We start from the raw sequence: 288,358 nt of genomic DNA on the forward strand, positions 1-288,358 counted from the left end.
CTGATCTACTTTAATTCCCTCTCTGTGGAGTTTTTTCTTTCCCACCAGAGGGCATATAATGTGAACAGACAACTATCATTCAGTTGTTGGTCTGGGTGTGAGTGGGTTAGGTTGTTTTTTGTTTATTTTTGCATCAGGAAATTGAACTAGTAGGAGTTCAAGGTTTTTAATACTGAAGTCTGGTCAAAAGGGCTGTAAACTGATCCTACAACTCTGTTGATAAATTATTTCTCTTATCACAAAGGCAAGATGGTTTGGTATATTTTTGGCCTGATTTTCTATAGTGCTGGATGCTCAGCACTTTGGTAATTTAGTTATGTATTTAACCTGTAAGTGGTAGTCTACTGATATCTTGTTTGGTTTACTTACTTATCTAAATATGAATTTGGAAGTCTAACTTTAGGCTCCTGCTTCTGAAAATGCTGACCGTAAGATTTTTAACTTAACAGTATCCCTTTAAAATTTCTAAAGTTACATGTATGTACACTGGCAGTTTGGGATAATAAATGTGTGTGAAGTTAATCAGTGATCCAGTGCATGTGTGTGTGAGAAGGCAAGCAGTTAAACAGACTGAGTGCATCTGGGGGATCTATGTAAGGCAACCAAGGTATTTTGTGTGTATCTCAAGGAAGCAAAGGCTGGGCACCATAGGAGGAAAAGAAAGTAAGAAGGAAAGCAAAGGGGAAAACTAGGTAAGATAACAGGTTTGGGAGAGGGGAGAAAATTGTTTCCTCAGCCCATGTAATCTTATTGCTATCTTATTGCTTGAACCATTTAACATGATCAGCATTTCAGATGCTCCATGTTTGAACCTCCAATTTAAATCATTACTGTTCAGAATAGGCTTGGAAAAATAATTGAAATTACAATATTATCAATCCAGAGATAAAATAATATAGTAAATAAATCTACTACTTGTTCTAAACTAGGGTGTGTGTATCAAGTGCTGCTGTGTCCTGCCTCACACTTTAAGCATTCACTGATGGTACAGGCAGTGAAGTGAGCCCTCTGTGTACCTGAGATATGAGCTGGTTGTGTTTTTAAAGGGCTTTGTGATTCTCTGGGACCGAAAGGTGCTCTCTATATCATCATCATCATTCGTGTCACGGAGAGTCTGAAAGGTACCATCAGTTCATTCCCTGAGGCCGGAATGTTCCTGTTCTCTTCCAGAGAGCCTCCGGGGTCGTCAGACCAGGCCGCCAGCTGCTGCTTGTGCCTGTGAGACCACAACACACAGGCAGGGTTACCGCCCACAGCAAGGCCCCAGACCGGAAGTGGAGCAGCAGCGTGGACTACATTTCCCAGAATGCCTCGGGGCGGAGGCCACCCCGAAGGCTGACTTGAGGGCCGCTGCTGGGAGACATTACAGGAGGGCCTGATCCCTGGGCAAAGGTAGGTGCCCATGTAGCGTGACAAACGGCTCGCTCTGTGTTTGCTACGGGGAGCAGGACCAGCTGCCACTGCCTTGGCTACCGTGTTTGCTCTTGACAGCTGGGGAAAGGGGTGACTATTTATCGTGGGCCTTTTCAACGGCCAGGCTGTGGCGGGGGGCGAGCTCCGAGGGGCAATGCGGCGGGGGGGGCTGTTTCGGGGCGGTGGATGAGCTCACAGGGGCATGCGGGGGGGGGCTGTTTCGGGGCAGTGGGGGGGGGGTGGAGGACGGTGTAATACAGGGTGTGTGTGTGTCGGGGGGGGGGGTTAGTTAGGGGACATGACCTGAGGGGCAGATGTTGGAAGTTGGGGAGGCGTTTTCGGACGGGGTTTGGCAGGAGATGGGGCGATGAAGGGGCAGCTGGGACGGGCAGGGAGGAAGCGAGGGGTGCGTGTTGGGGGGGGCTGGTTGGGTGATGCGTGGAAGCGATTCAGTGGACAGGTGGGAGGTCACAGGGGGTTGCGGGTGTGTGTTTGTGTGTGTGGGGAGGAGGATGAGCAGTGTTGGGTTATGGAAGGGCGTCGGGCGGCCGGGGCGGGGTGGCGGGAATGAGGGGCTGAGATGTGGGGGGAGTGTTGGACCCTCATGCCCTTTGCCCCAGTCTCTGAGTGCCGAGCGGGGCTGCTCCTGCCGTGGGCGGCGGCCCGGGAGGCGGCGGAGCAGTCGCCCATTCCTCTCCCCCTGTCTCCGGTCAGTTGGATGCAGGCGCCGCGGGGAGGGGGAGCTGCTGCTGCTGCTGCCGCTGCGCGCGCGGTTCCAGCTGACACATCTCGGGCCCGGCTGTGGCCGAGGGGAAGGCAGGGGGCATGGCGGACACCGGCTCGGTGCATGAGACCAGGTTTGAGGCGGCCGTGAAGGTGATTCAGAGCTTGCCCAAAAATGGTAAGTGAGCGGGGCCAGGGGGCTTGTGTCCGTGCAGGGCCTGTGGGGCTGCAGCCGGCCGGAGGAGAGGAGACCTGCGGACTCGGACGCTCGCCTGCTCTTTTGCCATCTGGAGCGCAGGCCGATTACAGCCTTGCCACCGATGAAGCGAGCTGTAGCTCACGAAAGCTTATGGTCAAATAAATTTGTTAGTCTCTAAGGTGCCACAAGTCCTCCTTTTCTTTCTTGGGGGGAGGGATCTCTCAGTGGTTTGAGCATTGGCCTGATAAACCCAGGGTTGTAAGTTCAATCCTTGAGGGGGCCATTTAGGGATGGGGCAAAAATTGGGGATTGGTCCTGCTTTGAGCAGGGGGTTGGACTAGATGACCTCCTGAGGTCCCTTCCAACCCTGATATTCTTTTTCTAGGAGAGCAATCCTTGGCTCTTCCCTTGCACCGCCTCTCCCCGCCAGGACAAGATAAACCTGATTTCTCTTCCCCATCCCCTGCAGCTCTGCCAAGGCAGCCACATCCTCCCCATAAGTCCCCTCTAGAGCTCTAAACGAGGGTACCTGGCAGGCAGCCGGAATGCCAGGGAGTCCCCCAGAGGGGCTAGGGAATTGCTGACAGATGATGAGGGGACTGTCTGAGTGACACCAGCCATTAAACATGGTGACAGAGCTGTTCCTTACGCTGGCCTTCTGGGCCAAAAGCTTATTCATAACTTATTTGTTCAGCCACTTAGACATGGTATCGTCTGAAATTTTTTCATATTTGCAATCAGTGGTTCAATAAATACTGTACAGTAAGGGTTTGCAGGGGCCCAGCAGATCAAGTTTTAAAATTTGCTTTTAATATGTTTTCCTGAGCAGTTCAAAATATGTTTGATCATTCCTGATGCCACAGAACAAATTTCTTTGTCTCTCCAGAGAATGTTAAGCATGCATTTTGTTCACATAGGAGGTGTTTTGTTGATGTAAACAATGTAGCTTTTACTATCCTACTCGTTCCCATTCCACCTTTGTTGCAAAAGTAGGCGAAAGTACTTGCCTCCTTGGAATCCCTAATATGATTTTATGACTTCACAGCAATCACCGTGAATTTGTTAGTTTGAAGAGTAAACAAAGTTATTAAATGTGTTTTGAAGAATTGCAAAAATTGAGGACAAGACTTTTTTTTCCCCTAGAGTTTTTATTTGTTGCTATTATCAAACAGACACTGATCTTACATTAACAGAGAAGCCAAAAAATTCACCACAAACTGGTTTAAACTATAATTGATTTTGTGAGGGCAAAAATTAAAGGATCATTGTCAGCTTTTTAAAAAAACTGAATAGATTTCAACTTAAAAGTTGTTTCAGGAGAAATGCCTGAGCGTGAATTCCCTCTGCCAAAAAATCCGATTTTCCTGTCTGTACACATGTTTTCTGTTGAGAAAACAGTGACTGTACAGAAAGTGCTGTCAAATGCCTAAAGTAAACAAACTGAAGAAATAGTGAAACATTTTGATCTCAAATCTGTCAATTATGTTATTTGCTATAGGTAAAAATAGTTTTTCAAAATCCAGACAAATGTGGTGAAGTTGATTGTGTCCTTTTAAAGTGGTCAGGGTGACTTATTTTGCAGTCCCTCTGTCTGAACGTGGAGCTTAAAGTCCAAAGTCATTGATCATGCAGCCCCTTAAACTAGGTCTGAAATTTTCTCTCAATCAGTAAAATATTCACGCTGGTGTAATCCAGAAATGTATTAACCCCCACCATCTCCATTGACTTCAGGGGGAATCGTGCCTTTGAGGAGCAGACTCTTTATCATGCTGTGAGTTATAAGAAGTGCAGGTTAATTTCCCACAGAAATATTAACAATGCATAAAAGAGACTAAATGTCTTTAATGTCAATTTCCACTGATTTTAAAATGTTTTCACTAGGTTCATTCCAGCCAACGAATGAAATGATGCTCAAGTTCTATAGCTTTTATAAGCAAGCAACCCAAGGACCCTGTAACAGTCCAAGACCTGGATTCTGGGATCCTATTGGTAGATATAAATGGTAATTGTGTGTGAGAGATTGTTTGGTTATTTGTACTGAAACTTTGTCTAAGAGCGTCTTCTCTCTTTTTAAAGACTTCAATGAACAAAACTGTAGTGTGTGGGGGTGTGTGTGTGTGTGTGTGTTTTCAAAAAGTCCCTTCGCTTGATAATGAAATTGGTATGTATATTGTGGATTTTCCTCCTGTGCCCCAGCCTTTACGTTAGGGGAGAGGACATTCCCTTTGCTTCTAAAATTGAGGATGCTGTAGCTTGGACAGATCTCATTGTAGTACCTCTGCAGTATTTCCTCCTCTGCCCAGAATTTAGGGGAGCCCAAATCAGTTTACACCAGTAGGGGGGCAGTGCTCTTAGGCTGTGGCAACAAGTTCCTTCCCATCTGACTGCCTGTACCTGAGATGGCTCCATTACAGAACAGACAATCTGGGCTTTTACTACAAGTTGGATGGAGAATTTAATAGTAGGAAAGAAAGGATCAAATGAACTAAGCACAGGACTGAGAGTAAGGGAATCTTGTGTTCTAATCCCAGTTCTGACATAGATTCCCTCTGTGGCTTTAGTCAAATCACTCCATGTTTGTACCTTACAGTTTTCCAGTGTGTAAAATAAAGATAATACTGCTTGCCTAGTTCACAGGCAATCATGATGATGATTAATGTAAGTACTGTAAAGCACTTTACAAATCCTAAAGTTAATCCAGTGAGCACACCAAGCTCTTCAGCATTTGGGGAGAGGGAAACTATGACCTCCAGACCTACGTTTATACAATCATCTCTTGAAAAGCTTTTCAAAAAATATTGGTAACTATATATGGACGCCAGCTCAAGCATCTGAGCTCCACTTCTACAGCATGAGTCCTAAAAATCAACCACTCACTGGCTTGCTTTTTATTTAAAATTAGTTAGTTAACATTGAAATGCCTCTGAATAACTTTGCTGATCCTCCCTGCGTACAGTGACATGTATGCCCCCTGCCCCCCCGCCCCCAAAATGCTAAGGCCAGCTCTGCGTAGGATGGGATTTCTCCTCCTGTATCTCAGGGATCCATGGAGGTAGGAGACTCCTCCTTGTCCTCTGCTGTAATAATTGAATCTACAAATTTACTCTAATTATGAGCTTAAGTGCATAAAATGTCACTAATTTATAACAAATGTTAACCTGGAAAAGTTATGAAAGGGAACTAGCCAGCCAGACTGTATTAGTCCAAGCAACAAGGCATACTGATCTAACTGAAGGACTGTGTTAAGATCCTGCTGGATAAATAAGAAAAGTGTAGAACCAGAAATCAGTGAACCAAAACTGATATGTCAAAAATTAGGCCTCTGTTGGTGGACAAAATAATTTCACCCATCACTCCTATTTTGGGTCCTTAAGGAAAGAGACTTTGGGTAAAAAAAAAAAAAAAAAATTGGCTACTGGAGTGAACTTCATCATCCTCACTGCCACTCCCACCATCTCCTGTGACTCTTGGCCTCCATTATCCTGATCCTGAGAGAGATCCTGATCAGGCCAGAGAGGGGGACCCAGATGACATCACCACTGGCTCCCGCTGAGATGAACACCACCTGGGATGAAATGGGATTGGACTGTAACTACAACAGCTCCAATCTGTCTAAACTAACTTCTTTTCTTTTCCCCCAAAGGACAGTTATTACCATCTTTGATACTATCTAAGACAGGCAAACAAGGGTGTGTGTTTTTTCTCTTCTAAAAACTCTCTCCAGCTAAAGGGAAAAAGAACAATGGATGTTGTTAAAATAAAAGCCTTATTCAATACGTTACATTTCAAATATTTTTACCATTTTTCCTTTTCTTCTTTACCTTTCTTTTAAACTTTTTTATTAATTTTTAATAATGTGTTTGCCATAGTACTAAGCAGATTAAAGTCTTTGTATTAAAATCTTGTTCAGCACTGTTTAATGTTAAACAGTAACTAAATTAAGCTAATTAGGTTAGACCATCTATTCCATTTAAATTTAATACAACACTCCGCAAACCTCTTCTCATCCCCCAGGGAAGACTTGCAAGGAAATGGACATTGGAATCTCAAAGTTTCCTGGGACACCTGTGGTTTTTTATGAATGGATACAATATGGCCCCAAACCCATAATGTATATTGTGTTAGAGATAAGTAAGCAATTTTATTTTTAGGCTGCTACTTTCCTGTTGGAGTAAGTCTTAATAGAAAAGATTAAATAGGCCTGTACATAATTCTGGTTGTGTTTATACATCAGCTTATATGTATAAATATGTATATGGCTAATATTAAAAATACCTTTCTGAAGGTCCCATCTCTTTCAAAACTGATCTTGTCCAATGCTAAACAGTTGGTCAGAATCTGGAATAGAACTTGTCTCCTGACTCACTGTCCAGTCCCCTATCCACTGGATCATGCTGCCTCTCAGTAGATGTCCAGTTACCTGATTATGCTCCCAGATCAGGTAACTGGGAGAAATAAGGCCATTGCGGAGAAACTAAATGAATTCTTTGCATCGGTCTTCACAGCTGAGGATGTGAGGGAGATTCCCAGATCTGAGCTATTCTTTTTAGGTGAGAGGTCTGAGGAACTGTCCCAAATTGAGGTATCATTAGAGGAGATTTTGGAACAAATTGATAAATTAAACAGCAGTAAGTCACCAGGACCAGATGGTATTCACCCAAGAGTTCTGAAGGAACTCAAATCTGAAATTGCAGAACTACTAACTAGTCTGTAACCTATCATTTAAATCCGCTTTTGTACCAGATGACTGGAGGATAGTTAATGTAATGCCAATTTTTAAAAAGGGCTCCATAGGTGATCCTGGCAATTACAGGCCTGTAAGCTTGACTTCAGTACCGGGCAAACTGGTTGAAACTGTAATAAAGAACAATATTATCAGACATATAGATGAACATAATGCGTTGAGGAAGAGTCAACATGGTTTTAGTAAAGGGAAATCATGCCTCATCAATCTACTAGAATTCTTTGAGGGGGTCAACAAGCATGTGGACCAAGGGGATCCAGTGGATATAGTGTATTTAGATTTTCAGAAAGCCTTTGACAAGGTCCCCCACCAAACACTCTTCTGCAAAGTAAGCTGCCACGGGATAAGAGGGAGGGTGGTCTCATGGATTGGTAACTGGTTAAAAGATAGGAAACAATGGGTAGGTATAAATGGTCAGTTTTCAGAATGGAGAGAGGTAAATAGTGGTGTCCCCCAGAGGTCTGTTCTGGGACCAGTCCTATTCAACATATTTATAAATGATCTGGAAAAAGGGGTAAAGTATGAGGTGGCAAAATTTGCAGATGATACAAGATTACTAAAGATAGGTAAGACCTAGGCAGACTGCGAAGAGCTACAAAAGGATCTCTCAAAACTGGGTGACTGGGCAACAAAATGGCAGATGAAATTTCATGTTGATAAATGTAAAGTGATGCACATTGGAAAGCATAATCCCAACTATACATATAAAATGATGGGGTCTAAATTAGCTGTTACCACTCAAGAAAGAGATCTTGGAGTCATTGTGGATAGTTCTCTGAAAACATCCACTCAATGTGCAGTGGCAGTCAAAAAAGTGAACAGAATGCTGGAAATAATTAAGAAAGGGATAGATAATCTGACAGAAAATATCATGTTGCTGCTATATAAATCTATGGTATGCCCACATCTTGAATAACTGTGTGCAGATGTGGTTGCCCCATCTCAGAAAAGATATATTGGAATTGGAAAAGGTTCAGAAAAGGGCAACAAAAATTATTAGGGGTATGGAATGGCTTATGTATGAGGAGAGATTAATAAGACTGGGACTTTTCAGCTTGGAAAAGAGACGGCTAAGGGGAGATATGATTGAGGTCTATAAAATCATGACTGGTGTAGAGAAAGTAGATAAGGAAGTGTTGTTTACTACTTCTCATAACACAAGAACTAGGGGTCACAAAATTAAATTAATAGGCAGCAGGTTTAAAACAAATAAAAGGAAGTATTTCTTCACACAGCGCATAGTCAACCTGTGAAACTCCTTGCTGGAGGATGTTGTGAAGGCCAAGACCATAACAATGTTTAAAAAAGAACTAGATAAATGCATGGAGGATAGGTCCATCAGTGGCTATTGGGCAGGAATGGTGTCCCTAGCCTCTGTTTGCCAGAAGCTGGAAATAAGTGACAGGGGATGGATCACTTGATGATTACCTGTTCTGTTCATTCCCCCTGGGGCACCTGGCACTGCCCACTGTCAGAAGACAAGATACTGAGCTAGATGGACCTTTGGTCTGACCCGGTAGGGCCATTCTTGTGTTTGAACCAGCTAGTTAGATTATTATTATTATTGTATTTTTACACACAAAATTGCAGACACAATAAGAAACACTTTTTACTTAAGGCTGGACTGAAAAATACAGGCAGACCATGGGTGTTCTGAAGATATCCATGGTTTTCATTCCTAGGGATGCTTGGAGTGCTTTGGGGGATATGCCCAAAGAAGAAGCCATGATAGCATATGTTGAAGAAATGAAAAAGGTAAGAGTAATTCAAATCTATGTATCTTCAAAAGTAACTTTATATTTAGAAGATTAAAAAAAATAAAGAAAATATTTCACTAGCTGCGAGCAAAGCTTTCATTCGTGTTGTGAGTTTGCTGAATTAACTTAACTCTAAACTGTCTGGTGGTGATAGTTTTGAAGTTTAAGAGCTCTAGGGAACCTGTTGACAATGTTTTAAATGAGAGGCCCAAATACAATGCAGCTCTTGCAAGTGAGCTGTAGTGAAACGCTGGAACTGAAACGGCAGCTGATTCAGAACAAACTAGGGAAGGAGAGAGAGAGAGAGATCTCAAAGGAAAAAAGCTGAATGTGCAGTAAATTTTGCATCTGAATTCTAGTTTGAGATCTGATGGGACCCTTACATGGAAGAGTCTTGGGAAGTAGTTAATTAACAAAATGGGCTGAACCAAAACTCTGGATCTGAACATCTTTGAACTTTGGAGGACAATGAGTTAGAACCTAGATTTGAAACCGCCTCTAGTATTTAATATCAGGAGTCTGATTTAGACCCAAACAAATGTTTCTGGTCTATTGTTGGGAATAGAGATTTTTAAAATTCTTATAACTGTTCCTAGTTCTCTTAATGAGCATAATATAAATCCTTAAATAAAGTAGCTAGACAAATTCAGAGTTAAGACTGCTGCTCTGTCCTTAACTCATCCTGTCTTTTGACTACAGCCCTTTTAGTAGGTCTCTGAAACAGTGAATGATCTTACATACTTTGAGCTGCAGCAAGGACAAGTATGTAATTTAACATAACTATAGCCAGGTTAGTATTAAGGACAGAGCGTGCAGTTTTCATTCAGAATATGCTATCTTTTTTTCTAAGTCAGGCTATTAACCTCCTTTAAAGGGTTTTTATAACATTTTATTTCTGTTCTACCAACCACCATGTTATTCTTACTCTTTAATGATGACTTTTTTTTTTTTAAATTAGGACAGTTGTCCAAATTCTGTAGTCTTCACTCAAGCAAAACTCTCATTGATTTTAATGGGAGTTTTAATTGAATGAATAATGCAGAATTTGGCCATTCATTACTCCATAATCTTAATTGTCAAAAGAGCCATTGAAATAACTAATAGAAGTAGCCTGTTCTCTTCAAAATAACTATCATTGAACAGTACTGTAGATAGTAAAATTAAATGAAAGTATGCCCTCTGAATGTTATCATAAGATAAACTGATAGCAAACAATGTCACAGGGTGAAATCCCCTCTACCCACATAAAGCCCATGTATTCTGGCCAAGCGTGCTGCTGGGGGTGGGGGTTTGCGGGGCTATAGCCACCCCAAAATTTGCCAGTCTCCATTTCTTTGGGAAGCTGGTTCATGGCTGGCATGGTGCTGGGCGAACTCACCCACTGCTAGAGGTGGCTGGGCTGAGTGGGAGTCTGCTGAACTAGGGTGGGGGGACAAGGAGCCTATCGGTGCTGGTTCTTGTGGGTCAGGAGTGGGAGCTGTGGCTGCTGCTGAACAAGCATTCAGGCTCCTGGGTGCTCGGCTTAAAGAGACAGCACGCTGGCACACACACAGTTTCACACACACTCTCCCAGTCTCTCAGACACCGTCTCCCACTTTCTCGCCTCTGCAGTCTCTCACACTTGTAATATTATTATTATTATTGTTTGTAATTTCTTGGTACTTCCTACTGAAATATGTATTCTCTGTAATTTTATTCTTTTCAAAGTTAAATTTAATTTTTTGAGTAGTAATTTCTAAAATGCCTAACCTGTCCTGGCTGGAGTAATTATCATTATTACTTTTATTGCCATATTGTGCTTTGTCATTCATTATTTAAAGTGGTACAATCAAATAATAGTATCCTTCTAGAATGTAAATTTGGCTTGTACTCACCTTAACAATGCCAGTTTAAAAAAGAAAAAAACATTATCTAAAAACACAATTTTAGACACTGTAAAGTAACTTAAAATTTGTACAAAAATAAATGCAGTTCCAAGTCTGACACTAATAGTGATGATGGAGTTAAATGTTAGAGAGTCACATACATGATTGTGACTGGCAAACATAAATGCAAAAATAAGTGGAAAAATAAATTCCTGTCTTAATAAAAGAGAAAAACTTTAATCATGTATGTGAAAATTAAAATAGTTTTTAGTGGAGTGAAAAACAGTTGATGATATTGGAGGCAATAATGGCAGTAATACAGTGTGTCTGTTAGAGAAAGTAGTCAGATTTGATTTCTTTTTATTTAGCTCCACTAAAGATAGTGTACAAAGTATCAAACTTGTCTTTCTGATATCTGTGTTAAGGCTCCAAAACTGATACCTCAAGGCTTACGATTGGGAATATTTTGCTGTATTATCTCCTGATTGTTCTAAATTTTACATATAAACTTAAAATATGGCTTTAATTGGTATTTGTGTATATTTTTTTCTTTCCTTATATAGGAATGAGATGCAGTGCTCTTGTCAGCTAATTTCTAAGTTATTATCTGCAAAAACCCTAGACTTTTCAGGTGCCTTACTAGCCTCTGGAATCACAGTTAAAGTAAACATGGGCAGCAGGTATAATGGGGGAGAGCGAGGGTCTGTGGTGGAGCGGGGGTGGAGTGTGTGTGGGGGCCATGGCAGAAGAGGCAGGACAGGAAGTTAGCCTCCCCCAGGGGAAGCTTCATCGCCATAGACTAAACATCCATCCCCCTTCCTGCTCACAGCCTCCTGCAGCTGCTGCTAAGGATGGAAGACCGAGCCAAAGTAGGGTTGCCAGGTGTCCTTTTCGACTGGGTGTTCTGGTCGAAAACCGGGACCCTGGCGGCTCTGGTCAGCACCACTGACTGGGCCGTTAAAATTCCGGTCGGTGGTGAAGCAGTGCTAAGGCAGGCTCCCTGCCTGCCCTGGCTCCGCGTGGCTCCCAGAAGTGGCTGGCATGTCCCAACAGCCCCTATGTGCAGGGTTGGCCAAGGAGGCTCCGCGCGCTGCCCCCGAGCTCTGGCTCCACAGTTCCCATTGGCCGGGAATTGCAGCCAATGGGAGCTGCGGGCGAGGGCAACACATGGAACCTCCCTGGCCTCCCTTGCACCTAGGGGCTGCAGGGATATGCCGGACGCTTCCCGGAGCCACCTGAGGTAAGTGCTACCCAGAGCCCACACCACCTCCTGCACCCCAGCCCTGAGCCCCCTCCCACTTCCAAACTCCCTCCTAGAACCCGCACCCATCCCACACTCTGAACCCCTCGGCCCCAGCCTGGGGCCCCCTCCTGCATGCCAAACCTCTCATCCCCGGCCTCACCCTAGAGCCCACAGCCCTGGCCGGAACCCTCCTGCGCTCCAACCTCCTGCCCCAGCTCAGTGAAAATGAGTGAGTGAGGGTGGGGAAGAGCGAGTGACAGAGGGAGGGGGGGGATGGAGTGAGTGGGGGCAGGGCCTCAGAGAAGGGGTGGGGCCTTGGGGCAGGACAAGGGTGTTTGTTTTTCTGCACTCAGAAAGTTAGCAACCCTAAGCCGAAGGTATCCCAGTAATGCCTCCTATAGTACCTGTGCTCATTTAACCCTCTCTAGCACTGAGGCCCTCTGCTCCAGAATGACCGCAGTGTGAGTTGTAGTATTATGGCTCTGAGTCTCCAAATCTTCCAGATATCATACTTTGCTGTGTGCAAACGGTTATTTTAAAAATAACAGTATGTTCTCCAATTTAAAGTAATTAGCTATTAATATTATTTAACCAGTAATTTTTTTCCCAGAAGTTTGCATTTGTTGGTGGTGGTTGTTATTAGTTTATTTATTTATTGGCTTAGTTTTGTTTTCTATTGATTTTCTGTGAATAAATGTTGCACCAGTGAGCTGCCATAGCTGAAGTTTAAAATGGATCTGTCTGTATATATTTTTGTTCTCCCATTTGAGGATAATATAGATAAAACACACATGTATGTGTGCCAGCAAAATATATAGGGCAGCCCACCCAATTTTTTGTTTAGCCCACATTAGCTCCTCCCCCCCTCCGCCCCCCTCCCCGGTAGAGCCTTTGATTCTGGCTCTGTGCAGAAAGGGTATGGAGTGGCGGGGCAGGTGAAAGTCGCCCACCTTACCCAAACACAAGATTAGTGATCAGGTTTACTTTGCAGCTTCCCTACCGCCAAGGCTGAAATAAGACTGAGACAAGAGCCATAGTCCTTCCCCCCCCCCCAGTAGTGCTCACCTGTAGACATACATTTTCAAAAGGACTTTCACCACACAACTTCTATTAAAATTTGTTGTGGCTAAAGCCCAGAATGATTCTGAGAATTGTCCAGATTATGTGGGTAGTTTTTGTGAGGTGTGTGGAGGAGCAGCAGTGACATTTATATTTAAGTTTTGATGCAGTTTTTTCAGTTGAGTTGAAAGCACAGCATGTAGATGTAAATGCACTGCAAACCAAGTTAGGCTGTGACAAAGTTTTAATTTTCTACAGCTGTATAAAAGAAAAGGTGGTAAAATCTCTTTCGCTAATTTCCAGCAGTGTATCTGAGCAGTTCACTTGTTTCCCCCTTTAGAATTTAGAATAATTTGTTCTGTTTATGCACAAAATGGATTGGAAACTCACTGAAGCTACTCTTTAATGGGAGTTTTGCTTTTTTGATAACTTGTGATTGGTTTGCAAAACTAGCTTTGATTGCTATTGTTGCCACCTCCAGTCAGCCTGGAGTTTTGCATAGCCAGGGTTTGTCATGGCTACTGTTTCCTGCTGATCTGTGTGGGGCTTTTGCTTGCAGATGGTTTGCTGTAGCTTCTTTTGCAACTACTTGCTACCTTGCCTGGTGCTTTGTCTGGGAAGGGCTTACCATAGCTATTGCTGCTGTCTTACAGGAAGAGGGTTTGCTGCCACTGCTGCCTGCATCTTTTCCTGGAATTATTGTTTAAAAGGGGGAATCAGCAAAAGCCACCCAAGTGGATTAGAAAACTGCAGACTTATTACTTTTTGTTGCCAGTTTCAGTATCTTCTCTGCCATCTCTGTTCTGCCGAATGTCTGTTTGACTGCACACCTTGCTGTGATATGAATGCCTGTTCTGGTGCTAGGGTGTGTTGGATTAGTAAACTGAAAACCTGATCCAGCTGCTACTGACTTCAAGGGAGCAGGGTTGGCCCCTAATTTTCTGTCTTGATCATGTGATTTTTGGAATGTCCTTACTTTGATTCTGTCCCTCTGATTTGGGGGGATTTTTGCTGTGGACAGTGGCAGCTGGTATATGCAGCTGGTAAATTAGAAGGGCACAATGGGCACCTCATAACATGGTGCTTGCACCCAGCCAAAAGAGGATAGGATATGTCAAATAAAAAGAAAAATATGTTGGAAAGGAGTTCCCTCAGTTTCATTTTCCTCAAGGAAAAACTGATTAAAAAGCACATTGCACGTGATCACACCCCCGTCTGTCAAACTTCTACCTGATTTAGTTTGAAATTGCTGAGGTAATAAACGTTGGAATTTGTAATTGATATGCTGATGGACTCCCTTAACTACAATAAACAGTTTATTCAATGTGAGCCTGAGAAGGAGCCAGAATTTACCAATGTACGTTGTCAAAGAGCCACAGTAATATGTCAGCAGTCCCCCATCAGCTCCCCCCCGGCTCCCAGCGCCTGCCGCCCAATGGCAGCCCTGCTGATCAGTGCCTCTCCATCCCTCCCTGTACCTCCTGATCAGCTGTTTCAAGGCGTGCAGAAGGCTGGGAGGGGGAGGGGGAGGAGCGAGGGCATAGCAGGCTCAGGGGAGGGGGCGGGAAGGGATGGAGTGGGGGCAGAGCCAGGGGTTGAGCAGTGAGCACTCCCCAGCACATTGGAAAGTTAGCGCCTGTAGCTCCAGCCCCGGAGACTGTGCCTATACAAGGAGCCGCATATTAACTTCTGAAGAGCCACATGTGGCTCCGGAGCCACAGGTTGGCCATCCCTGCTATATAATGTTAAAATGCAGAGTTGAACAGAGTGTTATAAAATTTATTTTGTGACACGTTATTGCTATATAAGTATTGCAGTGAACATAAGGAAATTTGGCACTAAGTTAAATAAAATGAATCGTTAATGTATTGTTTCACAAGACATTTTGTATTTTGGACTCGTACAGATTCTTGAGAGTATGCCAATGACGGAGAAAGTTGAAGAATTACTACAAGTGATAGGCCCATTCTATGAAATAGTAGAGGATAAAAAGAACAGAGCATCTGGCCTAACATCAGGTTTGAATAAATACCTCCTCCTTATTTTGTACTGTAAATAATAATAAAAATTTAGACTCTCTTAACTAACTTACTTACATTTCATTCTCAGTTTAAATTCTATAAATAGTTTCTTAAAGCTAAATGTTGCATCTTTCTATTTCATTCCTTTATCATATGCCAGTCCGACTGGAGAAAGTCTCTAAATATTTAGAAGGTAGGAATGATAAATTTATGTGTAAATCCATTTGTTTCATTGTTTTATGTGCTGTAATTCACTGCAACACTTGAGACTTCTGGGTTTGTCACCTTTAATTTTTATTTAAAAATAAAAACACTACAGGAAGGTCCAACAGCATGTTTGTAATTTAACCAAATGTTTTCAGTGCTGGAGAGGAAAACTTCACTGCAGAGCCTCTGGTTGCTGAGAGAGAATTTAAAAAAATCCAGTTTCTGCCTCTCTATTGATAAGAACAGCCTTTTAAATTCTGCCTTTCTTCTGCATCCTGCATGTGGGTATGTGCAGGCAAGCTGTGTACTGTAGTTGGCAGTCTATTTATTCTCTGTCATCCAGCTTGAGAAACTTTTTTTGCTCTCCTGCAATTTTTTAAATTATTATTTATACCTCAGCACAAGTATGCATGGGAGTCCACAGACAAATAATAAAGGACCTGTAATCTCCTCCCCTGTACTTGCAGTCCGCATTGCCCAGTGCTAGAGTTCAAGGGAGAAGGGATTAGTCTAACAGTCTGTGAATATCTGACAGGTGGCAAACCTAGTAATTTCATAGTTATGTAAAAAGGCACTGTGGCAACTATTATTTTACAACGTTGTTGTATTTCATAGTTGATTCTGTGAAAATGTTTTGATAATTAGACCGTTGAAACGTTACAGGTAAGGTTGTCTGTCTACATCTTGGTTTAAGAGTCTAAAACCTAGCTAAAGCTTTAAGATAAAGTTGGATATATGTAGCCTATGTTTGGAACAATTTTTTAAAAATTGATCTGTTCTACATTTAATTTTTATATAATTTTTAAAATAATGTGACAAACTGGTTTAAAGTGCTTTTCACATTTTTACAACTCAAAAATGGCTTTGATTAATTGTCAGGGTTTAAACTAATCAGTTATATGTTCAAATAGTTTTTTCATATTTTAGAGAAAATAATAATGGCTGAATTTTTAAATGGCCACTTTAAAAGCAGGGTCACTTTTTTCAACTAAAACTGCATATGCTTCAGGTCTGGTATTTAATTAGCCTGCTTGGCAGCTCGATTGGCAGGCAAGATTGTAACAGAGTATCTGCAGATTCAGGTCAGTGATCTGCATGATAAGGATTGACTCACTTGGAATCTATGGTACAGAGTGCCAAAAGCCACTTTTAAAAAGTAGCTAAATCTAAACTAACAGAATCATAGAAACTAAAGACAAAAAAGACCAGTTGGATGACCCAGACCGAAATACAATGGATCCTGAATTTGTTACTCCAACAAGTATATTTTGTTAACATCAGAAAATTTATATCCTAATTTAAATAACATTAGTGAGACAAACTAACCATATCAAGAAACTTCAAAGTTGAAATTCAAGTTTCAGCCTTATCTGGCTCTATCAATATTGTAACAGATGTGGTACATAGCATTCACAAATCTGAAACTCTGTGACATCTAATTACTTTAGCATAGGTTTAGATAGATTCAGAATCTTAATAGTGAGTTTCTTTTCAATTTTGTCACAACATTATTACATTGGGGATGTGAAGAAATCCTTCCCTCACTCCCACCCCAGTCCACTGAAGAAATTAATATTTTAGTAATAAGCTATAAATACCAATTAGTACTTACAATACTATTCTTCTAATAATCCTAATCCAGTGTCTTATCCTTTGGGCCACTCTGCCTTCTTTGAGTCCCCCCCACTCCATTTTTCCTCCATATTAATTTTTGTACTATTCCCCTTTGAGGAAAACTCAGGAAGCTTGATAACAGCAAAGGTGAGGTTTATTCCCCTCACTCTTTCACCAATCTCACATTCTTTCTGTCTTTCCATCTTCTTCCACTTCTCACTCTCCTCCCATGCATCCTGGGAGTTGTAGTTCCTGGACTCAAGCTTATAGGACCCACCTAGGAACAAAATTTACACACACAATTTGGGGTTGCTATGTGCACCTAGATAGCTACAATACACAATCCCCTTTAGAATAATCATTGTAAAACTTTCAACAGTCGCATCCAAACCATCACTTAAGTCCAGTAACAAAGTTTTCCAATCTTTTTGGCAGTCTTCTTTGTCTCACACCTCTAATACCCGGAGAGGCAGGAATGAGACTAGGTGAGGGAGCAATTCCTACTAGTACAGATTATCCATCATCGCTATCGGTGTCATTGATGCTCTCTGGTCCAAGGTGGAAATTGTGATTCTCTTCGTCAGCGGCTAGCTGATGAGCTGTGGATAATCTTGAAATATTCCATTTTTTTATACAGCGGAATCTCCTCAGATTTCTGTTAGCTGCAGATGACATGAATGTCTTGAATGCCCTTTTTTGACTCTGCATGGCAGCTTCACATGAACAGAATTTTCAATTTAAAGCTTGTGAGGTTTAGCACCTTTCTTATGATCTACATACTGTCTGTATTTCTCCTTTTTGTTCTTAAAACATTCATGAATAGTTTCACCTGAATGTTTGGTTGAAAAAGGAGACTGTATAAGCATTTGACAGATAGTAAGTCACGTATTGGCCTTACATCCTCTAACAGTTTGAAGGGTGATACTCCTGTTGAGTGTGTAGTGGTCCTGTAAGCAAACAGTGTTTCACATAAAGTTTTTTTCCATGGTCTCATTTGCAAACTGGTAAATTAAAGACTTTCTTTAACCAGTCTGTTCATTCTCTCAACTACACCATTAATTCTCCACTGGTATAAAAAAACTATTTTGCGCTTGATACTATTGCTACTGAAGTAGTGTTGCATTTCAGCAGGTTAATTGTATTCTATTGTCAATTATCAATTCCTTGGGAAATCCTTCTTGGCTAAAGACTGATCACATGAACTTAACCGCTGTTTCAGCAGTAACCATTCCAGTGAATGTAACTTCCAGCTGCTTTGAATTATAGTCTACCATTACTATGGCAAACCTTTGCATAACAGGGTAATCTTCAGATGATCCCATTATATCGAGCTGGTTTCTCCCATGGACAGTTAGGATAGTCAACTGGTGTGAGAGGGATGCTGAAGGTTTCTGTGACTTATCACTACTAGCACAAGCCATGCAATTCTTGATTATTTCCTCAAGCTGCTCATCCATCCCTGGCCACCAGAAGTTGTGTTGCAGTTGTCTTTTGGTTGCACTCATTCCCAGGTTTCCTTCATGTGTCGGGAGAATCAGTCATTCTTTCAGAAGTGTAGGCACAAAAGATGGTAAATTCTCAAAATCTGTTAATTTATAAGGGGCAGCTCATGTGATATGTTTCTACATGGTTGTAAGTGTTCTGATGTCATCCTCCTGTAAGGCCATCCATTGACTATGGAAGTCTTTAGGTCCTAAAGTGCCTTGTCTTCTCTCATGGCTGTTGCTCACTCTGAGACTGTGATCATTCCTTGAGATTTGTGCAGTGACAATCCATTCATCTTTCTCTATTGCATCCTCATGATAAGATGTGGCTCAAGACCATACTCACAAGCATCTGTTGTGACAGTCGTTTACTTCTCAGAATCAAAGGGTCTTGGAGTTGGCCTGATTGAAATTGCATGTTTGATCTTGTTTAAAGCTGTTCTTGCACACTTCATCCCATTCAAACATAACATCCTTTTTTAGGAGATGATGCAAAGGAACTACTTTCATAGCAAACTGCTGTATAGACTTTGAATAGTATTTACACAATCTAAGACGGATTAAAGTTTGTCCTTATTGTTTGGTTCTGTTATATCACAGATGGCTTTCACATGGTGTGGTTTTGGTTGTATGTCCTAGTTATGTCACTGAGTTGGTACGGAATTGACTTTTCTTCTTGTTGATGGTAAGTCCATGTCATTGAAGTTTTTCTATAACCTTGTTTAGGATGAGATCCTGTTTGGATTCATCTTTGCCATACATCACAATATCATCTGCATTCTCTGGAATACAGATGCTGCAGAGGCTAATCCAAGTGGCATCTTTTTGAATTGGAACGGGCCTTCTGGAGTGATGAAAGATGTGTACATGTGGGATTCTTCCGTTAAGGGGATCTGGTGGTAAGCTAAGAATAAATCAAGGGTCACAAAGACTCCTGCCTCCTTTAAGTTGAGCAGCATTTCACCAAGGTTGGGCAGAGGATGACAATCTGGAACAGTGATGAAGTTTAGATCTATCAAATCCACAAATATGCAGATAGCACCATTAGGTTTCCTCTTGAGAATGAAGAGAAACCCATTCTGATAAATCAACTAGTTCAGTGATATCTGCTTTACATAGTTTTGAAATTTCCTCTTTGGTTGTCTCTGTGCAATTGGTATGTTTAGCACTTTATGCTGCGTAGACATTGCATTGTTTTTTAGCAGGATCTTGTGCTTGAGCTTTTTGGGAACATTTTTGGTATCGGTGAAAACTTCTAGAAAGTCAGAGATGATTTCTGGTTGTAGCCTATCCTCAGTTTGCAGGAGAGGTTCTCTACTATTCTATCGAATATAATCTGAAGATCCCTTTGATTACATCCTAAAATAGAAACTCCCTTTTGGGGTACATAGTTTTTTTTCCCCTTGTGCATTATGGCTTTTGTACTCAAGGATAGTTGTAAAATAGCCATTGATGTGGATGGGAGATCCACCATACCCTCTGGGGTATGTGTCTGGAGAATGCAGCATGGGTTGGGAGCTGGCACAAAGCACATTGCAGAATTGGTTGGGAACTACAGTAAAAGGCAAACCAGAATCCACTAACGTCATCATTACATGGCCAGCAACTCAATGTGGATTGGTGTGATGATCTCCTGTCACATTCAAAACATCCTTGGGATTCAGTTTGCCGTCATCTTCATCTGTGAGAACTCTAAATACAACATAGTCAGCAGACTTTAGAAAAATGTCTTTTTGTTGTTGTTGCACTTCTTGCATCCTGACTTCTTGGCAGAATAGCCTTGAAAATCTGCCTCTGACCAGGGTCACCGCACCTGTAGCCCTGGTAGCAATGTGGTGTGTGCAAGGGCAAAAGGCACTGAGAGTGTAGACTAAGGAGCTTTCCATACTGTCATCTTGGACTGCATTAACCTCTGCAGGCTGGAAGATATCTGGCGTCATGGAAAGTGATTTAGCATGATGTATGGTGCTCTTCGCTTGTCAGGCAATTTCTATGGTTCCCTTTTATCATGGGGAGTTGTTCCTGAATTTGGAACTGTTCATCTTCATGACAATTTGGTCTCTGATTATTTCATCTGTAAAACTGGCAAATTCACAGGTTGCATTCAGCTCATGTAATGCAGTTACATAGTTGTTGATGGGCTCGTGAGGTATCTGTACTCGGGAATAGAACTTGAAGCATTCAACCACATTTAGTAGAAGATTAAAATGATCATCCAGGGCTCAGAGAGCAGCATCATATAGAGTCACATCTTGCAGTATGTCAGTAAGAGGAGGGAGATGCTTGAAGATTTGTTGCCCATCAGAACCAAGGCAATAAAGCAGTAAGCCTTTCCGCTTTTCTGGAATGTAAGTAGAAGTTGCTTGCTGAAATAAGACTTCCATTGTTTCCATGGGAGCAGAGGATCTTTTGGGATATGCATGAAGAATGGTTGAGGTGAAACTTGTGTCATGGTAATACGTGTGGTGGAGGCAAGTTGGAGACGTCAAGTGATTTGAGCAAGGAACATGGAGAAGAATTTGTTGGTAAGAAATGCTGGTCACAGAAATGGTTGACTGGACCTGTACTTGTTCTTGGTGCAGCTGGGGTATTCAGAACTGCAGAGGAATGCTTTAGCTGTGAAAAATGAGGACTATGGAAAAATAGACATTGCCCCTTTAAATTTGTCTTTTCAGCAAGTTGCAGACAGTAGCAGGCTACAAGCCGGTGGAGTTTCCCTGGGAGCAGCAACAGCAAATCAGAGCAGCAGGGAATCATAGGCATTTGGATAAATTAGAGCAGGGGTTGGCAACCTATCAGAAGTGGTGTGCCAAGTCTTCATTTATTCACTCTAATTTAAGGTTTCGAGTGCCAGTAATACATTTTAATGTTTTTAGAAGGGGTCTCTCTATAATATATAACTAAACTATTGTTGGATCTAAAGTAAATAAGGTTTTTTAAATGTTTAAGAAGCTTCATTTAAAATTAAATTAAAATGCAGATCTTATCAGTTTAGTATGATCCTTGCCCTTGCTTTTCCTTGCTGAGTTTTCCAATGTCTGGCACGTATTTGGATAGTTTAAGCTAAACACAGGCTTTTGCGTGATCAGTTGTTAACCAGCTCCAAGAGGGACAGAGGACAGATTTCATGTGTGAAAATACCTGTTCACACAGGTATATGGATGCAAATGCTGAAAGCATTGCAAACGCAATTTTCTTCAAATAGTTAAATTTCACTGTCAGGGACGTCCAGCAGGTCAGAGTAGAGGCCCCATGATCTCCCTCAGTAGCTTTAAGTGCACTCTGCAGATCTCCAAACTTTGATGCCCACAATTCTGAGCTTTTTAACTGAATGAGCTTCATTTCAAAATCTTCAATACCCATCCACTGAAATACAGACAAATCCGAGTCGCTTTCATTGAACTTTTCAGGTTTAATTGGAAACAAAAGCATTGGGCCAAATTGCTGGAAATCTTGAAATCTGTCAGAAAATTCTGATTCCAGTTCTTGCATGTACATTCCAATCTCATTGACACTGACAGTGCAACGTGTCGATAGCTCTTTTATGTGTTGGAAGTAGCAGAAAGTTGACGTTCGAATATCCCGAGAAAAAACTTCTAGTTTTACAACAAATGCCTTCCAGGATTTCGTAAAGATCCAGAACCGTTTGCCCTGCACCCTGGAGATGGAGGTTGAGTTCGATTAGGTGAGTGGTGATGTCAGTTAGAAACATGAGCTTACACAGCCATTTGTCGTCATCCAGTTCAGGGTAGTTTTGTCCTTTTTCTGACAAAAAGGCCTTAATTGCATCAAAACAGTATACAAAGTGCACCAAAACCTTGCCACGACTTAGCCACCAAATGTTCTGTGAAGTGAAATGAAAGGACGTCTAACTTTGCTTTCTTAGGAGCTGACATTTTGTCAGATGTGCACCTCAACAAACAGTGGGGAGAAAAGTCACGACAGATGGCACACACAACGTCAAATGCAGTGTGCTGTTCCATGTGACATGATAATGATGTAAGCAGCAAATCAGGACTTAAAAATATCCCAGTACAGTGGCGCTGGAACAATTTTTAAGGTGGGCATGCTGAGCTGCGCCTCCTCTTGCCCCTGTCTGCACCCCTCACTGCCCCAGGCTGGGGCCAGTGGGCCACAGCTGGGGGTGGCTGCAGAGCCCCAGGCTGGCGACTGGGACCCGAGGATGGCAGCAGATCGGCCGGGACCTGGGACCGGCAGCTGGCTGAACGGGGGCTGGCAGATGGAACTCCGGGTGGCAGGGGGCCAGCAGTAGGATCCCGGGCTGGCAGCAGAGCCCCCGGGATCGTTGGCCGGGAGCCGGGCAGTGTGAGTGCCACTCAGAATAATCTTGCGTGCCGCAAGTTGCTGACCCCTGAATTAGAGTTCTGTTTATCTGTGGTTCTTCTATGCTCATCGCCAGTTTCTTTTGTACTTGAACCTCTTTGAGGAAAACTCAGGAAGCTCAATACATAATTGGTTAAACAATTGCAAACAAAGAGTAACTGTTAACGGAATGATGTCCGATTAGAGCGAGGTTTCAAGTGGGATTCCATAGGGATCTATTCTGGGCCCAGTGTTGTTTAACATCTTTATTAATGACCTGAATGTAGGAATACAGAGCATACTGATAAATTTGCAGATGACACACAGCTTAGGGGGGGTTTGCCGACACTTAGAAGGGACCGAATGGCTAGGCAGCAGTTCTGCAGAAAAGGACCTAGGGGTTACAGTGGACGAGAAGCTCGATATGAGTCAACAGTATGCCGTTGTTGCCAAGAAGGCCAATGGCATTTTGGGATGTATAAGTAGGGGCATTGCCAGCAGATCGAGGGACGTGATCGTTCCCCTCTATTTGACATTGGTGAGGCCTCATCTGGAGTACTGTGTCCAGTTTTGGGCCCCACACTACAAGAAGGATGTGAAAAAATTGGAAAGAGTCCAGCGGAGGGCAACAAAAATGATTAGGGGACTGGAACACATGACTTATGAGGAGAGGCTGAAGGAACTGGGATTGTTTAGTCTGCGGAAGAGAAGAATGAGGGGGGATTTGATAGCTGCTTTCAACTACCTGAAAGTTGAAAGGGGGTTCCAGAGAGGATGGCTCTAGACTGTTCTCAGTGGTAGCAGATGACAGAACAAGGAGTAATGGTCTCAAGTTGCAGTGGGGGAGGTTTAGGTTGGATATTAGGAAAAACTTTTTCACTAGGAGGGTGGTGAAGCACTGGAATGTGTTACCTAGGGAGGTGGTGGAATCTCCTTCCTTTGAGGTTTTTAAGGTCAGGCTTGACAAAGCCCTGGCTGGGATGATTTAGTTGGTCCTGCTTTGAGCAGGGGGTTGGACTAGATGACCTCCTGAGGTCCCTTCCAACCCTGATATTCTATGATTCTACGATAGAGCTAAAATTCAGAGGGATCTTGATAAATTGAAGAACAGGGTTATAGTCAACAAAATGAAATTCAGTAAAGACAAATATAAGTTCTACACTCAGGGAAGAAAAACCAAATGCACACATACAAAATGGGGGATAACTGGTTTGGCAGTAGCACTGCTGAGAAGGATCTGGGAATTGTGATAGATCACAACCTCAACATGAATCAGCAATGTGATGCTGTTGCAAAAAAAGCAAATGCAATTTTAGGCATTAGCAAGGAATAGCATGCAAGTCATTGGAGGCAATAGTACTGCTCTACTTGGCACTGGTCAGGCCTCAACTGGAGTACTGTGTCCAGTTTTGGTCACCATTGTATAGAAAGGATTTGGAGAAACTGGAAAGGATCCAGAGGCAAGTGACAAAAATGATCAAAGGGATGGAATGTAAGCCGTATGAGCAAAGGCTGAAGGAACTGGGTACGTTTCGTTTGGAAAAGAGGAGATGGAGAGGGGGACATGGTAGCAATCTTCAAATACTTGAAAGGCTGCCATAAAAAAAAGACGGAAAAAAGTCGTTCTCTCTTGCCACAAGAGGCAATGGGTTCAAACTACAGCATCACAGTTTTAGATTAAATGTCAGGGAAAAACTTTCTAACTGTAAGAACAGAAGGACAGTGGCACAGACTGCCTAAGGAGGTTGTGGAAGCTCCTTTGCTGGAGGTTTTCAAAAGGAAGCTGGATAGCCATCTGTCTTCAATGGTTTAGACTCAACAAATCCAGCATCTTGGCAGGGAGTTAGATTAGATGACCCTTGCTGTCCCTTCTAACCCTGTGGTTCTAAGATAACAGCAAAAGTAAGGTTTATTCCCCTCATTCTTTCACAGAGCTCACATTCTTCCTTTCTTCTCCTCTTTCTCCTTCTGTTCCTCCCTGTCCCCAATGCATCCTGGGAATTGTAGTTCCTGTACTCAAAGCTACAGGAACTACCTAGAAATAAATTTAGAAATACAAACTGGGGTAGTTATCTTCACCTAGCTAGATGCAACATTTAATCTCAGTACTAAGGCAGTTATCTTTACCTAAAAAGTGGACATGTCTCCGTCAAAGGCCCATCAATGTAACTCTTGAATTAGTGAAAGATTGCAGCAGAATCATGGTCCACAACTTTGGCTTGCCAGGGTGTTTCCTGCAGCTCATTGATGGCCCCTGTTACTGCAGAGTTTAAGCTTTTGACTTTTTTTTTCCATCGAAGTTTCTGCTCCCTGTACTTGCAAAGGAAACTTTCCAAATGTGAACTGCTGCAGTACCGTCTTACTGTACAGAGGATTCTGAACTGTGTGAACTCCCTCCTCACATCTAACTGAAGAGTTAACTCTGAAGCCTGAAACTAGCTATTTGTTTAAATGACCAGTAGTAGTATAGTTAATCAACATTTACTAATATATTTAGACAGACCACACAGAGGATAGTCTATTAGGTCTGTGGGATACAATCCACAGCCTTGGGCTAGTACCCTTTAGCTCTGGAGAAGTGGAATACCAGCCAGAGTGGGTAGTGGGAGGTGAGTAGACAATCAGACTTTGAGGTAGAGAGTATCTACCTCTGCGGTAGATAGTCTGAACAGATCAAGGAGTCAAAGGAACATTTATCCTGGGAAGTTTGTTTATGTTGAAGGCTCATTCTGCCGCAAACTCTGCAGGGCTCTGAGTATTCCTTCCTCTGCAAGTATTAAGTCACTTCTTGACTATCAACAGTCCACAAAAATATTTTCAGTTATATAAAAACGCTAAACTTCAAAGAAGAATGTAAATCCTTTGCTTGCAGCTGTTAGGGTTTTAAAAGAGAGTGAGCAACTAGCTTGCAGCTGCTGTAGCAGCAGAGGGCAGAACATTGGTGAAGGACCTCTTTGTTTTTAGCTGCAATATTGCTACTTCACATAAATGACTTTTTCTATTTTCTGACTTCCGAACAAATGCTCAAAAAATGTGACAGTAAGCCCTATGCTGAATAGATCAAGAAGTTTCTATAAAATCATGCATGGTGTGGAGAAAGTGGATAAGGAAGTACCCCTTCACATAACACAAGAACAAGGGGTCACCCAATGAAATTAATAGGCAGCAGGTTTAAAACAAAGAAAAGGAAGCACTTCTTCATACAATGCACTGTCAACTTGTGGAACTTGTTGCCAGGGGATGTTATGAAGGACAAAAGTATAACTGAGTGCAAAGAAGAATTAGGTAAGTTCATGGAGGGGTAGGGCCATCAATGGCTATTGGCCAAGATGGTCAGGAATGCAACCCCAGGCTCCGGGTGTCCCTAAGCCTCTGACTGCCAGATGCTGGGACTGGACAGCGGGATGGATCATGCAATAATTGGCCTGTTCTGTTAGTTCCGTCTGAAGCATCTGGCATTGGCCACTGTCGGAAGACAGGATGCTGGGCTAGAAGGACCATTGATTGTGACCCAATATGGCCATTATTATGTTCTAGTGTTAAAATAACATTGATCAATGGTTCAGAGACTTTCAGAAGGACAAAAGAGATCAAGTTTTTTGAAGATTCACTTCCACCCGAGGCTGAAGAAACTGAAGTCAAAGATTAGCTAGGATTGATTCAATTACAGTGATCTGATCCAGGTTTCATGAAAGAATTTTTTTTTCAATTTTCTGTAAATTCTGGGCAAGTGACAGATGTCCAGAGTTACAAAGCTAACTCATTACTATAACCTTCTTTGAGACTACTTATTTGTGAACAAGACTTCATATTGTTAATCTGAATAAATCCAAACAGCAGTCACCTAATCAGCACAATTTCATAATGTTCATAGCCACCTCAAAGATTTAGCCAGACCCTCAAGAAATTAGCTTCAGTGAAGCAGTCTCCTGATTGATAGAATTTTCCCTGTACCCTGCAACACACTGTCTGTTTAAAATGCTATTTTTGTACACTTACAGTGCTTTATAAATTAAAAATAACTGTGTGCCTTTACATTAATTAAAATGCCTTATAAACCTATATGAAAATTAGGTGTGGACTTCAGTGCTGCTAGAGGTTGTGCACCACATGGTTGTATAAGATCATGAAGCGCACTCACCTTTATGCTCCCCTTAGAAGCAGAACATGGTACCACTGTACTACCGTTCGGCCCTGTCAACGTGAAGAGTACTTGTCTTTGTGGGAATTTGTCCAGATTCCAACCATTGACATAGCTGCACCAATACAAGCTCCTACTGTAGGTAAGGGAAGTCATGATCTGAACTGTTGCAATATACCCAAGTTTCTGGGAACACTGGTGTAAATCACAGCTACCCTTGCCTGTACCAGAAATTTGCATTGATGTAACTACAGTGGTGGCTGTAAAGCTATTTTCTCAGCTGTCTTCCTACATTTCATTCAGTATTTAGGCTTTAAAGATCCTAGGTGCTGTAATAATAATAGTATTCACTGAAGTCCTGGATATGCTTGGAGACCATATCTCTGGCTGGAAGACAGCTGTTGGTGCAGAAATGTGTAGGTAGGCAAGCCTGGAAGAGAAATCCCACTTGAAAAAAATAATTTTCTTCTCATAACATTTATTTACCTTTTTTCTAACGAAACTTGCTTTCAGAAGGTAGTAATAATTGTTTGCTTTCAAGTAGTTGCATTTTTCAGAAAGCCTTTCATGTCAGTTGCACCAGTCTTTATTTGTATTTGTGCTTTCAGTGTCACACTTTCCCCAGCTTGCTTTATTGTGAAACATCCTCTTCTTTGTTTTATGTTTGATTTATTTCTGCAGTGTTTGCCATCAAACATGCTTGTTTATAATTGTTTTCTTCGGATTTTTATGATAACCCTATGTCATAAATATAAAGGGAAGGGGTTAAGAAGCTGTGATACAGTACTATAAAATCCTCTTACCTGTAAAGGGTTAAGAAGCTCAGGTAACCTGGCTATCACCTACCCAAGAAATGACCAATGGGGGGACAAGATACTTTCAAATGGGTGGGGGGAGGCTTTTGTCTGTCTGTGTGATACCTTTTCCGGGAACAGATCAGGGATGCAAGCCCTCCAACTCCTGTAAGGTTAGTAAGTAATCTAGCTAGAAAATACGTTAGGTTTTCTTTGTTTTGGCTTGTGAAATTCGCTGTGCTGGAGGAAATGTGTATTCCTGTTTTTGTGTCTTTTTGTAATTTAAGGTTTTGCCTAGAAGGATTCTCTATGTTTTGAATCTGACTGCCTGTAAGATTATCTTCCATTCTGATCTTACAGAGTTGTTCTCTTATCTTTTTTTGTTCTTCCAATAAAGTTCTGTTTTTTAAGAATCTGATTGGGTTTTTTGGGTCTTAAAAATCCGAGGCTGGTTTGTGCGCATGTTTATTCTCAAGCCTCCCCAGGAAAGGGGGGCGTAAGGGCTTGGGGGGGATATTTTGGGAGATGTCTCCAAGTGGTCTCTTCCCTGATTCTTTGTTAAATCGCTTAGTGGTGGCAGCATACCAGATTTTAACCTAAGCTGGTAAAAATAAGCTTAGGGGGTTTTTCATACGGGTCCCCACATCTGTACCCTAGAGTTCAGAGTGGGGAAGGAACCCTGACACTATAACCCAAGAAAGAAGTATTTATAGGCTTTACCTCTAAGGCTTTACCAGCAGATGAGAGAAATAGCAACCTATGTTACCATGGAGTTTATAGATGCTTTAGCAGAGTGGTTTGGATGGGAAACTGCACCAAAGCAGAGTAACACATTCAGAGGGGGAATAAAAATTTAGGATTGGTGGGTGAGGGATGTCTTTAAACCTCAGTTTCCTCTTACTATTTAGAGTTGTATTCAGTATGTTTTGTAAGGGGTAGTAGTAGGAAGGCAGTTAGCATTTAATATGTGAATTAAAACCTTCCAGTATTAAACTGTTACTCTCTGCAGGATGAGCTTATTACAAAACAAAGGATTAAAGGCATGATTAGTGGAAGTCAGAAGGGTATATCCCAGTTTTGGGCACCAGTGGTGCAAATCTCAGCTTGCCTTGTCTGCACTTGGAGGTTGCACTGATGTAGCTTCAACCACAATGGCTCCAGCGTAGTAAGACCTGAGAAACTGAGCCTGCCACTCCCTCACACACTCTCCAATTCTCTTGTGCAGTATTAGAGAATATTTCACTGCTCACACTGTGTTGGTGCTATAACAATATGTTAAAATATAAAAATAAACCGTTTTGGAGAAAGTGCGAAGAGGAAAATTTCATTCCTCCTCCTTTCTCTTGCCTTATTTAAATGTTTAAAACAAAAGCCTAATATTTTCCTCTTTCTTGCCTCAGTTGCCTGGCTGTTTTCTGCTTCAGGGTGTGCTGAGTAAACAATTAGTGTCATTGTTAATAATCAGTCACTGGCCCAAGATTCTCTGTCTAGAACCAGCTGTTCAATCCACTACCAGAAAGGCTGAGAGTCAGAAGCCCCTTCATCTAACATTAATAAAGGAGGTTTAGTGAACCTGTGCATATGCTGTATAATATATGTGCAGAGCATTACAGTTTACAGATCAGGTTTGTACTTAATTAGTTCTGGTATCATGATGTGAAAGCATAGGTTTCTCTAAAGGCTGTGCTTATGAAGGACAGCAAAAAAGACAAAATAGTAAAATGATCTATATAGAATAGGCAATAGAAAAGAACAGATGTAGGTAGTTCTCTCTTTGATTGGTGTTGGAAATGTATCCAGTCAGCATGGGGTAAAGTGCTTCATGCACATAAGCCTTATTGTAGAAGCAAAAACATGACTCTAATCGGGGCCTCAAATATGTATGGAAAAGAAATCATCTGTGTAACCCATGAGGCTGTGATTAATCTAGGCATTTTAAAAAGCCCTTTAGCTAGTAAGCCTGGGATAGCTTTGTTCACCTAGTGCAGGGGGAGCAACCTTTGATACAGGCTACTCAGTCATTGTAGATCGAAGTGCCTGGGGTATAGGTGACCCAGGGATCCAGTTTTCTGTTGCTTTAAAACAGACACTCTCTCTCTCTCTCTCCCTCCCCTCATTCCTTAGTTTTTCTGGTGCAAAACATGGAGTGCAATTGTGGCTCCCCCTCTCCCGCCCATCTGGGTGCAGTGGACCTTCCAGACACAGATCACATCTTTCCCACCCAGAAGGGATTTTAGGTACCTACTTGGTGCTAGTCTGCCCTCCATGGGATTGGGGGAGGGGGACATTTCTGAAAGTCCAAGTGCCTTTCTGTGAGGAGGGAATGGCACAGGTAAGGCAGGAGTGGGTGTCCCTGTTCTCAGCACTTGGTGAGACTAAAAGCACAAAGGTGATACAGACTCAGCTATTGCCTCTGAATAGCTTTGTTGCATATCCGTACAGGTATTTGTATAACAAACAGCCATTCCTACAGCATTCATACCAACAAAAAGCTGTTTGTTGATGCTCAAAACCAGTGACTAAAAAGACATCAATGTGATTGACCAAATAGCTGTTTGGAATTCCGATAAGAATGTCTTTTTTTTTTTTTTTTTTTTGTAGTATAAGAACAGCTCTGGATGTGCCTCAGGTGCAGGAGGAGTGTGGACAGAATTAGTCTCCAAAGATTTCAAGGGTATAAACACCAAGGAGGGAGAGTGATTATTTACTATATTATACGGCAGTGGTTTTCCAACTTTTTTTTTCTGGCGACCCAGTTGAAGAAAATTGTTGATGCCTATGACCCAACAGACCTGGGGATGAGGGGTTTGGGGTGTGGGAGGGGCTTAGGGCTGGAGTGTGGGGGGTGAGGGCTGTGGCATGGGGCTGGGAATGAGGGGTTCAGGGTGTGGGAGGGGGCTCTGGGCTGGGGCAGGGGGTTAGAGTGCAGAAGGGGGTCAGGGCTCTGAGGTGGGGCTGGGGATGAGGGGTTTGGGGTGCAGGAAGGGGCTTGGGCTGGGGCAGGGGATTGGGGCATGGGGTGGGGCATGGGGTTACCTTGGGTGGCTCCCAGTCAGTGGTGGTGCAGAGGCAGGCTTCCTGCCTGTCCTGGCACCGCGGACCATGCTGCGCCCCGGAAATGGCCAGCAGCAGGTCTGGCTCCTAAGCGAAGGTGCGCAAGCGGCTCTGTGCGACTCTCATCTGCTGGCACTGCCCTCCCAGCTCCCAGGATTGCGGAGCCGGTGCTTGGGGCGGGGGCAGCGGCTGGAGCCCTGTGACACCCTCCCCCCACCTAGGAGCCAAACGTGCTGCTGGCCGCTTCCAGGGCGCAGCGCAGTGTCAGAACAGGTAGGGACTAGCCTGCCTCAGCCAGGCAGCACCTCTGACAGGACTTTTAATAGTCTGGTTGGTGGTGCTGACCAGAGTCACCGTCACCCAGTGCCTTACATTCCATGACCCAGTACTGGGTCGTGACCCGCAGTTTGAAAACCACTGTTATAAGGTATAACTAAGATTAGGAAGAATAAATTAGAAAAGGGAAAAATTAGGGTGAATACTGGGGAAATCTTACTGTCAAGAAGATCCAGCAGCCTTTGGGATAAATTCTACAGGGGAAGTGTTGAAGGCACTTCTGGTTAATGTAAAGCCACATCTAAAACGAGTGGATAAAACACTGGTAAGTGTAAAAATAGAGGTCCAAATGGTTTGTTCCGTCTCTGTTTGATAGAATCCTCTCTTGGTCTCTCATTTATTTGTGGTGACAATTGCAATAAGTAGAGGAGATGATTGCACAGCCAGCTGCTACACTGCGCATGTGTTGGGCAAAGAGCACAACCATGAAAATTTCCTTTGCAGCAGTAAGTTGCACTTTGTATTAGGAGAGCTTGAAGGAGATTGAGTTGCATTCTGACAACATGCTGAGGTACCACTCTGACACCATCATCTATTATATCAAATTTTCAATTGTTCCTGTCCCATGGACCGCACAAATAATACTACCTTGACCTTTTTATATGCTTTTCATCCAAAGATCAATGGGCCTTACAAAGATTATCTAAGCTTCACAACATCTCATGAGAAGTGATAGACACTGTAATCACTCCACCCTTCATTGAAAGACAGTAGAAGGATGCAGCTGTTCATGAAAGGAAGCAAACAATTCTGTAGGCAATGCAGAGAGAATTTAAGTTGGCAAAATGTAATTGTGTAGTTTGGAAGTGAACCAGGACACTACCATTAAGCATTCATTTTCAGAAGCAAATTGCTATGTGATCTGTAATGATTGCAAAAGGTCAGAAAAAAATACCACATACTCAATTACCAAGATCACATCCTGCAGCATTTGGGTGTTTGTCTGAGGTCTGCCATCTAAGAATTGAGCTGGCCTGAACCTGCTTAGCTTAGGAGAGCAGAGGGAGTTACTTCACAAGGTGGTATGACTGCAGGCCACTTAACTTAGCATATCAAAGATTATTTAACATCCCGGTGCTATAGTATGAGGAAGCATAAGATATTTTATGGCCTCTCCCAAGGGGATAAAATAACCACTGTCATCTAAGGTGTGGGGTCTACACAGCCAGTTATTAGTGAAGGTAATGATAATGAGATGAAGATAATGAGCACGTGCAAGATTACACAAACTGCCATTGATGGGTTTCCAACAATCTTTATGACTGTTATAGTTTCATGAGAGAAACTTGTACCAATCTAGAAGACAAAAGATTTTATTTAAGCTTTTTGAAATGATGCGTGGAAAAACCCAGAGGATGGGATGTGAACAGAGGTATACCAGGTCCTCTTGATAAAAGGACACTGCCCATGCTAAGCCAGAATCCTGGCATGTGTCACCATCCCAAAACAGCAGCATAATGGGGTTCCCGTTAGGAATGTGCCTACTGTGTTACTCTTCCAGAATTGCTTTAGTGATTTGTATAGCTGACAGAAGAATGTATAGGGCTCAGGAAGTTTGGCAAGACGTGCCTTTTTCTTTCCTCCATTTCAGTCCTGCAGTCTGATTGGGGTAATGAGAATGGAAAAGTGGGGGGGATTCAAAATTAGCACAAAGTGACCTACAAGTTTAAAAAGCTTTCTGCCACTCCCGCCTCTACTATAAAAGCACATTCCTCAAAAGGTAGCCAGAACCCTCTTATGGCATGTGAGCCCCGGATACTGTCCAGTGGTTCTGACTAGTGGTACTGAATAGCATTATATTCATCAATCTATCATGTACAAAGTTAGTAGTGTTACATTGGTGCTGGTACAGGATAAGGAGGAGGATGCTAGCAGCCATGCTACTTTGGGCTCTGATCTTGTGAGATATATTAAGTTAAATAGTGTTGAACCTGGTCAGGACATTGGTGGGACACCTGTGATGAAAAGCATGCAAAGCAAGGGTACCACAGAAGTATTGGTGATGACCAGCTATCACGTGTGGTGCTCTTCCTCTGGTTCAGCATTGAATGGATGCCTCAGCATGATCTTAGGGAGCACTATGCTGCTGGACGTGACCTTTTGGGTGAGAAGTAAACAAAGGTCCTGATCATTCAGATATTCCATAGCACTTTTCATAAGAGTAGAGCTATTACCCCTGGTGCCCTTCCCTAATTCCAACTTTGATAACATACTGCCCAAATTAACCTCATCCCAAATGGTTACGGTCTCCTTAGTATTTGTTCTGGCTGGGGTTAGAGCTCAGTGAGGAGAGTGTATGCTTAATTACGGAAAGCCTCTACAGTACAAAAAGAAAAGAGTAAATACCATAGAATGCACTTATGGTGAGGTTGTGGCTTACAGCAATCTGGGTATAGTTCAAAGGTTCCAGATTTTAGTTCTCCCTCTCCTGCTCTCATCAAAAACATGGTGCATGGAGCCACCTCCTTTCCTTGTATTCCCTGTTTAGATCCCACATGACTGGGCAGGGTACTTGGTTGCACCTTTTTATTTCACGGGGAAAGGTGGTAGCAGGAAAGCTTCCCTGCCTTTTGCTCCTGTTCATATTGCCGGGAACCTGAGAAATGTCATCATTAGCCTCCCCATCTCCCCTGCCCCAAAATAAAATATCCTCAGTTGTACTTCACTGTAAATGGGGCACAATTCCTCAATAATATATTGGGAAAATGCTGGGAGGTTTCCTTACAAGCAAGTTTTGTTGAATAGGAATATGGGGAGCAAGAGATCATATGTTCGCTCATACTCTTGACAGTGATCAAATTAGGCCATGGTTTCTTGAAACTAGAGGAGTGTGGCTAGCCAGCCTGCCTGCCTCCCTCCTCACCCGAAGGTTAGTTTATGTAGAAAACTCTGAATGCTAAATTACATTGCAGCAAAGAAAATATTAGAGCAGGTTTAATATGTCTAATATGATTGTATATTATTATGCAACCCAAATTTAAGAATTAATCCTTCATTGTTCGGACAAAGTTAATGTAAAAACTGTGCTAATACAGTGATAAGGCTGACAGTTAAAACAGACAAAAATTCAGCCTTGATATTAAGTTCAAAAGTTTAAGGGTTGCACTGTAACTCTGTCCCCTTATTATTTTGTACTTTTATTGCCCGACATCAATGTATGTCTTAATATATATGTCCAGTGTGGTAGAATTGAGAGAATATTCTCAATTGACTTTCCTGTTGTTTTTAAAAGAGAATACCCAATTGATTGCACATTAAAATAAACATGTTTATTTTAATATATGATCCTTCAAATGATGGGAGGTTTGGAGATCATTTTTATATCCATAGCCTTGGTCCTATTGAAATGTTTATTTCGGTGAGGTTTGCTTTTTAAAATCTGTGTTTAATTCGACATCCAGACAAGTGCACTGTATGTTTGTTTCAGCATCTAATCATAGAAATCAGTGTACCTCTATTTATTTTCATGTACACTTCTCCAGATAGATGTTAGCATGTGAATGCAAGTCTAAAGACCACAACTAGTGTCTGTTTAAATCATTAAAGAAAAATAATGCCTACTATATCATCTTTCAAAGAGAATACTTCCTTAAGTGAATTTTCTTCAAACAATTCAAAGGCACTTGATTTCACTGATGTCTCACTTTATTGTATAGTAGAGCTGAAGTAGTAAAATAAGCCATTTGTGTTAGAATGCCAAAATAAATGTTAAAAACTGTATCCTCTTCACATTTATACTACTCACAGGAGTGAATGGGATTTTACAAAACTTTTTTTCAAAATTCACTTTTGAGCTGAGAGAAAACTTGAGACATTTAAACCCAACGGGAACTTTTAGAGAAATATAGACGCATAGGCTTAGAACAGAATGGTCATCTCAGTCTTCCCTATAGTGTTACTACTGTAGTGCTATAAATGGGGTAATATTTTCCACGTCTTTGATGTTAGCAGCATAGCAAGAATAGTGTTTTTTGCTAGTTAGTTCCTATACTATTTTTGATCTGATTCAGAGGAAGCAATTCATCTGCAGTTACACACAGATGTTGTGTGGTGAGTGACAGTAAGGAGGATGATAATTTAAAAAATGAAATAAGATAGAATTAAATTGAGCATATTGGAGAAATGTTCTAGTCTGAAAATTCTATAAATAGCTATTAAATAACACTTCTAAATTGTGGCTTTAAAATAAATACTAAAATTCTTGTCTTTTTAACATTTGTCTTTAGACCTTGGTAATGTTATGACTTCCACACCAAATTCAAAGGCTGTGAATGGTAAAGCTGAGAGCAGTGACAGTGGAGCAGAATCAGAAGAGGAAGAGGGTCCTGAAGAGGAAGAAGAGGAAAAAGAAATACAACAAAGTGAAAAAGGTGTAGTTTCTTGTCCTGAACTATTATACCTTTTCCAACACAAAGGGCTGTATTGCTCCCCTAAATGGCTGTAAATCTTGAATGTCATGTGTGAGATACATCAGTAAATTTATTTTGTTTTATACAAAGTGCACAGAAAAATACATATGAAGAATGGGATCACCTTTCAACCTGAATTACCAGGTGAAGGACTAAGGACAACAACCCTAAAACCTGTTTCATACAAGCAGAGCCCTGCATATATAGAGAGCCTCATTAATTTCATTAGGGGTGTCTGTGCACATAACAGCTTACAAGATCAAGGTGTGCTGTGTATAGTTATTCTGTTTTATGTTTAGGACCTGTTTATCTTGTGGGTGGCTGTGAGTGCATGTAGGCGCATGGGATACAACCACAGAATTAAAAATCCTATTTCTTCCTTTTCTTCAACGAAAGATAAAAGGAAAGTTTTTCAGTGAGGACTTTGTCTGTGTTTATGGGGATTTTAGGAAAATACAGGTCTCAGATGAAAACTAAGAAAAACTATGCATTTAGAACTTAGCCGTTAATATTTTTTTCTATGAGAAAACTAATAATCCTCTTAGTTTTACTAACTGATGAGGGCTACAGTGGATTTGCTACTTTTATATTTAAAAGTAATTTTAAAGTGTTTTGCTTGCTATGTAGAGTGAAAGTTTAGGATTTTTTTTGCATTTAAGCTTATTTTATTTAAAGGTGCAGAACTAACCCTGTGAACCTAACTCCAAGTAAAAATGTAATCTAAATCTGATTCAGACCATATAAGATATACACAGCAGATTGGAAAGTCAACTGTCTGGAGAAATGTGTTTTGCACCATAAGTCACATGGCTTTTTATTTGCAAGGTTTCCTTGTTCTTTCACAGACTATAAGAATGTAAAGCAGGACTCAGCAGCAGCTAAGGATTTGGAAAGTATTGTCACTAATGGCTGTTATAAGGACAACTTTATTCCAGAAATGCAGAATGGCATCCAGACTAAATCTGCCCTGAATGGCTTAAATGTGGAGGAAGAAATAAAGAAAGTGGAGCAAAGCCTAGAACTAACGGGAAAAACTAATAACAGTGTTCACCAAGGTATTGTCCTCACATGAGTACATTGTTATTTGCATATTCTCTGAGCAAAGCTTACTTTAGGGATTTGGAGAGCTGCAGCTGGTGCCCTTTAACCACAGAATTTTTAAGAAAGAAAATTAAGTGTGATTAAAATTAGAATACAGATTTATATACACTTTTTCCCCTCAAGATCTGTAATAGAAAAAGAGATGAATCCAGAGACTGGGAGGCCCAAAACTATTTTTACTTTCAGAAACTTGATTAGTTCTGTTTTTGTTTTAAAATTTCATAAATGTTGAAATGCTATTTGAATTTGAACCTAAGAAGTAACAGGATGAAAATCACTGAGATCTATATTATAACGTCCAAAGACTGTGTCTATGAACTCAAATGTTTAAATGGCTAACTTAAACTTTACCCTGGAGACAAATCAACAACTTCAGACTGAAATACTGCTCTACAATGTGTTTGGGAAAGGGAGTGAAGTAAACTACAAAGAATTAAACCCTTTGTTCTAGAACAGGAATGAAATGGTTAATAACTGTAACTGTGGTTCTTCGAGATGTGATGCATACGTGTATTCCACTTAGGTGTGTGCGGGCTGGAGCCAGAGAATTTATGTAACTGGAGCTGTAGAGGAGTAGCACTTGCACCTTGTGACCAGTAGACCCTCCCCTAGCTATATGAGTTGGTGCTGCCCCAAGCCCCACTCAGTTCCTTCACACTGAACATCTGGAGATGAGACTCTGATGCAGCGGGGATGGAGGGTGGGTTATAGAATATACACAGTAGTGGATTAGCCACTGGGTCAATGGGACCCATGCCCAGGGGCCCTGGCCAATTGGGGGACTCCCAGAAAAATGGGCACTCTGACCCGCTCCACCTGCCCGGCACTCCTGCCAAGGAGCAGGGTTGGGGCGCAAAGGCTTGCCCCTGTCTGCCTGCCCACCTGGCGCTCCTGCCGGAGAGTGGGGTTGAGGTGTGGAGGCTTGCCTCCCTGCATGCCCGGTACTCCAGTTGGGGGGTCAGGGCGTGGGAGCTTGTCCCCCTTCACCCACCTGGCGCTCTGGAAGCCCCTGCACCCCGACCCCGCTCTGCGGCAGGAGTGCTGGGTGGGCGGAGTGGGGCAAGCCCCCATACCCCAATCCCATTTCCCTTGCAAGAGGGTTGGAGGGACTGCAAGCGGAAGAGGTGGGGAGGGGTCCCCACTTTCTCTGGCCCAGGGCCCCATAAAAGCTTAATGTGCTTCTCCATTTACATCTGCATCACATCTTGGAGAATCATGGTTACAGTTTCTTTAAGTAGATGCAAATTTTTCATGTTTCTTCTTCTTTGAGTAGATGCAACCGCATATTCCACTTAGGTGACTCACAAGCAGTACGACCTTTCTTCCTCCCGCCCCAGAGGCAGGGCACAGAGTCTACCTGAACAAGGATTGTAGGACCACCCCTCCGAATGTTGCATCCACCCTGGAAGAATCAGTAATGGCATAACGGTTTATAAATGAATGGATGACCAGGTAGTAGCCTTACAAATGTCCAATATGGAAAAGTCACTGAGGAATGCTATTGACATTGCTTGTGCTCTCACTGAATAAGCTTGCGCCTGCTGAGGGGAAGAAGTTGAAGCTATTTCATATGCAGTCATCTAGAGTTTGTCTGTGAGGAGACCACTTGACACTTCATATGATCTGCATATGACACAAACAGGTGAGGCAAAGCACAAAATAGTTTAGTTCTGTCCAGATAGAAGGCTAGACATCACCTGATATCTAATGTATGGAGATGCTGCTCCTCCAGAGGTGAATGCAGCTTAAGAAAGAACAAAGGTAATTATACCGCCTGGCTCAAATGAAATTGAGAAACCATGTTAGACAAAAATTGTGGATATATCGTAAAGTCACCTTGTCTTTGGAGAATTGTGTGTAAGGGGGCCCTGCCACCAGAACCTGCAACTTTCACACTTTCCTTGTGAATGTTATTTCTACCAGGAATGCAGCTTTTTGACACAAGAGCGGAAAGGGACAAGATGCTAGGGGCTCAAATGGAGGTCCTCTCAGTGCCGCTAGGACCGTGTTCAGGTCCCACAGAGGAACTGGCTCTTGGACCGGAGAATACAGGCAAAGAAGCTCCATTAAGAATTTTACTACCATGGGACTGGAGCAGACTGATCTCCCCTGAATAGGGGAATAAAATGGCAATATTACTGCCAGATACACTTTCAATGAATGAAGCACAAGTCCCGACAATTGAGGGTGCAGCAGGTACTTCAAGATGTCCTGGATGGAAGCCAGCTTTGGTTGAATTCTGCATGTCAGTGACCACATGGAAAACTGTTTCCATTTTGCCGAATAGAGTATCCTAGTAGAGGGCTTCCTACTGTTGAGTAGAACCTGCTGAACAGTTGCTAAACACTGCTCTTCATCCTCATTCAGCCATGCAGCAGCTAGGCTGTGAGATGCAGGGAGCTGAGTATGGGGTGCAACGTGGGCTCTGATTCTGAGTGAGTAGGTTGGGATAGAGAGAAAGGGATGGGAGACTGAACTGATAGCACAAGAAAGTTGGAGAACCAGCACTGCCTTGGACATGCCAGGGCAATGAGGATGAGCTTAGAGATGGAAGGCATAGGACAGGGAGGCTCCTGTCCACCTTCCGCTTTAGGATGACCTGTGGGATGATTGGGATCAAGGGAAAGGCATAGAAGGGAGCCGCTTGCCAGCTTAGAGATGGAAGGCGTAGGACAGGGAGCTTGGACTGAGGCCTCCTCAAGAGCAGAACAGGTGACATTTCCTGTTGTCCCTTTTAGCATATAGGTTGATCATTGGAATGCTCCTGGTTAGGAAGATAGTCTGGAGGATGCTTGTCTTGAGGGACCACACGTGACTCAGGGAAAAATTCCTGCTGAGATGGTCTGCAAGATGATTCTGAACTCCAGGCAAGTGGTTGGCTATCGGCATGATACTCTCCTTGATGCAAAACTGCCACATCTTGACTGTGTTAACGGTGCCAGAGCCGATCCTGCTTCAGGACTGAGCCTGGGTGGGATGATTCTCGAGGCTCCTTGAGGGGAAGGTTCGCCAAACCTGAACCTGTGGCAGATCACCAGTCACAACTACAGACCTGACCAGCGATCTTGGCATTGAGCTGGATAAGGAGTAGGACCTCCATGACTGAGGAGTGGCCCACGGATTCCATGAAGGCCACTGTTATGAATAAGGTATTGGTGGCCTGTAGGTGCCAGGCCAGGGCCTCTGTCCCAACCACGAGAGGAGCACCAGTCCTGGTACCCATAGTGTTTCATGAACAGCCCTCGCTCAGCCGGTGGAAAGTGGGAGGAGTAAGATCCTGGCTCGGACGCCAAGGAGTCCCAGCCTTCGGCAGATTATGGTGGGGCCAGCCCAAAGGATGCGAGTAGCTGGTCTGACTTTTCTGTAGCCCAGAACGAGGGGGCTGGTGCTGATGGTGGAAACAGTAATGCTGGCACTGAGTATGCCTCTATTGTTTCCAGTGCTGGGAGCAATGTTGACCCCAAAGTCAGCATCGGTACCGATGCTAACTGACGGTGGCAAAGTGGAGGGCGGTGACTGCCGCCACAGCAACTTTGGCAGTGCCAGCCATGGGGGTACTGAAGAAGTACCCTGGTGCTGAGGAGGTCCCTTGTGCGAACTCCAGTACTGGCCCCATTTCCATTGAGTGTGTTAGGGAAACATCGGGGTGCATCGCTGACAGACCCATAGGTTCAGCAGCCTGCCCAGCCAACAGGGCTATAAAGGACACAGCTCTGAAAAAGTTCTGGACCAAGAGAGAAGTTGGGACAGAAAGGCAGAGGACACCCACTTCTGCCTGATATGCCACCGGAGGGGAAGCAGCCGGTGCTGGCATCACCCTCGTCAGTACTGGACTCAGCAGATGCTTGAGGGCCAGAACTGGAGTCAAGGTACAGGATCTCTGACCGACTGCTGGGGCGTGGCTGATGCTCCATCCCGTGCACCACCATTCAACCTGTGCCGATCCATGCTCCTTCTGGAGGAGGGAGACTTGTCCTCATGGGACCTGGAGTGGACTTGGACAGTCTTATGTGACTTTGTCCTTGGCAAACTCGATGGGGAATGACTCCTATCTCTTCAGAGAGGTGCCAGCTCCAGGACGCAGTGGCAGCATTCTCCAAACTAGAGGGCAACCTGTGATCCAACGAGGGGCTCAGTGCCAAAGCAGGTTGCATGGCCTGTTCGAGCAGGTGCTGCTTCAGATGAAGATTCCTCACCACTTGAGTCTGCTTCGTGAACAATGTGCAAATTGAACACCACTCCTTGATGTGGGTTTCGCCTAGGCACAGCAAGCATCACTGACTCATTACTGGGGATTGCCCACACACACACAACAGACCATGGTGAGGGTATCATGAGGGAACACTAGAACTACAAGTAACACTAAATCTAATCCTATACTAGGATTACTAATAAACTATATACTACTAGTAAAAGAAGTCACTGAACAGAGGATTGTGAGGTTGAAAACCTCACAGCCTTGACTCCAGCCACGGGCAGTAAGAAGGAAATGAGGGGGGTGTGGGGGTCAGGGAAGAGCCACCTCATCTAGTCAGGGGAGGGGCTATGGCCACGAGAAGCTAGCACCACCCATCTACGGGTACTGCTGTGTAAAATTCTCCAGCCCCAATGTGCACACACCTAAGTGGAATACACAGCTGCATCTACTCAAAGAAGCAGCATCCAGTTATTGAACTTATCTTTTTCTCCTCAATAAAAGTAGTTTTATAACTTGTAACTATGTAACTCCTATTCTTAATCTTTAATCTATGGTGCAAGATTATCACATTCAAAATGGTGTCAAGTGTAGCTCACTTGAATATTGTCATTTCCTTATTCTTTGTCAGAATTGGCCTTATTGTATTTATTGTTTGGGTGTGTATCAATTATGTATAGGTGCAAATGAAGACAGTGTTGAAGAGGTCTCAGGAATTCAGCACTTGACGAGTGATTCAGATAGTGAAGTTTTCTGTGATTCTATGGAACAATTTGGACAAGAAGAGGTAAAAAAAAAACCCTGAAGTTTCATGCTAACGGGCAAATTTTTAAAGTGGAATGTAATGAGTTTCACAACTCCTGTTTATATAAACAGGAACAACAGAAGATGTGCCTGGATTACTTAATGCTCTACTGTGAAAATGTGAGAGCTTCCTCTTTGATTACAAATGAATAATTAAATAAATGTTCTAGTCTTTCCTTACCTAAATTAAATGACCCCCATTTACCATACTATCTGAGTGCCTCACAATACCCTGTGAGGTAGGGAAGCACTATTATCTGAATTTTATAAATGGGGAATTGAGATACAGAGAAACTTGCCCAAGCTCATACAGTGAGACTGTAGTAGAACAAGAAATTGAACCAGGGTCTTCCAAATTTCAGGCTAGTACTCTACTGCACCACATTCCTCTCTAATTGGTTCTTACGGATCCCACAGGATTCCTTTAATCTTGTTAGAAGCATCACCCAATAGTAAAACTTGCTGGAGAAGGTGGTGTGGCAGAACTGTTGCAAGCTCCCTTCTACATATATACAGATAACTTTCTGATATGTGGTTTGAGCTTGCTGGGGCTCTTTAATTGAGGTGGGTGGATAACTGGCAAACTATATGGAGAAATCCAAACTTGCATGAAAACACTGACAATTAGAAGTGCTTTGATCATCCTAGTTGAAAACTAAAAAGCTCTTTTGGAGCAATTGGAGGGTATTATCTGAAAAAACCAAGTATAACTTTTTGCTGTTGTGAAAGATTTATCAAACACTATTGTGTAAGCTCTGAAGGCATGAGGTTTATGAATTACATCCAGTGAATTTTCAGATGTAGTTGTGGATATGTAAATAGAGGTTGCGTGTAGGTCAGTGGTTCTTAACCTGTTTACCATTGTGGGCCACATATATGCAGCTCTCTGTGTTATGTGGGCCACATCCACACAATATATATACTACCTGTATGGCTCTGAGAATGTCACATGGGCTGCACCTGTGTGCTGATTGGGCTGTGGGTTGAGAACCACTAGTGTAGATGGTAGTGGGTTATTGCATTAACTTTACATTTTTGGAAAAGTTAGTTTGCTGGTTTACGTTGAAGGTGATGACAGGTTTAGTTGCCTCATTCTGTTCTCCATTTGTGATCCTAGAGCCAGCACTTACTTTGTCTTGAGTGGCAGCTATTTATGGGACACCAAGGGATAGCATGGGTTTTGGTTGGGAGGATTTAGATGTATTGGTGGATCTGACTGAGCTTCTACAGCATCTTTTTGCTTTGTGCCTGGCCTAAACCAAGACTGTTATTAACTTGTGCTGTGAAGAGTGGGGAAAGTTCCTGCATTTTTTAAAAAGTGAACTTGAAGGGGAAGTGCTGAATATGGGAAAAGAGTCTACCTATAAATACTATTTTGGGAATAATGTTCTTCTGATGCATGAGAGGTTATATGGCTAAATCCCAGCAACTAGTGATGAATGCAGTTGCAGGTGGCTCAATTATATGTATTTTTCTTCCTGGAAGAATTTTTTGTTAAGTCTTTTGTTAACTTGTATTATGCAGCCCCTTTAGGTTTAAGTGTCCTAACCCTGAGATTTAATTTTTTGAAAGCTACACGAACAAACAGTCTCTCAAGCATTTCACATTACATAAAATGTTTTATATTTTGGTCCAGAACATATATATTTCACATACTAATGAAAAAGGCTCTTTAGTTTAAGAGTGTTACATCTGAATTTTATGACTACTTTAAAAAAAAAAAAATTAACTTCATCATGTTTTCTTTGTCAGTTATCCCAGGTATATCCTATTTTTATCCTCTCCTCACCCCTTAAGATCATACACATTTTAGTGTGCCATATCATTCTTTAGAAAATCAATAGGTTGAGACACACATTTGCATAGCTAAAATGTTTAACAACAAATTGTATTTAGTTTGTCCTCAGTATCCATAAGGTTTCTTTTTTAAGTGAATAAAAAGTAGCTGAAGCTTCATTTCAAGTTGATCATCTATTCCTGTTTGTTCCTGTAGGGAAAGTAACATGGGCTATGGGATGAATGGCACCCTGAGTTCAGTTTAAAAAAAATTCCAGCCAATTTTTTTTGGTAATATCACACTGCATTGGCCTTTTCGTTTGACCTATAGAAGCACATGAGCCAAAGGGCTCGACTGCAGATTAGTGAAACATTCCCCTCAAACTGGACAGGGTACGTTACATGTCTAAAGAGAAATCTGTACAAACTGCCGTGTGAACTTGGGAATGAGTTCATATCTGGTATCCATTTCTCTGGCCTTTATCATGGTTTGCCTTTCAGCTGGTGTACATGTGTATAGTCTAAATCCTACACTATTGCAAATTTAGAGAGGATAGTTGATGAAAGGATATTAGCAATGATTGTTTTGTGAAAGGTGTAAGCTGATGGCCAAATACTCCTAAACAGAATGACAGTGTGTGATGGTTGGATCACAGAAACCCCCTCGGGGCTGCCAGCTGATGTGCCGAGACTACATCTGCCCCTGCTTTCCTGCCCTCCCAGCGTGGGACTTCAGTTCCCTGCCTGGTTTGAACCAGACCCGCTAGCCTGCTGCAAACCCAGACTCAGGTCTGAACCACGTCCCCTAACAGCTGTAGGCTTAAACTGAAAGCAGCTTAAGAAGTATTCCTGTCTTTAACACTCAGATGCCCAATTCTCAGGGTCCAAACCCCAAATAAATCCATTTTACCCTGTATAAAGCTTATACAGGATAAACTCATAAATTGTTCGCCCTCTATAACACTGACAGAGAGAGATGCACAGCTGTTTGCCCCCCCAGGTATTAATACATACTCTGGGTTAAATAATAAGTAAAAAGTTATTTTATTAAATACAGAAAGTAGGATTTAAGTGGTTCCAAGTAGTAACAGATAGAACAAAGTGAATTACCAAGCAAAATAAAATAGAACACACAAGTCTATATCTAGTACAGTAATAAAACTGAATACAGATAAAATCTCACCCTCAGAGATGTTTCAATAAGTTTTCTTTCACAGACAGGATGCCTTCCTACTCTGGGCACAATCCTTTCCCCTGGTACAGCCCTTGTTCCAGCTCAAGTGGTACCTAGGAAATTTCTCATGATGGCCACCCCATTTGTTCTGTTCCACCCACTTATATCTTTTGCATAAGGCAGGAATCCTTTGTCCCTCTAGGTTCCCACCCCTCCTTCTCAATGGAAAAGCACCAGGTTGAAGATGGATTCCAGTTCAGGTGACATGATCACATGTCACTGTAAGACTTCATAACCCACTTGCCAGCACACACACATACAGGAAGACTTACAAGTAAAACAGAGCCATCTACAGTCAATTGTCCTGGTTAATGGGAGCCATTAAGATTCTAAACCACCATTAATGGCCCACATTTTGCATAACTACAATAGAACCTCAGAGTTATATTTCATATTTCTAGTTTCAGATACAAGAGTGATACATTTATACAAATAGAATGACCATACTCAGTAGATTATAAGCTTTGTAATGATACCTTACAAGAGACCTTTTGCATGAAGAATATTCCAGTTACATTATATTCACACTCATTAGCATATTTTTATAAAATAATATAGACTGCAACGTCACACAGTGCATGTCCTGATAAATCTTATATTTAATTGCTGCCTATTCAAGCTGGCTCATGTGATTTGCATTCTGACAAGATGGTCAGCCAACTGAAGTCAGGGCACTTTTTCATATCAGAATTCCCTAGTCTTAAAAGGAGAAACTGAATAGTGTTCAGTTTTTTTTTTTTTTTTTGAAGCTTAGTTTTTAGTAATTACAAAGATATAATATTTAATAATGTAATATCTAAAAATAACTCCCCTTGCAATTTATAGCTTGAGCAGTGTTTTGAAGATAACTGTTACAATAGTCATCAATTTTTAAAAACTAATCCTAACTAAAAGAAGGCACATAGGTTTTGTTTTATTTCCAAATGGAATGTTTTGGAATTATAATAATTCTTACAATTTAATTAGAATGCTTTAAATATTTAAAGTTTTTTACAAATTACAAACACTCAATCTCAATACCTCTGAGATGCTAGGTAAACAAGTAATCCCCATTTTACAGACAGGTATATTAAGGTAAATCTTCTCTTATTTCTAAAGTAGTCTTTCTAACCTGGAAAGAACATCTAGAAAATACTAAAAACATCCTGTAGGGTGATAATTGCTTCTGTTGAAAGCAAAACCTTAACAATGGGGAAGCTCAAAAAAAAAAAAAAATTAAAAAGTGGATAGAGGACACTTCATCTTTTATTTGATAACTGTCAGATTTTACAGAACACATACTTTAAAATTAACTAGATGCTGCTGTTAATTTGTAGCCCTTGGAAATGATTACATCAGCCAAAGGACCTTTACAGCATTCATCCCATTCCTTGGAAGTAGATCACAGTCCTCTATTGGAAAATGCTGGTTTTCATGAGCATGCTCACCTGCCCTCTGAGAATTTTAGAGTTGAGGATATAACAGAGGCAGCAGTTGAAGGAAAAGGTGAAGTCAAGTGTGGGGGAGAAGATGGCAAAAGCAGTGATGGAGGCCCTGACAAAGAGAAGAAAGGTGGAGAAAAGGTGGATTTCCATGGAGTCAGAAGAGGGAGAGGTACTGTGTGTGCATCACTTCTATTTTTCTCACTATACTTCCACATATAGATCAGCTGAGTAATTAGTCAAGATTGAACATTAGGGCAGCAATACTGTATAATGTTTTCATCCCACCTTCTTTCATAACTGGATAAATAAATATTGCACCCCTAAATTCCAGTGGTAACTATTAACCTTTGCATTAAGAGTACTTTTTATTTTATTCATAATAAGAGTCGGAAAAGAGTGTTCTTGTACTGGACAGTGCTTCAGTCAGCCTCATGAGCTTAATAGTGGACTGTTCTGGTTTGGCTTACCTTGAATTCTAAGTATCACTTAAAGCACCCTTCTGTTTTATTAGTGTAATCTTCCACTTCCTCTTCAAACCAGATTTATATATGTAGAGAAAGGAGAGTTTCTCTGCAAGTTACAAGGTATATTTTAAGCATCAAAGTATTTTTACTTTTACCGTATCCGAATCGAGCACTTCATTAAAATATTCATTTTTGGTATTGTATTTAATTTGGTCAGTCTTTGGCCATAGCTGTTTGCCTTATACTAATACAATGCCTAAATAACTAAGATATGAGGCAGTCATTTAGTAGTCAAAATCTTCAATATATGAGGGACTGCCCCCACACTTCTTACTACCCGTGTTGATTTTCAACAATATTGAGAACTATGATATGGAAGTAGCACTCTTTTCCTCTTTAAAAACTTGTATTTCTACACAATCAAATATCTGCCATTGGTTTAAATGTGTCCAATGTTAAAGCCAGTTTGTTCATCGGAAACTTGGAAAAATGTCTATGAATGATAATTACAGGTTTTTAGAAAACACTGTGAAATGAGCAAATGATCCGATATGTGAAAATTCCTTGCTGAGGTTTGCTGCTAGTATAATAGAGTTGTGTTTTATTTAAAAAAAAAAACAACACACAACAGCTGGCTCTCTCCTTTTTTCCAACTGGCACTACAGACTATCATTAGCAGAGATTTTTAAGAAGAATCCTAACACAATCTCTAGATTGAAAAACTAGAATGGACAGGGTATGTGATTATTTATCCTACCCCCTTTCTTGATTGCTACTTCCTAACAGAACCTCAGTAGCCTAAGCACAAAAAATTTAAAGAGAAAATTAAGTTTGACGCAAATGTCTTTTTTTTTTTTCATCCCATTTCTGCCTTCCTCACTGTCCCAACGTGTCTTCTACATTCCATTTGGATACATGAAAGACCTCCCTAGTTTTTCCTCACCTACCCTTCATGACAGGACAGGCCTCACTGTCTCTGTTAAACTGGGCAGAGGGATCACTGCTTAGCTTAGGGAACCTTGCTGAAACCTGTATGGAGTTTTCATACCCAGCATTTTACTGTATGGTTTCTTCATACACTAGTCTGCAAATCATGGAAGCATGAATATAAGTCATCTGGATGACTGTAAATGTGTATCCTTATTTCACTCCATTCCCAGATTTGTTAAACTTAGTATTGGAAGCAGTAAAGGCTGTAGCACTGAGCGATTAAACTAGAGGAGTCATGTTATGTGGGAGGACAGTGAATAACCCTAGATTTGCAGCTGATATTGACTAAGGAGAATTTATCAAGAATAACTGACAAGGTAAATGGGGAAAGCAGAAAATTCAAATTGAAGATAAGCATGGAGAAGACAAACTATGGAAATTGGAAGATAAGAAGAGGTAAAGATCAAAATCAGAGACAAAGAACTAGAAAAGTGGAAACATTTGTGTATCTTGGAGGACTAGTATCGGAGAATGGAAATCACGAAGATGCCATGAAAAGAAGAATCAGACTAGCCACTACTGCATTTAGAAAATTCTGCAAGATCTGGAAGGCTAAAGACATTTAGATAAAAATTATATGACCGCATATATGAGGCAGCTGTCATGCCGATACCACTGTATCGGTCAGAATGTTGGAGTATAAGGAAAGCCGATGATCATAATGAACTGGCTGAGAGGAATACTGTATGTGTCAAGACTGCAGAAAAAGAAAAATGAAGTGATAAGAAAATGACTTAGGCAAGAAATAACTGTTATGGAAAATTCAAGAAAGACCACTGTGGTCTTAGATGTGTCAAGAATAGACCTGGAAAGGATACCACATGTGGTGATACATACCCGAATGCAAGGAACTAGAAATAGAAGAAGATTAAGGAGGCACTGGATAGACAAGGTGAAGAATGACATAGAATAAAAAGAAAAGGAGTACTTGTGGCATCCGATGAAGTGCGCTGTAGCTCACGAAAGCTTATGCTCAAATAAATTGGTTAGTCTCTAAGGTGCCACAAATACTCCTTTTCTTTTTGCGAATACAGACTAACACGGCTGTTACTCTGAAACCTGTCATTATAGAATAAAAAGGTTTAAAGATAAACAAAGCCATGAGGCTGGTAAAAGACAAAGTGGTTGAAAGATTTCATTTGGCCTCCTCATAGCTGTTGAGCTGACTATGGGAATCAAAGAAGATCCTGCAAATGACATTTATAGTTCTAGACCCTTTACTATAGCATCACAAATACTGCTGTAATAACATCCTGGTTCTTTTATACAAGAATTTAGAGTTAAATAGAGGATACAAGTGTTACCCTTGGTTGGGGAAGTGGGAAATGATAAAGCAGTATAACCAAACATTTTCAGTAGAGGCAATAGCTTCTCTCTGTTTTGTTTTGTTTCCTCAAAAACTTAGGGCATAGGATGCAGCCTCTGGGTGATGGTGCTCAAGGTGGACAGATGGGCAGTGGAGGGGATGGAGAACGCTGGGGGTCAGACAGGGCACCGAGGGGCAGCCTCAACGAACAAATTGCAGTAGTGCTCATGAGGTTACAAGAAGACATGCAGAACGTCCTTCAGAGACTGAATACACTGGAGGCACTGACAGCCTCCCAGGTAAAAATTTGTCCAGATTAAATATAACTTTCCAAGAAAAAAATAGATAAAGAAATGTTGCTTAACTAGCTATGCCTTGAAAAGCTCTCTCAAGGGGATATTTTGGATAGTTTCTATGCTTTTTAAGATAAGAAAGCAAGAATTAGGTCTATAATCTAAGTTATTAAAGACATTTTCAAATCTTTTATTTTGCAGCTGTGAAGTCTAGTTGTATGTAGTCTCCACCATAATAGAGTTTGTGTCACTTCTACACATTAAGTCAACTATATTAGTTGGTCCTTCCATTGCAAGTCAGTGCATTCCTATAGAAATTTGTATTAATTTCCATCTGAGGTCAGAGTGTACCATTTTGATACTTACTAGCTTTGGTTTGTATTTAAAGGCAAGATCTGTGATGCTACAGTCAAATGTACAACCTGCCTCATCTGCTAAGGTAAGATTTTTTTCATATTTGTAAAAGGCAATGTTTGGAACAAGATAAAATGGCTTTAGATATCTTACATGTTTCAACTTTTGCCTGGCTCTTGAACTAGAAGGAGTAAAATAGAGGTCTTATAATCCAGTCTCTGAAGAAATGATTGAATAAATCACTTTTAAAATGAAGTGTAAACTATTTCCTTCTGCTATGCGAGTTTCTATTTTTTTGCACTTTGACCCAGTAGTATTTAAAGTGTGTTTATGTACTAGCATCTAATGTACTGGTACAAATTTCTGACCACAATTTGTATTTTGTTTTGCTTAGGGACCATCATGGTGGCCCTTTGATATTTCTCCCGGCACTTTAGCCTTTGCTGTTGTATGGCCCTTTGTTGCCCAGTGGTTGGTGCATGTATACTTTCAAAGAAGGCGAAGGTGAAGATTTATTTGTATTCTTTTACTCAACAGAGCATGTGCTTGTATATTTGTTTTCATTTGTTAGACATTACAGTACTCTACTCATAGGGATGAGCACAAACGAAGATTCTGCATTCATAAACAATGACAAGCATATTCTTACATTGCATGAGGCTTGTATAACATGAATAGAGGACGTGGGCGGTGTCAAAACATTAAGTAGATTGATACCTAGTGCCCCTAAAGAATCCTACATTTCCTTGAGCTTTCACTATTCAGAATGTAAGCTGCTGAAAGTTCCACTCTAAGTACCAGTGAAACTCCCAGTGCTAAGGATGGGGTGCTCAACCTAACTGTTACCAGAGCCTTTGGAAGAGACTGGAATAGGAAGATATGGGATCTTGCTCCCAAAGAGGAACAGAATGGATGTTCAGCAAGAAATTCAAAATTAGCTACCACAGCTTCTCCCTTGCAGTAGGCAATTTAAGGGCATTTTCAGGAAGTGACCTATATGGCTTTACTCCCCTGCAAATTTCTTCATCATAGGAAATTATCTGCTAACTTGACTGCATGGGCAATATGAACTTAACCTGACTAACCGTAAGCCTTGTGCAAAATGAAACACCATACTAATTCCAGTGAGTATTATCCCTATATGTCTGAGGCTGGCTGGCTCCCTTCTGCTTGACATCCTTAGGTTCTGTGGCCCACAATATCCTCCTGAACCACATCCATTGTTGTGCAGGAGTCTCTGGTATCCTCTTGTTCTGCTCTTGTCTAGCAAACAGATTTCTCCCTGTAAATGGAGATGGTTCCGTTACAGAATTCCAGAGTGTTCAATGTTCAGCTTCTTATTCTAGCTACTTTCTCTCACTGTCCTCTCATCTGCACCTGGATTACTACTTTTATTCTGATAACAGTACATATTTTTCAATGTTTTGAATACCTTCCTTGATACACTGTCTTGATCAAGTGATCTTGGGCTTCTTTTCTGCTTCCTTTAGCTAAATGACAGTAGCGCTGCTTTAATTAAGAGGAGCACCCTTCAAACCCTACTTAATCTCCTCTATTTCCCTTCTCTATCTAAGCATGGAAAGCTCAAGTTAGTGTTTTCTAAACACTAGATCCAGACTCAGACCTCACTGCTGACTCCATTGTCTTAGGATGGTGTTATCCTTTATCCCAAACTCTTCTTATTCCACATCTTTCTGCAGATCTCTCTCACTAGATTTGTGTTAAATTATTCTTTGATCAAACTACATCTGTACTTTGAAAAATGGCCATTGCTCACACGTTTTAGTACAAACTTGGAATGGATGCTGCCAGTTAAGGGTTCTCTTATCCCATTTCCTCAAATATAAGTATACTACACTTGCATTACACTGCCCTAACATCACTGACAACAGGTTTTATTCTATTATTTTTATACTAATTTAAAAAAAACAAAACAAAACAAATGAAGTAAAGGGGCCAGCCTACCTGTTCAGTACAAGTGCAGTGTGCTGCCATGTGGAAGATCTGTGCTGAGGATCGTAGCTACGGAGTGGTGAGGGGATGGACGTGCTGCATAATGGTATAATTTTTATACTCCAGAGGATTTGGAATTCAGAAGTCACCTGAATCTCTTGATCTTCCCGATATGCTGCAAAGCCGATCTATTTGGGGAGCACAGAGGTGGCTGGGATTTTGAAAGGGATTTTTTTTTTTTTTTTTTTTTACTTTTGATTAGTGGCAATGTAGTGGGGGGGGGGGGGGGGTGAGCTATGTGGTAATGGAGGAGAAAAGGTGCTGCTATTGTGCCTCATATTATTTTTGTATTTTGTTTTAATTTAATGGAGAGATCTCCTAGAGTGTCAGATTCCTTTAAGGTATAGTTACAGCCAAATATAATAAATGTATGGATTATGATTTAAAAAAAAACCTACTTACGTTTTTTATTTAAAAAGCACCCAGGCTGACTACCAGTAAATGAAGATAAACTTTTGACCTGTAGCACCTGTGCACCATTCTTAAACTTGATCATCTTTTTCTGTTCAATATACAAATGTATACTGTAAAGAAATATATGGTGTATGCTAAAAGAATAAAGGGAGGATATTATACCTAATTTCAAGTAATTGTGGGGTTTAATGTGTAATTAGTTTCATAATGTGAATTGCTTATATTCACAACCTGTCTGTTGTAAGTAAAAAGTCGTCACATAAGTAAGTTTTAAGTGGCTCTACTATGATTTTTTTTTTCTTCAAAAGCTAAGGAAGTGGGGTTAAACTAATTACATGTTTGGTTCCCTTTAGAAAACTGATCTGAGAACTTAATTTTTGATTTCGCTTAAAGACTACTAGGACTGGGACAGCCTGGAGAGAGAAGGAATTCAGAATTCACATGAGAACCTCAGGATCTGTGATGGCTAAATCTTCCTTCGATTGTAGTAATTTTTTGCACTACATGTGAGCTAACTACTTAAGGACTAACATTACTGATACTTGAATGATCCACTGCTTCTAGATTACAAGTAAAATAAATAATTATCCCACCCTTAAACCACATGAACATTAAATTATTAATTATGCTTTTGGAATGGATTTCTGGCTGGGCATTCTGTAGAGATGACTGATCTTTCTTATGGTAATTAATAATGAGGGGGATGTTAGCTTTGTAAAAAGAAACCCCGTTGTATTTATGGAATAGAAAATTGTAAAACTGTCACTTTAACATGAGGATGATTTTGCAATTGCAGTAACTCAGATTTCTTTCATGTTACATACTGTGAGATAGAAGTAGTGACTGGGAAGACAGTATAAGTCCTGTGTGTACATTACATGGTGGCTAAAAGGCTGCATGTAGTAATGTAGCTCTGAAGGCCTCAACTGGTCTGTTTTGCTGCTAGACAGATGTGGGGTACATTTCTTTGTGCATCAGCCATGGGTGGAATCAAATATTTGACTCTGCATAATCCTGCCATTCATTGCACTTCCATATGTACCCACTCCCAAACCGCGTTAGTTTTAGCAGCCAAGCATCTTGCATGTTAGAGACGTGGTGGTAAGATGGGATAGATTATAGAGCAGTGTATGCTGAAAAGGAGCCATAGAGAGAAGCTGCACTGAATAATACTTTAAATTCATGTCTCTTTCTTTACTGCTAACCGGTTTCATTTTAATTGAGACATGAAGTTTATGCACATAGTGCTTTAAAATACAAGATGAAAACTAGCTACACCCAATATTTGTAAGATTTTACAAAGTTTAGTCCAGTGTAAGCTATTATTTTATGTAGTAGTCAATTTAAAGGATAGATGAATTAATCTAGACTCAACATCTATGTGGCCTTTTCCCACCCCAAAACCTACTTGAGAGAAAACATCTGTTTCCATATTTTCCTTGTATCCTTCCACTGCATCCAAATATTTTCCAAAATATTTATCCTAATTTTGATTTTCCTTTCCAGTGGTATTTATTCATACATAGAAATTTTATTGATTAGTATAAAGGTAAATATATTACAATCTTGTGAGGTTTGCTTGGTCGAAGTATGCTTTGCAGTTTGATTTTAAAATATGTATCTAAGTTACATAGCCTAGATCTATGAGAAGGTGAGCAGTATATTAAGATATTTTCTGTACCAAGTAAGAAATCAGACCTAGATAGTAAAATGGTTGCTTTGCATTTGCAATGAAGAGAAGAAAAATTCCATTATGTCATAACCTACATTTAAGACCTGAATCTTAAAAACTACACTGTTGTTTATGCTGTCTCATTCTTCAGTCAGAGTGATACATTATGAATAATTCATGGGAAATGTCTTTTGGGATAAGGCATGCTTTCTGCCCTGTAAAGTTTTTTATTTTATAGTTTTGGAAAGCACTTTTCATACAAGTTATACTGTATAAAACAGATGTAATTATAGGATTTAATGTTTCTGCCTTGTTTAACAGAACATGATTTTACCCTTGTCTCGAAATACTTTTAAAAAAAAATTTCTCCCTCTTCTGATCTTCATCTTTGATGTAAAACTGAGTTACTAAATAAAGAGTGACAAGAGAACATCTCTGATAGCATGTCCTCACAAGCAGCTGTTTTGGTGTAACATATAAACAAACCTAGCATGACTGGAGATGCTGAAAGCTTAAATTTGAATTAAACCAATCCTCCAATAGAAATTTTGCTATGGTTGAGATCTAGGCCTCCATGAAGCTATTCTGCCTGTCCTTTAAATAGTTGATTGTCATATTGTAGACAGTGCAAGAATTAAGATTACTGAACAAGGAGGGTCTGCATTAAAGCCTAATTACGCTATCATATTTTTTCAAAAATGTGTGTGACTGCACCCTCAGTTACTGCAAATATTGGTGCAAATGACCACACCCATCGTACCCTGCTTGCGTCTCCCTGGCTATGAGTGCATGCACAAAGTAACTCAGTTCATCTTTTTTTAAAAAGGCCTTAACAAATGTAGAAACATTCCTCACGCAGAATATCTGCTTTACTACTGCATCATTTTGTACTCAGTATATAAGTGTCCACCAAGCCTCCCACCATGCCATTTCATGGAAAGAAATAAGTTCCTGTAAGTTTTAATTCCATTGGTGCTGCTTCTCTGTGCTCTTGCAGCACTAGCAGCCTCAGTAGATATCCCACACTAGATATGGCTCTGGAGCTCATTGAGGGTCTAGGTCTAAGTGACTGGGTTAAAGTGAGAGTCTGAGACTGGACCTCCCAACCCAGCAAGCAGCTATAATGAGGAACTACAAGACCCATCACAGATCATTCTCTTGCCTCTTTCCAACTCAGCTGCAGTGTTTTCTTTTCCATAAAGACCTGTAACAGACTCCTTTCTGCTGCTTTACAGGGCCAGAGATATTGGTTTATGAGACAAATGACAGAAAGGCATCATAGCCTTAACTCCTGAAAGCCTCTCTAAATGAATCAGAGTGGTTGCGTGCATTGAGTATGCTACTCCAACTGGTGCTGTCTAAATCTTAGCTGCTGGCAGCCAGAGTTGGGTTTGGGGATAGTGAAGGTTGTTTTCATTTACTCAGATCTCACCACAGTAACTACGAAGTCATGTAGAGGTGTGGTACTTCCAGCACAGATTGCAAAGTAGGAGCCAAATGGAGAGATGGCTCCTAGGAACAGTGGCAGCTTGCATACTGATGTCAGGGAAGGAGACAGTTGCAGTGGGAAGAGGTCAGCAGAAGATGATAAATACAAACAAGCAACCCTTAGCACCAAACCCAGCTCCTGTGACCAGGAGATTAGCCTGCTATCTCAGAAAGGTAGTCACAGAAGGCAAAAGACTTGGAGACCCTGTAATCAAGGCAGCAGCAGTGCTTCTCTCCCCTGTCCAGAGCAGAAGGCAGAACATAAATGAAAGCCTAGGCCCTACTCACTGTATAGAATGGGCTCATGGAGGGAAGGGGAGGGGTGCCACATGATTGGCCAATGGCCCAGTGCCTACAAGTGAAGAGGGCTGAAAAATATTAAAAATAAACTAGTACTGCATGGGGCAGAGTAATTTATTAAAGTATTTGCAGAATGTCTTATCACTTAGATAAAACATTACAAATTGATTCTTCCTCCTCAGTGACATTACTGACCCGCTCTGTTCTAGGGAGTTATTTAAATCTGGGGGGAGAGAAGAGGTTGGAGGTGGAAGCAAAGCATGCAGCAACAAACAACTTCTCTCAACTATGTACCCTATATAAAATGTTCACAGACTGGTCCGTCACTTGAACCCCAGTGTGGTACTTGCTTATTAGCACATGTAAATGGTGCACCTGCTGAGAACTTTAAAAGGTTTATTTTTATTATACAGGTTTCAAAAAAGTTTATGGGAGGGGAAGCATCAAAATGAAATCTAAGGCTGTATGTAGAAGAGGTATTTATCAAAAATACCTTACTATGAAACAAACAAGTACAGTGTAGTGCTAGCTGGCAGGTCACACAATTTCATAAAGGACAGGTTCCAGCATTCAATAGAAAACAGAGTAGAATGTGTTGTTTTACCAACCTGGGTAAATTCAGCCCATGAGCAGTCAGAGTTTGAACAAACGTCAGCTGCTTAAAAGATTCCACTGAGCTCATTTGTAAGTGATGGTAAGTGAGTTCCAGAACTGACTAGAGGCACAGGGGTTAGTTTCTCTCAGGTACAGCAGTGGTTCTAACAGTTGTGTCTGGGGTTTCAAGGCTACTAAAGCCTGGGCTTAATCAGCAAAAAGGTAGTCAATATTCCAAAGCTTCTTGGCCCCAACTGTCTGTGCCATATATAGATGAAATGTTTCTCAGTCTGATTAGTAGTAATAGTAGTGACTTTGGCTACAGAGCTAAGTGTCTGAGAGCCATGACCCTTTAAATACAGAGATTTCAGTGGACTTGACATTTCTTGAGCTTTTTAGTCTAGCACCTCTTAACCCTCAGTCCAGTTGACATGAACTAGATGACTCTGAGGTCAGGTGGTAGCTTTGGAATTATGTATAGATTAACAAACAAATATGGAGTGCATGGAAACCTAGGGGCCTTAAAAGAAACTGCTGGCCTAACAACTGCACAACAGACCACAGAGGCAGCATTCCACAGCATCCAGGGACCAAAAGCCTGTTCTAATGCACTTGTTATGATTGAGATAACTAGTTAAGGGAAGATTAAATTTGTCCAAGGCCTCCAAACCTCTTATTTTATGCCTCCGTCATGTGAAATTGGGAGGTGGTAAATAGGTAACAATAAATCTTTGAAACAATACATGATAAAAGGATAAAGCTAAAATAGTTTTGAAGAAAGCATTTTTTGGATCAGCTTGCTTAGTCAACATGTAGTCTTAATTCCATGATGTCTGCACAGTAACACAAAAAAAAAATCAAGATATTCAATAGAATTAGATGAGAATTTCATATTCAGCTGTACAGACCAAGAAAAATATGACCCTGTGCAGCAATGTTTTATAAGGAATGCATACCATTCATATTAATACACTCTGCTCTCTGACTTGTCTACAAAACTTACATACAGTGTAATGAAAAAATCCCATTTCTGTCATTTTGACTTGCAAGACTTTATTATGGTAAAATATCTAAACATCTAAACTGGGTTCCTTGAGATAGTTTTTGAAACAGAATGGATGGATATTACGGTTCTTGTTTATACATGTTTTACAGTGGTTTGATTTCTAGTTTTATATTAATGCATTAGACTATGTAAAAATGATTAAACACTTCAAATAGTTCTGTAGTTCATGATGCACATTGTAATTAATTTGAAAAATCTTTAAATAAAAGCTCATATCAGTTTGTGATCCTTTATAAATTAGGCAATCTTGGTATTTTTTGTTAAATATTTTCTTGATGAATATAAGCTGGTACATTCAACAGAACATCCTAACAAAACCAAAACCCTCACTAATAGCATGAACTAATTATGCTAATAGATAGTTACAGCCTATTTCAATTTCTGTTAATAGCGGAACACTAAAAACTTAGTTTTGGTGTTCAACTTGAACAGTTTGCTAATAGACTTTTATGGAAAGATAATATAGTGCCCCACAAAGCTGTATTTCTCATTAAAAGACTAGTTTTCTAACTCCTAACTTCTGCAAAAAACAAAACTAATCCCGTGACATTTTCAGATGCTGTACTTCGTCTCAGGTTAAGATTTTTTGGAGAGTTTGGGATATTTGGATATAAATGCTACATTTCTCTTACAATAAAGGACCTGTTATGATCTGCAGCTTTATCTCACTGACAGAAAAATAGTCCTCTGTTAATAATGTGCAGTAATAAATACCTATTATATTCAACATTTAGAAAACCATCACTATTTAAACTGCTGCTCCATGCACAAACTAGATTCAGTGATCTGCAAGTATGCAGAAATTGGGAGACATTTTAGTCAATGCGACGAACTATAGTGTGGCTTCTGACATCCCAACATTCCAAGGTGTTCATCATACCATGTTTTCACAAGTCCCCAGTAAGTTACAATGCAAACATGTCGCGACAATTCTGATTTTGTGACATTTTGCAACTGTTTGATCTCTTGTGCGGCTTCTGTGACAAAACATAGGGTGATTCTTCTCTCCTCATACCCTTCTTGGCTATTTGGAGCAGGAAATCTGGCAACTCTGGATTAGTTCACGCTCCATTCACTAGCCTTGTGTGCCAGGAAGCATGGGAAATGAATGGTCATCAATCCACTTACTTGGTCTGAAATGTCAATTCCACGCAACGCCCTGAAAAGCCACCTGATGATTGCTAGCATAGTGATCAGTTCTGGGATACAGCAGCTCGATTACACCATGGTACAGCATGAACGTTCCGTCCCACCCCCACTGCAGCAGGCATTGAAGCAGGAAACGAAAAACCTTATCATTAATTGAATGAAATTGTAAGCACTAAAAGACACAAATTTTGTTTAATGGTGATTCCCATCTAAGATAAAGGAAAACAGTTTTAACAGAGACAAAAATCAGGCATTATCAGAAACAATCTCCACAATGCAGTAGATAATCTCTATGTATTTTCCCAATCTATTAAAATATAGCTTAGATTCTTCATTAAAATGCTTAGTACTGAAAGTCCTAATTTTAACTCAAGTTTTATTGAAATTGAACTTATGATGTTCTCAAATTAACCAATTTGCAATACATTATATAGACTTTAATATACATACTTCGTGTTTTCATTAGCAAACAGATTTTTTTTTTTTTTTAAACATCTGGCAGAGTGACACAGGAAAGAAGCCGAATAGATCTCCTCAGATCTTCTAAATTTAAAATAAACGGGTCACTAAAATAAATACTGTTCAGTCTATCATCCCATAACTCATTCAAAGTCTTTTCAGTATGACAATTTAAACAAAGTCTATTTGGTTTTTTAAATTTGCTATAAGATTCCTTTACTCTGTGCATTTGCCAGGGAAAAAACGTTGGCAGTAAAAATACAGTTAAGTTTTACAACACTGATCTCATCAGCCGAGCAGGCAGCGTATGTGACCTAAGGATGCCAAAAACATCTCTTTTCTCATCCCACTAAGGAGTAATTCAGAGGGATAAGATGTTTTTACACTGCCCTGAGACCTAAAAAACTTCCATTTTCACTATGGATGCAGCTGAAAGTTGGTCTGAAAGCTCCTATCACAAATGTGACTATGAACATATTGAACCCCAGATAAATAACGCACTGAATGCCCCCACTCAGTTGTGTTTAATTGCAAAATAGCCCCAACAAATTGGAAGTACTCCACAGCAGCAGGAGAAATATTTTGCCAAGTGTGAAAGTGACATTACTAACTTTACAAATACATACTCAGGCTCTCAATAAGGTGCAGAAAGTAGGATAAATAAGAAGAACAAGAAGCCATTTGGAATTAACGAACATTTTGTATAGTGGCTTTGTTTTAGAACAAAGGATACACAAATTAAAAGCAGACTGACCAATTGTTTTAAAAAACTACGTTTGGTAAGAAAACCAAGACCAAACTAGTGTTAAAGGGTAGTTTACAAATGTGCAAAACCATGGACAAAGTTCCATTTTCTCAATACTATAAGCTAAATCCAGACACAGTCAGATGCTGAGCATTATTTCTAGCTTCAAAGTAGGAGGTATCTGTTTCATCAACCGGCTGAGGTACGAAAGGCATAGTTTGATTCTGAAGATTATCCCAGTCTACACCATGAAAGAGGGGATGATGTTTCAGCTCTAAAACAAAAGTTTACATAAAATATTAAGAATGTTCTCCTCTGAACAACTAGTTTAGCCACCTCACTGACATGATGCCAGTTAGCTGTTTGGGTGTGTTTTACCTTTCTGGACATTCAAAAGCCTACATTACAAACAGTCCGTGACAGAACAAACGGCGTTAGTTAAGGAGACGTATTTGCACAACTGACAAAGATGATGGTGAAACACAGTCACTTCACTTTTAAGACCGACTGAAAGAGTGGTGGTTTATCGGATACTACTGTGTGGGAAAGTCAGCCAACAACTCCCAGTGGGATCAGACTACTCCCATGCAAGCTAACCTTTTCCTCAGTTATAGAGAGAGCAATTTTACATTTGGCACAGATGCTGGATCAAAGGAGGTTGTAAGAAATATGATAGAATGGCCATCATACAAGAAATGGAAAAAATCTCTTCCCAAGATAGGGCATCTGCAGAGACAAATTTTAATTCCACTTATTTGAAAGCCTACTCTAGTTTGATCAAGAGACCACAGACAATGGAGTTCCTCCTCCCCAGCTGCTGGAGGCAGGATAATCAGAAAATCCTGTAATCTGATTGGTGATTCACTAGCAGGGCTCCCTCCTCCAATCTGATTCCTCTGATTTGAAAGAACATCTGTTAGCCTACTCTACCTTCATCATGTGAGATGTCTTGAGTCACCCTAGAAGAAACTTTCGAACTCTTCCTCTACACACATATTGTCAAGAACTAGCCAGGTTACCAAATGTATAACAAAATACAATGTGTGAAATGTGAGCAAGTTGATGTCAGAGAAATAGAACTTTTATATGTCAAAAATTTGAGGACTCTGCTTTAAAGCTAAAAGGCTGGGAGAATGCCTGGGCCCTTTATTAGAGGATTGTTAATGTCTCCCTTAAAAGGGAGAGATACTGGCAATAAGCTGCAGTCCAACCCTTTATCAAGGAACAAAAACTTTGGACACTAGTGTTCTTGAAACTAAAGCCTTTACTTTAACTTCTCATCTGAAAATATCACTGAAGTGACTGTGGCAGGCCACCAGCACCACATGAGGCAGTCAAGTTCCTTGGATTCCTCAATCAGTCAGGCTTCTGACTATGTTATGACAGGGAATGTATTATTAATTGCAATGGCAGCTGATCTCAGGAAAACGACATAACAGTAGACATCTTGGCCTGTCTTTGAATGGCGTTCAGTGCAGCTAAAGAGGTACAACTGCAAGTCTCAATAGAGTTTAAGGCCAGAAGGAACCATTAGATCTTTTAGTCTACGTTCCTATAGATCACAGGCCATTATATTTCATCCAGCTATCCCTGTAATTAATCCAATAATTTGTGTTTGGCTAAAGCTTATTTTCCAGAAAGCATCCAGTCTTGATTTAAAGACATCAAGAGATGGAGAATCCACCACTTCCTTCAGTAATTTGTTCTAATGTTAAATCACCATCATTGTGTAAAAACTTATTTCTAGTTTGAATTTGTCTGCCTTCAGCTTCCAGCCATTGGTTCTTGTTATGGATCATCACTTTAATTTGACTCTACTTAATCCTTCCAGAGGTCTCAAAGGCAATTGCTCCTCTCCAAGGATTTCTCCCCCTTTTTCCAAGATCGATGTAAAGCAATTGGGTTATAATGCCAGGCAATACACTAACAAGAGCTCAACAATCTTTTGTTGGGAGGACAGACAAATTGGACACTAAATATCTGTTTTCAGTAAGAGTTGGATAGATTGCACTTTGGAAAGTTACACATGAATGATGTTAAACATTAATTACAAGTAGCGTGAATATATAACAAAGTAAAAAATCGTTATTTGCTTTCCTTATTCAACAGCATAAAACCTTTTATTAGCACAAAGTCTACCCCAGTAGCATAGTGGATACCATAATTTGCACCATATTCCAGCACTCAAGCCCAGTGCCAAAGCAGGGACGGTGACATTTTGAAATATGCAATTTATCACAAAGGTAAAACGAAAAAAGTTTAATAAATACTGACCCTTCAGTCCAGCTCGCTTTGTAGTGTCAATGGTTAAAAGAATATCTATTGCATTTTGGGCATTACTGGACAACTTTTCTTCACCCTCAGGCCAAGGAATATCTACAAACAGAAAGACACAGATTTGTCAGCAGTTCAAATAGCACAGCCAACTTTCAATTCATCAGTTTTGATGAGAAAATCAATTACCTCTTTTCAAAATATTCTGGAAGACTTGTTGTGGTGTTTCATCATTAAAGGGTGGAATTCCAGTTAAAAACTCAAACAAACTAACTCCGAGAGCCCACCAATCTACTGCAGGACCTGAATAAGTGAGAAAGCCAGGCAGTTAGCATAAGAAGGAAGTTGCTGAATAAGCTGTACTATAACTTATGCATGAAGGATCAACAACACTTGCAAACAAAATCATTTAAAGCCTAAAAGTGGCAGAATTTTGAAAACATCATAAATCCTGAAAAGCTTTTTGGAAAGGAAGTTTATAATGAGATACTGAGAAACAGACAAAACACAAGTTGTACTCTGATAATTGTGGCAGGAGATTTAAAATTGTTTACTATAGGAGGATTTTTATTTTAAAAAGTCACTATGTTCGTAGCTTCATGTTAATATTCAGAGTAACATTTATTGTGGGCAGAAGAGTGTAGGAATAGCAGAATTGCAAACTCCTGTACAAGTTAGTCTGACAGTGTCTATAGCCTCTCTCATATAAAGTGTTTTCTTGTGGTAGGAGACAGTCACTGGTAATTTCTCAGCTCCTCTGGAATGCAAGACTGAGTGAACCTTGTAATTCCACATATTACGTTATCACTTCAGTTGCTTGATGCGACTCCACAGGCGCAAAATACTGACATTTTATTTTCAATAACCTAAACCCATTTCTGCCAATATTGAGCACAGCCTGCAGAGATGAGCCAGCATGCAAGAAAATGGATTAATGTTCTACTGTGCTAAAGTTCATTACAGCAATGCAAAGTTACTTATCTGCTCTCATGTGTTTCTAAACAGTTTTTTCTGGGACGCGTACAGCCTTTGCCGAACATATGCAATCAACCCACTTAAACAAGCAGGCAAAGCAGTTCAGACACCACTAGTCAAAGAGCTACATGCATTCTGTTTTCTGCATCTTTAAGCCATGCCCAATCCACCTTATAAAGAATACAGGATTCACTTGGTGCAAAAACTGGTTTACACAGAAATCCAGGCTTGTAAAAAAGAGTTTTTTCAAAAGATCACCTCCATGGTAGAAAGGAAATGCTTTTGATAATTTTAACTTTCCTATGTTTCTAACCTACTGTAGTCTTACTAAACCAGATAGGTCAATTATAAAGTTCCCCTGCTGGACACAGCAATCCGAGCACCTCTCCCAGCTCAGCACACTAAAGCAATGAGATCCCATCCACTACATCCAGTATACTTGGATGTTGGGGAAAAATTACAAACATAAGTCAAAGTCTAATAAGATCACAACTCTGGACAAAATACTAAGGAAAATGTTTCATGGTCTAGAGACATTTTAATAGTCTTATCATAACCCTTTAAGTAGAAATGAATTCCTATCATCTATTTTTGTGGCAAGAAAGCCAAATGCAGTTCTTTGGCGTCTCTACCTTTTTAACCACATAAATGAACAGACACTATGAGCTGTCCCAGAAAGGCTGAGAATTTTAACCCAACCAATCATCCTGAATGATCATTTTTCACCATCATCTCCTCCAATTTTATTTAACTTTTGTGGCTTACTTCCAGATAGCGAGAAGGTGTTTAGAAGTGGTGTGCAGTGACTTTCATCTGAAGGGTGTAAGCATAGCCTCCAATGGCCTGTAACAGGGAGACTAAAGTTTCTCTATAACTTGAGTCTCTTGTAGCATCATGCATTATTATGTGGTTCTCTTATTGCTATATAGAGTTTCAGGTGCAATTTATTTAGCCACATAACTTTCACTCAAAAAATGTGATCTAGTTATACTTTGACTGTTCATAGTTTAGTTGAACACTCCTTTATAGTCAAACTCACCAGACATCAGAATCCCTGCATGTAAAAAAAACAATTAGTTAACCATAGTAAGATTATTGCAATAAATTATTTATTATTGTACACATTCATTTAAATATTATCAATTATGTTTGACACTGGAGAAGTATTTTAATTCTTGCTCATTGCTTTAATATACCGTGGTACTTTTTTAAGTCACTAACTACAAACACTGTTTTTTAAAAGAGTTAACCTAAATACGCTTTAGGAAATTTGGAGAGGAGCAAAAAAAAAAAAAAAAAAAGGTTACCTACCTTCTCATAACTGTTGTTCTTTGAGATGTGTTGCTCGGGTCCATTCCAAGTAGGTGTGTGTGCGCCGCATGCACAGGCATTGGAAGGTTTTTCCCCTAGAGCAGGGGTCTCAAACACGTGGCCCGCGGGGTTATTTTCTGCAGCCTGCCAGCTTCCCGCGGCACCCCCGCCCCCCCCCCAGCATTTACCAAGAGCGGCTCCGGTCCGGAGCTTGGGAGCTTCTGGGGAGGTACCTGGAGGAGCGGCCAGGGCAACACACAGACCCCTGTGCCCCCCAACCCAGGTCCCAGCCACTTCCCGGAGCGGTGTGGGAGCAGAGCAGAGCAGAGCAGAGCAGAGCAGAGCAGGGCACCTGCCCTGCCCCTGGTGCGCGCTGGGCAGAGCGGGCAGGCGGCCAGGCAGGGAGCCTGCCCTTCCCCCGGTGCACGCAGGGCTGGACCCACCCCCTGAACCCCTCCTGCAGCCGACCCCCGTGCCCGGAGCCCCCTGCTGCACCCCACATCCCTCCTGCAACCGACCCCCGTGCCCTGAGCCCCCTGCCACACTCCACACCCCTCCTGCACCCCAACACCCTGCCCTGAGCCCCCTGCCACACCCCGGACACACCCTGCACCCCAAACTCTTACCCTGAGCCGCCTGCCGCACCCCGTCTGTACCCCGATCCCCTGCCGCACCCCTCCCGGGGGCAGAGTTGGGGTGGGAATTTCAGGGAAGGGGTTGGAATGGGGATTTCAGGGAAGGGGTGGGAAGAGGCGGGGAAGGGATGGGGCCTCACGGAAGGGGTGGAGTGGGGATGGGGCCAGGGAACCGGTTGGGGGGTGGTCAGTGGTGCGGCCACCGGGCCAATGTACTCGTCCTCATGTGGCCCTCGTGGTCATTTGCGTTTGAGACCCCCTGCCCTAGAGGTACCTGTTGGGTTGGCTGTGGAGCCCCCTGGAATCGTGCCTTCATAGTGGTGTATATAGGTCCCTGCCAACCCACCGCCTCTTCAGTTCCTTCTTGCCAGTCTGTTCCGACAGAGAGGTAGGCAGGTGGGTCTTGGAATGGACATGAGCAACACATTTCGAAGAACAGTTAGAAGAAGGTAGGTACCCATTTTTCTTTGAGTGCTTCTCATGTCAATTTCAAGTAGGTGACTCCCAAGCATCTCCTAGGAGGAGGGGGTCAGAGTTCAGCGAGTCGCAGACTGCAGCACCACTCTGCCAAATGCAGCATCGTCTCTAGCCCGCTGTGTAATGGAGTAATGCGACGTAAAGGTGTGGAATGACGACCACGTTGCTGCCCTGCAGATGTCTTTAATGGGAACCTGCGCTAGGAACGCTGCCAAGGATGCTTGTGCCCTTGTGGAGTATGCTGTCAGTGAAGGGACAGGGATCTTTGCTGGGTCGTAGCATGCCCTGATACAAGCCGTGATCTATGTAGAAATTCTTTGGGACGACGCTGGAAGTCCCTTAATCCACTCCACAATTGTAACGAAGAGTTGTGTTGATTTTCAAAATGTCTTCACTCTTTCAATGTAAAAGGCTAGTACTCGCCTGACATCCAGGGCGTGAAGCATTCGCTCCCGGTTGCTGGCGTGAAGTTTAGGAAAGAAAACTGGGAAAAATATGTCCTGGTTTGCATGGAATTGGGAAACCACCTTTGAGAGAAAGGTCAGGTGGAGTCGTAACTGCACCTTGTCCTTATAGAAGACAGTATATGGAGGCTCAGAAGTCAGGGTCTTAAGCTCAGACCCTCTCCTGGCTGAAGTGATAGCCACCAGGAACACTATTTTCCAGGAAAGGTAAAGGAGTGAGCATGTTGTTAGGAACTCAAAGGGAGGCCCCATCAGTTTTAATAGCACTAGGTTGAGATCCCACATGGGCATCGGTTGCCTTACTTGAGGGTACAGTCTATCCAGTCCTTTGAAGAAGCGGCCGACCATGGGGTTAGCAAAAACTGATCAGCCAGCTGAACCTGGATGGAAAGCCAAGATGGTGGCCAGGTGCATAGAGGAAAGGAGTGAGCACCCTGTCTGTTTATATAAAACATCATTTTTGTATTGTTGGTCAATACTGACACACATCTGCCCTCCAGATGGGTTTGGAGCCTCTGGCAAGCAAGGCGAACTGCTCTTAGCTCCCTGATGTTGATGTGCAGCTAAACTTCTGTTTGGGATCAGAGGCCTTGAGTCCTGAGTCTCCCTAGGTGTGCCCCCCCCCCATCCCATTGCTGACTCATCCGTGACTAGACACGGCGAGAGTTAGGGCCTGGAAAAGGGTACTCCTATGGACACTACTTGTGAGTTGAGCCACCATAGGAGGGACTCGATAACTAATGGAGGAAGTGTGATTATCTTTTCTAGGTGGTCTCTGTTTGGTCTGTACACTGAAGCGAGCCAGGCCTGAAGAGGCCAGAGCTGTAGTCTCGCATGCTGTACTACACGCATACAAGCGGCCATATGACTGAGCAACTTCAGGCAATTTCGCACCAGGGCAGTGGGGTATCATCTTAAGTCCTTTATGATGGCACCCAGTGCCAGAAAATGCGATTCCAGGAGGAATGCGTTGGCTTTACCGGAGTCTAGAAGAGCTTGCATGAACTCTATCCTCCAAGAGGGTTAGAGTTGACTTTGTCACATTCAGTATTAGGCCGAGCCTGTCAAAAGTCAACTTTATCAGGCTCACGTGCTCCTCCACCTGACCCCTAGTATGGCCCTTGATTAGCGAGTCATCTAGGTATGGGAATACTTGTACTGTCACCTCCTCAGGAAGGCAGCTACGACCGACATGCACTTGGTGAACATGCAAGGGGCCACCAATAGGCCAAAGGGGAGAACCGTAAACTGATGATGAGTGTTGTTGACCACGAACTGGAGGAACTGCCTGTGGAACAGGACTATGGACACGTGAAAGTATGCATCCTTCAAATTGAGGGTGGTGTCCTAATCGGCTGGATGAAGGGAAGGGATAATGGAAGTCAGGGAGACCATGCAGAACTTCAACTTCTTCATGAATCTGTTGAGGTCTTGCAGGTCTAAAATAGGCTGGAGACCACCCTTGGCTTTTGGGATTAGGAAATACCGTGATTAAAACCCCTTAACCACGAACTCCTGAGGAACCTCCTTTACCACTCCGACTTCTAGGAGCATTTGTGCCTCCCATATAAGAAGATACTAGTGAGAAGGGTCGCTGAAGAGGGATGGAGAAGGGGGGTTGGGAGGGAGGAAGGGATCAGAATTGAAGAGACTATCCAATTCTACCATGCGCAAGACCCATTGCTCTGAGGTGATGCAGGCCCAGGTAGAAATGGGACAGATGGTTCACAAAACAGGGGGAAGGATCCGGGATCTGGTCTGGTGCACCTTCAAAAGTTTTGCTTGGGGGCCAAAAACTGCATCACCAAGCCCTGGTCTTGGTTAGAAAAGGGCTGAGGTGGCCTTTGCCTATTATTCCTGCCACACTTCCTGCTGTAATTCTGCCTATGATGAGCAAGATAGAAGTGTGGGGGAGGTTGCAGTCTGAAACATTTCCTTTGTGGATGTATGAAGCCACAAAGATTTTAGCGTTGCTCACAAGTCTTTGAGACTTTGGAGCTTGGAGTCCGTTTGCTCCGAGAGCAACCCTGATCCTTTGAAGGGCAAGTCCTGAATTGTTTTCTGGACCTTGTGCAGGAGGCCCAACGCCTGCAATTAACATAGTACAAGTTGCTGAGTTCACTGAGTCTAGAGAGGCTTGCAAAGAGGTTCTTGCTAGGACCTTGCCCTCGTCGAGGATGTCCCTGAACTCTGACCTCGAATCAGTTGGAAGCAACTCTTTAAACTTGGTCAGAATGTTCCAAAAATTAAAATGGTAGCGGATGAGGACCGCTTGCTGATTTGCAATGCGAAGTTGGAGCCCTCAGTAGAATAGACCTTATGGCTGAAGATATCCAGCTTCTTTGCATCTTTACATTTGGGCGTTGGTCCCTACTGCCCTGACCTCTTTTTTTTATTTGCGGCCGCCACAACTAATGTGTCCGGCTGAGGGGGAGTAAATAGGTATCCATACCCCTCAGATACAAAGTACTCTCTTTCAACCTCTTTGGCTGGGACGGGGAGAGACGGAGAGGTGGGTGTCTGCCATTGAGTATTGGTGGAGTTTTGGATGGTCTTAATCAGGGGTAAAGGCCATCACTGAAGGACCTTCAGGGGTCAGGATATCCACCATAGGGTCCATTTCCTCCGACACCACCTCTGCCTGGAGGCCCAAGTTCTGAGCCACTCTCCTGAGTAGTTCCTGGTGGGCTCTGTTGTCCATAGATGGCAATGCGGCAGATGAGCCCACCACTGCCTCGTCAGGGGAAGATGCTCTTAGTGGAACCGGGTCCTCTTGTCCCTGCAGTTCGTGGAAATCATCTTACGCTGATGCCTCTTGCATGGTGCCAACGATGGCACCAGCCTCCATGCTGCCTTCTCAGCCCTGTGGTGGTTCTTGAACTATCGACAGGGTGGATAAAAATCAATGATTTAAAAGAAAAAAAAAGATTTTTAATTTAAAATCATTTTTTTGATGAAAGCTTTTTGAAAAAAACCTATCTAAAGATAGTTTTAATTAAGATACATTATAGCTCAAAGATCTCATCATGGAATAGGGATTATAAATTCTAATTCTATAGTATGAGACAATATATTCATGTAATGTTTAAGAAAAGTTTTGTAAATGAGTTCCAATAGTCCATAGATTAAGGACCCAATCTTATGGGGTTCCAAAGGCTTCTGTATAGATTATTTAGGTTAATCTTTCTATCTACCCAATGGGACTCAGTGCTCAGTCTAGAACAGTGGTTCTCAAAGCCGGTCAGCCACTTGTTCAAGGAAGGGCCCTGGCGGGCCAGTTTGTTTACCTGCCGCGTCCGCAGGTTCGGCCGATCGCGGTTCCCACTGGCCGCGGTTCGCTGCTCCAGGCCAATGGGGGCTGCGGGAAGCGGCGCGGGCCAAGGGATGTGCTGGCTGCCCTTCCCGCAGCCCCCATTGGCCTGGAGCAGCGAACCGCGGCCAGTGGGAGCCGCGATCGGCCGAACCTGCGGACGCGGCAGGTAAACAAACCGGTCCGGCCCGCCAGGGCCTTTCCCTGAACAAGCTGCGGACCAGCTTTGAGAACCACTGGTCTAGAAGATACCATCACAGATGCTTAGTTTTGCAGTTCTCAAACTGTGGATTTGTGTCTCCAGAGATACATGCTTGTTAACAGCAAAAATGTTTTAAAATAAATAATATGTAGAGGTGAGAAATAACAGACCTGAACCCTATTGTCCCTCTGCAAATTTGTATACACAGAGTCAACCCCTTACCTCTCTCTAAAAGTGCAAAGTTTCAAAAAGTTCAATGAATAGAAGATTGTTGGGGGTGGAATAGATCTGGACAAGGAGAAGTCATCTGGAGATAAGTGTGAGAAGCGAGGGACAGGCAATAGAAATAAAAGTGAAACTGTTTGAGCAGCATATTCCAGAAGTCTAGAGGTCTTTGAGTGTAGCCTTGATTGATTTGAGATCTGCCATACTATTCTCTCACTAAAAGGGAAAACCTATAATGGCAGCAGACTGTAAAAGAGACCCAGTTTGAGAATATTTTAATGAAGTTCCTCTACCTGAGGGTAAGAAAGGCATGCGTGCAAAATGCAAACCATGCAAGAAAGAAATGCAAGAGCTGCTTGCCCGAATGAAACATCATAAGAAGTGTTCCTTCTCAGCAGGAGGGAGCTGCACTGAAGATGATGAAAGGAACATGTCTGAACATGCAGGATCTTCAGATTGGTAAACTTTTTTATTTCATACTTCTTTAAGGACTGCCTGTCTTCCTTCTGGACTATTCTTGAATTCTCATGTACTATAATTTTAGATGCAGTTGTGATAAAAAATAAATAGCTGAAATAGGTAGATCTTCCTTTTACAATTTCACCTTTAAAGTAGTACTGAGTGTCAGTGAATGCAATGAGTAATACTAAATGAGCAGTATGGTAATAGTAATTAAATAACTGCATTGACATATTTTGTTTAGAGAATCGATCCTCAACATACAGGATTCTGAAGACTATCCACCTTCAAGATCACCATCATTTTCTATAGTTTCAGAGTTATCTCCAATGATAGTGTTTCAGTCACATCATGTATGTCACATAGCCACAGTATATCACCTGTAGCAGAAAGAAAAAAAAATCTCCATCATCCAGAAACAACCATAGATAAATTTGTGATAAGAACCAGCAGATTACAAAGAGGTAATTGATGAAAAAATTGCCCGGTTTGTTTATGCAACAAACTCTCCTTTCCATTTGATTGAGAAACCACACTTCATTAACATGGTTTAGTCAGTAACACCAGGATACAGTCCACCCAACAGAGCAGATGTTACAGGCAAATTGCTGGATAAAGCGTATGAAAGAGAAATTGAGCAGTGTGCTAAAGGTCTAGAGGGTGCAATTGTTAACCTGAGTCTTGATGGGTGGAGCAATGTCCACAATGACCCTGTTGTATGTGCTTGTGTGACAACAGAAGAAAGGAATGTCTTCCTTGCAGAAACAATTGATACATCAGGAAATGTGCACACAGCAGAATACTTACAAGTAGCAGCAGTAAAAGCTATAGCAAACTTTGGGGGGAAAAAAATGCAAATGTCCAGTACACAACTTGGTCACAGACAATGCTGCAAATGTATCCAGGATGAGAAGAAATTATTTTGAAGAGAGTGAAGAGAGTCCCAAGTTAATAACATACGGTTGCAGTGCTCATTTTATGCACCTCCTAGCCAAAGATTTTGGTGTTCCAGAAATAAAGGCTAATGTTGTTGAAATTGCAAAATACTTCCATAACAACCACTTTGCAGCAGCTGCTCTGAAAAAAGTGGGAGGAACCAAGCTAACTCTCCCACAAGACGTGCGCTGGAACTCAGTAGTGGACTGTTTTGAGCACTATATCAAGAACTGGCCTAATCTGATGACAGTTTGTGAACAAAATCGTGAGAAAAAAATAGATGGCACTGTCACAGCCAAAGTTCTCAACATTGGGCGCAAGAGAAATGCTGAACGCATGCTGAGTACTCTGAAGCCTATTTCTGTAGCCTTGAATAAAATGCGGGGAAATAGCTGTTTTATTGCTGACGCTGTTGAAATTTGGAAGATACTGAGTGAGATCTTAAAAAGAGAAATATGCAATGACAAGAGTTAAATTACAAGCATTAAAAAAAAAAAAAAAAAACGGGACAAGCACTATCTGCAGCTCATTTTCTTGCAAATATTCTCAATACTCGGTACCCGGATGAAACCTTAACTGCTGAAGAAGGGGAGTTGGCTAGGACATGGACATCAAGCAATCATCCCTCCATAATGCCAACTATAATAAACTTCAGAGCTAAGAGTGAACCATTCAAGAAATATATGTTTGATGATGATGTTTTAAAGCAGGGGTCGGCAACCTTTCAGAAAGGTGTGTCAAGTCTTCATTTATTCACTTTAATTTAAGGTTTCGCGTGCCAATAATACATTTTAACGTTTTTAAAAGGTCTCTTTCTATAAGTCTATAACATATAACTAAACTATTGTTGTATGTAAAGTAAATAAGGTTTTTAAAATGTTTAAGAAGCTTCATTTAAAATTAAATTAAAATGCAGAGCCCCCCAGACTGGTGGCCAGGACCTGGGCAGTGTGAATGCCACTGAAAATCAGGTCGCGTTGCCACCTTTTAACAGCAGTAGCTTCTTCTGCCGGTGTAGAAAGAATATTTTCTTCCTTTGGACTAATTCATTCCAAATTGAGAAATAGTTTGGGACCTGAAAAAGCAAGAAAGCTTTTTTCTTTTCCAGATTATGAACAAACAGGAAAATGAAAGGTGAAGACGACTGAGTTAGCTGCAGAAGCCAATATTTTAAGTTTCTCACATTGACCTGGCTGACACAGTTGATTAATATATATATTTATACGTTGACCTGGCTGACACAGTTGATTTTTATATTATATATATTTTAAATATTTCATTTAACTATTTTAGTTAAAAACAATTTTAACAAAAAACAAACCTGATTTTAAAAAACTTGAATGTTTAAACTAAATTCAAAAATTCATATGCTTGTTTTGTTAAAATATTATATGTTTGCTGTTGAAGAAAAAAAAGCCAGAATACATAACATTGTTTTAATTAAATAAAACAATTTAAATATCTGTCTGGTGATGTTCTCCTCCTAATACAGCATGGCAAGAAAATCCTCCAAATATTAATGATTAACCTGTTGAATTGGAGCTATTTATGAAGTCATTGGGAGATGAACTATCTGCTTCAATTATCTTTGGTAAATGAAATAACTAAACAATAATTCATTTTCTGATATAGCTGTAAAACTAATCTGAAAACTTTTCAAAATAAGTCACTTAAAAAAAAAAATGTAGTGTACCTTCTAAAAATGAAACTTACATCTATCTCCGAGTTGTGAAGAATATGTATTAAGGTTATAACCACCACCAAGAACGCACTTTTATGTAGAAATCCATGATTAAATCGAGTCTTCCTGACTAGTCATTTAAATCAATTGGATTTAAATCAAATCTACCCTGGCTATTGATGATGTCGGAGGAGCCCACCTTTCCAAGGTGACCAACAGAGAGCCTGGTCCCTGGGCTTGGTGGTATGTCCACAGGGTCTATTGCGGTGGCCAGGGCATCATAGGGAACTGGTGCCCCTTCTCCTGTCTCAATTGTTGCTGGCTCTGTTTCGACACATATGATTCCGCCTCTGAATCTGAAGATGACTCTGTTCTCGGTGACCATGGCAGTGCCAAATGAGGCAGTGGCGGAGAGTGGTGCCGAGGGGAAGGTGACTGGTGCTGCATCATGGCCAGTTTTCCCTTGGAAGGCACAGTATTTCTCTGCCGTGCCGGGGACTGTGAAGCTGTCATAGCTATGAGGTCCCTGGCTGCTTCGAATGTGTCTAGGGTAGAACGAAGATCCAACTCCTCCACCTGGCTCTCCCGTGCAGGGGAGTCCAGCAGCACCGGAGTCGATGGACTTCCCTGCGAGGCCAGAGAGTTGATGGTGCCGGTTAACTGGAGTAGGGGCTGAATGTCCCAGCGCAGGATGTATTCCACTAAACGCTTTCACGCTCCACTGCTCTAGTTGTGAGCAAATGTCCTCTATTGGATTTCTTCTGCTTCTTGTGCGTCACCAGCGAATGCAAGTGGTGCTGAGTAACTGCACTGGAGGTCTTTGGTGCCAGAGAGTGGCGGTGTTGAGGATCTCTAGACCCCAAGTCCCTCTTCAGTACCCCAGGCTCTCTCATGGAGGCCGGTGTGCTCTGCATCAAAGTGCTTTGTTTCGGGTCTGACACAGGCTGAGCCAGCTGAGGATGGAGAGCTGACTCCAGGAGGAGCAATTTTTATCTAAAGTCCCTCTCCTTTTGGGTTCTTGGGTGGAAGCCTTTACAGATTTTGCACCTGTTGGTCTGGTGGGCTTCTCCCAAGCACTTTAAACAAGAGTTGTGGGGTTGCCTCTGGGCATAGGCTTCCGGCAGGACCAGCATCCTTGAACCCTTGAGACCAAGGCATGCCTTGGTCCCTGGGAGGGGAAGAACATGGTGGTGGGGGACCCTAAACAGGAACTTATCTAACTTACTATAATACTATTTTTACAACACTAATTATTTACAGGATACAAAGAAAATCACTTGTCATAGGAGAGAGAGAAGTAGCTCCAATGACCATCACGGGTGTTAAGAAGGAACTGAGGAGGTGGTGGGTCGGTAGGGACCTATATACGCCGCCATAAAGGTGCAACTCCAGGGGGCTCCACAGCCAACCCAATAGGTACCACTAGGGGAAAAACCTTCTGATGACTGTGCATGCAGCACACACACACACACACCCCAACTTGGAATCGACATAAGAAGCACTCAAAGAAGAATATATCTTTCTTAGTTTCTGCTTGTTAACTCATTTCACCCTCTAACTTGGAGAACTCTACAAATACCAGTAGCAGAAGCCAGACAGAATTTTATTGGGTCTCCAAGTATATGGGATAAAAGTAAACAAACAATGAAGATGCCTCATTGATACTATGTATTGGAAAGCTAATCTTTACATTTTTAAAGAAACAATTTTATAGGTCAGTACCTTTAAAAAAAAATGCCAGTGTAAAATATACTTGAATTACAAAGAGTAAATCACACTAAATGTTTTAAGTAAAAAGAATAACTGAACAGGAAGCTCCCCCTTCTTGTCAATTTTATTATGTAAAGTTGGGCTGGAATTTTGCTTTACCACTAGAAAAATGGAAATCAGGACTGCTTCAAATTGCTCAGAAATATATCAAGAAACTGAAGTTCCACATGGTATCCCTAATCTCCATCATTCCCTCCCTGGATCCAGGAGACTGGTATGCTGTTCTCAATTTGAAGGATGGTTATTTCCACATTTCCATTGTCTCCTAGAGGAGAAGCTGTTTGTGAGAACGGTGTCTGAAGAAGGACGGGGGTGGGAGGGAGGGGTGGACGAAAATTGGAGGGTGTAACCGACTGTTACAGTGCTGATCACTCAGCGGTGTGATGTTATGTAAGACCACACTGGGTGGAAGGAGGCATAGATTTGGAGCCGAGTCTGATATACCATCCTCGGGTGTACCTTCGAAAGGTCTGCCTCACCCCGCTGCAGTACCTACGTGAGCCCGACTGAAGCTGAGGCAGAAGGTAGGGGTTGATGACATTATAGCCCTTTGCCTTTATTTTGTAGGGCTCTTGCCTTGGAGGTGCTGGAAACCTAGGAGGCTGCTGAGGTCTGAAATACTTCCTTGAGGGGGTGTGTGTGTGTGTGTGTGAGTGTGCGCGCGCGCGCGTAAAGGCCAAGGGAACAAAGCATGGCCCTCAAGTCTTTGAGGTCATGAAGGTTGGAGTCAGTCTGTTTGGAGAACAGGGAGGTATCCTTGAAGGAGAGGTCCTGGATGGACTGCTGCACTTCATGATGCCCAATGATTGGAGCCACAAGTAGCACCTCATGGTGACCGCTGACACCATTGTTCTGGCCGCTGAGTCAGCCATATCCTGAGCTGCCTGGAGGGAGGTCCTGGCCACCATCTTGCCTTCCTCCAGGATGGCCATGAACTCCTGCCTTGATTCCTGTGGCAGGGAGTCCTTGAACTTGGCCATTGAGTCCCACAGGTTAAAATCGTACCTCCCCAGCAATGCCTGCTGGTTAGAGATATTTAGCTGGAGGCTGCCAGTTGAAGAAACCTTGCATCCGAACAGGTCCAATTTTTTGAGGTAGTGCTCAACTGCCCTGTTTGTCCCGCTCGTTTGCAGCCAACACCATCAAGGACCCTGGGGGGGTGATGGGAGCGAGTACAGGGACTTGAACCCGCTGGCCGGTACGTAGTATTTCTCTGCCCTTTTTGAGATGGGGGCAGAGATGAAGGGGTCTGCCATAGTACTCTGACAGATTCCAATGCCACCTCATTAACAGAGGGAGCCGCTGCAGCCAGGCTATCACTTAAGCTGTACACCGACTCCTTCAGCTCCTCAGCTTTCAGTCCCAAGTTTGCGGCAACCTGTTTCAGGAGCTCTTGATGGGCCTTGAAGTCATCTGGTGGAAGGAGGTTACTAGGGCCTGCGATCGCCTCATATGGGGATGACTAGGAAGAGGCTAGTACTGGAGGAGGGGCTGCTTCTTCCTCCTCCACCTGCAACACTTCTATTGGGGCCATTTCTGGGACCTTGGTACAGTAACTCCTTGCTTAAAGTTGTAGTTATGTTCCTGAAAAATGCGACTTTAAGTGAAACAACGTTAAGCGAATCCAATTTTCCCTAAGAATTAATGTAAATGGGGGGGGATTAGCTTCCCTGGAACCTAACACCCCACCATACAAAGTTTTAAACAAACAATTTAATACTGTGCACAGCAATGATGATTGTGAAGCTTGGTTGAGGTGGTGAAGTTAGAGGGTGGAAGAGGGAGGGGCATTTCCTAGGGAATGCCTTACTGCTAAACAATGAACTAACATTCGGCTGAGCCCTCAAGGGTTAACACATTGTTGTTAATGTAGCCTCACACTCTACAAGGCAGCACGAATGGAGGGAGGGGAGACTGCATGGCAGACAGATACAGAGACACACACCCTGTGTGAGTGAGAGAGAGATGCGCATTGCCCCTTTAAGTATGCTGACACCACACTCTAAGTACGTTGCCTTTAAAAAGATTAGGAAGTTGAGACAGCAGCTGCGGCCAGCTCTCTCTATCCTGAACCCTGTTGTGTCTCCCCCGTTCTGTATGGAGAAGGGGGTAAGTGGGGGGCAAGAATAGGGGGGAGGGAGACACCCTGACATTAGTCCCCCTCTTCCTCCCTCCCCTGCACAGCAAGCAAGAGGCTCCCGGGAGCAGCTCCAAGGTAGAGGGCAGGAGCAGCACATGGCAGTGGGGGGAAGGACAGCTGAACTGCTGGCAATTGGTAGCTTGCTGGGCAGCTGCTGCACAGGGAACTTAGGGGAGCAGGGAGCTGATAGGGGGGCTGCTGGTCCACCCTGGTTCCAAGCCCCCACCAGCTAGCTGCAATGGGCTGCTCTTCCTGCAAGCAGTGGACAAAGCGGGCAGCTGCCAAACAATGTTATAAGGGAGAACTGCACAACTTTAAACGAGCATGTTCCCTAATCAGCAACGTAACAACGAAACAACGTTAACCGGGATGACTTTAAGTGAGGAGTTACTGTATGGGGTTGGTAGTGGAGTCAGGGTCCAGTGCCAGGTGGGACGAAACAGTGGCTCACCTCTTGGACACCATGGAGTATGAACGATAGGAAGGGGGCCCCGGTACCAGGGAAACTCCCACGGGTTCCAATACTGCCACTGCATTGGCCAGTGGCCTGGTGGTCAAGCGCCAGCTGCGGGGCCGTACCGAAGTCTGATGCGTAGGTTGCGTACTGGTACTTCTTCGGCAGGGTGAAGGATTCCCCCTCAGACTCTGAAGAGGATTATTCTCTCAGCGACAATGGCGGCGTCATACCCGCTTCCGCCTCCAGGCGGTGCTGGGAAACCAGTGACAGACGACGGGTTGGAGACCGTTGCAGCAGGATCATGGAAGGTTTTCCTCTGGACAGTTCCATGATGGTCAGTGCTCCAATGGAGCGCACCGACTCTTGATCCCTTATATCCCCAGTAGCCCTGGCTGGCAGGGGGCTTTGAGGGGTGGGCGGGATTGGGAGGGACATCATATCCTTTGCTCTCTGGAAAGCCACAAGAGTCGAAGGGGCCTGTAGGCTCAAGGTTCCATGACTGCTCCCTGGAGTCAGAAGTGGGACCCAGACTGGACATAGTGCTCTAGGTGGAGTTGCCAGAGCCGATTATGGCTCTGGGGAGGTTGAGCAGACCGGCATGGGTCTCACTGTGTCAGCCACTCCCACTTGTCCCTCTTCAGCACTGCAGAGCACCCTCTCTTATACTTCTTCCTTCGAACCAGGGGTGGAGAATGGTCCCGGGAAGAGCATGGTGCTGGTGCAGCACTTCACATGGAAGCCAAAGGGCTAAGCACTGATTCAGAGCGACTTGGCTCCAAGGCTGATCTGAGGGCTGCCTCCATGAGTGCGTGGTTTGAAGCCTCTGCAAATCTGGCACTTCTCTTTAACACAAGTTTCCCCGTGGCACTTTAGACAGTGAGAGTGCAGGTCACTGACTGGCATGGGCTTGCTGCAGGACGTACATAACTTGAAGCCTGGGGACCGGGGCATGCCCAGACATTGGGACGAGAGTCCCTCAACGACAGGGACCACTATTCACACTATACACACTAATACTGACCAATAACTATATACTACTATACAATAGACTACAAAGTCCAAACCACTGGGAAAGCATTGCAAGAGCGTGAGGGATCATTCCAAGCAACCATCACGGGCGGCAAGAAGGAACTCAAGAGGGTGTGGAGCTGGCGGCGTCCCTTATACTGGTGCATACACATGCGACTCCAGGGGCACTACAGCTGGTCCTACAGATACCCCTAAGGTAAAAATTTCCAGCAATTGTGTACGTGGCACGCATGCACACCTATCATGGAATGGACATGAGCAAGCACTCAAAGAAGAATCTCAGTTTCCCCTTCATTAAATGTGTAGATTATGCCGCATAATAAGGATGTTGAGATTTAATGTTTGTAAGGTGTTCTGAGATCCGGAGATGGAAGACTGTGTGAAAGTAGAAGTGCAAAGTATTACATCATATTCTTATTTAGGAAATATTTGTTTAGCTATTTAAGTTATAATGTTAAAAGAATAACGAGTATTTTAATTGTACTGAAACAATGTAGTTTAGTTGTATAGAAGAACTTCACTATCATTTATGTATGAACTGGTGATTCACAAATTAATGGTCTCCCTATTTCTCAATACAGATTTAATAGCAGAGTTCCATATGAGGTCTGAAATCACTAATAATTCATTAATTTTACAAAATATACTACAGAAAATCTACGAGTGTACAATTCAATAGCAAATAAAAGTACAATCATCAAATGAATTCAACACATTTTGTGATGCACGAGCCTTGTTTTTTTGTTTTTAATTGTGCTTGTTTGCTTCCTTGCTAATTTGCAAGATTAATTTGCAATTTGTCTGAGGCACTCTTTCCATTGACTTGGATCAGACCCCAATTAGTCCAGATTAGTAAGGTGATATTTTGTTTCCTTTAAGAAGTCTTCAAATCTGTTACCATTTTTCACTCAAAATAAAGATGGTGACACAATCAGCCCACCTGAATATTCAATGGAAATACTGCACTGAATCAGTGTGTATTTTTATGATTTTCATTAAATCCACAAGTTGGCTCTCTTTGATATAAATGGAATGAAACTTATTTTATGAGAAAATATGATTGTAATAGCCACTTTTCAACATCCCTCTAATTCTGGACTAGATTTTGAAAATATCCAAATGCCTAATCCAAAATTAAGGAGCAAGGGCGAGGTTTTCAAAGGTATTTATGCATGTAAAGATGCATATAGGTGCACACCTAGGTGCCAGGAGCTCTTGAAAATATACCTAACTCCCTTTGAAATCAATGGAAGTTACGCATTTTTGAAGATCCGCCTAAACACCTATCTGTATCTTTAGGCACCTTAATACCTTTACAAATCCAGCCCCAAGTGTCTAAAAAAATGTGTTTTAAACATTAGTCACATTCTTGCATTTATAAAAATATTTCTTACCATGAGGCTTTGCTAATAGCAACTCAGGTGCCAGGTAGTCTGGGGTTCCTAAAATGCGTTCACCTTCCACTGGGGCAGCCCCTCTTCTTACACTCTTTGGAGTCCTATATGGTGTGTCAGCATTTCCCTGATTAGGTGTCTTATGCCAAAGAACAGAGAAAAGATTTCATATACAAATGTTATACAAAGAGCCAATAGTCTATTTCCCCTCCCAGTAAAAATACTGGCTAGGACTGCAATTAATTTAAGATTTAAATAATTCATATGAATCAAAGATACGTCTTACAACTTATATATTAGTAGTATTTTATTTCCAAGTTCCAAAAAGTGTGCTTATTGCGCAGTCTTCACACAACAAATTGCAGTCAGAACTGCAACAGGTTTTGCATCTTTTTTTGCTGAATGAATTTCAACTATCCCAAAGCATAAGAATGAGTGAGTCCCATTCCTTCACTATAAATGAGAATTCTAACTGAACAACTGCTCTAGTGTCATGGAGTCATAGAAAGCAATTTTCCTTAAATAAATGAAAGAATATCAGTCTTCTTACAGCCACTAAAATTACTCCTCCCACTATGAATCTCAAAGGTAATTTATACTGGGGATTGTCCAGATAGCCTCAGCTTTTAGCAATGTGTGTTCAATAACCAGCCTAAAGTCGATATATATGCGTATGTACTCAATATATCTTAAATTGTAACGCTCATCTAAAAACTGGAATTTGGCATCATGGGATTCCAGGGCTATTACATCCCAGATTTACTCTGTTTACTTGTAATATGGCTTTTGTTGTTTTTAAGTTGTCTGCCCTGTTGACAGCCTGGGATCTGGAAGTCAAGCTGGGTTCTTTGAGCTATATATTAATCTTCAGTAATAAAGATTCTGCAGGTGAAATTCTGCCCAGTGTTAAACCTATGTGAGTCTTACTTCCAGTGCAGCTGCACAGTGCATTATTTGAAGACAACTGGATTTCAACTAATTGCCTTAAAACGGTACTTCATTAACAACCGTTGACATGAGCTTGAAGATAATCCAATACGTTCTCCATAGTTATTCTGGCACTTAACGATTGACAGAGTAAAATCTTACTTTTTTCCACTAAAACAAGCAGATGCTACTGAATAAACACAGTGTATGTTACATAATCACTTTTCAGAATAGAGATTCCCGTAAGCCCCAGATATGTAGACCTCACTTGATCCCTAACTTTATCTTTGATGCAATAGTCCAATGTACACTATGTTTACTGTCATATTAGCAACAGAACCTGCCCACAGAAAGGCACATAGGTCCCATTTTAATACTAGGTTGACTTTACAGGATTCAGTTTTACTACATAAAAATTCTATACCTAAATGTATAGTCTAAAATTATATAAAAAAATAAAAATCTGTAAGACCACCTTGTATAGAAGATAAAGCAGTTGCTGCCCTAACTCTGCGCAGGCTGAACTCCATGCTACAGCTAAGTTTCATGGTTGATGTGATTTCACAGTAAAGCAGGAGCTAGCAATCCAAAAAAGGTCAGATATTCACAGGAAAGAAAAAGTGGGTTTTTAAAAGTTAATACACTGCATACTCTCCTTTAGTCTGCCAGGGACATTCAGCACAAACTGCTAACACTGAGAACATTTTAACAATTCCCTCTCTCCTAGATCAGCTCCCCCTTCCTAGCAACAGTTACAGTTACTATTACTAGATTAAGCTTTCATAACACCCAATAATAATACAATAGCAGCCACTGGGGACTGAAACACAGTCTTACCATTCCTTCCTCCTATGGGCTACTTAATATAACAGTGATTTCTCTAAAGTCCAGACAGCAGGGCTATACATATTTCAACAACAGTAAACTTATGTATTTATATAATTGTGAATATAATTAGGATTACTGCAGTCAAAATGAAAACTTCACACCCTGCATACAGAAGTTTTTCTTTGCATCAGTCATAGTGATATGCTCTTAAATCGAAACGGACAGAATGCATCACAGCATCAACAACACAGGGAGACAAAACATGAAGCAGAACAGCAACTGCCAAACACTCAGCAGCATTCATACTGCACTAGGAAAAGAAGAGTCAAGAAAGAAACACAGGCCAACAGAAAACCTAAAGACTCCCACAATAAATGGCCCAAAGGAAATGTCTCACTGCTCCAAGAGTGTGTAGTGAGACAAAAGTAAAGGAGTACATCCCTTTTTAATTGTCCTTGCCTAGTTCTGAGCAAAGGATCTTCCCTTGCAGAAGGGCAGACTGAGACAGCATTTTTCAGAGGCCAAATTGTGGGTGATAAGTGAGTGTCGCTACACTCTTGCTGAAAGGCAATAATTTTGGCAATGAATGTGCATCCACTCGAAGTCTGACCTTTTGAAAAGCTCTCTCTGCTTGCCTTTGTTCGATTCTTTCATACTATAATATTAAATAATTTAATCAATGACCACATGTACATACTAGTTACCACTACAACACTTGGACACATACCTGATAAACCCTATAAGATCTTCCCTTTTGTGCTGGGGTAATAGCCATGGGGTAAGAGCCACTACAAGCAGGAGAGAGATCCATCACATCTAAAGAAGCCAGGCTAATTCTTGATGGCTCAGATGCATTGGACACATTAATTGGACTGTTATAACTTCGAAAAGCTACAACATTTTTTTTAAGGAGGTTCAATGTTTTCATCATCTCCTCTGACGGAGAAGAGATTATGTCAGTATGAGTTTCAACCAAACATTTCAGGACATTATCCTGTTCATGGCACAAAGGCTTGCTGTCCTGGACAATATTCTCTTCCTCACCTCTTGGTGAGGCATCTTTACAACAGGACGACATTACTGACATGTCCTCAGTTTTTGACTCCTCAAAGGAAAGTTCTTTAATACTCTTATCCAGGTCTGAAAGCTGCTTTTCTAAATGGCTCTCTGTAACAGACATCTCAGGGAGGGATAAATCAGAGTCTGCACTCAAGATTCCAAGAGGTTTTTCATCATCAATGCATAAGAAACTAGAGTTAATATATTCCTTTTTACTTTCTTTTTCACAATCTGCATTTAGCTCATGCATAAGATTCTTAGCTATTATTGGAGTGGCTGACTTTTCTGATGTTTGCTTCCTATAGATGGAGTCCTTAGCTTTTTCTTCATTTTTATGGGTCTCCTGTAGACCTCCACCACCAGAAAGCATTAAACACTGGATTTCCGTTGTTAAACCTGTGCTTTGGTTTGCCTGAAATTCTGAGATTTGACAGCCGCGTTTATATTCTGCATTGCTTTTTTTGACATAGTTAAGTTCTTGAAAAGGACTAGTGTCAACTAGTTCAAAGCTTCTTTTTACACCTGGCTTTTCAAGAATGTCCTCCTCTTTGATGCATTTGGAAGGGTCAACCAACCATGTGCATGACTGCTGGCGATTGGAAGATTTTCCTGTCTCATTAGCCACACCAGTTCTTTCCACAACAAGTTTTTCTTCCCAAGCCTTATTTTCAGAAAGACATTTTCTGACTAGATCTTTCACATCTGATGCAGTCACAGGAGTGTCCCCTCCATCAAAATGCTCAATTTTTGCATCATGCCTGCAGCCAGAGTCATTGCTACCAATGGGAGAGATGGCAAACTCAAGTTCCTTCTTCTTTAAGGCTGTAATGTCTTTTGCATTCAGTAATTGTGTAGTAGAAAGCTTTTCTGATGCATTATTACTTCCTTTGCCTGTTCCAGAACACAGTATATCTTCAGTTTCCTGGAAATAAGCACATTAATTTTTTTTTAAATACTAGGAATTATAGAATTACAGCATTACAGAAATATGCCCTTTCATGACCTGGGTTGAAAATACTTTATTTCCACCTTAATGGAAAACTGCAATTTAACATGAAACATTTATTATGACATCGGATTACAAAGAGTCACTACAAACGTATTCTAAAAAACAAGTAACTGAAAAAATCAAACAGGAATCAGCCATTGTGACAGTCTGATTTTGTTTAGAAAACAAGAAATGAAGCCTGCCCACAATACTGGCCATCTATGCCCCCAGAACTGTTAGCCTCATTGATTATAAAGCTGAGTCAGGATCAGGCTAAGGTCTCCTATCAGCAGGCTTTCTTCCATTCCCATTGCTGCAGGGCAGTAGGGAGGTGGAGTCTAATTTCCTTTCCCATTGTGCTGCTCAGGATGAGCATTTGGCTGAAAAAGAGAACACAAGCAGAGCTACTCAAAGTCTATCTAACCCATTCTACCTAAGCCTTTGGAGTAATTGGGGGGAGGGAGAAAAGGAGGGGGCAGAGGGAAAGTGCTTTGAAAAGCTGTATGGTCAGTGTATGGGAACCCTTACATTTGTTATACGAGTTATCTTGGAGAAATAAAGTAGTCCTGACCTGTACATCTTTCTCCCACCTGGGGCTGCTACAGCATTCTGATTCCATACTGGACATGTGCGTACGTGAGTGGCTACTGGCACTGGAGGTACCAAATCTCTTCCTAGATTGAAGGAGAGTTGGAGTTAAACTCCTCACTGGCATCCCAGGATTTAAGGCAGCAACATCAAGACCTTTGAAAGGAAAAATAATGAATAATAGTTCAAATTTTGACTAAAATATGTAGTGTACATTAACCAGCTTCATACCAAATCTGAGCACTACTCTGAAGATAATCATCCATAATTTCAAGTGATGTAGAAATTGTTCTCAGCACCTCTCCTGTACAATAAGTTTCTTCATTTTTGAAAAGGTATGATTTACCAACACTAGCTTTGCAGTGACCATCTTTTGCATTTCTGTTTTGGAATATCAAGACACCAAAGACTATTCAAATTTTAAGGCACTCAAAGCAACACTAACTTAGTTGCACTGCAAATGTGACGTAACATTTCTGGATTAGTGTTTGTTTCTTGATTTAAATATGTCATTTGTGTACTGTCATATGTACTGGCTTGTACATTCAGATTCAAAACCTGGCATTAGTGATCCAGTAGGAAAAACACTTCAGTTGGAGTCAGCACTGAACAAACAACCCAGACTAGTTATTTCTGGGGGAATTCTGTGCCACTGTGCACATGCAGAATTCACATCTGCTGCAGATTTCTTTGCTTCTCCGCAGAAAATTTACTTTCTGATGGGGAAACAAAAGGAAGCTGCAAGAGCGGTCATGCGCCTCCTCAACAGCAATGCAGGTGCACAGTTTTGGGCACCCAGAGCAGCCAACAGAGAGGTATATCACTGTGTGTGACGGTGGGGGGAGGAGGTGCATGGGTCAGACTCCTCCCCCATGCATCCAGATCCCTCTGCCCCCAAACAACCCCCACCCATGAACCTCCCCTGCTGCTGGGGATGCCCCAGCTGCTGACTCCTACCCAGCACTGGGCTCAGCTGCTAGTCCCAGCGGGAGCACAGAGCGGCCGTGGCCAGGTCAGACCCACCCCCAGAAACTTCCCCAGGCTCCACATCCCCTCCCCTCGCTTCCTGCTCCTATCACTCCTCAGCCATGGGTTGAGGGCTCCCTGTACAGGGAGCTGTTATCCCATCTACCCATTCCCTGTGCATCCGGACCTCCTAACAATCCTCACCCTCTCCCACCCAAACCACCACCCCGCTAAGCCTCCACCCTGCACCCAGCCCTACCCCTCCTGCATCCAGACCCCTACCGAGTCCCTCTCCCCTGCATCCAGACCTCTACCCCTGCACCCAGACCACCTCCAACTGAAGCTCCCTGCACTCAACCCCTCACCCCAATGAGCCCCACCCCTATACACCTGGACCACCCCGATGACCCCCCCACACCACTGAGCCCCAACCAACTGCACTCAGACCCCCTCGTTGAACCCCATACCCAGATTCCCCCCTGCTGAGCCCCAACCACCTTCACCTGGATCCCCCCATATGAAACCCATCCATGTACTTGGATCCTGCCCAGCTAAGTCTACCTGACAATAGCTGGTGCACCCGCGGAGGGACAGGGCCCCGGCGTGTTTCTGGCACAGGTCTGGGCCTTGCACTGTAGTGTCAGGGTCGGGTGCAGCCTCACCACCGAGCCTGAGTGTCTGGGGGTGTGGGCAGGCTTGCAGTGCGATCTCTCACCTCTGTGCACCTAGTGGCCTGGGCTCCCCACTGCCACACTGGAGCCTCCACATTATTTGACCAATAAAATTTGAAGAATTTGCAAATATTATGCACAGAACATTTTTTGGCACATAATTCCCCCAGGAGTAACCAGTGTTAGAGGGCATCATGTTGTTGAAGGTATTGTCTTTTGGAAGAGATGTAAGCCCCATGACTGGATCCATTCAAGCAGTTGGTCAAGTTAAAAACCTGCAAGTTGATGGCATTGCTTATTACATGACTTGTTATACTTACATATTTTCAGTACTTACATGACTTCAATAGTTTATTCGAAACAGGAGTATAATCTTTTTGGCCAACAGACATGGGAGAAACCAATTCTCGAGAAAGTTGCAAAGCATCAGCAGACATGGGACTTGAACTAGGTCCTTGCATTTTCCCGCCGATTGGAGTGTACTATCAAAATGATAGAAACTTTATTAAAAGATAAATGGATTAAAGTTTGTACAGAACATCTATAGCTGAAAATGTAGTCTTAAATTTACTCAAAGTTAAATTATAATTGGAACTCAGCTGAAATCACACCCCAAATCTGTCAATTCACTTATCTGGAGTAAGGTCAAAAGTAGCCTCTAGAACACTCAAGTCAAAGGCACGAACAGTCCAATCATAAAACATGCTACTGGCTGTGGTCAGTTGAGACACGGAAAAGCCTCATTACTCCAACTTAAGTTCTTCTCATTACCTTAAATGCAAGCAGTTTGAAGAAAACTAACAAATAACTAGATTACTTACAAAACCCAGAGAGCTGATGAGAGACAACACTTGTCCTGGAGTGCGCGAATAATCTTGCTTAGGCTTAGCCATTGATGGTGTAGTAAGGATATCCATCATATTTATCTCTAAAGTTTACAAGTTAATGCAGTGTCAGTTTTTTACTGGATTAATCAATAAATGAAAAATTTCAGTCATTAACAGTATTTAAATTCAGTGAAAAGAAAAGCTTAGCCATGTAAACCAAATTAGAGGACATCTCACTTAATTCTGAATTTTACACAAGCTATTTCTTTACCTATACCATTCATCACATTTATATTATTAAACCCAAAAGATTTTTCAAAGTTCAATTAGATTTCACTATGTTGTTTATTTTTTGCATTTCTCACCATAAAAACCATTGAAGTCAGTTTCATTTTCAGGTTTTCAATACCATATTGCAAAGGTTCAAAACGGAGGCAAATGTTTGTAAGAACTTTCCACTGACTTGTTTAAAATGATGAAATAATTTAGAGACCCCAGCAATTTTGAGGTAAGATGGTGCTGAGTGTACCTTCTGGGGCATACTCAGTTCTCTCTAACTATTGTATAGAGCTAAGATGCACTGTGACAGACACCTGCTACAGTAATTTTAATATGGCAAAACTATGATCTGTTTTTGTGGTAGGGCAGGGGGAGATGGGCTAAAAAAAAAAATCATCACACTGGCATATGTGCAGTATATGTTTAATAAGGTTTTCCCACTAAGCTTACAAAGTGCACATCTATAAAAGGGAAGGCTATAGAAACATTTTGTTTTCATTATTATTTATTTATTTAAGAAAAGGCAGTCTGGAAAGGAAGGTAAGAATTTCCATACATTAAAAGATTAGGGTTGTACAGTTAACATATCATAATTAGTCACATACTATTTCATAAGTATAGTATATGTATTTTTCCTACAACCAAAGATATATATAGTTTCTAAATATTTTTTCATTCCTGTAGATTTACACGAATTTCACTTTTGTTTGCAGGGTTGTAACTATACTAGTCCAGGATACAAGACTCAAAGAAGAGTTCTGTGGAGCTCAAAAGCGTGTCTCTTTCACCAACAGACAGTCCAATAAAAGGCATTACCTCACCCATCCTGTCTCACTAATTTTGCTGCCATAATGGTTCAGTAATGTATAATTTTAACGGACTGTCCAGTCAGTGCTCTTCTCTCTAAATCACATATTTTAATCATTTAGTCAGCATCCATATATGGCACATTCTCTTTTCAAAGAGTGGTACATTCTGCTATTCAGGGAATGAGGCTATTAACTATTAAGTTAAATTAACTACCAACATGGTGACGAGGCCATTAACTATTAAGTAAAAATAGCTACCAACAGAGGTGATCTGTATACACCAGCAAGTTTATACTATTGTGCTATGTTGCATACAGAATATAACATGTTGTGTAACAGTTTACTTTGAAGCTTCTAAAAAACACAACTGTCTGGCATACACAGTGTATTACACAGTATCTAAGATTGTAGAATTGTATATATTCTGTTTGAGAAATAGTACTGGATCACGTACTACAGGATAAATTATAATGCATACATTATGAATAAGGCTACATGTTAGTTATGGGTATTTTCAGTAAAAATCATGGACAGGTCATGGGCAGTAAACAAAAATTCATGGCCCATGACCTGTCCATGACTTTTACTATATACCTCCTCCTCCAAAAGCTTACTATTTACTTAAATATGAATGCTTTTATAAAAGCAAGTAACATTAGTTAAGAAACTGAACTAGTCATATGTGGTAGCAATACAGTAGAACCTCTGAGTTACAAACAACCTCCATTCCTGCGGTGTTTGTAACTCTGAACAAGACATTATGGTTGTTCTTTCAAAAATTTACAGCTGAACATTGACTTAATACAGATTTGAAACATTACTATGCAGCAGAAAAATGCCACTTTCCTTTTTAAAAAATAGTTTAGATTTAACAGTACTGTAATGAATTGGCGCTTTTTTCTTTTTTTTTAAATCTCTGCTGTTGCCTGATTGCGTACTTCTGGTTCCAAATGAGGTGTGTGGTTGACTGGTAAATTCATAACTCTGGTGTGCATAACTCTGAGGTTCTACTGTACTGGTTACTGATTAGAAATATCAGTTAGGTATATTTGTACAGTACCTGGCTCACGGGACCCTGATTCTGATTGGGCCCCCTACATGCCACTGGAATGTAAAATATCAAGAATATTAAAACATGATATTTAGAAACCACTGAGGAACCAGAGACTCATTGATCCACATCTCACCTCTGTTCAAAGTAACTCTGGAGAGCCCGAAGTCTGTCAATTTAACATGGCCCTCATTAGAAATTAGCATGTTGTCTGGCTTCAGGTCCCTGCAGATATAAAGGTACTGAAATAAGATTGGAGTATAGACAATTTAGCATAAGAAAGAAGGGAGGAGAAAGCATTAAGTAGAAAGAAGAAAAGGAAATGGCCCACCTTGATTATCATACACATTGTAAGGAGAGTGATCACTTTAGATAAGCTATTACCAGCAGGAGAGTGGGGTGGGGGGAGAGAAAACCTTTTGAAGTGATAAACACCCATTTTTTCATGGTCTGTGTGTATAAAAATATCCTCACTGCATTTTCCACTTTTATGCATCCGATGAAGTGAGCTATAGCTCACGAAAGCTTATGCTCAAATAAATTGGTTACTCTCTAAGGTGCCACAAGTACTCCTTTTCTTTTTGCGAATACAGACTAACATGGCTGCTACTCTGAAAGTAGAAAGAAGTTACTCAACCAACAATGGGGGCATTTATAGTTCTCCAGGATCAATATTAGAGCCCATTTCCCATTACAAAACCAATTTTAAGTTCAGATTCTAGAGCTGTGTTAGAAAATTGAATGTTTCTTCGCATTAAACATGCAAAGAACATCATGTAGCCTGAAATATATGCCACAAGATTTGTGTGTCGCATAATTTTAATTTCTTGGGGAGCATGTCAAACTGTCTCACTGAGGACTACCAAATTATTAGTACTTACTAGCATTTGACATTAAGCATTACTAGCAATTGGCTATAGATTTCAAAATACATTTCTTGAAGTGCTGTAGTAATATAAATTGAAGAGAATATTTCATCACTGGGGGAGAAGAGGAGTCTCTCCCTTCTTCTCCCCAATCTTCCCACAGACTTGGGAGCCTTCAGGGGGCACTGGGGACAGAGTAGGCAAGTTCCTCTTCTTATTCTCTTTGAGGGACGAATAAAAAAAAAAAAAGACTAAAAGTTCCCTCTCCCTTCAAAAACTATGCTAGGGATGGATATTCACAAATAGACACTCAGTAGTCAGAGGCTGATGACGTGAGAACTGGACTCCACAAGGATTACATGCTCATACCATAAAATGAGCTTTAACAACAAACAATTTATTGATTTGCAGTCATAAAACTGCATATTAGATTTTTACCTGTGGATTATCCCATGCCTGTGAAGATAATCAAGAGCCAATGCTGCTTCAGAAATATACTTCACTGCCATTTCTTCATCAAAATAGCCATATATGTGGAGAAGAGATTTGACATCTCCACCAATAAGATATTCCATCACCTGCCATTGAAAGATTTCACGTTTAAAATCAATCTTTATTTTTGTTTGAGATATTTAAGAATACACAATTATGAGCTACCTTTTTTCTTTTCAAGAAAGGAGCATTTCACATGGGGTAAAAGCAGATAAAAGAATTCTTGTGGTAGTTTAACTCATTTCCCAGGCAAGTCATGGAAGCAATGTTTAATTATATTGCTTTCTGTTTAGAAGACTTAATCCAAATGACCTGGCCAATAAAACATTGCTCTGATGGACATAGAAGCTTTTTATTGCTTCTTTTTGTAACTCTGGTCAGCTTTTCAATAGGTTAGACTGATTACAAATAACACTTCCCATGACAGGAAGTATAATTTGATTACACAAAATTCAGTGTCAGTCAAGGATAATTGATCCCAAGTTTCACAAAATATCTGTCTTATCAAGTTTAAAGTATCTTAATGATTGTATTTTGAAAATGTAAGTACAGAATACAAAATCCAGGCCCAAATTTTCAGAGATGAGTAAATCCCAAGATTATGTACATGATTAGAGTAATTGTGCATTCAAGAAACTAGAGAGTCTGTAATTATGAGCATGCTTAAAGGCCCAAATGTAAAAAATTGAGCTCTGTTTTTCCTTGACATAATCGGGGCAATAACAAATGGTCTGAATATGATCCTGCATTAAATGTATTTTAAAAGGTTAACTTTTTAAATTGTAATTTATTTGGGCTGCCCAAACCAATATTCATGCTATTGCAGCGTCTAAAGACATTCAATACATCTTGCATTTAATTTCGCATTAAATTTAATCAATACTACAGACATTAAGAGAATAGCATGTTTCACAAAAGCAAGATTTCACAAATCCACTCACCAATAGTAAGAAGGAAGCTTTTTGTGTCAAAGTGTCTTCCTCATCACTTCTGGCAGAATCTAGGCTTTCATTTAAAAAATTATGGGTCCAAAACCCTTCTGCATAGCTGGGGCACCTCTTGTATGGACCCTGCTCAAATCCTACTCCAAGTTTTGGGGAGGGAGTGTTAAATTGCTGGTTCTACCACAGAGGAAGACTTGGCCTATATTTATCTCAACAGCATGTCAGAAGCCTGTGCTAGTCTTTATTTTATCCTTCAATCATCCTGTTCCCACCTACCCCAATTAACTCTGCCCTTTAAGTACTGGCAGCAAGAGCATACATTTTACTGTTAGCGATTTACTGGATATTTTTCAAGGCACACACACAGTCACTCTGAACCCACAGTCTTCTTAAATATGTGGCTCATTTTTATTTTGGACCCAAAATTGTGCTAGGCATTCTTGACCAGGTTAGCTACATGGAAGGACTGTGTTAGAAAGAAAGGGGGGTTAAAAGGAGTCCGGGAGAAGGAAGATATTAATCCCACATAACTACTCTAGTTAAGACCTCATATTGGATGAGAAGTGAAATGAAATTACCCAAATACCCAATCCTCATTATTGCAAGATATTTTCAAACATTACAATTCTTCTAATGAACTTCATTCTCCACTATGTTTTCAAAGCTGTCTTAAAGCACTGTAAACCATTTACTCACCAAGTAGACATTGTTAGCTGACTGAAGTGAGTAGTATAAGTGTACAATGAAAGGACTTTTGCTGAGAGCCAATGCATCTCTCTCTGCCTGGACCTGGTGAACCATGTTTTTATTTATCAGGTCTGCTTTTTTGACCACCTGTAAAACAATTCATGTAGAAATGAATTCACAGTAATAATTTGCCATACTCATTTATTTTCAAGAATACACATGCTGATAAGGATAAGCTACATCTACACTAGAGGACTCTGCCAGTATAGCTATATCTGCAAAGCATTTGTAATAAAAATAAAGCTTTACTAAGGTTATTGAGGTTTTAGGTCTAGGGGTGGAGTAGAGGGGACTTTATAGAGCTCCTAAGCACTGCATTAGTCCCCCTATTTTTAGAAAAAGGAAATTAAAATATACAAAACTTAACTAGTAACTGGAATTTAAAAGTAACAATAAGGTTTAATTATTTGCGAATGTGTACCAAGGACTATTACAGACAAAAATATGCACTTAAAATATGCAAATAATAGTTAAAGGAAGAAGAAACCTCAGATACACTCACAGTTCACACCACTTCAAATGAAAAAGTATAAAATATTACACTGCACATTCCAAAACAACCTTAAATCTGCCAGCCAAGACCCACCCACTATTCAACAGGAATATGCTTATCACAAATAATGGATGTTTTAAAATCATTGACCACAAATGAATTACAACATTTGCAGAAATGCTGACCCTGCTCCCACTTCCCGGTAAACAACACACCAGCCTGGTATGATGAACAGGATGTTCTTAAGCGTGTAGCCTAGATGTGATGTGTATCTGGCAGTTGTGCTTTTCTCATATTGGAAGGATGCATAGGGAAAGAGCAGTGACATTTTTGTACAAGAAAGCTGGAGGAGGAATGAGCTTTCTGCTTCATTAACATACTAGTCAGGGAAGGACTGATTGCCTTTAAATGGAGGGCAAGGGGCAATATAAATATCCCTATCTCTTAAACATAAGCCACTGAACTAGAAGACAGCAACAAAGCCAGTGATGGTTAGTGAGGACCTGTAGCCTAAAGTGTACAGTAGAACCTCAGTTACAAACACCTCAGGAATGGAGGTTATTTGTAATTGTTCTCTCAAAAGTTTACAACTGAATATTGACTTAATATAGCTTTGACACTTTACTATGCAGAAGAAAAATGCTTTTAACCATCTTAATTTAAATGAAACAAGCACAGAAACAGTTTACTTATCTTGTCAAAAAATTTTTTTTTAAATATCCCCCTTTTTAAAGTAATTTACATTTAACACAGTACTATACTGTATTTGCTTTTTTTTGGGAGGCGTGGGGTGTGTCATCTCTGCTGCTGCCTGATTGCATACTTTCAGTTCCAAATGAGGTGTGTGGTTGACTGGTCAGTTTGTAACTCTGGTGTTCGTAACTCTGAGTGTATCATTTACATTGGGTGGGTTTAACACGGTTTCTAATCAATATGTTGAAGTTGGACACGGATACAAGGATGGCTAAGGTTGATTTTAAAATGTGATATTTAATGAGTATGTTACTTAAGGGATTATATGAACTGTAAGGATTTGAATATTTATCTTCCTTCTATATTTCCCAATGTTTAAACGCTTAGGCCATTGGTTCTTAACCTAAGACTCATGATCATCCTGACATATTTATAATGGGAGAAGGTTCCAAGTAATGAAAGGGAGATCCCAATGGGAAAACTGTTGAGAACCACTAAATTAGTGTATTTCTTTCTTTTAATTTTAACATTCTTTGGTATACACACATTTCAACTTTAATGTTAACTCAAAATCTTGGATTGCTAATTTAGTTAGCTGAAGCTTCTTGCTGTACGTCATAGATTCTAGATTCAACTCACATGGGGCACTTAGAGGGCTAAAAAGTGCAGACAGATACTAAACTTACAGTTAATTTTTCATTATGTAAAGTCTCCTCTAAAAGCATTGTAAGTTGGAAAATTTCTCTGATGACAGCAAGCATTAAATTTACTTTCTAACCAGTCATCCAGTTTAGAAGGTTTAAATTCTTGCAGGATACATCCTTCATTTACGGGGACACTGCTTTCCTTCCCTAGTTGCCAGTAATAAGCTAACTTCTTATTTTAAGTTTTACGTGAAATCAATGCTCAGTTTCAAACTAGTGTGTGCAGCCATTGGTAAAATATACAACGTATAATTAGAGATTCAATGTAGAATACTTATTGATAAAGCCCTACTTAAATTGTGGGATGATTGTTAAAAACGGGGGGTGGGGGGGGCCTGAACTGCAGACAAGCCATGGAAAATTGTGGAAAACCAATAACAGACCTTATTATTTGCAGTAATAAAGTCCATTATTACTTTTCCGTGATTTTCTGCTGTCAGCCTCCTGTAGAATCCACAATATCGCAGTTAAGTAGGGCCTTACTTATTGAACATTAAACCGCATTAAGTCTAAGACTGAATCATGGGAGGGAAGGATTTTTAAACCTCCAAGAAGCTAAACACAGAAATACTCAAATACTCACTGTAATGTCTTAAATGGTTTGCTAACTTAATTTTATATTAAAATATTAAAGAAAATATTTGTGTGGACAACTTTTTTCAAAGGAGGTAATATCAGTAGTGAAACTACCCATTTCTTAGCACGTGTGGCAAAATTTAATTAGAATTATGACTGGGTCTTCTAAAGAAAAATATTTTAAATGTAGAAATCTTGCCTCTGCAATTAAGCAATACTGCTATCCTCTATGGAAAGAAGTTACATGCAGTGAAAAGAGTACATTTGTGATAAGTAAAATGTATGTCAGTAAAATATCCCAACCTTAACTGGCTAATTTTTTAGTAGAAAAAATCTAATTTCTGCATAAGTAAGAAAAATGAAATGTCAATTTCATAATCAAAAGTAATCTAAAAAATGTTGGTCTTCTCAGGAGAAAGCCTCAGCAAACACAAGCAATTCATGGTGACAAATAACTGTCTTTGTTAACTGTGAGACAAGGTGGGTTGAGGTACCTTAAGAAGAGCCCTGTGTGGCTCAGAAGCTTGTCTCTCTCACACAAACAGATGTTGGTCCAATAAAAGATACTATCCCACCTATCTTGCCTAATATTCTGGGACCAACATGGCTATAACTACACTGCATACAACATTTGTTAACTTTGACCTTCAGCAACAATATCATATTGCATCAAACATATCCTCTGCCTGTGCCATTACGGTTTACTCTGGGGGAATTGTGCGCCACTGCGCACGCGCACAATTCAAATCCAATGCAGATTCCCCCCCCCCCCCCCCGAAAATACACTCTACCTGAGAAATGCTGCAGTTCCACTTTTCACCCACCAGAGGCCACTGTGGTGCTAGAATACCTAGAAGCCAACTGCATTCATGACAGCACCCTGCCCCTGGACCCAAGTTAGGCCAGACAGAGTGAGGGCATACGGGACTGCTGGGTGGGTGGGTGGGTGTGTGTGTGTCATAGATTGGGCTTCAGGAGGGCTAATGGTGGGGGATGGGCTGGAGCATGGGTGCAGGAGCTAGTGGGGTGTCAGCACTGAGCCGGGGCTGAATGGGAAGGGTGCTGCAAGGCCACCCCGGGATGGGGGTAGATGCGCTTGACTGAACAGGAGAGGCTTGTGGTCAGCCAGGGTCTGAATGGGGGAGGCTCCCCAATGATCCTTCACCTCCCCGCTAAAAAACCTGTTCCATACTTCTCCCACCCACACCCAACAACTTTCCAGGTTCGCTCCCAGGCTCCTTCCCACTCCCTCAGCACCTCCATTACTCCTGACTCCCCCAAGCCTTTGCACTGCTTCTGAAGGGTGAGGGTAATACATTTCTGTATTTCAGTTTAAATGAATTCCCCAAAGTTCTTTATTAATATGCCTAGTAAGGAATCTGTCAAAAACAAACAAACAAACAAAAAAACACAACCCCAAACAACCCAACAACACTACCTGAATATATTTTTTTGGGTCTATATTGTTAGAGATATACTGGCTGACAGGTATATTTCAAAATTTGAAATAAATTACCAAAATAATTGAAACTGGCATGATTATATTGTGTTATTTTGACAACTAAAATATGCAGAATTTTGTAGAGTTTTAAAATATCATGAGCAGAATTTTTCATTTTTTGGCGGAGAATTCCCCCAGAAGTAACTTATCTAAAGAACAAATTCAAGCTGGTATAAAACATACACTGGAGATTACCATCCATCAGTAGATTAATTCCCTGTTCATTCCCCTTGAAGCATCTGGCATTGGCCACTGTTGGAAGACAGGAGACTGGGCTAAATGGACTATTGGTATGCCCAATACGGCCATTCTTGTTTTACGAGAAGCCAACCATTAAGGCATTAAATGCTCTCAAAATATATTACAACAGTTTAGCATCAATTCTGCAAACACTTAATCATGCGCTCAACTTTACTACTGTGAGTAGCCCCATTGATTTTAATGCAAGTAAAGTATGTACATAAACATTTTCAGGATCAGAGCTTTTATAAAGAAATGTCTCGTAAACACACAGGTATACTACATTCAAGGTTGACACATTGATTCATCGAACTTAATAAGAACCTTTTCCTTTGTGTGCTAATTTCTTTCATGTTTGGAGTTTTTTGGTTTTTGTTTGATTTTTAAATCAAAAGCTTAACACAGTTACCCCCATGAGCAACCCAAACAAAATGATCATAATGAAAGTTTGTGTGAGCATTCCGTCTGTGCAATATATCAGCTAAGGGTATGTCATCCCCAAAACCATAATTCCAAAAGACCCAGTCTCAGACACTAATTTCCCAACATTGAAAATAATCAGCCCTCTAGATCCTGTTAGCTAATGAAAGGAATTCTGTCAATTTGAGATTACTCAATATGAAAAAGGGAATTTAGAAGTTTATGGGAGTATACTTGCTCTGGGCTGTCAGTCCTGGCAGCAGGGCTCCAGGCTGTGCTGACAGCTAACAGGTGAAGTAAGTAATACAATGTCTAGGTAGGCACTGCATTGCCCTAACTTCATCAACCTAAGCGCTATGCCTCTCTCAGAGATGAAGTTTTAGAGTATGTCTATACATACTGTGCCTCAGCGATGCAGCTGTACAGATACAGCTGTGCGGCTGCAGCACGTCTGGTTTATTTTATTTAGTGTGTGCATAGTCATCTAGCTAAGCGATGGCACCTTCAGTGGCACGATACAGTTCTTCTAGGCCAGGGGTGGCCAAACTGTGGCTCCGGAGCCCCATGCGGCTCTTCAGAAGTTCATATGCGGCTCCTTGTATAGGCACCAACTCCGGGGCTGGAGCTACAGGTGCCAACTTTCCAATGTGCTGGGGGGTGCTCACTGCTCAACCCCTGGCTCTGCCACAGGCCCTGTTCCCACTCCACCCCTTCCATGCCCCTCCCCATAGCCTGCCATGCTCTCGCTCCTCTCCCGCTCCTCCCAAGCCTCCTGCCCGTGTGGGGGGTGGTGGTGGTACTGGTTGGTGGGAGACGCTGGGAGCAGGTGGGGGGAGCTGCTGGGGGGCTGCTGACAATTCTGGCTCCTTCTCAGGCTCAGGTGGCCACCTGTTCTAGGCCACCACTGAACCTAGTCAGCAGGCATTCAACAACGTGAGTCATCATCTGCATTGTGCCACAGCTGCACAAAGGGCTGTCATGAATACTAGTTGGCTGCACAGAGACCTTGCCCGGTCTGGAACCTGTTCAACAGGGACCATTGGCGATGGGGCAGGTCAAAACCAGGCAGGCAAATTGTGGGATCGGCGAGGAGGGACTGGCTGGGGATTATAATAGATATCCATTCCTCTTGCCAGAGTGTTTCTGCCCTAACATCCTGATGTCGCGGATGAGACCATAATGGGAGACATGACGGCATAGTGTGTCTGATGAAGACGCTCTATGCTAACAGGAGAGAATTCTCCCGTTGGCATAAAAAATAAATATCACCTCAGTGAGCAGCAGAAGCTATGTCGGCAGGAGAAGCTCTCCAGCCGACAGCCCTGTCCAAACAAGCACTTATGTTGCTCAGTGAGGTGGAACATTCACACCTCTGAGCGACGTAAGTTTTGCCACCATATGCTGTAGTGTAGGCATAGCCTTAAGTCAAAGTAGTGGGCACCTTAGATCAAGGGGAGCACACTGCCGTGTAGACCAGGGCTGAGCCACTCAGCTGCGGGAACGGCAGACAGAGACAACACAAAGTTCCAGGCACAAGTCTGCCTTGAGACCACCGCAGGGCACAACAAACAAGGGGTAGTGGGGCCAGCCAGAGCACCACTGGAACAGGAGCCGCCTGCACACGCCCAGCTGCCGCTCACGGACCCCTGACTGGGCCCAGCAGCGAGAGTTCATTTTTCCTTTCCGGTCTGAGCTCCGGTTTGCTGAGCGCAGCCCGGCCCAGCCCTTCGAGCCCAGCAACCCGCTCCTTGAACCCAGGCGACTCACGGCTCCTGCGCCCGCCCAGCGCACCACAGGCCGCGACTCCCCTGCAGCCGCCCCCTCAGGCCGGGGCCTGGCCCCCAGCAACACGCACTCGCCGCGCAACAGAGCGCGCAGGAGCCAGGCCCCGCTGAGGTCTGGGGCCAACGGCTCAGCTTCAGACCTCCCAGACGGGCACATCGCCGGCCTGACTCTCCCCCGGCGGCTCCACGCCCCTCCCCTCCCGGCTCTTCCCAGCGGGAGGGGGACGAGCTAGTCAAGCTGCTGCGAGCCCGCGGCTTCCCTGCCCAGGGCTAACGTGGGCCCAGACGGGCGGGCGATCACTGGGGACTGCGAGCGGGCTGCCGGGCTATCGGGGTCCCGTCTGCAGCGGGCAGCGCTGGGCCCCGCTGAGCCCGTTGTGCTCCGGGTGTGACTGCGGGAACCGGAGCAGCGATGAACTCCTCCCCCGCAGCGGATCGGGCCCTAGCCCCGCCGCTCTCACCTTGACAGCGTAGAGCTTCCCCCCCTTGCGGCCCAGGTAGACCTTCCCGAAGGCGCCCCGGCTGATAGGCTTCACAATGGTGAAGTCCTCGATGGAGGGCGGCCGGGGCACCGCGATGCGCCTCACCCGCGCGACGCCCCTCTCCTCAGCCGCGGGTTCCACCGTCCCCATCGCGCGACTCCGCGCTCTCCGACTGTCCCCTTCACCGCTCCGTGCCCCGCGCCAATTCAAAGCTAAGCCCCGCCCCACCTGCGGGTAACGTCATTGGCCAACTGACAGCAGCAGGCACGGGAGGTGGGCAGGACTCCCCGAGAGCCAGCGTGAGAGTGATAAGGGGAAGGGTGAAAACGAGCGCATGCGCAGTGAGCAGTCTAGAGGGGGCACTGGGGAACGTGTAAGATCTGGGGAATCAAGCGAAGCTGGTTCTGACCAGCTGGACTGGTCTGTCTCAGTACAACTGAGCGCACTGCAACTCTGCCTCTAAATGTAAGTGACCCCAATGCAACTCTGTCTCTAATGCCTCGGGGCAACTGACCCCAATGCAACCAATCCCAATACAACTGCTTCCAATATGTTAGTGCAGCTGCCTGTAATGTAAACAACACCTAACATCCTGTTACAACTGCCCCTACGTGTCGTGTAATTAAGGTCCTTCAATTTCAGTTTTTGCTGAAAAATTGCCAAGTTTTACAAAAGCTCTTATGCAGTTTTTACTGATTTTTTCATCTGAATTTTGGACCACTGAAGTACATGAAAATACTGATTATAGTCAGAAAAATCCAATACCTTACACCTTAGGAAGATGTGTTTATGCTAATAATAAATTAGTCTAAGTGTAAATGTGAGGCAGTTTGTTAAAGTAAGGCAACATAGGGGAAGATATGTGTGTGTATATGTGTACATACTGTTAGTAAGACAAGGTGGGTGTGGTAATATCTTTTATTGGACCAACTTCTGTTGGTGAAGCAGACAAACTTTACAGCTCACTGTTAATGTAGAGGTTTCAGAGAAGCAGCCGTGTTAGTCTGTATTCGCAAAAAGAAAAGGAGTACTTGTGGCACCTTAGAGACTAACAAATTTATTTGAGCATAAGCTTTCGTGAGCTACAGCTCCCTTCATTGGATACATTCAGTGGAAAATACAGTGGGGAGATTTATGTACATAGAGAACATGAAACAATGGGTGTTACCATACACACTGTAACGAGAGTGATCACTTAAGGTGAACTATTACCAGCGGGGGGGAGGGGGGACCTTTTGTAGTGATAATCAAGGTGGGCCATTTCCAGCAGTTGACAAGAACGTCTGAGGAACAGTGGGGCGGAAGGGGCAATAAACATGGGGAAATAGTTTTACTTTGTGTAATGACCCATCCGCTCTCAGTCTTTATTCAAGCCTAAGTTAACTGTATCCAGTTTGCAAATTAATTCCAATTCAGCAGTCTCTTGTTGGAGTCTGTTTTTGGAGTTTTTTTGTTGAAGAATTGCAACTTTTAGGTCTGTAATCAAGTGACCAAAGAGATTGAAGTGTTCTCAGACTGGTTTTTGAATGTTATAATTCTTGATGTCTGATTTGTGTCCATTTATTCTTTTACGTAGAGACTGTCCAGTTTGACCAATGTACGTGGCAGGGGGGCATTGCTGGCACATGATGGCATATAACACATTGCTAGATGTGTAGGTGAACGAGCCTCTGATAGTGTGGCTGATGTGATTAGGCCCTTTGATGGTGTCCCCTGAATAGATATATGGACACAGTTGGCAACGGGCTCTGTTGCAAGGATAGGTTCCTGGGTTAGTGGTTCTGTTGTGTGGTTGCTGGTGAGTATTTGCTTCAGGTTGGGGGGCTGTCTATAAGCAAGGACTGGTCTATCTCCCAAGATCTGTAAGAGTGATGGGTCGTCCTTCAGGATAGGTTGTAGATCCTTGATAATGCATTGGAGAGGTTTTAGTTGGGGAGCAATTATCCGTGGATGTAATCACTCCCTACTGCATGGCTTTCATGATTGTCCCCCGTTAGACCATGTTGCAATCCTCTTTTCCTCAGATGCCTCTCAATATAACTAAAAAGAAAAGGGTTACTTGTGGCACCTTAGAGACTAACAAATTTATTTGAGCATAAGCTTTCGTGAGCTACAGCTAAATTTGTTAGTCTCTAAGGTGCCACAAGTACTCCTTTTTGCGAATACAGACTAACACGGCTGCTATTCTGAAACCTCTCAATATAACTGTTACTCAACTAGCTCATAAATGCCCTTCAGTAAATATCCCCAAACTCAACTGTCCTTTATAACTATCCAAATGAACCACCTCTCCTTCTGAATGTCCATTAAACTACCTCATAGAATAACTGTCTATGACAACTGTGGTAGTTGACAGAGATTGTATTTGCTTTATTGTCTACAGAATGTATATCCCATTTGTCATTCATGTTCTTAACTTGAAGTCTTGTGCATTCCTCGCTTACTGTTAGATGATCAAGTAGTATCAGCAAACAGAAAAGGAGGACTTGTGGCACCTTAGAGACTAACATTTATTTGAGCATAAGCTTTCGTGCGCTACAGCTCACTTCATCACAGCAGCTATTTTCCACCTGCCACTACAGCAGCATTGACTGGGATCAGGAATGTGGCTATCACTGCAAAATCAGGACCTATGTGTCAGTATAGTTTACTTATTTAGACTCTTTTTGTACTTCTTAAAGCTCTGAATGGATGCTCTGCAACAATGAAAATACTCAGCATTTCATACAAATGTTAGAAGTTGTTTGCAGTGTGGTTGAAGCCGTGTTGGTCCTACAATATGAGGGAGACAAGGTAATTTCTTTTATTGGACCTACTCTTACACGCTTAATAGACCAGTGGTTTTCAAACTTTTGTACTCGTGACCCCTTTCACATAGCAAGCCTCTGAGTGTGAACCCCCTTATAAATTAAAAACACTTTTTTATATATTTAACACCATTATAAATGCTGGAGGCGAAGTGGGATTTGGGGTGGAGGCTGGCAGCTCAGGACCCCCTGAGGGGTCCCAACCCCTAGTTTGAGAACCCCTGCAATAGACTAATAATAGCAAAAGTATAAAACCAACTCCTTTCAGAATAACCCATCTAAAATCCACCCTAATTTCCTCTTTGAATGCCGAAAAGAAGCTAGTTGGAACATGAACTTTCATCTTCAAATTCCAGGTACTCTGAGAATACGAAACAGTCTTTAGGATTTACAAAAAGCCTATTTAGATGCTTCTCAGTGACAACATGGCCTATCTGATATCCTCTTGGTACTTACTGCTCATCTGAGCCACATCTTATGAAAGGGAACATACATGAGGATTTCAAGCAAGACACTCCAGACAAGTGCTGATGATTGAAAAGACATAAGGAAAAAATAAGGTTTCTTTTGGAAAATGTTCTTTTGTTAAATTAACAGATTTAAGGATTTCTGAACAACTGAAAAAATTAATTTTACATTAAACAAAATTCACAAATGTGTGTGTGACACTCTGTACCTCAAAATAGCACCCTGGAACCCACATATACACCACTGTGGTATGATTATGATACGTTTTGTACAAAGTATGCCTTGTGAGTGAGGTGTCATTTAAAAGGTCTTCATCTGTTGAACATTATTATCTTGTTGAATTGCATGTACTATCATTGTATGTGAAGTTATGAAGTGTTGTTAAAATATGTTGTGAGGTTGGGAGATACCTACAGCCAGTCTTTCAGTGACAACAAAGGAGCAATTGACAAGACAGAATTACATCAGGACCATCCAGACGTGTTGATGACCCACCAAGAAAAATCTACTCTCCCAGAGACACCTCAGAGGGGGCACATATGCAATGAGGGGTACCTAAACCCCATGTCACAGCAAGGATTTTTCTAGCAGCTGGAAGAAAGTATAAAAGAGAGACAGTGACATCATCACTTGGCCTCTCTCCTCCCACACCTCAACAGCTGTAAGATCGTCTAGAAGACAAAGACTTTGAACTGAGGGGATTTGTCCCAGAGTGAGAGGGAATGCAGCCTGTGTATTAGGAACTGTAAGCTGCCTGTAACCTCTATTAGAGTGAGAGAAGCTGTTTGATTCAAACCTAACTTAGTCTGTAGAATTTAGACTGCAAGTTTATTTCTTTTTCCTATGTAACCAACTTTGATCTCTATGTCTGCTACGTATAATCACTTAAAATCTCTCTTTCTTAGTTAATAAATATGTTTTATATTTTATCTAAAACAGTGTTTTTGTTGTTGAGGTCACCGAGATTACATAAGTTGATGGAGGGTAGGACAGAGTCCTCCTAAGTAAAGGTTTCAGAGTAACAGCCGTGTTAGTCTGTATTCGCAAAAAGAAAAGGAGTACTTGTGGCACCTTAGAGACTAACCAATTTATTTGAGCATGAGCTTTCGTGAGCTACAGCTGAGAGTTGGATCTTGGATTTTATATTTGACAGCTCCAGTCTCTTTGTAATATAAACCTGATAGCCTTCCCATTTCCCACCAGTTGGGCTCCTTCACATCTTACTTCCATGAAGATTTGTTCATTTGTATCCTCAGATGATTGAATGTGGAATACTGGTTGGAGATACAGAGGGCCAGATTTCAATATCCATATTCACACCAAGTGGTACCTTGCTCTGTGACTGAGTAATGCTTCCATGCCTTGTTGTCATGGAGTCACCTGGACAATGCTCTGGAACTACGAAGCCAGTCAGGACTCTGGGGGGAGCATGCCTCCTCTCTCTGAGTATATTGGCTCCAGGGCAAGAAGCTTACACAGTTTCGACCTTCCTGCATCTGACCTCGGAACACTCAGCATTACCTTCCACACCGTGCGCTTCCTACAGTGAGTCTGCCCCGGTGAGGCTCCTGGGGAAGCCAGAGGGCCCTGCACCCCAACTCCACAGGCAGATGTGACTCTCAGCCAGCTAGTAAAACAGAAGGTTTATTAGTCAACAGGAACATAGCTAGAACAGAAGTTGTTAGCACAGAAATCAGTGCCTTTCAGCCAAGTCCATCTTGGGGAGAGGTGAGCCCAGAGCCAGGGCTCTGGCTCTCCCTCTGTGCCCCAAGCCACCCAAGAATGACTCGCCTCCAGCTGCCTGGCCCCTGCCCTGCCTGTTGCTCCTCCTCTGGTCTTTGTCTTGCTTCCCGGGCCAAGAGTCACCTGGTCGCATCCCCCCTCCTGGGTCTCAGGTTATGAAGGGGTGGCTATAGCATTTGTGCAGGCAGCTGGAGCAGCCCCCGCAAAAGTCACATACCCTTATTGTCACCACCTAGACATTGGTGCAATACTCAGGGAAACTGAAGCACACACAGCATTCATGCAAAACAGTAAGGGTCACATACAACATAATGAGGGAAAATCCGCACTATGTCACGCTTGCGCAGGGAGCAAAGGAGGGGAGCAGCTCCATCCTATCCCACAAAACTAGAGAGATGTTTTCAAGACTTGGGCAAAGTAGCCTTCTGCTTGATGGTCTAGAGTTACAATGCCTGCTCATTACCCTGGAAACTTGGCAGATGCCTTGGCAATGCCTAGTGGCCAGGCCCGTGGGATCCAGAAGGGAAACAGCATATAGCTGGCTCTGCAGTCTCCAGGACCATATTAGCTATGTGGTCAGCTGTAATCTCCTAAATTTAAGGTAAAGAAGGCAGTGGTCCTACTAGGCTTGCCACCTCTTTTCCCAGACCTTCATGGGGATCTGCGCACCAAGAGCCCCATTTAACTTTAGGGGACATTTTAACTTCTGAACACCAAGCGCACCTTTAACTTTAGGACCATGAGTAGTCCCATTGATTTAGATTAAACTACTGATGAAAGTAGAGTACGTGCATAAGTATTTGCAGGATCAGGGCCCAGAGTTGCAGGATGTTAGCTGACCCTGAGAGCACCTGCTGGGGCCCTAGTGTGATGGACCCAGTGGAGTGATGTGGTGACTGGAGATAGGTGGGGTAGGGGCTGCACTTTGGTTTTCCTACTCCATATTAGTTAGGTTTTGCAAAAAGCAGGGGCTGCTCAAAAGCAGGCCTGTTTTATCTGCACCCCGGCTCTGTTTCCGAAACGACGACCTCGTCCTGCGACCAGCTGGACACAGCAGCTGATGCACGCAACTCACAAAGCTGCACCCCCGCCGCGGAAATGGTTCGGCCCTATGCCCTCCCCCCTCAGGCGGAAGGAATGGTTTGCTCCCGTGCGCAAGAGCGTCGTAGGAAGAGGCTGGTGTGCGCGCATGAGACACATTGGTTGCTAAGGTGTCCGGTTGTCGTGGGGGAGGAAGGGGAGGTGGCCGGGCAGGAAGGGCTCGGGAGGGAGTATGACCCGGAAGCGGTATGCCGCGCCGTCCGTTTCCGGCACAGTTGTAGTTGGCCTAGTCGTTGCCGGCCGCAGGAGGCGGCCATTTTCCATGGGAGTGGAGCAGCTGAACGCTGCTTCTCCCGGCGGCCGCGGCCAGAGGGAGTGAGAGGCGAAGACCGGCGGGCGTGTAGATCGTCGGCGCGGGAGAAGGGGGAGTCGCCGCCGCCGCCCTCGTAGAGGGGAGGATGTTTTCCTTCTCTACCACCGTGCAGCCCCAGGTGAGAGTGCTGGCGCGCGGGTGCGACTCGGGATACGGGGGAGCAGGGGGACGTTCCCCCCCCCACGCCCCGCGATGCTACTGAGAGGGAATGGGTCGGCTGGGCAGCTCCCGCCCGTTGCGTCGGAGCCGTCGCGCTGACGCTCCGCCCCAGAAAGTCCCCGCGGGGTCGGGTTGCAACTTGCTAGAGAGGCCAGCCTGGGGTAGCGGGCGGGGTGAGAAGGCGATTGCTGCTGCTGCTTCTTCAGGGAGGGATTCTGAGAAGCTGGCGGACTGGCGCCCAGAGGTGAGACCTGGCCACCAGCTTGTCTCCTGATAGACACCTGCACGGGGGAAGCTAGCAGGAAATACTCTGATACCCCGACCCGATCCTGAGTGGAGAGCGGGTTCCCCATCTTCTCTCTCGAGTTCTCTCCCCCCTGGTGGCTCGGCTAGGGAGTTTCTTTCTCTCTCTCTCTCTCCCTCTCCTTTCTGAGCTGACAAAGGAGATTGTGACACTTCCTGGGCTCTGTCACTTCATGTGTCAACGGTGGGAGGAAGGAGGTGTGTGATACAATAGACTAGCACAGTGGTTAGAGTGCTCGCCTGGGAAACTTCGGGTCAAATCCCTGCTTGGTCACAGACTTTTGAGCAACCTTTAAAAGTCGGTTTCTCTGTGCCTGGTTTTCCCATTTGCAAAATGTGGATGTTAGCACAGCCCTGCGTCACATGGGTGTTGTGTTGTATATTAAAAATTGTGGGTTGCTTATATGCCACAGTAATTGGAGGCCATATAAATACCTAAGAGAGAGACCTACATAATACACATAGTCATCCTTGATTGGATCTCAGCTTCTGACAACACCTAAACTTCTGATAAATGTGCAGCTTACTGCCTTTTTTACATTCCAGATTCTGATGCAGTATAATAGAGTCTACACATGTCTTGTCCCTTAGCATTCCTTATTCCCTTCCTGATTAGGCCCAATTCCCTGCCCTGGTTAGATGCATGGGTGTTACACTATTATTTTTTTCTTGCTTGGGCTACAATATGGTTTACTAACATAGTTATAAATCTTCCCCAGTTTACATAGAGAAGTACTACTTTTGTAACAAATGCTAGTAATCAATAATACTGGCATGATTATTTGTCCTATTCACACAGAATGTAAGAGTAGAGATTTTAAGATTAAACCAAACAGAAAATGTCAGTTATGTTAAAAGTACAATGTGTAAGGCTCTCTGAAAACTCTCAGGCTTGGGTCTGCCCTCAGCTTTTGTTTGTGTGACTTTTTAAATATCCCATCCCTGGTTCAGTTGAGCTAGTACTAGATTGTACACCATACTGGCACTTCTCTAGTGGCCTCTTTGGTTTTTTCAGAATTAAAATTTTTTCTCCCCAGGGGTGTTACTTAGCTGGCCTCAGCTTTTCCCAGGATCCTCTCCCTCATCCTTTACTTTGCTGATTTTAGGTATACTAGTTCCCAGTTTTAGCAAACCTGGGAGATAACAAAGCATCACTTGGCTAGTCTCAGCTCGGTGGGAAAACAATTGACTAATAAGATTAGCGCAGTGCATTATAAAGAAATAAAACTTTACGTTTAAAATATTTCAACTACATCTGTAAAATGTTGAACATGCAGCATTCTGGCCACATTTCTGGTCCAGCAAGAGAAGCAAATGGGGAGAGAGAGTCATTATTATATAGATTACCAGTTTACAAATTAATACTTTTGTTTAAACCAGTCAGTTGATGCACATATACTTTGTATTGCCCAGACTTAGCCCACTTATAAGCAAGCTGCCTAAGCAGGATCTCCTGGACAACTAAATTCTGAAAGAGAAAATGGAAGTTAGAACACCAGTGAAATCTAAAACTGTAGCGAAATTTCAGATAAATGCACGTATTTATTAGGCAAAGTTGAACTCTTTCTCTAAGAAAATAAAATATCTAGATTATCCTTTTGTGGCACTCTAGTCTCCTCACTATTTGTGTCCTCCATACATTCCATTAGACGAGCATTATACTTTTACCATATAATACATAGTCGGAAATTGGATGTGCTGTGGGATTCTGTTTGAGAAATGAGCTTCTTCCAAATCCTGGTTTAGCGGACACCTGCTCTAGTGTGATAGAAACCACTCTGATCCTGTTTACAGGATGAACCAATGCATTGTGGAGCCTGGACAACCACAGCTAAATGAATAAATCTCTTAAATATTTAAATGGACACTTAACTTGAAATCTAGTCTGTTTAAAATAGGTTCATTTATTTCTCTTGTCTTTAGGTTCCTTTGCTTTTTTTTTTTTATGGTTCTGTAATCACATTTACTTTTCAAATGTCTTTGCTCTGCTGCATGTGAAAGACTCTCTCAAACAGGAGATTGACTGGAGACAGAATGAAATTTACTTTATACAAAGTGCTGTTTAATGAAACCAAAGAATATTTTTTCTCTGATTTTTCAGTTACACTAATCTTAGAAGATATAATAATACTGAGAAAAAATCGGAAGTATAATTTTTTTTTAAACTGGCAGTTGCTTTCTGTTCTGACCACTTACTGTGAACTACTTATTTCCTGGGTCACTGCCACCCAGATATGGCAGTACTTGTCATATTCTCTCCCAGCTCTCTTGCCTATCCTCTTCCATCATTCTTACCTATACTTGTGCCAGGGCACAGCATGAATCCTCAGGCAAGGCGGGACCAATTAATGGCTTAGGCCACTGGGACTAGTATAGCTTAGCAACAGGTGTACCTACATGCATATTAGTCCCAGTGATATATGCCATTAATTGGTCACGTCCTGCCTAGGTATCTGTGTATGTAAATTGGTGGGCTACGCACTGATACAGTTACAAGAAACCACATAACAATTTTGAACAACCACGTTGGTAGTATGGATACTTCAGACATTGAATAAACAAACTATCAAACTTGGCTGAACTCTGTGACCATAAAGTGGTGTGGTGTGATCGTGTAGATTGGTCCAAAGTGTTAGTGAAGTTAAGTAACTTAACAACATAGCTTAAACTACAATAGGACTTCAGAGAAACTGATTTGTGCAGTTGGAAACCAAAGAAGCATTGCAATTGTTCTCACTTAATTTTGGGCAGAGTTAGGGAGAATCCTGCAAAAATAGAAGTTTAGGAGAGGGCATTGTGTGATTTACTATTAGACCATTTTACTTTCCTATATCATCTTTGTGTTGTTTTCTAAATCCAAGACTTCTAAATATATAAGTAGATTTAAAGTGGGTTTAGAAAACAAACACTTGTAAATTATCTAAAAAAGTATTAATAGTAGAAAAGTTACACCAACATGTTTTAACATATATTATTTCTTCTAAAGAGAGACCTATGCTAATTGTAGAAACTTTTCAGAAAGGATAAACTCCAAGATATAAGTAGAGTTGCAAAAATATATCAGAGGTCAACATTTTTCTTGAAAGGGCCCCTTTAATGTCTTCTAAGTGTGCTTCAATAATACCTAGGCAATTCTCTCCCAGGTGAGGTTGCAATGGCACCTCACACTATACATTGATCACTAACACAACAAACAAATGACAGGATCACAATAAAAGTGGCAAAACATGATTCGTTTTGCAATAGCTAATTTCTTTATCTGCTATTGTTATTAAGAAATTTATAAAAAGATAAATTTTGTGAGAAGAGAATTTTTTAGTTAACAGAAGGCTAATGGGTATCTTAAGTGCAAATTGAGGCTGTCCATTCTTTGCTTAAAAGTTGATTTTTCCCCCCTACTCTGTGTTTGAGTATCTAACATGTTGTTTTGTACATCAGGCGACCTGGGTTCTGTTTCCTACTTTGGTAGACTACCAGTGTGACTTAATCTGTCTTGCTTTCTTACTGTCTGATGATCGTTAACTCTTTGTGTCCCCATCTGTAAAATGGAGATATCTACCCCTTGTACCTTAGAGGCAAAATTCAAAAAGCATGTTGAGAACTTAACTTAGAAGGCACTGTATAAGATCATCATTTTATACAGTATCTGAGATGGGAATGTATTTAGATATTTAAATACTGACAAGGAAATTCGTGTATGGCATTATATTCTGTTAGTGTGATTGATTACATTAATCTTTAATTTCTACCAGGTTACAGTTCCTCTGAGTCACCTCATCAATGCCTTCCATTCACCAAAAACCTCAGCTACTTCTATCAGCACAGCATCTATTCAGTCTCTACAGAGGGATACAGCCCCAGAACATGATGCTCAAAGCAGTGAGGTAATAAGAATTTCGGAGAGACGGGATTATATTTACATTTAAATGAGGTCTGAAGATTTTTCTTTTTTTTTTTTAAATTGTCAAATTTACATACAATTTGCTATCTTACAGCTAGTGTAGTATGTTTGATATAACAGGGAGCAGGGGGGGTTGGATGGATCGGGGGTTCTGAAGGGGCCAGTTGGGGCAGGGGCCAGGCTGTTTGAGGAGGCACAGCCTTCCCTACCCAGCCCACCATACCGTTTCACAACCCCGATGTGGCCCTCGGGCCAAAAAGTTTGCCCACCCCTGCTGTAGAATATGGATGTTTTGTGTGAGCTACATGAGTTCATCATATGGGATGTATGTTTGACAGCCTTGATCAAGAATCCAGCTTTGCCAGGTAGAACATCATGGGTTTTGAGCTGATGCTAGTGTAAGATCAGTGTTCTGCAGTTCTACTTTTGTCATATTAACTGGCTTATGCATAATTAATCAGAAAACAAGTGAAACATTTTACTCATACAAAAGGGTAAATATTTTGATTGATAGGATAAGGTCTCTCTCCTCCCCCCCTCCCAAATAGGCACAAATGAGGCAAAGAGCCAAATTCTAGTTTGTAATATGTACGTTGACTGCCAACACTGGCATGACTCCCTGTGCTTGAGCCATGAATACAAAATCCCTTTCCCTTCAGTGTGATTATACAAAACAGCGATCAGAGCTTGTTTATCTGGGTTTCTACAATTGTTCAGTTTCTGTAATTTTTTAAAATGACTGTGAAATATCCAATATCCACATTTCCTCAATTTCTCACCCACCACTCCCCCCCCCCCCCCCCCCAAAAAAAAAAAAAAAAAAAAAAAGACTGGCAAAAAAGCCAGAAATTGCAAAAGATTCTGCACCTCAGTCATTCTAACTAGTGGATAGCTGCTGTTGCACGTTCTTGGGGGATTTTTCTTCTCTCTGACAAAATAGCAACATCTCAAAGATTAGAAAGATGCTGGATGCTGAGAGGGGCAGGAAAATAATGCATCTGTCTGCTCAAACCAGAACAATAGTAGAAAACATGAATAAAAATAGATATTTTTATAAAAATCAGATTTTTTTAATTTATATTGAATCTATCTTTTCAAATATAAAGTTATTTAACATTAAATTACGTTAGCTGAATTTACTGTAATATATTAAAATAATTCACGTTAGATTTTTTAAAAAAAAAGTAAGCAATACATGTGATTACTAAAGTTTTAATGAAAGTCAGACTACTGAACTGATGGGAAATCACTGGGTAAGCACCTGGAGCCAGAGTTTGAAGTGTTAAACCAGCTTTTGACAGCAATAGCCTCTTTTGTGAGTGCAGAGAAAATATTTTCTTTTACGTTTTATTCAAGTAGTTCAGTTGAATGACTAATTCATTGAAAGTTAAGAAAATAATTGGGAGTTGAAAAAGCAGAAAAGCTTGTTTTACTCTTCCAATCTATAAATAGAAACTATGCATGAGAGGATGAGATCTACTAATTATAAAATCTTGAAGGACATGGTGACCAGAAACAATCAGTTCACTAATTACAGCTAATACTTTGTTTAATAAACCAGTCAGTTTTAAATGCCAGACATATTTTGATAAACTTTTTTCCTATATATTCAGCACATCTAAGGTAGTTGTTTTTAACTAATAAAACAACTTTGAAATGTTATTTGTGTGCATTTAATTGAATACCAGTTTCCATCAAATAAAGCTTGAAACAAATCGCAAGATAACAATCATCCAATAAATTAGAAATGCGGCATTCACCATTTTTTTTAACATAACATTATTCACATTCTTAATTTTTATGTTAAGCTGTATAATTGCTTACCTAAATGTGTACAGATGTGTATCGTCCTGGTAGCAAAAAGTACCACCAAATTTAGTGTTAAGGCTGTAGCTGGTTGCTGTTCAACATGTTTCAGTGATTACCAACTAATAAGAATCAACTTTTTCTTTAGGAAAATGAGAAGTACAAATACAAAACAGGATTTAAAATTGACAATTTAAATCAAGGTTTCTTGACTGCTGACTTAAATCATGACTAAAATTGGTGATTTAATTCACTTTGACTTAAATCAATCTACTTTGCTTTCAAATATGAAGAGAACATTCTTAACATGGACTAAGCAGACAAATGGCTATATATTAACAAACAAGCACACACTCTGATTAATACGCACAGGATGGCATATACAGAAGCTTATTTTATATCAATAACTGGTTTAATTTTTCTCTTAGAGTTTAATTAAGTCTTCCTATTTTTCTCCACCTAAAATGTGTTTTTCACTTTAAAATTCTTTCTTCTTTAAAAATCTGATAGTTGAAGCTGTATCAGTAATTCTGTGAAAATATCTCCTTCTTACCACTTTTTTTTCATGAGGTGACCTGATGTTATTAAAAAAAGAAAAGGAGTACTAGTGGCACCTTAGAGACTAACCAGTTTATCTGAGCATGAGCTTTCGTGGGTGCATCCGATGAAGTGAGCTGTAGCTCACAAAAGCTCATGCTCAAATAAATTGGTTAGTCTCTAAGGTGCCACTAGTACTCCTTTTCTTTTTGCGAATACGGACTAACATGGCTGCTACTCTGAAACCTGATGTTATTAAATATTAGAATACTTCTCTTATTGCTTTACAGCCTGTTCTGAATCTGAGAGATCTGGGATTGTCCGACTTGAAAGTTAGCCAGCTCGATGAACTAGTGAACAGGTTGCTTCCTGGCTATTGTACAGAAAACAAAATCTCTTCCCAGTGGAATACATCCTATATCTCTGCACAGTCCTTCTTTGAAAATAAACATGGTATGTTCCGGGGTGGTATGTCAGTATTACCATTTCAACAGAAATAAAAATGGGACTAGTGAAAGCTGTCACACTTAAATTTTCAAGCTGAAACCATGGTAAATCAAGCCATAGGTCATTATTTTATACAATTACTTAGTTTGTTTTAAACCACAATCTACTGGAACTGTCCATAGAAAAAAACAGTCAGAATACCAGTGTCATTTGCTATACAGATAATTTATAGAGTTTTCCTCTGAGTTTGTTGAATATCTTATAGTGTATTTCCAGTCACGCTCAGTGTTTTAGTCAGATTGTGAGACTTAGTTATTTTAGAGTTCAGTTTTTTTCTTCAGTCTGATATTCTGCTCAGCTGTAGTAGCTAATTTTATCAACTTAACATTGAGGCAAATGCAACCCTCTTATCTGATGGCAGGACTGAGCTGCTAGTTTCATTTACCAGTTAGGGCTTGTCTACACTACAACTTGGGATCAAGGCTGCAGCGATTGATCCACTGGGGGTCAATTTAGCAGGTTTAGTGAAGACCCACTAAATTGACCGCCAGTCGCTTGGTCTTCGGCTCCGGTACTCCACCAGATCGAGAAGAGTAAGGGGAGTCGACGAGAGAGCATCTCACAGCGACACAGCATAGTGTGCATCTCGTGGTAAGTGGATCTAAGCTACGTCAATTTGAATTATGCTATTCATGTAACTCAAATTGCATGGCTTAGATCGACTTTCCCTTTTTTAGCACAGACAAAGCCTTAAACTCAGTGAATGGAAGGAGAAACTGAGTGTAACTACTAGTGTATCTGTCTCTGAATATGATGTGTCAGTCTAGATAAAGTCCTTCTCCTTTTCTCTGAAGGATTTTTATAGCTTTTAAAATACAGAAATGTTGATATGAGTTGAAAAGGAATTCAGATTGGCTTCACTGTTAGTATGTGTTGCTAACTGTGTCATTACAGAAAATAATGTAAGAACTTGGGAATTTCTATGGTCAGTGTTATGTAGGAGTTCACACTAGATGATCTTAGTGGTACCTTCTGGCTCTAGAATCTGGGTGTCTTTTAAACCCCCCCACCCCCATTTTTTTTTTTGATGATGGCCTTATCATATGACTCTTCTGCCAAATTCAAAAGGAATGTTGCCGCAGAAGCAAGGTCTTGGTAGAAGTGTCCTGATTGCACTAGCAGCGGAAGCAATTAACTGGTATCTAAATTGCTGTCTCCACAGCATAGCAGTTGGGAGACTAGGAAGAGGGAAATCAGCTCGAGGCTAGCCTCAGAACAAAAGTACTAAAGGAACTGCATCCTGAGTTGGTATAAATGGGAGAAATAACTTGCAGAGACAAGTCCCCGGTTGAAAGGGGAGCGTTACAAAGGTTTTTGGGAGTCTTCAGAGCTATGAAAGTCCAGTTCATAAGATTGATCTTTTCACTTAGGGTGACAGAGGCCTGTCTTACACAACAGCATTAGGTCGATGTAAGGCAGCTTACATTGACCTAATTATGTCAGTGTACATATTACAGCCTTGCTCCTGCCCATGTAAGTGCTCTAGTACACTGACATGGTACCTCCACAAGAGGTGTAGAGCTTACGTTGGTGTAGTTAGGGCGACGCAGTGTCCCTGTAGACGCTGTATTACTTACATCTATTGACAGTCATTGTCAGTTTCAAGGCTCTGCTTGAGCTGTGAATTGACAAGAAAGCCAGCTCCCAGCTCGGCTGCTGCCCAGTCTGCTCCAACCCAGGGTGTTGCTCAGGCTGCCGCCCAGGCTCCCCACAGGGAGTCCTGCGGTCCTGGCTCCCCACTCCCTGCTGGGCTGCCGTCCGGGTTCACAGCTCCCTGCTCACATCTGGGCTGCCCCCCTGGGCTTTTGACTCCCTGCTCCCCACTGGGAGCGTGGCTGCACCCAGGGGGGAGCTCTGTGCCTGGAGCACAGTGCAGCTCCTGGCTCCGAGCAGGGAGCTGAGAAGCCCAGTGTGGCGTCCCCATTTCCAGCAGGGGGTAGGGAGGAGCTGGGCTCCTGGCGGCGAGCTGTGTGCGGAGCTGAGAGCCCTGGCTCTCACCCCCTCACATTGCCCCTCTTAAGTTGGTGGAAGCGCTCCAGGACATGCACCACTGACAGAAGGGCAGTGTGGACATGAACCACCACAGTTGTGGTGGCTGTAAGTTTATTTAACATAGGTCAACTTAAGTTTATAGTGTAGACGTGCCCTGGGTAGAGCTATTGGTGGGAGAGGAGCCCTGCCACAGGCTGAAGAGCTGCTAAAACTCCAGTGTAGGGGAAAGAAATCCTAGAATAGTAGAAACTGCTTCAGGACTGAAGCAAGCTCATTGTAACAGCTGAAAGCAGAATATATTTTATTTTATTTTATTGTAGAAGTTCTGTTTAACAGCATGTCCTTACGTCACTGAAATAAACCACCAGGATTCAAGATGAAATATTTTACTATCTTATGTAGAAGTTTAGTTAGCTTTTTAGTGATTTATCCTTACTTATTTCTTAAACTTTAAGGCTAAGATTTGTAAAGTTGCCTAAGGGCTTTGGATACCAAAATTAAGAATTAGGTGGAATCAGCCTAAGTATTACAAAACTTTTCCTGAGTTTTAGGTGTAATTTCTTTACCAGAGTGTGTTTTTAATTTAGCTGTGTTAATGAAGTACTGCTGACAACAAGCTTTGAAAGTTCCACAATTGTAAACACTTATGCGGGATGCCAGCTCACACTGCTTTTCGCTGTTACTCTTACATCTTATTACAACTTCATTTATATATGTGCTCATAATTAAAGATTGTATAGTAATATATATACACACACACACACACACAAGGGTGCACAATTAAGGTTGTACATTTAACTCTAACTTTTGCATTTCCAGGCTTTTGAGCATTTAAAATGTTACCTTAATGTTTCATTAATGTAAGTTTTTTTTTTTTGTATTTTAGTATACCCTTTAGTTACATTTAAGAAGATCGCCCAGAATAATCCTTAGATTTAACCAATTTATGTAAATATCTTCTTTGAACATGTGCTTACAAATATATATTTGGCTTCATGGTCCTCTGAATCATCATTTTGTGGACCATATCTGTGCCACCTTTGAAGCCTGCCTAATGGAGATGTTGAAATCAGTTTCTTAGCAGTACAATGCATTTCAATGACACTAAACCAGCGATACTCAGATCTCAGTGGTTCAGAAGCCAAATTAGCATTCAGCACTACTGCAAAGAGCCACAGTAGCGTGAATTCATTGTTTCATTTACTATATATTTTTATATATGTAAAATTCTCACAGCAAAATGACTGACCAAGTATTATTAACCAATAAAATAATATAGTAAAAGCATTCTGATTGTTTAATAATTAAATCACACATTGTTTTAAAATCATGTGTTGCAAAGAGCGGCAGAAAACACATTAAAGAGTCACTTGTGGCTTGTGAACCTCAGTCTGAGTAGCGCTATTTTGAACAATGGATATGTGGCATCTTGTGGTATGCTATCTATTCACAATAGGTAACATTTTTGAAATGGTATTTGCTGACGCATTTCCTGCTGTGTTGTCCCTTTTCCACTTCTTGTTGCTTCCATGCTATACTGCAACTATTAAACAAATCAAATATTTCTTAGTGTCGTCTTAAAATGTCTTAATGCTTTGTAAATACCTTATTTTTAAATCCATTCACGAAATGAGTCTCAACACAGAAATCCTGTGAGAGTCCAGTTAACTGGGATTTTCCTGTGCAGTTGCAGGATCCTGAGTCTTACCTGGAATATTTGTTTTCACCTGGAAGTTCTAATTAAAAGGATTCTAGCGTACTGAGAGAGTGTCCAAAATGAGGAAATTCAGTAATTCCCACTATATGTTGTTAGTAATGGTTTCTTTATTATTCTGTGCTGGAACTTCAAGTGACCAGATATAAATAAAGTAGACATTTGGATTCAACATAATTAAGAATAACTTAGTCTAAGTAAAAAGTCTAGTGTGAAATATCATGTACCTAAAATGGAAATCGTGCTTATGTTGTTGAATCTTTTTTTCTAGGTTTCATGGATGTCTTTAGAACTTTACGCACATCTTACTTATACAGACAGCATCCTAGTCCCCTCCAGCGTGTGTGTTCAGACCTTCAGCGCTGGCCAGGTATGAAGCAAGAAACTACCTCATGAGATCAGTTAATTTGTTTTTAACTTACATCATGTTTTTTTTTCCCCTGGGAAATTCTACTTAGTTTGAGTAAAGGGGGCATTCAGCAAATATTGGCAAACTTACTTGAATTTGGTACTTTACTTTTTTAAAAAGTCATCCTAAGGGCCTTCTTTTCTTACGAGTTTTTGGGGTGTTAAATCAGAAGAGATCTTTAGAAACGTGGTTTCGTGGTAAAGTCAATAAATATGACATCATTAATAGACCTTGCTTTAAGGTGTGAAATTCTTAAGTTATGTTATTGAAGAGGACCTATACCCCCTCATCTTTTAAGTCAAATAAGTAAATTCAATCTGACATTAGTGCTAGTGAGCTTTCTTAAGATGTAACTTGTGTCGCTCTCCTTTGGTTTTGTAGTAGGATTGCAGTTCATTTAATTAAATATGCTGAGGGATTCAGAACGATTTTAGTATTAAATGGGGAGCTTGGGTTGCAAGAGGCTTTTTGGAGTGAGTGTAGCCATTCAAAGGCTCAGATAAAACTTTAAGACTAATTGAAATGACTAGTGATTTATTCTTGTCACCTAGCACCTTTAGTATAGTCACTTATATATTTCATAAATAATAAAAACAAAGAGTATCATTTGTAAGAGGCTTTGGAGAAATAAGACAGAGGAAGAACCTACAAATATGGTGTAACCTTGATTTGTTTGACAAACCTTATTCCTTCTCTGCTTAAAGAGGAAGTATGATGTTAAAGGAAAGTGTTTTTGTTTAAGTTTTCATACAGTCTCGGGGTTTTAAGACTTTGAAATCAAGAGCAAGACGTCTGCAGTCGACATCTGAACGATTTGCAGAAACAGAAAATGTGTCCCCTTCATTTGTAAAGGCAAGTACAAAGAGCTACATTTTTGAGATCATGACTACTGTGAAGAAATTGAAGACTTAACTTATGACATTTAATTACTGAATAATCAGTAATGTTCTCACTTATTGAAAGGAAAATCTTCCTAGATCTTATAACTTGAATGAATTGAAAGGATTCCATTTCCCCCTCCTTAATCCTGCATCCAGGACTTGCTTTACTATTGCTGATATAAGGATCCCCAAATCTATTACGTCTTGTAATGATAGCAGGTTGAAAACCTAAAAGAGTAAATTTTTAATTCCAAAATAAAATATTTTGCTTCTGACTTTATTTTTAAAATAAATTACAAAATAATCTTGGAGACCAGTGAAGCACTCCTAAATGTAGAAATTCAGTGAGTGGTTTCACTTATAAATGGTGCTTTTTTTGTACTATAGCAGTTGTAACTTGGCTACTGCTTTAAGAATAGCTACTTTGGTGGCTGATGTCTTTTTAACATGGTAACATGCTTACCTGAACAGGAGGTGTCTTCCTGAGTTAAAGCTAACTTGCAGAAATCTAATGCAGTAAACCCAGTGACCCAGATCTTGGAGTAGCCAGTAAATTTTGTTATTGGAATAGCTACTCTGTCATGGATGCCCCTTATAGTAGAACCTCAGATTTACAAACACCAGAGTTATGAACTGACCAGTCAACTGCACACCTCATTTGGAACCGGAAGTATGCAAGCAGGCAGCAGAGACACAAAAATGAAAACAAAAACAAAACCTCTCAAATACAGTATTGTGTTAAAGGCAAACTACTAAAAAAAAAAAAGGGGGGGAAAGTTTAAAAAAAAAAATTATTTGACAAGGTAAGGAACCTGTTTCTGTGCTTGTTTCAAGATGGTTAAAAGCAGTATTTTTCTTCTGCGTAGTAAAGTTTCAAAGCTGTATTAAGTCAATGTTCAATTGTAAACTTTTGAAAGAAGAACCATAACATTTTTGTTCCAAGTTACAAACGTTTCAGAGTTACAAACAACCTCCATTCCCAAGGTGTTTGTAACTCTGAGGTTCTACTGTATAACATTTTGTAAACTGAAAACAAATGAATATTGCTAATGTCTGACAGTTCCTCATTGAAAAACTTACACGTCAGGAAGCCAATTCACTATCGTTTTTGCTCTGCATGAAAACTGGCTCTCTATCAAAATGAATACAAAGTAATATTAGTATGCAATGTATGTTTAGGGACTCCTTTTGAGAGACCGAGGATCTGATGTTGAAAGCTTAGACAAGTTAGTGAAAACAAAAAATGTACCTGAAGCTCATCAAGATGCATTTAAAACTGGTTTTGCTGAGGGCTTTTTGAAAGCACAGGCACTGACGCAAAGAACAAATGGTAAGCTGCTTTAACGTAATACCATCACATTCTGTTTTTTGGAAAGTAGTTTATTTCTTCCTATTTAAAAAATTTTTTTTTTCTTTTACAGATTCCTTAAGACGAACACGTCTTTTTCTCCTTGTTTTGTTACTGCTTGGTATTTATGGCTTGTCAAAAACCCCATTTTTATCTGGTAAAGGCTCCTTTTCTGATACTGGTTTGTTAACTTTTCATTCCTTTAACCTTTCGCTTTACTCAGTTTCTTTGTGTTCAGGTTGAACACTAAGTAAAATGTGTATTGTACTTTGTATTGTGATTATTGTATTTTGATTGGTTTCAAAATACCAAAGGAATTTTAAGTAATATTTATTGCTTTTGCATTCAGCACTTCAAAAGATAACTACAAATGTGTAAAGTAATTTTTTTTTCTTACTCTGATACTCTGTCAATTCTTGACTTTCTTGATAAAACTCTTGCAAATGAGGGTGGAGGGAGCCGAATAAGTAATGCGACCCAGAATTTAGGTCGATCTGTTCTCATTCAGGTCAGTAGTGAGAAAAAGACTTCTTGCCATTTGGTGGCTCTCATGTGATCTCGCCTAGCTTCTAGTGACCAGGTGCTTATGTTGCCAAAAGCACCATCATAAATTTATGCTTATTAGCTATCTCATCTGAATGGCCAAAGGCTGAATGTGTCAATATTGGACTACAGTTCCATATTTAGGGGTGATCCCTCTGGAACAGAGGTGAGAATCATTGTTGTGGCATTGTGGGGAAGTTTGTACAACTACCCATGTATATTTTTTTTGTGGAGACAGGACTTCTTCCTGAGCTGTGGAGGAATGATCTCTAAAATGAACCAAAAAGCAATTGGTTAATCTCTCTCATATAGCTATTAAATATATGTGGAAAAAATCTAAACCTTAATTGTTCTACAAAATGAAGCTATTAAAATATTTATTATAGCTGGACACTTGTAAATGGAAACATTGCTCTCCAAAAAAAGATGTGGATGGCATAACACAGGCAGATTAACTGTGCATATCCATTAAAAATATAATATATGTAGTCTTGGAATTAAATGGCATCTTGTATACTGAAACATCCCCCCTTCTGGTTTGCCTGCAGTACGCTTTCGGACAACATCTGGGCTTGATGCAGCAGTTGATCCTATTCAGATGAAAAATGTCACCTTTGAACATGTTAAAGGGGTAAGTTAAAAAATTAGCTTTGTGTGGATCGCTTGTTGCCAAACTGAGAACCTGATAAATTATGGGTTCTTGCAGGTATTTCCTAAAAGTGGTAGCCCATGGCTAAAAGTCTTGTTTTTATAGGACTGGCTATAGAATGATAGAATTAGGTCTGCACTGTGAATGAATCATAAACCTAGAAAAGCAAGGAAGTGAAGACCAGCATTGCATTTCCAAATTGTTCTATAGTTAGTAGAGAGGCAACAAGGTTTTAGAGTCCAGGTAAGTAGCTGCCAACTGATTTTTGTTTTCCGTAGGCAGCGTGGGTTGAGGGGGAAGTCCGTGGCGTATGTTCTATCTTCCTGGTGCCTGGAATAGATTATTTCACAAACTAACATTCTCAAACTGTAGTAGCCAAGCATAAGTATATTTTTGTTGCCCCTGTGGTGAGTGACATGTCTGCATCCACAAGCTTCAAGTATTACCAGATGTTGGGAATGAATGCTTAAGGACAGCACAGTCTCTACTAAGCCAGAATTACCACTGAAGAAGGCTACTCTAGGTGCTTAAAACGCCAGAAGGCATTTGTTTCTGATTCCCCTAATCTTCTTAATAGGGAGCTATTTCAATGGGTAGTTATTTGCCTGCACTCTAAATTCCTGTTTAATCTCTACTGCAAAAATTTTTGATTATCTGAAATAAATAGTTGTGATAGTCTCATTGGAGAAAACTTTGGCATTAACTTCAGTAATACTCCACTTTGTTATAGAATTTGGTTGTTTTTATTTTTTGTATCGTAAGGACAATATAAAATATTATGCTTTCTTTTTGAAGCATTAAGGTCTACACTGCATTTAATGCATTTTCCTAGTCCATTGTTTTGTGTGAGCAATTGCTGCAATCTGAACATACCTACTCATGTTCCTAGCACGGACTACTTCCACGTTTTTTGTCCACGATTATTTGTAACTGTATAAAAGATTGCAGCTATTTTGATAACTACTTTGTCACATTTCCTGGCATATTTTAATATGTAGGTGGAAGAAGCAAAGCAGGAATTACAGGAAGTTGTAGAATTCTTGAAAAATCCACAGAAATTTACTGTCCTGGGAGGTAAACTTCCAAAAGGTAAGAATGTTGTCTAATTTATATAAATAAGATTCCTGAAGTGTCACGTTGAAGCCTTGAATGTCTGAGTCAGTGTGAAGCAATGGATACAGCTACCAGAATGGTTGCAAACTCTTTGTTTAGAATATTACTAGATTCAATCCTACTGGGCTTTGCTATCTATCATCATCCAGATATTAAGTTCTCAGCCATTTTGACTTTTCAGACTACACCAGTGTGTTATACAGCTACAGTGTAGCATATATCATCTATACCACGCCAAGAGTCCTACCTACCCCGTTGTGATAGGACAGGTAACTTAGGTTTTTTAAGTAGTAAAAATTGGTATTGTTTATGGTAGATGTGTTTTGTCTTTGTCACTTGTAACTCTATGTGAACAAAATTTTGATCGTATCAAAGGCACTTGTGCTCATTGAGCGTTAAATCTGTGGTATGTTTATAGCTTAAAATCACCTGAGTTAACAAAAGAATCTTAATATGTTTAAAAAAGAAGCAATATTTATGCTCTAACTTTAAAAGGGCTCAGCCACTTTTGCTGAAACTCCCCCAGAACTCTTGTGTTGTCTCAGCCCAAATGTGAGAAATGAGAATCTTGGGGGAAAAAATGGAAGGCTATGAGTTTTAAAAAAAAAAAAAAGTTTAAGAAATTAGTGGGCTAGAATGGAATGGTTCTTTTCATCCTAAAAGTTAGTCTGTTAGGAAATTGAACAGTTGTTGACAATGGCTTGCCTCTCCTTGTTGCCATGACCTGGTATAGAAAATGGTTTAGACTGGACACAATGGTTACCACCATTTCAGCAAGTAAAACCTAATACTTGCTGGAACTTGTCTTGAGTTTGACCACCACCAAATCTCAGGGGTGTGAAATGGGCTTGCCACATCTGCGCTGCCACTTGAACTGTTTTCAGTAACAGGTTAGAAGCACTCATAACTGAAACCCATTTTCAACAATGGCTCAATCGTCTAATATACACTGGCCTTAAGTTATGGCATTTATGGCAGTTGATTGCTCACTTACACAGGGGAAAAGGGAATTTGTACTCTGTTTATGTCAAATTATTTTCATCTGACATTTGAAATAAGGTTATAATTATGTTTTAAACGGTTGTTTGTTTTTCTCTTTTTAATTCATATAGACAGGCTTTAAATCTTCTATAAAGTTTAAATGAGTCTCATTGACCCATCCTACTTTATAGAGATCATATTGTTGATCATATTGATAATTTAACAAGTCACAGGACCATGACTCAACCTACATAGTAGATTGTGTTTTTTAAACGGGGAAAATTCTCAAGTGTAAGAAAGGGCAACACTGTTGAGCAAGTTTAATAGAACTCCAATTTTTCCTAAATATATTTATCAAAAAGTTGACATTGGTAGAATTTCAGTAATGATAGTATTGTATACTGTTGTATCTAGATTTCTGATTTTATTTGGCAGTATGCTTCTTTTTAAATTTACAGATCTGCTGTTTCCATGCTTCAAATGTGGATCAAAGTATAAATAGATCAACTGTAAATCTTAAGTCCTGCTATGCTGCAACCATGTTGAAATCTTGGTTGAGCAATATTTGAAATTAAATATTAAGATATAATTGAAGCTAGTTGTAAGGTTTTTTTTAAAAGGCTTGGAAGATATGAGAGAGCTACTGTATAACAGTTTGTTTATGATGGTATAAATCTTTCTTCAGGGATTTTGTTAGTTGGACCACCAGGTACAGGCAAGACCCTTCTTGCACGAGCTGTGGCTGGTGAAGCTGATGTTCCATTCTACTACGCATCTGGGTCAGAGTTTGATGAGATGTTCGTTGGTGTTGGAGCCAGTCGTATCCGAAATCTGTTTAGTAAGTTAATTTTTCAGTTCAGTTGTTTTCTATTCCTTTAACACTTGAAGTTGGGTGTTTGCTGATGCTATTTAAACATGTCAGGAGTACATATGTTAATTGCATAAAGTCCTGGCTGCTGAAAAGTAGCAATGTCTCATGGCAAAACACACTTCCACTCTGGGCCAGTTTTCCATTTAAATGAATGAGACTAACTGGACTCATGAGTGGCCATTAACTGCAGAAACCTACTATTTTTAACTGTCAACATTAATTTTAAACTATTTCCAACACATGTAGAAATGTGTCTTGGTAAGTTATTTAATACCTCCGTCTTTCATAGACAAAGGGACACTGTTCACTTAAAATCATAATTCTGTCTGAAATATTATTTAGCTGCTGTTGTCACAAGTAGGTCCCAACATTACTAAATGTAATGAGTAGGGCTTCGTGTCTCTCAAGGAAGTTGAGGATTCTGTGATTTTCTGCGACCGGATTTAGTCGGGTATTTATAGTAAAAGTCACGGGCCATGAATTTTTGTTTATTGCCCTTGACCTGTCCGTGACTTTTACTAAAAATACCCGTGACTAAATCGTAACCTTAGTAATGAGTAAGGAAGAACTTTTTTTTAGTTTTAATATAAATAAAACAAAATATAAACAAAATGTAACAAACAAGATGTCAGTCTTCAGCTTGACACTTTCCTTGTGTTGCCTGCCTTTATCCTTTGTCTGTTTTTTTTCTTTCTAAAATGTAAGTGCATGTTGTAGGATATGTCTTCCTCAATGTGTGTACAGTGCTTAGCACATTGTGGATGCTACTGTGCTATAATAAACAATATTTTGACAAGACTGTGTGTGTAGCCAGTTTCATTCTTTCCACAGTATAGTAATTTTCTCCTTTTTGTAACTTTCACACAGCAAGAGGAAAAAAACATTTTTTAAAAGTGGGGGGGAAGTGGTAAAACTACAAACTGGTAGGCGACTTAAGCACAGGTGTAGTACCTGAAACTCACTTCTTTTACTTTAAACTTTGTCGCCTTAAAAAAGTAAGTAAAATGTGCCTAGTCGAGGGGGCACTAGACTGGGGCTCAGGAAAGCTGGTTTCTTTTCCTGACTCTATCACTGACCTGCAGAGTGACCCTGGGTGAGTCACTTCACCTCTGTGCCCCAGTTTCCAAGTCTGTACAACTGGGAGAATACCTCCCTCCCTTGTAAAGTGCTTTGAGATTTTTCGATGAAAAGTGATGTGTAAGTTAGGTTTATGTATTAAATTGAGTAGATATCAAGTTGACTGTGTCCCTCTCAGTTCAAAATAGAATTGGGTTTAACTTTTATTTTTTAATCCATTTAATATTGGATTAATCAGTTTAATTCGTCTTGTTTAGTATATTTTTGTCTATCATGAGAGTGGGCTAATTTTGGGCCAAAACTGAAGTTGTGATAATGCAAGGTTTTATAAAATCTAAGTTTAATAGAATCGTTCCTCTGTGATGCTTGCCTCGAAGATACTGAAAAGCAAAAATTGACTAAGGTGTGCCCGTTTTTCATCTCCATATGTCTGAAGAATTGGAGAAAATATTTTGTGATAGGAAATATATTAAGGGATTATTCACTTCTTCCTCTCCTCATCAAATTAAGGCCAATACAGTTGCTAACATCTCAATATCCCCTTTCTTATTCCAATCAACAGCCTCTGAGTGTGAGCTTTAAAGCACTATGAAAACTGGTATGGCCAAATACTGACTTTTTGCCTTGACACTTGTCATTTTGCTCAAGTCACCTTCCCATATATGTAGATGCAAGTTTTCCTGAACAGATGGTATTTAGAAGGAAAATAAAGCCAACCTGTGATGCTTAGTATGTATGCACCCATTTGTGGTCTGAATGTTAGATTATTGGGGAGTTTTCTAAGGCCACCACTATCGCTTTTGAGCGTTAATACCTGTAATTCTGAAGGTGAAACCTTTGCTGTGAGATAGCTGATAAGGTACAATACAATGGGTCAACTTAAAGTTCCTCAAATTTGGCAATGTCTTCTGTTTTAATGGGTCACAATTTTACATCTACTTACACTAAACAGTTTTTGTGAGCATATGATCTAAAATATGAATTTCTTAATCTTTGGTGACTTTTTCCCAAATACATTAGTTCATTGACTGAAATAAGTGCAATTCTGGTGACAGTTGGCAAAAAAAAAAAATGGAATCCTAAAATAGTGGAATAATAGACTAGAAATAATAGAATCCTAAAATAATTGGGAAAGTTGGATTTAGTTTCAATATGTGAAATACTTTGATTTCAAATGTTCTTAAAATATTTTCTTTGTTAGGGGAAGCAAAAGCAAATGCTCCTTGTGTTATATTTATTGATGAGTTGGATTCTGTGGGCGGGAAGAGAATTGAGTCTCCAATGCATCCTTACTCAAGACAGACCATCAATCAACTTCTTGCCGAAATGGACGGGTACATATTTTTTTGTTCTTTTGTAGTGAGCCAACCTTTGTCTATATTGATATTTTTAAAACACCTGAATGAGATATTCCCTCTCTTAAAGTTAAGGTTAAGAATCTCTTCAAAATTGAGATTTGATTAAAGGTTATACAATTTAAATAATACCTAGAACCAATTTCATCACCACTTTATGCCAGCAAGAACAGTAGAGCCAGGGATTCTGGTGGCGGAAAGTATATGAGAGGGCCAGGTTGAAGTGGCAAAGCAGATGAATTGGCGAGGAGGGGAGTGGGCTTGATGGAGGAGGTGCAAGGTTTTAAAAAAAAAAAAAGAGAGAAAAAGGCGGGAAAGATTAAGCGGGGGAATGAGAAATCTGAGTTGGAGCATTAGCTGGTGTAGTGCCTGTAGAGCTCCAGCAGGAATTAAAGCTACCAATGAAAGGGGAAGTAGTGATGGAAATGTTGCTTTCCCTTTGCAGGGTTGAATAATCCTTTCCCCTCTAGCCCCAGGGGCAATGGCTTAGTAAGTGCCAGAAGGGCTATGTGCACCAGCTTTGCTTAACTTTGTCTTTTTCCTCTGATTCAAGTAGATGCATTTGACAGGTGTTCTCACTGGGATACAGACCTTGAGAACTAGGAACAGTGTTTCAAGGGTTTAAACCAAATAAAATCTAAATTCACCTCCCCCCAGATAGAAGTATTAAGCTGAAAAGCGCTTACTACCTGCATGTTGTCCTCAAGGATAAGCTAATAAAACTGTGTCCCTACTTGGCCTAGGGAGCTTGGCTGCATCTTGCCACTTTGACAGGCAGTACAGGTTTGGAATGTTCCTTCATCTATCTTTATGTAATAGTGCTTAACTCAGAGTCTTGGACAAAAATGCACCTGATGTTTCACATCAACTCATTCAAGCCAGAAGCCTAACAAAGCTATTTTTGTTACTGATTAAGCCTAAAATACTTCAATTTTCAAAACAGAGGTTTGATTTTGGGAGGTGAAAAATACCCCTTTTCCATTATTTAGACCAAACTTTAAGCTCCATTTGAGGAAATAAAGACGCTTTGTTCCTGTTAATGATGATCTATCAATTGATTGCCTCCAGAGCTGTGTCTTCTGGAATGGATGGGCAGGTAGAGGGGACTTGTAGACAGTCATTGGGTTGATGTGGCTATGTTTGTATGCCAGAAGCTGGGAATGAGCGACAGGGGATGGATCACTTTGAGTACCTGTTCTGTTCATTCCCTCTGGGGCACCTGGCACTGGCCATTGTTGGAAGACAGGATACTGGGCTAGATCGACCTTTGGCCTGACCTAATAGGGCCATTCTTATGTTCTTTGTGGCTCATACCTCGTTGGACTCCACACTCCGAAAGGCCAATTGACTGCAGCTGGCCCAGAGAAGAGCCAGGAGTAGTAAACTAGCTAAAAAGTGGGCAGTCCTTGGTTTTTTTGGTTTTTGTTTTTTTTTTAAATAAAATTTCATAATGCTTAGGAATCTAATTTTGTAAACTAATATCCTTTAAAATCTTTTTTTGAAGCTTTAAGCCTAATGAAGGAGTTATTATTATTGGTGCAACAAACTTCCCTGAAGCATTAGATAAGTAAGTATGAAGTTTATGTACCAGTTTCACAAATGTGTATTAAATCTCCAATTGTATAGTGATGGGGGCTGTTTAAGTAACTAGATGCAGTTGTGATAATCTTCAGATTTTACAAATGATGTTGAGGTTACTTTTCTCTGGAAAGCTGTAGGGACTGGCCAATTTGTAACATTTAAGAGCCACTGATTTAGAGGAAACAGGTAATATTACCATGTTTTCTAGTAAGAATTGTAAAAATTTGCAAAGTGGTGGCTGGGTGCCCCCTCTGCCACGATGCATTAACAACTTGGTAAAGAATCACCCCCTTAGCTGCATATACATTTTTGGCAGTAATTCTATACAAAAAAAATATTACTGTACCTCCTGATAGATTAATAGAAATTGCTTTCTGCTAAAGTTAACCAGCAACAAACACCTACATCCGCTTTTTCCGCAGTGTACAGGTAAGTGGAGAGAGAGGTGTGTTCCTGGGAGAAAGTCTTCTCAAAATGTCTGTTTTATTAGGAAAATTAGATGTGTTGCTGTAACACTCTGTCAGTAACATTGATATTCAAATGTTAAAGCACGTCTTATTTACTAAGTTTCTTTTTCCTTTCTCTTAGTGCTCTAATACGTCCTGGCCGCTTTGACATGCAAGTTACAGTTCCAAGGCCAGATGTAAAAGGTCGAACAGAAATTCTGAAATGGTACCTTAATAAAATAAAGTATGATCAATGTAAGTATCAATATTTAGTTGCATGGGGTGACATCTTTTGCCATCAGACTCTTGGTCCATCTAGCTCAGCGATTCTCACCCCGAAGTGGGTTGTGACCCCATTTTAATGGGGTCGCCAGGGCTAGCTTAGACTTGCTGGGGCCCAGTGCCAAAGGCAAAGCCCAAGCCTGAGGACTTCAGCCCTGGGTGGCAGGGCTCAGGTTACAGGCCCCCTGCCTGGGGCTGAAGCCCTTGGGCTTCGGCTTTGGCTCCCCGGCCTGGGGAGGTAGGGCTTTGGTTTTCCCCTGCCCTCCCCCGGGGTGGCGGGGCTTGGGAGGGCTCAGGCTTTGGTCCCCCCTTCTGGGATCATGAAGTAATTTTTGTTGTCAGAAAGGGTCACGATGCAATGAAGTTTGAGAACCCCTGATCTGGTTCATTGTCATGTCAGCGATAGTGACCTGAACCAGATGCCTCAGATGAAGGTGCAAGAAACTGCAATAGGCAGTTGTGGGACAACCTGCCCCAAGCAAAGCTTCCTTCTAATCCGCAATGGTTAGAGGTGTGTCTAAATCCAGAGACATGAGAGTTCATATCCCTTCTAAAACTTGTTTGTTTTAATATTTACTATTGTAACCAGGCATTCTCATTCATATAAATGTCGAACCCCTTTTTGACATTGTTAGATAAACAGAAAAAAAAATCTTTGCAAGGAAATAATAGGTGGTATCAATATCTGTTCTTTTTTGCACGCAGCTCTCGATCCAGAAATAATCGCCCGAGGTACAGTAGGATTTTCTGGAGCAGAGCTAGAAAATCTTGTGAACCAAGCTGCATTAAAGGCAGCTGTTGATGGGAAAGATATGGTAACCATGAAGGAACTGGAATTCTCAAAGGACAAAATTCTCATGGGTAGGCTTTTACATATGCAAGACTAACAATTTTTAAGATAGTGTGGTGATTTTGTATTTGAGTGTGTTTATTGCATTTCGTTATCTGTTTCAACTACCTTCTTCTCAGTTAGACTGATGTTTTTAGGTTAGTGCCTGCCAATTACAATGGTGGTACATTAGAAAGTCCTGAGATAGATGCTTTCAAATGCAAACCTAAATGATATTCTAATAATGTAATAGCCTCAAGTACAGTAATGTTATCTAGTTAGGTCAAAGCTTATAATAGTTGCCATGGCAGGTTCGGATACTGACAGCAAACGCTCTGTATGGTAGTGTGCTACATTGGGAAACTTACTCTGGCCATAAAGGCTAATGGCTTTTAGATGCAATTATTTGAATCATTATATCCAACATGCTTGGGTGCTCAGAAGCGCTGAAGTTAGGAAGAAATTAACATGTTTCCAACCTACTGCAGTAATCTTTCACAAATTCAAATAGTGTACAAAAAATAAACAGTGGCACTGTCTGTAACATACTCAGCCAGACTATATCATAGATACAGTTACGAGAATATTTGGATTGAAGTAAAGCATGCTGTTGTGACATGACTGAGGCTTTGGGGGAGGATGAGGATTAAGGGGATGACCTGTATCTGTAGACTTCTGCTGTTCACTTCAATTTTGGATAGGACCCATCTGGATCAGAGGGTTAACAGTATGTTAACCGCAGTTTAAAACAGATTTTCTGAGATTTGCTAATACTGCAAGCTTCTTGTAGCAAGGACTGTTTCAGTAATGAGTATGCCGTCAGCATTTAAAAATAAATGGGAGGCAAAGGATCAATTAAAGGAGATATGCGTCTTCCTTGTAAAGAAGGGAGGTAGATTATCAGAACCCTGGAGCAAGATTTGGTTTGAGTTGCATGTGGTGAGGTAAAACTTAGATGCCTGAGGCATATACTATTCCAAAAACCTCTTCTGATCCTTTTATACTTGATGGACTGAAATTTTCAAATGCACTTGGAATTAGCCTCACATTACTCCCATTAAAGTCAAATTGACTTCAGTGAGAGCGGGGTTAGACCAATACTGAGCCTTTTTGAAAATTCCTCCCAGTAACAAATCTAATGACAATAGTTTGATTCTTATTTCACTGTAGTCCTCAAATGTCGGTCATGTGTATGTAAACATGTTTGAATGATAGTTAATTTCATGTGCTTTTTATGCAGCTTTATTAATCTCTTCCTTTTCATATGTTTTTAAGGACCTGAACGTAGAAGTGTAGAAATTGACGATAAAAACAAAACAATCACAGCATATCATGAATCTGGACATGCTATAATTGCATATTATACCAAAGATGCAATGCCAATCAACAAAGCTACAATCATGCCCCGAGGACCAACACTTGGACATGTGAGGTTTTTTTAAAAATAAGCCTAACATTTATACTATTTACCTTTTTGCACTTTCAAGGAATTTCCCAGCAACATTGTGACATAAAAGGCATGTCGTGATATTGCAAAACTACTGTAATAAACTAATGTATATATGATATAAAAATAAGCTTTTTAAAGAGAATCTTCTGAATCTTTTTTCCACTTTGTTCCTTTTTCCTATAGCTGGGTTAGAGAGACAGACTTCTCTTTAGCTTCAAACCAGCTAGCCATCAATAATGGTTCAAACAAACAAGGAGGGAATATTAAGTCTTGATGTGATTCTGAACTAGTACTGGTCCTTTTCTCTTCTAGAACAGCCAGAAAATCCCGGAAAGCTTAAAAGCAGAGCTGCCTTTTGTAGAAACTTCCTTGTATCAAGCCAATACTTCTCCAAAGATATTTTATCTAAAATATATTGCTAACTTCAGTAATTTGCTCGCTCTTCTTTTAGGACAGACCTTGCCCCTTCAGCATTTCTATCCTGTCCTTTGAAATCTGAGCTGGGTGATATTTGAACAAAAAGGGACGTGTTCCCTATTGTGTATATTTGTCTTTTAAATATCCAGCCAAACTAGCGTAATACATTGATCCAGAAGCATGTGGACCAGTGTCCAAACAGGTACAGAACAAGATGGGATATTAGTTGGTGTGTGCTATAGATCACCAAATTAGTTTTAGGGAACAAGATGACCACTGCCTTACGCACCTATTTACAACATGTAAGGAAAAAAAGTTGAGACTGGGGGACTTTAGTTTGAGTGGAGTCCTGGACTCCATGGAAGTCTCATGGTGCCAGTACTAAAACATCCTCAAGTGTTGCAGTCAACACTGAGGAATTCTATATTAAGGCAAGGTCTAACAGAGCAACTGACCACAGAACTAAAAATTAATGGATGCTTGGGTATAATTGATCATGACTTTGATCATGTTTATAATGTGCAAGCAGAATAAAGTCCAGACCAGTAATACATGTGCTTTAATAGGGCTAATTTGGGTTAGGAAATAATTTAAGCACACCTTACTAAATGCCCAGAAAGTCCCAATTGAAAAAGAAGACTGCACTAGTTAAAAGATCAACCTGGTTTAGAGGGGAAGTGGAGGCAGCTGTAAAAACAAACAAATTAAAGAAAGGGGAAGTTGACAGTAATTAATATAAATCAGAAGTTAGGAATTGTAGAAATTGATAGGGGACACAAGGAGAAATCTATGGCCAGCACAGTAAAGGACAATGAGGAGTTTTTAAATATAATAGAAACAAATGAATCCTGACAATGGTATTGGTCCATTACTAGAGAGAGATGGTATTATCTATAATAATTAGAGCCCTACCAAATTCACGGTCCATTTTGGTCAATTTCATGGTGTTGATTTTTTGATTTCAGATATTTAAATCTGAAATTTCACAGTGTTGTAATTGTAGGGGTCTGGACCCAACTCTTAAGGCAGCAGCGCAGAAGTAAGGGTGGCATGCTATGGTATTGCTACCCTTACTTCTGTGCTGCTGCTGGTGGGGCACTGCCTTCAGAGTTGGGCGCCTGGCTAGCAGTCACCGCTCTCCAGCCACCCAGGTCGGAAGGTAATGCAGAAGTAAAGGTGGCAATACTGCGACCCCCCCCCCCCCCCCCCCCCCCGCGCACACACACAATAACCTTGCGAACCCCACCCCCACCCCCCCGACCCTCTGTTGGGTCAGGACCCCCAGTTTGAGAAACACTGGTTTCTTCTGTGAAATCTGTATAGAATAGGGCAGTGGTTCTCAAACTTCATTGGACCATGACCCCCTTCTGACAACAAAAATTACTAATAAATCAAGATTGAATGTTTTTTAAAAAGGGATGTTGTAGGAATACGAGAATTATTTTGGAAGTTTTATGGCCTGTGTTGTACAGGAGGTCAGACTAGATGATCACAATGGTTCCTTCTGGCCTTGGAATCTATGAATCTATATCCCTCAGACAAGTTGACCTGTGCTCAGCACACATTTAGGAAATACTGGGGATACTAGTCATTTTGTAGTTCCCTGATCTTGGTTCTTAGGTATATGAACCTGTAGGTTGCTTAGGGCTTCTGATTTTACATTTTACCAATAAAACACCTCTGATTTAAAAAAAAGAAAAGAAATTGGTATTTATCCAATAAACACTGAAAATAGTTACTTGTATCTTAGGCCTTGTCTACACAGAGCAGTAGTTTGGACTACGGGGGTGTGATTTTTAAAGCACACTAATGTGTTGATCTTTAATAGGTCCGTGGAGACCCTGCTGGTGTGCACTAAAAGTTCCCTAGTGTGCTTTAACATAGTGCAATTTGAAACAGGACTACATTAAAGTGTACTAAGGAATGTTACAAAGAGAGTGCTCATTACAGTATATACTGATGAGCCCTGAAAACCCCTGATTTTTAGACATCTATATAAAACTCAAAAATTGCTTAAAACCCCCCTGAAAAATGAAATTAATAAATCCAGAAAAAAACAGAAGCCCTAACACTGCTGTTTTATGCTCTATTTTATTTTAGTCTGACCAGTTCTACATTTTATAGGTATCTTTGCTACCAGAAAACGACAGGTGGAGTGAAACTAGATCCCAGCTGCTTGCACAAATGGATGTTAGTATGGGAGGGAGAGTAGCAGAAGAACTCGTATTTGGAAGTGATCACATCACAACAGGTCAGTTGATATCTGTGGCTAAAGAATCTTCTCTCAATGGATATTAAGTTTATGTAACTTTGGTTTAGCTGACTCTAACTTAAATTTTGTTTTTAATATCTAGGTGCTTCCAGTGACTTTGACAATGCTACTAAAATAGCAAAACTGATGGTGACTAGGTTTGGAATGAGTGAGAAGGTAAGATCATATTAATTCAATCTTAGTCATACCGAGTCATAGCTATTGCTCTGATTCTGTACCTTTTATGTGCACACAGCTATGAAAGATCAAGCTATATAGAGATCAAGAAATTCTGTTGACATAGTAACTAGTGATTTGGCTAATTTGAAATGCAGGCTTTGTCTTTTGACCTTTATACAGTGGGTTTTCTTTTTGAGTTCTGTACACTTGACATATCAACTTATACGCTTGCATTAATTAAACAAATTTCTGCTTATGGATGCTCACAAGATTTTTTTTTTTTTTTTTTTTTTTTGGTAGCAAAATAAATGTTCTAAAACATAATATAATCTTAAGGATTCATTCCTTGGAAGAAAATCTCATCTGAGGTTTGGAAAGGGGGTGGAGAGAACTGAGAGTTTTTTGCAGACTTTTAAAGAGACAGCATTATATAGGCTAGCTTGAGAAGAATAAAAATTATTTCACAGCTAAGATGTAATCTTAAAGGGAGCTTTGTTTTGACCGTGTGGAAATATAATCCTGAAGTGAGGTTATAGCTCATTTTGGCTTGTGATTTTTTGCGGGATTTATTAATATGGATGTATATATTATCTTATCTAGCAATTTTGTTTGCTTATCTATATGGTAGATAGGCGGGTGGGTGATGCTATTTATACAAAAATAGCAATAGTATCAGTGTTTTATTGAAATGGAGGATTTTTCTTGTCTTGCTATTCTCTTTCTTTAGCTTGGTGTCATGACGTACACAGATACAGGGAAACTCAGTCCTGAAACCCAGTCTGCAATTGAACAGGAAATAAGAACACTTTTAAGGGTAAGATTTATTTCCTGCGATTACTTATCTCATTTAAGAGGTGGGCTGAACAAAGATAATGAATGACTGATTATATTGGTTTCTTTGCAATATACAATATAGTGTCTGACCTTGTGGATGGAAATATTCTTAAAGGTGCAGCTAAGTCAAATTTGAATAAAAACGCAGTCTCTTCATATTGAATTCCTTTGAGGAGTTGTTAGTAGCTTTGCATTTGGTTTATGTTTAAGCAGTATGGCATAGGCTGGGTTGGTTTAGTTATCCAGGCACACCTGATGCATTCCATGTTAACACATGGTGCTGTGCTTTAACTGTGTAATTTCCAATGAATTAATGTGGGAGTTTCACTAAATACCTTCCAGTCACCTATTTTAGAACAGGGGGTGATTTTGTGTTACTTTCACACTGTTTTATATCTTTCCCTCAAGTAATTGAACATAATTCTTTGTCATTCTGCGAATTCCAGATCAGAGTTCCAATTTAGGGTATCTACCACCATTTTTTCAAATTTTTACTTCCTGGTTAGCATTTTGAGGGATGGTTGGTGGTTAAATTATATTGTATATAAATAATTATTCTAACTCTTATTAGTGCTGATATATTTGAGATTCAGATTTATTATGTTTAATTTAAAATGGTGTATTGGAATTTTCAGATTACATACACTTATAGCATTGTGATAAGTGTTGCTATATCTTTCTAATCCTCTATTTTCAATGGATCATAACTTAAATTTTTTGGGAGGTAATTAAAAAAAATTGTCTAAAAGTGAATTGATAAAAGGTACTTTTTACCTTAAAAATAACCAAAAAAACTTTAGATTGTACACTCTTTGGAGCCTGGGCACATTTTGAGAGAGACAGCAACATCTGAAGCTGTGTAATACGAGTATTTTTAAATGTTATTAAGCCCTTTTATTGTGTTCTGATAATTCACAGGGTTTGATTTTAAAACTTGACATGTTCAATAGTAATCTTTGAGGAATCTTATACTGATTTGTCAGTCATTTGGTTTCCAAATTTACTAAAAAAAAGAAAAAAAATTAAGTAGCACAAAGCAGGTCTGCAGGATTGCTTCCTCAACCCACACATAGACCCTGATCCTGCAAAGACTTAAATGTGGGTGTAAAGTTACACACATGAGGAGAGCCACTGAAGTCTGTGGGACTCTAATCATAAGCATAAAATGCTTCAAGTGCTTAAGTCTTTGAAAAATCAAAGCTATACTTAAGAGTGAACTGAAAGGACATCTCTCACGGGTGTTGAGTACCCTTTCTTAGTGGTTTATATTGAATCTAATGAGGAAAACAATTTTAAAAAAATGTACTTGTATCATTTTCTTAAATTTTCTGTTCTGAATTTTAAAAAAAAGTTTTACCTTTTTACTTTAGGACTCATATGAGCGAGCAAAGAACATCTTGAAGACCCATGCAAAAGAACACAAGAATTTAGCAGAAGCTTTATTGACATATGAGACTTTGGATGCCAAAGAAATCCAGATAGTTGTAGAGGGGAAAAAACTAGAAGTGAGATAACAACTTCCTTTATGGAGTCTAACTGATAATTTGAAGAATGTACATCTAGCAATGCAGTTGTCTCCGAATGCAACATAGCTTTTTTTCTTCCTGATGTTTGCATTATATTAACATTTCTTAGTGTTATGCATTGTCTTGAGCTTTTGTTACAATTATCTAATTTTTGTCTTTGTTCAGAATGAGAAACAAGGTATAAAGTAAGTTCCCCTAGGAAAAAGAAATCAGAAATATAAAATCTCAGGGTTGAATCCACCTTGTTTGGAGACCTCAGTCAAATGTTGAAATGGGAAGAAAAGAAAAGTGAATGCTCTAGTATGTTCAAGCATATTTTCCTTGGTTATGCTGCTATATGTGGGCTTGAAGTGGTACCATCATAATATGTACAGTATAAAGTTTTGTAGAAAGTGAGCCCTTAAGTGCTAAAGTTACAGAACAGTAATGATTTTATGTTTACCAATAAAGTACAGTTTTAAAAAAACACTGTTCCTGCTCCAGAAATGCAACAAACATAGCTGTTAAATGAGTGGATACACAGTGTATCCCCAATACAGGGAAATACAGGGCTCCCAAAACAGATGAACTGTTGCTAATTTCACTTTCATTGCTCTTAAAAGATAAAATGTACGCATATGATTCAAAATTTTCAACACGATATGTGGGCAATAATGGGATACACCTGTTTAAAACTCTTTGGACCACACTGTAAAAAGTAGTGTTCATGCTGACAAAACTGTGCCAGGGATGGGAAATGCTGCGCTGTCACACCTAATGTGCTCCTGACAAGGTTATCTCTCAAACTTTATAAAGGCAAGATATGGATGTAATTTGATAGCCATGCTTTTATACTGCTGGACATATTATTGAATTGGTTTTTACTAATATTGTGTATGGGCTTTTTGATAAACCTGTGAAAGATTTCTTCCAAGAGGAGACAAGTATTACTCAACAAAAAAGGGTACTTCAGAAGCAAGTGGCTTGTTGTTTTAAAAAACATTCCCTGTTACCTGTTCCATAAAAATAAGTCTTTTTTGCTTGAAATTCTACAACTTTTAATCCATATAAATACTCAGACATTCTAGAGCCAGAAGAAAGTCTAAAAATGTTAGCAACTAGGTTATAGTCAAGCAAAAACTATTGCTAGTAGCATTATATATGCATCTTGCTGCGGCCAGGTCCAAGGAATAATTTTTAGGAAAATTAACACTTGCCGATTAGAAGCATCTCTCCGTACAATTATAGAAAATATTAGACACTATATGCTTTTTCTGTCCTAGAGAGAAGGCTTTTATTAGAAAATTAACATTTAAGGTTAAATAGTGAAAAATAGTGCCAATAAATATGGAAAAAATTGAAATAAGTTGGTAATTAAATTTAGAATTAGCATTAACACAGGATTTTGTTGTAAGTATAACATTGGGCTAGCTCAATTTTTTTTTATTAGTAGAGAATGCGTTTTCCTTTCCTTTCAAAACCATTGCTGCAATACCTCTGTTTTTTCCTATTTACTATGTTTTCATTCAGTCAACTTAGTACCATGACATCCCTAGTACAGTATGGAAGAACCTCAAGACATTTGCTCTAAAACAGTATACCAAGCTGCTTGGCTGATTGGTTACAGATGTATATGTATTTTAGGAATATGCATTCAGAAACATGCAAATATGACATGCTTGGCATCTGTTTTTGGAATAATAAAGGTTCAGTTTAGTATGCACTTTGCTTTTTCATTTTTCTTTCACTGTATATTGATATGAAGTGTAATACTAGTTTCCCTCTTATGTAAATTGAGGTGTATAAACCATGCTTAAATTTGTAAATAAATTCAACCGTTATGGCAAACTTGTAGTTTCTTCAGTTCGACCACTAGAAGTTTTTTTTCTGAAACACTCAAACTTTATTTCCTAAAATTGTTACTTTTAGTAATTGAGTTAATAGAGGGACAGTTCTTTTTTTGTCTGGTAAATAATATTAATAGTTTATTTAAACTAAACAAAAAGAAAAACTTGCCACTCTTGAAGTCAACAAATCTATTTTGTTGGTTTATATAACCAAAAGTTAACTATATATTTTTTAATTGTCCCTATTTTAAATCCTTCAAATGCTACTCCATGTGCTCACAAGAGGAAATCACTAGAGGAAAGCGGTCATTTTAAAATTGAGGGTTGCTCTGTCTTCCTTTTAACACGGTAAACGGTCTGAGATTCTCAACGGTTTCTTGTTTTATTTCATTTGTAACAGCTGGATCTCTATTTATGTATGTGATAGTTGTAAGCTTTGTCTCAGAAACTTGGTTCCTGGGGGAAAAAAATTGGTCTGTCCATGTACTGATGGATCTTGGAGAAACCTGGGTAAAGCTTTCAGAGTAACAGCCATGTTAGTCTGTATTCACAAAAAGAAAAGGAGTACTTGTGGCACCTTAGAGACTAACCAATTTATTTGAGCATGAGCTTTCGTGAGCTACAGCTCACTTCATAGGATGCATACTGTGGAAACTGCAGAAGACATTATATACACAGAGACCATGAAACAATACCTCCTCCCACCCCACTTTCCTGCTGGTAATAGCTTATCTAAAGTGATCATCAAGTTGGGCCATTTCCAGCACAAATCCAGGTTCTCACCCTCTGCCCCCCCCCCCCCCCCCCCCCCACACACACAAACTCACTCTCCTGCTGGTAATAGCCCATCCAAAGTGACCACTCTCTTTACAATGTGTATGATAATCAAGGTGGGCCATTTCCAGCACAAATCCAGGTTTTCTCACCCCCCCACCCCCCTCCAAAAACCACACACACAAACTCACTCTCCTGCTGGTAATAGCTTATCCAAAGTGACCACTCTCCCTACAATGTGCATGATAATCAAGGTGGGCCATTTCCAGCACAAATCCAGGTTTTCTCCGCCCCCCCCCCCCCCCCCACACACACACACTCTCTCTCCTGCTGGGTAAAGCTGTTTCACACTGTATTTGTGATTGTTAGAGGTGGTGTGGAAAAATCAGAGTATTGAAAGCGCTTAATGATAATAGCTCAAATTACAACTGATGTTTGAATGTGACTTTTCCCACCATGCCTCTAACAGTCACATTCAAGCATCAGTTGTAATTAGTGACATTATCACGAAAGGCTTTTCAGTACTGTGGTACCAGGTTCCATGGAAATACCTGAGACTGAGCTTTACAACTCAGTTGTGTGATTTTATTTTTTTAATCACTAGGTTGAAATTTGGAAAGGTGTGTGTGTGTGTGTGTGGAATTTTAAAACCTATTTAAGAAATGCATTTCACGTGATGTAAGATGTTTGCCAGTTTTGCAGACATGCAATGGTCTTAGGTTCATAACTAATAACAATTTTGCTGTCTTACAGTTTGATAAAATAGCAAAATTACTGAGATTTTTATAAGTAGCTTGTGCACTTGGCATAAGTGTGACATTTGCTGTTCTGGATTAGAGTTAGGGAAGTGGATTGGACTGAAGAACTTATGGATCTAAAGGCAGAGGAGGCCTGGGATTACTTTAAATCAAAGCTGCAGAAGCTATCGGAAGCCTGCATCCCAAGAAAGGGGAAAAAATTCATAGGCAGGAGTTGTAGACCAAGCTGGATGAGCAAGCATCTGAGAGAGGTGATTAAGAAAAAGCAGAAAGCATACAGGGAGTGGAAGATGGGAGGGATCAGCAAGGAAAGCTACCTTATTGAGGTCCGAACATGTAGGGATAAAGTGAGACAGGCTAAGTCAAGTAGAGTTGGACTTTGTAAAGGGAATTAAAACCAATAGTAAAAGGTTCTATAGCCATATAAAGAAGAAAACAAAAAAAGAAGTGGGACCGCTAAACACTGAGGATGGAGTGGAGGTAAAGGATAATCTAGGCATGGCCCAATATCTAAACAAATACTTTGCCTCAGTCTTTAATAAGGCTAAAGATGATCTTGGGGATAATGGTAACATGACAAATGGGAATGAGGATATGGAGGCAGATATTACCATATCTGAGGTAGAAGAGAAACTCGAACAGCTTAATGGGACTAAATCGGGGGGCCCAGATAATCTTCATCCAAGAATATTAAAGGAATTGGCACATGAAATTGCAAGCCCATTAGCAAGAATTTTTAATGCATCTGTAAACTCAGGGTTTGTACCATATGATTGGAGAATTGCTAACATAGTTCCTGTTTTTAAGAAAGGGGAAAAAACGTGATCTGGGTAACTACAGGCCTGTTAGTTTGACATCTGTAGTATGCAAGGTCTTGGAAAAAATTTTGAAGGAGAAAGTAGTTAAGGACATTGAGGTCAATGGTAAATGGGACAAAATATAACATGATTTTACAAAAGGTAGATCGTGCTAAACCAACCTGCTCTCCTTCTTTGAGAAAGTAACAGATTTTTTAGACAAAGGAAATGCAATGGATGTAATTTACCTAGATTTCAGTAAGGTGTTTGATACCATGCCACATTGGGGAATTATTAGTTAAATTGGAAAAGATGGGGATCAATATGAAAATTGAAAGGTAGATAAGGAATTGGTTAACAGGGAGACTACAGCGGGTCCTACTGAAAGGTGAACTGTCAGGCTGGAGGGAGGTTACCAGTGGAGTTCCTCAGGAATCAGTTTTGGGACTAATCTTATTTAATCTTTTTATTACTGACCTCGGCGCACAAAGTGGGAGTGTGCTAATAAAGTTTGCGGATGATACAAAGCTGGAAGGTATTGCCAATTTAGAGAAGGACCAGGAAATCATACAGGAAGATTTGGATGACCTTGTAAACTGGAGTAATAGCAATAGAATGAAATTTAATAGTGAGAAGTGTAAAGTTATGCATTTAGGGATTAATAACAAGAATTTTAGTTATAAGCTGGGGACGCATCAATTAGAAGTAACAGAGGAGGAGAAGGACCTTGGAGTATTGGTTGATCATAGGATGACTATGAGCCGCCAGTGTGATATGGCCGTGAAAAAAGCTAATGCGGTCTTGGGATGCATCAGGTGAGGTATTTCCAGTAGAGATAAGGAGGTGTTAGTACCGTTATACAAGACACTGGTGAGACCTCATCTGGAATACTGTGTGCAGTTCTGGTCTCCCATGTTTAAGAAGGATGAATTCAAACTGGAGCAGGTACAGAGAAGGGCTACTAGGATGATCCGAGGAATGGAAAACCTGTCTTATGAAAGGAGACTCAAGGAGCTTGGCTTGTTTAGCCTAACTAAAGGAAGGTTGAGGGGATATATGATTGCTCTGTATAAATATCAGAGGGATAAATATGGGAGAGGGAGAGGAATTATTTTAGCGCAGTACCAATGTGGACACAAGAACAAATGGATATAAACTGGTCATTGGGAAGTTTAGACTTGAAATTAGATGAAGGTTTCTAACCATGAGAGGAGTGAAGTTCTGTAATAGCCTTCCAAGGGAAGCAGTGGGGGCAAAAGACCGATCTGGCTTTAAGATTAAACTTGATAAGTTTATGGAAGAGATGGTATGATGGGATAACATGATTTTGGTAATTGATCTTTAAATATTCCTGGTAAATAGCCCCAATGGCCTGTGATGGGATGGGATCTGAGTTACTACAGAGAATTCTTTCCTGGGTATCTGGCTGGTGAATCTTGCCCATATGCTCAGGGTTTAGCTGAGCACCATATTTGGGGTCAGGAAGGAATTTTCCTCCAGGGCAGATTGGAAGAGGCCCTGGAGGTTTTTCGCCTTCCTCTGTAGCATGGGGCACAGGTCACTTGCTGGAGGATTCTCTGCTCCTTGAAGTCTTTAAACCACGATTTGAGGACTTCAGTAGCTCAGACATAGGTGAGAGGTTTTTCGCAGGAGTGGGTGGGTAAGATTCTGTGGCCTGTGTTGTGCAGGAGGTCAGACTAGATGATCATAATGGTCCCTTCTGACCTTAGTATCTATGAATAAAAATATTTTTTGTGGCAAAAGGAAAAAAGGAGGGAGAGAACCCTATGGTTCCTGTCAGATATGTAATCTGCAGTGCCCAGATGTTTTTGTCTATAAATACCTAGATTGAATAATATTCACTGGTCTGACTTAAACTTAAAAAAAAATGCCCTGAACTGCAGTCCGTAAGTCTCAGGATTCTCAAAACAGTGGGTGACTATTGAGCCTGACACACAACTGAGTCTGTTAATGTTTGTTAGGGGGCTTATTCCACTTACTTCCCTGGTCCTTCTCGCATGAACAGAGAACAACAATACCCGAAGTCCAAAGGTGCAAACAATTTGATGTTTATTGGGGTGAACTTCCAGCAAGCATGATTCCAGTTTCCTTCCTTAGTGTCCCCCTTCCTAGCTCTGACACCACAGAGCCTTACAACTGTGTCCTTGTTCCCATTCCTGCCCTTAGCCAAACATGAATCCAATTTCCTTACCTCCATTCCCTGTTCCCATTTCCCCCTGCAGGGGACTTGACTGCAGACTATATAGTAAAACTTGAGTTCTACTTAGCTATACCTTAACCAATCATTTTCCTGAAATTTAACTAACATCCTAACATATTGTAACACGATTATGTAACCAATTATATCCCACCACCTTAATTAGTTTACACCTAGCAAAATTAATTATACAGCAGACAGAAACAATCACAGACCCAGACAGAGATTATACAGACAAACAATAGCAAAGTGGGAACTATAAATGACAAAACAATACAGAAGTGAGGATTTCACATCCTAGCTATTGATAAGTGAGTTCTTGCCAGACAGGATGCTATCAAACTAAGTTTCCTTTTACATTTTCTAGGCAATTCCCTTTCTCTGGAGTTGATAGGCACTATCAGGACAGGATTGTATACCTAACAGCCCAATAGCACCTTCTTTCAATGTGACTAGTTTGGAATGTGAGGAGGTGACCGGTCGCTTCCCAGTATATGGCTGCCTCTGTTGCTTAGCCAAAAGCCTTAGCCTAAGAAAGGGCCTCAGACTGTCACAGTAAGAGAAGGCCCTTACACCGGCAGACAGTGATTTTGATTCTTTTATATCGCTATAACTAGCCAAGTGATAAGAATACATCTACATTCTTAGAGCACAGGCCTTTACAGACAGGCCTGAATAGCTATATCCTAACAATGTTTCTTGAGTTTTGCTGCTGTGATTTCATGGTACAGTAAAAGCTGCATTATCCATCTATGTTCCAACTGGAAAGCTCTATAAACTGATATTTCTAATCTTCTTAGAAAGTCCGGTTTATAATGTGGTTGGTGCGGGGCTGGCAGGCTCCCTACCTGGCTCCCCAGAAACAGCAACATGTCGCTGTTGCTTAGGCCGAGGAACGGCCACAGGGGGTTCAGAGTGCAAGAGTAGGTGTGGGGCGTAGGCTCTGGGAGAGAGTTGGGGTGCGGGAGGGGGCTTGAGGCAGGGGTTGGGGCATGGGAGGGGTTTCAAGGTGCCAGATCTGGGGGGTGCTCATCTCAGGTGGCTCCCTGCAAGTGGCAACCTGTCATTGCAGCTCCTAGGTGGAGGTGCGACTAGGTGGCTCTGCAGTTCCCATTGGCCGGGAACTGTGGCCAATGGGAGCTGCAAGGGTGGTGCCTGTGGGTGGAGGCAGTGCACAGAAACCCTTGGCAACTCTGCCTAGGACCAGCAGGGACAAGTTGCAGCTTGCAGAGAGATACCTGTGGTGAGCACCCCACAGATCTGGCACCCCAAAACCCCTTCTGTGCTCCAGCCCTGCACCCCCTCCCACATCCAAACTCCTTCCCTCTTAGTTAACCTGAATTTTTCATTTACCTGAATGCCCCCCATTCTCCCAACATGCTGGATAAAGAAGCTTTTACTGTATTTGAACTTAAATTCTGTGTGTGGATCACCCTGTGCTGTAGAAGTGAAGGTTCCTTCACTTCCCAGTCCTTGGCTCTGTGACTTTTGACTCCTATGTCAACTACAGCCTCAATTACGTACGTACATACATACATTCATTCTCTTAGATTGCAAATCACCCATCACATCACAATGAATAGTAAACAGCACACAAGTCATTGCCCAGAAATCTTCCTCCACATTTCGTGGTCTTCACACACCTTGAGAAATGCACCATACGGCATCCCATCCAGTCAGTCACATCATTGACCTACACTTGCTGCTGATGCCCTTGGCACCAGTCCCTGCAATTCTTGCTTCAGCAACTGTCCTTTGCTTATCCAACTCACATGTCCTGCAAATTCAAGTTTTCTTCATTTCTTCTTCTTGATCGCAGGTATCACTCTAGTTATGCTGTAAATTCAGGCAAGTACCTCCTTGTTAATGGTGTACTAACCATAGCTAACCCAGAGCAATTGCCTGTAAAGCATTTCTATTCAAAAGCAAAGAGTCTCTTAATGCTTTTTCTTAACTTCCATGTCTTGCATGTATATAGCATGATGCTTAAGACAAGACACTGCACAAAATTTCTAAATCATCAAGAGCCCAAGGTTGTCCACGCTCATATTAAAAGCTGTGGTAGAGGATATTTTGTGAGGGAATCTAATCAATGCCCTTACAATGGCCCATTGAAAGAGAGGGGGCTGTCCCTCTGTGGAAAGGCGTCCTCCCAAAATAGAAAATCCTAGGAATCCCACAAGAGGGTAGGACTATCCATGCTGAGATACTGATCCACAACAGTGGCACCTGCCCCCAGCTCATCTCATCCTTGCAACACAGCTGATTGGAGATGGGAAATTGCACTTGAAGGACACCCCTTCCCCTTCATGAATTCCAGGGAGAATGATCAGGTCCTATTAATAAATAAATGTATTAAAGCCCTGCCTAGGAGCCCTAGTCCTGGACCAAGAACTCATAGTAAGTGCTGTCCAAACCCATAATTTGGTACTGGAATTACATGTAAATATCAGCAATATAAATTTTATTTAGCTGTTTAGACAAACTGAGGTATAGCATGGGCTACTAAGATGTATTTGTAATGTGCCTCTAACTCATTAACAATAATGATAATTAAGTGTTCATATCAAAAGGGAGAACATAAGCCTTGGCCTTGGCACTCATTTCAGACCACATGGTGGCATTCTATGGGGTTTATTAGACTCTTACCCTCTAATCAAACAGTCCTATGCTTGGTACCAGTACATAGGGAGCCTTCAGTCACACTAACAGCAGTGTCTATCACAATCACCACTCTCACTGATGTTTTAGCCTTTTACGTAGGGATCATGACTCCCTTTCAGTCTCTACACAGGAACTGCTTTCATCTTCTGCCGTTTATACATCATCACATTCTTAGGAGCTGTTCTTGCTTTAAATGGTAAAAGGGAAGAAGGCAACAGATACTGGTTAATTTACACAAAAAGTGAAGGCCATTGTTAAGCCTAATGGCTCCTGTTTGTACGTGTTCTGTGTAGGAGGATCTTCTGACAAGTCATCTGGGGCAGAAGATGAACATCCGGTGTTTTAATCATTTTTTGTTACATATCAACTTGCACTGCAGAAAATATTGCTAATTCAGAAGGAAAAATCAATCCCATTAGTAAATAATACACCAGCTAATAGCAAATATAAAACCCAGGCTGTCAGTAAATTGGATAATATTCTACCAGACAATGATACTAGAACGTCAAAGATATATATATATCTAGATATAGATATATATAACTGCTTCTTCACAAATCTAGGCATTACTTCTATTAGTGGGCCAAATTGGGATACCATGAATCGTTATGATAATGAACAAATATCTTTCAGAAATTCAGCTGAAATACCTTATGCTCCCTTTAAAATAAATCCAGATTGCTTTTAATTATTTACCACTGAAAACTCAGCATGAAAAAAAAAATGGATACATGGATTTCCTTGTGCACTATGCCATTAGGTGAGATTTCTCTCTTTCTCACCACATCTCTCTGAAAGAGGGGAATGGCTAGACTGCAAGGTGGCAAAGCTACAGGCCCGGAGAGCTCTTCCTTGGTACCAAAGAAGCCCACACAGGTTCCAACTGCACCTCCCTCAGAGCGCACAAGATCTTCAGCAGCTGTGCTTCCCTCCAAGTACCTAAAGCCTGTGATACTGTCAGGGTCCTTTGTCATGACTACTTCAGCACAGATGTCAACCCCAGTACTGATCACCCTTGCAGCACCGCAGGAGTTCTGTTTTCCCCCCAACACCTGGCTGTACCTCAGACTCCTGACGCTGCTCCTTGGCTCCAATGTGCTGTCAGTACTTAACATCCAGATCACCTGAACTTTACCCAGTACCAATTGTTTCACTTCAGATCTCTCCAGGCGCTCCACTTTTCCTTGGCAAACCTGAGCAAGAGGATTCTGATAAGGATTCCACCTTGGTCTCTCTTCTTCACTCCTATATAGGTCCCTTCCTAGAGGCCTTTGCCGAAGCTGCAACTGTTGGATCATATTAAAGAAGTTCTGTATTAAAATCAAATGAGTTTGATTCCCCATAGTTTAAATTCCAGGGTATTACTAATTAAGAGGTCTCTTGGTTTTTGGTACTGTTTTTTTCCCTCTGTGTGAAACTTGCAAGCTGCTAATTGTGTTAGTACATTCTAAGACAGAGTCTGGTCTCAAAGCAATTCTTTGTAACAACAACTACTCACACAGAGAGAGACTCAAAACAATACTCTAACAGAAACAGCACCCAGAGACTCCCCGCCCTTTTGTTGTAATCATCTCGCTTTTTTATGTGAAAGTAGAATGAATTATATTGAAATTATAATTCATTAAAGAAATGCTGCTTGAAGAGTTTGTTGAAATATAGTTGTCAGGAAGAGAAACATTAAGGAGTGTGAGACAATGGGTCCTCAAACTAATGAACGTAGAGCTCCTACTGAGCTAGGAGATTGGTAAACGTTAGTATGCAAATAAGATATGTATGTATATTTGTCAGTTTCTCCTTCCTTTTGTCTCCTATGTTAAATTGGCTTTGGCTTACGTGTATAAATAAGTTAGCTTGAGCTTTTGCAGGTGGCTCACATATATCTGGGTGCATTGGCAAAGTGCTTTGCTAATAAACAGAGTGGTCTGACAAATTCAGAGAGTCTTGAATCTGACTTTGACAATTTGGAGGTTCCACCGAGATGGCAACAGTCTTCACTGGGTCCGTGTGACTCCTGACTGTTCTTAGGACGGCCGTGGCAAGTCGGCACCTGGGTATTTGGCCCGAGCAGTCCTCCGCCAGAACGGAAGGGTGCATGACCACAGTGAAGTCTACGCCATCGAACCTGTTGGTTCCCACTCTGTTCTGGTAGGGATCCCGGGATCTGACATGAGGAATCTGGTCAGGTAATTATTTCTGTGTTTTGCCCGGACTGAGGACTGTCTTGTCTCTGTGTCTATCCATCCTCCCTGTGGTGTGTTTGAGTCTGGGCGCCATCTCCGTCCAGGAATCGGCTGACCAAAGGGTTCCTGTCCCCACGGTCTGAGTGAGTGAAATCTGCACAATTGCAGCCGCACCGCGCCTTGGGTAAAACCCTTGGTATGAAAGCAAGGGCGATTGAGGCAGTAGCCTGTGGGGTCCTTTTGTGTGTTGCATTGGGCATCGCTCTGATGAACCCGATTTTCCTTCTTGTGTGATTGGTGTGTAAAGTCCTCCTGTATGGGTAACCAGACATCTAAGTCGGGACAGTTCCCTAAAGGAACACCGGCTCATTTTATGTAGTTTAGGAAGGGTCTGGACTCCTGTAAATTTCTGGAAAAATGGTCTAGGCTAACTCAGGAGAATCCCAAAATTCAGTGGCCACTGTTAGGATCTTGGGACAAAGACCGAGTAGACGTCTTAAAAGACAAACTTGGCCAACCTAAAACTAAATTGGCAAAAGGAGAGGTTGATTGTTTCATGCAGTGGTGGGAAGAGGCAAATCATAGGTGGACAGAATCAAAACTTGCCTCTCTTAAAGATTCAAATGACAAGTTAAAAGCTTTATTAGAAGCCCTCTCTCCCAGCCAGATCGAGCGCTCCCCTTTATCCCGTTCTCCAAGAAGATCAGGATCAATCCCATCCCCCTTCATACTCCCATCTCATTGTGGGAAAAGATGAAGAAAACCCCTTGTTAAATTCTGGGGATGACGATGAGGAAGATGCATTAATTGGCCTGGCATCCTTGCATCGGATCAATAGGCGGTCACAACAACTCCCAGGGGTCTCCAGTTCAGACCAGTCTGGATCGTCCAATACCACCCAGGCCCATTCCTCCAGTACCACTCAGACCCATAAAGAAAAAAACCCCGTTCCCCCGAAACCCTCCAGTCTGCCTGACTCCTGTTTTTCCCCATACATACAAAGATAGCCTGGACACTGATTGGGCCCAACGCTTACGCTCTGGCTCTAAACCTATCCAAGCTCCCCTCCAAATCCTGCATACTGGGGGGCCAACAAGAGGGTCCCACTTGGGTCTATAAACCCTGGACTCGTACAGAGCTCCTTTCAATTGTAAAAGGCTTTCCAAAGCCCCTGGAAAATCGTACCACATTGGCACAGGAATTTTTGTTAGCGTCCGACACCTATGAACCCTCTGAGGCAGACCTCCTGCAGCTGTGCAAGCTACTTGTAACCCCTAGCGAGCATGAAAAATGGCTCACAGCAGCCAATTGGCCCATCAGTGAGCGCCATTCAACTTTACCAGACACCGGTCCTGACGCTGAATACTGGAAAAAGTGTAAAGACTGAGCTAAAAACCTACATGAGGCCATTCCTTGAGTATGGACTCCAAAAACAAACTGGACAGCCACACATTGCTGTAAACAGCGACAGGGAGAAAGTCCGGGTGACTATCGCACCCGACTGACTGATGTTTTTCTGCAACATTCTGGTATACAGCAACCGGGTGAAAATGGGAAGGGCGCCCTGGCTCACGCATTTGTTAATGGCCTCCTACCTACTATTGGCAGTATGCTAAAGCGAATAAGTGTTGGGTGGGAAACTGAAACCATGGATAAATTGCAATCAGTGGCAGAACACTGCCATTGCACTCTAAAGGGAAAGGAGGAACAATCTTCCCAAAAGTTAATGGCCCTGCAAATACAGCGTTATTCAGGGCAAGCTAAACAGTACCGGGGAGGGGGACGTGGTCACGGGAGGGGCCGTGGAAATGGATTTTTGGGGGTGTTTGTAATTAGTGTAAACAACCCGGACATTGGAAAAATGAGTGTCCGCGTCGGCCTAATAGCTCTGTAAACAACCAGCTAGACCCCCTGTCGGCACAGCCCGACAGTCCCCAGACTTACTTTGTCCCACAGCAATGACAGAACACCAGGGAACCTCAGGAAATTTTAGCTCCTTTACTACCTCTCACTCCCACGGGTGAATGTGTTTTGACTATTAATGATCTTTTTCTCCCTTTCCTTGTTGATACGGGAGCTTCGCTCTCTGCAGTTCGTACTGCTGACCTGCCTGAGGTTCCCCGCTCCGAAAAAACCATATCTGCTGTGGGCATTACGGGAGTCCCAACCCCTTATCCCCTTTCAAAACCTCTACCAATCCAGGTTGGTCCCCTTTCCGCTGACCATGCATTCTTCCTCTCGGATTCCACTCCGGTGAACCTTTTGGGTCGGGACCTGTTATGTAAACTTGGCTGTACCATCTACTGTTCCCCGGATGGTGTCTACTTACAAATGCCCCAGTCCTCTGAGTGATTCTGTAGCCTCCCTGCTGTCTGAAACTCCCCTTTCCACTCTGGTCCCCTGCTGCCCATTGGTCCCGTCCCTTGAACACCTAATTTCACAGGTCCCATCCTCTGTGGCCAACCCACCCGTCTGAAGTGGGCCATTTACATACTGACCCTGTCTGCATTATTGTTGATTCTTCCAAACCTCTGCCTCGCCTGTCTCAATACCCTTTAAACCCTGAAGCAGAGGCTGGAATTGCTCCAGTCATGACCGCCCTGCGGAAACAAGGCATTATTATCCCCTGCTCCAGCCCCTGTAACACCCCTATCCTCCCAGTTCGAAAAGCTGATGGTAAATCGTGGCGGTTTGTTCAGGATCTCCGGGCCATTAACAGCATTGTCATACCTGCCTTTCCCGTTGTCCCTAACCCAGTGATGATTCTGGCTTCTATCCCACCAGATGCAACTCATTTTACTGTTGTTGATTTGTGCTCTTTCTTCTCTGTCCCGGTTCACCCTGACTCCCAGTTCCTGTTTGCCTTTTCTTACAAGGGGCAACAGTACACATGGACCACACTGCCCCAGGGGTATACTGAAAGCCCGTCATATTTTTCCCAAGCATTAGCCCAATACCTTGCTGACCTTGTTTTCCTGTCCAGGTCCACACTAGTCCAATATGTAGATGATCTACTCCTCTGATCCCCTTCATTGTCTGCCTCTGAAACTGACTCTTTAGTGCTCCTTACTGCCCTAGCAAATAAGGGTCACAAAGCTTCTCACTCTAAACTACAACTCTGTCAAGCTTCTGTCACATACCTTGGCTTTCTCCTCTCCCAGGGTTCCTGTGCACTTTCTCCCACCCGTGTCCAAGCTATCCTTAGCTTTCCCCGACCCCGCTCCCCACATCAGGTCCGGAAGTTTTTAGGCATGGCTGGATTTTGCAGACAATGGATTCCCCAATACGCCTCCCTTGCAAAACCTCTCCAGTAACTCACTCGATTCTCTGTGCCTGACCCCATGCCGTGGCCCCCTGAGGCCAATTCTGCCTTTGTTTCCCTCAAACAAGGTTTGGCTTCTGCCCCTGCCTTAGGGCTGCCTGACTATTCTAAGCCTTTTACCCTTTTCTGCCATGAACAATCTGGGTGTGCACTTGGGGTTCTCACTCAGATGCACGGAGAAAAGAACCACCCAGTGGCTCATTTCTCTGCCATTTTAGACCCTGTTGCCCAAGGCTTACCCCCCTGCCTGCGTGCTGTGGCTGCTGCAGCACGCCTAGTTGAAATATCTGATTCCCTTGTTCTCCGCTCTCCTCTTACCTCACTCTGTAGAAACTCTCCTGCTACAACGTAACACAGGCCACCTCTCCTCTGCCCGCCTTACCAGGTACGAACTTTTACTACTATCAGCTTCATATATCTCCACAAAGCATTGTTCTCAGTTAAACCCTGCCACTCTCCTTCCTTTGTCTAAAGACTGTGATTCCCCACGACTGCCTTGCAACTGTCTCTGCTGTCACCATCCCGCGCCTTGACCTTTCTGATGTCCCTCTCCCTAACTCTGACCTTGATTTACTGATGGTTCCTGTTTTCGAGATGACCAAGGTCATCTCCTTGCAGGATATGCTGTAGTTTCACTCTCTGAAACCCTGGAAGCTGCGCCTTTACCTTCTGTAACCTCAGCACAAATCGCTGAATTAGTTGCCCTCACCCGTGCCTGCTTTTTGGCGGAGGGACACTCCGCCACCATTTACACTGACTCCCGCTACGCTTTTGGGGTTGTACATGACTTTGGTACCCTCTGGCAAACTCGGGTTTCCTTACTTCTGCCGGTACCCCTATTAAAAATGGGCCCTACATCGCTGCCCTCCTGTATGCAGTTTTACTTCCGTCTGCCCTAGCTGTTGTTAAGTGCCCTGGCCATTGAATGGCGGATACTGATGTTGCTAAGGGTAATGCATTTGCTGATGCCTCTGCTAAACATGCTGCTGCCATAGAACCTTCCCCAGATGCATTTCTAGGTTCCCTTTCTGTTTCTATACTGCCACCGTCCCTCACTGACCTCACCCTGCTCCAAGACTCTGCCCCAGAAACCGAGAAAGAATCCTGGGTTGCCCAAGGTTGCTCTCTACATCCCGATTCTCTTTGGTGGTCGCCTACTGGCGCCTTTGTAGCCCCCTTTTCACTCTACCTGTCTCTGGCCGCCCTGCTACATGGTGTTTTGCATGTTGGAAAGGAGGGGATGGTCTCTGCTGTAACTAAGACAGGATGGTGGGCCCCCCATTTTAGCTCTTTTGCAGCCCGCCACTGTGCGGCCTGTACCATTTGCCAAAGCCATAATATTGGTAAACCTGTAAAAGTGGCCCAGGGGTTCCAGGGCCTGCCTCAAGCACTGTTCTTGCACTGGCAACTTGATTTTGTACAAATGCCTAAGTGTCAACAATATGAATTTATATTGGTTATGGTATGTTTATTCTCTGGTTGGATTGAAGCCTTTCCTTGTCGCAAGGCTGACTCACTGTCTGTTGCCAAATGTTTGTTAAATCATATTATGCCTGCCGAGGGAATTCCTGCTACTCTGTCCAGTGATTGGGGTACACATTTTACTGGACAACTTGTTCAACACCTGGACCGTATATTGCATATCAAACACGTGTTGCACTGTCCCTACCACCCACAGAGTGCAGGTGCAGTTGAAAGACGAAATGGTGTACTTAAGAATAAGCTTGCTAAAATTTGTGACTCTACAGGATTAAGCTGGCCAGTAGCCTTACCATTAGCTCTTATGGACATGAGATCCACTCCATCCCAAAGGCATAAATTAAGTCCCTTTGAAATTGTTATGGGATGCCCTATGCGAGCTATGACTACTATTACTCAGGTTCCAGATTTGAACTTGACTCACAGTGCGCTCCTTCAGTATTGCAAGGGACTAATGCAAGCTGTAAGTCACTTCCATTCACAGGTTCGAGCCGCCTGGCCCACGGAACCCACCTCCGATGCTTGCCACAACCTCGAGCCAGGTGATTGGGTCTACGTACGGCGCCATCATCGAAAGCACGCCTTGGAGCCCCGGTGGAAGGGTCCTCATCAGGTACTGCTTACTACACAGACGGCTGTTAAACTATCTGGCATCGCAGCGTGGATACATGCTTCACAGTGTAAGAAGGCACCATCCCCAGAGAACCAATCACCTCAGGACAATGCAGAGTCAATTTTGACTCCAGAAGAAGATGTAGAGGAACAGTCTGCAATACCTTACAATCTATGCTCTCGTAAGGGTTGCCAGAAGCAGACGAATAAAAAAAAAAAAAAAAAAAAAAGCAGTAGCGAGCCTAGCGCCTACTGCCTGGTGGGCATAAAACCGTGACTGCGGTTCCCTCAGTTGAGGTTGTCAGAACCAGAAGAGCCTTGCCTCCAACATGTGCCTCTGCCTGTTCCTCGGCTGCTGGTATCTTACGGTCTGGGGAGACCATGATGACAATTCTTTTATCCAGCAGCAGGTGTGGATAGCTCAGACCCTTAATATTTCTAATTGCTGGGTCTGCAGCCACATCCTAGCCCACTCTCAAACTGGTGTTCCTGTCCTGGCTATCCCACTCAAGTCCCCAGGCCTCACTGGAGGGCCTCGTCTGTTTAACAAAATATGGAACAGCAATGACACTTGGGAAGCGGTGGGAATAAATGCATCTAAATGGATAAGTGTGGTGGAGGGAAAAGGTCATTGGTGTTGGATGTGTAATGGGACAGGGCTGGATCTGGGGAAAAGCCGTTGCCTTCAGCATATTGTGGCCAATGGTGTATGGGATTATTCAAACAAAACTAAAAAGTGTCGGGCCGGGTATGGAGATATGAATTTTTTCTCAACCTGGGATCAATCTCATGTTCCCCCTACAGTAACCTTAGTGAAAACAATACAATCTTTCAATGTCATGCAAATAACACCACTCCTCGTAAGGAGAATTACCCTGTACCCTTTGGGAGATACTACTTCTCCTTTGCAAACACCTATATGACAAATGGGTGCAACCGACCCTTCCCGGCCTTAATAGGTCATCACTGGGTGTGTGGGACCAGAGCTTATACCGCACTACCAGCTAATTGGTCAGGAATCTGTTATCCTGCCCGACTCTTCCCACAATTCCGAGTGCTAGGAACCTTCCCTCGAGAACGCCTCCGCAATTGCATGCGAAAAAGAATGGGTATCTGTTAAGTCCCATGGTATGTAAATAACATAAGCCCCTTAACCTGGGAAGAGGCCATTGGCGGTTTCTTAATACCATTATGGGGAGTAATACACCATGCAAAAAGGCTCCTAAGGTTACAAGCAGTAGTTGAAATAATGGCAAATGAAACCGGAGAAAGTTTAAGAGCCCTGGCCAAAGAAACAGGGGCAATCCGACAGATGGCCCTCCAAAACCATCAGGCATTGGACATAGTGCTGGCGGCAAAAGGAGGGACTTGTGCTCTCATTGGAAAAGACTGCTGTGTGTATATACCAGAAAACACCAATGAGGTAATAGATTGTGCTAGCCACTTAGAACAAATCACATATCTTCCCCACGAAGAGCCAAGTTCTTTATGGAAGTGGCTAAGTAACCTTTTCAATTTCTCTGGCATAGGAAACTGGTTGTTTCAGGGAGCCCTAACTCTCCTGTTTGGAATCCTAATAATTTTTGTATGTTTTCAGTTACTTTCCTGTTGTATCCAAAATTGTGTCAGGCATGCTACACAGATAGCTGCCCCAAACCAGAGTGCTAATTTGATGATTTTAAATATCACTGATGAACAAAGAGATAATGCTTGATATGTGGAACCAGTAATTGTTGGTCATTGCGTAGCTTGACCAAAAGGAGGGATTGTGAAAGTAGAATGAATTATATTGAAATTATAATTCATTAAAGAAATGCTGCTTGAAGAGGTTGTTGAAATATAGTTGTCAGGAAGAGAAACATTAAGGAGTGTGAGACAATGGGTCCTCAAACTAATGAACGTAGAGCTCCTACTGAGCTAGGAGATTGGTAAACGTTAGTATGCAAATAAGATATGTATGTATATTTGTCAGTTTCTGCTTCCTTTTGTCTCCTATGTTAAATTGGCTTTGGCTTATGTGTATAAATAAGTTAGCTTGAGCTTTTGCAGGTGGCTCACATATATCTGGGTGCATTGGCAAAGCGCTTTGCTAATAAACAGAGTGGTCTGACAAATTCAGTGAGTCTTGAATCAATTGTGATTAAAATAGAGAGGGAGGATGTATCTGGATGGATGCTTGGTGTGGATAATAACTGAATGATCAGGGAGGTGCCAGCCTAAGAATGCAGTGTCCATCGGCTGAAGAAGGTGTCAAGTGGAAAAAAACAGAGGACCCCCGGAGGGCAGACTGGAATCCACCCAACAGCCTCAAGAATGGGAGAACCAAAGAACAAGATAACATCTGGCAGCATGGAGCCGTCAGGAATGTGCCATCTGCTGATTGATTCAGCAACAGCATGATGAGGCAATTCCCATAGACTGGCATAGGAAGAAATTCCTATAAAAATGGACTCTAGAAAGTGAGAACTTTGGGGTCTGATTCTGCAAACCAACTTCCAGGAGCATCAGATGAGCATCTGACAAGGCCCTGCTCCCTCCTCATGTCCAGGCCACCTGGCCAGTGGCTTGGCACGAGCAACTCTAAGGCTGGTAACTATGATGATAACCTTGCAGAACGTGTGTGTGTGTGAGTGTGAGAGAGAATGTGTGAATGAATACGAAATTGAATGGAATGTTATAGCTATAACTGCTTACTATGATTCTTTCTGTATTCACAATAAATGTGGCATTTTGCCTTTTCCCCTTTAATAAGATCCTGCTGGTTTTTACTTTATTGGTATAAACACAACTGCTCATGGCCCACGATTACCACCAACTCCTCATTGGTATGAGCACCCTTGGGTGCGTCCTCCAGTGCTGCATGCACTACCACTCTGACCAGCTTATCACCAGCAATTTTCCCAAAGTATCAAGTACTCACCATAGAGAGGAGCAACCAGCATCACCTACTCCCTCCAGGAGACCTGATCCTCCAGAGAAATAATTCAAGGAACAGGAGGCTAGAGCCAATGAAGGAATCTCCCCCACAGCCAACATTTTCTCTTCAGCGGTGGGGCAGGGGCAGTGGTGTGGCTGCAGACAACAGTGGAGCAGGGCAGCAGGGGGAGGAGGGGCAGCATCTTCCCTCCTGCTGCAAACTTCACCCAAATGTGGTACAAAATTCGGCACTCCCCCTGCCCCGGTCCTCCCCAAATGGTGCCCCCGAAAGAGAAAAAGGAGAAATGTGATTACATTCTGCCAAAACCCCACTGACAATCAAAATTAGTACAAAATGTGCCCTTACACCAATTTTAAGGTCACACTGAAGCAAAACCAATAATACATCTCTTGTATGTCCAACAGTAAAACAATGCTATTTGCTGATTACGACAATGTTGTTAAAATGGCTGCTACAGCGAACATGGCATGAGCTGCCCCTGGCCCCATATCTGAAAACCTTGATTAAGTCATGCCCTAAGACTGTGGGTTTCATGATAAAAGCATGAAATTTGCCAATTCCATCATTTTTTTTTGCACAAATCTGATCAGCTATCTGTAAGAGAGAGACCAGGGTTGAGACAAGAGACCTGGGTTGGGCTGTCCATAGTGGCCAAGGGAAGAAGCCTGGTGAAACCTGTGGAAGACCAACAATTTGACAGAAGATTTGATGGGATGAGGCTGGGGAGAGGCCTAGGGAATAGCAAGGTAGGGAGTGGCTGTAGGAAGAATGAACAGGGAGCGGAGTTTAAGGGAGTTTTGTTCAATATCTTCATTCATGATCTGGAGGATGGTGTAGATTGCACCCTCAGCAAGTTTGCAGATGACACTAAACTGGGAGGAGAGGTAGATACGCTGGAGGGTAGGGATAGGATACAGAGGGACCTAGACAAATTAAAGGATTGGGCCAAAAGAAATCTGATGAGGTTCAACAAGGACAAGTCCTGCACTTAGGACGGAAGAATCGCATGCACTGCTACAGACTAGGGACTGAGTGGCTAGGCAGCAGTTCTGCAGAAAACGACCTGGGGATTACAGTGGACAAGAAGCTGGATACGAGTCAACAATGTGTCCTTGTTACCAAGAAGGCTAATGGCATTTTGGGCTGCATAAGTAGGAGCATTGCCAGCAGATCAAGGGATGTGATCATTCCCCTCTATTCGGCATTCGTGAGGCCTCATCTGGAGCACTGTGTCCAGTTTTGGGCCCCACACTACAAGAAGGATGTGGAAAAATTGGAAAGAGTCCAGCGGAGGGCAACAAAAATGATTAAGGGGCTGGAGCAGATGACTTATGAGGAGAGGCTGAGGGAACTGGGATTATTTAGTCTGCAGAAGAGAAGAATGAGGGGGGATTGGATAGCTGCTTTCAACTACGTGAAAGGGGGTTCCAAAGAGGATGGAGCTAGGTTGTTCTCAGTGGTGGCAGATGACAGAATAAGGAGCAATGGTCTCAAATTGCAGTCGGGGAGGTTTAGGTTGGAAATTAGGAAAAACTTTCACTAGGAGGGTGGTGAAGCACTAGAATGGGTTACCTAGGGAGGTGGTGGAATCTCCTTCCTTAGAGGTTTTTAAGGCCCAGCTGGACAAAGCCCTGGCTGGGATGATTTAGTTGGGGATTGGTCCTGCTTTGAACAGGGGGTTGGACTAGATGACCTCTGGAGGTCGCTTCCAACTCTGATATTCTAGGATTCTATGGAGGACAGCTGCCCATGATACAGAGTCCCTGGGCTGGAGTCCAAACTAGACGAGGGGCTCAGACTTCTCCATCTTGCCACCTGGGTGTGGTATGAAAACCCCTATGGGCCAAGAAAAGGACTGGGAAAAGACTCTGGGGAAGGCAAATTGCTGTTATACCCTGGAGAGGAGACAAAGTGGACAGGCCTCAATGGAGGCCTGTGACCCAGGGGAAAAGAGGTCTTTTTCCATTACATTTGGGTATTTATTTGGATTTTGTTTATCCTGGAAGGGTAGGACCCTTGCCTTTGGTCTTCCAGTCAAAGCACCCAGATATTTGAGGGGGGAAACTGAGGCACATGTGACTTGACATCAGACTAGGTAAGCCACTGTTACATTACTTATTATTAACACAGAGCCTAGGAGCCCAAGGACCAGGACCCCATTGTGTTAGGTGCTGTACAAAGGCAGAACAAAGCAGTGGTCCCTGCCCCAAAGAACTTACAATCCATGTATAAAACGAGACAAACAGATGGATACAGACAAAGAGATGGGGGAGCAAAAGGAAACAAAGAAACAATAATGATCAGCATGACAGGCAGTGGTCTCAGCATACCAAAAGCCTAGCCACTGTAAGTTTCTTTTTTGTAGACATCTGGACAGAGGAGAGTTTTAAGCGGGGTCGGGGGGGGGGGGGGTTGAAGGAGGATAATGAGTTAGGTTTGCAGATATTAATAGGAAGCGCCTCCCAAGTGTGAGACGCAGCCTGGGAGACAGCAGGAAGATGCTTGTTTGAAAATTTAATAAGTGGGTGACGGAAGCTGACATCCTAGGCTGATCGGGAATGGGAGTCGACATTTTGATAGTGAATGAGAGATGATAGGTTATTAAAAGCCTTGAAATTGAAAACCGTTTATATTTGATGCAATAGAGAAGTAGGGGTGAGTGGAGGGATTCAAAGAGGGGGTGACATAGTCAAAGCAACAATGTAGGAAATGATCTTTGCAGCAACATCCTGAACGAGAATGAGGAGGACAAGGTTGTCTGTGTCAAAGCCAGAGAGAAGTAGTTGAGACAGAATCATAGAAATGTAGGGCTGGAAGAGACCTTGAGAAGTCGTCAAATCCAGCCCCTTGTGCTATGGCAGGACCAAGTAAATCATCCCTGACAGCATGGATGGTGAGTAACATGCTCCGCCCCCCAGGCCCCCTCCTCCTGCTTCTGCTAGGCATGGCTGCTCCAGTCTCCTTGTAGCGTGGCCCCAGCTCGGGCTACGCCACCCCATGCTCTGGGGCTGGGGATGTGCTGCCTGCCCTCCTGGTGCTCCGGGGCTTGGGAGGGGAGGCTGCAGTTGCATCACCTACCCTTTCCTCTCTCTGGGGCTGGGGGATAGGGGTGCGGAAGGGGTGGGGCTAGGGGCTAGCCTCCTCCAGCTGGTGATTCACACACCGCCCATGCCTGACAGGTGTTTGTCCAACTTGTTTTTAAAAGCTTCCCATGATGGGGACTCCACACCATCCTTGGAAGCCTATTCCAGTGCTTAACTATCCTTATAGTTGGAAAGATTTTTTTAATATCTCTCCTAAATCTCCATTGCTGCAGATTTAACCCTTTACTTCTTGTCCTACCTTCTGCATACAAGGAGAACAATTGAACATGGTCTTCTTTGTAACAGCCCCTAACATATTGGAAGGCTGTTATCAGGTCCCCCCTCAGGCTTCTTTTCTCAAGACTAAACATGCCCAGTTTTTTTTTAAACCTTTCCTCATAGGACAGATGCTTACAAATTGTTTAATAATCTGCTCCGGTGTCTTTCCAGGTCTGACAAAAATGAGAGCCTGGATGAGAGTTTTAGCTGCGCAGACAGATAGGAAATGTTTTATGCAGAAAGAATTGCAAGATTTAGATTTCATATTCTACTAACCTCTACCAGCCTCTCCACACACTTTCAATCAGATCTCTGCCTCCAATCAATTTTCTTTTTCCCTTAGCCTCCGGAAGCAACTCTTAGTTTCCAATCCATTCTTTGCTCCAGTAGGTCCATCAGTGTATCCTCTGGTCACCAGATACTCCGTTCTCTAATCCCTCCAACCTCCCTACTTTCAATGGATCCTCCGCAATCTGTATGGAGCAGCTGCTAGTGGAATGTAAGAGCGTGGGGTATGACTGCAGAAACTAAGGGTTAAACTCTGTCTTACAAGGTGGGTTACTGCACGGAGGGAGCAACCAGTTGCAGTCAATACCATGCTCAGGTTGTTGTATTAGTATTTTAATAATAGTTTAATTGTTAAATACCCTCAGACACTGACAGTTTGTATGTCTACACTGCAATCATGGGGAGTGATTGCAGCTCCTATAGACATACCCGAGCTAGCTTTTCCCTAGCTAGCTTGGGTACTGGAGCAATTGAGCTGTGACAGCCCTGGCTTCAGTGCAGGCTGTACAAGCCTACTCAGCATCCTGGGGAATTACACTGTTGCTAGCCTGAACTGTCACAGCTTCACTGCTTAAGTACCTGAGCTAGCTACATTACAGCTATCTCAGGTATGTCTACATGAGATGCAATCACATCCCACGATTTGCAGTGTAGACATAACCTGTATAAGATGAACAACATATGGTAGTAGGAGCAAACAGATTTGGGAGCAAACAGAAAGAAGTTTACAGCAATTTCAGATTCCTGAACTGCATGTACACACTCCTCAAGGAGGGATGGCCCCAAACCACTACCAGAATTAATGTTTGGGGGAATAATAGGAAGTATCAGGCAACCTTAACTATAAGTGTTGCTACCTGTACCACCTATCAACTTTAAGCTATATATGAGGAGCAGGTGTTTGTCTCTACTCAGTATATGTACTCAGAATCTAAAAGGAACTGCCTAGATTCCTGCTGTAACTTTGAGTCTGGACAGTGCATTCTTGTTAGGCTAACAAAAAACAAAAATAAAAAATAATCAAAGCAGTCTGGTGTAGTGCTATATCACAGCGTTGGAGCTATTGGGTGTCAGTGGAAAATAAGAAACTTTGACTCAGAGCATATATAGGCAAGGTACTATGAAAGACCTCAGAATTCCCCAATGGAGAAATGAATCCACAGCTTTTCTTTTTTATAAAAAGATCTGGACAAGACCTGGTGAATCCAGAGGGTATAGGATTTCTGTTTGTATGCAGAATGTACCTTACATAATCTCAATGATATAGTAAAAATCATAGTGTTTGTACATCTGTTTTCACCATATGAAGGGTTGTAAAATGATGTGCTCCTCCAAGATTTTACTCTAATCAGAAAGTTGATAATGAAGGTAACTAGGCAGTCAATAGAGATATAATAATGCAACATCATGGAAAGTCACGTTGTTATTTAGCATTTTGTAATTTCAAAGTGTTGAACAAACAACCTGATTTGTTTTTTGGTGGCATTGTTTGAGCAAACTGAAAGGGTAAAATGAAATAACAGTTAATGATAAGTAATGCTATTATGTGGAAGGCCTAATAAAAAACACCTTAGAATTCAGCAAACTTACACGTGCATCTGATTTCTGGTAAAAAGGAGAGCATGTGTAGGAGAACAAAGTGATCACAAATCTCTGAAACTGCAAAATAGATAGGGATTTTCAATGATTTGAGTTTGAAAGTAAAACCTTATTTATTTTTATTATAGTAACTACGAGCCCCAGTCATCTATCAGGACGCCATTATGCTAGCTGTTGCACCAACACAGAACCAAATCAAGTTCCTGCCCACAAAGAGCTTACAATCAAAATACTTCAGACTCTGGAGAATGCCAGGGGCCTTAATTGGCCACTTAGTTGTAATTCACAGCCAATACACACCCCAAAGGCCACCCCCCTCCCCCAAGCCAGAAGTATTTGACCATGTGTATGTTGCCAGTGTGAACTGAGGTCATGCTAAGTAGTCCTCTCAAAACAGGACTACTTAGCATTATCTCATTTTGCACTGGCAGCATACACAAGATCAGATACTTCAGGCTGGGGGTGGGAGGATGGACTCTGGGGTCAATGAACACCCCTGGCTTTCCTTGGAGTCCCTGTTGCTCTCAGGAGTAGAGCCACCCTGGACAGTTGGGATCTTTAGTTCTGTCCTACTCCTCCCCTCCTGTGAGAATGGTTTTGGGTTGCTGGGGGAAGGGGGGAGCAAAAAGGGGAGAGAAGTCTGCCTGCAGCAACTCTGATTGGTTATTCTGCCTCAGGAGGCAGGGAAGTGGAGCAGGCAGACAATCATAGTAGAAGGACTGCTAAACAGAGATGGGGTTCACCTGTTGAGAAAGGGGAAGAGCATATTTGGCTACCATTTGGCTAACCTAGCGGGGAGGGCTTTAAACTAGGTTCTATGGGGGCAGGTGACCAAAGCCCAGAGGTTAGTCAAAAACATGGAGACCTGGGAGAAGAGTCAGAATCTGCAGGGAACATGGGCTGTTATAGCAGAAATAAGGGGGAGACAAGACAGAACAGGGGGGAATCAAATCAGTATCTTAGATGTCTGTATACTATTGTGAGAAGTACGGGGAATAAGCAGGAAGAACTCAAAATGCTAGTAAATAAACACAACTATGAGATAGTTGGCATCACGGAGACTTGGTGGGATAATACACGACTGGAATATTGGTATAGAAGGGCACAGCTTGCTCAGGAAGGACAGGCAGGGGAAAAAGGGAAGAGGTGTTGCCTTATATATTAAAAATGTATACACTTGGACTGAGGTTGAGATAGAAATAAGAGACAGACTTGTTCAAATCTCTGGGTAAAGATAAAAGGGGTAAAAAACAAGGGTGATGTCATGGTAGGGGTCTACTACAGACCACCAAACCAGGAAGAAGAGGTAGATGAGGCTTTTTTTAAAAAACTAACAAAATCATCCAAAGCACAGGAGTTGGTGATGATGGGAGACTTCAACTACGCAGACATCTGTTGGGAAAATAACACAGCAGGGAACAGATTATCCAACAAGTCCTTGGAATGTATTGGGGACAATTTTTTATTTCAGAAGGTGGAGAAAGCTACTAGGAGGGAGGCTGTTCTAGATTTGATTTTGACAAATAGGGAGGAACTGGTTGAGAATTTGAAAGTGGAAGGCAACCTGGGTGAAAGTGATCATGAAATGGTAGAGTTCATGATTCTAAGGAACGGTAGGAGGGAGAACAGCACAATAAAGATAATGGATTTCAAAAAGGCAGACTTTAGCAAACTCAGGGAGTTGCTAGGTAAAATCCCATGGAAAGCAAGTCTAAGGGGAAAAACAATTGAAGACAGTTGGCAGTTTTTCAAAGAGACATTATTAAGGGCACAAGAGCAAACTATCCCACTGCGTAAGAAAGATAGGAAGTGTGGCAAGAGCCCACATTGAAGATCTCCTGGGTTAAGCCAATGATCTAAAACTCAAAAAAGAGTCCTACAAAATGTGGAAATTCGGTCAAATTACAAAGGATGAATATAAACACCACAAGTATGTAGGGACAAAATTAGAAAAGCCAAGACACAAAATAAGATCAAACTAGATAGGGACATAAAAGGTAACAAGAAAACATTCTACAAATACATTAAAAGCAAGAGGAAGACCAAGCACAGAGTAGGCCTGTTACTCAATGAGGGGGAAGAGAATAACAGAAAATGTGGAAATGGCAGAGGTGCTTAATGACTTTGGTTTTCACCAAGAAGGTTTGTGGCAATTGGACGTCTAACATAGTGAATGCCAGTGAAAATGAGGCAGGATCAGAGTCTAAAATAGGGAAAGAACAAGTCAAAAATTACTTTGAGAAGTTAGATGTCTTCAAATCACCAGGGCCCAATTAAATGCAACTTAGAATACTCAAGGAGCTGACTGAGGAGATATAATGGGAGACATTCCAAAAGACTGGAAAAGGGCAAATATAGTGCCCATCTTTAAAAAGGGAAATAAGGACAACCCAGGGAATTACAGACCAGTCAGCTTAACTTCTGTACCCGGAAAGATAATGGAGCAAATAATTAAGCAACAAATTTGCAAACACCTAGAAGATAATAAGGTGATAAATAACAGACAGCATGGATTTGTCAAGAACAAATCATGTTAAACCAACCTGATAGCGTTTTTTGACAGGGTAACAAGACTTGTGGATAGGGGAGAAGCAGGAGATGTGGTATATCTTGACTTTAGTAAGGCTTTTGATACTGTCTCACATGACCTTCTCATAAACAAACTAGGGAAATGCTACCCAGATGGAGCTACTATAAGGTGGGTGCATAACTGGTTGGAAAATTGTTTCCAGAGAGTAGTCATCAGTAGTCATCCAGAGGTTCAAGGTCATGCTGGAAGGACATAATGAGTGGGGCCCTGCAGGGGTCGGTTCTGGGTCCCGTTCTTTGTCGTCATTATCTAAATCATCGATGAAGATATTGAATAGAGAGAGTACACTTATAAAGTTTGTGGACGATACCAAGCTGGGAGGGATTGCAAGTGCTTTGGAGGATAGGATTAAAATTCAAAATGATCTGGACAAACTGGAGAAATGGTCTGAAGTAAATAGGATGAAATTCAATAAGGACAAATGCAAAGTACTCCACTTAGAAAGGAACAATCAGTTGCACACATACAAAATGGGAAATGACTGCTTATACTGTGCCCAGACCCATGTGTATGGTGCAGGGAGATATTTCCTTAAGCAGTTGTGCAGTCCCAGATTTATTCACTACTAATGGAGCTGCACCCAAATGTGCCCCTCCTGGCTTCTGCAAAGAAACATATGGTGATATAGAAACTGTGGGTCATGGTGGAACAGTAGCCTCAGAGGATGCAAGAACACTCACTGATGTCAATAGGACAATGAAATGCCTGAGTACAAACTGTAGACTTGGAAAATAAGAGATCAACAAGTGGCCTAAAGATATACAAATAGTTTGCTGCAGCACTCCACAGCCCAGCTGGCCTGCACACCTTCCTTGTAAAACTGAGACTACAAGTGACGAAAAGTTGGGGTGGCTCAGCACAAAAAAAAAAAAAAAAAAAAGGCTAAAAGGAAGCCCGATCCGTCTTTGCTGGCATCTAGAGTTCAACGGCATGGTTCTGCATGATCTTCTATTCTGCATGTAAAAAACCACGTGTAGCCCCCTCCCTTACCAAGGACTTTGTACCCCAAGAGAAGAGACACCTTTTGGGTTCTGTAGGCACGTCCGGCCGGGGCCGTAACTCTCCAGGGCGGCAGGGAACCAGACCGCCTCGCTACTTCGGTCAGGTGTCGGGGAACTAGCCTGCCTGAGCAAAGAGTTCAATAGCAAAGCCCAGGCTCCTGGCTGTGAGCAGCCTGGGAGAGGGGGAGACTGCCACCCTCGAGATGGGTGGCAGGGGGGACGCAGGCCCTCCCACTCCACTGCTTCCCAGCCCAGGGCCCTGGCAGCAGCAGAAGACCCGCTGCTGTGTCAGTGGGGTTCCTGGCCACAACACACTGACATTGGCTCTGGCAGTGCTGCAGCCTGACTAGGGTTGGCTGCCCCTGGGCTACTTCCAACCGCCCACTCTAGAGGTACCTGGGTCCGGCCAGCATCCTCCAAGGGGGTCACACACCATGGGCTCCTCGGGGTAACTGGCGCTCAGTTGGCTTGGCGGCTCCTCAGGGTAACTGGCAAACAGCAAGCTTGGCAACATCTCTGGCTAGCATCAGGCATTGGCTGGTCTGGCCAGTCCTTGGGTCAGCCACTGATTGCCATGGTCTCCCAGCTGGGAGCTCTACCACATGCATCTGGCCTCTCCAGTGGCTGTGTTTCAACTGAGCTCTGGGGTCGGGCTTTTATACTTCCGGTCCTGCGCCTTGACCTCTGAGGGGCGGGTGCAGGGTTCACTGGCTCCTCCCACTTTGGCGCCCAGAGAGGCTCATCCCTCTCCACGGCGGTGGGGAACCAGACCGCCTTGCCACAGGCTCCCATGGGGTCTATGGCAGAGTCCTGCATTGTTGACTTCTCTGTCAGTGGCGTGTGTGGGGGGAAAGTGGAGGAGAACATGAACCCCCAGTCACCCTGGCAACTCGCCTCCCTCAACAGTTGGGAGGAGGGGAGCAGCCCCCAGTAGCCAATTAGGGTATGTCTATGCTACAATTAAAGACCCCTGGCTGGCCCCGTTTGGGCTCGGGCTAAGGGGCTGTTTAATTGTGGTGTAGACATTGGGGTTCAGGAGAAAGTCTCCCTACATCCTGTCAGCACAGTGTAGCACTACAAGGCCCAGCAAATGGTCTGTCTGTAACTCCAGTCTGCAGGAAAGCCTCAGGAGGAGACAATCTGTTCTTCCTGCTACCAGCCTGCCAGTAACTGGAGGAGACAACCTGTCTGTCCTACCACCTCCTACAGCCTGCTTGCCAGACCACCTTGGATCTGGGATTTCAGATCCAGACACCCAACCTGCTTACAACTGAACCCATCAGTACTGTTCTGGAAGGGACCAGGCAGTTAGTCCTTCTCCAGAGATTCCCAGGGGGGACCTACTTGCCTGACTGCTCTGCCAGAAAAGAAACCTGAGTGAGTACACTGTGTTATAGTTAGATAGGTAGTCAGGATTTAATTTTGCACCATTAAGGCACATTGCATCTGAGACAGGACTTTGATCTACCCGGATACTCAAGACCAACACTGCCAATTCCCAGTGCAATGAAGCGTGTTTCTAACAGCATCTCTTTACAGGCCGGCAGTGCATCTGCACATGCAACACCTGGATACCTGTGACGTGGGGGACAGACAGAACTGAGGAGAGAGAAGCTTTTGGGTAGGAACATTGGGAGAGTATGTGGTCATGAGACCTAGTATGCTTGCCGGTATAGTCTTTAGTAATTAAAAATAAATTAAATATCTCCAATCATTTTATACCGATGGTAGATTTCTCTTTAAGCAAATCCTTACATAAGGTTTGTTGTTACTGTTTTTAATTTGTTTGCTTGTGTGAGCGTCAATTATTTTTGAGTTCAAGTGTTGTAGCCATTGCTCTAATGTGATTAACCCTTTGTCTCCCGGGAGGTGCTGCCCAATAGCTTTACTCTTCAGCGCACCAGTAGGAGCCAGGCATCTAGGAGCCAGCAGCACTGTGAGCCAATCCTAGCTGATAGAAACTTTGGAACTGTTCAAAGACGGTGAGTATCCCTCTCCTGTTTGCACTTCATATAGGTACGAAGCCAGTGCCAAAAGGAGGATTGATTACACATGGCTTGGAACAAACCACCTAGCAAGTGTCCTGTGGGTGCTGTGTGCAGCTCCTTTGTATTTTGGCCGGCATTCTGTAGTTGCCTTGGGTCACTAGTACCTCTAAGACTGGTCTATGACCCTGTCTGGAGGCCCCTTTTGAAGTTCAGCTGGCCACTCTTGGCTCTGCTCTGTCAGTGTGTAACAGAGTGGCTTGCCCCTGGGCTGGAGAGCCTGGGGTTAAGACAGCCTGATTAGAGGATAAGCCCCATCTAAGTCAGGAAATTCCCTATGAAGGGCAGCAAGTGGTTGCAGTAAGGGGAAGACTTGATAAACTACAAATAGTGAGAACAGCTCCTGCAGGGAAGACTTTCATACCAGAGGGTTTGGAAGCCAGAGCTGGAAAGCTGAGACTCTACCCAGGTAGGGTCTGGGAGTGGTTACCAAAGCAGGAAAGGCCCAGGCAAAAAGGCTGGGAGTAGAGTGAATTGGAGACTGTTAGAAGTGAGCAGGCTCCAGCAGAAAGAACTGGGGTGTGGGATTTCCCGGCAGACGCTACAGGAAGGAATCAGCCAACAATAGGGTAAAATTGATGGACTGTGTTTTGAGATGTTAGTTTTATTTTGGAACTTAATTTATATGAATAAACTAAGGCCCCTGAGAAGGGGGAAGGGGGGTGGAGGGATAGGCAAAGCCCTTGCAGAGTTTGTGTAGGGAGCCCTTTGAGGGACGAGTTATTGGCAGGGCATGGTAGAGTGACCTCTAGTCACAAAGGGAGACAGTTGCTCAGGAGACAGTTGCTAGGCTACACACTGGATCTATGCCAGGGGTTCTCAAACTTGGAGTCGGGACCCCTCACGGGGTTGTGAGGTTATTACATGGGGGGGTCATGTGTTGTCAGCCTGCACCCCAAACCCCACTTTGCATCCAGCATTTATAATGGTGTTAAAAATATAAAAAAGTGTTTTTAATTTATAAGGGTGGTTGCACTCAGAGGCTTGCTATGTGAAAGGGGTCACCAGTACAAAAGTTTGAGAACTACTGATCTATACGTACATGGTGAACTGCTATGCCTTCACATCAGGGAGTAGAGTTGTGACTGGGCCTGTAACTGTGTATTTATTTTTCTCTGTCTTTACTTGCTGATAAATCTTTTTATTTGATTCTTTACTTGCAAGTTGTAAAATTCTTCTTTTCTTGTCTCCCCCTCTCCCCAAGGAATTGGGGATGACAATCCCACACCCCAGTTCCTCTTTTGCATATTATTTGGTTGGGATTTTTCATATTTTTCTACTTTATTTTATCAAGGTGGTGTGGTGGTGCGTGTTATGTAGTTGCAGGTTGTTTTTGGTTTTTTTTTGGAATCTCCCCCACTCCCTGTATCCTGAGTATTTGTCCAGAGTCCCCTGGCAGCATAACCACATGAATTGCTGTTGGATCTGATGAGGTGTCATAGCCTGGTGGGATACTGTATGTGACTTCAGGAAATTATTGACTAGTTGGCCTGTCTGAAGCAATCTGACATGTGTTTCTCTCAGAGGAGACTCTTTCAGCACCCACCAGGTTTGCCCCCTGGCACCAGCACAATGGTGGATAGCTGCCGGTCCTTTTTTTTTTTTTTGCTTCCCAGTGTGACCCATATACATCACTTATGTAAGAACATGTCCATACTTCAAGCTGGAGGTATAAATTCCAGCTGAGGAGACATACCCATGCTAGGTCTGATTGAGCTAGTAGCTAAAAATAGAGTGTAGATATGGTGGCATGAGCAGTGGGTGGGGCTAGCTATCCCAAGAATTAGTGTGCTCACCTCTACAGAACAGCAACTACTGTATAGGTTTGTTTATGCCTTTTCTTTTGTTGCTTGTATTTGCTACGATCACAAATTCTTGCATGCACAATCCCTGATTTTGAAACAATTTAACTCTTCCTATTCGTATTTGAAACGTGATAGTCCATCAGTGGCCGCCTAGAGTTTTCCCGGGAAAAAATTAGCGAGCTCGCAAATTTCAATTTTGGAAAATTTTGCCAGTGATTGTCTTTTTTTTGTGTCTTTGGCTATTTGTTTTTCAAATTTCTTCTAGCCTTTCAAATGTAAGTCTTCCATTTTACTTGCTGTTGTTTTTCTTTATATTGGCTTCCCTTGCTCTGGATTTTCACTTTTTGAAGGATATCCTTTTCACTTGAATGTCAGGTACTTTCCCTTAGTCATACTTCTTTTTATTCCCACTTCCTATTTTGCTAAGGGATATACAGACATACCTTTTGGTACTCTAGTTATGGGATGCTTAAGTAGCCTCCATACTAGACTGAAAATTTTTAACATCTTAACTTTTCTCTTTCTGGATTCCATATTTTTAAAATATCTCCCTTTGTAAAGTTTAGAGTCAGTTCTATTATGGTACAATCCCTCCCCAGAGGATGTAGAACATAGTTATATGGTGAACATTATAACTTAGTGGTTCAATTATGGTTCTTCTTAAACCACCTCCCATATTATATTTTAATTAGGACTAAATCAAAACTAGACTTTTCTGTGTTCTAGACATAGCTGTTCCAAGAAGTATTGCTTATGATATTGAATAAATGCTGATCTAAATTCTACTCTGAGTCATTTGGCCTAGTAATATAAGATTAGTGACCAATTATTGCTATTTTATTAGTTTTTTATGCTTCTTTCTTCTCCTTCAAGTGTGTAGTTGTTTTCACTGGCATACTGTTTTCACTTCCCCCACCCCCAACTATATCTGTGCTCAGGATTTTTGAATTTATAAGTGTATGTGTTCTACTGATGACACTGTCCTTCCCAAATGCTACAGAGATGTTGACCTTTGCCCATGATTATTACTATCATCTGTGGCCTGTGTTTAGGAAGCAAAATGTGAAGCGATTACAGGGTCCAGAAAATGCATACTACAGTAGCTATCTGAATTGGGCACTTCTGTAATATTAGGTAAGTGAAAAATAATTTATGGTATCACTTTAAATCATGAAGACACAAAGCCATACATTTAAGAATCTATTCTGAACAAGCAAAAAGAAATTTGAGTCAGCATCCATATTGGAGTAATTTAGTTTTAAATATAGAATTTACTATAGTTATCCATCTTTGTCAACTTGAGAGAAGATTGCTCCAATGTGCTCTGGTTGGCACTACTCTGAACAAGAACTTGTCAATTTTTCCAATGAACAGTTTTTCACTGAAAAATGGTGATTGGATAAAATTGGTATTTTTTGTAGGAAAGTGTCTTTCAATGAAATTTTGTATACAAAATTCCAAACTCTTTGTTTCAATAAGGTCAAAAAGTTCTTTCAACTTACCAGAACATTTAGTTTAGAATTGACCTTTTTTTTAGAAATTTATATTAGAAAAGTATATTTTTAATTGTTTTGAATGTATTCAGAAGACTGGTGTGCACATACCTAATTACATGTTTGCAAAGAGTCTAGACACCAGGACGATCTCTCAGAAATTTAAGGGTGTAGAAAGGGTTTGGATTTTGTCAATACTTTTGGGGCAAAGCAGTTTCAGGGGTATGCCTTCATAGCTCACAACTTGAAAGATTATGAAGCAAGTTTTATCACCAGGCAGGTGTTAGTGAAAAAGTTGGATACAGGATTGATAACTCAGGAAGATAAACTAATGATTGTGAAGCCAAAGGCCTTGGACATTTGTCTTATTGATTCTTGAAACTTCCTACCTATGAAAGATGCTGCAGACCATAGGTTTTGAAGGGGCCAAAGGCTATTTTCCATGTTTTAACACTTTAAAAACAAAAACAATGTTGGGTCTAGACCTGGGATGGAGCACTATGAGGTTGACTACATGATGCCTGAGGAGAAAGTGGAGTTTCTGGAGTGGTATCAAGCTAATCAAAATTACATTTGACTTACAAAATGAACTGCTACATTATTGCCAGCAGGATGTACAAATTATGAGACAAGTCTGAATCGTCTACAGAAAAGAAATCCTGGAGATGACAGGGGCTGTGGTGTTGGAGAATAGCACAGAGGTGCTGAACTGGTAAACATGTGTAGAGCCTTTCGAAGACATCACATTGGCCCCTGTCTGCAGGGCTCCGCACAGGTTTACGTTTTTAAATTCCCTGACCATAGGGCTTCTCACACTATCAACTAGTCACACTAGACAACTATCACAGGCAGAAAAAGAAATATTCTACCCTGGCTATCCAGTGGCTGATACAACCCCTAAAGAAACTATAGATATTCAGCATGCTGTCAGGGGTGGATGGTTTCAAGTGAGTCCCTACTTACTGGATGGTTACACAGTTAGCAATGATAAACCCACAGCTTTTTTAATTTAGCAGCTGTTTTTTCCATGGGTGTGCCATCTGTTACCGTGAAAAGGTACAGAACCTTCTCTTTGGGACAACATTTGATCAACATTATTACCAGACCCAGTTTAGGACTGTCTTTCTCTAAAAGCCAGGGCTCGTAATCAGAACACTCTGGGAACATGAATGGCCAGTATGGTAGAATCAGACAGGAATGTGGCATATTGAGGACTGTTGGAACTGCAAGCTATCACTTTAAGAGTGGAGTGGTTTCCTGGTCCGGCTTGTAGGCTAGGAGCTCTGTAGGGAAGCATGTGAATCCCAGAGTCAGGCTGAAGAGAACTGACCTAGGGCACAGTTGGGTGAGTTGTGTCTCTCTCCCTGAGGGAGCAGCTGGCTTTGTCTTTCTCTGTTTGTTTTTTGGGTTCTTGTGTGTTCTGAATTTTAAGAAATAAAGTAGAATTACTTTGTAAGTCTCTAGCCAATGTATGTCACATTTTAAATCTAACTTCTCTGTGTGTATGCCATGAAATGTAACAGAGAATACAGGTGATACAGGTAGGATTATTTTTTTTTAAAGTGTAAAGATAAAATGGCAGTTTATGGCAATACGGACAGTTTCTAATTTAATGAAAAAAAGTTTTTTGCCACATATATGCAGACTTGAGCAGTATTTTTATGAAAATGCTATAGAAGATATCAATAAACAAAGGGCTGTTTGGCTAACATTGGTGGGGTCTATTAACCCCTTACTCCCATCACAGAGGGAGTTGTGGAGACTAATTTGTTTGAATCTACAAAGAAAAAATGTACCAACAAATGAGCATGCCTGAGAAGAAGGGCATCAACAGCAGTCAGGAAGATGACACAGGTTGGGGCCTATCACACTGGAGGAGCAATGGTTTTTTAAGAAGCTGTAGTTGGGGGGGGTGGTGTTTTTTTTCCACACCCCTGAACGAGAAAAGATTGCCAACGAAAGTTCAGTGTAGACAAAGCCTTTCACAGAGCTTTTTATCAGGTCTGGGAAATATGCTCAGAGTGTCATAGCTAAACACCAGGCAGAACAGATTGTTCCCTTGAAATATGTGTTAACTACTTATGCTAAACATTCATGGTGAAATGGCCTGTTAACACCTCTCCAGTCACTGGGGATAGGGGAGAAGCAGCTGGGGGGGCGGGGTTGTTAGTGGATTAGATTGTTGTAATAAACCATAAATCCAGTGTCTCTATTCAGCCCATTATTTTTATTGTCTAGCAAAATTATGAATTTAAGCTTGCAAGCTTGTCTTTTGAAAGTATTGTGCAGGTTTTGTTTGAGGGTGAGGACTAATAGGTCAGATATAGAGTGATTGATTTGTGAAAATTTTTCACCCACAGGTGATGTGGTGTTTTTTTCTCTCTCTCCATCATTTTCCTGTGTTCATTCGAGAGCGCAGTGAATGTCTGGTTGCACTCACAGTGCACTAAATGCCCAATAACAATTTTACAATAGTCAAAACTAAACTTATTTGTGCTGTATCTTTGAGAGTTCAGTTGCTTACCTCTCGTTCTGTTGTCCTGCAAAAATTAGATCTTGGATTTCAGTATTACTGAGAATTTACTAGCATTATCAACTACAACTGTTTTGCCATCAGCTCTACCTAAATATCCTTCATCCCTTCCTCAGCAGCTGTGCTGCCTGCATGTGAGAGAAGGAAACTTCAGAACAGCGGCCCTGACGTGTGTGTGTTTGTGTGCAGGGGGGAGGGGGAAATACCTCATAACTCTTAACCTTGCTTCAGTCTTCACAGAAGTTTGCTACAAAATGCTGAAGTATTTTTCTATGCTGATTCTTGATTGGGTTGTTTGTATGTCCAATTACAGAAGTTATTCTGTGCGCGTGAATACCTCATACTTTCAAACATTATCCTCATTTCCATTTCTGCATGGGCACTCTAAATGTTGGTTTATTCTTGTCTATCTTAGGGTACTTCTACACTGGAGCTGTAGTTTCCAGCTTGAGGAGATATTTCTGCATGAGTTCTGATTTGAGCTAGTATGCTAAAAATATAAAAAAGTGTAGCCACAGGGATGCAAGTGGCAGGATGGGTGGCTAGCCAACCAAGCAAGTACCTACCAAGGGTTTCAGATAGGATTATACTTGGAGTGATGAGTCCACCCTGTTGCTCATGCCACCATGGCTACACTACTATTTTTAGCATGGTAGCTTGATTACAGCTAGTGCGTGTTTGTACCTGAGCTGGAAATTACACCTCCAGCTCCACTATAGATGTGTACCCTAAGATACTGAGAGCATTGTGTTTGTTTTATAGCCTAGTTTGACACTGGATTAGGATATTACTTTTTAAGCATTATTAATATGACAAGGGTGAACTAAGGGTCTATTCTCTCTTCCTTTAGCTCTCACCTCCCTTTGATGTTGGTATTACTGTAAATCATGTGTAAATGAGGCGAGAATAGAAATCTACTGAAATAATGACATAATTTCTTAAATTAGAGTACTAAATTATTTGTTACAGTGGTCAATGTACTTTTCAGGTTTTGTAGATAAAAGCTTTGTTTAATTAAAGCTTTGGAAATTGTACATTATGCATTTTAAAATACTCTGCCTCTTGAAAATGTCAGTAGTTCAATCAACAGGGTCCCCCTTCTTCAGAACAAATTCTTTGGTTGCCAACAATCATTCCTCCATAACCACATGCTAGTTTTGTTAGCCACGTCCCTCCTGCTCACTCACACTTAGTCTGCAATTTTTCCAATTTGTCCTGGTACAGAGGTGAGGGATGGGCACCAGGTTATTGTTTGGCTATTGAGGTTTGGAAATCTCAGTTTAAACCCTTCATTTCTCACTTGAGGTGAAAGGGCTACAAAGATGGAGCAGAGCTGGGATAGGGGATACATGTTTCTCCCTGTTCAAAGTAATGGGTAGAGGCTGTGTATCTAGAGAGGTGGAACACTGGTCAGAGTACATACTCAGGAAGCCATATTGAAGAGATGTGGCATATTTCAGGATATGATCACATAAAAATGTGATTTACTCTTTTTACCTTTCTAAATCTGACCCACATTTTTCACTTACCCACTAAAAGAAATGGTGCATTTGCTACAGTGATGACAAATGGCACCCCTCAGAACAGTCCAAATCTTAGCACAGCTAACCCAGAAGAAATCATTCCAGTCTAACCTGAAAAACTGTTTTAGCGTATGTGGGTTAGAATTTGCGAGCTGTTGCATATTGCAACATACCACTGACCTATAGGTAATCAACATAAGTGTTTTGCATAAGCATCTTTGGAATACTGCTTCCCATCAGAACATTACTAAGAGCAAATGGAATGAGAGTTTAAAACCAGACTGTATGGACAAAATTATTCCTTCGGTTAGACCTGTGAAGCCCCCAAAACATCATTGAAAAATCTGGCCCTATAGTTTAACGAAATTATAGCACCCAGTCAAATAACTGAATATTGACACACTGTACCAATGCTAGAAGTCTAAATACTAAGATGGGTGAACTAGAGTGCCTGGCATTATATGAGGATATTGATATAATAGGCATTGCAGAAACTTGGTGAAATGAGGCTAATCAATTCAACACTGTAATGCCAGGGTACAAAATATGTATGAAAGACAGAATAGATCACACCAGTGGGGGATTGGTGCTATGTAAAAGAAAGTATAGAGTTGAATAAATTAAAAATCCTAATTCTCTATGGATAGAGATTCCATTCTGAACAGTAAGAATATAGCAGTAGGAATATACTACTGACCACTCCGGTGATGGTGAAATGCTCAGGGAGATTGGAGAGGCTACAAAGGCAGAAAGCACAATAATGGGGGATTTCAACTATCCCTATATTGACTGGACATGTGTCACTTCAGGAAGCAATGCAGAGATAAAATTTCTAGACACCATAAATGACTGCTTCTTATAGAAGCTTATCTTGGGACCCACAAGGAGAGAGGCAATTCTTGATTTAGTCTGACCAATTTATTTGAGCATAAGCTTTCGTGAGCTACAGCTCACTTCATCGGATGCATACTGTGGAAAGTGTAGAAGATCTTATTATATACACACAAAGCATGAAAAAATACCTCCTCCCACCCCACTCTCCTGCTGGTAATAGCTTATCTAAAGTGATCACTCTTCTTACAATGTGTATGATAATCAAGGTGGGCCATTTCCAGCACAAATCCAGGGTTTAACAAGAACGTCTGAGGGGGTGGGGGTAGGAAAAAACAAGGGGAAATAGGCTACCTTGCATAATGACTAAGCCTCTCCCAGTCTCTATTCAAGCTTAAGTTAATTGTATCCAATTTGCAAATGAATTCCAATTCAGCAGTTTCTCGCTGGAGTCTGGATTTGAAGTTTTTTTTGTTGTAAAATAGCGACTTTCATGTGTGTAATCGCGTGACCAGAGAGATTGAAGTGTTCTCTGACTGGTTTATGAATGTTATAATTCTTGACATCTGATTTGTGTCCATTTAGTCTTTTACGTAGAGACTGTCCAGTTTGACCAATGTACATGGCAGAGGGGCATTGCTGGCACATATCACATTGGTGGATGTGCAGGTGAACGAGCCTCTGATAGTGTGGCTGATGTTATTAGGCCCTGTGATGGTGTCCCCTGAATAGATATGTGGGCACAGTTGGCAACGGGCTTTGTTGCAAGGATAGGTTCCTGGGTTAGTGGTTCTATTGTGTGGTATGTGGTTGCTGGTGAGTATTTGCTTCAGGTTGGGGGGTTGTCTGTAGGCAAGGACTGGCCTGTCTCCCAAGATTTGTGAGAGTGTTGGGTCATCCTTCAGGATAGGCTGTAGATGGAAAAGAAGCCCTTGAGGAATTCCACCATGATTTCAACAATTTCCATCCCACCATCAACCTCAGCCTGGTCCAGTCCACACAAGAGATCCACTTCCGGGACACTACAGTGCTAATAAACAATGGTCACATAAACACCACCCTATACCGGAAACCTACTGACCGCTATTCCTACCTACATGCCTCCAGCTTTCACCCTGACCACACCACACGATTCATCGTCTACAGCCAAGTTCTGCGATACAACTGCATTTGCTCCAACCCCTCAGACAGAGACAGACACCTACAAGATCTCTATCAAGCATTCTTACAACTACAATACCCACCTGCGGAAGTGAAGAAACAGATTGATAGAGCCAGAAGAGTTCCCAGAAGTCACCTACTACAGGACAGGCTTAACAAAGAAAATAGCAGAACGCCACTAGCTGTCACCTTCAGCCCCCAACTAAAACCCCTCCAACGCATTATTAAGGATCTACAACCTATCCTGAAGGATGACCCAACACTCTCACAAATCTTGGGAGACAGGCCAGTCCTTGCCTACAGACAGCCCCCCAACCTGAAGCAAATGGTCGCATTTATAGCTAAAGGCTGGGGTTTGGGCAAGACTAGGGAGAGTAGCAAACACAGCTGCAAGCAAGGAGCACATGGAGTAGTCACTAGACTGCTGCTGCTACTGAGCTTAAGTATCAGCGTGCTGACTCCTGCAGCCAATCAGGTAGTACAGTCAGACAGCTTCTATCAGGGCTCGTAGAGCTCATTAAGTTATTAGGAGACTGGCTCTCCTGACAAATGTAGATCATACCTACAGGATGGGGGACTATTCTGGGAAGCAGACTGGAAAAGATTTGGGGGTCATAGTGGATAATCAGTTGAACATGAGCTCCCAGTAGGATGCAGTAGCCAAAAGGGCTGATGTGATCCTTGGATGCAAAAAACTGTGGGCACTCAGGTAGGAACAGACAGATTGTATTATTGCTGTGTTTGGCCCTGGTGTGACCACTACCAGAATACTATCTCCAGTTCTGGGGTCCACAATTCAAGAAAGATATTGGAAGATTGAAAGGGTACAGAGAAAAGCTACAAGTTTGATGAAGAGATTAGAAAACATGTCTTATAGTGAAATACTCAAGGACTGCCATATGTTTAGCTTAACACAGAGAAGGTTAAGGAGTGATGTGATCACAGTCTGTATGAACCTACTTGGGGAACAGAAATTTGGTAAACAGAGGTTTCTTTAATTTAGCAGCCAAGCTATAACAAGGTCCAATGGCTGCAAGTTGAAGCTAGACAAGTTCAGAGTGGCTATAGGGTGCACATTTTTTACAGTGAGGGTAACTGACTGTTGGAACAGCTCATAGAATCACAGGACTGGAAGGGACCTCGAGAGGTCATCTAGTCCAGTCCCCTGCACTCAAGGCAGGACTAGGTATTATCTAGACCATGCCTGACAGGTGTTTGTCCAACCTGCTCTTAAAAATCCTCAGTGATGGAGATTCCACAACCTCCCTAGGCAATTTATTCTAGTGCTTAATCACCCTGACAGTTAGGAAGTTTTCCTAATGTCCAACCTAAACCGCCCTTGCTGCAATTTAAGCCCATTGCTTCTTGTCCTATCCTCAGGGTTAAGAAAATTTTCTTCCTCCTCCTTGTAAAAACCTTTTATGTACTTGAACATGTACATGCCCCCTCTGTCTTCCAGACTAAACAAACCCAATTTTTTTTCCAATCTTCCCTTGTAAGTCATTTTTCTAGACCTTTAATAATTTGTTGCTCTTCTTTGGACTTTCTCCAATTTGTCCACATCTTTCCTGAAATGTGGCACCCAGAACTAGACACAATACTCCAGTTGAGGCCTAATCAGTGTGGAGTAGAGCAGAAGTATTACTTCTCATGTCTTGCTTACAATACCCCTGCTAATACATCCCAGAATGATGTTTGATTTTTTTGCAACAGCATTACACTGTTGACTCGTATTTATCTTGTGATCCACTATGACCCCCAGATCCCCTTCTGCAGTACTCCTTTCAAGGCAGTCATTTCCCATTTTGTATATGTACAACTTGTTGTTCCTTCCTAAGTGGAGTGCTTTGCATTTGTCCTTATTGCATTTCATCCTATTTACTTCAGACCATTTCTCCAGTTTGTCCAAATCATTTTGAATTTTAATCCTATCCTCCAAAGGACTTGCAACCCCTCCCAGCTTGATATCTTCTGCAAGCTTTATAAGTGTACTCTCTATGCCATTATCTAAATCACTGATGAAGATATTGACTAGAACCGGACCCAGAAACGATCCCTACGGGACCCAACTTGTTATGCCGTTCCAGCATGACTGTGAACCACTGATGACTACACTCTGGGAACAATTTTCCTACCGGTTATGCACCCACCTTATAGTAGCTCCATCTAGGTAGTATTTCCTTAGTTTGTTATGAGAAGGTCATGCGAGACAGTATCAAAAACCTCACTAAAGTCAAGATATACCAAATCTACTGCTTACCCCCTATCCGCAAGGCTTGTTACCCTGTCAAGTCCATTCAATTGTGGGTAAATTTGGATTTACTATTTTGTGATAATGCCAGTCTATGGCAAACGGCCTAAAAGCTGCACTGGAAAATTGTGGCCCATTACCACAAAATATTTCATCTGGAATTTCATGTATATAGATCTCCCCACTGTATTTTCCACTGAATGCATGCGATGAAGTGAGCTGTAGCTCATGAAAGCTTATACTCAAATAAGTTTGTTAGTCTCTAAGGTGCCACAAGTACTCCTTTTCTTTTTACTCAGATTATAAGCTTTGTAATACCTTATAAATGACCTTTTACATGAAGCATATTCCAGTTACATCATATTCACAATCAGCACATTCGCAAAATCACAGAGTGCAACATCACAATAAGAATCTGTAGCTTCCAAAATAAGGTACTAAATATGCATAGTTTTGAGCTTTCTTCAGTTAATTTTAGCTGCCAAAATCCCAAGGATGCATCCAATTTACTGAAATATTGTGCAAGAGAGCCACAATCTCTTCTCTGGTTCTTAGTTTGAAACGTTCTCTTTTTATAGCATTATTAAGGTCTGTAAAGGGGCTAGCCGGGGCTCAACCCTTTCCAGGGCAGCGGGGAGCCACACCAGCTCACTACACACAGATGAGGATTGGGGAATTAGCTCGGCTACGGAAGTCTTCTGTGGCGGCTCTTGTGGGAGCAGAAAATAAGTACAGTTAGGCCAGGGCCCTAGGTCAGGGTGGGGCAATAATGACTCAGGCCCTCAGGCAGGGCTGCGCAATAATACTATAGCAGTAGCAATATAAACAGCAGTAATCCCTGGCCCTAGGTCAGGGCGGGGCAGTAATGAATCAGGAGCTCAGGCAGGGCTGAGCGGTAACAGTACAAACAGTAGTGAGCCCAAGCCCTAGGTCAGGGCGGGGCAGTAATGAATCAGGAGCTCAGGCAGGGCTGAGCGGTAACAGTACAAACAGTAGTAAGCCCAGGCCCTAGGTCAGGGCAGGGGCATAATGAGTCGCGAGCTCAGGCCCTGAGGCAGGGGTGAGCATAACCGTAGGCCCAAGCCTCCAAACGGTTTGGGACAGGGGCAGACTGCCACCCATGAGTTGGGTGGCAGGGGGATGCAGGCCCTCCCACTCCACTGCGTCCCAGCCCAGGGCCCTAACAGCGGCAGAAGACCCACTGCTGTGTCAGTGGGGATCCTGGCTGCAACACACTGACATGGGCTCTGGCAGTGCTACAGCCAGACTAGGGTCAGCTGTCCCCATACTCCTTCCTGACTCCCCCTCTTGTGGTACCTGAGTCATGGTGGGGTCCTCCGGGGGGCCCAGCACCATGGATTCCTCGGGGTACCGGGCGAGCAGCAGGCCCGGCAACTCCTCCGGGTAGCAGGCACAGGGCAAGCCAGGCCAGTCTTAGCATGCACCTTGGGCTGCAGGGACTTCCCAATCACAGGCTAAGCTGGAGGTGTCTGGCCTCCCCAGCTGCTGGCCCTCTAGTGAGCTCTGAGGCCGAGCCTTTATACTTCTGGGTTGCCGCCTGAGCCTCTGAGGGGCAGGCTCAGAGCTCCCTAGCTCCACCCACCCCAGCCTCCGGATGGGCTCTTCCCTCTTCGGGGCAGCGGGGAGCCACACCGCCTCACTACAAGGTCTCTCAGATCTAACCATATGTGTAGTAGGCAATTTTTTTCTTCACTGTGGCTAGGGAGCTCACCCATTCCATTGGCTCCTCAATTTTTTGTATTTTTTGCATTACTTCCATCCTTGCGAGCTCAGCACTGACTTTATCACAGAATGCAAATGGCACCTTTCTACATGGATGACAACTGGAGGGACCTGCTTGTTCATCTGGATAATATATGTGACATTTCACTCCATATTCTTTATGAAAATATACTTATGATATGAACATGACATAACTGAGATATACTTATGCAAGATGAGTCTTGTAAGGTATCATTGGAAAGGTCATTATTTATTGAATGTGATTATCCAATTTGTATGCATGTATCATTTCTGTATCTAAAGTTAGAAATATGGACTAAGTAACGATTACAACTGGGTGTGTATTGGGAAGACACCCACCAGACAACAGGGCATCAGATTTGATGAGCCATAAGGAAGGAACAACAAAACCATGCAGATACTATTCTGTCTCCCTCCGGGGTGGCATCCAGGAACTTAACTGTGACACTATTAGGTCAGGTCGTCTTGTCACCTGATACTAAACATTACCTGGGACTTCTTGTAACTTTCCACTGGAAGGGGGTGTGTGTGTCAAGTTTGGGAAACAAAGGATTCCTGCCTTATGTAAATCCTATTTAAGGGTCGGGAGGAAGGTAAAGGGGACTCCTCCTCTCCATGGCCTATCTGCCCAAGAAGGAAGACTGCAAAAGCCACCAGAAGGGAAGGCAAGGCAGGACTCCAGACTGAGACAGGGAACTCTGAACCCCAGAAACTTTGCAACCGGCCTGCAACAATATCTAGGGTGAGAAAAACTATTTGTAACCAATTTCTTTAGTGAAACAAGCTTAGTTTGCGTGTTTGATTTCATTTGCTTAGTAATCTGCTTTGTTCTGTTTGTTACCCCTTCTACCACTTAAAATCTGCCTTTTATAGTTAATAAAATTTGTTTTATTATTAAACCCAGTTTTTGTAATTTCTAACGGGAGGGGGGCAAAAAGTGTGCACACCTATCTCCACATTGAGGGAGGGGACAAATTTCATAAAACCTTTGGGTTTGTACCCCTTAAAAGGAGTGAGCACCAGAGTGTTGGAGCGAGTCCCTTAAACTGAGTCTTCCCAGAGCTGATCTGCAGCTGGGTGTGGCCCTGCCTGCGTGTGTGTTAGAGGAGGCTTTAATAACCTGGCTCAGCAAGACAGGTTAAAGGGGGGCCATGCTGTCAGAACAGGTAGACTCTGTGGTATCTCAGCACATCAGGTGACACCCCAAAGGGCCCAAACCTGTCATAGTATGTTCACCATGCAAGTAACTCAATCCTTAAAACAGATCATGATATTCCTGAATGAGTGTCTCATAGCCATGTTCAGTATGATCTTGTAATGAGAGCACCCATTTTACTAAATTGAGTTTTTCACAGATAGACAGGCCTAAAATTGGTGTCACCTCCTTTGGCACTACAATGAACGGGAGCCTGTACATAGTGTTTTTATGGTTGACACTAGCAATGTACCTCCCCTTCACTGGTATATTTATTCCAGAATAACCAGTTACTTTTATTTTTGTTAGTCCCAGTTTTGGTCTTATTTTCAATCTCTCACAATCTTGATCGGACAGAATATTAACCTGACCTTCTGTGTCCAGTTTGAGTGGAATACTTGTTTTATTCACTTTCATAGGCAGTATCCAGTCACTCTCATCAGGTTTGCTTAATCCCAGCATGTCTATATAAAACTCTTCAACCAGGTTGTCTTCACCTGAATGTACTTGACTTTTCGGCATTTGCGATTTGCAGCATTTTTCAAAATGATTATTTTTCTCACATTTATAACAGTTTCCTAAAGGCAAAACACTTGTTTGGGCCATACTGTGATCCACACCTTCCACATAACCATCTGTACCCAATCTCCCCTCTAGCAGTGGTTTTCATAGCAAGTGTTTCCACTTTTTGATTTGACCTTTTCTGGCTGTATTTTATTGTACTTAGTACATGGATAACCCCTGCTGGTGAATTCAGCTCTTTGGCTTATGCTTTCACAGTTTCTGCTGCCCTGCATATCGGAGAGCTATTTCTAAAGTTAAGTCTCCTTCATGGAGCAGTCTCATTCTTAACACCTTAATTCTGTGAAATATTGCTCTGTGGGGTCATCAGTTTTAAGCATGCAAGTAAAAAATTTGTGTCTCTCAAATATCTCATTCCTTTTTGGTATACAATATTCTTCAAATTTAGTCAGCATATTAATTAACTTCATGCTTTCACCTTCTTCAAACTTAGTTGTTATAAATATCCAATGCTTCCTCCCCAACAACATGCAAAAAGATTGATGATTTCACTTTATCATTTTTCTCCTCTGCCCCTACATCTGCTAAATACAATTCCAATCACTGTTGGAATTTTTTCCAGTTCTCTGCAACATTGACTTACGATTGCAGACTGGATGGAGATTGCAACACATCCATTTCTGGCTTTTGTTCCTTCTTAAGATAATCAGGTGACTATTGTGCTCATAAAATACATACAAGAGGCTTTGTTCTTCTCTGTTTGCTGCTCCACATGCTCCCCTTTCCTCTGCTATCAGTTTCAAACACAGGAGTCAAGCTCAAAATTACTGCAGTCTCTTCCTCATTCAGCACTTCAGACATCATGTAATAATCTTGGGGTTCCTTTAACAACAAACCAGTGAATGAGAAAGGACTCAAATTTTTATTAAAAATAAGCTAAAGAGCTTCACTGCTACACTGTGTTCTCTACCCCTGCTTCCAGGGTACGTCTCAAAATTCATATATTGATAATACTGTCCTTATAAGGGAGCCCCTCCAAATTATAATCTTGCACAATCATTTCTCTACAAAAGGTAGGAGAGGGAGATGGACTAAGATAGTCTAAACAGAAAGGACTGTGTTAAGATCATGCCTGGTACACAAAACAGTGTGGGACAGAAATAATGAACCTAAATTTGTGTGTCAGAAATTAGGCCTAGTTGATGGACAAAATAAAGAGCAGAAGAGCTATTGTTGAGGTTCTTACAGACTTTTGGGGCAAAACTGGCTAGAAGCTGCATGACAACAACTGCTGGCTGGGAGATGGACCAGAAGAAGCAAGCTTCACCATCATGACTGTCCTGTTCTCTCCTGGGACCATGGGCAGGGCCATCCCTAACCATACGCAAAGTACGCAGCTGCGTAGGGCACCCGGAAAAATTTCCTGGTGCCCTACGCAGCTGCGTGCGGCTCCAGCCCCTGCTTCACCTCTTCCCCACGGCCCCCTCCCATGCTCGGCCCCAGCCCCACCTCTTCCCACCCCTGCTCCACCCCAGCCCCCTCCGCTCCCCTGACTCACAGCCGGTGAGTGCTGAGGGGCGGTTTCCCCCTGGCCCCCCAAGGCTGGGAGCAAGGGGTGCAGAGCAGAGTGGACTGGGGCTGGGTCACTCCACTTCCTGCCACCCCATGAGTATGGGGTTGGGCCCGCCCTGCACTCACTAGGAGGCAGGAAGTGGAGCGGCCCAGCCCCAACCTGCTCCACCGGCTTGTGCTAGCGGGCGGTTTTCCCCCTGCCCCCCAAGCCTGCTCCTGCTCCCCTGTGGAGGCCTGGGGCCAGTCCCCCCGCCCCCGGGGAGGCCTGGGGCACCACACAGCACTCCCATGAGGGGGCTGCATAGGGCACCAAAATGGCTAGGGATGGCCCTGACCATGGGATCCACCATAACACTGTTAGGACTTCACTGTCCTGATTGTGAAAAAAATCCTGACCACTCTGGGCCAGAGAGTGGGACCTAGATGATACCACCACCTCTACTGGCTCAGGTTGAATCCCTAACACCACCTGGAATGTGAGACTTTGTTGCCCTCCAATCTATGTATCCTTTTCCTTCCCCTGCTCACTTCCTTTCTTTTCTATCCCTCTCCTTTTGCCATCTGTTTAAAAGAGTCTGTGGCTTAGCTAGTCAAGACTGTATATTTTGCAACATTGCTGTGAGTCCGTACCCAAAGAGGCAGCTAAAAGCAATGCTCTAAATAGTCCGATGCTCATACAGTAAGACTGTGTGCCATGCCTGTGTCTTTCCAGCAGTGAGGTTGTAAGGAAAAGTCAACATCAGAGACAGAAGCTATATTTTCCTTTTCTTTTCTCTCCCGCTTGTGTGTGTTTGCCTTCTAGGAAACAGGATCGAATTTCAACAGCAGCTCCAGCCCATTCCAATGAACTGTTTCTGTGTTCCCCAAAAAGGACAATTATTACCATCTAAGAGACTCTGAAACAGAGTTTTTTCCTTCTAAAAATCTCTCTTCAGCTAAAGAAAAAGAGAACTAGGGGTGTTGTTAAAATGGAAGTCCTTCTTAATACTTTACATTTGAAAAGCTTTAACTAATTTTCTTTCTTTTTCTGTAAGGTTTAATAAAACATTAAAAAGATGTTTAATACTTTTGCCATGGTATTAAGCTGAGGTCTCTATACTTGGAACCCTGAAACTTATTTAATATTGTACAGTGACAGGGTCATGTTAACACCTTTGACTCTTTGGGCCCATTTATTCCACTAAAATTAATACAACAGAGGAGCCTATGTTATACCAATAAAATAAAAAGCAGCAGGATCTTATTAAAGGGGATAAGACAAAATGTCACATTTTTTGTGAATACAAAAAGAATCAGGCAGTCAGTTATAGCTATAACATTCCATTCAGTTTCACATTCATTCACACGTTCGTTCGTACACGCACACAGGTCCTACAGCTGCTGTATAGTTACCAGTCCTGAATGTAGCTTGAGTTCATGGCTTGGGTTTGTAGCTTGTGGCGGCTAACTGGCCAGGAAAGCCGGGCACAAGGAAGAGCTGGCTCTCTGTTGGGCATGCACCGATGCCCTTCCAGGTTGGCAGCAGAATGTTACCCTTCAAAGTCTTCCATCTCACCCATCCTTTTTGTAGGCTTTAGTTTGAATCCAGAGTCTATCGGTCTTGCTGTGTCACGCTGCCTTTGGGTCGGGTGTGATTGATCACCCATCAGTTGCAGACATGACTTTCGGCCTAGAACCTAGCTTTGATGTTTCTTCAATTGTACTTTTGTTCTTTTCTTTTGAGGGTGGACTCCTCTTACTTTGTCAGGGCTGTTGTCTGCATCTTCAGCCATTGTGTGTTTACACTTTATTTCATCGGGACAGGCTGGGGCTGGAGGTTGATTCCATCATCCATACATACCTCATTCTCACATCTAAACTACATTAATAAGATGACAGCAGGGTTTTGCAGAAATGAAGGTTGCAGCAAGCTTTTACACAATGAAGTGAGCATTTTAAAATGGAGTTTGGGACAAGTTAAAATGGAGTTTGAGTTACAATAGAGACAAGTATAATGAATGACAAACAGTGAGCAGAAGTTACAATATTGAAACAGTGTAAGTTTCAGCAAGTTAAGCAGCAATTGGATTGAAAGTGAAACTCAATTAGCCAGTTATTGGGGTAACCGGTTTTATGAATGAATGTTGTTTCATTCATAAAATTTTGCTTATGAAGTTATATTAATAAAGTCAACAATTAAAAACAATTTAATTGATTAGTTCTACACCTAACACATGTTTGAGTGCTGTCAAAATAAAGTTCAGACATGGACACAATCATTGTGTGGTAGAGAAATTAAATACAGTGCCTGAAAAATGCTATATATATACATATATATTTTGCCATTTTGAATTTCCTCTCTGTGTCAACAACTGAATGATTTAGATTAGTTGCAGAAACAATCTCTTATGGTTAAATCTTATATCACTGAAGTCCTGTGAGAGCAGGATCAGATCCTTAGTTGTTATCACTGTAGCTTTCATCTGTCTGGTTTAAATGTCCTACTAACTGGAGTATTCATTAGCCATTAATCATTATCACTTTTAGTATTCATGTGAACATACAGAGATAAGACCATGATAAGCACAGTAAAAATTTAGCCCAAAACATATATAATCATAGCACACTGATAGCACTGTAAATAGATATCACCATCAGTGTATGCCTAGTTTATGTTACAAAGGTGTTCACAGCCAGGTCAATCCTGTGTTCAATGAATTAAATGACAAAGCTCCCATGGACTTTGCTGTAGCATCAATTACTTGTAAATGGTAATTTGCAAGACTATTTAAACTATTAGCCCCAAATTCTGATCAGTTACATGTTATAAGTCTGTAATAATTCCACTGTTCAGTACAGTGAAGTTACTCAGATTCACACCAGTGTAACTGAGAGCAGAATTTTGCTATAGTTTTGTAGGTTTTCAGTGGTAACATGAATTGTTTCTTCAAATATTTGCAGTATTTTTACAATTTTTTCTTCTTCGAGATGGTCTTATTATAAGATCAGGGCCTAAATTAACAATTTCTACAGTCAACAGTATATACATCCAACAACATATTTCTACTTCCCATCAAAACAAGGGGCAAGGTAGGTTTTGGTGGGTGGTATAAAATCAGCTGAGGAACTGATGAAGAATTATATAGCAGAGAGGAACTGACTGGATCCCTTCATCATTTGCATCTGGACTTTCCAATACTTGTTGTTTTCTTTAAAGGTGTAGAATTTTTGTAAAGAAAGCATGGTCTGTATTTGGGTGCTAGCTGGGCTCTCTTAAAACTTGTCCACTTTTTACTCTTTTAACAAAGTTTTGTATTTGCATATTTAAAAACAACTGGAATGTAAAGAATAGCAACCTCAAAATCAAACATGAAATATGTCAGTTGATATAGGATTTTTTCTTTAGACATCACAAAATGCTGTGCATATGATAAGTTATGGTATCTTTAAATAATATCTGAGAGTTATAGAGATAAAGGGTGGACAGCCTTAATCCATTTACTTTAAAGACAGATGCATTTAATTGATTTCTTAAGTTTAGAGCACATCATGGGTTAGTTTAATGTGAGGATAATATCTCCTATTTTAGGACAATGATCACTGCAAAAGAACTGTTTGACAGTCTATGGACTTCATTTTGTACTCCAGCAATCTGATACTTTAACTAATGTAAAATATACTCAATATTCACCACTTCAGCAATATACCACATATAAAAAATAGTTGGAACTTCAGTCAGGATCAGTGACTAAGCCAGTTATTCATCTGATTTCTCTTCCTTAAAGGATGTTAACATTTCCTCACCCCATTTTGTTGAAGTTAATTGAATTTCATAGAAATGTAGGGATGGAAGGCACCTTGAGAGGTCATCTAGTCCAGTCTTCCATGCTGAAGAAGTGGTGAGACTACCAAGACCATCCCTGACATGTGTTCGTCTAACATAGTCTTAAAAAAAACATCTGGTGATGTTGATTCCATAACCTGCCTTGGTAACCTATTCCAGTGTTTAACTATGCTTATAGTTAGTAAGTTTTTCCTAATACACATCCTGAATCTGCCTTGTGCAGCCCAAGAGGATATAAAGAACAATGGATCACTGTCCTCTTTATAGCAGGCTTTAACATAATTGAAGATTGTTATCAGGTTCCCGTCAGTCTTTTTTCCCTTCAAGACTAAACGTGCCTAATTCTTTCAACCTTTCCTCATATGTCATGTTTGAGGAATTTGAAACTCCTCAGAAGACTATATAATAGCTTTAAACAAAATCAGTATTTAGCACCATTGCTAAAGGAATGAAACAAGGTAAGAACAACATATCTCCTTAAAGAGAGAAATATGCTATATAGTTAGAAATATGTTATGTTTGATTGTAAGGCTGTTATTTTTCCATCACAATTGTTTATATACGACTTAGGTTTTAGTTTAACAACAATAATCCATTATAATGTCTTTTTGCTAGTGTATATACCTGGCTATCCAGCTTTAGCTTAAAAATGGTATGACTCAACTGGATCAAAAATTTGAGGACTGATTTTTATATAATATTCTATAAGCCGAAACATTTATCGCTTTGTGATTGTCAAGCTTCCAGGCTTCGTGGGAGTGCATTTCCAGGCTTCATGGAGGCAGGGGTGGCAATTTTTCTAAGAATTTTGAAGAAAACAATTTTTAAAAGACACAAATAAAAACAGACTTTTACTTCTAGAGGGCCAGATTCTGACCACCTTCCTCAAGTTTGGGTAGCATCTTTATACCACTGTAGTCAATGGCTCTATATGTGGAGTAAGATACTACTCAGCATGAGTTAGTATATCAGACTATGACCCCCAAATGAGCAATAGTTTGCGAAAAATCAACTTTAAAATTTGGAGAAAATAATCACTGGAAACTGTAACTGTAAATCACCTAGGGGGATCTAAAACAGTAAGGTCCAGAGTCTGAGCTCAGTTACACGAGTATCAGTTTGGACTAACTCCATTGCAGTCAGTTAAGTTAATCTGGATCTGACCTCAGGAGTCTGAATGTCATCAGTACTTAATATTTTTACTAAAAATCCAATGTGAACACTTAAAACAAATTTACTTTTCTGGATAGATTTTTAAAATCTGCTCCCAGCAGCTCTCATTGAAAATATGACCACTAACGTAAGGACTAAAATGGGTAAGTTCTCTACAGAATACTTTCTACTTTCTGGTGGTGCTTACACTGAATTGGAATAAAGACAACATCAATATTTGCCAGTGCATTATGGGGCATGGACCAGTGGATGCTTCTGAAGGGAAGTGTTGAATTCTCATTCTTTCCTGTTTCCCTTGGCATGTCCACTTTTTAGCCAGTACCACCTACTTTTGCAGGAGTAATGGCCCTTTATAGCCTCCACCTGTCTCCTTCAGAATGAATGGAGTTACCACCTGTTATGGTGCATGCTCACCACCCAAGCATCCCTTCACATCAGGGTGCCGTGTTGCTGGGAGCAATGTTACTGCACTGTTGCTGCTGGTGCATGCCTGGTGAAGACGCTCTATGCTGACAGGAGGGCACTCACCTGTCAGCATCATTATTCCACCTCTGTGAGAGGTATGGTAGCTATGTTAGCGGGAGAACATCTTCTGCTGACATAGCACTGGTGAGCAGCACTTGGGTCACTGTAAGTTGTGTTGCTCGGGGGTGACCTTTTCAAACCCCTGAGTGACATAAATTAGATCAACTTAAACAATAGTGTAGACCTGCCCTCAGAAGCAACTAATTAACATTGATCTCAGGCAAGATAGTAGAGTTGCTGATATGGGACTTGATCAATAAAGAATTATAGGAAGGTAATATAATTAATGCCAATCAACATGGGTTTATGGGGGAAAAAAATCCTGTCAGACTAACTTGATATCTTTTTTGATGAGACTACGCATTTGGTTGATAAAGATAATGGTGTTGCTGTAATATACTTAGACTTCTGTAAGGTTTTTGACCTGGAACCACATGACATTTTGATTAAAAAACTAGAATGATATAAAATTAACACAGAACACATCAAACAGATTAAAAACTGGCTAACTGACTGGTCTCAAAATATAATTGTAAATGGAGACTCATCATTAAGCAGGTGTGTTTCTAGTGGCATCCTACAGGGGGTCAGTTTCTGGCCCTATGCAATTTAATATTTTCATCAATGACCTGGAAGAAAACATAAAATCATCACTGATAAAGTTTGCAGATGACACAAAAATTGGGGGAGTGGTAAATAATGATGTGGAGAGGTCACGGTTAACAAGGATTCTGAATTGCTGGCAATCTGGGCACAAGCAAATATACATTTCAGTACAGCTAAATGTATATGTATACATATAAGAACGAAGTATATATGCCATACTTAGAGGATTGGGGACTCTATCCTGGAAAGCAGTGACTCTGAAAAAGATTTGGGGGAGGGGTGGGAGTGGATAATCATCTGAACATGAGCTCCCAGTGCCTAAACTATGGCAAAAAGGGCAGATGTGATCTATGGATACATAAATAGGGGAATCTTGAGTAGGAGTAGAGAGGCTATTTTACCTCTGTATTTGCCGTTGGTGCAACCACTGCTGGAATTCTGCATCCAGTTCGGGTGTCCACAATTCAAGAAGGTTGTGGATAAATTGGAGAAGATTCAGAGAAGAGCTGTGAGAATGATTAAAGAATTGGAAAACATGACTTATAGTTCTAGACTTAGGGAGCTCAATCTATTGATCTTAATAAACAGAAGGTTAAGGGGTGATATGATCACAGGTTAAAGGTACCTAAATGGGGAACAAATATTTGATAATGGATTTTCAATCCAGCAGAGAAAGCCATAACATGATCCAATGGCTGGAAGTTGAACCTAGACAAATTCAGACTGGCAATAAATCATACATTTTTAACAGTGCGGGTAATTAACCAGTGGAACAATTAACTAAGGGTCGTGTTGGTAATTGGTAATTTTAAAGTCAAGATTGGATGTTTTTCTAAGTTATATGCTTTATGTGGCCTGTGTTACACAAGAGGTCAGCCTAGATAATCACAGTGGTCCCTTTTGGCCTCTGAATCTATTAATTACGGCACAGATGCCATAGATGTAACTAATTGGCTATTAACACCTTTCTATCCTGTGATAGGGTTTCACTATGTCACATGACCTCTTTGTAATTTGTCACAACATGATTGGGTTGCTAACACTTTGGAGGACGGGATTAGAATTCAAAGTCATCTTGACAAATTGGGGAATTGGTCTGAAATCAACAAGATGAAAATTAAAAAAAAATAACTGCAAAGTATTACACTTGGGAAGAAAAAAATCAAACGCACAGCTACAAAATGGGGAATAACTGGCTAGGCAGTAGTACCGCTGAAAAGGATCTGGGGGTTATAATGGCTCACTCATTGAATATGAGTCAACAGTGTGATGCAGTTTCAAAAAGGCTAATGTCAAAAAGGCTGAGATAGCAGCAATCTGGTCACCATTTAGGAGTGTTAATCCCCCACAATTTACATAGAGTGCTCGAGATTAATTTTGTCTGGATGTGTGTGCTTGTGGGAAGTTCACCTTCTGTAAGAATTTTTTTAATTAGACATACATACTTTCATTTGAATTATGTGACATCTAAAAGTGTATTTTGCAGCTCAAGAAAAAATTTGAAAAAATGACTGCGACTGGGGATGAAATTGCCATAGTGGGGATAGGATGCAATTTTCCCGGAGGTAAGTTTTGGATAAATACAAATCACAATACTGACAGAGTATCAAAGAGTGCTGTCATTCAATCATTTGTTTTACTATGTGTTAAGAGATCTATAGGAAGTTTGCGCTACTGTGCAATATGTAGTAATGTTATAGGGAAGGGACTGCATCATTAGCTCTTTCATTTATGGGTTCAAACTACAATATAAGGATCTGGGATTAGATTTGGAACACTTCATATGTTTTAAAGTTCAGAGAAGACATTTAGGAGTTAATACAGTAAGAGTCACTGCTCCAGGAAGTAGTGTGACTGATTGTGTCACTGCTTATGACAAACAAAGGGCTTGATCCAAAGCCCACTGAAGTTATTGGGAATCCTCTGACTGTATTTGGCTTTGATTAGGCCCAAAGCATTAAACTCTGTGACTACACATTCCTCTCTGTGCTCCTGGCTTGGCGGGACCCAATTTTTGCTAATTGCTTCTTCACATAGGACCACATGAGGCAGTTTTTCATTGCTTTGAGATTTAGAGCAAAGCTGACCCAAAATATTATTTAAGATCAGCTTGTAAAAATCACGAGGTATTTAACATGACGGTCAACAGTTCACATAAGAGAGCCAAGGGGGGTGAGGTAATATCTTTTATTGGACCAACTTTTGTTGGTGAGAGATTCAAGTTTTCGAGTTTGGAGCTCTTCTTCGGGAGTGTCACAGCTAAACACAAGGAGAAACCAATTGTTTAGGATAAGTAGACATATTTCAAGGGACCATTCAAGGTGCAGTGAGCAGTTAAACACCTCTCTAGTCATAGGGCTTGTATTTAGCTATGGCACTCTGATTATGTCTACACTGCAATGTACCATACCCTGGGTTTGTTAACCTAGAGTCTGAGCCTTTACACTCATTTGTAACCCCAAGTTAGGAATTATTGAACCCTGGGTCCCAATCTGGGGCTCCAGCAGCTACACTGCATTATGCAGGCTTGAGTCCAACCACTCATATCCCAGATTTCCTAGCAACCTCCCAAAATGTGGCCATTCTAGCTTTTGTTCATAGTGCAGTGTGGGAAAACTTGACTGTCCACCAAACTTGACTGTCCAAAGGACAAGACAGTCAGCTTGTGGGACTGTGAAATACTTTTGGTGGACTCACAGAGCACAAGTCCAGTCTAGCTATGTCTATACTGCAAAGCAATAGGGCTTGAACCTTAGGTCCCAGCTTCACTCAGGCTCAGACCGCCCACTTCCAGGGAATCCTGGGACCCTGGGTCAGCAAAATTTGCATGTAGATGGAAGGGGGAGTTAGGCTTGAGCCTAACTTCAAACCTGGGCTTACATTGCAGTGTACACATACCTTCTGAGTTCATGTCCCAGACCTGAAGAAGTGCTCTGTGAAAGCTTGTCTCTCACCAACAGAATTTGGTCCAATAAAATACATTACCTCACCCACTTTGTCTTTTAATATCCTGGGATGAACACAGCTGCAACAACACTGCATACAACAGTTCACATGGACTAATAGGTGGGTTCATTTCTAGGCTACAGGCCATATTGAGACCTGGGGTAAGCGTGTGTTGGTGATCTCTTGGCGTTCAAGGATGATTTTCTTCCAATAAAATGATAGCCAGTTATTGCTGGTCTATCTACAGGTGACTAATGAGACCTATTCAGGATCCACAGACCTTGCCATAGTTGGGGCAGACATTTTCCAATGGAAGGGGTGGATCTGGATTGTTAAATTGGGCTGCAGAACATTCCTTCCTCCTTTCCTGTTTCTCTGTTTCCAGTTGTCTCTGTTGGATCTCAAAATACTGGCATCCTTGCCACAAAGTCCTTTGGCATTTTGGTCAATCAAGGGCTTGGGTTTCCCATGAGTTTATGTCAATATTGCACTTCTTCATGTTGGCTTTGAGGGTGTCTTCTAAGTGCTTTTTTTTGCCTGCCCCTTGATCACTGACCATGGCTCAGTTATGAGAACATAATCTGCTTCGGGAGTCGACTTTCTAGCATTCAGAGAACATGACCAGCAAGTTCAACCCCATTAAGATCCATTCTTTACCCTAGGTCTACATTTTGCCCCAAGTCGCTAAATGAAAAGTATGTGGTGGTGTCATTCTGTTGCTGTTATAGGAACAGAAATACTCCTGAAAACCTGAGATCTGTGTGGACTATTAGACAAGGTCATGCAGCAATCAAGAAGTATGTGTCAGCCTTCAGATAACGTGGCTGTTTTAGTACATATTATCAGGGCTTGACATTATTCTCTCTCATATACAAACTCTTCTGGTAACTTGAGATGTGGCAGAACTTATCATAGAATCATAGAATATCAGGGTTGGAAGGGACCTCAGGAGGTCATCTAGTCCAACCCCCTGCTCAAAGCAGGACCAATCCCCAATCAAACCATCCCAGCCAGGGCTTTGTCAAGCCTGACCTTAAAAACATCTAAGGAAGGAGATTCTACCACCTCCCTAGGTAACGCATTCCAGTGTTTCACCACCCTCCTAGTGAAAAAGTTTTTCCTAATATCCAACCTAAACCACCCCCACTGCAACTTGAGACCATTACTCCTTGTCCTGTCCTCTTCTATCACTGAGAATAGTCTAGAACCATCCTCTCTGGAACCACCTCTCAGGTAGTTGAAAGCAGCTATCAAATCCCCCCTCATTCTTCTCTTCTGCAGACTAAACAATCCCAGTTCCCTCAGCCTCTCCTCATAAGTCATGTGTTCCAGACCCCTAATCATTTTTGTTGCCCTTCGCTGGACTCTCTCCAATTTATCCACATCCTTCTTGTAGTGTGGGGCCCAAAACTGGACACAGTACTCCAGATGAGGCCTCACCAATGTCGAATAGAGGGGAACGATCACGTCCCTCGATCTGCTCGCTATGCCCCTACTTATACATCCCAAAATACCATTGGCCTTCTTGGCAACAAGGGCACACTGCTGATTCATATCCAGCTTCTTGTCCACTGTAACCCCTAGGTCCTCTTCCGCAGAACTGCTGCCTAGCCATTCGGTCCCTAGTCTGTAGCTGTGCATTGGGTTCTTCCGTCCTAAGTGCAGGACCCTGCACTTATCCTTATTGAACCTCATCAGATTTCTTTTGGCCCAATCCTCCAATTTGTCTAGGTCCCTCTGTATCCTATCCCTGCCCTCCAGCGTATCTACCACTCCTCCCAGTTTAGTATCATCAGCAAATTTGCTGAGAGTGCAATCCACACCATCCTCCAGATCATTTATGAAGATATTGAACAAAACCGGCCCCAGGACCGACCCCTGGGGCACTCCACTTGATACCGGCTGCCAACTAGACATGGAGCCATTGATCACTACCCGTTGAGCCCGACAATCTAGCCAACTTTCTACCCACCTTATAGTGCATTCATCCAGCCCATACTTCTTTAACTTGCTGACAAGAATACTGTGAAAAGAAAACTTTATGGACTACGCCAGCTTTACATGCATGCACATATTTTAAAAACAGGATTTTCTTTTTAAAACAACAGTTATCTTTTTGGCGGTATTATTATTATATTATTATTATTTATTACGCATAGATCCTTCCTCGAGTAGCTCTGGCTTGTATTTCCCATATGGCACATGCAACCTCGTCATTCTCCCTTCAAAGGGCAAGCATTGGTGCATACCGTTATGGGACCCTGAATTATAACCACAGACACAACAATTAGATACTGGATAAACAAACATACATAACCCATGCCAAAGAATGAGGCTTAAAAATTTGGTTTTGGGAAACAAAAAGCACTGGGCTAAATTTTACCATGATTGAGGTTGCACATTGGTGTAAATCGGGGAAAAAATGTGTCCATTTTATTAGAGTTATGCAAATAAAAAGCATGTTAAAAATGACAACTCCAGGTAGATAGCTTTTCCTTCTCCTCCACCACCATCAGATTTTTTTCCAGTATCTTGTCTTTCACACTCACATATCATCCTGTTGCCTGATCCATCTGCCACTGGAGTCCCATTGACTTCAGTGGGAGCTGAACAGGGCCTTTGATGAGTAGGAAGCTTTCTTTCCAACCTCTCCAAGATACAACTCCAATACATTAATGCTTTCCCCCAAAATTGAACAAACGTTCTGAAAATTAATATTTATTATTTTATTATTTTTGTGGTATTTTGTGGTAGCACCTAGAGGCCCACGCCCTATTGGAGCCCCTTTGCACTATCACCATACATGCATATAGTGACTTGAGGGTCCCTTCCCCAAAGAGTTTACAATCTAAGGACTTGTCTACATAGCAAGTTCCTGTGCAGCTGCACTCCAGAAGTTTTACTGCATTCTAGCAGTGTCCACATCAGACATTACCACATGGCAAACTGGTGTGCTGTCGATTCATATTCTGGCTTGCATTGCAGTAACTTGCCATGTAGACAAGCCCTAAGTAAATTCTTTGTATCTCTATTTCCTCTCTTGATTTTATATATATATTAGGGCTGTCAAGCGATTAAAAATTAATCACAATTAACCGCACAATTAAATAAATTAATCATGATTAATTGCATGATTAATCACGCTGTTAAACAATAATAGAATACCATTTATTTAAATTTTCTTGATGTTTTCTAAATTTTCAAATATATTAATTTCAATTGTAGCACAGAATACAAAGTGTACAGTGCTCACTTTATATTTATTTTTATTACAAATATTTGCACTGTAAAAAACAAAAGAAATAGTATTTTTCAATTCCCCCATTACAAGTACTATAGTGCAATCTTTTTATCATGAAAGTGCAACTTACAAATGTAGATTTATGTACAAAAATAACTGCATTTAAAACCAAAACAATGTAAAACTTTAGAGCCTACAAATGCACTCAGTCCTACTTCTTGTTCAGCCTATTGCTCAGACAAACAAGTGTATTCACATTTGTGGGAGATAATGCTGCCCGCTTCTTGTTTACAATGGCACCAAAAAGTCAGAACAGGCATTTGCATGGCACTGTTGTAGCCGGCATCGCAAGATATTTGTGTTCAAAATGCGCTAAAGATTCATACGTCCCTTCATGCTTCAACCACCATTCCAGAAGACATGTTTACATGCTGATAACAGGTTCTGCTCGATTACAATCCAAAGCAGTATAGACCAACACATGTTCATGTTCATCATCTGAGTCAGATGCCACCAGCAGACGGTTGATTTTCTTTTTTGGCGGTTCGGGTTCTGTAGTTTCTGTATCAGTGTTGGTCTTTTTAGATTTCTGAATGCATGCACCCACCTTGTCCCTCTCAGATTCTGGAAGGCACTTCAGATTCTTAAACCTTGGTTCAAGTGCTGTATCTTTAGAAATTTCACATTGGTAACTTCTTTGTGTTTTGTCAACTCTGCAGTGAAAGTGTTCTTAAAACAAACAACATATGTTGGGTCATCATCCAAGACTGCTATAACAAGAAATATATGGCAAAATGTGGGTAAAACAGAGCAGGAGACATACAATTCTCCCCCAAGGGGTTCAGTCACAAATTTAATTAATGCATTTTTTTAATGAGTGTCATCAGCATGGAAGCATGTCCTCTGGAAGCATGAAGGGGCGTATAAATGTTTAGCATATCTGGCACATAAATACTTTGCAATGCTGTCTTCAAAAATGCCATGTGAACACCTGTTCTCACTTTCAGGTTACACTGTAAATAAGAAGCGGGCAGCATTATCTCCCAAAAATGTAAACAAACTTGTTTCTCTTAGCGATTGGCTGAACAAGAAGTAGGACTGAGTGGACTTGTAGGCTTTAAAGTTTTACATTGTTTTGTTTTTGAGTGCAGTTTTGTAATAAAAAAATCTACATTTGTAAGTTGCACTTTCATGATAAAGAGATTGCACTACAATACTTGTATGAGGTGAATTGAAAAATACTATTTCTTTTATCATTTTTACAGTGCAAACATTTGTAATAAAAATAATATAAAGTGAGCACTGTACACTTTGTATTCTGTGCTACAATTGAAATTAATATAGTTGAAACTGTAGAAAATATCCAAAAATATTTAATAAATTTCAGTTGGTATTCTATTGTTTAAGAGTGTGATTAAAGATGCGATTAATCGCGATTAATTTTTTGAGTTAATCGCATGAGTTAACTGCGATTAATCGACAGCCCTCAAATATATATATATATATAAACACACACATACACCCCCACACCAATTCCTGTTTCCTTATATAATTACATCCAAACAAACTATGTAAAAGACAATTAAAGTTGCAATGTCAAGCACGCAGCTGTCAGGAAATAAGGTTGCCTGTGCAGCCTTAATTTGGTCCCTTTGTGTGTATGCATTACAATATGGTCTTTAATTACATGATCACATACTATTTTCCCCAGAGCACCCTGCCTCATTCAGTGCACAAGACGAACAAACTCACTGAATGGGTAGCTTTCTAATATTTTTATTGTCCTCGTCATTCAATGTGTGACCTTCTGCACTACTTACTGCACACCATCCAAACCTGCCTTGAATGTAGAATTATTATTTTCGTCCTGGGCTTTTCTGTGATGCTCTCATAGCATCTTAGTTCTTTACAAACATGAATGAGTCATGGGAGGACATATTATTATTCCCATTATATTCATGGAGAAATGAGGCACAGAAATTAAAGCCAGAAATGTCAAAAGTCTCAGCTAATATTGGGACACAAAATTACCCAATTTGAGGCATACTGATTTTTCAGAGTACTTAGCATTTGATAACACTTTCTACGTTCAGAGCACAGCTCCCATTGACTTCAGCTGCAGATGAGAATGCTCAGCCCTTTTGCAAATTGGATCCTAGTTACCTCAAGCTGGGTTCCCAGAAAATGAGTAAAACACCATGTCCACATGTGAAAATGTTGGTTATTGTGATTTACCCAGCATCTCATAGGAACTCTGTGGCAGAGGCAGGGATAGAATCTAGTTCTCCAGGGTGGCATTTAACTGAGACCATCCTTCCTTTTCTTTTAATCTCCCCCTTTATTCATCACGCAACTTCCAACTTCTGCAACAAATGAGAGAGGGGGTCATTCACAGCCTCATTCACTTCACTACGCAACCTTGATTCATTCACAGAGCTCAATATGTCAAAGGGTGGCTGGCCCTTTAAATATACCAAGTCCGCTTCCATGTGCTGGAACAGGTGTTCCCAATTTCTTGAGTCCCCCGGCAGGCAGTGGGAACCTGCTAGGGAAAAATAGCCTCTAGAGAGAAAGCTATGGGAGGCAGTGCTCAGTTAAAAGAGCAAGAAAGAATCCTGTAAGAGGCCTTGAAGCTGGAGGGACTGAGAGAGGCAAAGGGGAAAATCCCTTGGGAACTATTATAACACAAACAGACCCCGGTTGTCGGCGGGCAGGATCAAACCAGGGACCTCTGGAGCTTAGTGCATGAGCCTCTATCGCATGAGCTAAAAGCCAACTACCTCTTAGCTAAGGCTGTAGAGTGGACTCATTTTATCTCTCTGTCTAAGTGGTCCTGGTGGCACTAGATGGACAGAACACCACACCCAGAAGGTGTGTGGGTTACACTGTCACTTGGGATAGGCTGAGGAACTGGCTTTTGTGTTTTGCCTATGTTTGGAAGGTAAAACTGTGCCTGGAAAGAGACTCTGCATGTGGCAGTGTGTCCTTCCTGGGCTGGGGAGAAGCTACTATGTTACAATGTCCTGTGCACTGAATGAGGCAGGGGTACTATGGAAAAAATAGTATATGACCATGTAATTAAAGACCATATGGTAATACATACACACAAGGGAGATACATTAAGGTTGCATAGGGAACCTTAATTCTGGCATTTCATAATATTTTGAGTGCTTGACTTTACAACCTTAATGTTCTTTTAATGAAGATAGGAATTTACATTTTAAAAAACACAAGTTTTTTTTAAAAAACACTTACAAAATGAAAAAAACAAACATTTCATCAGGTGGAACCATCCTGACTCCCACGTGGATTATCATCAGGGCAGGGATCTTAAGTTCCACAGCACAGTCCTCCATCAGTTGAGTTAATGAAGTACCTGAGAGCACTGATCTTCTAGGTGGACCTGCCACTACAGGAGAATGAGACATACACACTTTGCCAGTGGGTTTCACAACTATTTGCTAGACAGCAAAGTAATGTTGGGACTCAGGAGTAACAGGTTCAAATTCAGCTTCCGTACGGGAGCATTCTCTAGTGATTATGGACCTTTCTCCACCACCCTCCCCCAGCCAGTCTCTCCCTGTCCTGTCCTACTCCTATACCCCTAGTTTGTCATCTGTCTGCTCCTTTTTTGTTATCCCCCTGGCTCCTGCATGTCACCCATCTGCTCAACTCCTGCTGTTTTTCCCCTCCTACTCCTATCCTCCCTCATTTTCTGTCCCCTCCACTCACAGCTCCAGCTGCTAAACCCCTTGCTTCCCTGCCCTGCATCTCTTCTTCTCCCCACCCACTTCCCTTCCCTTATCCCTCTGCACTCAAGTCAGGCTCTTTTTGTTTCTCTTTCTCCTTGCTGCGTGGGCACCAGAAGTGGGAGAATTGGGCACACAGGAAAGACAGTCTCCTTAGAGGTCTGCAGCAGCCATAAGCAGCAATTGCAGGAAAAGTCCTGCTCATCCTTGCATCTTGGGGAAGGAGCATGCTCAGTCACCAACGCTAACAAACCCCTACTGAGCATGTGCAAACTGAGATTTTTCAAAAGCTTATAACTTGGCCAAGTTTGGGCAAATTTTCACAGGGATGGGAAAAAGCACATCCCTGAATCCAGAGAAACCCCGGTGCTGAGTTTCAAGTCCTTTCTCCAAAGCATTGAGGTCAGGTGTGAGAGCTTCTCATGGAAACGGCTGTAAGAGTTATTATTGTTATTATTATTATTTATTATTATGTATTTATTATTTGTATTACCATAGCACTTAGGAGCCCTAGTCATGGACCACGACCCCATTGTGGAAGGTGCTACACAAACACAGCACAAAAAGGCAGTCCCTGCCCTAAGGAGGTTACAAACTAAGTATAAGACAACAGATGAATACAGACAGACAGACAGATGGGAAATAGAAGGAAACAGACAGACAATATTGGTCAGGATGTTTGACCGTGGGCTCAGCACACCAGTAGCCTGATGGACAAAACAGCAAGGGCAAAGTTATAAGTAACTGATAATGGTCTTCTAGTGGGAAATGTCACTCTAGATTTCACTATCAGTGCAGCCCATCATTTTATTAACCCTCAACAGAAGAAAAGCACCATACGGGAACTGAAAAGATAATCAAACCCTTCACTGATTATGCCTACACAACTACATCTCTATCTCTGGGAAGATAAAACTCAAACTCTACCCCCAATAAACATCAAGCCCCTGTCAAGCAGGGTAACCAAGAGTAGGACATGTGAAGCCGACCTATGAAAAGGACAAACTCTGTACATTACAATGAAAGATGACGGGCCAACTTGCAACAATTTTACGTGTGTGCAAACTCCACTGACTTTAATGAAGTTACAGTTAAGTTAACACAACAGTAGCCAGGATTACATACGCTATTATGCCAGAAGTCCGTTAGTTTGTGCACACTGATAAATACTGAATTGTGACCAGTTTATATCTTGTATAAACAAGATGGCAGATGTGACTATCTCTGATGCCCTTAATGGTTTGGAAAAACATCCCTACGTCTCTCAAAATGGAGAAAAAATGAGGATTTTGTGTGTGTTTTGTTTTTTTGTAAAACATGCAGAATTTGAGGAGACACAGAAGCACCATTCATCTGTAGTATCTGGCTGACGAATCTTGCCCATATGCTCAGGGTTTAGCTGATCGGCATATTTGGGGTCGGGAAGGAATTTTCCTCCAGGGCAGATTGGAAGAGGCCCTGGAGGTTTTTCGCCTTCCTCTGTAGCATGGGGCACGGGTCACTTGCTGGAGGATTCTCTGCTCCTTGAAGTCTTTAAACTATGATTTCAGGACTTCAATAGCACAGATATAGGTGTGAGGGTTTTTTTGTAGGAGTGGTGGGTGAAATTCTGTGGCCTGCGTTGTGCAGGAGGTCAGACTAGATGATCATAATGGTCCCTCCTGACCTAAATATCTGAATCTATGAATCTGCAAATCTTTAATTTCCTTATAACTTGGGAATTTTCATTTGCTTATCATCAGTAACTTTATTTTTAAAGACAATGTAACATTTTACTTTTATACGGTAGATCTATGAGGATTTCAATTTCAGTATGTGCTGTTAAAAAAACCCATTTAATCTGTTTTAAAAAAAATATTCATGCAACAGGTGAAGGAATCGACAATTTCTGGCAAGTATTGGTGGAGGGCAGAAACTGTACCAGAGAAATAACCCCAGAAAGATTCAATACCAGAGAATGGTATGATCCAGATGATAACAAACCAGGAAAAATATGCACGACACGAGCTGCTCTTATTGATGGGTAAGCCTGTTTCTGTGTTCCAAAACCACTAGCCAAATTTTCTTAAATTATATGTTAAAGCTTAATCCTGTTCCCACTGAAGTAAATAGCTTTGGCTTCAATGGAGCCATCACAATTTACACCATCTGAGAATCTGCCCCTTTTCTCATAAGCAGAGCTGGTCGAAACACAGAATTTCCATTCCACAGGAAATTTCAACATTTCAAAATATCTGAAATTTCAATTTTTTTTGTTTCAGAAAAATCAAACTGTTTTCATTTGCTTTTTTTCTAAACAAAACAAGGCAGTTGGCTGCCCCTGATTCCGTGGGGCACCCTGGGAATACTCTGCCTGGGTGCCATCAGAACTTTATCGATATCAGACTGTCTCTGTGAAACATTTTTGATTTTGACAAATCAGCAAATTCCGATTAGAAAAGTATCATTGGCATTTTTTCCAACCAGCTCTACTGTAAAACCTAACAATGCTATATATATATATCTAATAGTGTATGCTGTATATATATCATATAATTTCCTGGTTTGTATGTCTTAGATTTAACACATTTGACAACAGGCTGTTCAGAATTAATGATCTGGAAGCTGAGCGCATGGATCCTCAACAAAAGTTACTCCTGGAATGCACGTACAGAGCACTGGAGGATGCAGGAGTCACAATGGAAAATATCAGTGGCACCAAAACAGGGGTTTTTGTTGGTAAGCTCGCAGTCTAATGACAAACTATTTCATACATTTAACATCTTGGAAAACAGTACACATTTCCATATACTATAGAAAGTTATCTAACTTTATCTAATGATAGAAAATCTAAAGCGAACATACTAGGAACAATGCTTCATACTGTATGTTATAAACAGCTCACATTATCTAATTAGGTTATGGTATTGTTCATTGCTACATAAATGATACTCTAAGGCAGTGATCTCCAAACTTTTTGGATCGCGCACCCCTGGGCCAGCTCTAGGGAAGCAAAAAAAAGAGCTGCCGCCGGTGTGCCGCCGAAGACGGAGCGGGGAGAGCCGAGCTGCCGCCGGCTTGCCGCTGAAGATGGAGCGGGGAGAGCCGAGCTGCTGCCGGCGTGCCGCCAAAGAATCAAAGGTCCAGGAGCGCTGCCGCTGCCGTGGTAGTGGCGCTTCTTGTGTGGCACTCCTCCTGCCGCGCACCCCCAGAAATGGTCTTGCGCACCCCCTGGGGTGTGCGCACCCCACTTTGGAGCCCACTGCTCTAAGGCAGTGGTTTTCAAACTTCGGGTTGTGAACCAGTACTGGGTTGCGGAATGTAAGGCACTGGGTCGCGGCAGCTCTGGTCAGCACCACCGACCAGGCCATTAAAAGTCCCATCAGCGGTGCTGCCTGGTAAGGCAGGCTAGTCCCTACCTGTTCTAACACTGCGCTGCACCCAGGAAGTGCCCAGCAGCAGGTCCGGCTCCTAGGCGGGGGGGCCACAGGGCTCCAAGCGCTGCCCCCACCGTGAGCATTGGCTCCGCACTCCCATTGGTCAGTTCCCGGCCAATGGGAGCTGGGAGGGCAGTGCCTGCGGGCGAGAGCTGTGTGGAGCTGCTTGCGCGCCTCTGCGTAGGAGCCAGATCTGCCGTTGGTCACTGTAAGGTAGGGAAGGTAGCCGCCTGAGGTAAGGTGGGAAGCCTGCATTAGCACCCCTGCTGCGCTGCTGACCGGGAGCTGCTTGAGGTAAGCCCACGCCCCAATCCCCTGCCTCAGCCCTGAGCCCCTCCCACACCCCAAACCCCTCATCCCCAGCTCCGTTGGGTCGTGGGCATCAACAATTTTCTTCAATTGGGTCACCAGAAAAAAAGGTTGAAAACCACTGCTCTAAGGTTAAGTCTACACTAGAGAGCTTACAGCAGTGCAGTTGTACTGATGTATCTGCACAGCTGTAAGATCTCTAGTGTAGCCGCTTTAAGCCGATGAGAAAGAGCGCTCCTGTCGACATAATTAATCCACCCCCATGAGCAGTGGTTGCTATGTTGGTGGGAGAGCTTTGCACCCACACTGGCACTTATATTGTTGTAACTTATGTTGCTCAGGGGCTGGAATATTCAGACCCCTGAGCGACATAAGTTTGGCTGACATAAGTGGTAGTGTAGACATAGCCTAAGTCTAAATCACAAACAGCACTGCCTGGCTAAGGAGTGGGGTGGACACTGTGCTCTCTGGACGGAAGTAGCACTGTGGATGCTTCCCTTGCATTCCTGATGACTCTGGGAGCCTCTGTACCTCCAGCTCCTGGTGCTCCAGCTGGACCAGTCCAGCTCCTCCCTCCTCCCACTGCAGGGCTGCATGCCCACGGACTCAGTAACACGGCCCCTTTCCCCTCACCTGTCTGCTCACAGGGAATCATAGAATATTAGGGTTGGAAGAGACCTCAGGAGGTTGTCTAGTCCAACCCCCTGCTGAAAGCAGGATCAACACCAATTAAATTATCCCAGCTAGGGCTTTGTCAAGCCAAGCCTTAAAAATCTCCAAGGACGGAGATTCCAGCACCTCCCTAGGCAACCCATTTCAGTCCAGGGAGACTATTGGGAGTGCAGCTCCTGCTCTTGCCTCACCAAACCCAATGTCTCATAAGCAAGCTAAGCCCTGCATGGCCACATGGGATGGTTCTTATACAGCCTCACTGCCCTGCCCAGCTGCATAGGGCTGTGTCAATATCGAGCACTAAGGCCTGGGCTACACAAGAAAGTTGTGCTGGTTTCACTAAAGGTGTGATTTTAAACCCAGCCAGTTAACCAGAGCAAAAGGCTCTGTGGATTCTCTTATTTCCATTTAAACCAGGATCATTTTGGTTTAGTTTAAGTTATTTAGGAATCTGTTAAAGTTAAATCAAAATAGGGGTTTGTCCCAGTGTCACTGAATCAGTTTAGAATCACACCTTTAGTTAGACTAGGGCAACTTTCTCTTGCAGACACGCCCTTCATGTCATTTAATATCTTCAGACAGATTTCAAGTCTCAAATATATAGCTCAGGAGTGAAATCCAATACAGCCAGGATTTCGCCTTAGGTGCTGACATAAAACAGCATAGGATAAAACTAGGAGAGCAAAGAACACCACTAGGTTTAGATCTGATCACCTGTTTTAATCTCTCTTACTAACATGAAACATGTCTGCTGATTTTACAGGTCTTATGAATCGAGACTATGAGATCATTGCAAGCAGAGCAGTAACTGAAATAAATCATTACGATGGGACTGGGGCAGCAATGAGCATAGCTGCTAACAGGATTTCATACACTTTTAATCTGACTGGACCATCACTTGCCTTTGATACTGCATGCTCATCATTTCTTTTTGCTTTGCATTACGCCTCACAAGCAGTTAAACAAGGTACTGGGACTAAAAGTAAATAAGCAAATAAATTAGGATTGCTACAGCAATTAAACTGCTAAGGTATATATGTGCAGTACTAGAATTTGACTAATATCACAGCTAGTAAGGACTAAAAGCATTTGCATTTCACCATTACCAAAATGAACAAAATGAAACTTTTGCACTCGCAGTTCCTGTGACAGGCAACAGCAATTGCCAATCACTCTCACTGATTATCAGCAACCATGAAAGATTTGAGTATGATGTTCTGCGGTGCAATCCAGACCAGTGAGGGGTTGTGTCACCTCCTGTCCTGTAACCTGGGATACCTCACAATGCTTTGGTGCTGCAGCTCCCAACCTGGGCCCCTCACAAACAGCAAAATAGCATGCAAGTCACACCCTGTGTGTCTGTATATAGCTACAGCTTGCCAGCACTCTCCAGTCACACTCTGGCTTCCACCAACCTTGTTTACCACATGCAGGAGAACTCCACTACACTCCCAGTCCTGGATTTCCCTCAAAAAAATGTTTGCTTTGCACTGCCCAGACCTCTCTTGGTAGTCCAGATATATTAGGTCTGTTGCCCCTCTAAGGGGATCAATATACAGCAATTTGCCACCTTAAGAGGAGTTACTCAAACCATTCACAATACTGGATTTGTTTTGATTAAATAATAAAATAAGTATATTTAATTACAAAGAGAGAGATTTTAAATGAGTACAAGTATAAGGCATTAAAGTTAGAAGTAGTTACAAAAGAAATAGAGATAAAACACTTAACAAACTAGACTTGATTCAAGGTGAAGTCCCTTACCATATAATTCCAGTGATATCGCTGACCAAATTCTCAGACAATGATCTGCCCCAAAGTTCAAAGTCTGTTTCTTTTGTCTTCTTAAGTGAAGGAGAGAGAGTGATGGTTAGGGAGGGATAACTTGAGATGTTTTTGCTTTGGAATGTTTATAGTTCAGTCACCCTTTGAAATGCATTTTCCTGAGGTTTACCCTTCTAGACAAAGTTCATTCTCGATGTGAGGAAGGAAACAAGGAGTCTCATCGTGAAAGACATTTCATGCTATTGTTTGATAAAATGAAGATTTCCTTGTCTGCCTAGGGCGACCAAACAGCAACTGTGAAAAATCGTGACGGGGGTGGGGGGTAACAGGAGCCTATATAGGAAAAAGACCCAAAAATCGGGACTGTCCCTATAAAAGCGGGACATCTGGTCACCCTATCTCTGCCTCTTACTACTTACCTGTAAAGTGAGCTAAACACACATTCCTGTGTTTAAGACAGACCTACCTGACCTACCTAATCTGGGCTATGTGTGCTTGAACATGTGCCACCACCAACATTCCTGGGGAATTCATAACTTTACGTGTAATGTTGCTACCTAAATTTCACCATGATATTATTGACCCATGAGTTATTAGTTTTCAAATGATACCTCATATTTTGCACAAAGATTATTACAATAGTGTGTAGGGTGTGAATATAGGGGCGCATTTGGTCACAAAGAGCTTTCCATTTTTAGGAACTTGCGAAATTGTTAGTGTCTGCCATTCTGCCCTATCACACTATCATGATACATGGAGGGTTGGTGGTTTTTTTACTTTTATTTTTTTAGACAAAGAGTATTTACTACCTCAGTGACTTCTAATAATATTCTGCTGTCTACTCAGGCCCATTCCAAACACTGAGAATTTTACCATCTGTTGGGTTTCAGGGCCTGAAAGTCTGAATTTGTCTATGAACTTTCAGTGGGTCAGTTCTGTTTTTATAGTCTCTCTGCAAATTCTTTCATTTTATCAGCAATGGGCAATGCTGTCAATTCAAGTATATTACTACAGTGTATTAATGTAAATCTGTAGAGATGCACAGAAGATGGAGAACAGACATTTATTTTACTACAGGAGATTGTGAAGCGGCTCTGTGTGGAGGAGTGAACTGCATTATAGATCCCCGCACCTTCGTATCTCTGAGTAAAGCAAAAATGATCTCTCCCGAGGGGATGAGTAAGCCCTTTTCTAAAAAGGCAAATGGTTACGGAAGGGGAGAAGGCTGTGGTGTTCTTTTACTGAAGCCACTAAAAAAGGTAGGTTTATTTTCATAGAGCTTCCAAAAATAAGATTTCCAGGTAACCAGGACTGTGTAATTCCCATTCTACTATGTCCTCCTATAGGAGGACATATTCACAGCTTTAGGTGCAACTCTTCGACTGTGAAGTTAATATCCAGGGCTAAAATATTTAGGCACTTATCCTAGTGTAAGAAAGAAGAGTACACTGAACAATAAAACAAAATGTTCTGTCTGCTCTTGCTTTTGTGGTCTTCCTTACATTGTAAAAATTCCAAATGATCTCATACATTAATTCCTTCTTCTGAAACAGGCACTAGAAGACCACAACAGAATATGGGGAGTTATAAACATCAGTGCAATAAATCAGAATGGCAGATCCGTGACTCCAATCACAAGACCATCTCAGACAGCACAGGAAAAGTTACTACGCAGCATTTATCTGACTCATGTTGACCCATCAGTTGTGCAGTATGTTGAAGCACATGGCACAGGAACTCCTGCTGGAGATCCTATAGAAGCAGAGAGCCTAGGTAGCATCATTGGTAATAACAGATCTCCTAAAATGCCTGTTTTAAAGATTGGTTCTGTTAAAGGGAATGTTGGTCATGCTGAATCAGCTGCCGGGGCAGCTGGGTTAATTAAAGTTCTTTTAATGATGCACCATGAAACGATTGTTCCATCTTTGCACTACAGAGAGGATATTAGTAGCATAAATACAGAGAAATTAAATCTATCAATTCCAACGACTGTAGAGAAATGGGAAGAGTCGAGAGAATTTGGAAGAGTAGCTGGTGTCAGCTGTTTTGGATTTGGGGGAACCAATGCCCATGTTGTTGTCAGACAGTTCAAGCAAACACAGGTTCTTCCCTCTTTTAAACGACCGATTGAATTATTTGTACTCTCTGCGGCTTCAAGCAAATCCCTCAACTTGACAATGGAAGACTCAGCTGAGCAGTTAAACAAAAGCACCTCAGTAACTCTCCCAAATCTGGCCTATACATCTGCCTGTAGAAGAAGCCATGTAAATTACAAGTACAGAAAAGCATTTGTTACAAACTCTCTTCGACATTTACAGCAACAAGTTGCATTAGCAGCTAAAACAGAAATAACTCCGTCAAAGACGACTCCACAACTAGTTTTTGTGTTCTGTGCTAATGGAGTAAATTTCAAAGGGATCTGCAAGACATTACTGAGTTCAGAGGCAGTATTCCTAGACAAATGTAAAGAAATAGAAATGTTATTTCAGCAATATGTACCCATCAGCCTCCTGGAATTAACAGAAAGTGAATGTGAGGATTTCTCAAGGCCAGAAATTGCCCAGCCGTTGCTTTTTACTCTCCAAGTTGCCTTAACTTCTCTTCTGAAACACTGGGGAATTAAGCCAGTGGCTGCTGTTGGCCATTCAGTTGGAGAAGTTGCTGCTGCCCATTGTGGAGGGTTTCTTTCCCTTGAAGATGCCGTCAAAGTAATTTATCACAGGAGTAGGTTACAGGCAAAGGTTACCGGAGGCAGAATGTTGGTAGTTGGTAACATCCCTGTTCAAGAAGTATCAGAAGCCCTCGGCCCGTATTCTGGGAAGGTGTGCATTGCAGCTTTTAACAGCCCTTCTTCCTGTACCTTGTCTGGAGACGCAGACTCTGTGAGTGCCCTTCAGAAAGAACTAGCTCAACTATTCAGCAAGAGAGACATATTTCTTCATGTTTTACATGTCCCAACTGCGTACCACAGCCACATGATGGATCCAATAGTAAAGGAGATGATGGAGCATTTACAGTATTTGGAAAAACAGAAGCCGGAAATTGAAGTGATTTCAACACTGACTGGGAAGGCTGCTTCCGCAGATGATTTCACTACAGGCAAGTTCTGGGCCCGACATGCTCGAGATCCTGTTGCTTTCACACAGGCCATAGTGACTTCAGCTAGAGAAAAGGACAATGTTGTGTTTGTTGAAATAGGCCCTGAAAGAGCATTACAGAGGTATATAATGGAAACGCTAGGCAAACAAACTAGAGTTTTCTCCTCCTTGCAAACTGATAAAGAACATCAGACGCTTCTTACTCTTGCAGGGAATCTGTTTGAACTGGGATATAATCCTGACTGGCATCACTTTTGTGAAGGGTATCAAAGCATTCCAGCAGCGTTTCCCAGGTATCAATTTGATCGTAAGAAGCTAATGGCCTATTTGGACATCCATCAACAAGCAAATCCAAGAGCTGTAAACTCAAATCATCCTTTGATTTACAGTTTGAACAATGACAACACCAAATTCAACTGCCCAGTGTCCCAGGCATCAGCACCCTATTTATATGAGCACAAGAACAATGGCGTTGCTTTAGTTCCAGGTGCATTTTTTGTAGAGCTCGCTTTGGCATCTGTGATGAGTAGCTCGAGGCCGAAAGTGCCTGTAAGTACTTGTCAGATTAGTATCAATTTTTTGGCACCATGTGTTTTAAACCAGAAGTCCCATGTTTTAAAGATAGAATTGGCATCACAAAAAACAGTGACAGATTTCAAAATACTGTCATCCTCAGCTGCAGTTTATGCATCAGGACAAATTACAAAGAAGTCTGAAGCTGCGGTGGAAGAAAACAGCATCTCCTTTCAAGACATATTTCAGAGGTGTAAATCAGTAGTTACAGCAGATGAGGTTTATGAAACACTGTCTCAGGTTGGATTTAAATATGGTTCCATGTTCAGACAGTTAAGGGATGTATTTTACTGTGAAGATCTAAAAGAAGCTATAACCAGCATAAAGGTGAACAGAGAGACAAGAGAAGAGATGTCTGACTATTGTATCCATCCAGTGCTGTTAGACTGTTTTCTACAGATGACCGCTGTCATGACGACAATAACTTTCCAAACCAGAGCAGGCTTTCCTTCTGGCATAGGCAGCCTTGTAGTTTTCAGACCTTTGGAGGAGGAAATGATGATATATTTGAAAACAAGCAAATCGACTAGGAACTACTTAGAGGTTTGTGGGTGCTTTACAGATAAACGTGGCTCTGTTTTGGCAGAACTGAAACGTGTTGGGATCACTTTTATGAAGCCAACATCCCCAAGAGACAATGACTTGCTGTTTGAAAATAAGTGGAAAGAAATTTTTCCCACTCAGACCATAGGAAGTTTAGGGGAAGCACCCAGAGTCATTGTGTTTGCTGACAAACTTGGAATAGCTCAGCAGCTCAAAAAATACTTACACAATGAGTCGAGATATGTTATGTATGAAGATTGGGAGACATTGCTGGAAGCCAAGAGTTCAGAAATGACTGCACAGCATAAAATGAAAAGGGAGCTTGAAGACTACCAGGAAGTTTTGTTCATGTGGGGAATTCAGAAGTTAAATGACGAATTCCCAAGCAAAGTGGTGGCACATTTAGCTAAATGTTGTGAGGCTTATCGCCAAATTATTGTGGCATTAAGAGAGAAAAAATCCAGTTGTTCAGTTAGAATAATCACCTACAGAACAACAGATAGAAATGTAGATCATCTTAACCCTGGATTTGCTTTGTGTGGCATGACGAGAACCTGCGTAATAGAAGTTTCAGGAATCACATTTCAGATGATTGACATCAGCTCTTTGAGTACACTGGACATCTCAGCCTTAGCAGATGTTATTGTAAAATACAAAGGACAGGATTATCCAGAAATTTGGATCAATCAAGGAAGAATTTACGCTTCAGAAATCAGACGCACACCATTTAAAGATGTGGATTACAGTCAACCTTCAAAGTCTCCTCCAAACTCAGAGATGTTCACTTTATACACTACAGATCCTTACCAAGTGAAAGATTTATCTGCGGAAATAGCCAATAATACCATTACTCAGCTTGAAAATCACAGTGTTGAAGTTCAAATGGATAAAATATGCATCCATTCAGAAGACTATTTTCCTGTTAGCGTTTCAAGCTGTAACTTTGGGAATACGTTGTATTGGAATTCATATACAATAGACAAACATAAGCTTTTAGCTCTGGACTTCAGTGGCACAGTAACTGCAATAGGCAGTGAAGTGAAAAAAGTTAAGGTGGGAGATCAAGTTGTTTCATGTTATCCTGTTGTTGCATCATCAAGAGTCAAGGTTCCAGGGACAGTTTGTTTCAACATCAAAAAGTTTCCATGCTTTAGAAATGTTCCTTGTGTGTCATACTTTATGGTAGCATGGGAAATTGTGAATCAAACGTTACCAAAGGTGAAACACAGTGGGACTTTAGGTATTATTTCTACTGAACCAGAATCAGTTTTGTGCAAAGTGCTTACTCTGACAGCACAGGAAACGGGCTGGAGAACAGTACTTGCAACACCTACATCTGATCAGTGGCAACGTGTAAATCAGTGCAATGCCCTTGTTTATCTGCCTCCAATAGATGGAATGTCTAAGGAATTTCTAGTCCATCTTTCCCACCTCCGAGACCTTGTGATAGTACATGGTAATCAACAGTCTGAATGTTTTCGATACCTACTTGGAAGTGATCAAGAAAATATCCGTGTTCATGTACTAAAACTTATCAGTATCTTTCAGAAAGCATCTCTAAAACAATGCCTAAGGGCTGTCCATGGATGGATCAAATCAATGCAAATGAAACAATTTCAAAACCTATCATATTCTGTTTTTCAGCAAACTGAGAACTTTGAAAGTACAAACACTGCAGCGACCTCCTATTTCACTTGCAGATGTATCCCACTTGTTGTGCTAAAAGGGGATGTGAAGACCAACAGGATTTCAGACATACCAGTATATGAAGCACAGAAGAAAATGTTTAAGCAGAATGCAGTTTACATAGTGGCAGGGGGACTTACTGGGCTTGGATTTGAAACTGTGAAATTTATAGCCCAGAATGGAGGGGGCTGTATTGTGATACTTTCAAGGAGCAATCCAAGCAGTGAGAAGCAAGAAGAAATCAAGGCTTTGCAAAATCAGTATGAAGGGAGCAGAATAGTCAGTCTTCAGTGTAATGTTATTTCTCACTTACAGGTTGAGAAAGCTATCAGTTCAATTGACACAATCTTTCCAAAGAGTCCAATCAAAGGTGTATTCCATAGTGCCGTGGTTTTGCATGATGGACGTCTTGAAGCTCTGAACCTGTCTCACTTTGAGAAAGTGTTAAGTCCCAAAGTTGCAGGGGCAATAAATCTCCACCGTGCTACCATAGGGCAGGAACTTGACTATTTTGTGTGTTACTCCTCTGTTACTTCATTTATTGGAAATTCGACACAAGCAAACTATGCTGCTGCTAATTCTTTCCTGGATGTTTTCTGCCACTACAGGAGGAATTGTGGACTTTCAGGACAATCCATTAATTGGGGTGCCTTGAATCTTGGATTATTGCTAAATCAAAATCACATTCAAAATATTTTGGAATTCAAAGGCATAGATATTCTGCAGATACATGAAATTTATGAATATCTTAAAAAAAGCTTAATTCTGAATAATCCTCAGCAAGCTGTAGTAAAATTAAATTTTGGAACTCTAAGCAATCATGTTCTTTCTCGAATAGCATCACTCAAAAGTCGCTTCTATACACTAATTTCAGAAGAACTGGGCAGTAAGCTTGACCTATCTGAACAAAGTACATCTCTGAATATATCTCCCATCAATTCTGAAGATTATGTCACCTCTCTGGTGAGTTATCTCAGTAATACAAACTTGAGTGATCTTACAATGAACACATCACTTGCATCACTGGGCATGGACTCTATGTTAGCCATGACACTACAGAATCGTATCTTTCATGAGAGAAGGGTGGAAATTCCCCTTGTGAAACTACTTGATCCTTACACAACTATGTCGAGTTTAGTACTACTTTTAGAGGAAAGTTCTAAAGAAAGTGGGATACTTGAGAAAACAACTCATGTAGCAGAAAATATCTATTATGGAAACTGATGATAGAAACCCATTCATGTAGCAATTTGGTAATTCTGAAGCTACTTGGACCCTAGTGATATTTTGAAAGGAATCATCATAGATTTGAGGTCGAGTAAAGCTTTCAGTAATAATAAGTTAGCTCTTTTGGCCATTAAATCATCTTAGTTTTGATACTACATTAGCTTTGTTACTCTGTGTTTTATTGGATGTATCATACCTTGTGTATGTAGCACATATTTTTTGTAACTGTGTATTATCAAAAATACAAGTACATTAATGTATATATTTATTTTGCAGATTTGTATATGAGATAAAATATAAGGTAAATTGCATATTTTTACAACCATTTTTGGTATTAATCAAGAATAGATTGATTTGACCACATCTTAATTTATGAACATACTAAAATAAAAGACAATACTTTAGCAATTATTTTTATTGGTATTTTTATTACTTGTTTATCACATATCTTATTTATGAATAGATATGTCTTTTTGTTCAAGTAAAGAAATGCCTTGCATGACTCTACTGTGTATTGTAAATGAAAAAGTTGTCTCAAAGGCTACACATTTACATTTTTGCTAATGTTTTATTTATAGTTTTCAAATGTCCACGAAGAATGTCTAAATGAATCAGCATAAAAGCAGGCAATATAACAAGTTGCTCTCACTTCTCTATATCCAAATATTATCCGTTCTACTAAAGAGCAAACAAATAAGAACAGTAGAAAAGAAAAATCTAGTAAATGTTTCCTTATTTCTTTACCTTATTTTAATTCTTTTCTTCTCTTTCCCCATTTTTTCTCCTTCAACCTTTAAAAAAACACAACCTTATTTCACTCAGGTAAAAAAGATAATACATCCAGCAAATCCAGGAGGAGGTAGAAAGCATGATGGAAATGGGGATAATCACTAAGTCACAAAGACCCTGGGTCTCTCCTATTGTAATGGTACCTAAAAACGACAAAACGATGAGATTTTGTGTGGACTACTGAAAACTAAATGCCATCACCCAGCCTGATAGGCATGCTGGATTTGAGTGGGTGGTACTGGCAAATTCCCCTAGGTACTGATGCCCAGGAAAAAAATCTGCTTTTATAGTGGAATTTGGACTATATGAATTTAAAGTTATGACTTTTGGATTAGTAAATTCTGGGGCTACTTTTCAGCAGCTTATCAATGAGGTGCTGCAGGCATTACAAACATTTGCCAGAGCCGAAATAGCTGACTTGGCTATTTTCAGTAGATCCTGGCAAGACCACTTAAATTATATGGGAATTGTGTTACAAAGGCTGAGAGAAGCCAACCTCACTGTCAGGGTCTCCAAATGCAAAATGAGGGCTGCAGAGATATCCTACCTAGGACACAGGGTGGGCAGTGGGTTGATTCGCCCCGACCTTTTGAAGGTAGAACCCATTTGGAGCTGGCCTGCCCCTCAAACCAAGAAGCAGATCCAATCCTTTATTGGCCTGGCCAACTATTACTGAAGGTTTGTAAAAAGGTCTAGTGGCATTGTGGCCCCCATAACAGACATTACAAAAACGGGGAAACCAGACCAGGTGGTATGGACAGAGGAGTGTGAACAAGGCTTCCAGAACGTAACAGAAGCTGTGTCTAAAGAGCCAGTTTTAGTCAGCCTTGATTTCAGCAAAACATTTGTGCTGTGTACTGATGCTTCTAACATTGGGTTGGGTGCGGTACTCATGCAAGATGGCATCCTATTGCCTACTTAAGCAAAAAACGCACACCCCCACATTGAACAAAAATATGCTGTAATCAAGAAAGAATGCCCTGCCATTGTCTGGGCTGTTAAGGAACTTAAACCTTATTTATTTAATAAAAAATGTCCTGTTTTAAGAGATCATGCGCCTTTGAAATGGCTGCACAGAGCCAAGGGAACCAATTCTAGATTACTTTGTTGGAGTCTAGCCTTACAGGAATTTGACATGGACATAATTCATATTACAGGAATGGAGAATGTAGTGGCTGATGCCTTATCAAGAATGGGGAAACCCTGAGGTGTATTTAGGAACGTCAGTGACAGCCCTTCATACATCAGTTTTGTATTGGGGAAGTGATGCTGGCAGACCAGGTCATGTATTCAGGTCAATTCACTTGTATTAATACAGATCAAAGCGATTGTTAAATGTATAAGTGTATTGGGTGTTTAAACTTCAGACAACTAATGGGTCGTTATGTGCATTGTTTCCTCTTATCTGTATCCTGTTATGATGCAACAGCAAACATTTACATTGTAAATACCCCTTTAACTAAATAGCTCATCAGGCATCAAGAAGGCTTGTGGAATGCTGATGAAGGACTGTGACACAGGGCCAGAAAGGGTTACACGACTAGCAGGCTAATGGACCCAGATTCAACCTTTACAGACTTATTAGTAGATAATGATTGTGTTTTGTGTGTGTTTACATATCTATTGTTAGAAGTTGATAATGCCGCCAAATGGTTCCTGTCTGTCACTGTATTCTGTTAATTCAGAGATCAAAAGGAGATGTTAACATTTTGATGAATTGTAAATGTAGTAATATCATTGTCTTTATTTCTCTCTGAAGTTTGTAGTAAACTGTAAATGGCAGGAGATGGGTAGTTGCCTTATGCTAATCAATGTAGCTAATCACCGGTAGTGCCTAGGAAATAGGAGGTTTTTCTTCAAAGCCACAAAGCTCTACCAAAGGATTACCCAAGAGGCTGCCAGAGAACTATAAAAAGAACTCTAGGACCTTGACCTATATCTCAGATCTGCTTAAGCTGCCTCAGGGGAAGTTTGAGACGAAAGACTGAGGTCTCCAGCTCCAGTCTGGATCACCCTGATATTGGACATTGGACTATAACCTATGGAACTAATTCTGAAAGAGCTTTTTGCAACTCTGAAGCTCAGCATTTCTATTATGAAACTGACTTAAGAACTTTATTCATATCTGTATGTATGATGATCTTTTAACTTATACACTCTCTTTTCTTTTTAAATACATTTTAGTTTAGTTAATAAGAAATGGCAGTAAGTATGTATTTGGGTCAGATCTGAAATATTCATTGACCTAGTTGGTAATGTGTCCAATCCTTTGGGATTGGTAGAACTTTTTATATTTTCAGTAATCCTCATCATATTTGACTTGGCTGTCTGGGTGGGAGCCCAAGGCTGGGTTGCTTTAAGGAAACTGAGTTTTGGATCTGGGTAACCAGTGAGGTATTGTAGAAGCTGTTTTGTTGCTGGCTTGGTGAATCTAAGTATTAGAATAACCACCAGTTTGGGGAATTGTCTGCCCTATTCTTTGCCGTTTGCCCCAATTGAGCAATCTCAGTGTGGCTCCCCTGGGACCTCGTCACAAGGACTTTATCAGAAAAAGTGCTAATTCAAAAGCAAATGGCAAGTGTGTGTGATGACCGGAGTTCAGAGACTCAAAGTGTATTCCTCACTCACTGTCATCAAAGGAAAAGCCCACGTGGGTCGAGACACTGTCAGTGTGTCTTCTGTCAGAAGAAGGATTCAAGGAAAGAGCCTTCGTCTCTGGTCTGTTTGGACTCTTACAGGGAAGATGTACTAGATGCAAAGTGGATATCCCTAGAGACAATCTGGGTGCCCTGAAAAGACTTTTCTGGGAAACTGGCAGTTTATTATCTCACTGCCACCATTTGGAATTACAAACTGTCATTCACCTGTACATATGTTTTACCTGCTTTAACCTCTCAATCACTCTCATGCCCTTTTCTCAGCTAATAAATCTTTAGATAGTTTACTATAGAATTGGCTGCTAACATTGTCTTTGGTGTAAGATCTGGAGGACCAATTAATCTGGGGTAAGTGACTGGTCTCTTGGGGCTGGGAGCAACCTGATATAGTGTGATTTTTGCTTTGTGACCTATTATTACAAAGTCTAGTTTATCTGGGTGGCAAGATAGACTGGAGAGTTTAAGGGGACTGCCTGTGACTCCATGGTAAGACTGATATAGAGATCCATGAGTTCACATTTGTTACTGGCTTTGTGAAATCTAATTATAGAACATACCACCAGTCTGGAGTGTCTGCCCTGTTTTCTGACAGTCGGCTCTGAGGTAGCACTCACAGTTGTGAACCATTCCAGACAGTGTGACAAGATAGACTTTAAGTGAGTACAGGTAATGAGGCATAAAAGTCATAAATGGTAATAAGAAAAATACAGATAAAATGCAACTGATGCCTAACTTAACAAACTATGTTAAATTCAAAGCCAAGTTTTCTCACCACATGCTTTCAGCAGTCTTACCGACCAAACTTCTTAGGTTAGTACCCCTTCTTCAGTCCAACAGGTGCTTACTTTTTCCCTTGAGGTGCAGTGAATCAATGGGCAGAGAGTGAAAGTGTTTAGATCAGCAATTTTCTCACCCCACTGGATGTTACAGTTCATAATACACCAATTTCCCTTTTAAACCTGGACCAGTCTCCTCAGGTAAAATTGTCATCTTCTCAGTGGTTGGGGGGGGGGGGGGTGAAAGAGGAGAAAGGCAAAGGCAAGATGCTGCTGTTCCTTATTTTATACCCTCAGTCCATGTGCTTGGGAAGACACTTGCCCAGACATCTCCTGGTGGGGTTTGTTGAGTCACAGTGACTGAGTAAACCACCATTGTGTGGACTTGTGCAACTGAGCTATAGAGTTGATTAATGGTTGGTTAACACCCACCTGGTGTAGATATTCTCAAATTTACGACATATTTCAGTACCAATCATGCAGGAAAATCTCATACGATGATAGCACATACTCTCCAAAAGGATATTAGTGTTCGATAGATCAAGACTTTCAAAATGATACATCGCAAGGCATACTTTGTACAAAACATACCATAATTATATGACAGTGGTGAATAAGGGGGTTCCAGGATGCTGCTTTGAGGTAGAGATTACCACATCCTTTTTTATACCTGGCTTCTGCCCTTCTCTTTGTGGCTTGTACTCACTGGATGCTCTGGCTTGTATATAGGAATCAGCCAGAACTGCTGTTTCCTGTACAGAACCCAGGGATTTATCCCAAATGGCTTCTCTAATTTTCTCAGAGCATATGTGAGGAAACGTTCTTGTGGAAAGAGGTCAAATAACTGATCATAATTTTCAGCCCCTTTCTCCTTTGTACATTTTTTCATCAAATGACACATCTTTTATATATATATATATATATATACATACATATATATATGCTCCATGACATTTTATAACCCTTTTTGAGGTTTCTGAATCTTAACATACATATGTTAGGAATGTCATGGAGTCAGAGGATCTGGTCTATGCTTCAGCCTGTCACCAGTCTCTTGGGAGTCCTGCAGTGGGCCGGGCCCTAAGGATTCAGACAGTTCTGCAGGGGCAGGTCTGTGGCCTCCCCAAGACTCTAAAACTGGGTCTTCGGCACCAGTGAACCCTCTCTCTCTCCATGGGCAGTGCCAGCCTTGTCACAGTGAGGAGAGAGGGCTGAGGTGGGCTAGACGGAAAATTGGGGTGGCTGTGCCCCCTTTGCAATGAAGCCCCACTCCTCTATGTGGCCCCGCCCCCGTTCCTCCTTCTCCTCTCCCCCCGAGGCCCTGCCCCCTGGCCCAGGGCTGTGGCTGCTCCTCAGCTCCCTACCACCATTCAACATCTCATAGCTGGTAACAGCCGCCAGGGTGGGGGTATCATCCCAGCTGTGCAGGGATGATACAGCTAACAGGGGTAACCCAGATTGAATCTGTGGGTTGGATCTCAATACAGTTTCCTGTAATTTTACAGATTAGTTGGATATTATTGGTATGCATTATTGGATATTATTTGTTAAGGTAGCTGTAAAGTTCTTAGTCCCAAGAAGGAAAGTAAGTATTTATTATAATAGCAATGGGTTATAATTAAGGAGATAGGTAAGTTTGCTACTTGCCTAAAAGTCTTCTGCCTTCCTCTTGCTATTCTATAACACAAGCTTAGAATTAATATATATTATTGAGACACAAGGCATGGCCCTATGTTCTGACTGGTAGAGCACCAGTCAGATCTAGCCCAGCCCTGCAGGGAGAAGATAGAGCAGTCAGGGATAACCAAAGCTGAATCTGTGGATTGGATCTCTATACAGGTATCTGTAATTTTAAGGAAGTCAGTAGGAAGACAGGGAAAACACTACAAAGAGTGAAATTGCAGACTGCAGGCCAAATGTCTTCAGGTGTACTACACGTGGAATCAAAGACAGTGTGTGAGCCTAACAGCTACAGTAATTGTTGGTTTTCTTTTCTTTCTTCTTTGAAGTTGTATATGTGCTCAATAGTGTGTATGCTGAAAAAAGTGGTGGAGGAAACATTACAGTGACCACACTTGGGGGACAGAGTCTGCACTCTGAGGAAGTCTTCCTGGCTTTTGAGACAAAGATCACGGACTTTGGAAAATATAAGGGGAGCAAAAAGACATTCTAGGTATCCATGACTTAGGGAAAAAGGAGAGCACCCTCTAATTCTGTGAATAAATAATCCTCCGGGCCAGAGAATCCAACAAACTTCTCCCCTGGGGATGCCTTGAGTCAGTCCTCAGCCTCAGGACACGAGAGTGTGGGAAGCTTAAGTAATCTGATACAGAAGTCAGATGAAGACTCGGTCAACTGCTCCAAAGGGCAGCAGGGTACCCAGCTGAAAGAATTGCAGCAAAGGCTGAAAAGAGTTGATAGGCACCAGGGTGCAAGTGTGAGAAGGACTCTGACAATCTTGAACAGTTAAGTAATTTGCAGTCCTAGATGCAGATTTTCCTATTGAGTCTGGGTGAGCAACAGAAGGACTTCTAAATCCAGCGTTTAAAGGACAGACAGAAGGAGCTAATCAAGGAGGAGAGAAGCCACTTGGCTGTGGCTAAGGTATTGTAGAAGCTGTTTTGTTGCTGGCTTGGTGAATCTGATTATTAGAGTAACCACCAGTTTTGGGGATTGTCTGCCCCATTCTCTGCAGTTTGGCCTGATTGAACATTCTCAGTGTGGTCCCCCCAGGCAACAAAGGTCACACCCTTGCACACCCCACACATGCTGTATGCTTCAAGGCTGCTTTAACTTCCTTTGTGTCACTGGAGCAGCGCAAAGGGGAGTTGGTATTTTGCCAGGTCCTGACCTGGAACCTAGTGAACTTCTTGCATTTCTCTTGTTGAAAAAGCAGCCACTTGGTTGGCCCATGAATCCCTATCCTACCTGGCTGTGTTTGCTACCCTCCCAAAAATTAACTTGTATGCCTCAGGGTCACCATTTGGTCCCAATTTGGAAAGGCTGATACTCCCAGCTAGACCTGTCCTACCTAGATCTTTAGTTATTGAGCGTCATTAACATGTTAGTTAGGAAACAGCTGACCTTTCTGGGTATGTCTGGGGAGTGCAGAGACCAGAGAGATAGTCCACAGGAAAGGAAACTAGCCCATATAGGAAAATCACTATTTACAGCTCTGCTATTTTTGGATTGTTTGTTTCTTTTGTTATAATTGGTGCTGTTAAGGACTATAAAGAAATGGTGGATCTTGGACCTAAAATACATAGGCCTGTAGTAAGTCTGTTTTGCTTTGCTTTGCTTTGCTAACAATCTGAAATAAACACAGCATCCTAGGAAGGGCAGAAGTCTTCTAGCGACCAGAAGGTCTGATGTTTGTTTTCCTAGGGAAGACTATGCTTGGTTACAGGGACGTGTATATAAGACATTATAAGGCTTGTCTGCATTGTTCTTTTCATGTTTTCTGATATAACTTGTTATAAAAGGCTGTATGAATGTATGTACATCATGTGTATGACTGTCTGCAAGTCGCTTTTTTCTTTTCCTTTGTGCATGTGATTAACTTTCTGTGTTTGTGGGTGTGTGTATCTGTACTGGTCAGTTGTAGTACTTATATGCATTGTGTGTGTGAAGTTTCCTAAAATACTGAAATATTAGGTCGGGGACTGCAAAACTGGTAAAACATATAGGACTTTTGGCCTGTTAGATGAAACATGTATATGTATGAACATTCCACAAAAACTACACTACAGTTTCTTCATGTCTGTGTGGGACCCTCATGAATCCTGTCAAAACTTGACAATCCTGTAAGACTTTGTGCACAGGGTGTGAGTCCAGAAGCTTATGCCTAATTCATTGTCTAAAGATAAAATTGTTACAGGGGCACCATTTATTGGGATGTGGGAAGGAGGCTGCTCACGCTGCATATCCTAGCCCCAGCCAGAGCGTGGGATGTGAGTTCATCAGAGGAGAGGTGCTGGTCCTCCCTTATGCCCCTGGAGCAGGGAGTCAGTATTTTCTGTACAAACAGTGGCAGGGTGATTAAGATAAGAAAGGGCTGGTAATTAAATTAAAGATCTGGAAGTCTTTAGATGAGCTTGTGAAACAAGATTCCCTCTATGGGGGTGGGGGTGGGAGGAATCTTGAAGAGAGAACACAGGGAACTCAGAAGAAATATATCCAAGCCCTCTGAGCCAAGGTTACATTCAGAAAAGATTTCAGAGTAGCAGCCGTGTTAGTCTGTATTCACAAAAAGAAAAGGAGTACTTGTGGCACCTTAGAGACTAATGTGAGGGGCGTAGATGAAAAGAAGAGGCCAAAACCAGGGGAAGGGATAGCAGTGGTATAGAGAAGTTCCCACTCTTCCTGTTGTACTTATGTGGGCCCATCGCTGTAGTATCTGAGTGCCTCACAATGTCTAACCTATTTCTCCTTACAGCCTCTCTGTGAGGTAGAGCAGTGCTGTTATACCCATTGTACAGTTGGGGCACTGAGGGACACACAGACTAAAGGCCAGATTTGCAAAGGTATTTAGACACCTAGAATTTTCAAAAGTGCCTAGAAGGTTAGGTGCTTTGTAAACCCCACTAGATGCTTAGCTGGATCTTTGGGTCCCTAAAAACTTTGAAACTCTCTCGCTGCCTAAGGCACTGGCATGAGGTCATACAGGAAGTCCATGGGGGAATTAGAAACCAGGTCTCTGAGGGCTAGCTCCCTATCCACTGGACCAGACTCTCTCTCTGTTTCATGCTGCAAAAAAAAGAGGACTCTGATAGATGGAAGCAAAGCCAAGAAGGCCAGTCCTCTGAGACTCCAGCAAACAGTCACAGGTGATTGGGAAGGATGTCATGTTTGACAGCATGAAAAGCAGCACAGAGGTCAGGAAGGATGAAGAGAGAATGAGAGTCAGATGAGAGGAGATCACTTAATCCCCAAGGGGTGGCAGGTTCTGCCCCATGCTGGGCTGTAGAGCAATGGCTGCTGTGAAATTTTATATTTTAACTGAATTTTGTTCTGTCATTTTCTGTTCTGAGTTTGCAAAAAAGAAGGAATGAGAAAGTGTCCTATGAATATCAGATGTGTTTATGCCTCAAATTCTTAGGGTTTCAGCTGTATTCAGGCCAATTCCAGAACAACAATTGCATCCATAGAGTCCATGAAGTCAACAATTGTCATGATTTGTATTATTCATGATATTGTATTATTGTGTTCCTAGCCTCTGTTTGCCAGAAGCTGGGAATGGGCGACAGGGGTGGATCACTTGATGATTACTTGTTCTGTTCATTCCCTCTGAAGCACCTGGCATTTTGCCACTATCAGAAGACAGGATACTGGGCTAGATGGAGCATTAGTCTGACCCAGTATGGCCGTTCTGATGGTTTTATTCACCGGCACTATCTGTGTGCTCGGCGCTGTTCAGCATATACCAGAAAATATAGTCCCTGAGCCAATGCATATGAAATGTGTCACCCTGGATAAGCTGGCTCAGATATTTAAATATGAAGTGTATAATTATTGAGCACAATTTCTACGAGTGGAGGTGTTGACAGCAATAGAAGTTTTACCTGATTAAGGACTAGAAGATTTGACCCTCCAACTTCTTTTCAAGAGGAAGAGCTGGCCAGAGCTCCTGTGTCTGCCAGAGTATCCTGTATCTTGGATTCTTTTGACCATGGGATGGTGTTCCAAGAAGGAGGAGTGCTAGGCAGAGACGGGCTCCACCTAATGAAGAGAGGGAAGAGCATCTTCGCAAGCAGGCTGGCTAACCTAGTGAGGAGGGTTTTAAACTAGGTTCACCGGGGGAAGGAGACCAAAGCCCTGAGGTAAGTGGGGAAGTGGGATACCAGGAGGAAGCACGAGCAGGAGAGCACAAGAGGGGAGGACTCCTGCCTCGTACTGAGAAAGTGGGATGATCAGTGAGTTATCTTAAGTGCCTATACACAAATGCAAGAAGCCTGGGAAATAAGCAGGAAGAACTGGAAGTCCTGGCACAGTCAAGGAATTATGATGTGACTGGAATAACAGAGACTTGTTGGGTTAACTCACATGACTGGAGTACTGTCACGGATGGATATAAACTGTTCAGGAAGGACAGGCAGGGCAGAAAAGGTCGGAGAGTTGCACTGTATGTAAGGGAGCAGTATGACGGCTCAGAGCTCCAGTATAAAACTGCAGAAAAACCTGAGCGTCTCTGGATTAAATTTAGAAGTGTGAGCAACAAGGGTGATGTCATGGTGGGAGTCTGCTATAGACCACCGGACCAGGGGGATGAGATGGACAAGGCTTTCTTCCAGCAACTAACAGAAGTTACTACATCACAGGCCCTGGTTCTCATGGGGGACTTCAATCACCCCGATATCTACTGGGAGAGCAATACAGCAGTGCACAGGACAATTTCCTGGTGCAAGTGCTGGAGGAACCAACTAGGGGCAGAGCTCTTCTTGACCTGCTGCTCACAAATGGGGAAGAATAAGTAGGGGAAGCACAAGTGGATGGGAGGAAGTGACCATGAGATGGTCGAGTTCAGGATCCTGACACAAGGAAGAAAGGAGAGCAGCAGAATATGGACCCTGGACTTCAGAAAAGCAGACTTTGACTCCCTCAGGGAACTAATGGGCAGGATCCCCTGGGAGAATAAAATGAAGGGGAAAGGAGTCCAGGAGAACCGGCTGTATTTTAAAGAATTCTTATTGAGGTTTCAGGAACAAACCATCCCGATGTGCAGAAAGAATAGAAAATATGGCAGGCAACCAGCTTGGCTTAACAGTGAAATCCTTGCTGATCTTAAACACAAAAAAGAAGCTTACAAGAAGTAGAAGATTGGACAAATGACCAGGGAGAAGTCTAAAAATATTGCTCAGGCATGCAGGTGTGAAATCAGGAAGGCCAGATCACACTTGGAGTTGCAGCTAGCAAGAGATGTTATGAGTAACAAGAAGGGTTTCTTCAAATGTTAGCAACAAGAAGAAGGTCAAGGAAAGTGTGGGCCCCTTACTGAATGAGGGAGGCAACCTAGTGACAGAGGATGTGGAAAAAGCTAATGTACTCAATGCTTTTTTTGCCTCTGTCTTCAAGAACAAGGTCAGCTCCCAGACTACTGCACTGGGCAGCACAGTATGGGGAGGAGGTGAAAACTCATGGTGATCGGGGGAGGTCCCGGATGACTGGAAAAAGGCTAATGTAGTGCCCATCTTTTAAAAAGGGAAGAAGGAGGATCTGGGGATCTACAGGCCAGTCAGCCTCACCTCAGTCCCTGGAAAAATCATGGAGCAGGTCCTCAAGGAATCAATTCTGAAGCACTTAGAGGAGAGGAAAGTGATCAGGAACAGTCAGCATGGATTCACCAAGGGCAAGTCATGCCTGACTAACCTAATTGCCTTCTATGATGAGATAACTGGCTCTGTGGATGAGGGAAAAGCAGTGGACATGTTATTCCTTGACTTTAGCAAAGCTTTTGATACAGTCTACCACAGTATTCTTGCCAGCAAGTTAAAGAGGTATGGGCTTGATGAATGGACGATAAGGTGGATAGAAAGCTGGCTAGATCTTCGGGTTCAACGGGTGGTGATCAATGGCTCCATGTCTAGTTGGCAGCTGGTATCAAGTGGAGTGCCCCAAGGGTCGGTCCTGGGGCTGGTTTTGTTCAATATCTTCATTAATAATCTGGAGGATGGCATGGATTGCACCCTCAATGAGTTTGCAGATGACACTAAACTGGGAGGAGTGGTAGATATGCTGGAGGGTAGGGATAGGATACAGAGGGACCTAGACAAATTAGAGGATTGGGCCAAAAGAAATCTGATGAGGTTCAACAAAGACAAGTGTAAGACTCTGCACTTGTCCTTGTTAAAATGGAAGAATCCCATGCATGGCTACAGACTAGGGACTGAGTGGCTAGGCAGCAGTTCTGCAGAAAAGGACCTAGGGGTTACAGTGGATGAGAAGCTGGATATGAGTCAACAGTGTGCCCTTGTTGCCAAGAAGGCTAACGGCATTTTGGGCTGTATAAGTAGGAGCATTGCCAGCAGATCAAGGGACGTGATCATTCCCCTCTATTCGGCATTGGTGAGGCCTCATCTGGAGTACTGCGTCCAGTTTTGGGCCCCACACTACAAGAAGGATGTGGAAAAATTGGAAAGACTCCAGCGGAGGGCAACTAAAATGATTAGGGGGCTGGAGCACATGACTTATGAGGAGAGGCTGAGGGAACTGGGATTGTTTAGTCTGTGGAAGAGAAGAATGAAGGGGGATTTGATAGCTGCTTTCAACTACCTGAAAGGGGGTTCCAAAGAGGATGGATCTAGACTGTTCTCAGTGGTAGCAGATGACAGAACAAGGAGTAATGGTCTCAAGTTGCAGTGGGGGAGGTTTAGGTTGGATATTAGTGTAAGCAGTGTCAGGATGAGCTCCACCTTGACATCTGGTGGTGAGGTGTGGCAAGTTGTGGAAAAGAACTTCAGGGGTCGATCTCATTTACATAGGCACACCCACCCTGCCTAGAATGAGGCCATAGCTGCCCAAATGGTCACTTTGGCTGCTGTGGGATTCCCAGTGTCTCTGTTATTGGGGCAGGAAGAATAAATTGTTATTACCCTGATTATGGGAACTGTGCTTGGAACTGTACTTGGCCTTTTGTTATGATGGAGGGACTCACCATCAACTAAGTAGCACTCGCTAGGCAAGGGTCACGGGAGCTGCTTGTGGGCTGCAGAGTGGAGCTGAGCAAAGCAGTTTGTGGGGTGGCTGGTGGAGTGGAGTGAAGGCCTATGGAGCTGTGGGGCCGTCAGCTTCAGATTCTGTGAGGTGCCCCTTACCTCCCCCCCATATCTCCACCCAGGTTGGGAGGTAAAGCTCTGCAGATAAACTTTTGAACTCTGGGGCTGCCCTGACCAGGGACAGAGACTTTTGGGTCATTGGACTTTTGGGACTTTGGGTGATTTGGGGTTGCTGGACTCAAGAACCAAAGGAAAAGGGCATGCCCCAAATTTGCTTGGGGTGGGTTTTTGCTCATGGGTTGTGTTATGAATCCTGTTGGTGGTGTTTCCCCAACATAATGGCACATTGTTTCTCTCTGTTATTAAAAGACTTTTTGCTACACTCAGACTATGTGCTTGTGAGAGAGGAAGTAGTGCCTCTTGGAGGCACCCAGCGGGGGTGGTATATATTTGTCCCAGGTCACTGGGTGGGGGCTTGAGCCGGTTTGCATTGTGTTATTGGAATGGATCCCCTAGATATTGAACCCGGCCCTTGTTGCTGCCAACTCTGACGGGCAGAAGGGTTACATTAGGAAAAACTTTTTCACTAGAAGGGTGGTGAAACACTGGAATGTGTTACCTAGGGAGGTGGTGAATCTCCTTCCTTAGAGGTTTTGAAGGTCAGGCTTGACAAAGCCCTGGCTGGGATGATTTAGTTGGGGATTGGTCCTGATTTGAGCAGGGGGTTGGACTAGATGACCTCCTGAGGTCCCTTCCAACCCTGAGATTCTATGATTCTATTATCTGTTTATTTTCCTCTCCTCCCTGCAGTGCCATGATATACCTCAGAAGACTCAACTTTAAAATGTGGAATTTTCTTGGTGTTTGGTTTTAAATATTCTCCTGTGAGAACTGTAACTTAATTACTGTAATGTTATTCTTAAGAGCCTTCCAGAAAGTAACTAGCCTTTAAACAGAAGTGAAACCATGTTGCCAACTCTCATGATTTTGTCATGAGTCTCATGATAATTATTGTTTTCCTTAAAGCCCCAGCTCCTGGAGTCAAGTGGATATGTGATGATTTCAGTCTTCATTCTTAAAGATAAAGTAAGTTTCTAGCCCTCATGGCTTTGGAGAAAGCTTCAAAATGTGCCCCCCCAAAGCAGCCTAAAAGCTCAAAAAGCAGAAGACAAATAAAAAGAACACCATATCTATTATTTTTACATAATTTCATGATTTCTGGTGAACCTGGCTCATGATTTTTGAACATTGGGGTTGGCAATACTGAGAAAATAACTTGAAATGCCAGTTTTACTCCTGTTTAAAATCAGTTTCTAATCTATTATTTGTAGTATGGTAAAACCCCTAGAGCCCCAGGCAGGTGCAGGATAAACTCACAGGGCCTTGCCTTTATAGGATGTTTCCAGAAGTTAAATGATCTATTCCAAGCTTGGTGAACTGCAAAAAGTAAGTAGCCTAAATGATAGAAAGTAATCTAGATTTTTCTACAGTTGTTTCAATTGTTGCATTCAAGAGTAAGAATATACTTTAAAATTTTAAACTTAACCAGTGTCTGAAGATGTTAGCATTAGAGCTGAATGGGTCTACTATTTATTTAATTTTCTTTCTTTATATAGGAATTAGATACAGTGCTCCTGTCAGCTAATTTCTAAGTTATTGTCTGCAAAAAACCTAGAGTTTTCATGTGCCTAAGTAGCCAATGGAATCACAGTTAAAGTTACCCCCCCCCCCCCCCCCGTCCCACCACCAAAATGTGAAATGGCACCCCAGAAGTCAGAAAGAAAACCAGCTTTTCCTGAAGGGGCAGTTTGTGAGCAGTTTGACTTAGTGACAGCTGCAGGTTTCATAGTGTAATTTGCTAGATATCAGCCACAATTGAGAAAGTTTTATCCATTATTAGTGTGTCTATGGGTCTGTAAAAAGGAGGTTATTTTTATTATTGGTTCGTAGTTTGAAAATGCTTCAGTGATATATATATATAAGTTAATAGTGCAAAATATTTATTTGTAAACCACTTTTTGTTACATCTTAAGGAGCGCATTTGTTTGTATTTACTTCCCCACAAATACTTAAAAATAGCTTTTCCCAAAAGTCCAAGTTTTATTTTATTGATTATATCTGAGTTTAATCGCTTTTGTAAAATTGCCTTCTGCTGCTTAATAGCATAATAAAATATGCATTATATATAACCCATGATGCCTAAAGTTCTGTTAAAGGTTTAACATTATAAAAAGAACCCCTCCATTTACTATAGCAGTATGTAATACAACGAGGCCACACTGTTTAAAAAAAAACAACCAAATTGCTTTAGAGGGCAAATAAAAGCAGATATAAAAAATAAAAATTAAAAAAAACCCAAATACATGTAATAAATGTAAGAAAGGGAAATTTGGTGGTACTGAATAAAAATCAGACACTAGGAATTGTAGAAAATTGATTAGGGAGGCAAAATGATACAAAGAGAAATCCATGGCAGCAGAGTAAAAGATAATAAGATGGAGGGCTTTAAAAAATATATTACGAACAAAAGGAATCCTAACTGTGGTATTGGTACATTATTAGATGGAAATGGTAGAATTGTCAATAATAATGCAGAAAGTCACACATGTTAAATAAACATTTCTGTTCTGCATTTGGGAAAAAGCCAGATATAGTCATATCTGATGTTGATGATGGTAATGATGAAATACTTTCTATTTCAACAGTGACTAGGGAAGATGTTAAAAAGAAGCTACTAAAGCTAGACTTTTTAAAATCAGCAGGTATAGAGATCTTGCATCCAAGAGTTTGAAAAGAGCTGGCTGAGGAGCTCTGTGGATGTTAATGCTGATTTTTCAACAAGTCTTGAAATGCCGGTGGATTGGAAGAAAGTGAATGTTATGCCAATATTTTAAAAGGGTAAACTGGATGACCCAGATAATTATAAGCCTGTCAATCTGACATTGATCCTGAACAAAAGAATGGAATATCTTAATAGAGAATTAAAGGAGGGCAATATAAATGCCAATCAAGAAGGGTTTATGGAAAATAGATCTTGTCAAACTAATATGATATCTTTTTTTATGAGATTACTAGTTTGGTTGATAAAGGTAATAATACAGTTACTTAGACTTCTGTAAGGCATTTGACTTGGCAAGGCATGACATTTGGATTAAGAAACTAGAATGAGACAAAATCAACATGGTGCACATTAAATGGATGAAAAACTGTCTCAATTCTCCAAATGTAATTGTAAATGGGGAATAATCACTGAGTGGGTGTTGTGGAAGAAAAACGCAGTCCTCACTCTTAGGTTGTTTGCAACAAGTCAGAGACAGTTTATTTTCAAGCAATTGCAAGGGTGAGAGTGCGCATGGATAGGGATTCCCCCTTCCTAGGCAGGTCTCTGCCCAATAAACAATTAGGGCAAGCATTTATACCTTTTGCTGCACACAATAATGATCAACTGCTGTGTCTTGTTTATACATATTCCTTCCTGTTATCTTACTTTTCTCAGCAGTTCCTGCTACAGTCTGCGTTCCATTCTTATCTAACACAAGGTCAAAACAGCATCTCTTACAGTTTTCCCACTTGCTTCCCCCTCTCCCAGGCCCTGCCTTACAGTCTTGCGTTATTAGAGTTAGCCTGACTCTTACTCTATTCCTAAGAAAACTAAGACATCTGCGTCCAAATCCCCTTTATCCCTTTCTTACTTCCACACTCCCCCTTTTTGTGCTTTTAGCACGACTATCAGTCTTAAACCTCCATTTTCATCAAACCTTGTATTTCTGATTCTAGATCAAATGGTTCAGCCTCATGGGCTTTGGTTGGATGCAACGGCACTGCATGGTTAGTATGAAAATGGAAGGTGTTATTATTATTACGTCCTTTACAACAACAATAACATAATCCTAAACTGAACAACAGCAATAAAAGCATTAACATTCCCATTGTAATAATATGACGGGGTTGTTTTATAGCCTTAGTTACATAGCACAATGCATCATAATTAGTACATAACGTAGACACTCTATAGGCTGTATGAAAAGCATATTTTTCAATTTGATATATATTTTGAAGCATATGAATTGACCTTGTAATTCAGAGATTTCCTGGACCTCTGGTAGGAGTGAAAGCAAATTTTGGAACCGGTCAGGTACTAAGGCAGTCCAATTAAAGGGTATCTGAAACCTAAGGGCTGATTGTAGGATTCTGTCTGCAGGCCAATAAATAATATGATTGCCTGCAGCAGTGGTGAGATTAAAATGTATGTCTTGCAAAGTGGTGGCCTTAACATACACAAAACTGTCATTAGCTTGGAAGAGCAGGTGTCCTGTCAGGGTAGTTCCTTGTCCCATACCCTCCCAACAAACATTGTCATGAACAGTGACAACTTCCCCTGGCTTCAGTGTTCGTACACAGTGAAGCTGTGGGGGTTCTAAAGGCCAGAGTGTCCATTGACTCCCTATCCCTATCTAAATGTTGGGTGTTATATATAGCACTGACTATAAATTGGTTAGGCATACCAGGTAGTTTAATTTCCCAAATGTCTCGGTGAATTACCCAATCCCACATGAATCCTCCCCACATACCCGGCAGGATTCAGTATGTGGGGGCCCACATCCCTCCAATTGGTCCATATGCTTGGAAGGAGAACTGCGAACGTCTGCACTTCCACCCAAAAAATCTCCAAGTACGTCTCCATGGCCACAGATCAGATGATACTCCTGAAGTATCTGTAGGGGCAGTGGGCCAAGCCTGATGCTCCAGATCACTCCGAATGGCCATGAGCTGGTCATTCAGGAAATCCTGAATTTCTGAACAATCCAGATCCCACTGCAATGCCTTTCCAGCCTCAGTGATATTTAGTACCACCATAGGGTGACCAGATGTCCCGATAAAATCAGGACTGTCCCAATATTTAACTCCTTGTCCCATGTCCCAACTGATGTACTATCGGGATGCCATTTGTCCCGATAATCAGGTAAGGAGGCAAGCAGGAGAGGTGAGTAGGTGAGCGGAGGCGGGGGGAAGAAGGCAAGCAGCGGGGTGAAGAGGCGAGTGGCAGGCAGGGGTGGTAAGGAGGCAAGCGGCGAGCCAGCGGCGGGTGGGCAGGAGGGAGGGGTGAGGAGGTGAGTGGCGAGCCAGTGATGGGTGGGCGGGGTGAGGAGGCGAATGGTGAGGCAGTGGTGGGCGGGTTGGGGGGGATGAGGAGGTGAGCGGCGGGTGGGGAGGGTGAAGAGGTGAGTGGCGAGCCAGCAGTGCGCGGGGGTTCTCGGGGCAGGCATGGGGGTTTCTGGCAGGGAAGTGAGGAGGTGAGTGGCAGGTAGAAGGGGGTGAGAGGAGGCGAGTGGTGGGTGGGGGACTGAAGAGGGATGCAGCAAGCCAGCGGCAGGCCAGGGGGTGAGGAGGGGTTCGGTGGTGGGGCTGAGTGGGGAGGGGGCGGGACCTGGGGCAGAGTGGGGGCAGAGCCTGGAAGGAGCAGGGGTGGACTGTGGGCAGGGTCGACGGCACCCCAATGTGTCCCGATATTTTACTGTTGTGATCTGGTCACCCTATACCATCGTTGTCAGAAGTTTCTGGGTCATTGAACTAAGGGCGGAGATAACACGTAATTCACCAACTCCAGCCTGTACCTGGGTTAACTGTGCTCCGGTAATAAGACCTGTGGCTTTTTCCAACTGTCCTAATTTCTCTTCATGTTGTTGTAAATATTCCAAATTGCAGCTGTGCTATTGGCACCATCCCATAGGTGTCTAGCCAAGTCCCTCTTCTTTCTAGAGGAAAACCAGGCCCTTTGCTGTGCCAACCTAATGGCAGCCTCTTTTGAGCAATTAGGACATGTAGAGGTGACCTGAAAACTGGATAAGGGCAGCATTAATTTTATAGTCCCTAGTGCAGTATTAATCACAGTCCATAGATATCCTAACTCATCTCTCTTTTGTGAAGTACCATACCACATCTGTTGGCTAAACACTTTCATATATTTCCGAGAGGCATTAGCATTAATAGCATAGGAAGGGGTATATTGCAATATGGTGCAGGTTAAATTATTAGTTACTGGGATTATTTCAATGCAGGTAAAATTTCCAGTGGCAGAACAGACTCTTTGGGTATACGTTTGATTATTCACTAATTGGATGACCAAATAACAATAAGGGCCTCTTTCATCTAACATACTGCAGACTCCAGGAACGGCCATCATATCTACCTCATTATAGAACCCATTAATCTCAATTTCTGATTCTTGGGGCTCATTTGTAGTGATATCATATATTTCTATTTCCACCGACCCATTTGTTTTCCACTCAATTGTTCGCTCATATGACATATTCTGAACTTTAAAAAATAAATTTTCTGAACAAAATTTCAGTAAATCACTAAGATATGAAGGTCTTGGCCATTGGGTTTCATTAGAATATACAGTGTTGTCTGTATTTGGGTAAATTACAGGGATGGTGGCAAAGGTGGAGGGGATGGTGGGGGTAATGTTCGTGGCAGCAAGGGGTCTTTGGTATTCATCATCGGGAAGCCAATTAGGGAGGGCAGTACATTCCAATGGTACTTGTCTGTAAGCACAAAGCCCAGACCCTGGAAAAAATCCAAACCACCACTCAAACCATCTACATTCCTGAGAACAGTCCCCGCAGTTCCCTCCCTGCCAATATACAATACTCCGTTTCCTCCACCAGGGCCAATTTTTAATGTACTTTGTTGTCAGGAATTCCTGGACCTCAGTGGTTTCAGCAGAGTGAGTGTTCCTTCTTCTCTCTTGGAACAGTTGTGGTTTAGCATTATGCAGGGGAGAGGTTACTAGCATATCACCCTGTAATGATTTGGTTCTTCTAGCGAAATCCAAATGCATGGTAGTTCTGTCAGTGGACAAGGGAGAGGTTACTAGCACTTCACCGTGTTCTTTTCTCCTGCTGTCCAGAAGGAACAGCAGCACCAGAAGGAGAGATAGACCGATCATCAGTCGGAGAGTCATCTCGAGGTGGAGGGGCCTTTTTGCAGTGAGAAGCATGGGTCCAGGCAGTCAGTCCTTGGCACTTCACAGCAGTGTTGGTAGTTAACAGGACTTGGTAAGGGCCTTTCCAGCACGGGATCAGGGGGGTCTTTTGCTGATGGACCTTTATGTAGACCCAGTCTCCTGGTTCCAGTGAGTGGCAGGGTTGCTCAGGATCCTTGGGTAGTGCTTCTTTCACCTGTGTATAAAGAGTCCTAATGCATTTCATTAGTGCCTGACAATAATTAAGCATTGTGTCACCTATTAAATGAATGTCCATCTGGGCAAGGGTCAGCAGAGGTGCCGCTGGAAGCCGCATCGGGTGTCCTGTCAGAATCTTATGAGGGCTGAGTCCAGTCTTTCGATTGGGAGTGGCCCTCATATTCATCAATGCTAGTGGGAGGGCATCTGGCCACTTTAAGTTCGTCTCAGCACAGATCTTGGCCAGTTTATTTTTCAAAATCCTATTTTGATGTTCCACTGTCCCGGCAGACTGTGGGTGGTGGGGGCAGTGGAGGTTGTGTTGGACCTGCAAAGCTGCACATAACTCTTCTGCAATCTGTCCAGTAAAATGAGTTCCACGATCACTGTTGATACTCACAGGTATGCCAAATCGTGGTACAAAATCCTTAAGCAAAAGTTTCACAACAGTCTTGGCATCTACCCTTCTGCAAGGGAAGGCCTCAAACCAGCTTGAAAAAACATCAACTAAAACTAACACATACTCATAATTACAACATTTAGGCATTTGAATAAAATCAATCTGAATATTTACAAAAGGTCCCCATGGAGGGGGATGCGCTGCCTGCCTAACTTTAACAGCTTTACCAACATTGTGCTGCTGGCAAATCCTACATTGTTGACAGTAGTGGTGTGCTATAGAAGAAAAACCCAGTACATGCCAGTCCTGTTTAACTGCAGCAACCATCCCCCCTCTGCTTACGGGAGCCACTCCGTGGTACACGCGATCAAAATAGGGCAAGAGCACCTGAGGCGCAACGAGGCGGCCGTCTGGGGAATGCCAAAGGTGATCAGGGTGAAAAATGCACCCAGCAGCACCCCAAGAACATTTCTCAGCCTCTGGTGCCGCCTCCTAGATCTTGGCAAGATCTTCAACGGAAGCTAGCAGAGGCTGCTCAATCAAGGCACAAGTGTACGCAGCCTGAGTGGTAGAAAGGGCTGCAGTTTTGGCTGTAGAATCAGCCAAAGCATTTCCACGTGGGGTCTGGTGAGCTGTACATTTAACAACAGCAACAGCTTTGGGCAATAAAAGGGGATCCAAAAGAACAGATACATACAAACTATTCTTAATAGGAGAAACAGTGGATGTAAGGAAACCCCTGTACTTCCAAAGTAAACCATAATCATGTACCACTCCAAAGGCATAGTGAGAATCTGTATAAATAGTAACCGCTTGATCCTGAGCTAAAATACAGGCTTGAGTCAAGGCAATAAGCTCAGCAACCCGGGCTGAAAAAACAGAAGGAAGGAAAGTGCTTTCAATAACAGAATATGAGGAACATACAGCATAACCAGCCACCAATTTACCCTTAGAATCTTGCAAGCACGAGCCATCCACAAAATAAATGAGATCAGGATTCGGCAAAGGCATATCCATAAGGTCATCTCTCGGATGGATAAGAACAGAAGTCACAGATACACAGTCATGTGGCTTCCCGTCTTCCGGCCCAGGCAATAGAGAGGCAGGATTTAGAATGGGGCAGCGAGCCAAGGTAATATGAGACAAAGACAGCAACACAAGCTCATATTTAGTGAGGGTGAGAAATAGACAGATGTTGTGTCTTAGATTCCAACAGAAGAGCTGCCACAGCGTGAGGTACAGCGACAGTTAAGGGCGATCCTAAGACTGTGGATTCAGATAATTGCAGAAAGGACAGCTGCAGCTACAGCTCGGAGACAGGGAGGAAATCCAGCTGGCACAGCATCTAGGGTAGTACTGTAATAAGCAAGGGGATGGTGTTTATCTCCGTGTTTTTGCGTTAGTACAGCCAAAGCAAACCCATTATGCTCGTGACAGAAAAGAATAAATGGTTTAGCATAATCAGGAAGCCCCAGGGCTGGGGCACTGGAAAAGGCTTGTTTAATGGCTACAAAGGCTTGTTTAGCCTCTGGGGACCATGGAAGTGGCTCGGAGGTGCCTGACTTAATCAGATCATGCAATGGCTTAATTACTGTTGCATAATCCAAAATCCACTGTCTGCAGTACCCAGTCATACCAAGGAAGGTTCGCATTTGAGAAATACTGACTGGCCTAGGCATGTTTAAAATGGCTGTAATACGAGCATCTGATAAATGGCGAGTGCCAGGTGAACTATCATGACCAAGGTAATGAACTCCGGGTTGGCACAACTGGAGTTTTTCCTGAGATGCCTTGTGACCCTTGGCAGCAAGAGCTGTCAGAAGAACTAAAGTATTAGTTTTACAGGATTCAGAGGAAGGGGATGCCAACAAAAGATCATCCACATATAGTATAAGTATAGATTTTCCTGGAAAGACCACATCGTCCAGATCCTTCTTTAAGATCTGGGAAAACAGGGGTGGAGATTCTGTATACCCTTGGGGTAAGCGAGTCCAGCTGTACTGGAGCCCTTTATAGGTAAAGGCAAACAAATATTGGCTATCAGGATGAATGGGAATGGAAAAGAAAGCTGAGCAAAGGTCCACAACAGTAAAGTGAGTGGCTGTAGGGGGAATACAAGAAAGAATAGTAGCTGGGTTAGGAACCAATGGAAAAGATGGCAAGACAATAGCATTAGCCGCGTGTAGATCTTGAACAAACCAATAGGTGTTTTTTCCTGGTCTCTTTACGGGGAAAATAGGTGTATTACAAGAACTAGTAGTAGAAACAATAATACCCTGCTGTAACAAGGAATCAATTACTGGAGCTAATCCCTCCTCTGTTTCAGGGCGCAGTGGGTATCGTGGTACCCTTGGAAGTGATTTAGAAGGATCAACAAAAATCTTAACTGGTTCAGCTGTTCGGATCTGCCGCACTTCATAGAATCATAGAATATCAGGGTTGGAAGGGACCTCAGGAGGTCATCTAGTCCAACCCCCTGCTCAAAGCAGGACCAATCCCCAACTAAATCATCCCAGCCAGGGCCTTGTCAAGCCTGACCTTAAAAACTTCTAAGGAAGGAGATTCCACCACCTCCCTAGGTAACGCATTCCAGTGTTTCGCCACCCTCCTAGTGAAAAAGTTTTTCCTAATATCCAACCTAAACCTCCCCCACTGCAACTTGAGACCATTACTCCTTGTTCTGTCATCTGCTACCACTGAGAACAGTCTAGATCCATCCTCTTTGGAACCCCCTTTCAGGTAGTTGAAAGCAGCTATCAAATCCCCCCTCATTCTTCTCTTCTGCAGACTAAACAATCCCAGTTCCCTCAGCCTCTCCTCATAAGTCATGTGTTCCAATCCCCTAATCATTTTTATTGCCCTCCGCTGGACTCTCTCCAATTTATCCACATTCTTCTTGTAGTGTGGGGCCCAAAACTGGACACAGTACTCCAGATGAGGCCTCACCAATGTCGAATAGAGGGGAACGATCACGTCCCTCAATCTGCTGGCAGTGCCCCTACTTATACATCCCAAAATGCCATTGGCCTTCTTGGCAACAAGGGCACACTGTTGACTCATATCCAGCTTCTCATCCACTGTAACACCAAGGTCCTTTTCTGCAGAACTGCTGCTGAGCCATTCGGTCCCTAGTCTGTAGCAGTGCATGGGATTCTTCCGTCCTAAGTGCAGGACTCTGCACTTGTCCTTGTTGAACCTCATCAGATTTCTTTTGGCCCAATCCTCTAATTTGTCTAGGTCCCTCTGTATCCTATCCCTACCCTCCAGCGTATCTACCTCTCCTCCCAGTTTAGTGTCATCTGCAAACTTGCTGAAGGTGCAATCCACACCATCCTCCAGATCATTTATGAAGATATTGAACAAAACCAGCCCAAGGACTGACCCTTGCATGCCGAGACCAAAGATAAGAGGGCACTTGTGAGAACAAGTGAACAAGATCAGGGCTGAGAGCTGCAGGCGGTCTGGCTGGCTCTGTTGTGTGCAGTGTAGCCAGCACCAGATTGGTATTCTCATCAGGAACTTGTAAGAATACGCCATCTGGTGTACAATAGATAGTACAGCCTAATTTACACAAAAGATCCCATCCCAACAAATTAACAGGAGAGGATGGGCTGAGTAAAAAGGCCTGTTGATCAGAAAGGGGTCCCAGGAAAACAGAAAGGGGTTTTGTGACAGGATGTGGAACAGGTTGGTTTGAGATACCGATGGCATTAATAGACAAGGATGACAAGGGAACAGGGGGAAACTCTAAAGATCTTGAGGCTGATCTGCTAGCTCCAGTGTCCACAAGACAAGCAACAGATTCTCCTGCAATTTCACAGTTTACATATGGGCCTTCTTGATTCATAGGAACTAAAGGATTCGTGATGCAGTTACGTTCCCTCAGGCTGTCCTAATACGAGTTGTTTTGTGGGGGAAAAGCAGGCGCTTCAGGGTTTGGGAAAGGGGGTGGAGGATTTTGAGGCGGTCGGTTTGGGCATTCATTTCTCCAGCATCCCTCCTGGCCACAAAAGTGGCATGCAGTGCTCCCTGTCAGGGCAGGATATGAGGGACCTCTCCCTCTCCCCCGACCTCGTCCGCCCCTCATTACCCCACGGCCTCTGTATTAATAAGTTTGCAACTGCAAGGCCAAGAGTTTTGTTTCACAACTTTCTTTCTTCTGCTTTATGCAAGCTGTACAATGGTTGGCAACTGTCACCAATTTAGAAAGAGGTTTAGTTTGCCAGCCGATGCAGATAACCCTTAACTGCTGCTGAACCTTTGGTAAGAGTCCCTGAACAAAGGCAGCCCCCATTGCCTCTCTGGCGTTGGTGGCAGGCTGGGCAATTCTTGAATGTTGTTCAAATATCTTAGTTAGTCTATCTAGATAATCGGCGGGGGATTCGCCTTTGTTCTGTTTACAGTTATTGATCTTTGTCCAATCCGTTTTCCTAGGGCAGACCTCCGGAATGGCATTCAAGAGGCGATTCCTAGCCTCAGTCAGGGCATCTCCTATTCCAGGGTCAGCACTGGGCCCGAGCAATTAGTCGTTGTTGAACCTCGGCTGGCAGAACTACTCGCAAGAGTTGGTTAACATCTGCCCATGATGGATTGTAACACTGAGTCACCTCCTCTCTAAACTTTTCTGGCTCCTCTCTAACATTAGGAAGTCCCTTTACTACATTTCTAAGGTCCCCTGGTGTCCAAGGGGCATGAACTGTAACCAAATAATTTCCATCACCAGGTAACTGTCTTAAGGAAGCCTGAAACACTAATGTCTGGTGTGTGGGTGGTGGGAAACCCTAGTGTGGTGGGAAACTGGGCTAGAAAAATCAGGGTCGGGTGAGCTGCTAGAGGGATTGGAATCAACCCTCGGTTGCTGATAGGGCGGCAAAGAGGAAGGCCCCCCTCCAGGAGAAAGAGTCGATACATGCGGCGGTGAGGCTGCCGCATGGAGATCATTAGAAGGTGCAACATGTGGAGGGGAGGGAGGAGGCAATGGCTGCTGCCGTGTGGCACTGCTGAAAAAATCCACAATGTCCTCAGCGGCTTCCTCCTCGCTCTCAGTCTTGACTAACTGGGGATATAAAGGAGCTGAGGGAGTGGCTTGGGCAGGGAGGCATCCGGATTCTTTACATTTAGTTTTCAAATCCTGTACTTGAGTTTTTAATTTTTCCTGGGAGTCCTTCAGACTCCGCACTCGAGACTCATGGAGTCTCTTTGTAGCTTCCTCCCACCAATAAACAACTTGTTCCCACTGTATATCAGGGATTTTGGGGGATTTAAGGGTTCCTCTGAGGTATATGATTTTATCTAGATCAAAGGTACTGTCTAGTGGGAATCGTTTAGATGGATTATCATGCGTGTAAAAACTCCAATTTTCTAAATATCTGCAGATCCTAGGATCATAATGCACATACATGTAGTACACAGGGGTACCCTTCGGTGGTGCAGGGGAATTCTTAGACTGTCCCCCATTTTGCAATCACACAGGGGAGTATGCTATCCGCTCAGTGGCTCATATGGGACCCCTGTCCATTTGGCAGCTCAAAAATTAGGAAAGATTTTCACTCACTCACAACCCAGGAAAGGGTCCACTGGGTCACAGGTTCCACCGACTAGTAGTTTCAGTCCGGATCTGGTCAGCGGCTCATAAGTAAGGAAAAATTCTCCTCTGGGTCACAAGGTTCGGCTGACCCCCCTTGCTTTCAGAACTCCCACATGGGGTAGCCCTGGGGTAGCTGGAGTCAGCTTAAGTCCTGGACCTAGTCAGCGGTTCATACCCCCCTTCATTCATTCATACACACACATTCATTCCCCATATCTTGATGCATCTCATTTAACAATAACCTTAATTCTTTATGTCCAGACTTAATACAACCTTTCCCTCATTTGAGGTGGCCAAAACCCCTCAGCACTGATGCATTAACCTTATTGAGGGTGGCAAGACTACTCCTCAGTATCGCATATAACTAACCTTATTGAGGGCAGCAACAGTTCCTCAGTACTGCTTTGCATCTGATCTTGTTGCTTAATCAATAAGTTCGCATGGCATAAGCCCCAAAGCCCCAGGCAGCCCCACGGGCAGTCCTCCTCCAATACCCCAATAGAGATTTCAAAAGGTCTCATAGAATCATAGAATATCAGGGTTGGAAGGGACCTCAGGAGGTCATCTAGTCCAACCCCCTGCTCAAAGCAGGACCAATCCCCAATTTTTGCCCCAGATCCCTAAATGGCCCCCTCAAGGATTGAGCTCACAACCCTAGGTTTAACAGGCCAATGCTCAAACCACTGAGCTATCCCTCTTACCTCTATTGTGACGCCATGGGATTTGAAGGGGAACGGTCCCCAGTAGTTGTCACTGTCTCAGCCGGGCATTGCCATCTGAGTCACAGCACGAAATTGTGGAAGAAAAACGCAGTCCTCACTCTTAGGTTGTTTACAACAAGTCAGAGACAGTTTATTCTCAAGCAATTGCAAGGGGGAGAGTGCGCACGGACAGGGATTCCCCCTTCCTAGGCAGGTCTCCACCCTATAAACAATTAGCGCAAGCATTTATACCTTTTGTTGCATACAGCTGCTGCGTCTTGTTATTACATATTCCTTCCTGATATCTTGCTTTTCTCAGCAGTTCCTGCTACAGTCTGCTTTCCATTCTTATCTAACACAAGGTCAAACAGCATCTCTTACAGTTTTCCCACTTGCTTCCCCCTCTCCCAGGCCCTGCCTTATAGTCTTGCGTTATTAGAGTTAGAGTTAGCCTGACTCTTACTCTATTCCTAAGAAAACTAAGATGTCTGCATCCAAATCCCCTTTATCCCTTTTTTACTTCCACAGTGTTTCTAATGCAGTCTCCCAGTGGTCGATTCTTGGCTCTGTGCTATTTAACATTTTCATCAATGACCTGGAAGAAAACGAAATCATTGCTGAGAGAGTTTTCAGATGGCAAAGACTGGAGGAGTGGTAAATAATGAAGAGGACAAATCACTGATACAGAGTGATTGGATTGCTTGGTAAACTGGGCATAAGCAAACTGTATGTGTTTTAATACAGCTAAATGTAAATGTATACATCTAGGAACAAAGAATGCATACTATACCTTTAGGATGGAGGACTCTCTCCTTGGAAGCAGTGACTGAAAAAGATTTGGGGGTTGTGGTGGACAATCAGCAAAACATGAGCTCCCAGTGTGATGCAGCGGCCAAAATTGCAAATGCTATCATTGGATGCATAAACAGGGGAATCTCAGATAGGAGTAGAGAGGTTATATTACCTCTGTATTTGACCCTGGTGCAACCACTGCCAGAATATTGTGTCCAGTTCTGGTGTCCACAGGTCAAGAAGAATGTTGGAAATTTGGGGAGGTTTCAGATAAGAGGTACAAGAACGATTAAAGGATTGGAAAACATGTCTTATAGTGAAATACTCAAGGAGTGCCATCTGTTTAGCTTAACATAGAGAGGGTTAAGGAATGACTTGATCACAGTCTGTAAGTACCTACATGGGGAACACAAATTTAATAATAGATTGCTCTTTAAGTTAGCAGAAAATAGTATAATAAAATCCAGTTACTAGGCAAATTCAAAATGGATATAATGTGCACATTTTTAATTGAGAAAATAATTGACCACTGGAACAACTTATCAAGGGTTGTGGTGAATTCTCCATCACTGGAAAATTTTAAATCAACATTGGATATGGTTTTAAAATATATGCTATAATCCAAACAAGAATTAATTCAGGGAAGTCCTATCACCTTTGTTATGCAGTAGGTCCCACTAGATGATCACAGTGGTCCTTTCTGGCCTTAAAAACTATGAAGCATCTAAAAATTTAAATAGTAAAACCTACACATTTCTACCCATCTTACTTTAAAATCTTTAGTCTTCACAAATCTGAGAGATCATTGTAATTGAATAAAACCAATATTCCCTTTTGGCACAGTCCCTCAGGACATGACATTCTCATAAGCAAACTAGGGAAATGTAGTCTATATGAAACTACTATAAAATGGGTGTACAACTGATTGAAAAGTATCAGAGTATGTAGCCGTGTTAGTCTGGATCTGTAAAAGCGGCAAAGAGTCCGGTGGCACTTTACAGACTAACAGATGTATTGGAACATAAGCTTTCGTGGGTGAATACCCACTTCGTCGGATCATGCATCCGACGAAGTGGGTATTCACCCACGAAAGCTTATGCTCCAATACGTCTGTTAGTTTATAAGGTGCCACAGGACTCTTTGCCGCTTTAACTGATTGAAAGAGTGTTCTCAAAGTATAATTATCAGTGGTTCGTTGTCAAACCGGGAGTACGTATCTAATGGGGTCCTGCAAAGCTCAGTTCTGGGTCTGGTACTATTCAATATTTTCATTAATGACTTGGATAATAGAGTGGAGAGTATGCTCATACAGTTTCTGGGTGACACCAACCTGGGTGTGGGGATGCAAGCACTTTGGAGGACAGGATTGGAATTAAAAATTACCTTGACAAATCAGAGAATTGGTCTGAAATAAACAAGATAAAATTCAGTAAAGACAAGTGCAAAGTACTACAGTTAGGAAGGAAAAATTAAATGCACAACTAAAAAATGGATATTAACTGGCTAGGCAGTAGCACTGCTGAAAAGGATCTGAGGTTTATAGTGGATCACAAATTGAATATGAGTCAAAATGATGCCATTGCAAAAAAGGCTAATATCATTCTGGGGTGTATTAACAGGAGTGTTATATGTAAGATACAGGAGATAATTGTCCCACTTTAGTTGGTAGTGGTAAGGCCTCAGCTGGAGTACTGTGTCTGGTTTTGGGTGCCACTTTTTAAGATGTGGACAAATTGGAAAGAGTCCAGAGGAGAGCAACAAAAATAATACATTTTTTAGAAAATCTGACTTATGAGGAAAAGTTAAAAAAACTGGGCTTGTTTAGTCTTGAGAAAACAAGACTGGGGTGGGGTGGGGGGAATCTGATAACTGTCTTCAGATACGCTGAGGGCTGTTCTAAGAGGATAGTGATTAACTGTTCTCCATGTCCATTGAAGGTAGGACAAAAAGTAATGGACTTAACCTGTAGCAAGAGAGATTTAGGTTAGGCATTAGAAGCTTTCTAACTATTGGGGCAGTTAAGTTGTTGAACAGGCTTCCAAGGGAGGTTGTGGAAACCCCATTAGTGGAGGTTTATTAGAACAGGTTGGAAAACACTTGTCAGAGATGCTCTAGGTCTGCTCAGTCATGCTTCAGTGTGGGAGGATGGACTAGATCAGTGGTTTTCAAACTGAGGGTCATGACCCAGTACTGGGTTGCAGAATGTAAGGCACTGGGTCGTGGTGGCTCTGGTCAGCACCGCTGACCAGACCATTAAAAGTCCCATTGGCGGTACTGCCTGGCTAAGGCAGGTTAGTCCCTACCTGTTCCGACACCGTCCTGCGCCCCGGAAGTGGCCAACAGCAGATCCGGCTCCTAGGCGGGGGGGCCACGGGGCTCCACGTGCTGTCCCCGCCCTGAGCACCGGCTCTGCACTCCCATTGGCTGGTTCCAATGGGAGCTGGGTGGGAGGGTGATGCCTGCAGGCAAGAGCCACGCGGAGCTACTTGCGCGCCTCCGCCTAGGAGCCAGACCTGCTGCTGGCCGCTTTCGGGGCTCAGAGCGTGCCGCGGTGCCAGGACAGGCAGGAAGCCTGCCTTAGCACCGCCGCTGCACCACTGACCGGGAGCCGCCTGAGGCAAGCCCGCACCCCAATCCCCAGCCCTGAGCCCCCCCAAACCTGGAGCCCCTTCCTGCACCCCAAACCTCTCACCCCCAGCCCAGAGCCCTGATCCCCTCCTGCACCTCAACCCTCTGCCCCAGCCCAGAGCACCCTCCCAGACCCTGAACCCCTCATTCCCAGCCCCACCCCGCAGCCCTCACCCCAACTCTCTGCCCCAGCCCTGAGCCTCTCCCACACCCCAAACCCCCAGCTCCATTGGGTCGCGAGCATCAACAATTTTCTTCAACTGGGTCACCAGAAAAAAAGTTTGAAAACCACTGGACTAGATGACCTCTCAGGGTCCCTTCCAGCCAACCATTCCTGTGATTCTGTGATTTTAAAATAAAGCATTTGAGGCACCTAAAGGGGTTAGAATAAGAGTTATCTGCACAGGACCAAATCTTGGAGAAAGTTTGACATCTTGCTGATTCTAAACAAGCGAGACATCCCCTGTCTGCTTCCTCCCCAGCCAAATCTGCTATTTCCAGACAGACTAAGATGACCATTCAGCAAACCTACAAAACAGCTAAAAGAGCTAAAACGTCAATCAGTTGTGACTCACTCAGAGTGGCCTTATCCTGTGTAGATTAACATGGGGCATTGTATGTAGGGATCTGCCAGACCTCTACCTTGTCTTCAGTGCATTCTTTCATGAAATACCACCAAATGATGTGCTGGCCTCATCTGATGCTGTTTTAGCAGTCTTCCTTTGACCTGAATCAGTGAAGATCTCTGTTCCTAGGTGCACGTACAAGGTTTACCTGTTTTTGTACTTTACAATGTGGAAAAGTTTGGTCATTCGGTCCTTTTGGGGGAAAAAATGTGTGTGTTTTATTATGTGCTTTCAGTTTTATGGTATGTTTAGGTTTTGCCTTAAAGCTCACATTATTAAGCACCTGATCTAAAGCTGTCTTAAATCAGTTAGGTTCTTTCAATTGATTTCATGGGTATTGGATTGATCCCTAATTTCTGGCACCTTTTCCCCCTATCTTTTGGAGGATGCTCTACTGATTTTGATAGTGGGGGGCAACTTAACCATGATTCCAGGGGATACTTAGGCACTTGAAAACTCTTTTTTGGTAGATAACTTAACAATTAGTTGAGAGGAGCACTGTATCTAATTCCTATATAAAAGAAAGAAAATTAAATAAATTAGACCCACTCAGCTCTAATATTAGCATGTTCTGACACCTTATGAAAAGTCACTTAAGGGATACTGGATAGGTTTAAATTTTATTTTAAGGTATATTCTTACTTTGTTACTAATTCTGTGGAGAGAGAGAGATCCTGTCAGGACTCCTGGGTTCTATCTCAGCTCTGGGAGGGGTGTGGGGTCTAGTGGGTTACAGTGCGGGGGGGCAGATACATCTGGGTTCTATATAAGAACATCAGGATGGCCATACTGGGTCAGACCAATGGTTCATCTAGCCCAGGATCTTGTCTTCCAACAATGGCCAATACCAGGTGCTTCAGGGGGAATGAACAGAACAGGCAATCATCAGGTAATTCATCCCCTGTTGCCCACTCCCGCTTCTCCCAAACACAGGCTAGGGACACACAGAACATGGTGTTGCAGCCCTATCCACTCAGGCTAATAGCCATTGATGGGCCTATCCTCCTTGAACTTATCTGATTCTTATTGAAACCCTATTAAAGTTTTGGCCTTCCACAACTTCCCCTGGCAAACAGTTCCACCGGTTGACTGTGAAGAAACGCTTTCTTTTGTTTGTTTTAAATCTGCTGCCTATTAATTTCACTGGGGGACTAGAGAGGCAGTATGATATTTTCTGTCTTATTATCTATCCGTTTCCTAATGATTCCCAATATTGTGTTCGCTTTTTTGATTGCCACTGTCCATTGAGCAGATGTTTCCAGAGAACTGTCCACAATGACTCCAAGACCTATTCTTATCCAAATGGTAGGAATAAGTAGTCAGTTTTCAGACTGGAGAAAAATAAAGAGCGGTGTCCCACAGGGGTCTGTACTGGGACTAGTCTTATTCAACATATTCATAAATGATCTGGAAAAAGGAGTAAAATTTTGCAGATGCTATAAAATTATTCAAGAAATTTAAGTCCAAAGAGCTTACAAAGGAATCTCACAAAACCGGATGACTGGGCAACAAAATGACAGATGAAATTCAATGTTGATAAATGCAACGTAATGCACATTGGAAAGCAGAATACCAATTATGCACACAAAATGATGAGTCTAAATCAGTTGTAACCACTCAAGAAAGATCTTGGAGTCTCCGGGGATTGTTCTCTGAAAACATCCATTCAATTTGCAGCGGCAGTCAGAAAATCTAACAGAATGCTAGGAACCATTAGGAAAGAGATAGATAATAAGACAATAGATATCATGATGCCACTATATAAATCCATGATATGCCCACACCTTGAATACTGTGTGCAGTTCTGGTCACCCTATCTCAAAAAAGATATATTAGAAATGGAAAAGGTACAGAGAAAGGCAACAAAAATGATTAAACATATGGAACAGCATCCATATGAGGAGAGATTAAACTGACTGGTACTGTTCAGCTTGGAAAAGAGATTACTAAGAGTGGGTATGACAGAGCTCTGCAAAATCATGACTGGTGTGAAGAAAGTGAATAAGGGAGTGTTCTTTACCCCTTCACATAACACAAGAACCCTGGGTCACCCAATGAAATTAGTAGGCAGCAGATTTAAAAAAACAAACAAAAGCAAGTACTTCTTCACACAACACACAGTCAACCTGTGGAACTTGTTGCCGGGGGGAGGTTGTGAAGGCAAAAGGTATAACTGGGTTCAAAAAAGAATTAGATAAATCCATGGAGGATAGGTCCATCAGTGGCTGTTAGCCAAGATGATCAGGGATGCAAGCCCATGCTCTGGGTGTCCCTAAGCCTCTGACTGCCAGATGCTGGGACTGGATGACAGGGAATGGGTCTCTTGATAATTGCCCTGTTCTGTTCATTTGCTCTGAAGCATCTTGTATTGGCCATTGTCAGAAGACAGGATACTGGGCTGGATGGACCATTGTTCTGACCCAGTCTGGCCATTCCTATTTTCTTATGTTCATAAATGTTGTTAAGCAGAATTGTACTATGGGGTATTTTAAAGCCTGAAGACCCAAAGAATACATGCGCCATGGCACCCAGAGGATGTCTACACAGGGATAAAAGCCCCACAGCACAGCTGCAGCTGGCCTGGGTCAGGTGACTTGGGCTCAGGTGCGTGGGCTCTGGGGCTAAAAATTGCTGTGTAGCTGTTTGGGCCAGCCACAGGGTTTTTATCCCCATGTAGACTGTTAGCCGATGGCCAAGGATGTTTGGTGAGGTGCCAGCTATGCCCGTTTATACCATCCGTGACTTTAACCGCTAGAACGCACTGTCCCTTCGCGGCGGGCAGCCCGGGCTAGGCTGACGGATGCCCCAAGGTCCTAAACACCCGTGACTTTAACTGCTAGAGCTCAGAGCTCCTTCGCAGCGGGCAGTCAACACTGACTGACAGGTGCCCCAATGGCAGCACTAAGAGCCTCTCCACACCCGTGACTTTAACTGCTAGAGCTCAGAGCTCCTTCGCAGTGGGCAGCCAGGATTGACTGACAGGTGCCCCAAGAGTTTGCCCCGTGGAGGCGGCACAACTCAACGCTAGGCTCTTAGTACTCTCACCTAATGGCCAGGCTTTATAGCCAAAACGGCTGAGGTTCTTTAATTGTGTTGGCTGCTTTACAGTAAACCAGAGAAACAAGTCAGGCTTATGCACAAATGGTTACCAAAATTTATTAAACTAGATTCTAATCATGTGGTTACAAAATTGCTAGTGCCTACTTATTTAAATGTAGAGATGTTACACACACAAACAAGTTACAAAACTGAAGCCACAATCCCAAAGAAAGAAAACAAAGTATAGAGCTCTATTTCAAAATATGTGTACACTAAAGATAGGAGATCAGGTGTGGGTGCTTCTTACCCTTCCAGCGGTGCCAAGCCAGGATCGGTCACTCAATTCCGCGGAAAGACGAATAAGGGACAAGGCTTAGGGACCCTCTTAGCTGCAGAAGCCTTGGGAGGCTGTCACTTGTCTGACCAGCAGATAGATAGTGAAAAGCACTCAAAAATCATGGTGCTGTAGGTCCCCTACTTATACCTCTGTACTCCTTTATTCTCTTTCTCCTTTCTTATGCCAAATTGGGGCTGGTCTGTCTGGGCGACGCCAGCTCTCGCAAGAGTAGTTTACACTTGCAAGGGAGAGAAACAATAAGTTTCTACTACTGGACATTCCTTTTATTAGGGTAAATATTTTCCCACCTAGGATGTTGGTGTGTGTGCATCACGCTATTTAGTAGGGGCTAAGAGCCATGTCTGTCACAGCGCCTCTGCCTGCTGTGAGCCTAATCGTTGTATATGTTCCCAGAGGCACATTGTCACAGCACACCTGTGCTTTTCACAGCTTCAAAGGCTGTGCTGGAATTTATGTTAAGTGCCCTGTTTTGGCTTCTGTGTGTTCCCAGCAATGCTGGTCTGAGAGGGGGGGGCTGGCTGTCTGGCTACATAGACATAACCACAGAGTCTTGAACTCCTGGATAAAAGCTCCACCCAGACTGCCTAGAAATAAGATGTACATTTTTAACAGAGAGAGTAACTAACTATCGGAACGAATTACCAAAGATCACAGTGGGTTCTCCATGAATTACAACTTTTAAATCAAGATTGGGTGTTTCTTTGAAAAATACCTCTAGGCATTATGTTGAGGAAGCTCTATGTCTTGGGTTATACAGGAGGTCAGACTAGATGATCACAATGGTCCTGTCTGACCTCGGAATCTATGAATAGGACCCTACCAGATTCATGGTCCATTCTGGTCAATTTCAGTCATAGGATTTTAAGTTTCAGAGTAACAGCCGTGTTAGTCTGTATTCGCAAAAAGAAAAGGAGTACTTGTGGCACCTTAGAGATTAACCAATTTATTTGAGCATGAGCTTTCGTGAGCTACAGCTCACTTCATTGGATGCAAAAATTCATAGGATTTTAAAAATTTCATGATTTCAGCTATTTAAATCTGAAATTTCACAGTGTTGTAATTGTAGGGATCCTGACCCAAAAAGGAGTTGTTGGGGGGTTGCAAAGTTATTGTGTGTGTGGGGGGGGTTGAGGGCAGTATGGCTACCCTTACTTCTGGGCTGCTGCTGGCGGCGGTGCTGCCTTCAGAGCTGGGCAGCTGGAGAGCAGCGGCTGCTGCCTGGGATCTCAGCTCTGAAGGCAGAGCCGCTGCCAGCAGCAGCGCAAAAGTAAGCATGGCATGGTATGGTATTGCCACCCTTACTTTTGCGCTGCTGCCTGCAGAGCTGGACACCCAGCCAACAGCTGCCACTTTCTGAAGGCAGCTCAGAAGTAAGGGTGGCAATACTGCAACCCCCCTAAAATCACCTTGCGACCCCCCCCACCCCCGCAGCTCTCTTTTGGGTCAGGGCCCCCAATTTGAGAAACAGTGGTTTCCCCTGTGAAAGCTGTATAGTACAGTGTAAAAGCACACAAAAGACCAGATTTCTTTGTGTGTGTGGGTGTGGGGGAGAGACCAGATTTCATGGTCCATGATGCGTTTTTCGTGGCTGAGAATTTGGTAGGGCCCGATCTATCACCACAGGCAACTGCCAGTGAAACGTCATTCTTTTTTATACTGTTAATAATTGACAAGATAGTAGAATTCAGATGGCTGAGCAATTGAATGTAAGTTGTCAGTTGTAATTGCTTGTTGATCCAGCAATAGGCTGCTAATGCCTCCTCCTGTTTTGACTGCCTTACCTATCCCATTAACGATGCGGTTTATTTTCAGATTGAGATTTTGATATCTGCTGAATTTCATATGGACATGCCAAGACATGAGCCTCCCGATATGGTCCCCATACGACCTCTCTCTTTTTTCTCCTTTGCTGTTTTAGTAAGGGATTTTGAAAACCCTTCCAAATCGCAATTGCATTTCAATCTCTGAATAGAATCAGACTTTGTATTGTTGGGGGCATAGTGCTGGCATGGTCATAGTAGAAAAATGTAGTTTTAGTGGCACACATATCCGTCCCACAGTCTGTACCATATACTCTGTGGTAGGGTGCAGGAAGATTCCTGATGTGGGCCAAGGTTGTAGGTTTGGACATTCCATTGACGATATAATGTCAGTGATGATGTGAGTGGTTGGGGATGAGGTTGGTGTTTGGGTTGGGCAGAGTCCTTCACGTACCTGAACATTATAAATGCATTTCCTAATGTCTGAGGCCATTGTCCAAGTTATTGTGTATGTACCCATGCCTTCTAGCTGAACGTTCTTTATATAAATGGAGGCATTCCACCTATCCTGTGAAAATATAAATCAACAATCGCTTCTCTCTGGGTTTTTTTTAATTTTTATTTTTAGCAGCAATGGTGATAGGTATAATATACCTATTAACCCACTCTCACTTTGGGATTTTTACAACTCCATCCCCTGGACAATAATCCCTGTCCAATATAGGCAGGAGTTCCAGGTCATTCAGGGGGATTTATAAAGAGAAATCTTGTTTATGGGGGAATAGTGAGTTTTGTATTCATCCATCCGATTCCTGGACCCAACAGTCTAATAGGTTGCTTTCCTTTTTAGTCCAATTTCCATATCGAGGTGTGTCTATCATTCCACCAGATGCTGATTACATTACCTATTCCCCACGCAATTTGTCCCCTTGCACTCAATTGTCATATGGGGTAAGGTCTATACACCTCAAATCTTTTTAATTAACTCCAGGCAATATGGATCAATATCTGAGGCGCAGATAGGGCCCGGATTTGAAATATGTCCATTGTCCTTTCTTTAAGCGGTTATTCTTTACTTTTAATCTGTAATAAAGCACAGAACAAGTAATGTACAGGTTAAGCTTTGTATTCCTTTAACGGCATGGCATGTTTCCCCAAGGCTGATCTTTTTTCTCAACCAGATATAATGAAAGTCCCAGCTTGTCTCTGATTGGCCATGGATCTTGCCATTCTTCCTTTGACATTATTTCTTAGGTGCTGGTTCACTTTTAACCATTACTTGGCTTTCTATTTGCCACTGCTTAATATCACTGTTTTCATCAAATGCTTGTTTCATTTTTTGCTGTTCTGCAGCTTGTTGTGCTGAAGCAGCTCCTTGGACTGTACCCAACCAGTGTTTAAGACTGTTCATCCAGATTGTTGTTGCCAGTACTTTTATAGTTTCCCAATCTGGGGGGTACAGCAAGTTTTCCCAGCCAAGCATTGGGTCTCTGAAAGAGCACCTCATAAGGACTAAATCCTGTCATGCAGTTTGGATGGCTCCGGACCCTCATAAGAATCAATGGGAACACCATGTCCCAGTTTGTTCCCAGCTCATTGCACACTTTGGATAATTCAATTTTAAAGAGAGAGACTTGTTCATTCTTTCCACCTGCCCTCCATCTTGAGGATGGTAGGGGATGTGCAACGGTAGGGGAATACCAGCCCATGTATCCAGGTTCTGGTATACTTCCCCAGTGAATACAGGTCCATTATCAGAATCAAAACTGTGTGGTAGTCCCCATTTGGGAAATACTTCCATCATCAGCATTTTAGCAGCTTCATGGCTGTCTTCCTTCCTGGTGGGGAATACCTCTACCCATTTACTGAAGGCATCCAGCATTATAAATAAAAATCTATTCTTTCTCAGTGTGGTGGGCAGTGGCCCTACAAAATCCACCTGCAAGCACTGCAAAGGACCCTTTAAGGCCTGGTGCATTAATTCTCCCCACCTTTTCCTTCTAGCAGGGTCTTGCTTTGCACATGTTAAACAGCTATGAATATGCACATTTAAATCCTCCTTCATTTCAGGCCACCAGCCCATCCTTTTAAGCTTTACTAGGGCTTCTTCTAATTTTGGTTGCCCCCCACCCCAACAGAGTCATGTATCCATCCTAAAAGGAGATGTTGCAGTTGCAGAGGTATGGCTAAAGCCCTTTCACCATCTGGCTTTGCCAGAATTAAATTACCTTCCTTTCTCAGAGGAACACCCTTCCATTTTGAGGGACACTCTGCAATCCACTGCTGTATTAGCTCATCTTTTGCCTGCATATCCTGTATCATTTGCAATCCTTTCTGGTTATTTTTATCAATTGTTTGTTCTTCCTTTGCTTGTGGCTGGGTGGTTACTGCCTGGGCGGTTACTGTGCACAACTTCCCATTGTGTTCCAGTAAGTGCTGCCTCCTTGGCAATGTTGTAAGCTTGATCATTTCCCCATTTTAGTGAACCTTTTCCTTTTTTGAGATTTTGTTTTAATCATGTTGATATTTTCGTAATTTATTGTCAGATTTTGTATTTTTTGCCACAGGATTTTATGTTTAATTTCAGAATCATCTGTTCCTGTGAAATTCATGGTATTCCACCATGGAAGGTAAATGGTAGTGCCTTTGTGTACATAATCCAAATCAGTACCAATAATCGATGCAACTTCTTTGTTTTTCATTCTTTCCAATACGTCTATAACCGCTGAAATTTCTGCAGATTGGGTTTCTCCCTTTTCCAGTTTGTACTGAAAAGAGTCATTTATTTGCATGTTTTCAGTTAGGCACACTCCTGCAAATCCTGTAACTCGCATTCCTTCTTTGTAATATGAACTACCATCCACAAACTTTTTTTTTGGATTGTTTTTCCAATTACCTGTTCAACTGAGGTTTCCTTAAAGATGGGGAGCACTTTGGATTCCTCTTGGGGCTCACAAACATGTTCCTGACCATTAAAAGTCAGACCCCATACACTTGGGCGGTGGGTGAAACTTCCCCTGGGGGAGGCTAGCTCCTTGTCCCACCTCTTCTGCTCACCATACTCTACCCCTGCTCTGCCCCAGACCCCATCCCTGCTCCCACCCGCTGCTGACTTGCTGCTCGCCTCTTCACCCATGTGCCGTGAGACACGCCCCCACCTGCCGTGCAAGTGGCTCGCTGCACGCCTCTTCACCCTGCTGCTGACTCCCCCCGCTGCAATACCCTACCCCGTTTTTACCTTAAAGCACTAATAACATTCCCCTATGGGAACTGAACAGCTATAGATCAATTTGCCAGATGGATTCTCCTCTGTGTGGCATGGAGGTGAGTGAGTGAGTGACTAGGCTACCTGTGCCAAACTGAAGCCTAATCTTTCCTTTTTCAAAAGTGTTTGTCGTAGACAGCCTGCATTAAGGCAGTAATTTAATCACTTTTCTTACACAGAATTCCCTGCCAGACTTGTTTACTTAAACTGGGTTTGTATAAAATGACTAGATCAAGAAATAAACTCACTGGCTATATCAGCTTCTCCTTGAGTGAGGTTAGTCAAAAATACTTCTGCTGGGTATAGCATGGGAATTACTGACAGGTTGTTGGGAAACTGTATTAACCCAAATAATACATTTTCCTACAATATGAAAGCCAGCTGAATGGGGCCAAAGGGTTCCTGCACGTTGGCAAATGCCTGTTAAATGGCTTAATTACCGCTGTAATGGCTCCTTTAACAATTTCAATGATCTGCTACTAGGTCTCTGGAAGGCTTTTTCACTTGCGTAAAGTTACTCAGGGATCCCCTCTGCTTGCATCCTCATATCCCCCCCACCCCCCACCCCGCGGGGACCTCCGAAGGGAGGTTGTGGCGTGTAGAAGAGGAGAAGATAGGAGGAAGACTCACCAGGCAGCAGCAGCAGGCAATGGGAGCCTCAGGGAAGGGTCAGAGCAGGGAGGGGAAGAGGCGATGGAGGGGGGGTGGGCACCACAGCCCAGGTGTCAGGCAGCAGGGGCGGCCTCCCCTTGCCTATTATACAGATATTTCAGGTTCTTTCAGGGTGACCGATTGAACATTGTAATGAGAGCAAAGACCCATTGTATAGCCTTACTCACTTTCACATGTCCTTTGGATTAATTTTCCTGATATAATAATTTTCTCAGAGCATGATGGCTTTTAACAATTACTTTACTTGCTCCGATAATTGCCTGTGCCTTTTGTAGTGTGCAGTAGGCAGCAAGAGCAGATCCTAATTTGCTCACAGATTCGTAGTTTGCTTTCTGGAGCTGTTAACTCCCTGCTATAGTATGCAACAGGTCTTTCCCCAGCACCAGTATCCTGTGTGATCATGTTGACAATACAGAAATTACACAACATGAAGGGGAACTCATTGTTAGGGGAGGCCAAAGTAGGAGCTTTCATTAGCCACTTTTTCAGAATTTTCCATGCACTAGCTGCTTCCTCCATCTAGGTCCATTGCAGTCTTTGAAGCGCTTCACACAAGGGATCTGCCTTTTCTGTATATCCCATCATAAATTTTCGGCAAAAGTTACTGAGGCCTAAGAAAGACTGCAAGGATTTAGTATCTACTGGCATGGGAAGGTTAACAATGCATTTCACTCTCGTTATCTACTGCTCTTCCCTCTGCACTGAGCCTAATTCCAAGATACTGCACTTCTCTGTGTTTGATCTGGGATTTAGAAGGGTCAAGTTTCAAGCAATATGCCTGGCAGCAACCCAGTAACCTCTGCTCATGCTCCTCTTACTACCAAGATATCATCCACATACTGAACTATCTTTCCAACATGGAATATTGTGGGTGCATCGCAGTACCCCATAGGCAAAACGTTCAAGCAATACTGAGTACCCTGGATTAAAAAAGCCATTCAATACTGGGATTCTGGGCTGAAAGGTAAACTCCAGAAACCCTTTGCCACATCCAGTACAGAAAACCACTTCATTTCAGGGGATACCACCTCCAGCAGCTCAGGTTAAGCAGCTACTATGGGCCCCCCGTTTAGCAGTTTTGTTTAACCCTCGATAGTAAATAGTTAATCTCCATGTTCCATCTGGTTTTTTACTGGCCAGATTGGTGCCACGTTAGGGGCCGAGCACCTCCGGATTAATTTCCCTTTTTCCAGTTATTCTATTACCTGTCTTAGTGATTCCTTTGCTTCCTGGGTATTGTTTTATGTATGGAGGCACATCTCCTTCTAGTGTAACCAAAGTCTGTACCTTTCCTGTGTCTAACGAGTCTGTAGCCCATATATTTTGTATTTCAGTCCACCACATTTCCCAGCCTTTTGGTGTGGGAGGTGGCTTTTTCGGTTTTATTGCCTTTACAGTTTGAGTAGCAAGCCCCATGGGGATCAGATTAACATAGTCCTTCCCGTCTCCTACCATAAGGCCTTGTCTGATACACATATTTGGGAAATCTATGATTATTCCCAGTTGCTTTATTGTTTCAGCTTCAATTAAATTTTCTCTCTCTACGATGGCACACTTCTCCTGAATGGCATGTGCACCAAACTGGAGAGGTAGTGTTTTTACATTATATGTTTGCTTGTTTCCTGATATTCCCTGCATTTGTACAGAGTCTGTAACTAGGTACGCACTAAATATGCCTTTTACTATGGGAATTCCTGCCCTGTATCCAATAGAAAATCTACAAGCCCATCTCCGACTCGGATGCTTCAGTGGGGGCACCCCCAGACATCTATTGTCATGGGTTGCTGAAAAATGCATTCCGAGTCTCAGGGCTGGCTGTCCTATGCCACCTGATTGCTGACCACAGGATCATTCAATCCAGAACCCAAAGCAGTCACTTTAGCAACCTTTATTATAGCCTTATCTTCTCCTTCCTTAAAATGTCTATTAATTATGCATGCCTGCAACTGTGCCTGTAACTTCTCATTCTCTTCTTTAAGATCTTGATTCTCCTGCTTCAGTATTCCAAGCGACACCTATTCACTCTCTTTGTTCATTCCTCTGCCTCTATTCATTCCATGACCTCTCCGGCCTCTGTTTCCATTTCTGTCCCCATCCTTGAGGCACTATAAAATCACGTGAAGTCTGTTGTTGGGTAATAAGGGATGGGACCTCTTTCTTCTGCAGGCTTTCCATAGCCGTTTCCAATTGTTTATTCTCCTACTTTATTTGTGTGAGCATATCATGCGTCTGGACTGCCTGTTGACCTGCTAAAAGAGCTTGGGCTTTCCAGTGCTCGACAGCCTGGGATGCTTCTTCAAAAGCCTGGGTTACCTCTTCTACTTCCCTGTTTTTTTCCATTATTTGCATGGCATGTTGTTTAAGCCATCTTACTGCCATGGACATTAATTGCAATATTCTACATTTTTTTACTTTTGTTATTATTTTTCAAAGCTTCAGTTTATGCCATTGCTTTACATATTTCAGCCCATGTTTCCCCACTTCCTTTTAAAAATTCATATGGGCCCCCTTACTGGCAATCCAGCGGGTCCAAATTTCATCAAACTCTGTGGGGATGTACAGGGAGAGGATAAGGGGGTTCCCTGACATAGTTTTCTGCCATGTTAGATCACGATTCTTACAGAGGGCAGCTTGCTTACTTACCAGATCAGTGGTAGAGGGCCACCAGTGTCATCAGATGTTTGGCTATATGTGTATTCTCTCTGTATGCCGTCCCAGTTCTGCGCAGGCAGTTGGCACAGCAGACCTTGATTGAACCACCCAATGACCACAAGATCCATTAAGGTAGGAAGGCACTTGGTCATGTTTATTGTCAACGAAGAACAGTCCTAGTTCCTCGGATCAATGTCTACAGTTATACTAGCAGATGTATGCCCATCACAATGGACACAGCTCAGTGAATGGTGGGATCTTCCATTCCCCTGCTACGTTGGCCAAAGACACTCTCTCTGAGATACCTCTTTATACATGATACAAATTACGTATTGCCCCTCTGACATGGCTAGGTGCCACCCATTGCTTTGTACCTGTTGGTTCAGTCAAAACATCTCTGTCCATCATGCTGTCATCCTGACCTTATCTTTAGCGTGTTCCTATTATCTTTGGGAAATGTGTTGGTTTCGAAGTGTTCTGGTACCACCCTTCTGGAATGTGTTTGCATGAGTGCTCTGTCCCAGCACCTCTAAGGAATGTGTGTTTCTGCAATATCAGCCCTGTTCGTGCCAGGTTCGGTGAGCAGAGCCTGCCTCTTGCTCACAACCTGATTTTGCTTTATATCAGCAAAGCTTTGACCACTACTTTAGCCCAGGCCTCAGGCCTCTGATACAAGGACTTATGTTTCAGGCCCTCTTCCTACTACACTGCCCTCCAGCCAACTGTTGAGTTCCAGAGATAGGGGTTTCTGACCTAGACCCTTGTGCTATACCTGTTCTGATTAGTACATGTTTCCCTTCTGGGAGGCCCTGCAGGGGCTGAAACCCATGTCAATTGGTAAAGGATAAGTGGGATGAGTTCTAAGCGGGGCCACAAAAGCCTCTTCCAAATGGGTCTCCCAAGCCCAGAACCTGCCCTTATTGGTCAAACCTGCTCTTAGGGAGGCCCTAAGCAACCCAGTAGAGGGTAGTTGAGGGAGTTCTTAGAGATGGTCACTTGCCAACTCTTGCTTCTAGTCATGTGTCAATCTTGGCCCCTCAAGTAGTACCCCAGGGCTAGCGGATTACAGTGACAGGTGTGTGGTCCTTAGGAGTCAGGGGGCAGTGTCAATATTTGATTGACTTAGACTGTGAGGGGGGAGGGGAGACTTCCTTAATCTTGGACACCCTTTTAACAACAAATTTATAAGCATGAGCAGAAACAAAAGCAACAAGATTTTGGAAGAGTCCAAAAAGAGAACCCTTAAAGGGACCTTGGCTATCAGAGGGCATTCAGACACCCAGGATCAGTAGCCACTCTTGAAAATTTAAGCTCAGAAAAATTCTCCCCCTGCCATTATTAACCAACTTCTCTCTTCTTTCAAACCTTTAGTCTGTCAGGGTGCTTTTCTCCAAATGAGGCTACTGAATTTTTTATGATGTCTCATTTGAGACACTTTGGGGCCAGATGTCCCCAAAATGCCCAGGGCTGGATTTCCATGTGCTCAGAACCCATAATCTGAGCAGTGTGTGAAAATGAACTGTGTTCACTTGAAATTCTATGAGATGAGATGTTGTGATAGGATATGGGCTGATGGTAAGCCAACAGGTATGAAGGAGCACACGGTTCAGACAGAGACATCCTTTAGGGGAGGATGTATTAATGGGGATTCTCTATATCCTAGTAAAGAAGAGAGGATAAGAGCTAAAGAGAAATAATCAAATGAAAAAGTGTCCCATTCAGTTACATCACATGAAGGAAGAAAACAAAATATTGACAAATTTTATAAGTGCTTATATACAAATGCTAGAAGTCTAAATACTATGATGGGTGAACATGAGTGCCTGGTATTAAATGAGGATATTGATATAATAAGCATCACGGAAACTTGGAATTATGATAATCAATGGTGCATGATATTACCAGAATACAAAATATATAGACATGACAGAGTAGGTTGTGCTGGTGCGGAGTGGCACTATATGTCAAAGAAAGCAGAGTCAAATATAGTAAAAATCTTAAATGAATCAAACTGTAGCATATAATCTCTATGGATAGAAATTACATGCTTAAATAATAAGAGTATAGCAGTAGGAATATACTATTGAAACCAACTGACCAGGATGGTGAAGGTAATTGTGAGATGCTCAGGTAGATTAGGGAGGCTATAAAAACAGAAAACTCAGTAATAATTGGGGGTTTCAACTATCCCCATATTGTCTGGGAATATGTCACTTCAGGACAGGATGCAGAGATAAAATTTTGAGACAGCATTAACGATGGCTTTTTGGAGCAGCTAGTCTTGGAACCCACGAGGAGAGAGGCAATTCTTGATACAGTCCTAAGTGGCACGAGGATCTGGATCAAGAGTTGAATACAACTGAAACACTTGCCAATAGCAACCATAATGTAATTAAAAATAACATCCTTGGGACGGGGAGGGAGCATTTAACTTCAAAAAGGGAACTACACAAAATGAGGAAGCTAGTTAAACGAAAATTAAAAGGAACAGTCACAAGATTGAAAATGAGGAGTACTTGTGGCACCTTAGAGACTAACAAATTTATTTGGGCATAAGCTTTCGTGGGCTAAAACCCACTTCATCGGATGCATGGAGTGGAAAATACAGTAGGCAGATGATATATACACAGTACATGAAAAGATGGGAGTTGTCTTACCAAGTGGAGGTCAGTTCTAACGAGACAATTCAATTAAAGTGGAAGTGGGCTATTATCAACAGGAGGAAAAATCACTTTTGTAGTGGTACCAGAAGGGTACCCAGAAGTCACCTACTACAGGACGGGCCCAACAAAGAAAGTAACAGAACGCCACTAGCTGTCACCTTCAGCCCCCAACTAAAACCTCTCCAGCACATCATCAAGGATCTACAACCTATCCTGACGGACAATCCCTCACTCTCACAGACCTTGGGAGACAGGCCAGTCCCCGCTTACAGACAGCCCCCCAACCTGAAGCAAATACTCACCAGCAACTACACACCACACACCAAAAACACTAACCCAGGAACCTATCCCTGCAACAAACCCCGTTGCCAACTCTGTCACATATCTATTCAAGGGACACCATCATAGGACCTAATCACATCAGCCACACCATCAGGGGCTCATTCACCTGCACATCTACCAATGTGATATATGCCATCATGTGCCAGCAATGCCCATCTGCCATGTACATTGGCCAAACTGGAGAGTCTCTGCGCATAAGAATAAATGGACACAAATCAGACGTTGAGAATTATAACATTCAAAAACCAGTGGGAGAACACTTCAATCTCCCTGGACACTCAATAACAGACTTAAAAGTGGCAATTTAAAAAAAAAAAAAAATCCTTCAAAAATAGACTCCAACGAGAAACTGCAGAACTGGAATTAATTTGCAAACTGGACATCATCAAATTAGGCCTGAATAAAGACTGGGAGTGGATGGGTCACTACAAAAACTAAAAGCTAAAAACTAATTTCCCCATGCTAATTTCCCCCTACTGTTACACATACCTTCTTGTCAACTGTTTGAAATGGGCCACCCTGATTACCACTACAAAAGTGATTTTTCCTCCTGTTGATAATAGCCCACTTCCACCTTAATTGAATTGTTTCGTTAGAACTGATCCCTCACTTGGTAAGGGAACTCCCATCTTTTCATGTACTGTGTATATATCATCTGCTTACTGTATTTTCCACTCCATGCATCTGATCAAGTGGGTTTTAGCCCAAGAAAGCGTATGCCCAAATAAATTTGTTAGTCTTTAAGGTGCCAAAAGTACTTCTCATTGTTTTTGCTGATACAGACTAACACGGCTACCACTCTGAAACCAGTCACAAGAGTGAAATGCCTGAAAATTGCATGAAAACTATGTAAACTGCCTAAACCAGTTTTTCACAGACAATGATACAAAGGCACCCCAGCCAGGTATTAGAGAGCTATCACCTGCTTTAGCAGCCATTCTCCAACAACAGGAAGGTGTAAACAAGAAATGTACATTTCATCAAAGGGACAGTTCAAACCTCACATCCACAACAGACTGTGTGTAACCATGACTCAGCAAGGTTGTTTCTAGCACAAGAAATTGAATTATAAATAGGGGAGGAAAACACTTGACTGTGCTCCTTCTCCAATCTCTCTGCTCATGACATCACGTAATACCTGAAGAACGTTGAACTAAAGGGACAGGGTACCAGGCTGAGAGGAGACCCAGACTGTGAAATTTACTTTTTGCTTTTAAATTTACTTATCTTGTTAAATTAGGGCTTAGCTTGCATTTTACTCTTTTATTTTCTTTTGTAACCAATCCTGACTTTTATGCATCATCACTTGTAATCACTTAAAATCTATCTTTTTGTAGTGAATAAACTTACCTTATTGTTTTATCTTAACCACGGTGTTTGGTGAAAGTGTGTAGAAAACTCCTTTGGGGATAACAAGGTTGGTACATTATCATTTTTCTTTAATTGAATGATGGACTTTCTATGAACTTGTACTGTTCAGAAGGGTATTGAGCAGTACAAGATGCACATTTCTGGAGAGACAAGGCGGGGACTAAGAATTTGTGGGTTTCATCTTATATGTAATTCATGAGTGACTGATCAGAGTGCTCATGTATTTAGGTGGGAGTGAATTTGCATGCTGAAAACTGTGTGAACAGGCCAGGAGTGGATGTTCTGACAGCAAAGCAGTGTAAAAGGCACCTGAGGCTAAAGAGTTAACAGGACACCACTATTCAACAGTTCAGACTGTACCCTGGGTAATGTTACAGGATCTCACAAAACTGGAGGACTGGGCAACAAAATTGCAAATGAAATTCAGTGTTGATAAATGCTAAGTAATGCACATTGGAAAACATCTATCCCTACAAAATTATGGGGTCTAAATTAGCTGTTACCACTCAAGAAAGAGATCTTGGAGTCATTGTGGATAATACTCTAAAGACGTCTGCTCAATGTGCAGCAGAAGTTAAAAAAAGCTAACTGAATGTTAAGAACCATTAGGAAAGGGATAGATAACCAGACAGTAAATATTGTGATGCTGTACAGTGGCATTACAATATTTACTATCTGTTTATCTATCCCCATGATACACCCACACCTTGAATTCTGTGTGCAGTTCTGATTGCGCCATTTCATAAAAGATATTTTAGAAATGGAAAAGGTAGAGAGAAGGGCAACAACAGTTATTAGGGGCATGGAACAGCGTCCATATGAAGAGAGATTAAAAAGACTGGGACTATTCAGCTTGGAAAAGAGATGACTAATGGGGTGTGAGAGAGGTGTGTAAAATCATGAATAGCGTGGAGAAAGTGAATAGGGAAGCGTTATTTATGCCTTCACATAACACAAGATCCAGAAGTCACCTGATGAAATTAATAGGCTGCAGGTTTAAAAAAAAAAGGAAGTACTTCTTCACACAGTGCAGAGTCAACCTGTGGAATCATTGCCAGGGGGTGTTGTGAAGGCGAAAGTTATAACTGGATTAAAAAAAGAATTAGATAAATCCATGGAGGATAGGTCCAGCAACGGCTATTAGCCAAGATGGTCAGGGATGCAACCCCATGCTCTTGGTGTCCCTAAGCCTCTGACTGCCAGATGCTGGGACTGGACAACAGGGGATATCATTCAATTATCACTCGATAATTGCCCTGTTCCGTTAATTCCCTTGGAAGTATCTGACATTGGCCACTATTGGAAGACAGGATACTGGGTAGATGGGCCATTGATCTGACCCAGTATGGCCATTCTTATGTTCTTAAGTGTTGTCAAGTAGAATTGTAGAATCGGTTATGATACCAGATGAAGACCCAAAGAACACATATGATGTGGTGCCCAGGGCGCAGGGTATGTCTACATGGGGATAAAATCCACTTGGCATGGCTGCAGCTGGCCCAGATCAGCTGACTCAAGCTTGTGGTGCTCAGGCTCTGGGGCTAAAAATTACTGTGTGGATGTTTGGACTCAGGCCCAAATGTCTACTCAGCAATTTTTCAGCCCTGTCATAAATATAAAGGGAAGGGTAAACCCCTTTAAAATCCCTCCTGGACAGAGGAAATCTCCTCTCACCTGTAAAGGGTTAAGAAGCTAAAGGTAACCTTGCTGGCACCTGACCAAAATGACCAATGAGGAGACAAGATACTTTCAAAAGCTGGGAGGAGGGAGAGAAACAAAGGGTCTGTGTGTCTGTCTACATTCTGTCTTTGCCGGGGATAGAACAGGAATGGAGTCTTAGAACTTTTAGTAAGTAATCTAGCTAGGTATGTGTTAGATTATGATTTCTTTAAATGGCTGAGAAAAGAACTGTGCTGAATAGAATAACTATTTCTGTCTGTGTATCTTTTTTGTAACTTAAGGTTTTGCCTAGAGGGGTTCTCTATGTTTTGAATTTAATTACCCTGTAAGGTATCTACCATCCTGATTTTACAGGGGGGATTTCTTTATTTCTATTTACTTCTATTTTTATTAAAAGTCTTCTTGTAAGAAAACTGAATGCTTTTTCATTGTTCTCAGATCAAAGGGTTTGGGTCTGTGGTCACCTATGCAAATTGGTGAGGCTTTTTATCCAACATTTCCCAGGAAAGGGGGGGTGCAAGTGTTGGGAGGATTGTTCATTGTTCTTAAGATCCAAGGGTCTGGGTCTGTAGTCACCTAGGCAAATTGGTGAGGCTTTTTACCAAACCTTGTCCAGGAAGTGGGGTGCAAGGTTTTGGGAAGTATTTTGGGGGGAAAGACGTGTCCAAACAGCTCTTCCCCAGTAACCAGTATTAGTTTGGTGGTGGTAGCGGCCAATCCAAGGACAAAGGGTGGAATATTTTGTACCGTGGGGAAGTTTTGACCTAAGCTGGTAAAGATAAGCTTAGGAGGTTTTTCATGCAGGTCCCCACATCTGTAGCCTAGAGTTCAGAGTGGGGGAAGAACCTTGACAAGCCCCGTAGCCCAAACCCCACAAGTGTGAGTCAGCTGATCCAGGTCAGCCGTGGGTTGTTTATTGCCATGTACACATACCCACAGAGCTTGGACTCCTGAATTAAAGCTCCATGCAGACTGCCCGGAAATAAGGCATAAATTTTTAAGAAAGAGTAAACAACTAATGGAACAATTTATCAAGGGTTATGGTGGAGTCTATCACTGACAACTTTTAAATCAAGATCCTGTGGGGAAAGGGGATGGTTTTTGAAAGATGCACTCAAGGTATTGTGCTGGGGGGAAGTTCTCTGTCTTGTGTTATACAGGAGATCATCAAAACTGCTGTGTATACAATGTGTAGCCAATGACTTTAGTTTCTCGATCATTTATTGTGTGATGTTGTCAGGGTTCCCTCCCCACTCTGAATTCTGGGGTACAGATGTGGGGACCTGCATGAAGGACCCCCTAAACTTATATTCTACCAGTTTAGGTTAAAAACTTCCCCAAGGCACCTTTCTTTGTCCTTGGACGGTATTGCTACCACCACCAAGTGATTTAAACAAAAATTCAGGGAAGGGTCACTTGGAGCCCTATCCCCCCAATATATCCCCCAAGCCCCTTCAACCCCTTTCCTGGGGAGGCATGAGAATAATAATCCAACCAATTGGTTGGCAATGTGAGCACAGACCAAATTTTCTATTTTTAGGACACTAAAATCAATCAGGTTCTTAAAAGAAGAACTTTATTGTAAAGAAAAATGTAAAAGAATCACACCTGCAAAATCAGGATGGAAGGTAACTTTACAGGGTAATAAAAAGATTTAAAACACAGAGGATTCCCCTTTGGACTCAACTTCACAGTTACAAAAACAGGAACAAAACTACCTCTTAGCATAGGGGAAATTCACAAGCTAAAACAAAAGATAATCTAACGCATTTCCTTGCCCTTACTTACAATTTTTGTAAGCTTCGATGGATCATTTCAGGAATGCTTTCAGGAGATGTTTTACCTGCGTGGTCTCTCTTTCCGTCCAGAGAGGGAACAACAAAGAGAGCACAAACAAAACCTCCCCCCCACAGATTTGAACGTATCTTCTTTTCTCATTGGCCCTTCTGGTCAGGTGCCAACTAGATTATTTGAGATTTTTAACCCCTTAAAGGTAAAGTGATTCAGAATAATTTCCCAGGAGGGATTTTATGTTACCCTTATCTCTATGTTTATGACAGATGTTATGATTAACTAACATGTTATGTCATATATAAACATTTTATGCTAAATAGAGTTAAATTGTAGGATTATAGAAGTATAAAATTGATCAGTAGTTAGAAGGGATAATTATGTATTAGGTATCTAAGTAAATAGGGCTGAAATACAAAGCCTGTAGGCGGAGGTCTGCGAGATTTTAGCTTAGCCTTTTAGGCCTTGGAGATAAGAAATGCTGATGTAAGTAAGTGACCAAAGAATGACATGATGCTCTTAGATTATGGGAAAAGATGTACCTGTAAGCAGAGTCAGGATGAGCTCCACCCTGACATCTGGTGGTGAGTTGTGGCAAGTTGTGGAAAAGAACTTCAGGGGCTGATCTCATTTGCATAGGCACACCCACCCCACCTAGCATGAGCCCATAGCTGCCCAAATGGTCTGCTGTGGGATCCCCAGTTTCTCTATTATTGGGCCAGGAAGAATAAATTGTTATTATCCTGATTATGTGAATCAAGGACAGTGGAACTGTACTTGGTCTTTTGTTATGATGGAGGGACTCACCATCAACTAAGTAGCACTCACCAAGCAAGGGATATGGGTTCCAAAACTCAGTGAATGGAGAGAGACTGAGGACAGGTATTAATACCTGGTGGTATAGGCTCCTGGTGAGGGCCTTACATGCTAATTGCACTTCATTCTTTCTCCACTGTGGAATATCAGAGCTAATTTTGATTCTATTAGGAGTCTAGTTGCAGGCTGCTGAGCTGAATTCACTTTGGGCCAATGGTGCACCAGCACTGAGGCTCCCCTACTACAAGCTGAAATCACAAAAGAACTAAGCTTACTAAGAGCTGAAATCACTGAGTGTTGCGTTAAGTAATGGGGGAGGCTTTTGCTACACTCAGACTCTGTGCTTGCGAAAGGGGAAGTATTGCCTCTTGGAGGCGCCCAGTGGGGGGTGGTATATATTTGTCCCAGGTCACTAGGTGGGGGCTCAAGCCGGTTTTGCATTGTGTTATTGGAATGAAACCCCTAGATACTGAACCCAGCCCTTGTTGCTGCCAACTCTGATGGGCAGAAGGGTTACATACCAATGGATGATATTGTGAAAAATTAACAGTAAGAGTAATTCTTTGTTTAAAAGATACCTGGTAGTCACATTTTTCTAACATATGCCCTAAGCACAGGGTGCAGGATATGCAGAAATGCTAATGAGGTATAGTCAAAATCACATTATAAAAAGTGGGTGCCAAGAGCAGGAAAATTGAGCTTCTTATGGGAAACTCCAGCAGCAACCATCCCTCTACTAATGGCCAATACATGAGAGACCCATCAGCATGGGTGGCGGGTATTGTAGGCAGGGGGAGGCTGTGCCTCCCCAAACAGCCTAGTGTGGCCCCACACATGCTTCGGAGCACTGGGGCTGAGGCTGCCCTGCGTACTGGGGCTGGGACCTCGCCGCCTGGTGCTGGGGCTGGGAGGCGTGGTGGGGGTGCTCGGGGCTCCTGTGGGAGAGGGGGGAAGAAGGGGAGAGGAGAGGCCTCGTGTATGAGGGGAGGGGCCAGGGGCTAGCCTCCCCCAGTGACCAGGTCCCCAGCTGCCCATGCCCATTAGACCCTAATATTAGCTAGGAGGATGTGAGTATAACTATATTTGTAACTTGTGCATAGGTCTTTATAGACTTTCTATATGCTTGGGTAATCATAACTTTAATAGTAACTTCAATAAAATGTGTAAAACACACTAGACCTTGTACTTGTAAATATATGTGTGGTCACTACTCTTGGTCTTTATGTGTTCCTAGAGACTCTAAATTTGAAGAAAGTAGCAAAGGTAACTTTCACTCTGTTAAGCTTAGAGACTAACCAGTTTATTTGAGCATGAGCTTTCGTGAGCTACAGCTCACTTCATCGGATGCATAGCATATCGTGGAAACTGCAGAAGACATTATATACACACAGAGACCATGAAACAGAACTTCCTCCCACCCCACTCCCCCGCTGGCAACAGCTTATCTAAAGTGATCATCAAGTAGAGCCATTTCCAGCACAAATCCAGGTTTTCTCACCCTTTCGCCCCCCCCCCCCCACACACATACAAACTCACTCTCCTGCTGGCAACAGCCCATCCCCCTTTGAAACCCCTCTTTATAATGCGCATGATAATCAAGGTGGGTCACCTCCAGCACTAATCCAGGTTTTCTCACCCCCCCCCCACACCCCACCCTCCAAAAACCACACACACAAACTCATTCTCCTGCTGGCAACAGCTCATCTTACAATGTGCACAGCAATAATCCAAGTTTAACCAGAACGTCTTGGGGGGGGGGTTTGCAGGAAAAAAACAAGGGGAGACAGGCTACCTTGCATAATGACTTAGCCACTCCCAGTCTCTATTCAAGCCCAAATTAATAGTATCCAATTTGCAAATGAATTCCAATTCAGCAGTTTCTCGCTGGAGTCTGGATTTGAAGTTTTTTTGCTTTAAGATAGCGACCCTCATGTCTGTGATTGCGTGACCAGAGAGATTGAAGTGTTCTCCGACTGGTTTATGAATGTTATAATTCTTGACATCTGATTTGTGTCCATTTATTCTTTTACGTAGAGACTGTCCAGTTTGACCAATGTACATGGCAGAGGGGCATTGCTGGCACATGATGGCATATATCACATTGGTGGATGTGCAGGTGAACGAGCCTCTGATAGTGTGGCTGATGTTGTTAGGCCCTGTGATGGTGTCCCCTGAATAGATATGTGGGCACAGTTGGCAACGGGCTTTGTTGCAAGGATAGGTTCCTGGGCTAGTGGTTCTGTTGTGTGGTATGTGGTTGTTGGTGAGTATTCGCTTCAGGTTGGGGGGCTGTCTGTAGGCAAGGACTGGCCTTTCTCCCAAGATTTGTGAGAGTGTTGGGTCATCCTTCAGGATAGGTTGTAGATCCTTAATAATGCGTTGGAGGGGTTTTAGTTGGGGGCTGAAGGTGACGGCTAGTGGCGTTCTGTTATTTTCTTTGTTAGGCCTGTCCTGTAGTAGGTGACTTCTGGGAACTCTTCTGGCTCTATCAATCTGTTTCTTCACTTCCGCAGGTGGGTATTGTAGTTGTAAGAATGCTTGATAGAGATCTTGTAGGTGTTTGTCTCTGTCTGAGGGGTTGGAGCAAATGCGGTTGTATCGCAGAGCTTGGATACAGTTCTGTGGTGACCTAGAATCCTATTTTCGACGTCTCCGACTCCAGGAATATTTCCAAAATACCTCTGAACAACATAATGATCCACAGAGGCCTGCCTACCAACATTACAAAAAGAAGGATTCTAGGTGGACTCCTCCTGAAGGTCGAAACAGCAGACTGGACTTCTACATAGAGTGCTTCCGCCGACGTGCACGGGCTGAAATTGTGGAAAAGCAGCATCACTTGCCCCATAACCTCAGCCGTGCAGAACACAATGCCATCCACAGCCTCAGAAACAACTCTGACATCATAATCAAAAAGGCTGACAAAGGAGGTGCTGTTGTCATCATGAATAGGTCGGAATATGAACAAGAGGCTGCTCGGCAGCTCTCCAACACCACTTTCTACAAGCCATTACCCTCTGATCCCACTGAGAGTTACCAAAAGCATCTACAGCATTTGCTCAAGAAACTTCCTGAAAAAGCACAAGATCAAATCCGCACAGACACACCCCTGGAACCCCGACCTGGGATATTCTATCTACTACCCAAGATCCATGCTCAAATAAACTGGTTAGTCTCTAAGGTGCCACAAGTAGTCCTTTTCTTTTTACGAATACAGACTAACACGGCTGTTACTCTGAAATCTGTTAAGCTTGAAACTGTAACCACCAGAGCCAAACCCACAATGGTGTAATACCATATCACAAAATTCACTTTAAATAAAATAAAAGGCTACAGAATTGGCGTGGATCTAGGGAACACAGAAAAGACGACAGAAGAAAGACCTCTTTAGACCTTATTGGTGTAATTAATTGAAGACAAGTTATTTCATGTAGATAAAAAGAAAAGTGTAGTGCTTTCAGGAAGAGGGAACTTGCTGCTTTTGCTTATGCCTGCTGTTTCATTGTGTGGTTCTACATAGTAATAAATAAGTTCAGGAAAATTTCAAAGGGGAAGTATCCTCTTATTCATACTGAAAGTACTGAAAATAATTAAGATGTCTTATTGATGAGTAATATTTAAGGGGAAGATCATCACAGAGTGGTATCGAATAAAAAAATAGCAATTGCGTGTAAGGGTCCTGGCACTCATGTATAGGTAGAAACCTTCTCAGGCACGGCAGAGTGAGTCAGATGGTTCACCATCATCAATAAACTCCTGAAACTTTATTAATAAGCTCCCCAAACTTTGGACTTCTCTGGACGGCACCCCTGACAGAGGATCAAGTAAATCTTTGTGGAATTTGGAATTTGGGGAAGCCCCCATGCCCCATCCCCGGTCCTTGGGCCCCAGTGCCTTGATCCCGGTAGCAGCGCCGGGCAGTTGGGGCGGGGGAAGCCCCTGCACCCTGACCCCACTCCCTGGCAGAAGCACCAGGTGGGGTGGGGCAGGGGAAGCCCCAGTGCCCAGACCCCATTCCCCAGCAGAAGCACCGGGTGGCAGGGGAAGCCCCAGCACCTGAACCCCTGGGACTTGATGCACTCTCGCTTCCTGCTGTGGCCTCAGGGCTGAGGGAGCTCTCAATCCCCACTGCAGCCCTGAGGCCGTGCCAGGGGAGACAGAGCTTCTCCAGTCTTTGGGGGGCAGAAAGGAGCAAATGGGTTGTGGGCCGCAGCGGATGCAGGGGGACAAAATGAGGTGGGATCGTGGGTGGAACGGGGTGGGGCTGCAGGCGGAAGGGGCGGAATGGGGTGGGATTGCAGGCGGAAGAGGTGGGGAGGGGCCCCACTTGCTCCGGCCGAGGGCTCCACAAAACCTTAATCTGCCTCTGCCCAAAGACACCCCTCAAGACTTTTGTCCAGGACTACACTGAAACCTATGGAGAAGGGTCAGCAAAAATGTTGAATAATCGTGTCCTTATAGATCACTCAGATCCGTGGAACTTAAGGTGTTCCATTTTTGAGAAAGAAAAATTAAAGAGAAAATCTCAGGAGGTGAAAGAAATAGATTATGTATATATAGTGTATGTAACACTTTAGAGAGAAAATTAAGAAGGAAAATAAAGCAGCTGGATTAGGCACAACAAGCCTTATCCCAGGAAAAAGAGATTAGTAAGAAGTTAAGAGAGCAGCTTATTCAGACACTGGAAATAAATTCAGTGTTCATTTATCAGAGAGATGGTCTTGCAAAAGAACTGACTTGCTTCAAGCAGCAATTACAAAGAGCTGATTATGAAATTACAGTGTGTAGAGATCAAGCAACAATGGGTCAGAAATGTTTATTTGGGCAAGAAGTGAAAATAGCAGAATTAGGTCAGAGAATTGAGGTGTTAGAACAAACCTGTAATATTCCAGAAAGCATGTATCATCAGATAGTAAATATAAAAGGTAAGATTGGGCAGGAAATCCAAGGTGTCCCAAAGATAGAGCGTGAGAAAGATGTATGCACAGAGATGCAGTTGCCACCTGTAGATGTTGTTAATATAATACCAGGTAACACCACTTCCCATATCCCGGTTGCTATGGTGGAACCTGGGAAAGAACAACCAACGTTAGGACATAGACCCTCACCTAGACCCTCACCCCCACTTACCCGGGGGAAAGCTAAGAGCAGACAGGAACAACAGAATAAACACTCTGGTGAGTTAGAAAAAGAGGCAGTTCTAGACACAGAAAATTCAGGGGGAGTGAAAGGGGGATTTGTCAGTAGTGAAGAAAGGGAAGGTCTGTTACAAAAAGTCTACCAAAAAAAGGAAAAATCAGGACATGCTTCAGGCCCTTTCACAATTATGCCACTTATTACAAGAAACCCAGGGATCTATAAAATTTGCTGTAAGTACATGGAAGGAGGCAGTCTTAGGTATTGATGCCTCCCATGAAACACCATCTCTGCAATTTGTGACAAACTGAGTCTAATACCTTTAAACCAATTGAGTCAGAAGCAATAATGAAAAGAACAAGTGGCATACTTCACTCTAATTCCCATATGACCACTTTACACCAAGAGGTTTGGCCAAAAACAGAATCCCCCCAGGAAAACCTGCCAATGCCAGACTTTCACAAGATGCAGGTACCTACCCCAACCAAAAGAAAATGCAAAGGGTTAAAGCAAAAACTCCCCACCAAAATTGCCCACTGTGGAAGTGGTCCAAACATGGGAGACACCGGTTCCTTTGAAAAAAGAGGGAAAGGAAAAGCCCCAATATAATTATAAAGAAGGGAAAAGAGTCAGTTTCTAAACTGGAAGCTTCAGGCTTAAGTAGTCATGTCTCCTCAATAGCAGTGATAACAAATGTAAAAACACTAAATGCCATTGCAAAAATGGTAGGGCCAATGAAAAAGAGATCCAGTTGTAATACATGCAGCACATTTTGAATCATAGTAAAATTATCTCAGTTAGATAAAGAGGACTTTGTTAAGATTTTACAGCAAACTGTAGACAGAGCTTTGTGGAATACATTGCTACCAGAATTTCAAGAAGGGGAAAGATCATTTAAGGACACTGTATATCGGTTAGAATGGAATATGCACCCAGGACAGGCAGGGATCACGCTGGTAGCTAACATGAGACAATGGTAGGGAGAATCCCCATTTGCATTTCATAATAGACTCTGTGCAGCTTGGAAATTTAATGAAATGCTTGGAAAGGAAACAACCCGCCCAGTATATTAGTTTGCTAGTTAAGAATTCTTTGCCAGCAGTTCGGGGTAAGGTTATGATGCATACACACCCCAAAAGTACTCTTCCAGAAGTTTTGGACTTATTGTCTAAAACATATGGTTATATTCAAATCCAACAGAAAAATTCCAAGAGAACTCCCCCTCCTGTAGCAACTGCTCAAAGAGCCTCAGGCGGGCCAGTAATTAAAATAAAAGGTCCACAGGGTATGGCACAAGGCCAACAAGCTAACTCAAGAGGGTTGGGTAATAATAGAAATCAATCAGATCCAAGGGGGGGCCATATCATGATGTCCCCAGATCCACAATGCACAATATAACCATCAAAGGAATCCAAATGAAGGACCACGGTCACACTTCTTACTGTCTTCACCAACCACAATCGGAAACAATTCATGCCTGACATGAATCACTATTGCCCCCACCCGAGAAGCCCAACCTTTCAACCCCCTAGTACATCAATGGACATGATTGTCAAAGAACCTCACCAGATAGAAACAACACTAGATTCTCACAAGGGTGAAATGCAAGAAATGCAGCAGCAAATGAACTCCATGATATTGAATTGCTAACATACCTCACCTCAACCCATTGCAGTAGCTACTGGAACATCATCCTGGACTTCAACTCCACTTATGGAATATGAAAGCCAGGAACTGGGGTGGAGAGAATGAGGCGCCATAATGACAGATAGCATGAAGCCAACAGGCCCCATGTAGTTTTTTTCCCCAAAGAAAAACAGTGCAAAAAGAAGGGCAAATGTGCAGTCATTAGTGACTAAACATATAGATGCTTTTGCTAAACGCAAGCATGAGTGTGAAAGGATGGCAGTGACTACTGTAATCACAGGAGTAAATTTTCCTCCACAGAAGTTTCTTTTTTAGGTATTACCTTGTTGTGAGGAGGTGGAACACCAGCCCAATGGAAAGCAGATGCAATTTTAGAATTGTCCATACACACTGACATAACTTCTTTATGATTTTTTTTCCTCTAGGATTGTCAGGACACCATCAAGACTTAATTCCTAACTTTGCTTCCTTTGCAGGTCAACTATATGAACTTCTGAAAAAAGGGTGTCAAGGTTCCTTCCCCACTCTGAACTCTAGGGTACAGATGTGGGGACCTGCATGAAAACCTCCTAGGCTTACTTTTACCAGCTTAGGTTAAAACTTCCTCAAGGTACAAACTATTTTACCCTTTGCCCTTGGACTTCCACTGCCACCACCAAATGTTTATTTGGGTTTATTTTATTAGGAAAGCTTTGTTTGGAAATGTCTTTCCCCCCAAAATCCTCCCAACCCTTGCACCCCACTTTCTGGGGAAGGTTCGGTAAAAATCCTCACCAATTTGCATAGGTGACCACAGACCCAAACCCTTGGATCTTAAGAACAATGAAAAAGCATTCAGCTTCTGAAAAGAAGGATTTTAATAGAAGAAACAGTAAAAAAAGAAGTAACAATAAAAAGAATCACCTCTGTAAAATCAGGATGGTAAATACCTTACAGGGTAATTAGATTCAAAACATAGAGAATCCCTCTAGGCAAAACCTTAAGTTACAAAAAGACACACAGACAGGAACATCCATTCTATTCAGCACAACTTAATTTCTCAGCCATTTAAAGAAATCATAATCTAATGCATATCTAGCTAGATTACTTACTAAATTCTAAGACTCCATTCCTGTTCTGTCCCCGGCAAAAGCATTACACAGACAGACTCTTTGTTTTTACCTCCCCCCAGCTTTTGAAAGTATCTTGCCTCCTCATTGGTCATTTTGGTCAGGTGCCAGCGAGGTTATCCTAGCTTCTTAACCCTTCACAGGTGAGAGAATTTTTCCTCTGGCCAGGAGGGATTTTAACAGGGTTTACCCTTCCCTTTATATTTATGACAAAGGGGTTGCTTGGGCCAGGACAGAACCAGCATGTGAATGCATTTGTCAAATTGAAGCAAGCAGTAATGCAAGCACTTGTGCTGATCACTCCAGATCTCAGCAGCCGTATCACTTAGCAGTATCTGTGAGTGCAACTGCACTTGCAACAGTAGCTTCTAAAGAGAGGCATGAAAAATGTAGGCCAGTAGCCTAAGCTCTAAAAGAATGAGCCTAGTGGAAAAATATTTATTGGTCACCAGCTGGACTACCCAGCATTTTGCATTTTTAATTGGTTTAAACCCAATAGCTCTACATTCCACATATACTCCACTCCAGTTCTTGCTTTCTAATCTAATCAAAGATGGACAGGTGTTTAATGCTCGACTACCACACTGGACTTTGTTGTTGCAGGACGAAGATGTAACAGTGATCCCAGTACGGACCCTATCTCCGTTGCCTGGTGCCCTGCTGTATTCTGGGAACCCTTATGTGTGCCCAGATGTTGATTAAGGGAAAACCTTAACCCAGTTTTTAATACCACTAATACCTCCCAAAATAAAAATCATAGAAGCATATTGCTTTTTCATAGATGAGTCCAACTGCTATGATGGGAAGAAACCAATATTTTCTTGTTATTGATCCATTCTCTAAATGGTGGAAGCATGTCTCCTTAAGGCAAATGCTGCTTTAGCCACAGCAAAAATCTTGGTGGAACTTGTCTTCTTTCATTGGAAACTCCCCACCAGGGTAGAGTCAGATAGAGGAACTCATTTTATGGGGAAAGTATTCCAAAAATGTTTACAATTGTTGGGAGTGAAGCAAATTTGCACATTCCATATAGATCTCAATCATCAGGGATGGTAGAACGAATAAATTGCACCATCAAACTAATGCTGCGGAAACTGGTAGATGCCAATGGATCCAATTTGGATACCCTGATTCCACTCATTTGAATGACACTTGGGCAACTCCAGCTGCCTTCACAGACCATACACCCTTTGAAGTGATGACTGGGCAAACCATGTGAATGCCGGAGCATCTTTTGTGGCATATCAGTGGCACCCGGGTAGAGGAAGTCAAACTGGATACCTATCTGCAAGCATTACAAAAACATTTGAATCAGATTCACTTGCAGGTAGCTATTAAATAGGGAAAATCCAAACAGAAGGCAAAAGCCTATTTTGATACAGGCCAAAAAGAGAATACTTGGAAAAATTGGAGATCAGCTGATGCTCCTATCATATGCTGTACCAGAACACAATTTATGTAACCAATGAATAAACTCAGTTCCTCGGTATACAGAATCAGAATAACACACACAAACTCACAAAAGGTAAATAACATGATTAGCATGATAGAATTAAAGTTGTACCGTAAAAGAAATATTTCTCCACAGACAGAGGAACCGGAGACATTGACTACAAAAGAGGAAGTAGAGGATCAGAGAGAGCCAGTCCAGTAGCAGGAAAAGAAAAAAATACGTTTTAAGAATATTGATGTCTTAATACTGCACTTCATACTGAACAACAGACTGGTTCCAATACAACAAAAAACAAGACTAGTCAAGGAAAATCAGGAGTTTATGTTGGGATTGAACTCCTGCTTGCCTATTGCTCAGGATGCAATTATAACAGCGATCTGGACGCAAGAACGAATAAAACCAGATCAAGGACTGAAAGATCAACGCTTTTCAACTGAGATTTTCTTCTAATGGAATTATCAACCAGCACAAGGACAATTTATAAAAAAGACTTGGGATAAAACATTGTTTTCCGCGTGGACTAATAGTACAATATTGAAAATACATAAAGTACAGAAAAACGAGGAGTCCGGTGGCACAGAGTACAGAGTCATATGTCAAGTCTGTATAAATTGGGCATTGAAGGATAAGTGAAAATTTGTATTGTGAAAGTATTTTCCATTGGAAGAAAGTATGTGCATTATTTAAAAATAATAAAATAAAATTAGGTTTCAGAGTAACAGCCTTGTTAGTCTGTATTCGCAAAAAGAAAAGGCGTACTTGTGGCACGTTAGAGACTAACCAATTTATTTGAGCATAAGCTTTCATGAGCTACAGCTCACTTCATAAAATTAGTTGGTCAAATATTTCTTCCAACCACTCATAACAAATTTTATCAAAAGATGAAAATAGTAATATGTAAGAAACTTGTTCTTAAATATAACGTAAAAGCAAATAAGCAAACACCTTTTGTGTATTGGGAAAAAAAAGAGAAGTTGTAGAATTATAGAAGTATAAAATTGATCAGTAGTTAGAAGGGATAATTATGTATTAGGTATCTAAGTAAGTAGGACTGAAACACAAGGCTTGTAGACTGAGGTCTGCAAGATTTTAGCTGAGCTATTTTAGACTTTGGAGATAAGAAATGCTGACATAAGTAAGATTATGGGAAAAGATGTACCAATGGGTGATATTGTGTCACAATTATCAGTAAGGTTAATTTTTTGCTTGCATAATACCCAGTAGTCACATTTTTCTAATACATGCCCTAACCACAGGGTGCAGGGTGTATATAAATACTGATGACGTATAGTCAGGATCACATTATAAAAAGGGGTGTCCAGAGCAGGAAAATTGAGCTTCTTATGGGAAACTCCAACAGCAACCATCCCTCTACTGATGATCAATACAGGAGAGACCCATCAGAGCCTAACACTATCTAGGAGGATGTGAGTATAGCTATATTTGTAACTTGTGTGTAGGTCTTTATAGCCACCAGAACTGAATGCACGGTGGTGTAACATCACATCACAAAATTCACTTTAAATAAAATAAAAAGCTATGTCTTTAAATAATATCTGAGATTTATTGAGATAAAGGGCAGACACCTTCGATCCATTACTTTGAAAACAGTTGTGCTTAGCTGATTTGTTAAGTTCAGAGCACTTTGAGGGTTAGTTTAATGTGAGGATAATATCTCCTATTTAGGACACTAATTACTGCAAAAGCATCATTTGATAGTACGTGGACTTTATTATGTATTTTAGCGATCTGATATTTTAGTCATTGTAAAACATGAATTAATCCATATTTACCAGTGCAAGAACATTCCACTTATAGAAAATGGTTGGAACTTCAGTCAAGGTCACTCCCTATTCCAGTTATTCATTTGGTTTCTTCTTCCTTAAAGCGTGTTAACATTTCTTTTCCCCATTTTACTGAGGTTTGTTGAATTTGAAACTTCTCAGATGACTATATAAAGGCTTTCAACAAAATCAGCATTTAACACCATTCAGGAGAAATGAAACAAGGTAAAAACAACATATCTCATTTAAGAGAGAAGAATGCTATTTAATTTGAAATATGTTATGTTTAATTGTGACTGTTATTTTTCCGTTGGAATTGTTTATACACTACATAGGTTCTAGTTTAACAACAACAATCAGTGATAAGTATCTTTGTGTTAGTGTCTATACTAGGCTTTCCAGCTTTAGGTTAAAAATGATATAACTCAACTGGATCAAAAAATTGAGGCCAAATTTTTAGAGAATATTCTATAAACCAAAACCAACAAAACATTTACCATTTTTGTGATTGTAAAGTCTCTCTCTGTTTCCTGACAGAGCATGTCCAGGCTTTGTAAGGGGGCAATTATTGAAAGAATATGAAGAAAACAATATTTAAGATACAAATAAAGACAGATTTTTACTTCTGGAGGGCCACATTCTGACCCCCTTCCTCAAGGGTAGCACCTTACACAACAGTAGCAATGTGACTATTTGTGGGGCTACTCAGCATGAGTGAGTGTATTAAGTTAATTTTTAAACTTTAAACATAAGAAAAAAGGAAACATCGGAAACTAACTATAAACAATCTACAGGGACCTAAAACAGCAGAGTCTGATCTCAGTTACACCAGTGTCAATTTGAAATAATTCCACTGTAGACAGTGAGGTTTCTCTGGCTCTACACTGGTGTAATTCAGTTGCAAAAAAGTCTACTACCAGACAGACTGGGATAGTAGCAATCTGGTCACCATTTAGGGGTATGAATCCCACACAGCCCACACAGAATGCTCGAGATTAATCAAGCTTTGGCTGGATGTGTGTGATTATGGCAAATTCAGCTTCTGCAAGAATATTTATTTAATGAGAGAAATATACTTTCATTTGAATCATGTGACATCTAAAAGTGTATTTTGCAGTTTAAGAATAGATTTGAAAAAATGACAGCGACTGGAGATGAAATTGCCATTGTGGGAATAGGATGCAATTTTCCCGGAGGTAAGTTTTGAATAAATACTAATCACAATACTGATAGAGTATTGAAGAGTGCTATCATTCAATCCCCTCTTTGTTTTACTATGTGATAAGATATCTACAGTAAGTTTGCGCTACTGTGCAATATGTAGTAATATCATATGGAAGGGATTGCATCATTAGTAGGTTCAAACTACAAAATGAGGATCTGGGTTTAGATTTGGAACACGCCCTGATGTTTTAAGTTCAGAGAAGACATTTAGAAGTTAATACTGTAAGTCTCACTGCTCCAGGAAGTAGTGTGACTGACTGTGTTACTTCCTGTTTATGATAAATAAAAGGCTTGATCCAAAGCCCATTGAAGTTACCAGGAATTCTCCCATTGACTTTATTGGCTTTGATTAGGCCCAAAGCATTAACCTCTGTGAGTACACATTCCTCTCTGTGCTCCTGGCTTCTACCTCCATCACAACAGGATGGGACCCAATCTCTACTAATTGTTTCTTCGCACCGGTAAACATGAGACAGATTTTCATTGCTTTGAGATTTAGAGCAAACCTAACCCAAAATGTTATTTAAGAACAGCTTGTAAAACTCATGAGTTTTTTAATATGACTGTCAAGAGTTCAGTTCAGAGCTCTGTGTAGCTTGAAAACTTGGCTCTTTCACCATTGGAAGTTGGTCCAATAAAATATATCTCACCCACCTTATCTCTCTGATATCCTGGGACCAACACAGTTAAAACACTGCAAAGAACTGTTCACCTGGACTAAAAAGTGGGGTCATTTGTAGGCTACAGGCCATATTGAGACCTGGGGTAAGCAGGTTCAACCCACTGAGATCCATGCTTTATCCTGAGTCTGCATTTTCCTGTAAGCTGCTAACTGAAAAGAATGTGGTGGTGTTATTCTGTAGCTATTAGAGGAACAGAAATACTCCTGAAAATCTGAGATCTGTGGGGATTACTAGACAAGGTCATGCAGCAATCAAGAAGTATGTGTCAGCTTTCAGATAACGTGGTTGTTTTATGACATATTATCAGGGTTTGCCATTATTCTTTCTCTCATACACAAACTGTTCTCGCAACTTGAGGTATGGCAGAACTTTATAAACTATACTAGATTTATGGAGTACTTGAGAGCACTAGAAGGCTGGTATCTTAATCTAGGTGGACTTGTCACTACAGGAGAGAATGAGACATACACACTTTGCCAGTGGGTTTCACAGCTATTTGTGAGACAGCAAAGTAATGTTGAGACTCAGGAGTAATAGGTTCAAATCCAGTTTCTTTAGGGGAATGTTCTCTAGTGGTTATGGATCCTTCTGCCCCGCTTCCTGTCCCATTCCCATCCCCCACTCCCAGTCTGTGCACCTGTCTCCTCCCCCTCTGCTATCCCTTCGCTCCTGCATGTCCATCCCCCGCCCCATACAGATTCTTCCGCTTCTTTCCTCTCACTTCTATACTCTCATCCCTGGTTCCTGCACCCCCCCCCCTTTGTTCTTTTCTCCCTCGTCTTCTGACGCCCCGCCACTGCTCCTGCTCCTGTCCCCCCACTCCTAGCTCTTAACTGCCTTCCCTCCCTGCCCTCCATCTCTTCCACCCCCACTTCCCATTCCTCTGCATTCAAGTCAGGCTGTTTTCTCTTTCTCCTTGCTGCCTGGCCACCAGAAGTGGGAGCATTGAGCACAGAAGAAAGACAGTCTCTTTACAGGTCTGCAGCAGCCAGAAGCAGCAATTGCAGGGGAAGTTCTGCTCATCCTTGCATCCAGGATTGGAGCATGCTCAGTCACTTGGCAGGGATAGCGCATATGCCAAGGTGGCCAAACTGTGGCTCACGAGCCACATGCAGCTCTTTTATAGTTAAAGTACGGCTTGCGGAGCCCCCCCACATTCTTCACCTAGCAGACTGGGGGGGAGGCGCTCGAGACCTCTGCCTTGCAACAGGGTGGTGGGATAGGGGCTTCTGTCCAGAGGGGAGGGGGGCCTTGAGACTTCAACCCCGTGGGGTGCTCCTGCCAGGCTCAGGGCTTCAGCAGGAGTGGGGCTGCAGCCCCGAGCCCTGGCAGGTGACTCCTGCAGGGCAGAAGCGCCGAGCCCTGGCAGGCACACCCGGCTCCTGAACTTCTGAAGATTGTTGTATGTTGCTCGGAGGGTCAGTAAATTTGGCCACCCCTGGCATATGCAGGGGGTGGAACATGCTCATGTGTAAATGGAATCTTCAGAGAATTTAGTTGCCAAATTCTAACAAACCCCTACTGAGCATGTGCAAACTGAGATTTTTCAGAAGGTTATACTTTGGCCAAGTTTGGGGCAAATTTTCATGGGGATGGGAAAAGGCACATACCTGTCTCCAGAGTGACCATGGTGTCTAATTTCAAGTCCTTTCTCCAAAGCATTGAGGTTCAAGAGCTTCTCCATTAAATGATTATAAGATTTTACATTATTGTTATTTGTATTATTGTAGTGCCTAGGAGCCCAGTCATGGACCAGGATCCCATTGTGCTAGGCACTGTACAAACACAGAATAACAAGGCAGTCCCTGCCCCAAGGAGGCTACAATCTAAGTATAAGACAAGAAACAACAGATGGATACAGACAGACAGATGGGGGAGTAAAAGGAAACAGTGAGACAATATTGATCAGGATGATAGGTTGTGGTCTTAGCACACCAGCAGCCTAAGCGACAAAACATGGGCAAAGTTATAAATAACTGACAATAGAGGCTTACAATGGGAAGTGTCACTAGAGGAGTCACTTACCTGTGCCGCCTATCGTTTTATTAGCCCTCAAGAGATGGAAAGCACCGTGCAGTCAGTGAAAAGACAACTAAACCCTTTATAGATCATCTCTGTGCAACTGCAGCTCTATTTCTGGGAAGATGAAACTTGACCTCTACCCCCAATAAAACACCAAGGACCTATATTTCTAGAAACAAACCAGACAGTGTAACCTAGTGTATGAACATGAAACTTGCCTTTGAAAAGAACAAAGACTCTACATTACAACGAACAGCGACAGGCCACATCACAACAGTTTTACATCTGTGTAAATGCCATTGACTTCAATGAAGTTAACTTATGTCAACACAACAGTGGACAGGATTACACATACCATGATGCAGGAAAGCAGGTAGTTTGTGCACACTGATAAATATCGAATTGTGATCGGTATATACTGTATATGCTTCATTGCAGACGTGAATGTCTCTGATGCCATTAATAGCTAGGAAAATAGATAGGTCATTAATAGCTATGAAAAAATCCCAATGCTTCTCAAAATGGAGACAACAGGATTTTGTGGGGTTTGCTTTTTTGTTTTGTTATTTTGTAAATACTCGGCATGCAAGAAGTAACAGAAACACCGTTCATTTGCAGAACTTTAAATTCCTTGTCACTGGGGAATTTACATTTCCTTATCTCCAGTCATTTTAAAAGAAAAGACAATATAAAATTTTACTTTTACAAGGTAGATCTAGGAGGGTTTCTATGTTGGTATGTGCTGTTGAGGGGGAAAACATTTAATCTAGTTTTAAAAAATATTCATGCAACAGGAGAAGGAATTGAAAATTTCTGGAAAGTACTGGTGGAGGGCAGAAACTGTACCGTAGAAATAACCCCAGAAAGATTCAATACCAGAGAATGGTATGATCCAGATGATAACAAACCAGGAAAAATATGCACGACGCGAGCTGCACTTCTTGATGGGTAAGCCTGTGTCCATGCTCCTAAACCATTAGTCAAATTTCTTACATTAGATGTTAAAGTGTAATCCTGTTCCCAGTGAAGTGATTAGCATTGGCTTGAAAAGAGCTACCAAAGTGTACACCATCTGAGAATCTGGCCCCTTGTTCATAAGATGAGCTGGTTGAAACTCAGAATTTCCATTCCACAGGAAATGCTGACATTTCAAAATGTCTGAAATTCTGAAATTTTCTGTTTTGGAAAAATCAAATTGTTTCCATTCATGTTTTTTCTAAAAAACAAAAACAGGGCAGTGGAGCCTGACTCTGTGGGACACCCTAGGAATCCTCTGCCTGGGTTCCATTGGAACTTCATTGGCACCAAACTGTCTCTGCAGATCATTTTGATTTTCACAAATCAGCGAATTCTGACTAAAAAAAAGTTTCACTGGAATTTTTCTAACCACCTCTAGTGTGAAACCTGACAGTGTTATTTCGATATCTAATGTATATCTAGTTATATAGATATATTATTATTATTACTTATTATTTATTATTTATAAATGTGAATAATAATCTTATTTCTCTCGATTAGTGGTATAACATTTTAAAAAATATTTTTCTCTTAATATTTTTTTCTTCCATTATTTATTTCAATTCTTTATATAGTTGGTTTTTTAGTGAATCCCTCTGGCTATTTGGTAAATGTACTGTTGTAAAGATAAATATTTTTGGAGGTAGTGCTTAACACAGATAGAAGAACAACATAAGAACAGCCAGGCTGGGTCAGACCAATGATTCATCTAGCCCAGTATCCTGTCTTCTGACAGTGACTGGTGCCAGATGCTTCAGAGGGAATGATCAGAACAGGGCAAATTTGAGTGACCCACCCCCTGTCGTCCTGTCCCAGCTTCTGGCAGTCAGAGGACTAGGAACACCAAGACAATCTTCACTAATAGCCTTTGATGGACCATGAACTTATTTAATTCTTTTTTCAACCCAGTTATAATCTTCACCTTCAACTACACCCCGGGCAATGAGTTCCATAAGTTAACTGTGCATTGTGTGAAGAAGTACTTCCTTATGTTTCTTTTAAACCTTCTGCCTATTCATTTCATTGGGTTATCCCTGGTTCTTGTGTTATGTGAATGAGTAAACAATGCTTCCTTATTCACTTTCTCCACACAATTCAAGATTTTATAGATCACTATCATATTCCTCCTTAGTCATCCCTTTTCTAAGACGAACATTCCCTAGGGTGACCAGATGTTCGGGACTGTCCCGATATTTAGTTGTTTGTCCCATGTCCCGACCAATGTATGGTCGGGACGCCATTTGTCCCGATATTTTGCTTCAGTGGCACTCCAGCTTTTTTTTTTTTTTTGCTTGGGGCGGCAAAAATCCTAGAGCTGGCCCTGGGGGTGGGGTGGGTGAGCCTGTGGCTGCCCCCCCATGTGTCCCGATATTTTGTTCTTGTCATCTGGTCACCCTAACATTCCTAGTCTTTTTAGTCTCTCCTCATATAGAAGTTGGTCCATGCCCCTAATCATTTTTGTTGCCCCCTCAGTACTTTTCCAGTTCTAATATATATATTTTTGAGATGGGTCGACCAGAACTGCACACAGTATTCAAGGTGTGGGCATACCATGGGTTTATATAGGGGCATTATGATATTTCTTGTCAATATTTTTCCCTTTCCTAATGGATCCTAACATTCTGTTACTGCTGCTGCACATTGAGCGGATGTTTTCAGAGAACTATTCATGATACCTCCAAGATCTCTTTCTTGAGTGGTAACAGCTACTTTAGATCCCATCATTTTGTATGTATAATTGGGATTAGGTTTTCTAATGTGCATTACTTTGCACTAATCAACATTGAATTTCACCTGCCATTTTGTTGCCCAGTCGCCCAGTTTTATGAGACCCCTTTGTAATTCTTCAGACGGCTTTGTACTCAAGTATCTTGAGTACTTTTGTATTGTCTGCAAACTTTGCCACCTCACTATTTATCCCCTTTTACAGCTCATTTATGAATATATTGAACAGCACAGTTCCCAGTACATATCCTCGGAGTCCCTGCTATTAACCTCTCTCCACTGTGAAAACTGACCCATTAGTCTTACTCTTTGTTTCCAATCGTTTAACAAATTACTGATACATGAGAGGACCTTCCTTCTTATCTCATGACTGCTTACTTTGCTGAAGAGACTTTGGTGTGACATCTTGTCAAAGGGTTTCTGGCTCATCCTTGTCCACTTCCTACTAAACTCCCTCAAAGAATTATAATAAATTGATGAGGCATGATTTCCCTTTACAAAAGCCATGCTCAATCTTTCCCAACATACCTTGTTCATCTATGTGTCTGATGATTTTGTCCTTTTCTATAGTTTCAACCAATTTGCCTGATATGGAAGTTAAGCTGGCCTTTCATTTCCAGGATCACTTCTAGAACCTTTTTTAAAAAATCAGCATTCTGCTTCCTGTCCTCCAGTCATCTGGTACAGAAGCTCGTTTAAGTGATAGGTTACATACCCAGTTAGTAGTTCTGCAATTTCATATCTGGGTTCTTTTAGAACTCCTGGGTGAATACCATCTGGTCCTGGTGATGTATTACTTTCTAATTTATCAGTTTGTTCCAAACCCTCTTCTTCTGACACCTCAATCTGGTACAATTCCTCAGATTTGTCACTTAAAAAGAATGGCTCAGGTGTGGGAATCTCCCTCAAATCCTCTGCCGTGAAGACCAATGCAAAGAATTCATTTAACTTCTCCACAATGGTCTAGTCTTACTTTAATGCTCCATTAGCACCTCAATCATCCAGTGGCCCCACTGATTGTTTTGCAGGCTTCCTGCTTCTGATGTACTTAAAATTTTTTTTGCTGTTAGTTTTTGTGTCTTTTGCTAGTTGCTCTTCAAATTCTTTTTTGGCCTCCCTCATTATACTTTTACTTGACTTGACAGAGTTTATGCTCCTTTCTGTTTTCCTCAGTAATATTTGACTTCCCCTTTTGAAAAGATATCATTTTTCTTCTAACCACCTCTTTTTGTCATGGTGGCATTTTTTTGGTCCTCTTACTTTTCTAAAATTTTGGATATACATTTAGTGTGAACCTTTATTATGGTGTTTGCAGGCATTTCATTCTTATGACAAAAAGAAAAGGCGTACTTGTGGCACCTTAGAGACTAACAAATTTATTTGAGCATAAGCTTTCGTGAGCTACAGCTCACATCATCCGATGAAGTGCGCAGTAGCTCACGAAAGCTTATGCTCAAATAAATTTGTTTGTCTCTAAGGTGCCACAAGTACTCCTTTTCTTTTTGTGGATACAGACTAACACAGCTGCTACTCTGAAACCTATTCTTATGACCGTTTCTTTTAATTTCTCTTTAACTAGCTTCCTTTGTAATTTTCCCCGCTACAAGGATATTACCTTTAATTACATTATGGTCACATTTGTACTTTGTACATTTGTAGCTTAACTGGCATGCTAGTTTCTGATGTGAAATTTTCCTGGAGGGATACAGAGGTTTGGCTTGTCATTTAATCACAATTGACTATGCAACACAATAAACTCTCTCATAGTGCATGCTGCATATATCATAGAATCATAAAAATGTAAGGCTGGAAGGGATCTTGAGAAATCATCAAGTCCCATCCCCGGCACTGAGGCAGGACCTAGTAAACCTATACCATTCATGATAGGTATTTGTCTAACCTGTTCTTAATAACCTCGGTAATGGGGGTTTCACAACCTCCACTGGAACCCTATTCCAGAGTTTAACTATGTTTAGAGTTAGAAAGTTGGCAAGTAAAGCAGGGCAATTACTTCATGTGTGATGCATACTCATGTTAATACACCGTAAAATGATATTAGCTTTTTTCACAACTGCTTCACATTGTTGACTCATATTAAATTTAGAGACTAACCAATTTATTTGAGCATGAGCTTTCGTGAGCTACAGCTCACTTCATCGGATGCATAGTATGCATAGTATGCATAGTATGCATAGTATGCATCCGATGAAGTGAGCTGTAGCTCACGAAAGCTCATGCTCAGATAAACTGGTTAGTCTCTAAGGTGCCACAAGTACTCCTTTTCTTTTTGCAAATACAGACTAACATGGCTGTTACTCTGAAACCTATCATATTAAATTTGTGATCCACGATAATTCCCAGATGCTTTTCAGCAGTACTACCATCTAGTCAGTTATTCCCCATTTTGTAGTTGTACATTTGTTTTTTTTTCCTAAGTGCAGGACTTTGCACTTGCCTTTACTGAATTTAATCTTGTTCATTTCAGACCCATCCTATAATTTATCAAGGTTGTTTTGAATTCTAATCCTGTCCTTCAGAGTGCTTACAGCTCCTCCCAGCTTGGTGTCATCCACAAATTTCATAAGCATACTTGCCACTTCATTATGCAAATCATTAATGAAAATATTGAATAGTACCGGACCCAGCACTGAGCTACATGGGACCCCACTAGATATGTTGTCCCAGTTTGATAGCAAACCATTGCTAACTACTCTTGGATTACACTCTTTCAACCAGTTATTCGCTCACCTTATAGTAATTTCACCTAGACCACATTTCCCTAGCTTCCTTATAAGAATCTCATGCCATTTCCTGATTTGTATGTCCTAGATTTAACACATTTGACAACAAGCTGTTTGGAATTAATGATCTGGAAGCTGAGCGCATGGATCCTCAACAAAAGTTACTCCTGGAATGCACGTACAGAGCACTGGAGGATGCAGGAGTCACAATGGAACATGTCAGTGGCAGCAAAACAGGGGTTTTTGTTGGTAAGCTCGCAGCCTAGTGGTGAACCAATTCATACATTTAGCATCTTGGAAAATAGTACACATTTTCGTATGCTTTACATAGTTATCTAACTTTATTCATCTAATGATGGAATATCTAAAGCTACCATGCTCTGAACAATGCTGCATGGTGTATGTTACGAACAGTTCACATTGTCTAATGAATTAATTGTATTGTTCATTGTTACATAAATGATACCCTAAGTCTAAATCACAAACAGCGCTGCCTGGCTAAGGAGGGGGTGGACACTGTGCTCTCCGGATGGAGGTAGGGCTGTGGATGCTTCCCTTGCACTCCTGACGACTCTGGCAGCTTTTGTGCCTCCAGCTCCTGGTGCTCCAGCTGGACTGGTCCAGCTCCTCCCACTGCAGGGCTGCATGCCCACAGATTCAGTAACATGGCCCCTTTCCCCTCACCTATCTGCTCACAGGAAGTCTATTGAGAGTGCAGCTCCTCCTCTTGCCTCACTCAACCCAATGTCTCATAAGCCAGCTATGCCCTGCATGACCACATGGGATGGAGATGGTTCTTATATGGCCTCACTGCCCTGCTCAGCTGCACAGGGCTGTGTCAATATTGAGCACTAAGGCCTGGGCTACCCAAGAAAGTTGTGCTGGTTTCACTAAAGGTGTGATTTTAAAACCCATTCAGTTAAAATAGTGCAAAAGTTCCATGGACTCTGTTTTAGTTTTAACCCAGGCTCATTTTGGTTTAGTTTAAGTTAATTAGGAATCCGTTTAAGCTAAATCAAAATAGGGGTTTGTCCCAGTGTCACTAAATCAGTTTAGAATCACACCTTTAGTTAGACCTGTGCAACTTTCTCTTGCAGACAAGGCCTTCATGTCATTTAATACCTTCAGACAAATTTCAAGTGTCAAATATGTAGATAAGGAGTTTTGCCATTGACTTCAATACAGCCAGGATTTCACTCTAGGTGCTGATGTTGGGTGGCACAGGATAAAACTACGAGAGCAAAGAACACCACTAGGTTTGGATCTGATCATCTATTTTAATCCCTCATGTTAACATGAAACATCTGCTGTTTTTACAGGTCTTATGAATCGAGACTATGAGATCATAACAAGCAGAGCAGTAACTGAAATAAATCATTACGATGGAACTGGGGTAGCAGTAAGTGTAGCTGCTAACAGAATTTCATACACTTTTAATCTGACTGGACCATCACTTTCCATCGATACTGCATGCTCATCGTTTCTTTTTGCTTTGCATTACGCCTCACAAGCAGTTAAACAAGGTACTGGGACGAAAAGTAAATAAGCAAATAAATTAGGGTTGATACTGTAGTTAAGTTACTAAGGTATATATGTGCAGTGTCTCACTGGAATTTGACTAATGCCACAGCTGGTAAGGGCTAAAAGCATTTGTTTTTTACCGTTACCAAAATGAACAAAATGAAAGTTTGCACCCTCATTTCCACCAGTACGGGTTACAGGGCTTTATACCAGCTGTGACAGGCGGCAGCAACTTTCAAACATTATCATTGATTTTTGGTACCCATAGAAGATGTAGGCCTTTGTTTTTCAGGGAGCTGCTAAATTGTTAGTGACTGCCATTCTTCCAAATCACACGGTCATGATTCATGAAGGGGTGGATGTTTTTTGTTCTTATAAAAGACCAAGAGGTGTTTACTCTCTCAATGGCTCCTATTAATATGCTGCTGTATACTCAGGCCCTTTCCAAACACTGAGAATTTTACCATCTGTTGGGTTTCAGGGCCTGAAAGTTTGAATATGTCTATGAACTTTCACTGGGTCAGTTCTGTTTTTATAATCTCTCTGCAAATTCTTTCATTTTATCACTAATGGGCAATGGTAACGATTCAATATATTACTGCAGTGTATTAATGGAAATCTGTAGAAACACACGGAAGATGGAAAACAGTCAGACATTTATTTTACTACAGGAGATTGTGAAGCGGCTCTGTGTGGAGGAGTGAACTGCATTATAGATCCCCGCACCTTCGTATCTCTGAGTAAAGCAAAACTGATCTCTCCTGAGGGGATGAGTAAGCCCTTTTCTAAAAAGGCAAATGGTTACGGAAGGGGAGAAGGCTGTGGTGTTCTTTTACTGAAGCCACTAAAAAAGGTAGGTTTATTTTCATAGCGCTTCCAAAAATAAGATTTCCAGGTAACGAGGACTGTATAATTCCCATTCTAATATGTCCTCCTATAGGAGGACATATTCACAGCTTTAGATGCAACTCTGACTGTGAAGTTAATATCCAGGGCTAAAATATTTAGGCACTTATCCTAGTGTAAGAAAGAAGAGTACACTGAACAGTTAAACAAAATGTTCTGTCTGCTCTTGCTTTTGTGGTCTTCCTTACATTGTAAAAATTCCAAATGATCCCATACCTTAATTCCTTCTTCTGAAACAGGCACTAGAAGACCACAACAGAATATGGGGAGTTATAAACATCAGTGCAGTAAATCAGAATGGCAGATCCGTGACTCCAATCACAAGACCATCTCAGACAGCACAGGAAAAGTTACTACGCAGCATTTATCTGACTCATGTTGACCCATCAGTTGTGCAGTATGTTGAAGCACATGGCACAGGAACTCCTGCTGGAGATCCTATAGAAGCAGAGAGCCTAGGTAGCATCATTGGTAATAACAGATCTCCCGAAATGCCTGTTCTAAAGATTGGTTCTCTTAAAGGGAATGTTGGCCATGCTGAATCAGCTGCTGGGGCAGCTGGGTTAATTAAAGTTCTTTTAATGATGCACCATGAAACGATTGTTCCATCTTTGCACTACAGAGAGGATATTAGTAGCATAAATACAGAGAAATTAAATCTATCAATTCCAACAACTGTAGAGAAATGGGAAGAGTCGAGAGAATTTGGAAGAGTAGCTGGTGTCAACTGTTTTGGATTTGGGGGAACCAATGCCCATGTTGTTGTCAGACAGTTCAAGCAAACACAGGTTCTTCCCTCTTTTAAACGACCGATTGAATTATTTGTACTCTCTGCGGCTTCCAGCAAATCCCTCAACTTGACAATGGAAGACACAGCTGAGCAGTTAAACAAAAGCACCTCAGTAACTCTCCCAAATCTGGCCTATACATCTGCCTGTAGAAGAAGCCATGTAAATTACAAGTACAGAAAAGCATTCGTTACAAACTCTCTTCGACATTTACAGCAACAAGTTGCATTAGCAGCTAAAACAGAAATAACTCCGTCAAAGACGACTCCACAACTAGTTTTTGTGTTCTGTGCTAATGGAGTAAATTTCAAAGGGATCTGCAAGACATTATTGAGTTCAGAGGCAGTATTCCTAGACAAATGTAAAGAAATAGAAATGTTATTTCAGCAATATGTACCCATCAGCCTCCTGGAATTAACAGAAAGTGAATGTGAGGATTTCTCAAGGCCAGAAATTGCCCAGCCGTTGCTTTTTACTCTCCAAGTTGCCTTAACTTCTCTTCTGAAACACTGGGGAATTAAGCCAGTGGCTGCTGTTGGCCATTCAGTTGGAGAAGTTGCTGCTGCCCATTGTGGAGGGTTTCTTTCCCTTGAAGATGCCGTCAAAGTAATTTATCATAGGAGTAGGTTACAGGCAAAGGTTACCGGAGGCAGAATGTTGGTAGTTGGTAACATCCCTGTTCAAGAAGTATCAGAAGCCCTCGGCCCGTATTCTGGGAAGGTGTGCATTGCAGCTTTTAACAGCCCTTCTTCCTGTACCTTGTCTGGAGACGCAGACTCTGTGAGTGCCCTTCAGAAAGAACTAGCTCAACTATTCAGCAAGAGAGACATATTTCTTCATGTTTTACATGTCCCAACTGCGTACCACAGCCACATGATGGATCCAATAGTAAAGGAGATGATGGAGCATTTACAGTATTTGGAAAAACAGAAGCCGGAAATTGAAGTGATTTCAACACTGACTGGGAAGGCTGCTTCCGCAGATGATTTCACTACAGGCAAGTTCTGGGCCCGACATGCTCGAGATCCTGTTGCTTTCACACAGGCCATAGTGACTTCAGCTAGAGAAAAGGACAATGTTGTGTTTGTTGAAATAGGCCCTGAAAGAGCATTACAGAGGTATATAATGGAAACGCTAGGCAAACAAACTAGAGTTTTCTCCTCCTTGCAAACTAATAAAGAACATCAGACGCTTCTTACTCTTGCAGGGAATCTGTTTGAACTGGGATATAATCCTGACTGGCATCACTTTTGTGAAGGGTATCAAAGTATTCCAGCAGCGTTTCCCAGGTACCAGTTTGATCGTAAGAAGGTAAAGACCTATTTGGATATCCATCAACAAGCAAATCCAAGAGCTGTAAACTCAAATCATCCTTTGATTTACAGTTTGAACAATGACAACACCGAATTCAACTGTCCAGTGTCCCAGGCATCAGCACCCTATTTATATGAGCACAAGAACAACGGCGTTGCTTTAGTTCCAGGTGCATTTTTTGTAGAGCTCGCTTTGGCGTCTGTGATGAGTAGCTCGAGGCCGAAAGTGCCTTTAAGTACTTGTCAGATTAGTATCAATTTTTTGGCACCATGTGTTTTAAACCAGAATTCCCATGATTTAAAGATAGAATTGGTGTCACAAAAAACAGTGACAGATTTCAAAGTACTGTCATCCTCAGCAGCAGTTTATGCATCAGGACAAATTATAAAGAAGTCTGAAGCTGCAGTGGAAGAAAATAGCATCTCCTTTCAAGACATCTTTCATAGGTGTAAATCAGTAGTTACAGCAGATGCGGTTTATGAAACACTGTCTCAAGTTGGATTTCAATATGGTTCCATGTTCAGACAGTTAAGGGATGTATTTTATTGTGAAGAGCTAAAGGAAGCTATAACCAGCATAAAGGTGAACAGAGAGACAAGAGAAGAGATGTCTGACTATTGTATCCATCCAGTGCTGTTAGACTGTTTTCTACAGATGACCGCTGTCATGACGACAATAACTTTCCAAACCAGAGCAGGCTTTCCTTCTGGCATAGGCAGCCTTGTAGTTTTCAGACCTTTGGAGGAGGAAATGATGATATATTTGAAAACAAGCAAATCGACTAGGAACTACTTAGAGGTTTGTGGGTGCTTTACAGATAAACGTGGCTCTGTTTTGGCAGAACTGAAACGTGTTGGGATCACTTTTATGAAGCCAACATCCCCAAGAGACAATGACTTGCTGTTTGAAAATAAGTGGAAAGAAATTTTTCCCACTCAGACCATAGGAAGTTTAGGGGAAGCACCCAGAGTCATTGTGTTTGCTGACAAACTTGGAATAGCTCAGCAGCTCAAAAAATACTTACACAATGAGTCGAGATATGTTATGTATGAAGATTGGGAGACATTGCTGGAAGCCAAGAGTTCAGAAATGACTGCACAGCATAAAATGAAAAGGGAGCTTGAAGACTACCAGGAAGTTTTGTTCATGTGGGGAATTCAGAAGTTAAATGACGAATTCCCAAGCAAAGTGGTGGCACATTTAGCTAAATGTTGTGAGGCTTATCGCCAAATTATTGTGGCATTAAGAGAGAAAAAATCCAGTTGTTCAGTTAGAA

General features: G+C 42.0%; 5 protein-coding genes and 2 long non-coding RNA genes across 21 annotated transcripts in view; 5 read left to right on the plus strand and 2 right to left on the minus strand.

The window, feature by feature from the left end:
• Nucleotides 1-633: 633 nt before the first annotated feature.
• Nucleotides 634-57,111, plus strand: ACBD5 (acyl-CoA binding domain containing 5). Of its 8 annotated transcripts, none has more exons than XM_043541375.1 (14): nt 634-692; nt 1,171-1,392; nt 2,128-2,314; nt 4,217-4,337; nt 8,762-8,834; nt 14,910-15,021; nt 35,204-35,347; nt 36,232-36,441; nt 41,363-41,469; nt 45,813-46,089; nt 48,780-48,979; nt 49,362-49,412; nt 49,722-49,831; nt 52,108-57,111. In XM_043541375.1, the coding sequence occupies exons 3-14, from the start codon at nt 2,239-2,241 to the stop codon at nt 52,118-52,120; spliced, it is 1,494 nt and encodes a 497-aa protein (XP_043397310.1). In that variant the 5' UTR covers nt 634-692; nt 1,171-1,392; nt 2,128-2,238; the 3' UTR covers nt 52,121-57,111. The 8 variants fall into 8 exon arrangements, with proteins under 8 accessions (XP_043397310.1, XP_043397309.1, XP_037746819.1 ...); XM_043541374.1 differs by lacking the exon at nt 634-692 and adding an exon at nt 15,185-15,217 and having other exon boundaries at nt 1,243-1,392; nt 41,363-41,464; nt 45,811-46,089; XM_037890891.2 differs by lacking the exon at nt 634-692 and adding an exon at nt 15,185-15,217 and having other exon boundaries at nt 1,246-1,392.
• Nucleotides 57,112-58,200: 1,089 nt separating this feature from the next.
• MASTL (microtubule associated serine/threonine kinase like) lies at nt 58,201-98,184 on the minus strand. Of its 4 annotated transcripts, none has more exons than XM_027820979.3 (13): nt 97,881-98,184; nt 90,958-91,095; nt 89,264-89,403; nt 88,096-88,184; nt 85,815-85,921; nt 85,331-85,475; nt 83,340-83,512; nt 81,449-82,702; nt 78,967-79,105; nt 63,516-63,530; nt 61,691-61,804; nt 61,502-61,603; nt 58,201-59,501 (listed from the first exon to the last, which is right to left on the minus strand). In XM_027820979.3, the coding sequence occupies exons 1-13, from the start codon at nt 98,049-98,051 to the stop codon at nt 59,344-59,346; spliced, it is 2,745 nt and encodes a 914-aa protein (XP_027676780.2). In that variant the 5' UTR covers nt 98,052-98,184; the 3' UTR covers nt 58,201-59,343. The 4 variants fall into 4 exon arrangements, with proteins under 4 accessions (XP_027676780.2, XP_043397308.1, XP_007058558.2 ...); XM_043541373.1 differs by having other exon boundaries at nt 98,130-98,148; XM_007058496.4 differs by lacking the exon at nt 63,516-63,530.
• Nucleotides 98,185-98,209: 25 nt separating this feature from the next.
• LOC114019191 lies at nt 98,210-102,112 on the plus strand. 2 transcript variants are annotated; one of them, XR_003564304.2, is made up of 3 exons: nt 98,210-98,366; nt 100,583-100,694; nt 101,065-102,112. It is a non-coding gene; the product is annotated as an uncharacterized LOC114019191 (long non-coding RNA). The 2 variants fall into 2 exon arrangements; XR_006289083.1 differs by having other exon boundaries at nt 98,225-98,519.
• Nucleotides 102,113-104,045: 1,933 nt separating this feature from the next.
• YME1L1 (YME1 like 1 ATPase) lies at nt 104,046-136,102 on the plus strand. Of its 2 annotated transcripts, none has more exons than XM_007058497.4 (19): nt 104,046-104,451; nt 108,548-108,679; nt 111,330-111,492; nt 115,524-115,622; nt 116,404-116,513; nt 117,722-117,872; nt 117,964-118,047; nt 118,982-119,064; nt 120,081-120,171; nt 121,862-122,014; nt 124,326-124,458; nt 125,984-126,046; nt 126,649-126,761; nt 127,494-127,649; nt 128,893-129,044; nt 131,609-131,735; nt 131,839-131,912; nt 132,643-132,729; nt 134,120-136,102. In XM_007058497.4, exons 1-19 carry the CDS (start codon nt 104,419-104,421, stop codon nt 134,261-134,263), a joined length of 2,148 nt encoding a protein of 715 aa, XP_007058559.1. In that variant the 5' UTR covers nt 104,046-104,418; the 3' UTR covers nt 134,264-136,102. The 2 variants fall into 2 exon arrangements, with proteins under 2 accessions (XP_007058559.1, XP_037746818.1); XM_037890890.2 differs by having other exon boundaries at nt 104,052-104,451; nt 117,964-118,071.
• Nucleotides 136,103-142,888: 6,786 nt separating this feature from the next.
• Nucleotides 142,889-163,404, minus strand: LOC122464755. Its single transcript, XR_006289084.1, has 3 exons — nt 163,080-163,404; nt 144,375-144,598; nt 142,889-143,700 (listed from the first exon to the last, which is right to left on the minus strand). It is a non-coding gene; the product is annotated as an uncharacterized LOC122464755 (long non-coding RNA).
• A 25,579-nt stretch (nt 163,405-188,983) lies between these two features.
• Nucleotides 188,984-211,042, plus strand: LOC102946401 (phenolphthiocerol/phthiocerol polyketide synthase subunit C). The gene is made up of 6 exons (XM_007058515.4): nt 188,984-189,070; nt 199,311-199,464; nt 199,999-200,159; nt 202,602-202,805; nt 204,701-204,882; nt 205,177-211,042. Exons 1-6 carry the CDS (start codon nt 189,013-189,015, stop codon nt 210,745-210,747), a joined length of 6,330 nt encoding a protein of 2,109 aa, XP_007058577.2. The 5' UTR covers nt 188,984-189,012; the 3' UTR covers nt 210,748-211,042.
• A 61,628-nt stretch (nt 211,043-272,670) lies between these two features.
• LOC114019194 (highly reducing polyketide synthase cm3B) overlaps nt 272,671-288,358 on the plus strand; it is an 18,717-nt gene continuing 3,029 nt past the window's right edge. Inside the window, exons 1-8 of one of the 3 annotated variants that reach the window (XM_037890898.2) lie at nt 272,671-272,784; nt 273,279-273,366; nt 274,259-274,337; nt 277,865-278,018; nt 282,642-282,802; nt 283,873-284,076; nt 284,746-284,927; nt 285,220-288,358. The exon at nt 285,220-288,358 is cut by the window's right edge and continues 3,029 nt beyond it. In XM_037890898.2, coding sequence (XP_037746826.1) covers nt 274,280-274,337; nt 277,865-278,018; nt 282,642-282,802; nt 283,873-284,076; nt 284,746-284,927; nt 285,220-288,358 — 3,898 coding nt within the window. In that variant the 5' untranslated portion in view covers nt 272,671-272,784; nt 273,279-273,366; nt 274,259-274,279. Of the gene's footprint in view, nt 273,367-274,258; nt 274,338-277,097; nt 277,444-277,864; nt 278,019-282,641; nt 282,803-283,872; nt 284,077-284,745; nt 284,928-285,219 lie in introns of all 3 variants that reach the window. The other 2 variants (XM_037890899.2, XM_037890897.2) reach the window with 2 other exon arrangements.

The sequence above is a fragment of the Chelonia mydas genome, chromosome 2 (genome assembly GCF_015237465.2).
Source record: "Chelonia mydas isolate rCheMyd1 chromosome 2, rCheMyd1.pri.v2, whole genome shotgun sequence".
In the NCBI taxonomy this organism is placed as follows: domain Eukaryota; kingdom Metazoa; phylum Chordata; order Testudines; family Cheloniidae; genus Chelonia; species Chelonia mydas.

What these genes read in the sequence shown, in the direction of transcription:
- MASTL (XM_027820979.3), bottom strand. Translation starts at nt 98,051, where the DNA reads ATGGGGACGGTGGAACCCGCGGCTGAGGAGAGGGGCGTCGCGCGGGTG. An exon ending in GGAAGCTCTACGCTGTCAAG is followed by an intron (nt 91,096 to 97,880) that starts GTGAGAGCGGCG and finishes ATTGTTTTACAG; the next exon opens with GTGGTCAAAAAAGCAGACCT. An exon ending in TCATCAGCTCTCTGGGTTTT is followed by an intron (nt 85,476 to 85,814) that starts GTAAGTAATCTA and finishes TCATTTTGATAG; the next exon opens with TACACTCCAATCGGCGGGAA.
- LOC102946401 (XM_007058515.4), top strand. Translation starts at nt 189,013, where the DNA reads ATGACTGCGACTGGGGATGAAATTGCCATAGTGGGGATAGGATGCAAT. An exon ending in CAAAACAGGGGTTTTTGTTG is followed by an intron (nt 200,160 to 202,601) that starts GTAAGCTCGCAG and finishes CTGATTTTACAG; the next exon opens with GTCTTATGAATCGAGACTAT. An exon ending in TACTGAAGCCACTAAAAAAG is followed by an intron (nt 204,883 to 205,176) that starts GTAGGTTTATTT and finishes CTTCTGAAACAG; the next exon opens with GCACTAGAAGACCACAACAG.
- YME1L1 (XM_037890890.2), top strand. Translation starts at nt 104,419, where the DNA reads ATGTTTTCCTTCTCTACCACCGTGCAGCCCCAG. An exon ending in ATGATGCTCAAAGCAGTGAG is followed by an intron (nt 108,680 to 111,329) that starts GTAATAAGAATT and finishes ATTGCTTTACAG; the next exon opens with CCTGTTCTGAATCTGAGAGA. An exon ending in AGGCTCCTTTTCTGATACTG is followed by an intron (nt 118,072 to 118,981) that starts GTTTGTTAACTT and finishes GTTTGCCTGCAG; the next exon opens with TACGCTTTCGGACAACATCT.
- ACBD5 (XM_037890891.2), top strand. Translation starts at nt 2,239, where the DNA reads ATGGCGGACACCGGCTCGGTGCATGAGACCAGGTTTGAGGCGGCCGTG. An exon ending in ATGTTGAAGAAATGAAAAAG is followed by an intron (nt 8,835 to 14,909) that starts GTAAGAGTAATT and finishes GGACTCGTACAG; the next exon opens with ATTCTTGAGAGTATGCCAAT. An exon ending in AGTCTCTAAATATTTAGAAG is followed by an intron (nt 15,218 to 35,203) that starts GTAGGAATGATA and finishes ATTTGTCTTTAG; the next exon opens with ACCTTGGTAATGTTATGACT.